Source organism: Urocitellus parryii, chromosome 10 (assembly GCF_045843805.1).
Source record: "Urocitellus parryii isolate mUroPar1 chromosome 10, mUroPar1.hap1, whole genome shotgun sequence".
Taxonomy (NCBI): domain Eukaryota; kingdom Metazoa; phylum Chordata; class Mammalia; order Rodentia; family Sciuridae; genus Urocitellus; species Urocitellus parryii.
The window spans coordinates 27,394,795-27,624,620 of NC_135540.1; the positions used below are offsets into that span (position 1 = coordinate 27,394,795).

Consider the following 229,826-nt stretch of genomic DNA (forward strand, 5'->3'; position numbering starts at 1 on the left):
TGTGCCTATTGTTTGTTTTTTAAAAGGGAATAGACAGATCAAACCTTACCCAAGGTGTTCCTTTTTCAGTCAGGGGTGGGTTTTAGAAAACCCCATATGGCTTGGGAGCCTGCAGTTTAAACTGTGTGTATGTAGGACTGGAGATGCAGCTCAGTGGTAGAGCACTTGCCTAGCAAGTGGGAGGCCCTGGGTTCAATCCCCAGCACTGCAAAAACAAACCACCTCATATGTCTATAATCAGAGAACTGGAAGGAGGCACTTGTGCAGTATGAAGGCATTAGTTTCACAATCACCTGGCATTAAAGTTGGCCTCAAAGTATTTTATGGGCCATTCCTTGAGCTCTTTACCTGCAGAGTCCATCCAAACTCTTAATGTTTGCTTTCTTAAGTTCTTACTTTATTTTTCTTAATCTAGGAAATAATAACACCACCACAATATTATATCATCATTTATCTGCCAGGGATTCTTCTACGGGCTTATATATACTAACTCTTTTTTCTGTCCTAACCTCTGAGGTAGACTATTGTTATCCCCCCTCCCGTTTTTTTGATACCAGGGAGTTGAACTCAGGGGCACTCAACCACTGAGCCGCATCCCCGGCCCTATTTTGTATTTTATTTAGAGACAGGGTCTCACTGAGTTGCTTAGCACCTCACCATTGCTGAGGCTGCCTTTGAACTCATGATCCTCCTTTCCTCAGAGTCCCAAGCCATTGGAATTCCAGGCATGCACCACCACCCGGCTGTTATCTCCATTTTACAGGTGAGAAACTAAGGCACAGAGAGGTTAACTAACTTGCCTGAGGCTCCACAGATGGGACTGAGCTTTTCTACCAAGTGTAAACTTTGCCCGGTGGCCCCAGTCTGGCAGTCTAGGTGTATTAGGGAAAGAACAGGTCCCCTTTTACCACCCCTCCTTCTTAATATCTAGATCCCCACTGCTGACCTGGCAGCTTTTCATCTGAACTTTAAGTGCCAAACTTAACATGACTGTAATTTGAAAGCACGAAGATTCAGGAAGCTGTGAAGTTGCTTTACTCAGTGGATTTTAAAGGAGTTAAAAAAAAAGGATGAATTTTAAAAGTTCAGGTTTCCTGCTTTCAAGCTATCAGGTCAGAACAGAAAATCATTCAAGGTTATATAGGGAAAAGACCTGAGAGATCATATAATTTTATGGCTTTCTTTTAAAAGACTGGTGGAAGTGAATGGCCTTGATCAAGGTCATGAAGCAGAATTTCCAAGACTATAGTTAGATTGTTCAGACGGCCAAGTGAGATAAATGTTGTTGGAATACTACTAGGAGGATTCTAATCTCTAGCTGTGGACATTGGTATATGGTATTGATTTAGGGAGATCCAAGTTCATAGTGATTCATATGAACTTGACAGAAAATTCCCTTTTCCTCTGTTGACCATAAGGTTGTTTCTGGAACCATGAAACACTCCATAACCCAAAGTTGGTTATACGGTTTGTTAGTTTTGGGGGTGTCATGATGTCTTTTGTTTGGTGTTTCCAATTGCATTTTTGGGGGGTCAGCATTAACTTTTCATTCATGGGAGGTGGGGGGTTCTTAAGAAGTATCGTCCTGGTTTGAATTCTAGTTTTGCACTCTCCTTACATGTCCGTATTCTATGGTTTGAGTGTTAGTGTCCCCAAAAAATTTATATGTTGAAACTTAACCCCTAGGTTTAGGTATTAGGAGATAAGGCCTTTGAAGGTGGAGACTTCATAAATATTTTAGTGCCTTATAAAAGAGACCCCATGGAGCTTCCTCTATCATGTGAGGACACAGCAAATAGGCATCATCTCTGAACCAGAAAAATGGGCCCTTCCCAGACACTGGATCTGCCTTGATCTTGGACTTCCCAATCTCCAAAATTGTGAGAAGTAAATTTCTATTATTTGTAAGCTACCTGGTCTTTGACATTTTGTTAGAGCAGCCTGACAGATGAAGTAAGATACTGTGTTTTAATTTCCCCATCTGTAAAATAGGGATAACAATAGTAACTTCATCCCAAGGTATTATAAGGGTGAAATGACTTATATGCAAAGTACCCAGGACTGGGTTTGGCCCTTCATAAGTGCTATGTGAGAGTTTCTATCATTATTTCTAGAAGAAGCAATTGAGTTACAATAGCATCATTTCAGATTGTTAAGTGGTGATAGAGATGAAAAAGTACATATAACTTTTACTTCCCAGACTAGGGCTAGGTTTTGTTTTATAGTTGATATGAGATCTTAAAAAATAGTTTTCTGCTGCATGTGATGGTCACACCTGTAATCCCAGTGACATGGGAGGCTGAGGCAGGAATATGACAAATTCATGGCCGGCATCAGCAACTTAGTGAGGCCCCAAGCAATTTAGTGAAACGCTGTCTCAAATAAAACAAATTAAAAAGGGCCAGGAATAGGGGCTGGGGCTGGGGCTCAGTGGTAGAGCGCTTGCCTAGCAAGTACAAGGCGCTGGGTTCCATCCTCAGCACCACATAACAAACAAAAAGAAACGAACAAACAAAAAACAAAACGACGATTCCTCATAAATTTTATTTATTTATTTATTTTTTAGAGAGAGAGAGAGAGAATTTTAATATTTATTTTTCGGCAGACACAACATCTTTGTTGGTATGTGGTGCTGAGGATCGAACCCGGGCCGCACGCATGCCAGGCGAGCGCGCTACCGCTTGAGCCACATCCCCAGCCCTAAAATTTTTTTTTTAGAAAAAGGGCCAGGAATATAGGTCAGTAGTAAAGTGCCCCTGGATTCAATCCCTAGTACCACAAAATAAAAGATCATCTACCAAGATATTAACTCAATTTATAGATCTTTTTCAATTCTTGCCAATATTCTGAAATGTATTCCTACATCTTTTCTAAGAACAAGGAATAAAAAAAGGGAGAAGAAATTCTACTTCCTGGTCTGCATTTTGAATCTCCAAGTAGAAGATTTCAATAACAAGCATGAATTATTAAATAAATTAACGCAGTCTACTACCTTAGAAGTTCACACAGATTATTGTCCCTATAGATTGTGAGCTACTATGCATAAAACTTGGGCTGGAGATATAGCTCAGTTGGTAGAGTGCTTACCTTGCATGTACAAGGCCCTGGGTTCAATCCCCAGCCCTCCAGCTGCCCCCCCACCAAAGTTAATAGAGACATAAGCTCTATTGTCTATATGTCTAAAAGTATGGAGACTCAAAAGAAAAAATAACAAATTTTACATTGCCTGTAATTTCTAAGGACGGTGCACGGGTGGGGTGTGTTTTGTAGGTACATGTAGCTACAGTAACTTCCTCTTAATGACTGTAGCTGGGCCTTCATAGACTTTTCTAACTATCCTAAAAGCATCCTAAAACAAGCAAAATGAAATTGTGGTGGTGGGGGGGGGTAGGGAAGTTTCCAAGTTTGTCCCTGCTGCTTTGTCTTCAGAGATAGGCTGACGCAATGGAGGGAGGGGTCACTTGATTGCTGTACAATTGAGGTGTAAGGTAGAAGAAGGGAAGCAGAGAGACTATAGGAAGCAATCATAAGAGTCTACGTGGGGGCTGGGGCTCAGTGGTAAGCGCTCACCTAGGGTGTGCGAGGCACTGGGTTTGATCCTCAGCACCACATAAAAATAATTAAAATAATTTTTAAAATTAGTTTTTTTATTTAAAAAAAGAGTGTACATGAGGGATAAGGAGCTTTGATGAGGGTAGTGGTTGAGAAGGAACCATAGATGTGGGAAATATTCTGGAAGTGGACACTTTAGAATTCACTGACAGATTTAGAGGGTACAAAGGAAAGAGGAATTAAATATGGCTCCTTGGCTTTTGTCTCCAGCAGCTGGGCAGACGGTGGTGCCACTGACGTGGACTTAGGAAGACTGAGAATGTACCAGGAAATTTGGACAGAGGGAATCAAGAGCTTGAAAGATGTTGGGCTTGAGATGACTGTTAGACTTTCAGACAGAGGAGCAAGTAGGCAGCTGGATATGTGAGTGCAGAACTTCAGGTGGGACCGACATAATCTGAGTCATCAGTCTACAGGTAGCATTTAATGGTGCAGGGCTCTGTGAGTTCATTCAGAGAGTGTCGAGGACCAAGCCCGAGACTCTTACTTACAGAGGTTAGATACAGGAGAGAGAGGCAGGAAAGCAGACTGAGGCGTATCTTAGTTGTTTTGTGTTTTGCTGCCATCACAGAGTACTACAGACTGAGTAATGTGTAACAGAAAGGAATTTATTTCTAACAGTGCAGGAGCTTGGGAAGCCTCCTATGAAGGTGCTAGCTTCTGGTGAGGGCCTTCTTTCTGTGTCATGATATGGTGGAGGGCGAAACAGATATTTTTCTTTTTTTTGATACCAGGGATGGAACCCAGGGGTGCTTAATCTTTGAGCCATATCCCCAGCCCTTTTATATATTTTATTTAGAGACAGGGTCTCACGGAGTTGCTTAGGGCTAAGTTGCTGAGGCTGGATTTGAACTTTCGATCCTCCTGCCTCGACCTCCCAAACTGCTAGATTACAGGCGTGCTCCACCATGCCTGGCTCCTCTTCTTCTTATAAAGAAATATAGCCCCCATAACCTCCTCTAACCCTAATGACCCCCAAAGTTGCCATCTCCATAAACCATTATGCATTTGGAGTTCACTGTGTGAACTTTGGGGCATGCAGTCAACCCATAGCAAATGATCACAGAGACACCCAGTGCTATGTGGCGCGTGCTGGGAGTGTATTCACACAGACTCACAGTGATGGGCCTGATTTCCTCTGGAGCATCAGCTAGTTTATTAAGTGATAAGCACTGTTTCTTTGCAGATATCTAATCAGAAGGTACTTTTGTTACTTTGACTTATTTTTCTGATTTAATTAATGTAAATAAATGTATGATAATTGCTTTTATTTGCACATGTAAAATAAGTATTATTTTTATTGATTTCTTGTTTTGTGAACATTCTGTTAGTCTCCTTGAAATTGATTATTGTTTTTTTAATATTTATTTTTTAGTTATAGGTGGACACAATGTCTTTATTTTGTATTTATGTGGTGCTGAGGATCGAACCCAGTGCCCCACGCATGCTAGGCGAGCCCTCTACCTCTGAGCCACAATCCCAGCCAATTGGTTATTGTTAATGTTCATCGTTCACTTTCATTTCTATTTTAGTTGACTGTTTTCTTTCACTTGGGATTATTTTCACTACAGATAACAAAAAACTTGAAGGGGTAATAAGGGGTTACTTTTGCTTATCAAACAGGATGTCTGAATAATATGATAATACAATATAATAATATATATGATAATACAATATAATACAATACAATATAATATAATAATACAATATCATAATTCCATCAAAGATCCAGACTTTCTCTGTTTTTCCATTCCACTGTTTTCAGCATGTAACTTTCTTCATGAGGTTTGCATGGTGGCTGCCAAACCTCTGGACATCACCTCTGTGTTCCAGCAGGGAGGACACTGTACAAAAATTTGTGCTAGTTAAGTCTATTCCTTTTCACCAGGAAATGAATAGCTTTTCTTGGAGTCAATCCAGTAGAAGCCTGTTTATATCTCACTGACCAGACCTACACCAAACAGCATGCCAGGGTGTAAGGGAAGTTGGGAAGGTGAACATTAAAAAAAAAAATTCATATAGCATTCATTTAATCATATTTATTTATTTTTATTTTTGCCATACTAGAAGTTGAACCCAGGGCCTCATGAATGCTAGACAAGTACTCTACCACGTGCTACACCCTTAGCCTTAATCGTATTTAAACATTGACCAGGATCACACCCAAGTCATCCCGTATAAACCTCCCTTTAAAAATAGTTTTGGTCTTTCTTTGTTTAAAATTTTAATTTTAATGCATATACTAACTAAATTTTACTATTTTTATTGTACAGTTTTGAGTTTTATAAAGAAACATAGAAAAAGGTGGCTGTTTTTAACTGTGATTGCTGCTGCTCTCCCCCGTATTGCTTGAGAGTCCTATCATGCTGAGGGATGATTATTTAACACAATAGGGGAGCCTGAGAAAGGAGAGAATCCTTATCCATTGCACCTAAGGGAGGCTTTGTGAGATGATATGGAATAAAGTTATAGAAAGATCCCTTTGAGTCCAGGGGCAGTTTGCATCTCGTGGCCATAATCGCTAGATTTCTTCCCGGCTTAAGACCCATCCCTTCTAGGCCTTTCCTCCTGGGCACTGATGAGACTTGGGTCCCAGCAGTGATTGTGGTAGTGGCTTTAATGAAACACTTAGTTTTGTTATTTTCATGGATGGGAGGACCAAAATGGAGGGACAGATGGGCCAGCAGACAGCTGTTACGTATACATTTTCATTAATTATTCCCATTTCCAGTATGTCTGAGTGATAGATGATATGATAATGAATAGGTAATTCAAGTACTTGAATCATCAGTATCAAATGGACCATATTAATGAAAGGTTTGGCATGCTTCCACAATAAGAATAAATGATAATATCATTTCTAGCATTTATTGAATACCTAACACCAAATGCTTACCATACATTATCTCATTTAATCTTCACAACCACCTTGTGACCTGCCCTGAGGAATCATCTCTGGATTAGAGATAGGTGATTTGGGCTTAACACTCCATGGTTGGTTTTACGCAGGATGTGTTGAAACATCATTCACATTTGTAGACTTGCTTAATTTTCATCTGTATTATCTGTTGTCAAAACAAAACAAAAACAACAAAACCCCACCCTTAAATAGCTAAATCAATACTTGCTTTTAAATTTACAATGTTAGTCATTTTTTTAACCTATCCTACCCTTCCTTGTGTGTATGTGCATTTGATTGCAGTGTGTTGTTTGTATAAGACAAGCACTCTGTCACCGGGCTACACCCAGCCGCCCCCCCCCCCTTTAAAAAAAAATTGAGCTTATTTGGATCTAACTTTAAAAACCAAGATACACAATAAAAGTGTGAAAATAATACTGATACAGTCTACTAAGACATCACTCTAGTCTCTTTCACTTTGGTTTTGTGTATATAATTTTCATATTAAATTAACTCATCTAAATTTTTTTCAGAAACATTATTTCACATAGATATTTCTATATAACTGTCACTAAAAGGAGTTCTATAGCTTGGATATTTTCACCCATTCTGGGTTTCAGTTTTTTTATTCCATAAAATGAGGCAGTTGGGCTATTAAATGATATCCCCAAATTTTCTACTTCTAATAGTCTGTGACAGTATCTACTATTGACAAGGGGAATAATAGAAACACAGCACAAATACACAGAAGTCTTCTCCTTTGGAGGACAAGTTTACTCCAAAACATGGAAGCTGCTTAATGGGCCATAACTTTCCTGTTGTTCATGAGTCAGCATGAAAAATGCCTCCAGAGAAGGCTAAGTAGGTCAGATTTATCTAAGAAGACAGCTGTGTAATCCTGTATCCCTCTGCAACCCCATGGCCCTGCAGATACATGCTTCTGGCTTTGTGAACAACAGTCAAATAGCATTACCCACTTTGTAAAGTTCATGAGACCACAACTTGAAAAACTCAGGCTGGACTTGAAAACCTTCAGTGGAAGAATAAATGAGAGATTTCAATACAGTCCGCAGCAATGTTACTCTTTTTTTCTCTGATACTGTGATACACATTAGTATGGGAAAGACTTTATTAGTAAATTTTAGTAAAATATTTGAAAAATCGGGAAAAATGTTTTGCATCATGACTTTTTATTGAAAAGTGTAATAAAATGTTAGGCTGCCAATGCTTGATTGCTTTCCCTTCTTAGTATGGTCATAAGACTTAAAAATTACATTTAGTAAATAAGAAGACTTATAAGAGAACTTGCATTTGGAAACAAACTTGAAGGTGCAGTTACTACCTCCTTTGGCTGTGCAAGTATTCTTTTTCTCCTTCCTTCTTTTTTACAGTGCTGGTGATCAAATCCAGGGCCTCACACATGCTGGGCAAGCACTGGACCAACGTTTCACCCCCACCCCAGTGCAAATATTCTTGTCATTAGAGAGCCCTTTAATACAGTGGGGAGCCTTCAGAGTTAAAGGGCAAATACAAACCTGCAGAAGTGAAACGATAAAGGAAAAACAAAACTAACAAACAAACACACATACACTGGAATGGGACCAGAAAGCCTTACTAAGAAAGATGTCAGCAGAGAATGTGGAAAAAAAGTTAGGGATACTTGGAGGTGTTCAAGTTAGATAATTCAAAGTGACTCCCCCCCCCCCCACTGGGCAATTTGTGTTTATGCTCATCTCCTCAAATGTTAAGTTTGTTTGGAGTTACATCCAGAAAAGGTGTTAGCCTGGGTACACAGTACTGTATTTGGAAAGAGGATCCATAATTCATTTTGTTTTTCTCCAGTCTGTGCTGCTATATGACCACCAGTTTTCCAAAGTCTAGACTGTAAGGCACCAGAAGCAATTAAATAGAGGATCAATGCAAGCAGACAGGTGTGCCCCATCACTTCCCCTCTTTAAACCATACAGCTCATATTCTCTGAATTTCATATAAGCTACCCTGGAAACAGCAAATTAACTCCAAAGACATTCCATGTTACGCAAATCCATTTCTTAATAGGCCCTTGTTTGTGACATCACTGGCGTAGATGCGATATTAAAAGAGCTCAGATGTTAGACCTTTTGATCCATAGACATACTAAAGCAGGACTAGAAAATATAGTTCCAAGTTTACTTATATTATCCTGTTAATGTTAGAAACAGGCAAGCTATGAAGTCGTCAACCTCAACCATGATTCCGAAGAGGATGAAAGAATTTCGCAATCTGATTCCCAAAGGGGATCTCTGCAGGGTCTTCGAAGCTCAAACTTCCCCACCTGTCACCACCTGGACAGTCTCCACGGACTGTGCCAGGCGCGCCACCGCCACGCGGCGCTGAGGTCGGCCTCTCGGGTCTTGGGAGAGCTCTTTTTATTCTAAATTACAGACTTTGCAGCCACCGGATATCCTCGCTGCATAACTGGCAGTAGCCATGTGGCTGCACTCGCGTTTCCTGACAACCACTGCATTATTTCCACTCATACCCTGTGTAGGGCGTCTCTCGCCGGGCGACTTCTCATTCCCACCGCCGCCGCCGCCCCCTGCCCCGTGGCTACTCTCCCGACTGCTGCCCGTGTGCCGCCAACAAAGGGGAAACCACCCGAAAGTTCATGAGGACGCCCTGGGCCAAAGCGGGCCGGCGAGCCCTCCCGACACACAGCTCCGAGCACCGGGCCCCCGCGGACCGGGCGCTGCGGGCCTGCCTGCGGCCACGTGCTGCGCGCCGGGGCGGGGCGCCCGCGGCCGCCGCGTGCGTTCGCATTGTCCACGTCCCCCCGCGCCCCGCCGCGTTCCGTCCCCCCCTATCTGTGGCGCACACGCGCTCGGAGCGAGCGGCGCGCCCCGAGCTGGAGCTGCGGCGGCGGCGGCGGCGGGGGCGGTGCGGCGCGGGGCGGGGCGGGGCGGGGCGGCGCGCGGGGGCGGGCCCGGGGCGCGGCGGCCGCGGCGCCAGCGAGCGAGCGAGCAGAGCGGCGAGCGCGGCGAGCACTGAGAGGAGCGCGAGCACAGCATGGCGGGGCTCCGACGCCCGCAGCCCGGCTGCTACTGCCGCACCGCCGCGGCCGTGAACCTTCTGCTGGGCGTCTTCCAAGTCCTGCTGCCCTGCTGTCGCCCGGGAGGGGCTCAGGGACAAGGTCAGCCTCGCGCCGCCGGGCTCGCTCTCCCTCTCCACCCCGCCCCCCCTTCCCTTTCTTTTAGGGAACTGTTTAAATCTATCGGAAGGCTCGGGGAGGAGAAGGGAAGGGGCAGCAGCGGGAGGAAAAGCTGTTGCGGTTCTCCGGGCGCAGCGTCTCCTCCCGCGCCCCCGTCCAGCCCGAGCGCTGGGAGTCGCGGGGCTCGGGGACCGCTAGCCGCGCGCGTCCCGGAGCCTTTGTGCGCGGGCCCCTGCGCCCGGGGCGCAGCCCCCGCTTTGTGTGGCGCGCGCTGGTGCCCCGCTGCGGCCCGGCTTCCTGCAGCTTTGTTCCCCGGAGCCTGGCTGCCCGGGGATCGCAACCCAGATGGTCGGGCTGCGCAGCCCCGAGTGTCCGGTGGGGTGGCCTCATCCCCCCAGCGCTAGTGCCCCGACCTGCACGCCCTCGTCTTTCCGTCTGAGGGGCCGCCGGCTCCCGCTCCGACTATTGTGTTTTCATTCTGGGCTCGCCCCTCGGGTGGCCTGGCTCTAAGAAGGAAAAGGAGACTTGTTTTGGGGAGGCGGGTGGCACGGGGGACGAGAGGGGAAACAGGAAGCGTTTCTTTCCGTGCATTAAGTGTGTTTTTTGGTGTCGGTGCAGCGATCGAGCCCTTGCCGAACGTGGTGGAGCTGTGGCAGGCAGAAGAAGGGGAACTCCTACTGCCCACTCAGGTGAGGACTACCAGGTGACAGGACAGGGGTGGGCGTGCGAGGGAGGAGAGGCCCGGAGGCCGCTGGCCCCCCAGTGGCACAGACGCTCGGGCCACTTTGCAAGGCAAATAAACGGTTGGCCAAGCCTGAACACCTGGCAACGGTGGCCCTCTCGGCCACCTCCCGCACCATGTGACAGGCGTTAGTCTGGCCCGCCCCAAGTTCGGAAGGTGGGAGCCTGGCCACTTCAGCCGGGCTGCGGCCAGCGACTGCTGCGCCCCGGAAGGGCCAGCTCCTCCCCGGCCAGTGGTCCCGGTGGATGAGGGACCTCGCCCTGGGTCTGCTCTGCTTCTGTCTGATTGAGCTGGTGCCGTGTGGATGGCAAGTGGCTGGAAGGTTGAAGACCGCAGGAACATTGATTTCATAAATATTAGTGAGTGGTGCTTCCCATTAGCGTTAAGTAGCTTTGGGATGAAGATGTGACTTTAAAGGATTGTAATCTTGGATTTTCTCCAAGTGCATTTAATTCCTGTTAGAATACACCCACTTATGAACTTGAATTTCAGGTTTTCTCTTTTTGCCCCTATATGATGATTGCATGTGGAAAAATAATTACTGACATTTTATTGGGAATCTGTAGCACCATGGGTTTCCTGCTGCTAAAGTACTGTGAAGCTTTGGTGTTGATTTTTAAGGTTTAGCTGGTACCAGAAATTCTTACTTCAAAAGTACCCATGTGAATATAATGTTGTTGACCGTTTTTCACTAGCAGCACCAATGACTAAAATGTATTTTCGAGGGTGTGTGTTGAATGATAAGAGTATTCAGCTTGTGTATGGCAGTTTTAAGGTTCATTACTTCCCATATTGGTGGCAGCATTAAAAACGGAACATCTACCTATAATCTCACTTGGGAGGCTGTGCAGTTTTACATTTCAGCTTTCTCCTCTCTATGTGAAGCATTGAGAAAGCTGGTTTTGAGATATTTGGAATATTCATTTTTCACCAGGGCTAATGAATAACAGCTTGAAGGCAGAGAGGTGATTTGAGAGGAAAAATTTCCTGGACCTTTCCTGAACGCTAGCAGGCTGCCTGAGACCATTCCTTTGGGAAAAAGCCCCATCAGCAAATCATCTTTCCTTCTACTGAAAGTTTACTCCCAAGTGGCTCCCCCCATTATAAATAATACATTGTAAAATACAGAAAGAAGAACAATAAAGTAGGAATCATAACCCTACTGAGAAAACCACACTGAACGCTTGATGAATTTGCTTTAAAAATATGTATGTTTGTCTTAAGAGTTGTTCAGCAGTGGCATGAGTGACATTTTGGTCCAGAATTCTTTGTTTTGGGGAGCTGTCCTCACTGTCACAGGATGTTGGGCATCATCCCTGGTCTCTACTCCCTGAATGCCAGTAGCTGTCTAAGTTCCCCCTCAAACCCACTAGCTTTTTGTTTTTGTTTTTTGAGACAGAGTCTCCCTCTGTTGCCCATGCTGGCCCCGAACTCCTGGACTCATGCAATCCTTCTGCCTCCACACCTGGCTCAACTCCCTCATTTTACCAATTGAGAATGTTACCCTGGTTAAGAAGCAGCTGGTGTCTATGTGCGTTTGTATTTTTACTCAGTTGTAGTCCACCTCTGATGGTTAAGGTTGGAATCCAGCACAGACTAAAAGGGAAGTAAATTGTAGACCCTCATTTGTTATGGTGTTAGTTGTAGTCATTGTGCCCAGAGTTGGAATGTTAAGGTCTGTGATAAAATGAATTATTTACAGGCTCAAAATTGTTTTATAAAATGCTTACTTTCTAGTTGGATTTTGTTTGTAATGGTTTGTTTTGATAAAAAACTGTTAGAATTGAGAAGTTGTCTTTCTGGAATACTCACTATACAGGCATTTATAGCTGAGCTATTTTTATCAGCTGTAATGAAAGTGAAACTGGTGTTTGAAATAATTTTCTAAGTACTCCATCTCTACTATATGTACACTTTTTATAAATGATCTTACTCTGCATATACCTGGGCAGGGATAAGGGATATATGTATATCTCAGCAGCAGAGAGTTTGGGAGAAAGTTATTTTTAAGAATTAAAAGTGTTTTTGAAATTTCTTTGAAAAGGTTCCATTGTGTGTCATAGAGAGTATGTGGAAAAGAGAACGTTTATAGGTGTTTGAGGGTTTTTGGTTTAATTAACTAGAAGATTGAGTTCTTTTCATTTAAGAAGGCTAAGAGATGCCTTTGGAACCTAAGGGTTACAATGATGGGCAGAATAGGAACATGAGAGATGGTGGCATTCCATAGATATAATACTAACCTTTGCCAACACTGTTTATATAGTTATTTGTTTTGGAAGTGTTTCCTGTTGATTGTTTTCTTTTTCTTTTCCTGATGTAGTTATGATTAGGAACTTGAATAACTCATCATTAATAAAACCATATATAATGATTGAATTGTCAGGAACTGTCAGGCCTCTTGGGTATGAATCCTGGCTCTTATCCTTTCTACCTCTGTTAATTTACCTTTGTGTGTGTATGTGTTCAAGTGCGCACTGGGGATTGAACCCAGAGCTTTCCACATGCTAAGCTTCTATCACTGAACTACATTTCCAGCCTCAGTTCATCTCTCTGTTCTCCATTTTCTTACCTGCAAAGTGAATGTCTGTGTGTGGGGGTGGTGGTGGTGGTGATGGTGCTGATTTGACAGGTTTGTGATGATTATGTGCCTTGAACTTAGCACCTGATGTAGATTGCCTAGCATTTTGGTGGTCTCTCAACTGACCCATCGATGTCATCCATATAGGACATAAATAGTTTTTCTGCTTTGAAGGGGCTGAACCAGTACAGATAACTCAGTACTTGTGTTGTGTGATTATATAGGTAAGTTTTATTGTTGTCTTCTTTTTTTTGCAGTGTTGAGGATTGAACCCAGGGTCTTGTACATGCTAGGCAAGTCCTGTACCACTGAGCTAAGTCCTCAGCCCTATGAAAACTGTGATTTTAATTCTTGAGTTTATAGAATTTTTTTATTCCGATTCTTCTTCAGCACACTGACTGTAAAGTGGTGATGGCATAGGAACCAAACAAGCATTTTCATTAGCTTCTTTGTCAAGAGGCAGCTCCGTTGTGGTTGTGTGCCCTCTTATTTCATTTTTGAGGCCAGAACGGTGTGTGATTTCTTACAATCCATACAGGGTGACATGCACTTTGACCTGCTCTGGCCTTCAGGACCTCTGGCCTTCAAGGACCTTGTCTGACCTTGTCTGACCTTGTCTTCTGCTCTAGTCAGTCCTCTGGGATTCTCCCTCCAGCTTGACCCTTGCCTGAGTGAGCCCCGTACCTTATCTTGCTGAATGAATGATTGCTACTGTTATGCTAGTGGCTCAGGGCTAGTTCTTCATGACACCTAACTTGCAATGATGTTGACATAATTTCTCCCCCCTTTTTTTTCTGGTGCTGGGGATGGAATACTGGGCCTCACTCCTGCTAGGCAAGGGCTCTACCATTGAGCTCTACCTCTAACCTCAACATTTCAAACCTTCTTTTGAGTTTCTTATAGTGTCTTGAGTGTCTGAATTTTTCCCTTTGTCTTGTATGTATCTTGTTACCCCAACTGGGTTCTCAGTAAGAGGGTCTGGGGCCAGGCATGCTGGTGAACGTCTATAATCCCAGTGGCTGGGGAGGCTGAAGCAGGAGGATCGTGAGTTCAAAGCCGGCCATAGCAACTTAGTGATTCCCTGAGCAACTCAGCGAGACCTTGTCTCTAAAAAAAAAAAAAAAAAAAAAAATTATAAAAAATGGCTGAGGATGTGGCTCAGTGGTTAAGTGCTTCTGGGTTCAATCCCTGAAACAAAAAAAAAAAAAAAGGGGGGGGGTGTCTGGAGGCTGCTGAGTTTTGGGACCCTGTTGTGGCCAGTGTTGTGCATACAGTAGGCATTCAGTAGTTAGCTCATGAGGCCTTCCTAGTGGAGGAGAGGCAGCTGTCATTGTCTTGCCCTGTGCCCCATTTGTGAGTTTAGGACAGTTCTGATGGTGGCAGGCAAAATGACTTTAGTAATCACTGAGCAATATCCCCAGTTCTTTTTTTTTTTTTAAAGAGAGAGTGAGAGAGGAGAGAGAGAGAAGAGAGAGAATTTTTAATATTTATTTTTTAGTTCTCGGCGGACACATCATCTTTGTTGGTATGTGGTGCTGAGGATCGAACCTGGGCCGCACGCATGCCAGGCAAGCGCGCTACCGCTTGAGCCACATCCCCAGCCCCAGTTCTTTTTATTTTTGAGACTGTATCTCACTGAGTTGCTGAGGCTGGCCCTGAACTTGGAAGCCTCCTGTCTCAGCCTCCCAAGTTACAGGTATGTGCCACTGTACCCGGCTCCTATTATTGCTTGATATTTTTGTGTCAGTCCTCTCAGTAAGAAGGGCAGCCTAGAACCTGTTCTTCCAATCCATTGAGACTTGTCCATGAAGACTCACTGCTGATGCTCCCTGTCGCTGGTTAGGGATGCGGAGGCGGAGAAGGTGCTGAGCAGGAGCCACTGAGCAGCAGACATGGGAGCCTGCTGGGCCTGGGCTGGGCCGGCTCAGAGCTGTACTTAGGCCTGTTTGTTCGTTTAGCAAACATTGACCTTGGCCTGGCCCTGCCCAACCCCTGGGATCCAGTGGTGAATGAGAAAAGCTCTGCCTTTAATAGGACCATGTCCTGTTGGTGTTCTCCCCTTTTAAGTCTGAGGGTGTAGATAACGGAAATTGGTAGAAAGTGAAACAGGAAATGGTACTCTGAACATTCGGGTCCTTTTTATTATTTCAGGTACTGGGTTATGTAATAACATCTTACTCCAGTCAGTGAATCATTGACTAGTATTTGGAAATCTTTTTGTCATCAAGGTTTATTTTTGGTTTAATCTACTTCCACTGTAAACATTGGAAAAATAGTAACGAATGGGCTGACTACTGTGCACACCACTTGAGTACGGTGTGAGTAGTAGCTCATATCTGTACACTTGACAACTATGAAATCCCACCTGATTTTACAGTTGAGGAAAGCGAGGCACAGAGCAGTTAAATAACCAGTCCAAGGCAATAAGAAAGTAGCAGTGGTGGGATTTGAACCCATGATGCTTCAGCTGCACAGCCTGAGCCTCAGCTGTGTGTCTCAGTGGAAAAAAATTTTTGTGTGTGTGTGTGGTGCTGGGGGTGGAAGGCATGCTGTTCTAGGGCTCCAGTGCTGAACTATTTTATTTTAATTAATTAATATTTTAATGTGGTGCTGAGGATGGAACACAGTGCCTCCCATGTGCTAGGCAAGCGCTCTTCCGCTGAGCTACAGTCCCAGCCCTCGCGTTCTATCTTGATGTTCCTGATGTTTTCAGATGTAGTGGCATCCACTAGTGTCTGGCGGCTGGACTGTGCTCGGCCTTGCAGGCATTTGTTGAGCTCGAGTTTTGCGCCATGCACTATTGTGGGTGCCAGGGGGTGCTGCTTTTGCGGAGCTTGCAGTCTAGGTGGAGTCATAGGGATGGTAGACAAAACCTAGACTAGCTAGGTATGGTGGTGTAATCCCAGCGACTGGGAGGCTGGGGCAAAAGGATAGCAAACCTGAAGCCAGCCTGGGTAGAAGAACTTAGTGAGACCCTGTCTCAGAATTTAAAAAACAGCTGTCTATGTAGTTTGGTTGTGAAGCGATGGGTTCAGCCCCCAGTCCTGGAAAAAAACCCCAACCCCAACCCAGAAGACTGGCTGGGGATTTAGCTCAATGGTAGAGAACTTGTCTAGCGTGTGTGAGGCCCTAGGTTTGATCCCTAGCACTGGTAGGGGGTTGGTGGGTGGGGAGAAGCAAGCTATAAATTATTTGATCTGTTCAAGGGGCATAAATTTTATGGTGGGAGGATGAGGTGGTGATGGGAGTTGCAGGTTTAATTTAAGAGGTCAAAATATGCCACTTTGAGGAGGAGATACTTGAGGCAGCCTGTGGAAAGCAGTGAGGGAGTTGAAATCGTCAGTGCAAGGGCCCTGAGGCACAGTCAAGAGGGTTGTGGGGCGGGGAGAATGGTATTACAAGATTGGGCCTTACCTTCTGAGAACTTGGTGGTGTTGGTGAGAGATGAGACTGGTAATACCCTGAGACAGCTTTCAAGTGCAGAAATGTAGGAACTGAGAGAATAGGCCAGTGTGTATTTCAGGGGTTTTCCTAAAGCTGAGGGCAGGAGGGAGGCTCTTAGAGATGGGTAATGGCAAATATATGTGACAGGAGTCTACCCAGGAACCTCATATGGTAGACAATGCAGGTCAGTGCTTTTACAGTGACCTTTAAAATTGTACCCCAGAGCTTGTTGAGGTTGGTGGTGGAGTAGGTGATGGTACGTCCAGGCCTGTGGGAAGGTGTGCTGACCTTCTGGGAAGGATCTTGAAGAGGGGTGGGGGTATGACTCAGAGGTAGACTGTTTGCCTAGCACGTGAGAGGCCCTGGGTTCATTCCTGGTACTGGAAAAAACCAACAAGAAAACAGCTTGGAGCAGGTCTGACTAGCCCGGGGGAGCCATGGTAAGTCCTTGAGCAGGGGTTAACGAGGCAGTTGAGTCTGGATCCCTACTGTGTGATTGACCTGGAGGAGGGGAGTGTCTTTGGTGATGCACAGAGTTGTTTGGAGGCAGCATCCATAAAGCATGGCAGAAAGCCCTGTCTCCGGGCGGTCCAGGCCTGGGGTGCTGAGGGTGTGGGCTATATTGCGTGTGTACCGGGTGGAGAAGAAAGAAAGAACGGGTCTGAGCCTGTCCCTGAAGGGGAAGGGAGGGGGGCTGTGCAAGGTGACCCTAAGGCTTGGCCCCTGGGGTCAAGTAAAGTGATGGTGCCCTCAGCCCATGGGGGCGGGTTGGCCATCAAAAGCTTTTTGCTGCTGGTGCCGGAGATAATGGTTTCTGAGGAGCCCAGGTTGAGACCATTGATCCATCCCAGAGGTGTCTCGAGATGGGACCGTGAGTGGTAGAGGAAGCCATCGGGGTCTTGGCAGTCCCTGCCCTGGGTTGGTGCTGTGCTGGGAAAACCGCATGAGTTTGAGGCTGTGGAAAGATGGGCATCCATGAGTCCCCCCAGGTGTGTGGAGTGAGAAGATGGGGCAGCAAATAGGGGTTCAGGCTTTGTGGTTCAACCCTGGGTTACAGGCTGAGGGGGTAGGTGCCGAGGAGTCTGGGCCAGGAGCCTGGGTGAAGGGAGGGAGGAGAGGCCAGAGAGGCAGAAGTGCCAGGAGGCGGTTGGAGAGAAGCTGGTGCATCCGGAAGGGCCAGGACCCAGGAGGCTGGCAGTGTCTGCGGAAAGAACATTGCGCCCAGAGCTTGCCTATCCCCAGCACCCAGCACCCAGCACCCAGCCCCTTGCAGCAGCAATTACTTGGGCCTGACCTTGTGTTTTTTTTTCAGTTCCTTCTTTTCCCCCTCCCGTATGTTAATGAGGTCAGATTTCCTCCTGGTGCGTCTGGTGGATGGTTTGGGGAGAGCTTTTGAGTGTGGTATTCATGTCACTTATCAAGTTATCAGCTTTTTTTTTTTTTTTACCTCCGTGTCAGAATGTATCAGGTTTTCACTCATTAAGAAGATTCTGAGCTCAGCAGAATACATTTTCTGTATTTGGGGATTTAATTAGCCTTAAACTTTATCTGGTGTGATTAAACTTACACGTTAATCCAAGGCTGTGAAGAGAGGTGAGGTCTCCTGTTGAGCTTACTTTTCAGTCACGGTTTTTAAATGAGTAGAAACTGTTTTTCTTACCGTGACTTTCTAAGGGACCACTTGGCAGTTTATGTTCTTTAAAATTCTTGTCATGACAGTGGTGTTCTTTAAATAAATAACCTATGGAATATTTGGGCCGGTGACTCTTGTTACAAGAGTAACAAGATCACCCTGTGAGAGTCTTTTGGTGACTTTGTGTTCCTTTGAAACAGCCGTTAAAGCGTTTTCTTTTTCAATAGGGTGAGTCTGAAGAGGATGTGGAGGAACCTTCTCAAGAGCAGAGGTATGATGTGCCAAAATGCATTCTACTGTCGTGTGTAACTAATTAAAACAAATTTGAAAAAAGGACAATTTAATAAATATTCTGAGACAAAGAAAGAACAGAGGTAAGGAAAAAACGGGGGGGCAAATAGTTGCATGCTGAATTTCCTGGCCCTCTCAGGATGCTCTGAAGTACCTCTGAAGTATCTGTATGTACCTGTTAACGTAATTATCTGTAATAGTCATCTTTCTGTTTGGCCTTTGTGATTTCTAACAATCAATATGACTTTGTTTTAAAAGAAGGTGGTACAGAAGGCTGTTGGAAAACCCCCTTGTCTTTGCCACACACCAGCCTCACTTCTCCCATGGCAGGCTGACGCCCTCCGTCTTCTTGACGAACATCGGTTGGGGTCGTGCACTGCTGGGTGCTGAACATTGACATATTGAACTAGACCTGCTCTGGGTGTAACGGGGAAGTCAGACATCACTGTAAGCAAAATAATTGTGTTTATGATAAGAACTGTCAAGCATTAGGTTCTTGTGGTAGACAGCACACAGTCAGGTGAAGTTCCTCTTGGGAGGTGACATTCCAGCTGACAATTGGAGAAAGTAGGAGCAGCCACCTAGCAAGCAGAGGGCCGGTGCTTGGGGCAGCATGAATGGCAGGCACAAAGGCCCTGAGGTTGGAAGTGTGGCAGGAAGCCCAAGAGCTTTGGGGAAAGTTGGTGTTGGTTCGGGTAGAGAAAGGGGTGTGCGACCTTAGAGGTCTCAGCAGAGAGCTTGAGTTTTATTTGAGTTCCTAAAGCAGGGAGCTATCAAATGAAAAAAATGTAAATTACATTTTTAAGAGAATATCTTGGGGCAGTTTTGGTTAGTTGTCAAAGTAGGATTCTGGTCTCTTGGAGGTGCATGAAGACTCAGTGGCACTTAGTATGAGGATAATTTCAGAGAATTGGTTTCCAGATGCCCATAGAATCTTCTGAAATCAATATGTCAGAGGTTGCGAGTTATTTTTGACGTCAATTTTCACAATCTCACTTCTCTAATTTCTAAAATAAAGGCCTTTCTCTCACCCAGTCCTAAATCCTGTTTGTTTCCTCTTGGGCAGACAAAGGGACAATTTGAAATTATTCTAGCTAAGACACATTCTTTTAAGACTCCTGGTGGTTTCCAAGTCCTTGCTTTAAACAGAATTGAAGGAGTGAGTACACAATCCAATTTGCAGCTTATGGATCATCAAAAGTTACGTTTAATGATAGGCCACTGTGTGGTTTTTGGAGTTTAGGTAATACGGGCCATTGCTGTAACAACTCGTTCTACTCATATCTGTTTGTGTGAACAAGCTTTTTCAATACTTAGCATTAAAAAAATAAAAATTAAAAAAGGACAGTAAAAACAAGATTACATGGATGTTAACTAAACCTGTCTCATTCTAGCAGCAAATCATGTTCGTATGAGCCCATTAGGGAGAAAAGACAGTTGTGTTGTCTCACTAAAGGATGCAGGTTCTTTGTTTCTTCCTTCCTGACCTAGGAATTGAACTCAAGGCCTTCCACATATCATTGAGCAACACCTCAGCCCGTAGGATGCATTTTCAATCAGATTTTATTTATGTTTAATTACCTATCAGAATTTATTGGTTTGATCAGTTGTATGTTAATAAAAATTATAATGATAATTCAGAAAAACTTAGCACTTAGATCCTGTGATTACAGGACATTTCAATTTATATCCATTGTTCTGTTGCAAAAGTACGAAAGGCTTTGGGTATAGTTTTTTTCTTTCTTTATTGGAAATTGAACTTAGTGCTTCATATGGGCTAGGCGAGTGGTACACACAGGGTCTTGATAAGTTGCTCAGGCTAGCCTCAAATTTGCAATCCTTCTGCCTCAGCCTCCTGAGTAGTTGGGATTACAGGCCTGTGGCAGTGTGCCCAGCTGTGTATAGATATATTAAGTTATAGTTCTTTGGGGGAAATTGAATGAAAATGAATTCATGGAGGAAAAGGAACAACATAAAATATCCAGGTACAAAAGAGCCTCTTTGTGTATTTTTAGAAATGCATAATGGTGGATATCATTGTAATGCTATTTGGATCTCATTGAATATATTTTAAAAGTGATTAAGAGTTGTATTAGAAATATCAGTGCAGTATGACGGATTATATTTTTGTAACCATTAAAACTCATAAAATTTTAAACGTGGGACAACTTAAAATCCTTTTCGGATCTGTGGGACAAAACCTGGTGAGGACTGCTAGGCTGGTTCAGGCTAGGGTGGTGATGGGGGGATGGAGGGAGATGGGAAGTTATTTTTGGGGTGGGGTGAATTCATGGCTGTTGGATCAGTGTGGCATATGCAGGAAAGAGAAATAGAGGTTTCTAGACTTTGGCTTGAGCATCTGAGAGGTGATGACTGTGATGGGAAAGGATTTAGTGGGAGGGAAATCCGGAACTCCGCTTGGTTGTCTCCTAGGCATCTCAGACTTGATGTGACACTTCCGAGTGGAGGTGGCAGGTAGGCAGCGGGTGGTGTGCGTCTGGAGCTCGGGAGGCCTGGCCTGCAGACCCAGGTGTGGGCGAGCACAGCCGTGGGTGCCTGGCTGCCTGTGCCTTGGCATTTGTTCTTTTGGGGATGTGGTTCTTGCCTCTTTCTTGGGACAGCGGGCATTTGAACCCAGGGCCTTGCTGGTACTGAGTGGGGACCCCCTCTACCCCTGAGCCACAGATCAGCCTTCCTTTTTATTAATCAGAACTAGTTTCTTTTTGTCGATTTTCTGGTGAACTTCAAGGTGTATTAATAGGCTTCAGTCTCAATGATCTTTTGACACGGCCTCAGATGATCAGAAGGTGTGCATCACAAGAGAGCATTTCATGAATGATTTTGAATGGTGGCTTTCGAGCTCTTTGTGCTGACAGTAAGACATTTGCCCTCGTAACTTTGTGCTTACAGGCATAGAGAGAGAGATCTGTGAATGTATACATGTACCTATGTTTCCTTAAAAAATGAATTAAAGTTTCACAAAATAGCATTCACCTTTATTGTCTGCAGTGGACTCTATTTTCTCTTTCATTTCATTAAAATCAATGTTGAGGGGCTTAGCACTTCTGAGGCACTGGGTTTGATCCTCAAGTGTCACATAAAATTAAATAAAAAAATAAAGGTATTGTGTCCATCTACAACTGAAAACAAAGCAAAACAACATTGAGGATTGCAGCCTAGGCAACTTAGTGAGACCCTGTCTCAAAATAGAAAATAAATAAATGAAAGGGCTGGGAGGTAGCTCAGAGGCCCAGCACTCTGGGTTTGGGCCTCATTATCCCCCTTCCCCACGTTGGTTGCCACCTCTTGATTTACTTATTGGTAATGACTTTATTGGGGTATAATTCACATATCTTACAGTTCACCCTTTTTAAGTGCTCATTCACGGAGTTGAAAAAATACCACAGTCAAATTCAGAACATTTTTGTCGTCCAAAGAAATGCCTTACACTTTAGGCATTCTCCATCCTCTCCTCCTTGATTCGAAAACTTCGTAGACGGTGGTTTATGGTTTGATTAGCCTTGCTTTATGTTTATCTTCTTGATTTCAGGTATTCCTGTGTTTTCTGTTATTTTTGTTCTTTGTCACTTTCCTCGGACTCGACTTCTGGCCTCTCTGGTCCTCTGGGCTGTTCTGGGCCTGCATCTGCTCCTGCTGGATAAAGGCAGGATCATGGCCTGACTGAGGTGCCGCTGTTAGAAAACTTGTGTCCGTTTTCTGAAATCGCAGACTCTAGAGCTCTAAGAATTACCTGAGTGTGATGTTTTGTTATTGGTTAGTCACCAAAGTATTTACTGTTCATTTACATTCTATGGCAGAGTTGGGATTTTTTTGGCAGGGATTGAACTTGGGGCACTTCACTGGTGAGCCACATTTCCAGCCTGTTTTTCTTTTCTTTTTTTTTAATTTGAGATAGGGTCTCACTAAGTTGCTTAGGGCTTCGCTAAATGCCACCACACCTGGCATTGTTCATTAATTTTTAAAATTTCCCCAAAACCTACCCTAGTGCCTTGCTACTTTTAAAGTAACCTTCTGCTTTAGGATAGATGCGAATTTATAGGAAAGTTACCAAGATCGTATCACATATCTTGTATGCTCTCAGTGTGCCCGTATTGTTAATGTCTTTTTTGGCGGGAGGCACCAAGGGTTGAACTCGGGGGCACTGGACCACTGAGCCCCATTCCCAGCCCTCTTTTGTATTTTATTTAGAGATGGGGTCTCACTGAGTTGCTAAGTGCCTCGCCATTGCTGAGGCTGGCTTTGAACTCTCGATCCTCCTGACTCAGGCTCCTCCCCCTCCCCCGTCCCCCAAGCCGCTGGGATTGCAGGTCTGCTCCACTGCACCCAGCTTCCTGTTGTTAATGTCTTCCATGACTTTGCTACGTCGGTCACCACTGAGGAACTGTCATTGGTACATTATTGCACCGAACCCCACACTCTTCCGTTTCACTCATGTTTGCCTGATGCCATTTTGTCATTTTTGGAGGCAAGTCATCAAGTGGAGTTAAGCTTCACCTACTCAGATTATTGTAAATTCTGAATGGGAGATTCTTCTCTTCCCTTATTTAGGCGATCATTCATTTATATCAGTGTAGATATCTATACTTTGGTTTACAACTGTTTTTTAGCAAAACCCCAAAGTTCCTCGTCTGCTGATAGGGTCTTGCACTTTCAGACCTAGGGTTCTGGGGTTCTGTCCCAGCGTCCCTTCCAGGGGAACCACATTACTTTTGGTCGTCATGTCTCCTTGGTTGTTCATTTGTCAGCCTTTCCTTGTTTTAGATGATGTTGAAAGTTTTGAGGAGTAGGGGTCAGATGTTTTGTTAACTGTCCTTCAGTGTGGGTTTGTGAGGTATCTTTCTCATGGTTACATTGGGGCATGGGTTGGGGGAGGCGGACCACATAAATAGGTTGTCCTTGTCATCCCGTCATGTCAGAGGTGTGTACTATCAGCATGAATTATCACTTTGGTGTTAACCTTCGTCACCTGACCAAGGTCCTTTTTCGAGTCAAATTATTAAGTGGAAACTAAGCCACGTATGAACACAGTTTTTGAAATTCTTTGGTATGGGAGGGAATTTGTCTGATCCCTCTTATTTACACAGTCAATAATTTATTAATATAGACTTGTGAATATGACACTTTGGGTTCCATCTAATACAAGGTTTGCCCTGTCGTTTATCATTGATCTTATTTATTTATGAAGTTCTTAGTATCTCCTTGTACCTTTTAAAAACTTTTTGTGTGGGTTTTTTTTTTTTTTTTGGTTGTAAGAACTACCCCACAGTGTCAACTTCTATTGATAGTCAGCTGGACTTTGAAGTCAGTGAAGCCACCATTTATCAATAAAATAAGATGAAGACATCATTTCTGAAGAGCTCCTGTACAGAAGCCACTGCTAGCTAGGAACTAGAACATTAAATCTGATGATAATAGCAAAGAATAATGTGAAAAGCAGTTTCAGTCATTCCCCGTCACCCCAGAGTATGGGTGGTTCTGCTGTCTCGCTGCCCCTGGGGTCTGCCCCCGGTGGCACCAGACCCAGACCCCTGCCCAGCTGGGCGAGGCTCTGGAGCGGCAGCGGGCCTGTCACCCTAGACGGCTGGGGAGGCTCCCAGGGTCCTGGGGCTCCTGAAGACTCTGTCTGTGTGATGCTGACTTCATCTTCTGTGGGTATATGTAATTGTGTTTGGTCGAAAGCCAGGAAAGCACTATTAAGAAACTTCCCTCCTTCCTCCCCATCCCCCTTTTCTCCTGGGTGTTCTCAAATGTCCGCAGCAATCTAGTCCTTGGCTGAGAAAGAAAGATGGCTGCTGGCGGTTCAGTGATGAGCAGATGAGCCCCGACTTGGGCTCTGACGGGAATTGATGCCCCGTGGGGAGGAAGCTCTGCTCTCCCAGAGGCCTTATTTGTTAGAATATGAGAAGTTGGAAGTATTGACAAAATATGAATGGAGTATTATTTCCGCTTTGAAATGTTCTGAAAAGTCACAAATGCGGACCGCCTGGGCTCAGGGTCTGTGACGTCTTCTCCCGCCCTTGTCCCCCGTGGTGCTGGGGGTGACCCAGGGCCTCCCGCACGCGGGGCTCCTGCTCCACCGCCCCCTCCTCGCAGCTTTGGCCTGTTTTTAAAACGCACTTTTATCAGGAACAGCAGCAAAACGCGTTCTCCTGAAACAGTGTGAGGTCGGTCAAAGACGAATCCCGAGCCAGAACCTGAAGGGACTCCAGTGGCCCCTCCGATGACATGCTGAAGGAGAAACTTGGAGGCAGCAAGGACTTAAATCTGAGGGAAGCTTCCTTTTGGCAAGAAAGTCGCTCAGAGCCCCCCCAGGGAAGGGAACTGTTTTCCGCTGTTCTTTGTTCTCCTTGGAAAATTTAAGATCCTCACCTGTTGATGGGTCTGACACTGGTTAACTGTCCCCAGGGTTTTTCATGGTGGACGTCTTCTCTCCCGACCACGTCATCGCCCTGAATGACCTCCCGGGGGTGTTTGGCTGGCCTTCTTACTTTCTCTCTTTATTTCTCTCTTTACCCTTCCGTCTGCTCCCTCCCTCCCTCCCTCCTTCTGCCCAGGTTTTTCAGTTGCCACCTGAGATGTCCCTGCGCCTTTCAGGGACAATGAATGTGCCCTGACTCGAGTTCCTGGGTCCCTGGTCCCCCAGCACAGACCCTCCTGGTGCACGACGGCTCCGGCCCCCTTGACTTCCTTCACACCCTTCCCATCCTAGGGGTCACTGGATGTGACTGGACTTCAGATGCCCTCTCCCTTCCTCTGCGTAGCCACCCAGCCAGTTTTCGGTGTTCTCACCTAGTGAGGTGTCTAAAGCACACATCTTTCCCTGCCCCTTTAAAAACTGTCTTTTGTGAACCACGTTGTTACTTCTGGGATAAAGTACAGACCCTTGAGCATGTAGACAGACGTCCTTTTGTGATCGAGGTCCTGCACCTCGCTTCTGCCCCCTCCCCCATTGTCGCTTCCTTTCAGCCCCACAGACTCGGTTCGCCTCTCTCTCTGCCAAAACACTCTTCCCGTCCTGCCTGCTTCCCTTCATCCTGCTGGTACTTCCTTGGCACAGGATCCTGAACTCCTGGAAATTGCCTTTCTCAGGATACCAAAGGTCCCATCTGAGTCTCCGTCAAAGGTCCCAGCAAAGACCTGCTGAAACGCAGGGATGAAGCTGGTGGTATAGAAGCCAGTTTCATGTTGATTACTTGCTGTTCTTCGGGTTCTCCACCTCCAAGGCTGCAGGCTGAATTTGTCACTGAAGCTGTGGCATTGATATTAGAATTAGAGATTGTGGTTTTTCAATTGAGTTAGGTAGTTGGCCTGTTTTTAGGGAGAATGGGTGTCAGCTCTGGTCCTGGGTAGCCGGTGGAACCTTTGGCAGGTTCGCGTGGGCCCTGAGGGGTTTTGCAGAATGAGTGCCTTGGCTCCTGCCACACAGTGCGCTAACAATGTAATGTGAATTTTGACTAGAATCAATTTTATAATTTAGGTTTTCTCCTTAATACAGTGTAGGCTTTTAAGCAAGGTTTATGGTATATATTAAAATAGTTCTCCAGGCACAAAAGCCTTTTTAAAAACTTTAAAAAAATGGAGGCTGCGTAATTTTTAGCAAAGCTTTAAACACTTATGTTATTATTTAGCTTTCAATTGAAATAAATTAGAAAAGTAGTACCGCAGAGTCAGAATCCTTTCATCGAAATTTGTCGCTGCTCTAGACCTATCTTTTTGTAGACCTTGCTGTGGTTAGGTTTGTGTCCATCTGTATTTTTGTATTGAAAAGGATGTATAAAGCAGTAACCCCCATATCAAAGAAGTTTTAATCCTTCTTTAATCCTAAGAATTTTGAAGCATTAGTCTAGAATGAAAACGTACAAAACACTTTACTAATGTCACCACTACTGAATTAAAAACGTGGAAGCGCAGTCTGGAGAGGTTGGCTTTTGTAGGTAAACGTGCTGAATCCAGAACTGTGGCATCCCCTACTTTAGACTGGGATTGCCCTTAGGAGAGGTGAGATAGCGCAAGACTGAAAGGCCTAATCTCATCCCCGTGCCACTGATTATTTGCTGCTGCACATCTCAGGACTTTAACTGCAGATAACCTTAGGAACCCATTGAGTCAGATGTGCATTCTGAAGAAAGAGCTGGGCGGGTTCAGCAGCCCGGGAAGACTTGCCCCTGGAGGTCCCAGCCCCGGATGAAAGGCTGAGAGAGGCGTTTCCAGACAAGAAGAGCATTGTAAGCAAGAGAGAGATTTGGGTGTGTTGCCCCCCCCCCCCCCAACCTGACTTAAATTTCATCAGGAAAGCCCATGGCTAGATGGGAGACGGACATTTGGTCCTTTTAGGCTGCTTTTATGCAGTGGCACTGTGCTTTGGCTCGCTCTCTGTTAGCCTTGTCACAGGGTCCCTGTGTATCATGACATAGCAGCAGCGACATCGATTAGTTGTGAGGAGGTGTTCTAAGTGCAGTATGACACCAGGCTTCTCACTGTGGGAGGTGGCAGCACAGCTTGGGATTTCGACATTCAGAGGACAAATAAGATTTCCCAAGGCAGTATCCTCTGTCTAGGAACACCGGTATTAGGATAATGGGGTCTCCTGGGATCTTGTTACTTATTTTAAATGAATTGTTATCGAATTATTAGTTTGTTGTTAAGAGTCTTCCACATGTGAAATATGACTCTAGTGTATTGTGATCCTGCCCCCAATGTAAGAAAAGAATGTTGTCACTTTGCAAATAATCGCTATGGTAGTCTAGACAGAATCTCACAGATGCTGTGGTGTTTCAGGATTGCGTTTTTAGAGACCATTGTATTAGGATGGCCATTGCAACCTGTTTAATGACATAAGAAAGTTCTGTCTGCTTATTGAAGTTCTTCTCAGTGCTATTCCAAAATAGCGGCCTGTAGTTATTAAAGTATAATAAACAATAAGTGTGACAATTCTTCAAAAAAAAATTCAAAATTTACTGAAGAGTTTTAACAAATTACTCACAGATTGTCCCTTTAGCCTGGTTTTAGAAACATGGGTTTAGGGCCACACGTTGCTCCTCCCTCCAGCCCTGTTTATTTTTTGTCCAGTTTGTGCAAGTATTTCATTCAGAAAACCTGGCTCAGTGCATGGGCTCTCTCTCATCCAGCAAGGAGGTCCACGGAACCACTCAGAATGACACGACTGATCAGCTGAACTTCTCCCGTGGGAAGGGTGGTTTGCCTTCTGTGAAATGTCCAGAGATACCCACTCCTGTCTATCTGAGAGTGTGGTTATGGGTGTGTACCTACATACATATATATTTTCTTCTTCTTCTTTTGGGGGGGGGTACTGTAGATTGAGGGGTGCTCATCCCCAGCCCTTTTCATATCTTATTTTGAGACAGGGTCTTGCTAAGTTGCCCAGGCTGGTCTGGAACTTGTGATCTTCCTGCCTCAGCCTCCCGAGTCACTGGAATTACAGGTGTGCGCCTCTGTGCCCTGCCTCACTGCTGGATTTGGAGGTGGTTTCCAGAGGACAGCTTCAGCGAAAGCAGAATCGATTGCGTGTGGCCTTTCAAGTGAACTGTTGTGAAAATGTACAGAGTGAGAAATCCATTGGTGCCTTCTTGACTTTCAGGGTTATATTATAGGGTTATACTCAAACATTGACCTTCAGGGTTATACTGCTTTGTGGATGTTGGTTCCTTTTGCTGCACCTAAGTTATTTACAACAGGTGAAGTTCAGTTTGAATTACAATCCAGTCTTCAGTTGATAGTTATGACATATCTATGTTAGCATGAATTTTTGGTGAAGTAATTCTTCTGGGATCATGATTAATCTTTATCTCTTCAAATCAAGTCATGTTTAAATCCACTTAATCCATTAAAATTAGATTTGAGTAATTGCCCCGGTATTTATACTTTATGGTTTACAAAGTACTTTCACATGCATTATCCTTAAATAACCGGGTGGGTGTGTGGTAATATTCCCATTTTTGTAGGTGAGGAGATAAGTTCACAAAGATTAAAAAGTTTATTTAAGTTTACAGAGCTATAAAAGGACAAACAGGTTCATGATCCTAGGCGTCTTCCAGGTATACTTGTCTACCTTGATGTTGTGAATACAGTGTTGGGTACATCAACAGTCTGCTTTTTTGGAAGGAGACCAAGTCCAAGATTGATAGGTAGCAGCAACGATTCTTTATTAGGCCCCAGAATTACACGGTTCCTAATAAACCCCTGAACAAAAGGCGTATGGCTCTTAAAGACAGATCTTCAATAATGTTTCACTATGTGCTGGGTCGTGTGTTTAGTTTTATACCGTTTCTAAGTATTGATCATCAGTGAACATTCTGCTGTGGAGTTTGTGGAACATTACCTGGAAGATTTTACTTTCATCTGTCAGGTGTGCTGAGAGGTTGCCTCTCGTCCTTGGTGAGCTTTCCTGTTAGCTCACTTTGCTTTGTGATCATTTTCAGCAGCAAGTAACAGAAAACCCTGACTCAACTGGCTTGGACAATAAAGAAGGCATTGTGTCACTTACCAAGAAGCCAGGGGGCAGGGTGGTTCTGGGCTGGTGTGCTCTGCAGGTTAGCGTCAGCCCCAGCTGGTGGCTTTCTACCTGTGTGTTTTGCTGTGCTCTGTGGGTCATTCAGCTGTCCTCAGGAGAGCTGCCGGCCTCCTCCAGAAGGGCAGGCGAAAAGAGCCTCCTCCTCAGCAGCACCCCTCAGCAGACTCCTTCAACATCTTCCAGGTCAAAAATGGGTCTGTGCTCACTGACCCCTCACCGTCCTTGGAGTGGGCTGACTGTTGTGATGAGCTTTGTAGCAGGGATTAGTCACTGACCATGGTCACCGACCACCACCAGGACTTTGCCTAAATGGGAGAAGGGGCCTGGACGGTGGCAAGCCGGCAGCAGTGTGTGCTAGTGGCATGAGTCACTGGAGGCAAGTGTGAGCGAGCGGTTCAGGGCATGCCTCTGGAGTGTGGTCCTGCGTCCTGCAGACTCAGCATCACCTGGGAACTTGTTGGACAGGCAAGTTCTCAGACCCCACCCAGACTACTGAGTCAGAAGCTGGAAGGGAGGGGCCCAGCCATCAGCACTGAGGGGTTAAGGAGCCCTGCCTGGGGTGGTTATGAGCAAGCTCCGACTTCGAGCAGTTGGTTGAGTACGGCATCCAGGGAATCAATTTTCAAAATATACTTTTGTTGAAGATTAAATAATGAGAGGCAAGAAATGGTTTTGTAGGTCAGACTGTGAGGTGGAAATTGGGAGATGGAGGTTGTTTTCCAGTTTTACTCACTACCACTGGCCCAGGATTTTAGAAGACCTAGAACTCATATGATATCTAGAATTATATGGTATGAGGTTGCAGCTAAATGATCCAATGTTTCTTTTTCTTTCCTTTTTTTTTTTTTTTATAAAGATGGAACACACTACCTTTATTTTATTTGTTGATTTTTTTATGTGTGCTGAGGATCCATCCCAGTGCCTCCCATGTACTAGGCAAGCACCCTACCTTTGAGCCACAACCCCAGGCCCCTGACCCCGTGTTTCTGAAGGAGTTCTGTCATAGTTATGGGAGGAGCAGGTTCCAGGGGAGCTTGAGGCTCACCCTCGGGTCCAGCATGCCTTGGCCTGCCTGGTGAACAGGTGGCTTAGGCCATGGCAGGGCAGCCTCCAGGGGAGAACTGAGGAACTTTCCCAGAATTCATTCATTATAAGGGAAGTGAGTCTGGCAGAAGCCTTGGCTGGATAACAGAAGGCTCGGTTATTGAGTGGGAGTGGCCGTAGGACCGGGTGCTGTGTGTACTCAGGTCTGTCCCCTGCCCCAGCCCCCTGTGGGCACCAGGCTGAGTTGTGGTGTGTGAGAGTGAGAGTGGGGCTTGTTGGGGCGTGAGGAGAAAGGGTATTAATGACTTAAGTGAAAACTAAAGAAATGTTCTAAAAAAATCTGTGAGAAATGGGGTGAGTGAAGTGGTGCAGGAGCCACCCACACTGAAGGGGACTTCCACGTCCCCACCTCTTCCCACAGTGAGGCCGTCAGGGATGGGGGTGGGGAGTGGGGAAGTGGTGCCCAGGGGCAGGGTGAGGCCCGCAGGAGGCAGATGGGAGCTGCAGAGAAGTCATGAAATTGGGACAAGGCCTAATGTGTCACTCAGAGGGGAAAGGGGACTCCCCAAACAGACCACAGGCTGGGGATTCCCTTTGGCTCTGTTGTGGTGGAGTGGGAACTTTTGCCAACTGAGGGGGCTGGACGGCGGCGTAGCAAGGGGAAGAAAACCCGAGTTCACTGTGCCGCGTAGTTTCCTAGGGCTGTGTAACACAGTGCCACACGCTGGGCGCTCGGAGCAGCAGACACTGATCTCTCTCCGTCTGGAGGCCAGAGCCCCAAATCAAGGTGTCCACAGGGCCGCGCTCCTCTGAAACCAGTGGAGAATTCTTCCCTGCCTCGTCCAAGCTTCTGCAAGCCTGTTCAGCCTTCAGGGTTTCTTGGCTTGCAGGTGTCTGTCCAGGGTCTCTGTTTTTGTGATCACATGTCACATGGCGTTCTTCTCCCTGTGTCTGTTTTCACATGGCCATCTTCTAATAAGGACACCAGGCATATTGGGGTCAGGGCCCCTCCCACCTTAGTATGACCTCATCTTAAGCCATGGCACCTGTGACCACCTTTTCCAGTAAGGTACTAGGGGTGAGGACACGTTTGTGTCGTTTTGTATGTGTGACTGGGGGGGATCTCACACTCAGGCTGTAACCAGAGAGACTCGCTGGTGAGTCCTGCTGTGTGTCCCCTCACCTTTTCCCCTTCCCTTTTCCTAAGTCTGGAGCTTCTAGGAAACAACTTCTTGGTATTGGGCAGGCGCTCTGGATCGACATGCCAGGGAGCTTCATTTCTTAGAGCCCTGCCAGCCGGTCAGCTGGGCTTTGTGCGGCCGGCTCAGCCGCACAGCCAGTCCACACGTTTTCTTTCCAGCTCATTGAACCTGGTCTTTTGGTTGAATGGATTTTGTTTCTATTTTTTTTTTTTTTTTTCCCTTTGGGTATCTGTAGGAGCATACTCAGGAAAATTCTTTGTTTGCACAGACTTGTGAGTGCTAAGGACAAATATTTTTTCTTTTGTGATTTTTTTTTTTCCCCCTTGTAAGAAATAAGTGGGAAGCTTAATGAACAAATTGGGCCAAGCTCTGAAATCAAACCCCACTCCTTTGATCAGAACACAGAAATGGATGTCAGGCTGTGTGTGTGCTTTGGTGTCTGTAAGTGTCTTTAAACTTGTTGGATTACTAATTTAACTTAGCCAGTGAGTACTTGCGGGTGGCTTCTCAGGCCTGGCAGATCGATCCATGTGGACCATTCCCTGGTGGAGAATCGTGTTGTTTCTTGGAAATGCTTGAATCCAGGAGATGAGTCTCTGCTTCCATGCATTTTAACTACAATTATCCAAGTGTGTAATCGTGCTGTCCATGGGGGATAGCTGCTGTTGTGAATTTAAATACTTATTCTGTAAGTCTACTTTCAGGTGGATAAATGTCACTTCCAAATTGCCTGTTAGTTGGACTTTCATGTCACTTAATTAGCAGATTCGTGTTTGGGGAAAATCTGATCTGTGATCCTGAAATTGGTTACGGTTGATGTAATTCGTGGGTAATTAGCTGCCTTCACAGTGACTACTCTAGTCATTAGAGGGCTGGGGTAATTTGAGGTTGAAATGTGAGAGTGAGATGGAGAAAGCACTTGCTCTCTATTTCTTAATCTTTTAATCTATTTAACCTGGGTTGGAAAATTAGGCTTCATTTTAATTTGAAAGTATGTTTAGGTAGGTGGGAAGGGGTTTCATTAATTCACTGAGTTTGGGCCATAGTTAAAGAAGGAGGACTATCCTAATTGCTTACTTGGGCAATCTTAAAGGTATCCTGAGTACACTAAGGGCCTATTAAAGTTGTGTTGCTTTTTATCAAAAGCCAAAATTCTAGACTTAAAAATGAGCCTAAATCTCAAGCAAAAGCACAGCAAAAACAAAACTTAATTCAGAGATGTGTTCTGTATATTGTCCTTGCCAAGTTAAGAAATACATTTGTGGCATGTAGAATTGGGTTTGTGGATGCACAAGTATCAGATAGCCCGGCTTCTTGCTGAGTTTAAGGGTCTCTGTGTCACTTAAAAACACATTGTTTACATTTTCTTTTTATTTCCACTTTTGAACTGGAGATAAAAGGGGAAACTGCAGGGAAAAAAAATCAGATGTTCTAAGAGACCTAAACATCTGTAATGTTGATTAAAAGAAGAGAAGGGGGAGAAGGTGGGAAGCTCGTGGAATAGGAAACTAGCAAGTGAGAAATGAGGAAGAAAACCATGTCTAGAGGGTTGGGATCTCCGGGATTTTTCTTGCCCACACATGTCCTTTAGGGATTTTGATCAGGTCGGTGGTAATCACACTTGTTATTCATATGAAATTTAAGTCACTGGTCTTTTGTATTAATATTTTCACAGTGATTCATATCAGTCTTTTTGTCTCTGCAATCACTCATGTGGTCAGTAAAAATAATTTTTATTTAGGTTAAGACTATGTATCCATACTTTTAAGAATTTGTCATAGTCATTTTATTTTAATTTGTACTAGTTTTGCATTTATTATCTAACATTATTGTGTAGTAAAAACCCTCTCTATGTAATTAGTCTCTGGATCTCTAGATTTCTTTTTTAGAGGTATTTTTGTAAAATATAGTTTTTCAATTTTTTTTTAAAATTTGTAGTTGGACACAATACCTTTCTTTTACTTATTTATTTTTATGTGGTGCTGAGGATCGAACCCAGGGCCTCACCTGTGCTGGGCAAGCGCTCTACCGCTGAGCCATAGCTCCAGTCCCTATAAAATACAGTTTTATTTATTTATTGGTACCAGGGGTTGAACCCAGGGACACTTGACCACTGAGCCATATCCCCACACAGGGTCTTGCTGAGTACTTAGGGCCTTGCTAAGCTGCTGAAGCTGGCTTTGAACTTGTGGTCCTCCTGTCTCAGCCTCCTGAGAAGCTGGGATTATTGGTGTGTGCCACTCTGCCCAGCTCATTTATTTTTCTTATTTATTTTTTGGTGCTGAGGATTATACCCAGGGCCTTTTGTAGGCTAAACATGTGTTATACCACTGAGCTACACTCCCGTAGTGTTTTTGCAGTACTGGCCACCAGTGGTGCTCTACTACTGAACTGTATCCCCAGCCCTTTTAATTTCTTACTTTGAGATAGGGCCCTACTGTGTTGCCAAGGCTGACCTCAAACTAGTGATCTTCCCTCCTGAGTAGCTGGGATTACAGAGGTGCACCCATGTCTGTCTTTATTGTTTTTTTAAAGCTTTCTTTTGGTTCCCCAAATAGACTGTTGGTATCAAAAAGTTATTTAGGCTTGTTTCAGTCAACTTTTTTGAGGCTGTGACCAAAATACCCTGCAAGAACAACTGAGGGGAGGAAAAGTCTTTGGGGCTCATGGTTTTAGAGGTCTTAGCCCATAGATAGTCTACTCTGTTGCTCTGGGCCCAAGAGGAGGCAGTATATCATGGGGGGAGGCCCAGCGGAGGAAGGCCGCTCAGTTCCTGGTGGGGTTGGGGGGCGGTCAGGAAGCAGAGAGCTAGGGAGAGGTAGAGCAAGTGGCCTCAGGGAAGATGCACTCTTCCAGAACAAGCCCAAGTGACCCACCTCCTCCAGCCACGCCCCACCTGCCTACAGTCACAAACCCTGATGGGCCAATTAGGTCACAGCTCTCATGATGTAATCATTTCACCTCTGAATATTCCTCCATTAACAGGAGCTTTTGGGGGACCCCACTCAATCCATACCAGGCTATTTTATAGTAGGTTAGTTTTCTCTCAGCTTTTGCAGTGTTTTAATTTCAGTATCGTGTCTACCACCTATTGACACCTGCTGTGTTCCAGACACCGTGTGAAGCAGTACGCAGGAACGGGTGGGGTGTGTTTCTCGCAGAAAGTTTCGAGGAGCGTCAGTTCTGAGTGTGTGTGGCAGCCCTGAGCACGTGTTCTCTCCCCTACAGTACGGAGGTCTGCTTAGGAGGCTTCAGCACGCTTCTTGTTACCGTAAACATTTAGCTTTTAGGAGAGTGTGAGGAGGCCGAAGATCTAGAAAAATGTCTGTTGTGGTTTTTGGTGGGGGACCAGAAGGAGTAGGCCGCCTTGAGCATCTTTCTTCATGCCACTGCCCGCAGGGTTGCCAGGCCCAGCGGCTCCTTCCTGGGTCTTCCCAGAGGGATCCCCATTTGTACAAAAGCACCATATGGGTAAAAATGGTCAGAATCTGCCCCCTCTTTCCAGAGTCTTGAAATTTTTTTTTGTTACAATAAGCACATAATCCTGTTGTAACTTTACCAAAATTTATTATGAAATATAAGGAAAAAGTTAAAAATTCAAAAGTAAGTATGCTTTGAGCACACCGATTTTTCTATGTCACCGCTGACACATCACACTTTTTAGTTTGAAGCACACTGTCTTGTGTCCTCCGTGCATTTTCAAGACCTCCTGAAGCAGATCTCATCTGGAAAACAGTGGGGATAAAGAAGCCTGGATTCTGGGTTAGAGGACTGATGTTTATCAAGGACCTCACAATTCTGGTCGTTTTTTATAAAAGTGTCATCTTATTTAATTCATGGAAACTCCCAAGAGAAAATAGACTCGTCTCCGTTTTACAGTCCTGTTTGAGAGTCAGGTATAAGTAATTGCTCTCTGTTCTCCTGTGTCTCTCAAGGTTTCAGTTCTTGTCACAGATGAGAAGTCTTAGAGCTGGGACTTGAGCCTGCGTATTTGGCCACCAAACTTTGTTTCTGGCATTTGCAGGCATAATGTCAGGGGATGTGGTTTGAACATGGCCACTTGCTTCCATTTCTTTCTCCCCTGTGCTGAGGACAGGAAAAGTAGGCTGGGATACTTCCCTTCATTACACACACCACAGTGTGGCCAGTTCATAAAAACTAGGGAAATGCAAGGTGGGGTTACAGAAACTTTGACCTGAATATTATTTAAAACAAGAATTAAAAACAAAAACTAGTACTAAGGTGCTGATTAAAATGTCCATGATATTGACGGCAACGTCTATAACATTAGTTAGACTCTGGGTCAGGCACTGTAACTAAAGGCTTCGTAGTCAGATGGTTTTCTCTTTGATTCTCCTTCAGTAAAACGTGGAGTGCTCTTTTCAACAGCACATAACACTAAAATTGGAACAATTCTCAGTAGATACGGATGGTGCCGGGGCAAGGGTGGCAGGCACATTCATGAAGCATCCCAGATTTAAAAATAGAGGGAGTTTGTTGAAAAAATTGAATGTATGTATCCCTTGTCTAACCATTCCATTTTTTAAATTAATGAAGTTTTAATTAGACTTTTTCAGAAAATATTCTAAATCCTTATTGTATTATATATGTAAAATTTTTTTTAAAAGGACAGTCTTGTGTCTCAGGTTGGCCCTTAAAATGTCTCAAATCTACCAAATTGGACCTGGAGAAGACAAATATTCTGGTACACGCGGTGATTAAAAGATGATAGAGGGGTGAGGATATTAGTTCAGGGGAAAAAATACTAGTTAGCTTGTATGAGGCCCTGGGGTTTGATCTCCAGTACTTGGGGAGAGGGGAGGCAATATAATGATAATAAGAAACTGGCATTTTGCATTTTCTAGAAAGCCCCTGAAGCATATTGGTTAAACTAGTAGGTTATAAAAACAGTCTCTGCTCTCTAGGAACGTGTATAACTTTACGAGAAGGGACACAGGACTTTGGCCACACATAAAGTAAGGTGTGTATGGAGCTGAGTTTCCAGTTTAGCTCTTCTTACTTAAATCTTTTCTGGCTTTGTATAATTTGGCTCAGGGCTGGGGGCATAGAATGAAAGTGGGAAACCAAGGTGGGTGGATTGAGGAGTAGTGAGTGGGTCAGAGCCAACCCGCAGGCTGAGCCGAGGTGATAGTTGTTAAGGAGGGTTAGGGAACAGAAGTTCAGAAATGAGCCAGGGTCAAGGTTCTTTCTTTTAGAAACCCAGAGTGCTGGTGGGCAGGTACAGGCAGATGTGGTCGTGATTACCTGGTAAGGAATATTTTCTCCAACCTCAAGAAAGGGTTGTAGTCCAAAACTAGAAGTTGTGTTTGGAGCCAGACCACCTTGACTTGAATCTGACATCATACCTACTAGCGGGCGATTTGTAGCAAGTTGTCAAACCTCTCTGTGCCTTAGTTTCCCCCGCTGTAAACTATGGGTATTAATAATACCTACTGTATTCATGTGTGGTGGCACACAGCTGTAATCCCAGCGACTTGGGAGGCTGAGGCAGGAGGATCGTAAGTTTGAGGCCAGCCTGGCAACTTAGCAAGACCCCCTGCAATTTAGGAAGACCCAAGTCTCAAAATAAAAAATGAAATGGCTGGGTCTGTGGCTCAGTGGTCAAGTTACCTGCCTGACAAGATCATCGTATGAAGATCGAAGGGGTCAGTGTGTGCTTAAAAGGAAGTCCACTGGGCAGAGTTTCTTGAAGAAATAGGATGAACTTATAAAGCTGTGCCTAGAGGGCTATCCATCTGTTTAGATTGGCCAAAAATGAAAAACAGCTTAAATGTACAACAGTACAGCCACGTATATAATGATATAAAATATTTGAAAGAGAAAGATGTGATTTTGAGTTCTTTACAGAAAAAACTTATCTGTGCTGTCTGCAAGAAGACATTTCAAAATATTCAGTGTTTTCCTTTGGCGATGAGATGTTACTTTCATTATTTTATTTTTGCATATTATGCCATAGGAACATTAAAAAAAAAAAAAAAAAAACTCTTGACCTAGGGATTGCAGTAAGGGCCACTGAAATAGATAGAACTACCCTTAACGCCCCATACTGCAGGAAAGTCTCTCTGTCCTGGGTGCTGTGAGCTGGGGAAGCCCCTTCAGCTAAGGTCCTTTCAACCAGTGGCAGACCTTGCGGAAGGCTGTCTCTCCTGAAGAATGGGAAGTTGTCTTCTTGCAAACAGGAGTGTGGATGAGGCTTGGGAAAGGGAAACTTTTGGAAGTTATTGAGCTAATAGGAGTTGGGAGGGATTGGAGCTCTCAGTTGGAGGGGTGGACTCCAAGAGAGCCAATACCTGTGGGGAGGGGGGCTGGATGTGGGTGACATTCTAGATATTTGCTGTGAATTCTGGGTGCAGGGGGCCACCAGCTAGGTCCTGCTCTGCCAGGTGTTTACCCTTTAGCTGCTAGGTCCCTGGGAGGTGTGAAGGTGTCTAGGGAGGGACCCTGGCTGTCAGCCATGCAGTGATGGAACTGTTTGACTGTGTTAACGAGGACGTGGCCGTACCCATGCTTAGGGAGAGGATGTCAACCCTGGCTGGAAACAAAGTCTGAAGATGGATTCCTAGAGTGCCAGCAAGGCCTGAGAATGCCCAGCCAGCCCCACTCCAGGGTGGTGCCACCAGAAATCAGGAAGGTGGTTGGTTTAAGACAATCCCAGTCTGAGTCAGGGCATCAAACTAGATTAGACTGTGGATTTAATGGATAGGGATTCTTTAGAATGGTATTAAATTGTACTTGCTCAAGCCTTACTTCAGAAGCTTACCCTAAAAACTACTTTGGAAAAACAAATCAAACATTTAAAGTCAACCAAACACTTTTTTTTTTTCCTTCTGTATGAGAGCCTGGTGTACAACAGATAAATACAGGACTGCTGTGTGACATTGGGGATGGGAGGCCCCACAGAGGGACCTCAGTTAGCCTGACTCAGTGAGTCCCCTCTTTATAGGTAAGTATGACAGTGTCATTTGTTCCCTTTGGTTTAGTGAACAAATGATTTAGGATCCAGTGCTCATGAAAATATTTTTGAAAGGAATAGGTTTATGTTTTGTTTTTTTAAGCCTTTGGAGGAAATTTTCCTCACTTCTGAAGGATCGTGGGGGTGTGAGGGTGGGGGAAGTGCAAGGCTGTAGAGATAGCATCGCTGAGCCACAGGATCAGCCTGCCCTGGAGCCCTCTGGTCATGTGAGTCCCATTAGAGAAATCCTCTTCTTTACCTGGTTTTGAGTTGAGCCTTGTGCTGCTCGAAGCTGAGAAGCTGAAAAAGATCCGGTTCCACCTACCTTTAGGCACCTCCTCTCCTCTGGCCCCCAGACAGACCTTTCTAAACCCGTGACTCTCTAGCCCAGCTTCATTTTGCTCCATAGTTGGTTGGATTGTGGGACCTACACCTTAATGTTATTCATATTTTCAAAGACTTATTTTTGTAGACTGCATCTAGCGGGGAGGGCTTTCCACGTTAGAGCTTGAGTCCCGTGAGGGTGGTGCGTCTGTTGGTGCCCCTTGGTCGTGTTCTGGAAAAGAGAGTTGCCTGTGTGCGGAACTCATTGACGTGACATTAGGAAGTGACCGCGGTGTCCTCTCGGTTCTTTGTTTCAGGGCCTGTGCTCTTTTCTGCTCTGTACTCTGGCATCTCTGCTCGGACGTGTGTATCTCGCAATGAAGGGTTACCTTGGTATTTTCCCTTTTGTTAATTTAAAAAATAAAATAAAGAACAGTTGAAAGCCCGGTGCAGCGAATACTCAGATGATAACGCATCTCCTCGACGCACCTTCTGTCGGTGGTTAAAATCTGAGGTTAAAAGCTGGTGTGCAGGCGGCTGGAGGTTCTTGGCTGAGTCGGGGAAAGCATTATGTTGCCTTCTCCCTTTTTGTTTTGTCAGATCCTCGGTGTGGTTCCTTTGCAGCCTGCTTCTTGAGGAGGCGGGTGGGAGAAGATGTAGGAGGATGGAAAATGAGCAGCTTTCTTATCCACAAACATTGCCTGGGAGGCCTGGACAGAGCCGGGGCTGGTCTTGCGCAGTCCTGTGCCTGGAGCCCTCTCCCTGCAGTCCTCTGAGGGGCTGAGTCCGAGGGGCCCTCCCCCTCCCCCACTGAGCTTTTCCTGAAGGCCCACTTTGGGCAGGAGGCAGAGATTGCAGCTGCAGAGCTGAGGAGGGCCGAGGCCAGCTGCACTCCCACTCATTCCAGGCTCACTGTTGAATTTGAAATCCTGGAACATGTGTTTTAGTGAGTTGGTTCATAAAAAAATTTTTTTTTTCCCTTCGGGGTTCTGGAATAGAGGCTGCCCATTCTTTAATATAACATACATGGCTTAATGGCACTGCATGAGAGTACGTGTGGGTGTGTGTGTGTTATTTCTGGAGGGGTAGGGAAGGAGGGGGTGGTGAGTACAGTTCTTTTCAGCTTTCTTAAGAGGCAAACCGTTTTCCCCCTTGTTATCTATGCAGCGTGTGAGCAGCGAAGATGAGGTTCTGTGGTCCTCTGGTCCCCAGGGCCCCCTCACTTGGCCCTCCTGAGCAAGCCTGGGCTTCCCCTTTGCCCTCAGACCTTTCTGCTTCATTCACTTTTGAAACCAGTCATGAGAAGCAGAAAATCGGGAAGTCGGCATGTAGAAGTCGATGCAGCCCATGCAGTTATACCAGCTTAGAGCTTTTGCCAGCCTTTCTTGGGGGAAAAAAAAAAAAAAAAAACCCGAACCCACTGGCATTAAGAGAAACCTCACCACTCTTCATCGAGGAGCCAATTCTGCGTTGGTAGTCTGTGGGCCTGGGAGTGTGGGATGCTGGAAGTCGCCCCTCCGCACAGCGTCAACGTTAGTGTTTGTTGTCCTTTTCCTTGAGTGTAGTCTTGTGTAGAGAACTTGGACGTCTGCTCCTTTCCCAAGCCTCTTATCTGGCTTATCCTTGGCACAACTCGTTTTTCCCCCTTCTTCAGGCTGGGCCAGCTCTGAGCCCACTGTTGGAGGGTTCCATGACTGTGCCTTTGTGCTGGTTCTGCACTGGTTCTGGGCCAGCCTGTAGCAGTGATGCTCAGCTGTCGTCCTGCTTAGCTCAGACGTGGACTGGGGGGTTAGGACACTGCCCAGCGTGCCTGTCCTAGCTGCTGACCTGCAGCGTCCCAAGCGTGGCTGTAGCAAGGCTGTAGCCCAGATCCTCTGCTGCTGTGCCAGGCTCATCAGGAATCTTCTCACTCTTGGTCCCTCTATGATGATGGATTATTTAGATTGAGCTTGACCTCTTCACGTGCCCAGGATGTCACCCCTCTGGGACGGGCTTCCCCTTGCTGAGCCTTTCTCACTTGCCCTCTTCAGCCTTCCACCTCTGCCCCAGGTCTGCCTGCTGAAACAGCGCAGAGTGAGCCTGTCTGTCTGCCACCAGACACACAGCGCCTCACTGATTTTGCCAAATCTCATCTCTCGGTTGCTTTTACTTAATTGTTTTGTAAACTTCTCCAAACTAAATCATTCTCCCTGCTCCCCCAGTCCTAATGTAAGCTTGGTCAAAACTCTTTTTATTTAACGTTCGTCCGCAGTGGGTGGAATGATTCTGTTGCCATCTGAATGGTGCCGTGTGAATTCACTCCTTTTTTGGTCTGGATGCTACTTTTTAACATGAAGCCTAAAATTTCATTAGCACTTCCAGCAGTTTCTTCCTGCTTGGACCATGTTGATTTTTATGGTCAAATAAGAACAAAAACAGGTATTTTTCCCCCCTTTCCTTTTTCTTCTTTTTAGCAGGAACCCCTAAGTTATTTTTCACAGTATACATTTAGGTAATTAATTGCCTTTAAGAAACTCAAGTATTCACATTGGGTCTTATTAAAGTTTTATCTTGTTCGTTTGGAACCATCTTAGCCTGTTGAGGTAGAAAAAATAGACACACACAGTTGTCTCCCCACCCCCGGTTGTGTTGTGAAAAGTGACCTGGAATGACCACATTTTTAATGGTCATTAATAATGACCACATTATTCTCAAGACCCTGTGTGATGGCAGGACAGAAGTTTAAAAGATAGAAAATACCCGCGTGAAGAAATATTTGGGAGAAGAGCCATCAGAGATTTCCAAACAGCTCTGGAAGATGGTAAGTGAAAGTTGATGGTAACTGATGAAAGACGCAGGGAAAGGCACGGCCGGAGAGTGGAAGATGAGGGGTTCCAGGTGCCTGCACGGTGGATGGAGAGGCTCCTGCCCAGGGTGTGGCGGAATTTCATAACAAGGACAAAGAGCAGCTTCTCAGGGATTGGAGGGCTAGGGGTGTCTGTGGGCTTTGGCATGGTCACCAACCAAGATCCCACAGTGGGACATCTCTAGACCACATGTTTAAGGAAATGGGACCTACAGCATCCGCCTAACACGGTTTTTTCCAACATTAAGTTAAAAGTTGTGTATAAAGCCCCTGTTGTGTTTTCTTGGCACATGGTAAGGATTTGTAGTGTGTGTGTAGCTGTAAGAAGTATTACAACTACTGCTTTTCCTATTATTGCTTCTGCTGCGGTGGTGTGGAGTGTGTTAGTGGAGGTTAGGCTCAGCTTCACGATACAGAAAACCCAGGAGCATAGGCACCATAGAGACTTACCTCTGCATTGCTTGTTCTTTGTGTGTGTGTGTACTGGGGATTGAACTCTGAGGTGCTTAACTACTGAGCCATATCCCCAGCCCTTTTTATATTTTATTTAGAAACAGGGTCTCACTAAGTTGCTTAGTGCCTTGCTAAATTGCTGAGGCTGGCTTCAAACTTGTGATCCTCCTGCCTCAGTCCCCCAAATTGCTGGGATTACAGGTGTGTGCCACCGTGCCCAGCTTGCATTGCTTATTCTGAGACAGCAGTGGGCAGGGACTACCCTTTGAGCTTCCAGGTTGTGACTCATTCTGTCTCATTCTGCAGGATCATGTACCTTTCCTCTCCAGGAAGGAGGAAGGAGCTGGGGTAGTGTTTGCCCCCTCCTCTTTTCCAGGAAGTTTCAGTCCCAGCATTTTTATATACATGTCTTAGTTGCAGAACTTAGTTATACGGTTGATCTCAGCTGCAGGGCAGGCTGGGAAAGGGTCCAGTCTATAGCCTTGTGTGTAGTTAAGAATTTCTTTCTCAGGGGTAGGACAAGAGCGATTGGGTTTGGCGTCTAGCCTTCTCTTTGTCACAGCAAGACATGGAATTACTTATCCATACACTGAACCTAAGCTTCTGGAATATGATATTTGTTCTAACCTTTTAAGGGTTAACACCAAGGACCCACGAACATATTAGCTTATACTTGAGTTTACAAGTGAATTATTACGTGTTAGACGAGGCGTTACAACACCAATGCTTTTAATATAGCTTCTGCTGAAAAAGTTCAGCTTAATATTACTTTGAAAAAGATCTACAGAGGAGGAGAAAATTGGAAATTACAGAGACTGTTTTGAGAGACTGGTATTAGTCAGACATTATCCTTCTGGTATGGAGATAATTCACACAGACTGCTTTGACTGTTAGAGGATGCTTGCAGCATTTGGTGTTTATAACTTCTCGTTATTTGATCTCTGCCCTAGAAGTGCTATAACTCTTGATTGTCACTCCTGGAAAATCATGCGTCTTAGGTTTTTAACATTATTTCCTTCTGTTAAGGGGATAATTAGGGACCCATGACCTTGTTCCTAGATATAAACTTTCTAGAAAGCCAGTTTGCAAAGTCTCATTTTGCTGGGTGATTGTTCTTTCTGTATCTCTTTAATACTCTTCATGACCATGTTTATTTCTGTTGACCCAAATACTTGAGAGTTATTTTCAGTTGCAAAAACTCAGAAATGCCTAGAGGTTAATCTTAAACTCTATAAACTGTGCGTTAAAACAAACAGAGACATAATTTCAGTTTCTCACACTTAACTCAGAGAGTGGTTTCTCACTTAGGAAATTTCTCAAGAACCTTAACATTTAGCAGATGCACACGGGCTGGTTCCCACTGCTGTAACTTTCTCGCTTAATTCACTTTTTCCCTTATTCATTTTTTATATGTAGAGGAATTTTCACATTTCAGGGATTTGGTTATTCCTTCTTGCTCTTGGAGCAAAACACAACTTTTTAAATGGCTCATAAACTAGAATAAGATACCTCCTGTTGGGATAGAATAGGATGAGGTTAAGTGGCCTAAAATGGACAGCTATTTCAAAACAGCAAAATGAATAGATTTTGAGTTACTATCATTTTCAAATGTGCTTATTATTTATACTGAATTCTGTTTAAAGCAGCAAAGACGTAAGTTTGGAAACCTGTAAGGATATGCTGTGGGATAAACCAAAATATCAATGGTTTAAAAAACAGACATGTGTTAAATTAATGTTTTAATTCCATTTTGTGGCTGGAGCCAGGATAAGAAGTCAGAGAATCTGGGTCCTGCAATTACTAGTGATGTGATTTTGGGCAAGTCATTAACTTCTGAGTTTGCTTCACTCCAAACAGAATTAGGCAAATGTCTGTCTTGCTAGCCTCATTGCAAGAATGTAATAATGTTCTGATTGTGAAAGTGATTTGAAAATGATTAGGGGTCACAAAAACTGGAGTTTATGTTATGTAAAAATCAAAGCTGAGACTAAAACCAAATCTTTAACAAGGAAAGATGAAACTATTAGAAAATCTCAGTTTTGAATTTTTCAGTGTGTAGTGAAATCTTTTTTTTTTATGTATAATGAACGCTAAATGCATTTATTGTTTGTTTTATCCCAATGAAGAGAAAAATTATCATATTAAAATGACAGTTATTTTGCTTCTTGGTTAGTCTTTGGGTTGTAATACAAATTTTCTTTTAAGTGATTTTTTTTTTGCATTTATCCACAGAACTAGTAAATTATTATACTTCTCTTAATGAGGCTTTGAGACCTATTTCCACAGAAAGTTTTCTTTCATACGCTGATGGAACCTAGGATGTATGAGAAGCAGAATCCTTGCCTTTTTGCTTCTTCATCTCATTGACCACAGACACACCCTTGTCCAGGATGGATCTCAGCTTGTTTTTCCAGAGCAGCCAGCCTTGCTGAGTGGTAGCAGGGTTAGGTGTCCAGGGGTCACGTGGGAGGAGAGGACAGGGTTGGCTAGGTGCAAATTGTGGAGAGAAGAAGTGGTGTCCGAGGACCTTAGTTGGAAGATAGGAGACTACATGAGTGAATTTTATGTTCTTAAATGTTTGCGGTGAAATACTGGTTCTAAATGAACTCCAGAACTAAATTCATTCTTTAATTATAATGCATGTATACATGGGTTTGTATATAATTTCTGTTTATTTATTGTTTTGGTGGTACTGAGGATTGAACAGAGGTGCACTCTGTTACTGAGCTATATCCCTAACCTTTTTTTGAGACAGAGTCTTGCTAAGTTGCCTAGGCTGGCTTTGAACTTGCCATCCTCCTGCTTCAGCCTCCCAAGTCTCTGGGATTATAGGTATGCACCACCACACCTAGTTTAAATTTTTTTAAATTTATTTTAACCGATACTTAGAAGCATAAAAATTATACGTATTAGTGGGTACCATGTAGCATTTCAAGACATATATATATTGCATAATGTTTAAATCAGATTAAACATATATCTCTTAGAAATATCTCTTCCTCCAAGGTCAAAGTATTTTCAGGGTTAGTTTCTTTTTTCTTTCTTTTCTTTTTTTTTTTAAATATATTTTTAGTTGTAGATGGACACAATACCTTTATTTATTTTTATGTGGTGCTAAGGATCCAACCCAGTGTTTCACATATGCTAGGCAAGTGCTCTACCACTGAGCCACAACCCCAATCCCCTAGTTTCTTTTTTAATATATTTACATATTTTTTTAGATGGACACAGTACATTTATTTATTATTTATTAATGTGAGGATTGACCCCAGTGCCTTAGGTGTGCTAGGCAAACACTCTACCTCTGCGCTCCAACCCCAGCCCCAGTTAGTTTCTTCTGAACACATCTCCTTGGCTTATGGACAGTCATCATCTCCCTGGGTCTTTGCATCGTTTCCCTCCATACTGTCTCTGGGTCCAAGTTTACTCCTCTTATAAGGAAGGATTCCAGTCCTGCCCACTCTGCTGACCTCTTCTCCATTTTAAATATCGTGTCTCCAATCACATTTGAGATACTGGGGATTAAGACTCCAACATATGGATTTGGGGGAGCACAGTTTAGCCCAATGCATGTACTGAATGAAGGGTTAATGAAAAATGTTAAGTCGTGGTTCTCACTGTTCAAGTTTTGAGTCTCTTTTAGAGATGAGTTATAAACCCGTGATACATAATGGTGTTAGTACTCTAGTTTTGGTTTTCAGCTAAAATGTCATAATCGTTAAAAAATGGGCAGAAAAACTCTCAGCTTTTGGAAAAAGGGAGGCAGTTTGGTGCCAGAATGGAGACACGGGCACTTGTGGAATAAGCAGGACAGGACAGGACAGAGAGCTGCAGCCATCCATCCCATCAGCAGCGAGGAGAGCACGCCCAGGGATGCCGAGAGTAGCCTGGCCAGGGTAGAGGGCTCAGCCTGCGTCCCGTACACAGGCCCCTGATTTTGATAGCTTGAAATCTTGCCTGTGAAATTAAAAGTTTTCCTTGAAATAAAAATCATCAGAAGGGTATGAAGTAGAAGACCGCAAAGAAGAAACAACCAAGGTGTGATTGGACTGGAAGGAGGAAAATAAAGTAGTGGCATGGAATAGCCAAGGAACCAGGCTGAAAGAAAATAAAATTATTTTCTACTTTTTGGAAGAGTCCACTGGCTACTTGTGGAAAAAAATGTCCTCAAATGATCCACTCTAAGATGTATTTTAGTAAAACTGTTAAGATAGAGTTTAAGAAAAGAGTTCCCATGGACTGCTGTCAAAAATTTGAATAATTTATAAGGATAAAAGAATCTGGCCGTGATCACATATCTCAGAATGGCATGCAGAACATGGCAGTCACAGAGCAGCAATTCCTAAAGGGACGGACAGCTAAGGATTGTGTGTTTAGCCAAGCTCTCCCTCAGTCAGTAGGACTAGAAAAGCAGTTTACACAGACTTAGGTAATTCTTTGGTTTTTTTGGCACTAGGGATTAAACCTGGGGGTGCTCAACCACAACCACATCCCCAGCCCTTTTTATGTTTTACTTTGAGATGGGGTCTCACTAAGTCACTTAGGGCCTTGCTAGTTGCTGAGGCTGGCCTTGAACTTTCCATCCTTTTCCCTTGGTCTCCTGACTGGCTGGGATTATAGGTGTGTACCACTACCTGGATAATTCTGTAGTTTTGAGCTCTTGTTAGAGGATGAGTGTGTTAGCTTTCAGTTATTGTGACAGAATGCCTGAGACATCAACTTTAAAAGGGGAAAGGTTTATTTTGGCTTGCAGTTTTGGAGGTTTCCGTCTGCGGTCACTTTGCTATGTCTTTGGACCTATGCAAGGTAGTGCATCAGGGTGGATAACACGGAGGGGACAGCTGCTCATCTTATGGTGGCTGGGAAGCAAAGTAGAGCAGAGGTTGGGTCCCCTTCCAGGGCACGCCCCCCACGACCTACCTTCTTGCCTATGCCCTACCTCTTAGGACTTCCACCGTCTCCCAGTAGTGCCACAGGCTGGTGACCCTGCCTTCATCAGGTGGCCCTTGGTGTGGACACTTATCCAAACCGTAATAGTAAGCATCAGTCAGCCAGGAAATGCCTGGGGAAACTGGCAAAAGGACTGATAGTGAGCATTGAATCTCAGATTAGAACAGGAGGGCACCGGAGGGAGGAAGGAGAGGGAAACTCGCCTGTTCTCTAACGGGAAGCTGTTTGCTGAGCAGTTGGGGTTTTTAGGAGTGGATGCGGAGGCCGACTCCAACATACAGGGTGTGTTTTAAGGATTCATCCCTGCAGAAGGGAAGGGTGGACCAGGATTGGGTAGAGGGAGAACTTAGATGGTAGTAAAGGCCCGCAGAGCTTCACCAATACCATGGGAGCTTCGGGTGTTCTTGGCTGGTCAGAGCTGCCCAGCATTGGGCTGAACTGACCAGGCACTTCAGTCCGTCTTCTTCAGGGACATGCACCAGACCCTGGGTTCAGTAATCCCCAGCACCAAAAAAAGATATGCTTTAACATTTGAGTCTGGAGAATCAGGTAGGTTGTGGCCAAATATCCAGTTTTCATGTACTTGTATATGGACTTTTTTTTTTTTTTTTCCTAATAGGAAAAGTCACAGTAATTGAAATGAATGAAGATGTGGAAGACTGGATAGTAGGTTAGGAAACTATGTTCCATCTGAATACTAAGCTGGCAACTTTTATACACAGTCAAGGAGTTTCTGTTGTGTACCAAGCTGTGAGCTGGGTTCCTTAAGTGTTTTCTCATTTAATGCCATCTGCTAAAGATTCCTGGTACAGGTTGATTAATGGTGTATCTCAGGTGTCCTTGAGTTGGGGTGTTTTCTTTTAAGTGCTTCTTGATACAGTTTTACCTGCATAGACCTTTGTAACCTACGACATGACGTGTGATGCTTTGGTTATTAAAACATCCTGGGGCAGGGGAAGTGACTCAGTGGTAGAGCACTTGCCTAGAATCCGTGAGGCCCTGGGTCCAATCTCTTGCACCTAAAATAAATAAATTAAAAAAAATCTTAAGAATTGAAATAGGTTAACTTTGGATGAACCTATAAATTAGACTATGCATCATCCTTCCACAATTAAAAACTGACTTTAATATTAGGTATTAATTGGTTCAGTGGTTCCCATCCCCGGACCCATACTTTAAAATCCCTGGGGAGCTTTTAAAAAAAACCTCCCACGCTCCCGGCCCCACCCTGTGTAATTGAGTGGGAATATGGGCAGCTGCAGTTGAAACCCGCTGCTTCGGGATTGCTTTTGTAATAGGGTGGCAGCTGCTTTAATGGTGCCCTTGTTTTGATCTTGCTGACTGGAATATGATCTGTCAGGAAGGGGACTGCAGTGCTCATTTGTAAGAGGCTCAGTTCTCATTTTAAGACAGAATCTCATCTGATGACGTGAAATGGTCTGGAAACTTTTTTTTTTTTTTACACCCCCTTGGTGCTGGGGATTATGAACCCAAGGCCTAGATAGAGTATGTAGAGTGTGCATTCTACCGCTGAACTACGCCGATCTCAGCCCTGACTCTCAAACTTTTGATATTTAACTCTCATTTGTGAAAGAGTATGTGTATGAAATAGACCAAATTAGTATCAGACTTGGGATAATTAAAACAAACAAATAAACAACAACAACAAAAAACCTTATCCTGTGCTTCTGTCATCTCCATCTGCCTTTGAACTTAAGGTCTGGGGTCCATGTAGGGGACTTATAGTGGTCACCTTCAAGCCAGATGAGACCTCTGTGGAGCCTTTGGAGACTCCAGGGGCAGGCAGGCAAGATCAGGGAAACAGTTGCTGATGGGGGGCAGTGGTGGGGGAGTAGCTGTCTGAGTGGTAACAATCCCCAAATTAATCTTCCTGCGAGTTGCCTGTGGCCCAGGTGGCCCGCTGGTGCGCCTTTCACACCTCCTCTTTCACAATTACCTTTCTTTAAAGGGAACACACCCCTCATCCTCAGGGTGCCAAGCAGGGGATAATTAAAATATTGCTGCAGCTGGGGGGCGGCGGTGGTGGTGGTGGTGGTGGTGGTGGTGAATGACTCTAATGACTGGATAAAGGAGCTTTCCCCACATAAGTCTCCCAGTCTTTGTTTTCAATGAAATTTAAAGATGACTTAATTGAGTGCTCAGCTGGTCGATTATTAGACACCCATAGGTGCATATTACTCTTTGGTGGAAAAAATCCCTTTCTCTTGCCACCTACCTATTAGGTGAAGACACTTTCTCAGTGCCTACATTAATAAGAACTACACAGAACGATAGATTTCATGCCCCGTCTTGTCCCGTTCTGGTCATTAAGTAATGATCTTCTACAAAGAATGACCAAATTGGAGAGAAAGTCCTGTCTCAGTAAGATAGTCATTTCTAATAAAATTTCACTTTATATTTAGTCATTCGGTGAAGTTTGTCTTTAAATTGGCAGTTGCATTTAACTCGGAAGAAATTTTTATTTGATACTGATTTTTATGGTTTAAACAGTCAGATTTCATACGTTTATGGATTTTTTTTTTTTTTTTTTTTTTTTTTTTTTTGCAGAGAAATAGGATAGACTTTGAAGCCAAAAAAGTAGTAGGATGGAACACGGCGGGGGGGAGGGGACTGGAAAGATGAGATCAAAGAGAGGGAGGTGAGGTACAGTTTCCAACTCTTAAAGAGTTTGTTCATTTATTTTTTTTTAAATGGGATGTTGGATGTGGGAAATGGTTATGGCATTTGGACACATGTCTTAAATGGATCTATTGAAGACATTTGATAGTTTTATTGAAAACAGCTTTTCTAATATGTTGGAAATTATATTCTTTGCAACCTTTTAAAATCATAAGGTGGAATGTTAACTTAAAAAAATGAGTAGGTGGTTTTTCTGTATGTTTTTTTGGGATTTTGGGGAAAAAAAAATGTGAAGAACCCTGGGCAGGCTATCATGAGGGGAAGGGGAAGGAAGAAGATAGTGAGCACTTACATGGTTCCCCCCCCCCCCCCCTTGCTTAAAATACCTGGAAAGAGGATTTGGTTGGCTATTTTAAACCATATCAACATTTTAACCAAATGTCAGAGTTTAACACGACTGTCAAATTGACGTGCCCTCTTTTTCCAAGATCACTTTTATGGCCCATTCCTCACGTATGAGCTGTTCCTCAAGCCGTTCCTAACATCTAGGTGTCTTCTGCCTTCATCTTTTTTAAGCATTATTTTAGACAGGCAGGCTGTTTGCATTGTCAGTAGAAGTTCACCATCTTCTGACTCACCAGTCTGCCGTGCTCAGGTATACCTCTGTTGCTGGTTTTCTTTTTTCATCTGCTGGTTTGGTTCTGAAGGAGTCTAGAGAGATTGGTGAGCCTAAGGAAGTCAGCAGAGCCCGGGGAGGGCCAGGAGGGTCAGGGTCTCCATAGTGGTCGGATAGGGCTCTGTTGTAGCGAGGTGTTTGAATTCACAGATGCTTTGCACACTCTACTGTTCATCCCAGGGAAAAGAAATTGATGTTTGCCTTTTTTTGTTGTCGCCTTTGCCAGAGCACACTTGCATATTCTCTAAAGAAGCTGGACTTGACTGGGTGATAGCTCATTTCTGTCGGCCTATGGTCCTTACTGAGTAGAATAGGGGCTCCCCTCTATGATTTTTCCCTTTGGAACTGGGGATTGAACCCAGGACCTCATTCATATTAGGCCAGGTGTTCTGTTTAAGTTAAATCCCCAGCCTTTTTTATTTTATTTTGAGACACGGTGTTCTTAGTTGCCAAGGCTGGCCTCAATCTTGCCATCCTCCTGCCTCACCCTCCTTAGTTGCTAGGATTACAGGTGTGTACCACCATGCCCAACTCTGGGATTCCTTTTTTTTGGTACCGGGGATTGAACTTAACCACTGAGCCACATCCCCAGCCCAATTTTGTATCTTATTAGAGACAGGGTCTTACTGAGTTGCTTAGTGCCTCACCTTTGCAGAAGCTGGCTTTGAGCTCTTGATCCTCCTGTCTCAGCCTCCTGAGCCACTGGGGTTACAGGAGTGCGCCACTGTACCCAGCTTGAACTCTTACAATTTTTTTAGTTGACACTTTAGATAAGGGGTAACCAATCATTTGAGTAACTGAAGATTGAATTGGGCAGAGGGATTTGGTTGTCAGGTGTGGGAAGGCAGAATAGCTCTTCTTGTTTTCTAACTTGTTCTTTCTGTCCAGTTGTGAGGATGTGGAGGGATACATACAGAAGCTGTTATATCATGAAATATTTAACGATTAATGGAACACGTGTGAAACTGGCCTCCATTCAGACCTGGCTCCTGCTCAATCCTAGCTTCTGTTCTTCCCGTTTCCCATTTGTACTGGGCTCTTGTCTCCGTGTGGGTAAATGAAGAAGAGAAAATGGACAAGGATGATGTGTTTGATCCTTCAGAAGAGTGTCGCTTAAATGTCAAAACATTAAGAAATGCCCTTGTGAAAATTAATGTGGCTCTTACGTATTTTGGCAAAAAATTTCCCCCCTGTAACCCTTTGTTGTACATGTTAACAATTACGTCAAGAATTATGATAAATATTCTCATCTCTTGACTTGTTTCTACCGAGAGTTAAGACATCACTGGGATTATTACAAAATTTATTAAATTTATTAAATTATTAATAACTAGCCCCCCTGCCCTGTTGTCCCTGGAGATCAAACCCAGGGACTTATACAAGCACTCTGCCACTGAGCGCCGGGGCTCAGCCCTCGTTTTCTAGCTTCTCTACTATCGTGGATTTTAAGTGGATGCTACTGAGCAGCTTTTTTTGAGGAACCAGTTTCCCTTCAGATACTTATGCACAGCACAGGCATTGGAGTTATAAACTTTGGTTTGAATTCTGGCTCAGTCTCTTGCCTCAGGCGACCTTGGCTGAATAAATACCTACAAGCTTTGATTTCCTTCCTCCTCTGGAAAGTGAGGCTCTAGTACCTTTTCTAGAAGGCCCTTGGGAAGGTCAGTGACGGAGCGCACACAAAGCACGCCACGTGGAGTCTCCGCAAGAGCAGCTGCTCCCTAACAGGACCAGAGAGTGATTTGCTATGTACTCGGTGATCTCAGTGGCTCTGCTTCTAGCCTTTGTCTCAGCTGAGAAGACAGCTGCCTTTTAAATGATGAGAAATGAGTCAAGTGCATGGTGGGGATACAAGAAGGATGGAAATGGAAATCATGTTTTTAAAAATTATAAAGGTTACAATCATAATAACGAATTCCTTCCCTGCTTTGTCTTAGGTACTCTTTATTGTCCTCCACAAATGGTGTCTTATTTAATCATCCCAGTAAATCAGAGCTAGGCACCATTATGTGGGTATGAGGACGGCCTCTATTTTATAATACGAAACCAGAATGCCTGTTGTTAAAAAATTCCTTTTAAATGAAAATTCTATAAAACATAGAGAACAATAAAGCCACCATAAAGTACGACTGTGTTTTTTTAAGTAATATCTTTATTGAGGTATAACTCACCATTTGTACAGTCATATTAGTTTACCCTTTTTAAAAATTTCTTTATTTTGGTACCGAGAATTGAACCCAGGGGTGCTTTACCACTGAGCTACATTTCCAGCCCTTTTTATTTTTTTGAGACAGAGTGTGGCTAAGTTTCTTTGGGCCTCGCAGAATTGCTAAGGCTGGCTTTGAACTTGAGATCCTTCTGCCTCAGCCTTTCCAGCTGCTGGGATTACAGGTGTGTGCCATACTTTTGAAGAGTATAATTCAGTGGTATTTATTACTTTTATTTATTTTTATTTTGTGCAGTGCTGGGCATTAAATCCATGCATGTTCTTCCACTGAGCTACACCCCCAGCTGTAATGTTGTTTTTGTGGTACTGGGGACTGAATCCAGGGGTGCTCTCCCATAGAGCTACATCCCCAGCCCTTTTTTATTTTTTAAATTTTGAGACAGGTATTCACTAAGTTTCCCAGACTGGCCTTGAACTTGCTATTATTCTTCTGCCTCAGCCTTCTGAGCAGCTGGGATTATAGACAAGTGCCACCCTACCCAGTGTTAGTGGTTTTCAGTGTATTCATAGTTGTTCAACCATAACCACTAATTTCAGACAATTTTTATCACCCCCATTAAAAAATAAATTTAAAAAAACTATACCCATTAGCATCACTTCCCACTGGCAACCACTGGTCTACTTTTTGCCTATAGATCTGCCTGTTCTGAAGATTTCATGTCAATGGAACCATACTCAGGTGCCCTATTGTGACTGGCTTCTTTCATTTAGCTCCATGTTTCCAGGGTTTATCTGCATCGTGGCGAATATCCATATTTCACTCCTTTCTCTTGCCACAACAGTCCATTGCATGGATGTACCACATGTGTTCAGCCATGCATCAGTCGATGCCCATGTGGGTTGTTCCTAGTTGGGGACCGTTAGGAATAATGCTTTTGGTTTTATTTGGTATATATCTAAGAGTGGAATTGCTGGTTGCTATGGTAACTCTGCCGGTAACATCTTGAGGAACTGCCAAACTTTTCCAAAGTGATTGAATCACTTTTCTTTCCCACCAGGAAAGTGTGAAGTGTTGTGATTTCTCTACGTCCTCCCTGACACTCACTAGCTGACCTCTTGTTTATAGCCATGCGGGTGGGATAAAGTGGTGTCTCACTGTGGTTTCAGAGTGCATTTCTTTAATTTAGAATAATCACGTGGAGCCTCTTTTCATGTCTGTTCATAGTCTTTGCCTACTTTGTAAACTGGATTAATTATATTTTTATCGATGAGTTGTATGTTATGATTTTTCACTGTATCCTGCTGGGATTTATAAAATATTCATACAGCATAATTGATATTTTATAAATTATAAAATTTATAAAGTGTGTGTGTGTGTGTCTATGTGTGTGTGTGTTTGTGTGTATCTCTTTGGTGCTAGGGATTGAACCCTGACTATTTTGTTTGCTAAGCATTTATTCTTACCTCTGAGCTACACCCCAACTTCTAGTGTATCTTTCAAAATGGATTATGACACAAAACTTAATGTATTGTGACCGTCTTTCCATATCTGCATCTGATTACATAATTTCTAATGAGCGCCTTCATTATACAAATATTCCATAATTCAAAATCTAATTTTATTAGGAAGGGGAAAAGAAACCCCACCATCTTGTATTTCCATTTTGAATAATTATACAGTTATGTTTTCAGGATACATTACTGGAATCGGAATTGCAGGATCCAAAAAATTGGCATATTTTAATACCTTTAATACTCCCAAATTGCCCTCCAGAAGGGCTGTTCCAGTTTAGCTCACATGCCAGTGTCTTCAGGTTGTCAGTTTCCCCTGACTTCCCAGCTCTGAGTAACTGTATTTTTGTTTATCTTCCTAATTTTAATCTCAGGCCCAATTTGGTATCATGCTTCTTTTAATTTGCATTTATTTATTAAAATGAAGGTGGTGGAAGACTTTGTTGTTTCTACCATTGGACTTGTTTCCTGTGCTGGGAGATTGCTTCCTGTGCTTCCTCCAGATCTCTGCCTGGAAGTCCCTTAATCTGGGAAACTTTTCCTTTTCCTTCTTCCTCAACAGACATAAAAACACCTTAAACCCATTGTGTTTAATGTCCATTAGCTTTTTAGCATGTAGGCCAAGAGCTTTTTGCCCATCAGAGAGAGGTTCCTAGTGGACTCAAGAAATAGTGTTTCAGTGAAAGAAATACTCTTTGAAGCACAGGCGTTGGAGTTTTTAACAGACACAAATAATCCCGTGTGCAGTGTGTGTCTTTATGCAGTCGTATGTTCCCAAGCTCTGTTAACCGAAGTTGGAATATCTATTTTGGTCTGTTCTTGATTTCCTGTGATAACCCAGTGGAGTAATGCCATGTCTGTGGAGCCTCTTTCTTTCTTTTTCTCTATATTCCTCCCTCCCTCCCTCCCTCCCTTCCTTCCTTCCTTCCTTCCTTCCTTCCTTCCTTCCTTCCTTCCTACTGGGGATTAAACCCAGGGGCACTTAACCATTGATCCACATCCCCTGCCATTTTGAAATTTTTTATTTAGAGACAGGGTCTCACTGAGTTGCTTTGTGCCTTGCTAAGTTACTGAGGCTGGCTTTGAACTTGTGATCCTCCTGCCTCAGCCTCTCCAGCAGTCATGCGTCACCATGACTGGCCTGCGGAGCCTCTTTCTTAACCCACCCTGGGATTCACCTATCTGAAAGCCTTTACACGAAGTGAACACTCTTCTGGATCCTCTTTCTTATGGCTTGAAAATTTTCCCGACTTGAGTGATGAGCCTTCAAGATGATTTGTTTCTGTTTTTCTGTATTTCATGAACTTAATATGAATGTGTTTGTTTTTTTTTTATAATGGAAAAAATCCAGTGAACTCTGTTAAAAAACATTTGTGACTTGCTTTAGTGAGAATACGGACCTAAAGAATGGGGGTGAATATGCAGAGCTTTAATTTGATTCCAGCCAGCTTGATGCTTTGAATGGAGGTCAGGGTCAGCAGGTGTTGGCATTCTTACACATTCCCCAGAGCCGGACATGCTCTACACTGTAATTGCAGGACTGAACACTTGAACATACAAAGGTCTTCTCTTTTCTGAGGACCTTTTGATAGCACTGTGGGATGCTGCTGAGGGTTTCAAAGGAGAGTGTTTTGGGTATAATAGAAAAGCTGTGGTAGCCAGCGATAAGGAGGGACTGCACTGTGGAACCAGAGAGAAAATAGAACCAGGAGAGGCCTTTGAGATCTTTCAAAACAAGAAGCAGACATCATTAGTGGAGAAACTGTCCATGGAATAGAAAAGCTCAAAGACCTAGTTGAATACAATATTATTACCATTTTTCTTGTCTCAATACTAAATCATCCCAGGGAGCAAATATGTATATAATAGGTGGGATGTGTGTGATGTTGCAAGGTGGGGCAGTAGAATAGTGGGACTTGCGGGTATGTGGAAGGGGAACCTTGGGGAAATTATTGCAGACTTTTCTGTTTAAATCCTGCATGCCAGTTTCAGAAAAAATAATGACAGGCTCTTGTATATGCTGGCATATGCTTACTGTAAAAACCGGTAGTCTCACTGGTGTTCAGGCTGCATTTTTAGTATCCCTAGGATATATCAAACTAGTTTGCAACAAATATGTGACTCTTGGGGACACACATACTGATTTCTTAGCTGTATACTCAGGGTGCCTCTTTCCTTGTGTTCCAGGTCAGTGAAGTTGTCCATAGGAAATCTAATTGTTGATAAAGACACTGAGAGACCTTCTTCCTCTGGCTTACAGGCTGTAGCTTAATATTTTGAACATCATTTGTGCATTTCCCATGATGGGCCCAGCAGGGACATTGTAAAGGACTTGTTAATTGGTGATTACACCAAATAGCCTTAGGGAAAATGAGGGGTCTCTGTGAGCATTTGTGAGATTTGGTAGAGTAAGTTCTCAGCCATTCTGATGTCTGTTCAGGTGTTGGGGCCAAGCTTTGAAAGATGCTGGAAATTGTTTATTGGCCTAGTAATAATTTATTTTTGAAGTTGAGGAATTTGTACCCATATTCAGATAGATAGGTGTTATGGTGGAGATAGGAGTGTCCCCAAAAGCTCATGTGTGAAACAATGCGAGAAAGTTTAGAGGAGAAATGGTTAGATTAAGAGAGCCTAATCAGTGCATTAGTCCACTGATAGTGGTTAGCTGGGTAGTAACTGTGGGCAGGTAGGGTGTGACTGGAGGGAGGTGGGTCTCTGAGGGCATGCCTTTGGGGTTTGTTTTGTTCCTGGATATCGAGTCTCTCTGCTTCTTGATTGCTATGTCCTGAGCTGCTTTCCTCCTCCACATCTTTCCACCATGATATTCTGCCTCACCCCAGGCCTAGAGCAACCGAGTTGGCCGCCTATGGACCGATCCCTCTGAAACTGTGAACCCCAAACAAACTTTTCCTCCTTGAAAATTGTTCTTGGAGGGTCTTTTGGTCACAGTGGCGAAAAAGCTGACTAAACCACTCCGTCTCTCACTTTTTCTTCTAGCTTCAGCTGTTGTTAAGTTTTACTCAAACTTGGAGTGGACATTAATATAAAAGGAACAAAGCTGGAATCAGAGATGGAGACACTTTAAATGGCTATGGGAGGAGCAGTTTAGCCAGCACATTTAGTATGTGGAGAAGAACTGAGCAATCCTTGAGCCATCCTTGAGTTTACATAGGAGGGAAATCATAGGTAAACGTAATTTTAAAGCAGATACATGCATTTAGTATATGTCAAATTTTGCTGAGTTGAGTGAGAGGGTTGAAAGGAAAATGAGACGTATGGGCAGCAGGGTAAATTGAGATGCTTTGATGAAGAAATTTGCAGTGCACTTTTGGGAATAAGGCCTGTGGGCTCCTTTCAGACACAAGGACTCATTGAAGAACCTGCCATATTAAGCATCTGTTGTGTGCAAGAAACTGGATCCGATGCTTTGGACAAAAAAGGAAGTTTGACAGTCCTTGACCATGGGAATTTACAAACGCAAATGAAAACCAAACTACCAGGGTGAAGGCCTGTTGATAATAAATTGCAACAGACTGTTGCTTGAGGGAAGAACTTGCCAGAAATTTGCATGTGGGCCTGCAGCGAGGACCTCTCTCTGCTGAGACTATTGGACTCCTTTTCTCATCTGGGCTAACCTTAGGGGTTAGGGGCCCCTGCAGGCTTTGAATAAACAGAGTCCACCTTTCTTGGTGCCAGTTTTACATGAGATTTGGAATTTACCTTAAGATGTACTTAATTCTTTTGTGTGTGTGAAAATAAATTTAAAAGTTAGAATGTTTGGTTTGCATACACTTTAAAAATAGGTGACCAGCCTTTAAATATTTTTTTTCACGTGTCAGGCAGCAAACTGGAAAGGCCCTGTGCAGTTCCTTATTGCCTGTCAGGGAAGTTTAGGGGGAAGTTTTGAAAAGCACCGATGGGAGATTAGGACAGGCCAGCTCCAAGCCCTGCAGCTCCTGCCCCCTCCCTCATGACCGGGCGGGTCCGTCGAGGAGAAGTTCCACCTAGGGCACACCAGACTGAGGGCTGGAATGAATTCATCACGAAATGTGAGGAAATGGAGCACAACTTAAAATGTTATTGTTGTTATTATTTTTTGCTTAGAATGAGTCAGTGGAAAGCAACGGGGACCCTTTTGTGGGGGTGTAGTCGTTGCTTCGTTTTCATCTGGGATTAGCTTTCAAGATGAAGTGCCCCAGGTTCATAGAGCAGGCGCTCCACGTGACTGTTGAAGGGAACGCGTGGGTCAGTGACCTGGGGTCCACCTGCGAAGCCAGTCCTCTGTGGATGATTGGGGGGATCACGGGGAGTCCACATTGGGGAGCCAGGGAGACCCATGGGTGTTGACTCATAGGCCTGAGCCATCTCCTAGCTCTCGTCCTGGGCCTCACTTCCTCATGTGGAATGAGGGCAGTGCTTCCTCTTCTGGGCTTCAGAGGATCAAGGTGTGTACCGGGGGATAGATGGTGGGGCCTGGTGACCGGGTCGTGGCGGCAGTGAGGTGGATAATGGTGCTCACATCATCGGTGAGGAGGGTGGTGACTGCTTCTCTGGGGAACTTTCTGGATCTTTTCTTCCAGGTAGAATTCCCAGTACATACATTCACCTTAGGTGTGTTAGGAAGTTAAGATAATGTCTGTCTGTCTGTCTCGATCTCTGTCTTTGTCTCTCTCTCTGCTAGAAATTGAACCCAGGGCTTTGAGCATACAAGGCAAGTTCTTTACCACTGAACGTACAGCCTCAGCCCCTATGTAGTTACTATAATTGCTGAAATCGTCGTGCAGTCCTGGAGACAAGTGTGTGTCCTGTTCAATGTAGTGGGCTCTTGTTTAGATAAAATATGTTCCTCAGGGCTGTGCTAGGTATGCATACATGTATTTTTAAAATTGGTAAAATATACAGAATTTGAAATTTATCATTTTTCTTTTTTTTTCTTTCAGTACTAGGGATTGAACCCAGGCACTGTACCACGGAGCTGCCTTTCAGCCCTTTTTAGTTTTTATTTTGAGGCAGGGTCTTGCTAAGTTGCCCAGGCTGGTCCCAAACTTGTGATCCTTCTGCATTAGACTTCTAAGTACCTGGGATGACAGGTGTGTGCCACCATGCCTGGCCATTTTGATCATTCTTCAATGTACAGTTCAGTGGCATTAAGTTGACATTATTGTGTGACCATCACTACCATCCATCTCCAAATTTTGTTTTCATCTTACAAAACTGAAACTCTGTGCCCATTAGGAAAGAACTCCTCATTCCCCCCACCCCCCCCAGCCGCTGCCGTTCTTTCTGTCTCTGTGCTTTTGGGTACTCTAGGTAACTCATCCGAGTGAAACCACAGACTGTCTGTCTTTTAGGGATGGTTTATTTCACTCATCATGATGCCTTTAAGGTCCATCCATGTTGGTGTGTGTGTTTTATGCTGTAATTACCCCCCTTTTTCATTTTGTTGTTATTAAAGAAGAAACATTTGTTTGCTGTCAAGAGAATAAAAAGATTTCCATAATTTGCTCGCACAACCTGACTCTTGATACCTTGGTGTGTGTGCTGCTTCTGAGCCTGTATCTTTGAATGGGATATTCTAGAATAAAATACCATATATGGTGGGACCTCTAGTTTCTCTGGGCACAGGGATGAGTGTGAGGTATAAGTCTGAGCGTGAGAGGTCAAGTGTGAGTCTGTATCAGCCTGTGGTGTAGGAGCTGGGGGAAAGCAGGACCCCCCCGCCCCCCGACCACATTTTATGAAATGGAATATTTCTCACCTTTGAAGCTTGACTTGTGGGTTTTGAGTTCCTGTTTTGTGCCCTTTTAATTTCATCCTTCTAGGTTCATAAGTTTGTAGTGAATAGGTGTGCCAACTTTCATTTTTGCACAAATATTGGGAGACCTCTTTTTCCTTCCAAGGCAGGTGCATCCGGGGAACTTGGAGTCAGCACCAGGGGAAGGGAGAGACTAGCCCAGGGTGGAAGTCGAGGTAAATGCAATGGGAGGAGACCAGGGCTGGCCCTCTGGGTCCCAGAGTCTCTGCTCTGCCTGGGTTGGCCCTTCCTGGAAGCCCGACCCTGCCCGCAGCTCCGTGCCACCTCTGCCTTAACCTTTCATGTTCTGTCCAGTTCTCTCTCCCCTTGTTTGCCTCCACTTGGCAAGATGGAGTCCTCAGAGCAAGAGCCTTCTGGTACTTACTTTTTAATTTCTGTATCCTCGGCACACAGCGGGGGTTCAACAGTTTTTAATAGAAGTTTCATGGAATGAGTGAATGACACCCGCCAATAGGTGGCCATTCTCGAGTCTCATCCTGTGCTGCGGCCCATTTCATTTCTCCCTTCTTCCCCCCGCCCCATGGTCCCTTCCCTAGGACCTCACCATCCTCCCACAGACCACTTTCAGTACTGGACAGCTGAGGCCCCTCCTTGGCTTACCTTGGGGCGCTGGACAAGGCAGAGGACATCCCACGGCCTCTGCCAGGCTTCCCAGGGCTCGGGTTTCCCTGGCCCATTCTCGTACGTGGATGGTGGTTGCGCTTTTTAGGATTTAAGGATTGAGTAGGGTTTTGTGGCTTAGTCCTGTGGTACTGTGTTTCTTGGTTTCTTTTAAATATTTTTTAGTTGTTGATGGACCTTTATTTTACTTAGTTGTCTGCAGCGCTGAGAATCGAACCCAGTGCCTGACACATACTAGGCAAGCGCTCTTCCACCGAACTACAACCCCAGCCCTGTTTCTTGATTTCTAAACCATAAAATCAAGGCTGCAGGATTACCTGTATTTTTAAGTTTGTGCCCTTAGCATTCCTTGTCAAAAGAAGACCTGAAGTGTAGTTTCCTGTGAATGTGATTCCCAAACGTTTGTGTCAGGCATCGGCAAACTGTGTTACTTCAGACTGCCAGAATTGTGTTGCCTTTGAGCTGAAAGTTTTTGTGAAACTGAGAAATTTCCTAATATCTGGCTCCATCGCTATCTGCTGAATGAAATTCCTTCTGTAAGACGTGAGGCTGATTCTCCGTTAGCCAAAAGCACAGAGTGGGATAGTTGTTTCAGGAATGACGTGGAGGTGAAAGAGAAGCATAAAAAAAAAACAAAAATCAAAATTTGGAAGAAAAATAGCACTGCGTCATGTAGGAGGAAACCAGATCTGAGATGTAAATCTGGAGGTCAGACTTGGAAGAAGGGGATCTTGGAGCAAGAGGAATTGGAGCTTTAGCCTGTGCAGAGGCTGGCATTTGCCTGCTGTTCTAAGGGTGTGCTCACTGTACTCCTCTCCTTGGCTTCAGATTTTGTGGTCCAATTTTTATGTGATCATTAATTACATTATTCCTGATGGGATTATGGAGAACAGTCTGCAGGCAGCTAGTGTTCAGAGAAAGAAGATGAAAATTTAAATTTCCAAATCTGGGCCACACCCGGAAAAGACAATCTGGCCCTCACCTCTGCAGCCCGCCTCACAGATGATTCAGAAAGTTGCATTTGTCTTTTTCACCCCATACTCGGGGTGATGTGATACCTGGGGTTTTGGCCGGGCAGAGAGGACTTAATCAGGAGAGAGTGTGTGTTCTGCTTGACTGTCTGTCCTGCCCTGACTTCATGACATAGTTTTCTTGTTAGAGAATTCTTGTTTGTTGCAGGAAGATTAGGTAATTCAGAAAGGATTGAAGAGAATAAGTCGTCACTGCCCCACTCTTACCGAGAACTGATGGACCAGCGCGTCTCCCTTCAGGTCGCTGGACTGCCCCGGGTTTCACTTCTGTCTGACCTTTCAGTCTGGCCTGTAGAAGGTCTGTTGGGAAACTGGGCCTCTGGCTGCCGTCGAATGTCATCCTCAGAGCTTTCTGTCTCAGGGGTTCCCTTCCAGTGCCTGTGGCAGGGAAGGCCTGTGAGCGAGCTGCCTTGGGTCTCATGCTGGCCCCTATGTCCAGGGTCAGTCTCTCACCAAGAGGGCCTGAGCCAAGTGCCATGTGTGTGGTGGGGCCCCCAACCGGGGCTGCTTAGGATCGGCAGCCCAGATCTTCTCCCAGGATGCTTTGTGTAAGTCAGCTTTCCAGTACTCTAGCAAACACCTGAGCCAAGTCAATTTGTAGAGAGAAAAGATTTATTTTGGCTCACAGTTTTGGAGATTTTCGTCCACGACTGATGGGCCCTGTTGATTGGGCCTTTGGTGGCACATCATGGCAGGAGCATAGGGTGGGAACAGTATGCTCATGGCTGAGAAGCGAAAGGAGAGAGGGGCTGAGGTCCCAGGATCCAGCTGAAGGGCAGGTCCCTAATGACGGGAAGGCCTCCCACCAGGGCCTGCGTGCTAAAGCTTCTGCCACCACCTCTGTCCATCATGCCAACCTGCAGGGTAAGCCTTTCACGTGTGGGCTCTTGGGGGACATTTCAGACCCAACCCACAGCACTTTGTAAAACTTTAAAAGGCCAACATGGTAGCCATTAACAGTCCCACAGACATCTATGTTTTAATGCTGGCATTGTTTGTAGGTAAAGAGTGTTATATGGAGGTTGGTATTTTTATTGTCTTTATGTGTATGTCTTATTTTGGGAGATAGCTTGTATACTAATGGTGTATATTTTTGTTGTATTTTTTTTTTTAATGAGAGAGGAGAGAGAGAGAGAGACAGAGAGAATTTTTAATATTTATTTTTTAGTTTTCGGCGGACACAACATCTTTGTTTGTATGTGGTGCTGAGGTTCGAACCTGGGCCGCACGCATGCCAGGCGAGCGCGCTACCGCTTGAGCCACATCCCCAGCCCTTTATTGTTGTATTTTAAGGGGCTTTTATAAGGAGAGTAAACTTGCCTAACAGTGCATTGGATGGCTTGGTGTAGGAGCCTTGGGTTTGGTTCTCAGCTTAGCTGTTCAACCCGGATTCCTGACCCAGGGCAAGAGCTCCCCTGGATTCAGACCTTGTGATCTATTAAGGCCACTTCTATCATAAACCCCAGTGATAAGAGGTGAAGCCTGCTTTTATCACTTGGTTGTTCAGAGGATTTTTAGCTGTCATAGATTTTTGTGCAGTGACATCATTGCTGTTATTTTATTTGCTGCCTTTGACTAGGATGTAATCCTTCAATCATAACGTAGTACCATGGGGGTGTGATTGGCTGTATGTTATGGTCTCTAGGATGTGCCATGGAGAAAAGCAGGGGCTGTCCCTTTGTAAGTGGCTTCATTGGATGACTTGTTTTTTAGCACCCTATCACTGTTTTGGATAGTGAGACGGACTTAATGATGCTAAGTGTGATTACTGCACACTGGCCAAGGATTTGACAGGTGCCCCTCTCTGGTTTCTAGACTGATGTGACTGGACACAGAATGATTATTCTGTCTCAAGGGTGCAAGAGTTATGCAAACAAATCATGTGGACGTGTTTTGGAATGTTTTATTTTTAGGGTTTTTTTTTTTTTAAATTTTCTTCTAGTTTTCTTAAACTTAAAATGATGATTCTAATTGCATCTCTAGGGCCAGCTTTTGTTCTTTCTTCACAGATTTGAACAGCCTCATAAATAAATCCTCTCCCATTCCCTGTCTTTTTACGCCTGCTGCTGCCTGAGTCTCAGTCGTTCTCATTTGCTAACTGGTTTCCCCCCCAACTCTTCTCTAGGTCTGTGTTCCTCAGACACCAAGGTGCACGTGGATCACCTTGGGGTCTTATTGATTTGGAGCTTCTGAGTCAGGAGGTCTGGGATGGGCCCGAGATTCTATTTTTCTGGCCGACTCCCAGGTGACATGATGCTTCTGCTGATGGCACCTGTGTTGAGTAGGGCACAGAGCATATGCAGGCCAGTGCTCAGGCCACCTGTCCTCCGGCCTGAAGGCATCTTCTGCCACTCACTGCCTTATTATTCACAGAGACTCACTCACCCAGCCTGACTCAGATACTCAGCCATGTTTAGTGAGCGCTTCCTCCTGCAGTTCCCGGGTGGGACTCAGGATAAGGGCACCTTCTCCGCCCTCTGGGACCATGCTCTTTGGTGCTGAGGGTAGGGATGTGTGCTGTCATGGAGGTTGGTGAACAGTGCTGCACAAATACAGAGGAGAGGGATAAATTGTTTTGGTGGAATAAGTTCTGTTGATTAGAGTTTCACCTCCTGTCTATTCTCTTGAGAGTATTTGTAGGTTCTCAGCTGTTGAGAGGAGGCCTTTGTGTAATTTATTCTCTTTCTCTTTGTTTCCTTTTTGTTTGGGACAGTGCTGCTGACTTGGGAGGGTTCAATAAATGTTGGTTGAATGAGGTTATTTATTTAACCCAAGAAAAGTTAAAGATCCTTTATCTAGACCTTAAATTACAATCTTTTATAATTTGTACCTCTGCCATGGTTCATAGGTTGTTGGCTTTGGGTTTATTATTTTTATTAAAACTAGTATTGTTATTATTGGTACTGGGAATTAAACCCAGGGGTGCTTTACTACCGACTTACATCCCTAGTCTCAGTCCTTTTATTTTTGGGACCAGGGATTGAACCCAGGGGTGCTTAGCCACGGAGCCACATCCCCAGCCCTTTTTTATGTTTTATTTTCTAGGCAGGGTCTCACTGAGTTGCTTAGGGCCTTGCAGAGGTTGGCTTTGAACTGGAGATCCTCCTGCCTCAGCCTCCTCAGTCTTTGGGGTTACAGATGTGTACCACCCAGCCTGGCCGATTTTGGGTTATTTTAGATGGTGCTCATGACTGAGGGTAGTAAATGAGCCTCACATGGGGAGGTCAGTGTTTCCTAATTCTGTTTCTTCTTATCCTTCTGAAAACTGCATTGATTAAAACCAGGCTGTAGGCTGCAGGACCCTACTGATACCGGAGCATATGATCTCTCTCCTCCTGCCTGTTCCTTCTGCACCCTCGTCTTAGCTTTTCTTCAGTTTCATAACTTGCGACCAGCTAGAGAATCAGAGTATGGGGTCCTCTTCTATTTGAGGAAGCAGCCCCAGGAGGGTAATTGACATGTTTACCTTGACGTGTCTGTCAGCAGACCTGGTCACTGTGGACCCCAGTCCTGAGGTGAAGTGCTGTTAGTTTTTCACTTGTTAGTTTTTCATGCCTTAGGGGACCACCTTGCATTTTTTTTTTTAATCCTTTGGTACCATATATTTACAACTTTGAGAAGCTTTGGTTTCTGGTCCTGTTTGAGACTTGGCGCCCTGCCATTAACTGAGCAGCTGCTTCCCGCTCTGAATTCCCTTGCCCTGCAGAAAGACATTTCCTGCCCTAGCCTCAACCTGCATCCGTGTTGCCGTGAGTGGAGAGCTGTGTAGATACAGATAGATTTTTAAACTGGGGGGGGGGGGATACTGTAGCCTCAGCTTACTTGCAGATTTTGGCATTAGAGCATATAAAGCAGGTTGCAGCTTGCGTCTTCAGGAGGGTTATTTAGTTGTAAAAATGGCCACTTCCTGATAGGGGAAGCCCAGCACCGAGAAGCAGAACAGAGAGCAGGACTGTGTGGAAGCTCCTAGCAGTTGGCATTGTAGATTTGCGTGGGTTGTAAAACATAAGCTTTACATTTATGTGTCCTTTTCCAGTGACTGGAGAACACCGTGTGTGGTGTATTTTAAAATATTGGAAAATATCGTAGAATAGTGTGTGCTGTCTGGTTGTAGTAATGTGGATAAATCATTCCCCAATGGAGAAGCAGGGGATTTGACAACGACAAGTCAACTTGGAATAAAGGGAGAAAAACTGTACATTTAAACGCAGGTAAAGGGGGAAAGTATTCACTTTTGAACTTAAGAGGAAGTAGCTTTCTCACTTCCATTTTTAAGTTCCTTCTCCTTTCTTGAAAATGACCGTCTTGCCTCCTACAGGTCCCCTGTCTGTCTCATCATGCATTTGTCATCAGAGATGCTGCATAACAGGCAGAGTGGTCACAGTGCCCAGACTCACGTTTCCGAGTTCCCAAGACGAGGGGAGATAGAATGGGGGGCCGAGGGGTTGGGTGGAGTTGGGGCAGCCAGCTCTTCCCTGAGGGTGTGCTGAGAGAGGGTGGGCTTGAGAGTCAGGGAGCACCAGCCAGCCGGGCTGTCCGACCTGACCATGAATACTGCAGGGCACTGCGGGCTTGGATTTCTGCACCTTTTCTGCAAGGGTAACTGTCATATAGGGTCTCATCCAGGAGGGGCGTGTGCAGCCTCTGCATGAACACGGTGAGACTGAGATCCAGGAGGTGAGGAAGACCCTTCTGCTGATATCCCCCACTGTCCAGAGGGCTCCAGAGACTTCACGACTTGCTGTCCTGGAGCCGTTGGTGACCTCTGGGATGTTTTATACTGACTTTTATCTTGGTGCTTACACGAAATAACACTTAACCTAGCGTCCGTGAACTTGGACTTTCATTTATAGAAGATGGAAATGTTCTGTTCCATGCAGAGCCAGCGTTCCAGGGGGCAGGAAACAAACCAATGGGTTCCTTTGAATTTTCTATGTAAGGAAATTGTATAGAACGTACTTGTAAAATGTGGTAGGTGGGGTGGAATCCTTCTACTAAAGAAAGTGTATTTTTCCACTTAAATTGACAGGCTTTTGTGGGTGTACCCCTTTCACCTTCAGTGTAACTCGAGAAACTTACTCAGCGTACATGTTTCCACTTAGAAAGTGGGGGAGCCTGTGCACGGGGGCTTCTTATTTAGAAACAGGTGCTGCTGCCGTGGAGCGCTGGGTTCAAAGAGGTCAGAAACCATCCAGGAGAGAAAGCGGAATCGTGATTGGGAAAAATCTCAACGCAGGTACAAACACAACCCCAGAACAGGAGGAAGACTCGTCTGTTCCCAGAAGAAAATCAATCGGGGAGTTGAGGGCATGTGTCCATCTTCTGTCTCCCTGTGCTACATTCTCTGTCCTGAATCCCTGTGTCAGGAAGAACTTAATTTGCTTTAATTACTGCCCTCTCCACACTAACCTGTGGTAGGTTTTTGGTATGTGACTCATGAGCCATGTTTTGAAGTCACACAGTGAATTGTATTAAGAAAGATCCGCTGGCAGAAGTGGAGTCTGTGGGTTGTTTCACAAGCTGTTACCGTATGTTCATTTCAGGAGACCTCACGTGCGCTTAAGAGCAGCCCAGGCCAGGCGTGTGTCTCAGTGGTGCTAGGGTGCTTGCAACACACACACACACACACACACACACACACACACACACACACACGAAGGTACAAAGAAAAGAACAAAAGAGTCTACTCCATTCGCAGCACCTGAAATTCTTGCCGTCCCTCTTGTTCTTTTTTCCTTGGGTTTCTGCTGCTCTCCTGAGGGTATGGGCTCCTGCAGTCAGGGGCCATGTTTTATGCTCTTTACCTACTCATCATATCTGATGCTGTGTTGAACGTAGGGTTCAGAGAACACTGTGTACAATCTGCTGGCTGAGGGCTGGGATTGTGGCTCAGCCGTAGTGCACTCGCCTAGCACGTGCAAGGCGCTGGGTTCGATCCTCAGCACCACATAAAAATAGATAAAATAAAGGAATTCTGATCAACTACAACTAAGAAAAAAAAAATAAAAAAAAATGCTGGCCTAATTTTGGCAGATCTTGATAATGCAATTAAGAGTTTTCCTTTGAATGTTGTGGTGGTATATTTCTGAAGTATTAATCCCATCAATTTAGTTCAAATGTTGTTAACTTGGTGAATAACAGGAATTGGAGAGGAAGTTTATTGGCAGGAGCCAAAAAAATCTGGATAGGTTGTATTATCAGCTGAATTAAAAAAAAAAAAAAGAAAGAAATTCATATGTTGTGAGGAGTAATACTTGAACTGAATGAGCAGTTTCCCCATAGGAAATGGAAATAGAAGAAAACCCAGAGGAAGTAATGAAGGTGAGAGACTTCAGGTGTTTGCAGCGGGTTGAAAAGGAAGTACTGGAGGGGTTTGTGGGGGAGTTGAGGTGGACTGGCCTGCTGGACTCGGCTCTGGCGACCACTTACTTACAAGGTATTCAGTAGAGTAGCATCGGAAGCACGGTCTTGAACTCATGCACGGTCGGCCCCTGGAGCATAGCAAAGAATGAGTGATCTTCCTGTTAGTCAATTTGGTTCCATCTGATGTGGGACCAGCAGTGGTGACAAGCAGCACTCAGGTCTTGAGCTCACAACTGACTCATTAGTTCCAGGATGTTCCTGATGTGACAGAGCACCAACACCCCTCATGGAGTCTTTCCTAGAGGCAGCTACCTCCCTTGAACTTTTCAGTGTTCTTGTAAATGCTTAATTCCATGTATTAAATCCTCTTCTGCTTAAAATAGGTAGCTGGTTTTCTGTAATCTGACCTTCATCGAGACTGAAGAATTTTAAAATGAGAATGAGCTGCATTGGAAATAGAAATGTCATGGAAGTATCCTGGAATTTGCAGCAGATGGATTGATGAATGGATAGAGAGATGGATGGATGGATGCGTGCGTGCGTGCGTGGATCTGTGGTTCCCAAAGCACTTACTCTGACCTTGACTCTCCTAATGGATGCATGTGCAGTGGAATTGCTTGGGTGCTTTCTTCCCAACATACATATTTTCTGGACTCTGTCCCAGAGATTCTGATTTTGGAGACACTGTTGGAGCTCTGGAACCCATGTTTTTTTAAAGCCCTAGTTATCTCTGAGAGATGTCTTAATTGGATGTCAGTGGACTAAATTATTTCTTGATGCTTAAGTAAATGCTTATGAGGATTCATTTCTAGTAGGCAGGACATGTTGAGGAGCTACACATTATTCAAAATTCCACTACCTTTTCTTGAATTTAAAGAGCTTCTGTAACCACTGCAAACATGTGGCAGTATTTCTAGTATGGAGATTACAGGATTTCCCTCTTTTGTTATTGTTAGAGGAAGAACATATTTTAAAAGTGTTACTGAATACTGATTAAAAATTGAGTTGTTTGTAATGACAGTTAAAAGTCCAACTGAATACTTTATTAGTATTGTATAAATACAGTATTTTGTTGTATAAAGTTCTGCTAGTGTATTTCCTTCTTTCATTTATAGTTAAAGTAAAACAACAATGGGAGTTATTTAAAATACGGAAATGCTTCCTTAGAAGAGAGGTCAAGGGATTATTTGGAGAACTGGTGAGTCCAGAATAATTTAGTAGTAGTGGATTTCACTGAGCTCTGGAGACCAGGTGGTGGAAGGATCGCATGTCTTGGTGTAGGCTCTTGTTCTGCTTTTCTTTGATTTCCTCACCTCCTTCCACCCTTCCCCCCAACCCCAGCCCTGATTTCCACCCCTCTCTTCATTTTCTCCTTTTGGCTTCTTTAAAAGTACATGCTAACAGATGATGAAGGATGTCACAGTGGTTCTTTGGTCTACAGTGCCTGTGTGATTGAAGTGGATTAGCCCTAGACGATCCAAAGTCCTTGTTGCAGCAGGGGTTGTGTGTCAAATGGGTCTCCACTGAAGAGCAAGGCTGTTCTTCCGCTGCAGCTGCCAGGCTGCTTGAGATTAGGCAGGATGATTTTGCACTGGGATAATAGACAGGAATTAACTACAGCTTACAAAGTGCTGCATAATGATGGGAAATGCAGACGGTGCTAATCAAATGCGTCTGCATATGGCATTTTCATTATGCGCCAGAGGCGTGTGTGCACAGAAAGGGATGGAGCCTGCAGAGAAGGCGCATCTGCAGAAATGGCCTCCTCTTTCCTTTCCCACACGGGATCCTGATAGCATGATTGAATTAGGAGGTTGGCATGTGTACTTGCTTGCTATTTTTTTAAAAAAGGTTTATTGAAATGTAATTCACGTGCTATAATAGAGTGCAGTTCAGTCTTATAAAATATGTTTTTAGGGTTATGCAGTCACCAATACAAGTATATAAAAATTTTGTCCCTTCTAAAAGAAACTATTGATTCTTTTATAAGGAAATGTAGTCCCCCTCCCCTTTTGGTGCTGGGTGTTAAACCCAAGGCCTCACATATGCAAAGCATGTGCTTTATCAGTAGACTGAGCTACCTCCCCAGCCCAGTTTGGATGTTTTAAGAGTCACTTTTTCCTTTCTTAGTGGGATTGAGTATTATCTTAGGCCTTTTGAAAACTCATCCTGTGTCTCAGAAAGTATTTGTTTTCACGAATAGTCACAGAATGTATTTTAATGTTCCAGTGGTTACCTACTTTTCTTTTGGACCCAACCTCATGATGTTGTTACTGGGTACGTCTGCTTACTAGTTTTGGTACCTTTTCAGCTGTGTGTGACAGGTTCCACTTGAGATCTTGTATCTCTGCACCACCAACATTTGGCCCTGTTACAGCGAGGGGGACTAGTGAGAGAATGGGGTGCACCTCGGCAGCAGAGGTGAGGCTGCCTATGAGCTTGCCTGCGTTTTGGGGCAACTGACTTATAAATACTATTAGATCTTGAATATTTTTCCTTCATTCTGGGACTACAGATCTGTTCATTCAAACAGTGGGGCCCAAAGAACCCTCATGGGCATGTTGCAGGAACTGGTGTTGCTGACTTGGAGGATCTGAACCAGGTCCAGGCCCTGGGTACTACTTTCCAGTAGATTCTCCCCGAGCCAACCTGGATCTCTTCTTAACAGTCCAGATCTGCCTGATGTCTCATTTTCCAGCTGAAGCTCTTCCATAACTACTAAGTGCCTGTTCAGGTCTTATTTTCCTCAGTAGGACCCTGTATCTTCTGTATTTTTAATCGTTAGTTGTCTCACCATCTTATTAATAGTGACAGCATTTGTAAAGTAGTGAATCACTCTAATTTTGAAAACCATTGCCATGATTGAACCTGGCATTTAAAAAAAAAACATTTTTGGTTGTATATGACACAATACCTTTATTTTATTTATTTTGATGTGGTGGTGAGGACTGAACCCAGTGCCTCACGCGTACTAGGCAAGCGCTCTACCGCTGAGCCACAACCCCAGTCCTAGACCTGGCATTTTTTAAAGGCTGAATAAGAGACGAAACTTACCTCACATTGGTTTTTAAAAATATTCTGTGTTGTTTTCGTTGTTGTAAATAAGATTTGATAAAGGTTGAAGCTGAAATTTGGAAGCCTTTTTCATGATCTTGTGGTTTCTGACATGTTAGGATGAGGCCAGCTTCGTTCTGGATAATTAAAAAAGAAGTATTCTGAGGCCTGAATTTTGATATGATAATCTATCTATCTCTAACTCTATCTCTGGTCCATCCCCCCCCCCCCCCCCCCAATCAGAATTGAACCTAGGGCAATTGAACCAGGGATTGAACTACTGAGCCACATCCCCAGCCCACTTTTTAAATTTTTTTTTATTTTTTGGGAAACAATTTCTCACTAAGTTGCTTAGGGCCTCACTAAGTTGCTGAGGCTGGCGTCGGACTTGCAGTCCTCCTGCCTCAGCCTCCCAAGCTGCTAGGATGACAGGTGTGCACCACTACATCCTGATACGTTAAACTCATGACACCAGTTTTCTTTCAACCAACATTTTTGAATTACGATTCTTGGAATGCTTGGGGCACATTACCAAGCAGACTAGCCCAAAATCCCTGTCCAAGTGAACCTCTCAGTCTGAGAGAGTGTGGGAACCAGACCAGCAGCAAACCTGAATATCATAACTAAAGTTTATGGCTGTTGGAAGGCGCAAGATGTGGAATGGAAAAAGTTGGGGGCGGGGAGGGAAGAGCCAGGAAAAAGGGTTGTGGGGCAGGGCCTGTAGTTAGGAGCAGGGGATTGAGGCACATTAACAGAGTGAGATGTCACCAACATTTGAAGGAGGCCGGGGCTTTGCCAGGAGGCCGTGCGAGTGGAGAATGCTTCAGGTGGAGAGAGCCGCAACTGTAGACCTTTGAAGTGGGAACTCCCGTATTCCTTCAGTGTCCACAGAGCAGCCGAGGATCCTGGGCTGGAGCAGCATGTGTCCCAGAGGGGCGGGAATTGAAATGGTGAGGTCACTAGGAGAGTGTGTGTGGTATGGAGTTCACATAAAGCCTTTGAAAGGGGGATTCATTCCAGGAACTTTGAGCAGAACAGCGACAGGATCTGAAGTAGGTTTAATAAGGCCAAGGCTGTTCCTGTTGAGCCTGGCTTGCAGGGAGACCACTGAGGTCACTGTAGCTCATAACCAAGGGATCAAGAGAAGTGATGGTGCTTGGTACTGGCTTGAGTGACTGTGGACCTGGGAAGATGCTGGCTGTTTTTGTTTTTTGTGGTACTGGGGATTGAACCCAGGGCGCTCTACCACAGAGCTCCATCCCTGGTCCTTTTTTAATTTTTATTTTGAGACAGGGTCTCCCTAAGTTGCTGAGACTGGTCTCGGACGTGTGATCCTCCTGCTTCAGCCTCTGGAGTCAGTAGGATTACAGGTGTGTGCCGCCAACTCTGCTTTGGCTATTTTGAGAAGAGCTCACAGGTTTCCAGTGGATGGGATATGGAGTGTGACGTGGAGAACCATCAAGAATGACTCAAAGGCTTGACTGAGTAGATGTGAATGGGCAGAGAAAGGTTCGGGGGTAAGAGCAGGAGCTTAGTTCTATACCAGCTGAGTTTCGGGGCCCATGGATGGGCTCTGGGGGATGGGGGTGTGAGAGGGGCTGGCCTGGAGATGTGCATTTGGAGTGATGTCTAAAGCCTGTGAGCAGTTTCTCTGGGCCCTGGGTGAAGCCTGGGCTGTCTGCACTGGAAGTAGAGGAGCAGGGGCCAGAGGAAGCCCAAGAAACTGCCAGGGAGGTAGGCAACATGCAGCAAAGCCAGAGCATAAGCAAGTAGTTTGGAATCAAATCCATAGAAAGAAATAATTATAAGCTGCATTGAGAAGGAATGTGCATCTTCCTATTGCTCTGGAGTTTTTTAAAAAGTGCTTTGAAACAATTTTGGTATTCCCAGATACTCTGCAGCACTTCCCAGTTTTGGAAAATCCAGAGAAAGGGACATGTTACTGATATTCCTGTCATCCCACGTTGCAGTGAATATTTTGGTAATTGACTTCTCATTTTCCCCTGTGTTTTTTTTTTTTTTTAGTTGTAATCAGGTTGTGCACAACAAGTTTTTGTTTCCTTTTCTTGTCACAGTATGTTTTTTTTTTCCACGTTTGGCATAATAATCCTCAGTTTTATTGAAGAGCTCTACTTCTTTTGGAATTGGCCGTTGTAAATTTACAAGGATTGGTTGGTTCAAACCAATTGGTTGTCACCACTAGCTGGACCTCCTTTCCCTGGCTGCCTTTGGTGTCTGCACAGGACCCACGCTGTGCTTTGTCTGGGGTGGAGAGTGCTGGAAGGAGAGGGGAAGTTGTAGGAGGTGGGCTCAAAAGGAGGTCCAGAACTGGGGGCAGACCTGGCAGTGGGAGGAGAACTGAGGGGCCTGTGGGCGGGGACCTGGCTCCTGGGCACCTTCAGCAATTACACTTCAGGGCCTGGAGGGTTTGAAAGAAAAATTACAATTTAAAAGGAAAACTCTGGGTGCATGATTTGCATGTGAGTGGAATCTGTATAATTAAGAACAATTAAATTCTCTGGCAGAATTGAAAGGGAGGCCCCTGCTAACTGTTGCCAGGTCCTCAAAATTCAGTTGGTGGCCATTCTGCCACCTTCCCTGACTCCACCTCTAATAAATTAAATTCTGAAATGTACTCTCTGGCCTTTCCCTGATTTGCATCTGTTGTGTCTGTGGAAATCAGAATAGGGACTCCTCCTGTTTTGCTTCCCTGCTGACTTTATTTATTTATTTATTATTTATTTATTTATTTTAGTAACAGAGATTGAACCCAGTGGTGCTTAACCAGTGAGCCATATCCCCAGCTCTTTTTTTGTTATTTAGAGACAGAGTCTTGCTGAGTTGCTTTAGGACCTCACTAAGTTGCTGAGGCTGGCTTTGAACTCGCCATCCTCCTGCCTCAGCCTCCTGAGCTGCTGGGATTACAGACATGCACTGCTGTGCCTGGCCTGTCTGCTGACTTTAGAATGGACTGTTCCCTTCACTCTCCCCTTCTTCCAGCCAAGGGTGAACACCCGCTGGGCACTTGGCAGAGCTCTTGACAATGAATTTCATTTAATCTTTCCAGTGGATTTTGGGGTCTTAATTTTATAATAGTGGAACCCAAAATTCTGATAAGAGCCAGATAATCTCTTGTACCATCTTTCGAGTGACCTCCACATGTGAGTTGATCCCTGATGGGCCCTGGGAATTTAACCATATTCTTTCCTTCCCTGCTGTGTGGTGTAGCCCATGGGCCATTTTCTCCAGGACTGAAAAGGAAGCCAGACAGTTTTCCTGGTGGTTTCTCTTTCTGGTTTATGAGAGCTCAGCAGGGGGACGCAGTACTGGAGGACTTCAAATAGAGCAGGAACACAACTGTTTTCCATTGTAAGTTTCCTGTGAGCTCCACCAGCCCTGTTTCCCAAGGAGGTAATGGAAACCAATAATTGAGTAGTTCTGAGCAGTCTTTGAAAAGTAGAGTAAGTTTTCACTCCTTGCATTTCCTGAACTGTAAAGGCTAGTGGGCTCTTACTGACGAAGCCTCTGCCAGGACTTTGTTCCTAGAAGGCCAGGTGGGACATCATCTGTTGGTTGGTCTGGAATACCCTTTCACCCTTGGCTAGGGGGAGGGTCTCGCAGAGGTCCTGGTGTGTCCCTGCATTAGGAGGACACTAGATTCTGAAATGGTCATACATAGGCATTTCCTGTTTGTGTCGGCTTGTGGCTAAGGCCACCATGGGCCATCACCATAGTTAGTGGCTTTTTCCAAGAAAGGCAAGTGGCAGAACTGTCCTTTTCTTACTTAGATTTTGTTTTACTCTCAGGCTGGAATAAGGTTTTGGCTGCTGTTACTGCCTGCTCCTGGTTTATTGGGAAGCCCTAGATCCAGAAGCCAGGAAAGGCCCGCTGGAACCCACCCACCCCCGGAGAGGGCAGAGGCTGGAATGAGGAGCAGTCGGTGGGCAGTGGCTACTGACAGTTTCTGTTAGAAAAGGTTGAGAAACTTTGAATTGGAATTAAGTTTCTTGGTCACATCTATCTCCCCAAAGAAATAGGTAGCTGCTGGCTCTAGGAGGTGTTCAGGACCCTGGCTTCTTGCATACGACTTCGGTCCCTTCCCCAGGGCACTGGGCCCTGCACTCACGGTGTATTTATGGCAGCAGATGGAGGAGGGATGGAGAAGAGGACACAGGGTTCCTGGGGGCTGCCAGACAGTGTCTGTGCTTCCTTGCCACGTGCTGGAACTTAGCCCCGTCCCACCCCCCTGCCGGGTGCTCAGAAGTAGCAGAGTTTCTGAAATGTGCCCAGCTAAGAATCCTAATGACACAGAAGAAGGACAGGCAAGATCAGAGGGCTCAAAGAGCAATGTGTCACAGATCCCTGGGAAAGAAACAGTAAAACCTGTACCATCGTGTCTCAAGAGAACATTTTGACATTTCTAAGTTGTCTGTCTAGCTCCTCTGACTTGTGTTAAGGAGTACTTTCTTGGCGCATTCTAGACGGGTTTTCTTAGCATTGGTATTTCTTGAGTTTCATGTGAGAAAAATCAGCTTGGAGGCCATTCTGACGATGAATTGTGGCGCGGAAGAAGTGAGCCTGTCAGTAGTACACGATGCTCTGTGGCCCTGTGTGTTTAGTGGGCAGCTTGAAAGTTGTTAGGAAGCTTCTACCATGGTGTGTACGTGGGCATGCGTGCACGCTGGGGGATGCAGGCTAAGCATGTGCTCTGTTGCTGAGCTGCACTCCCAGTGTTCCTTTTCAGAAGATTATGTTTAGAGGGTAGATTTTTTTTTCTTTCAAAGAGAGAAGATTGGGACTTTTTGAATAACACCATATTGTCCAGGTGCTCTGAGAAACAGGAATGGGCCCCAGCAGCATGGAGCACATCCACATGGATCGATCCACATGTTAGTTTCATGAGAGACTGGAGCAACTGCTGTGAAGCCGCGGGGCTCCTTCGCTCACTCTGTCAGCAGGGCTGTCAGCAGGGCTGGCCTCTAGGGAACAGTGGAAAAGCTTAGAATTTTTTCATTAGATTTTTCTGACAAGATTCCTAACATTCTTTATATTTGAATGTTGTTTTGATATTTTTGCTTATAGTTGGATTTAAAATTTCTTTTTTTTAGTTGTAAAAAACCTTAATTTTATTTATTTATTTTTATGTGGTGCTGAGGCTTAGAACCCAGTGCTTCACACATGCTAGGTGAGTGCTCTTCCACTCAGCTATTATCCATGGCCCCCTGGAAACAGTTCAGTGTGTGAATTCAAATGTTGTTCTCAGACATAAAGAAATTATTTTATGTGCCTCAGTTTTTATCATATCAGTTTTTTTTTTTTTTTGCAACTTGCATACCTTTGAACTTTCCCTCAACTCCTTCCTTCACCTTTACCCTAAGATGGCATATCTAGACCTCACTCAAATGAAACATCTTCCAGAATGCTTTTCCTAACCTGCTCTACTCTACCACATGAAATTTTCTTCCTGTGGATACTGGAAACAGGGCCTGTGCTGTGCCTTGGATGGTCGTGATGCACATCGTGGCATACAGAGGCTGTTCGTGTGAAACTGCATGCACATCAGAGTTAGGCGCTTGTCTTAGCCGTGTTTGGATTCTTAAATCTCCCCGACTTGGCTGTGGTGGTATCTTAATGCAGACAGGCAGAAGAAGTGAATGACAGTGGGACTTGGCCATTCGGGCTTTTTATAATATGAATAGGTTCAGCTGTGGAATTAATGGATTTTAGATGAACTTTTAAAAATGACTGGCTCATTCTTTGTTAGTCAGTTTTCTGTTACAGTAGCAAATACCTGAGAGAGTTATCTTGCAGAAAGTTTATTTTGGCTCAGTTTTGGAGATTTCAGCCCGTGATTGGTTGACCCGATTGTGTTTTGGTCTGGGGTGAGGCAGCACGTCGTGGTAGCAGAGCATGACAAAACTGCTCACCTCGTGGTCAGGACATGAAAGAGAAGACGGGAGGGTTGGGGTGCCGGTACGCCTTTGAGGGCACCAGGCCCAACCTCCTAAAGGTTCCACTGCCTTCCAGTAGCATTATAGGCTGGGGACCAAGCCTTCCGTACAAAGGACTTTGGGGGACGTGTATCCAGTCCTTAGCACTCACTCCCAAGGAACTAATATCTAAACTTATAGGGACATTTGAGAACTCAGCATTGGTTTTCTAAACACAGCTACAGCATTGCATGAATCTACATTGCTCATCTGTGATCAGGAAGGAAAAAGTTTAGTCTCCCCGATGCCTTTATTGTCCATGGGAATTTCTGTGATGGCCTCCCCTTTCATATGCTAGTCTTTGGAAAACTGTTCACACTTCAGACCTCTAATACTGAAGGACTTCTCATACTAACTTGCTGCCCTAGAGCTGAAAGGAAAGGGAAAATGGATTTCGTATTTTGCACATTTTAAAATCATCTTCCCTAGGAAAGATGTCAAATCTCTAAACCATAGAGGAGATACCCTAAGTTGCAGTGAGGAGAAAGTTGGAATGGGAGTTGGGGAAACAAGAGCTTAACTGCGGGTCTCTTCTTTTATAGTTTTTTTGCAAAGTTACTTAGCCACTTTACTAAGAGAGTTCTTTATAGACTCTGGTGTGAGTAACTATGTCAAGTTAACGATATATTTTAAAGTCCTTCAAATTACAGCTGCAGTACCTTTTGAATATGAAGTCCTGATATTTGGAGTGGAGAGCAGGGCACAGATTTAAATGGTACAGAAGTTGTAAAGTTCCAGGAGAGTCCTCAGCGTCTGTTGTCTGGGGAGTTAAGAAAGGCACAGGAGTCAGGGTATCCATAGGTCTCTGACTGGGGACATAGCAAGTGACTCACCAAGACGGGGAGCCCAGTACAGCAGACCCACGGGGGAGGGGGGGGCGGCACGAGCTGTTGGACTCCACCTTGGATTCCCTCTGAAGGTGCCTGTGGACCTCCCATCCACAGGCTGCTCTCTGGTTCTGATGGGAACATGAGTCAGGAGCTCAGTGGGGGAGTCTAGGCCACAGATACACAGGCTTAGGAAATGAATCAGCCAAACCACAAAAACCAACTCTGGCCGATTTAAACAGAAAAGGAGTTTATTGAAAAGATATTGGGCAGCTGACAGAGTCTCTAGGAAGATTTAAGAACCAGGCTCAGGAAACAAACAAGCTAAAGGGGTTATTAGCAGCTTGAACTACTGCCAGAATGATGCTGTGGAAATGGTGCTGGGGACACTACTGCTCGGCTGCTCACTGGCCGCACTGCTGCTGTGGTTGTCCCCAGGACCACCTTCCATCTCCTTCCCCAGATTCTCTGCCTCAGGTGGGTCATGCTGGCCAGCATCCTGGCTGCAGGTGGGGTTAGTGAGATTTGTACTTGGCCCTTTACAAATCCAGAAGGGGTACCTGTGGGGAACCTACCAGTGTCGCCAGGAAGATGCTGGACAGATGACTATGTGGGACGCTCTGAACTCCGGGAGATGGTGAACCTAGTGGGTGGGTAGATACAATTGGCCAGAGTCAAAAGAGAATCGGGGAAGAGCCTAGCAGAGGGGAGCGTGGCCCAGATGGTCGGAGATAGAGGCGCTTGAGAGGGAGACTTTCCTAGAAACCCAGGGACGCTGTTCAAGAGAGTGGAGCCAGAGGGGAGATTAAGGAAGCTCAGCACTTGACTTCACAGCTTGTGGTCATTGATGACCTCAGCAGTAGCCGTGGTGCAGTGAGAGGGCTGGGTGCCAGACGAAGGGAGCAGGCCATGTAGGCCGGGGTTCTGAATGTGTGCTCAGATCACACTCGCCCAGCGCACCGCTGAGAGGGCTTGGGCAAGCTGCTGCAACCCTCAGAGCATCCGTTTACTCATGTGTGAGGATGGGATGGTGTGCTAGCTTCCTGCTACTGGAACATACCTGAGGGATGGCTTACAGATGGCTCAGTCCAGGATCAGTGGGCCCAGCTGATTTGGCCTCTGTTGGCAGTGCCAGATGGCAGAGGTAGGGAGCATAGGTGGAGCAAACTGCTCCCCTTAGGGCCATGGCATGGAAAAGAGAGAGGAGAAGCCAGGTTCCCACTCTCCCCTTCAAGGGCATATTTCCCATTGACCTAACTTGCTTCCAGAGGCCCCACCTCTTAAAGGATCCACCACCTCTCAGTAGTGCTACCCTGTTGAGTAAGTCTTTAACATGTGGGCTTTTGGGAGATGTTCCAGATCCAAACTGTAGCCGAAGATAATAGTGTCCACACAAGGCCCTGTGATAAAGTGCCTGGTACAGCACTTGGTATACTGTAAGTACTCAATAAATGTACTTGCTGTCATTGTTCATTAACATTTTTAAAAATGTATTTTTTAAATTGTAGATGGACACAATACCTTTATTTTATTTATTTTTATGTGGTGCTGAGGATGGAACCCAGGGCCTTATTCGTGTGAGGCAAGTGCTCTGCCGCTGAGCCCCAGCCCCAGCCCCAGCCCCTCCATCAACAGTTTGACTGTGAGGGGAGGAGGGCTTGAAGAACAAGGGAAGGTCAAAGGGTCTCATCTCAAGTGCATGAGTCTCTTCATATGTATGGTGGTGGGAGAAGGATCAGGGAGGGAGATGCTGAAAATTTCAGAGCGGGCAGGAGGGCCTGTGAGCTCAGGATCCATCCAGAGGAGCCCCTGGCTATGGATTAGTTTCTGAGAGAAGCAGCATCTCCTCCATGGGACTTACTGTGGGGAGAAGATCCTCAGCCACGTTAGGGACAGGTGGAGGACTTTTGTCGTATTTATGAAAGCCTGGCGGTCAGCATACTGGGCTGCCTTCATACCCAGGTGTCCTGTTCCTGGTGTGCGCGCCTCCAGCAGACTAGCATTGCCCCAAGGACTTTACCCTTTGATCAGTCTTTCAGTTTGTTTAATGCTTTGACCTTGATAGTTGAAGCTTTCTACATGAAAGAAACTGTAAGAAAATCATGTTTTGCCCAAGGACTTATTTTTGTTTTGTTTTAAATACTTTTTAGTTTTCAATGGACCTTTATTTTATTTATTTATATGCAGTGTTAAGAGTTGAACCCAGTGCCTCACACATGCTAGGCAAGAGCTCTACCACTGAGCCACAACGCCCCCTCTCCCCATGATGTTTTTATGACATTCCCCCCTCTGCAGGCTGGATTGATTGTGGTCCAGGTTCTTGTGCATGCTAGGCAAATGCTGTACTATTGAGCTATCCTTCAACCCCTTTAAAATTATTATTATTATTTTTTAATTTGGAGACAGTACCACACTAAGTTACCCGGGTTGGTCTTGAACTTGTGATCCTCCTGCCTCAGCCAACTGAGAAAGCTGGGGACTTTAATGAGGGAAAATACTGTTTTCTGCTTCCACTGTTCTTTGCATGCACTCTGCAACAAACTCCTATCAGTAACCTCTGGGAGAAGTATTTCTTAAATTGGAAATAATAACAAGTATGTAGTACTAAGATTTTGTGATGTAGAATTTTGTTATTCATATAGTTAACTAACCCAGGACCTTGTGAACATGAGGCAAGTGCTCTATCATGGAACTACACCCCGCCCACAACTCACTTGGCAAGTCTTGCAGTTTTTTGGTCTGTCTGTTGTTTAATGAAGACCCTGAAGCTCAGGGCCTTGCCCTGGATCACATGGAGCCTGGACAGGTGCAGTGCAGAGCACCTGAGGGGCCTTGCCCTGCAGTGGCCAGTCTAGCCGTGGGCCAGGCTTCATCAGGACTCCCCCAGGCTGGGGCTTTTGTATCTGTGCAGGGATTAGTTTGAGGTCCAGCTGCATAATGGGGAAGACCTAATTCCTCCATTGCCAATGGGATGGCTGCTGAGTCTTAGAAGTACCTGCTTCTTGCTCAGGGGAGACCATGAATGACCAGTGGATGTACTTTTTTAGAAGAATGGGCCTCAAGGGATTCGCCACAGGAATCCCTACCTTTGTGAACTCTGTAGATTTCCAACAGCATTACTGGCACTTGGGACATTGCATTCTTGTGACTAATGAGGGCAGCCCAGTAAGCACCTCATTTGCATAACATGTCTTTCCTGGGACACAGGAGTCTAGACAAGAGCATTATTTTGTCTACACGTTGTTAGCTTTTTTTGAGGCAGAGAGGGTTTGAGAAATGGATGTGAAAACTCCTGTCCCCATGACCTTTTTGACTGTATTCAGTGGCCAAACCACTGTCTTGGCTTAAAGAATTTTTTTTTTTCTTTTTAAATTTTGGAAACACATGCTGTTCTCTCTAGGTATTGCAAGTGTTTGTATCTAAAAAACAACAGTGAATAGACAGTGGGGTATTGAGAGAGATCCATCCGGCCAGTTCATCACAGAAGGTGGAAAAGCGGACAGTTCTGCCCTCCCTGTGAATATTCGCTGTTGTGTCCACTTAATGCCAGGCAAAGTTATTTTCCACTTGTTCAGAAAGGATGGACCATCTTCTGACACGGTACAGTGATCTCCGGAAAGTGGTCAGACCTTCCAGAGTAGAGGCAGCCCAGATCCACGGCATGGGAGACTCACTTGTGGAGTGTTTGCAGGCCTTGCCCTTTGGTCCAGCAGAGCTGGTCCCCGGAGCTGCAGTGGGGGCTCAAGCCTGCCTCTCTCCTGCCCATTCACTTCTCCGTGTCCCTCTGGACTTTTCCACACGTGGCCATCCTTTTCTCAGCTTTGGCATCTTCACTCATGTTGGCTCTACTGGACATGGCGTCTGTCCGGTGTCCCTCTGTGGTGGCTGTTCACTGAGGTGCATCTTATAGACCCGTTTTTTGGAAACCTTTGTTGGGGCTTGGTGTGGCCCAGCGTAGCATGCAAGAGGCTACCACAAAAAGTTTGCTGGGTTTTCCAGGGAGGTTCCCCTCTTCTCTCTCTGAACCTTCTGAGCTTTGAGCTTTGCTTGTTAGCATCTGGTGCTGGGCCCACATTCTGGATTGTAACCCAAGGGGAGTGTGTTCCTGTAGCCGACCACCTGCCCCAGTATGACCAGGGCCTGTGGGGTTGGGGCTGGAGTCACACTGGCCCTGCCATTCACTCAGGAGAGGTGGAGCGTTGGCTTTGAAGTGACCTATTTTTATCAGGAGCCGTGAGTCATCTGAATCGCCAGAACCATTGGTTGCAGTTAATTTGTTTCCATATCTAAGATACAGTACTGATGTTTTTAAGAAAGGGTGTGCCTGATATCCGCAGATAGGTTTGATTTTCCTAGGAATAAGAAGTCTGGGCCTGGAGATGCTTTTCCAGGGATGTCACATTCATCCAGCCTGACACATTCGTTCTGCTTCAGAGGGAACTGAAGCCCTGTGTCATGTGGGAGCTTCCATCACATCTGGCATTTGACCCTGGTTCTCTCATTTCCAGTGAAATTTCTTTTGTGCTAGACACTTTTTCAAACTGTTTCTTGGCTTTATATGACTAGAGAAAAATGTAGCTCTGGTTTAACAAAAAAAAAAAAATCTTAGGCAGATAAATAATATATTTTCAAAATGGCATGTATAGAATTCAACATCCTTCTGATGAGAAGTGCAGTTCTTTGCAGAAGGTGGCCATCTTTAAAATAGGAACCTAAAGGGAGCTGGAGGCGCTCAGTCTGCACCAGGCCCTGGGTTCAAAGAAGGACAGGAAGAGAGTGTGGAATAAGGTCCACATGAACAAGAGCTCGCATACCCTCAGGTTACTGTCAGTTTTATTTTTATACACACACACACATTTTTGTGAACATGCTTGAAATATTTTGTTTTTATTTCACATAATACATGTTCACTGAACTTGGGAAAATACTGATGAAAAAGAAATAATCATTTATAATTTAATCATCAAAAGGTAGTTACAAGTATGTTTGCCTTGTATTCTTCAAGTTTTTTTAAAAATTTTAATTTGTTATATTTGACAGCAGAATGCATTACAATTCATATTACACAAATAGAGCATAATTTTTCATATCTCTGGTTGTACATAGAGTCACATCACGATGACCATCTCATTCCACTGTCCTTTCTACCCTTATGTCCCCTCCCTTCCCCTCCCTCCCCCTTTCCCCTTTGCCCTATCTAGAGTTCATTTAATTTCCCGCTCCCCCAGCATATCATGGATATCAGCATCATTAAATCAGAGAAATCATTTGGCATTGTTTTTTGGGGGTTGGTTATATATATTTTAATTAGTGCATTTTAATTATATAGAATCCTGGGTTTCCTTGAGGTATATTCATAGATGCAAATAACATACTTCGATCATATCTACCCCATCACAGTTCTTACCTGCCCGGCTTCCCTTCCTCTGAATCTTCTCAAACAGTCTCCCTGCTACTTTCTTGTCCTTTTGTCTCCCTAGATTCCACGTAGGAGAGAAGACGTGTAATACTTGAATTCTGGTGTCTGTCTTAGTTCGCTTAACATGATGCTCTCCAGTTCCATCCCTTTTTCTATGGATGATATGTTTTTATTCTTCTTTATGGCTGAATAATACTCCGAGGTTGTTTATATATATGCCACATTGTCTTTATCCATTCATCCATTGATGGGCACCAACGCTCACTCTGTAACTTGGCCATTGTGAATTGTACTACTGTAAACATAAAAATGCAGGTATCTTTATAGTTTGCTGACTTTTAATGCCTCTGAGTATATACCTGGGAGTAGTAGAGATGATATATGATAGTTCTGTTTTTTTGAGGAGTCTCCATACTGATTTCTGTAGTGGCTGTACTAATTAATATTCCCATCAACAAGGTGTTAAAGTTTTTTTTTCCCTCTACATCCTTGCTGGTATTTGTTGTTTTTTATATTCTTGATGATTGCCATTTTGACTGGGTTGAGATGGAATCTCTTTTTTTTTTTTTTTGGGCACAGTGCTGTGAGTCGGACCAGGGCTTCACACAGGCTGGCCAAGCACTGTACCACTGAGCTCCATCCCGGCCCTCAGTGTCGTTTTGATTTGCATTTTCCTGATGGCTAAAGGTGCTGAACAATTTTTCATATAATTATTGGCCATTCCTACTTTTGAGAAGTGTCTGTTCAGTGCATCTGCTGATTTATTGGGTCATTGGTTTTTTGGTTCTTTACATTTTCTGGATATTAGTCTTCTGTCAGAAGAATAGCTGGCAGAGATTCCCCCCATTAACAAGGTTGTCTCTTCGCCCTGTTAATTGTTTCCTTTGTTGTGCAGAATGTTTTTGATTGGATGCTGTCCTGTTTGTCAGTTCTTTCTTCCATTTCCTGAGCTGTTTGAATCCTAATCAGGAAGTCATTGTCTGTGCCTCTGTCTTAATGGGTTTCTCCTGTTTATTCCTCTTATTTCTTTTCTTATCTGTTGTGTCTCTCTTGTTAGAGAAGCAACATTACTCCTCCTTTTTTGTTTTTAATGAAGAACATTTCCTTATAATTATCTTATAGGTGGAAAATTAGAATGTGTGGCATAAATTTATAATTGATTCTTATAAGACGCATGCATTTATTTTATGCCTAAGCTTGCAAGAGACCTAGTGGATTGTGACATATATGAATCATTCAGGATTATTTTCATCATTATCATTCTGGGGATTGAATCCAGGGAGTACTTGACCACTGAGGTACATCCTCAGTCCCCCCCCCCCTTTTTTTTTAAATGTGAAACAGCATTTCCCTAAATTACCAAGGACCTGGCTAAGTAGTCCAGGCTAGTCTCAAACCTGTGATCCGGATGCTTCAGCCTCCCAAGTAGCCGAGGATTATGGGTGTGTGCCACCACACCCTGCAGTCATCCCCATTATTCAGGGTGAATGAAATGTGAAAAGATTGATGTTCATTTTTGAAAAAAAAAAGAGGACAAAGGAAGTTTCATCCTTCATCGCTCCAGCCCTTGATTGAGACTTATTTGTTTGAAGCTGCTGGTTTAGAGATGAGAACTTTGTCATTTCAAACAGTGTAACTTCTTCGCTAGCTCTGATTTTTGAGGATGATTTTTAATGTTTATAGTTAAGTAAATTTTAGCTGTTTGTCACTTACTCCCTTTCGGAAAAGTCAAATCATTGTCGATCATCGGCTCTCATGGCAGTCAGCAGAGAAGACTTCTCTGTCCTGAAAGGTGTGGGGGTTTCTCCCCAGCAGCAGCAGCGGACACCAGCCGGGTGTCCTATAACCCAACTCGGTTCTGACACCATCTGCCTGGAGGTAGCATCTGACCCCACAGTTTCAGGGCTCAGTTCCCAAGACCCCCAGCCTTGTTTAGGTGCCATTCTTCAGCCCTGCCTGAGCTGCTGACCCACTGACTGTAAATCCAGGTTCCTACCACCCTCAGGATTTGATTGACTGACTGGAGTAGGCCAGGGAACGCAGGGAAACAGTGATGTCTTCTGGTTGACCGTAAAGGATACAGATAAAGGATGTGCACGGTGAGGTGTGGGGAGGGGCACAGAGCTTCCACGGCCCCTCAGGTGTGCCACCCCTCAAGCAGCCTCCAGTGTCCCATGGTCCCTACGCACTCTGAACGTGGTCCTTTGGGGATTTTGTGGAGACTTCCTCGGATGAGCGTGATAGCGTGGGTGGAGAACCCAGCAGGCCTGTCTGTCCAGCTGCTGCTTGACCTCTGTGCAGCACTCCCCTCTCCAGGATGCAGGCAGGACCCCGCGGAATGAGGGACGTCTTGGGAGCAGGGTAAATCGGAGAATTTCTTTAAGGCTAGTTCAGAGGCAGGCAGGGAAAATGAGAGTCTGAGTGTCGCACCATGGGGAAGACAGATTCTGGTTTTTGGGGCCTTCCTTGGGAGGGAGGTATGAGCCAGGAGCTGTGGAGGAAAAACAAACCAGATACACCATAACATCACACAGCCCCCCAGACTTTAGAAGCCACTTGAGAGCAGGTGTGTCTGTGAGTGCTCTGCAGGTCAACACCTGACACGGTTTTGTCTGTAAGAACTAATATGTTGGGGCTGGGGATGTGGCTCAAGCGGTAGCGCGCTCGCCTGGCATGCGTGCGGCCCGGGTTCGATCCTCAGCACCACATACCAACAAAGATGTTGTGTCCACCGAGAACTAGAAAATAAATATTAAAAATTCTCTCTCTCTCAAAAAAAAATAAAATAAATAAAAATAAAGGCATATGCGCTCATTAAAAAAAAAAAGAACTAATATGTTAACTTACTTAGTGATGTTAAACCTCCTTGTAAATTCAGGTGAGCTGAAGTCTACTGATGAGGAAGAAAAAGAATTTATTCTGTGACTTCTAGGAACAAAAAAGGGGCAGAATTCTATTTTTTTTTTTCATGTGGGGTCCAAAAATAGCATTTTCTTTGAAGTTAGAGAAATCCAGTCTCTTTCCACTAGAACGTTTTAGGTTGGACCCAAATGTCTGAATTTTGTTCAGTATGTAAAAATTCCTGATTACGAGATTTAAAGATCTGCTATGATGAGATGGCCCCAGTTTATGTTTCATTTGTTCTATTCAGAGAGAATTACCACTGCCCCATTAGGGACTTCAGAATCCAGAGGTCAGCTCCTTACAAGAAGCTCGGTTGGCTTCTCCATCTGTCCTCTTGGCTTTTCTTGTTCCATGAGTGTCATCCTCTTTGTAATACGATCTAGTATTTATTGCCCTTCACTGTGTGTCGGGCATAGACAAAGGGAGGATCATTTCATGTTCTCCTCACAGCGACTGAAAGTAGGTACTGTAGTCATCTGTGTTTTGCAGATAACAAGAGTAGGACTGAAGAGAAGCTAAGTGTCTGGCCCGCTCAGGTCTGGAAAGAGATGGCCATGGGCCTGGATTCCAGATTTGTCGGGCCCAGAGCCCGCCTGTCACCCAGCAGGCTAGGCATGCTTCCCCGGATAGGTCCTGCAGTCCTGAACTTGATACAGCATTCATATTTTCAGCCTCTACAGATCTGGGTTGGAATTTTGGTCCTGCCTCATAGTAGCTGTGTGACCTTGGGCGAATTACTTTAATCCCCCAAACTTCATCTCTCCACTTGGAAGTCAAGTATAAAATGTGATGGCAAATTCACTTTTCAGGGCACAGGACAGGAAAGGACTGCCATTAATTATTTAGCTCATTTTTGTGTGTGTGTGTGGGTGTAGCAGCCTGATCTTTCTGAGGATGGTTTTTGGGTATGTGAAGCTGCCTGTTTTTCTATTTTTTGAGAGTGCTGAGCCCCACCAGCTTGGTCTGGGGTGGTGTGCCCAGGTGGACCCTCCATCCTTTCCTGTGCTCTTCGAGTCTCTTTTGGAGGCAACTCGGTGTGTTAGTGGCCTTCTTTGCAAGCAAGTTGAGGCATTAGTGCTTGCCTTTGTGTGTGTGTGTGCACACGTGTGTGATGCCGGGATTGAACCCAGGGCCTCACACGTACCAGGCAAGTGCTCGACCGCTGAGCTACATCCCCCAGCCCTAGTGCTGCTGGCCTTCTGGGATTCAAGGGGGTCCAGTAAATAGTGGGTCTCGTCTCTTGCCACTTTCCACGTGAGTGGAGACGTTGCCAAGAGTTAGGCAGAGGGAGACCTTTATTACTAACACACTTGATACTGGGGAGAGGTAAAAGACCAAGATGATAGGCAAGATTGGATTTCTAGGAGAAAGGATAGAGGAAAGGAGCTTTTTTAAAAATGATATAAGGACTTCGGAACTGGTTCTTTCTGGTCTCTGCATTGGGATGGGTGTCTGGCGCCACACCAGCTTGGGCAGGGCCTACTTATTGTGAGGAGAAAATGAAGAGATTATATTTTGGAAAGCTCCTTTGAGTCTTTGAGAACAGAATGGGTGTTGCCTTTAAGAGCTTCATGCATTTGGATTATGTGCCTTTAAATGTGTCACATGGCAGTTGATATTTTCTATATCTACATACATATGTAATGTCTTTAAATATGTTTATAATAAATTGCATGTCCTTACTGTATTTTTCTTTCATGTTTTTTGATATGTTTTCCTGCTATATTGATTCTTGGCCTTTGATTCGGAAAGGAAATTAGGTCACTGTAATGATTAACAACTGCTGAAAACTGTGACTTGTCATGTGAGATTTTGTGATTGGACTTGAAGATACAAACCTGGTAATGGTTTCAGCCTTCAAGAGCTGGCCCCGCCGAGCCACTGTGGCCTTTCCCTCCTACAAGTAGTCTAACATGTTTTGAGGCCAGAGTCCCCTCTCAAACCCACCCTATGTGTATGCCTTTTCTTGATTCAGGGTTTATGAAAATAACCATGTTTGTCTGAATTCATCCAGAGTGAAGCCTATTAAAAGTTAAATCCATTCCCATTTCTGTCTGAATGCTGACAAGATCTAGACATTTGGTATGAAGTTACAATAACCATAATCTAACAGCCTCTTAAAATTTGCAGTGCTAGAATTATACTAGACTTTGAATAATTCAGTTTTCTCATTTAAAATCTGGTTCAGATTCACCTCTGAGAGAGTAAAATTACATCTCATGCACCAAGTCACTGGCAATACACACTCTTAACACAGCAGCCAAACTTTAAAATTACAGCAAAAGTTAATCTCTCTTTTCTCTTCTTTTTTTTAGCTTCTCAGAAAAACTGTTCAGTGGAAAAGGTTTACATTTTCAGCCATCAGTTCTAGATTTTGGAATACAGTAAGTATGTTTTCTTTGTAATTAATAAAAGCTCATTTATACTATTTATTTTCAGTATGTCTTTTATATTACATATATACACATGTTAATTGTAAGTATATCAATAATATGAAGAGATTGAGAAGCAATAGTCTGCTCAAGGTCATTTTTATATGCCTGCTTGTTTTTAAAAAAATCATTGTAATTTATACTTATGTAAAGAAATTTATTAGAAATTGAATTTATAGAAATTTAGCTGATGATATAATAAGCTCACTAATTTTATATTTTCAGAGAATGCTTTTGTGCAAAGTCTTTACTTTGAAGAAGTACTTTTTTTAAAGGAGTGTTTTCATGAAAGCAGAACTTAAAGAGTTGTTTTAGTGGTTTCTTTAGTGTTTTCTTTTTTAATGTTGCTGCGTGTTGAACCCAGGTCTTGTGCATGCTAGGCAAGTACTCTACCACTGAATTATACCCTACCTTCTCTTTCTTCAGTTTTTTAAAAAAAACTTATTTTTTATTAGATCTTTTTTTTTTTTTTTTTTTTTTTTTTGCAAGGGGGGAGGTACCAGGGATTGAAGTCAGGGACACTTGACCACTGAGCCACATTCCCAGCCTTATTTTGTATTTTACTTAGAGACGGGATCTCACTGAGTTACTTAGTGCCTCCATTTTGCTGAGGTTGGATTTGAACTTTCGATCCTCCTGCCTCCCTTCGTGGACGTGCCACCATGCCTGGCTTTTTATTAGATCTTTATAATTATACATAGTAGTTGGGTTCATCCCAACAAACTCAGACATGCAAGGAAGTCAATTTCCCTTCATGATTACCCATTTTCCTTTCCGACCCCCACCCTCTTTCTTTGGTTTTTAGTAAAAATATCTTGTACTATTTTGTAAAATTTAAAATTTCGTGAGAACTCAATGTAGTAAGCATTTGTTTTTTGAAACAAATAAGGTTATTTCATCATGAGAAGCTCTCAGTGTTGATGGTTTCTGAACCCTTTTAAACTGTGTTCAGGTGTTTATTTGTTTTGCCTTGGGACTCCAAGTTGCACTGTAATAACCTTTATTAGGGGAAGAATGGGTATAAGCCATAATGATGTCTGGTGTTTCTTGTTCAGACCCACAAAGTGAAGGAGATGTGATCTGAGGAGTTAGTTGAGGGCCTAACCTGGCAGTTTGGCGATATTAAGGAGGAGGAGGATAAGCTGTAGAGGTACTTTAAGGATTCTTGTTGTCTGTGATGAACAGTTGAAAACGGAAGTGTTACAAAGCTTCCTGGGTGCAGGGTATGGCAGCCCTGCACAGAGGCAGCTTTAAGTCAGTTTCCAGGGTAGGAACAGTGTCTGGGGTGTGAGAACTCTGCTTATTACAGCAGCCCGGGTCCACCACTTTGTTTTATGAAGAGCTTTTTTGAGGCATAGGCCAAGTTATGTGGGTGAAGAGCCTCGTGGTAGGTGAGCACCTGGGGCGGGGGTGGTGTGGTGGCCTAGGTTCCTGCCTGCATTCACCCGGATTCCTTCCCTCCATTTCCTCTGATCATCCAGACGTTAGTGCTGCAGTGAAGGAGAATGTGCCCGAGACTTAAAATACCTTGTTGAGCATTTTAAGGGAGATTCTGTGAAAGGAAGAAAAGAGAAAACGGTGAAGAGAGTTTTCTGACTTTTCAAGATTTTATATGCCCGCCTGTTTTTCAAAAAATCATTGTAATTTATACTTACGTAAAGAAATTTATTAGAAATTGAATTTATAGAAATTTAGCTGACGATATAATAAGCTCACTAGTTTCGTATTTTCAGAGAATGTTTTTGTGCAAAGTCTTTACTTTGAAGAAGAAATACAGGACTTCTCTGAAGAGTATATATTATAGTTTGGGAGACATAATAAAATGAATGGTAGTGTAGCTATATTAGAAGAACAATTCCAGTTCATAGGATCCTAATGTAATATATTTAGTCACGTAAAAAATGTGTTCAGTAGCCTAGAAGTTCTATAATCAATGCACGTGTGATCTATATAGATTTGCCACACTTGTTTTAATTAACCATATACGTTAGTTAATGGTCCTGGTAGCTAGAAGCATGTTGAAAGTATGTTTAAGGTCTTTGATTTGACAGGATTGCCAGTGTTCATATATTAATCATCTTTAGGTGATGCAGTTATGTTTATGGTTTTTAAAGTATAACCATTTTTCTTGTCATTTGAGTTCAATATGAATCTTGCAGGCAGGCATTGTCTGAATGTATCGTTTTCAAATATCTCTGTATTTGTGCATGTGCCACGAATGTGTTCCCCCATTTGTTGCTGAGAAGCAATCCTCGGCTCAAGGTCATTTTTTACTGGAAATGAAGAAATAAGTCTTCTGATTTCAAGCCAGCACTCCTTTCATTTTTCTTATTAGTAAGATGTAGGCTGTGATTGTGGAAGTATTGTATTTTGCTTGAAGTTAAAGAATTTCAATCAGAACAAACTTCTTGGGCTGGGCTAGGGCTGTAGCTCAGTGGTGGAGCGCTTCCCTCGCCTGTGTGAGGCCCTGGGTTGAATCCTCAGCACCACATTAAAATAATAATAATAATAATAATAAAATAAAATAAAGGCATTCTATCCATCTACAACTACCAAACAAAACAAAACAAAACACCTAGTCTAAATTCGAACACATTTAAAGTGAGTCAGGTTTTACCTTCTTCCAAACAGCATAAACTATAGTCATTAGAATAAAACTTTAGCTGGAGAGTTCTCTTCCTTGTTTCTTTCCTGCCCTAGTTCAGCTTTTGCTTTTGTTTATTTTGATGTTGATGTTGACCTTGGGCAAACCCCGTCCCTTCTTAAAGCTTTGGTTTTCCTCTGGGATTCAAAAGCAAAATGGTGTTACTCATTTGCCTTCTGCCTGCTTCTTAGGGCTTATTTTAAGGGTTAATATTCTGCTGGTCCTAGGAATTAAAAGCGCTAATCATTCTTAAGGGATTTTAGTCATTCTTTTGTAGTATTAAATTAATAGAGTATCTTCCAGTTGTCACTACTGAAGGAAATTCATATCCTCATAACACTTTTAAAAATAGAATAAAAAAAATAGAATAAAAATAGCAGCACGGTGGTGGTGAGATTCCAGCCAGCATTCTCTGTCTGCTGAGGCTTCTGGTAGGTGCAGGCACTAAGTGCCGTGGCGGGACTGTTTTGCAGTCTTAATTTCTAATGTGTTTTTCTGGTAGATATTTGCATTCTTTGAAACCAAAACCTTGAGTTTCAATTATGTGAATAGTATATAAAACTTTGAGGAGAACAATGAATAATTTTGCTGACTGATGCATATTATTTACTTAAAGACTACCATGGAAGTCCTTATTTACTTGATTTAATCACAGGGAGAAAAGCCAATATAGGCTCAGGACTCTGAGATAGGGCTTTCAGAGGTGACCCTTTATGGTAGCGTAAAAGGGGGAAAAATTTAAGTTGTATTATTTAAGAACACCCAAAGAATCAAGGTTTTAGTCCTGACACTCAGGTGCATATTATATATAACTGAAGGTAAAAACTTATGGTTTAAAATGAACATTTGATGCAGTAAGTTTTTCATTAAGCTGACTGATTAAAAATAGGAGTGAAAGCTTGAAGAAAAATTCCAAAGATTTGATATTAGTAATACAGTATTTTAGAAATCCTGAGGATTCAACCCAGTGCCTCACACATGAGGCACATGAGGTAAACATCATGCATTTAATTTTCCTAAATAACACAGTTTTAATATTAGAGAAGTTGGAAGAAAATCAGAGAAATATGTAAGCATAATGACTTTGAATTTTTTTGCTTAGATGAAGTATCATCTTATTTCTGGGCCATCCTAATGGGAACTGCTTGAGTCTCTGCCACTGAGAAGTGACAGCAATGAACTTTTTCCATTATAACCTAACTGAACTGGAGGGAACTTGGCATGGATAGTAGGAATCGCGTGGGCGGTGGGTCCAGGGGGTGGGCCAGAGACCTGTTGCCTTCTTGTGGTTCCCATGTTGGCGGGGATGAGAGCTGCTGAAAAGAGCTGATGTGAAGACTTGGTCAGGGGTGGATTCACGACAGAGCCGGAATCCTCCCTGGGAGACTGGTAGAAAGTTGTGAAATTATGCATTAAACCTTTTTGTTTGTCCTTTTGGAGGAGGGTGGAGCCAAAGCTCTGATCTGAGTGTTCTAAAAGGCTCATAATTTAAGTGGGTAAGAACCACGACTGTAAAGTGCTGCCGGGTTTTCATTTTTTCAGAAGACCAGCTAGCTATAAGCAATAATTAAAATTTTATTTTATGAGACCTAATAAAATAGTCTTTTTTTGTGAGTTGACAATGCAATCCCCCAGAAAAGCCTCTTTAAATTTATTACTCGCAGAATAAACCTAAGAAAATAGGGGTTTTCTATGAATACGGTTTCTTACCTAACCATACTTCATTTGAACGAGAGACCCTGGACTGAGAAATGCTATTATGTGCCAAGTGTGTTTTTTTAAACAAGCATTTAATGACCTAGATGTGTTGGACTCTTCCAACAGAAACCAGTGGGGTATTACTGTGGGTTGACCTACCGCAACGTTTTGTTTCTATATAATTTTTTTTAACTATTGTGAATTGAATATTTTATTACTGACAGAATTCAGTCATTGTCCTTAACTTTGTAATGAACATCAACAACTTTCTGTGTTTAAAAATGTGTGGGCTGGGAGGGTAGCTCAGTGGTAGACCATGTGCTTTGCATGTGTGAGGCCCTGGGTTCCACCCCCAGCAGCAAAAAATTTTTTAAAAAAATTATGTGTATATATATAAAAATATAATTATGTATATGCATCTGTGTAGGAATATGGATAACCATACATTGCTTTTTCTCTTTGTTTACCCTCAGATTCCTGGGGCATCCTGCAGCAAAGATTCTCCATGCTTACAACCCTAGTAGGGACAGTGAGGTCGTGGTGAATTCAGTGTTTACAGCTGCTAGACATTTCCATGTGCCTCCTGTTCATTGCAGGGTGAGTGTTGATGTGCTCCTGGAAACTGCTCTGTGGCAGGCTGCCAGCTTCTCTTGCTTTCTTTGGCCTCAAGTTTTAACTTTCTGCTCCCTGTCTCCCCTTTTTCTGCTACCCAAACTTTTTCCTTCTGTGTGTTTGCTTTAGCATGTATTTTTGCAGTTGTTCAACAATTTCCTGATTTTGGTGGCTCTGCATACTTCCAGTGCGGGGGGAGGGGGTGGTGGGATGTTTAAAGAAACCAGGGAGTAACATGACTTTCTCTTGATTAAAGAAAGATTGTTGTTTGTCTTGAAATTTCGACAAATACTGAGACATTTAGTAACATAGATTTATAGTCATGACCTCCACCCTTCTCAAACCCACTAAGAAAGATAGAACTTCTTCCTAAATGTAAGATTAAAAGGTAGCAAATGGCTCCTTATAAAGCTCACTTACACTATAAACACAAACCTCAAAAACCTAATCCTCTAATTTTTTTTTAGTGATTTTTAACTTTCAATGAAGATCCTTTCAATGAAGGGTGCTAGTAAGTTTTTACCTGTTTGCTTACTCTGTCTTCTCAAAATTAGGAATTTTTTTTTTCTCCAAAATACTGGAATTAAAGAAACATTAAAGGGGAAGCCCAGTGTTTGGTTTATGGCAGTTTGACCAGGTAAAGATTGTCCCTGATTTTTATCACAATGGTGTGTTTGTACAGTGGCTATTCTCTGTATTTAAGTAGAGAGCTAACTATCTGTCAGAGAGTTAAGCATGTGCATGTAGAAGAGAAGGAAAAGGGAAAGTGTGAGACCTGTGACTCCAAACTCTCTTGCTCTAAGTCCTCAGTATGTTCTTAGGTTGTTGGACGTTGGTCTGTTTGGGGATGCTCGGGGATTCATGATACTAAGTCAAGGGTAATGGAAGTTGTCAAAAGCCTGTGAAAGATAAGTTATCACACAAGATCATTCCGAATGGCTAATTAGGGTGGGTGCCTTTCTTTCAGGTAATTCCAGCGATGGGGAAAACTTCCTTCAGAATTATTTTCTTACCTACTGAAGAAGGAAGCATCGAAAGTTCTTTATTTATTAATACCTCTTCATACGGAGTCCTTTCCTATCATGTAAGTAACTTTTCCTTTGCCCCATAATTTGGTTGTTGACTTAACTAGAGTGATATGGATATTTTCCAAGAGGCTTTTGGAAACTTTGCCACCTGATTTATGTCATCAAAATACAAGTGTATTAGTGATGTTAAGTTCATCAGCTTCCACCTTCTTGCCTTGCTTGCCATGGTTGACTGTCCTTAGGACAGCCACAGAGCTGGAACCCTCTGTGGATCTTTGAAGGGCATGGATGAAATCTACTATACCTAGTTTTCTGTATAAAATACTTCAGGCTCTCATTGCACCAGCAGGTCAGAGGGAGGGACCTCTGAGGGTGACTCTGGTGGCTTTGCCTGGTGGCTTTGCCAAGGTCTCGTCCTTGGCTTCAGGATATTACAAGTTGGGAGACCTTTGTGTGTACTTGCAGATTCTTTCCCACTGAGCACGATGTTCACACCACTATTCACACCAAGGTACTAGGAAGGGTGCATGAAGAGTCCTGTGGCTGTTCATAGGCATGGTGAGGAATTTTCACCTCTAGTATAGTACCTGTGACATCTTTAACAGGTTGTGGCTTCAGGTAACCTAAGTGGTTCTTATCATTTCTATGGAACATGTGATAGCACATCAAAAGAGTTGTCTACTTCTAAAAAGACTTTCTTATAAGGAGGAACAATCAATTTAAACATAACATTAAATACAACATTCATTGTGTTTTGTGGGGTTTTGTTTTGGGTAGAGGTATTAGGGATTGAACCCAGGGGCACTTAACCCCTGAGCCACATCCCCAGCCCTTTTTTATTTATTTATTTTTGGAGACAGGGTCTCACTAAGTTGCTGAGGGCCTGGCTGAGTTGCTGAGGCTGGCTTTGAACTTGTGATCCTCCTGCCTCAGCCTCTGAATTGCTGGGATTACAGGTGTGCCCTGCTCTTTTTTTTTTTTTTTTGTAGATAAATATAAAGACCATGGTGATGAATATAGATTTCCTTTGAGGAGGAGGTATTTTAGCATTATGACCAGTGTGTTTTTCAAGTGTAACAAAGGAGGGCTTCTCTCTCTCTCTTTCTGCAGGTTTCTGGAATTGGCACTCGCAGAATCTCTACTGAAGGGTCTGCAGAGCAGCTACCAAATGCGTACTTTCTGCTGCCACAGGTCCAGAGCATTCAGCTTTCACAAACACAGGTCATTTTAAAAGATTAACTTTGAACAAGCTTTGTAGCCTTCTCCACTTATAAGTCTTTGACAGCCAGAGTATGTGTGTGTGTATATATATGTTTTTTACATAATCAGATTCAGGTTTTTACTATTTTCTGCTTTTTGAATGGTCCTTAAATATGGAAATAATGTATATATAGGTAAAGTGTCAGTGGAAAGAATCCACATACTATGCTACCACTTTTTTTTTTCTTCTTTTTTGAACCTTGGGGATTAAACCGAGGTCCTTGCACATGCTAGACAAATGCTCTACCGTGAGCTCCATCCCCAGCCCTACCTACTCTCTTTCATGACTGGGTTGAGATTCTGCAGTTTGCTTAATAATGTTGATGGCCATTTGAAAGGTTTCCAGTTTTCATAATTATTACCATTAAGCCATGTACCTAAGTTTCTTTATTTCCCTTTTGGATCATCTGTTTCCTTGGAGCATATTTCATAAAGAAGAGCGATTCTGTAGTTGGACTATGAACTGTTTTATAGAGCTTGTTAAATCTTGCTGGTTGCTTTTCAGGAAGACAGCCACCAGGGTCAGCAGGAATGACGTGCCTGCAGACTGTCTTGCTGCATTAGGCCTGCCTGGATGTGGCTGAGTGGAAAGAAACAGTTTTGATATTTTAGTAGGCACTTAATGAAAACTTAAAATTCTTTTACTGTGTATTTCACTGGTAGCTTATAGTACTAGACACTGTTTTTCTTTGACTATATTTCCTTGTAAAAATGTGTAACATTTGAAATTGAAAAAAAAAACACCTTTGGAACTAATATATTATGAACCTTACCTACCCTTTCTTTCTGATTGGCAAATAAAAAGCATTGCTCAGAAATTATTGTGAGTAATGCCAGTATCTGAGGCTTTTAGTCATTCACCAGTTTTATTGAGTCTCTGCAGTGTGCTAGGCTTTGGGAGCTTACATTGTAGTGGTGGAGGCTAACATAGTTAAGTCACCTGTAATGTTTTTTGTGTGTCTGGGAGCTTCATAACCAAACAGATGATTGATGGGGATTTTTAATCTTATTTTAATATTAATACCATCCTTCCATGATCTTAAACAAAATTTTTTTTTCTTTCCCCCTTGTTTTGAGATGGAGTCTTACTAGTAGGCTGCCTCAAACTCCTGGACTCGAGAGAATCCCCTTCCTTAGCCTTGTGAGTAGCTAGGGCTCCAGGCACATGCCACTGCACTTGGCTTATGGCATAATTCTTTTAATTTACAGATTTGGATTTGGTTAAGTCCTAAAGTCAGTGGGGGATGTATTGAAAGATTATAAGCATTCTACATTATAATGTGATTTGACTGGTGTTTTTAGAAAAGGGGTTGGAAAGGGCTAGAGTAAGTCGAATCTGAATATGATGGCTGCGTAAGCTTCAGCAAGTGAACAGTTTTAGCCCTGTCTTGGGGCTGTTCTTCAGCATAGGGGGTAGCTAAGAATGACCAGGTTTCTCTGGTGATGGACAGTTATTTGGATTTTTGAGTGCCGGATGCCCTATTAGTGGTGCCTTAAGTATTGAAGTGGAGACCAGTGTACAGATTACCTTAGTGGGGGTTAATTGAAGAGTATGTGGAATGGAGGGGGAAGGGAAGCTGACCCTGCAGGACTCAAGGAGCAGCTTGCCCCTGATCTACTCTACCTGGCGGATTGTTTGCTTCCTGTGGTGTCCCCTGCCTTTTCCTGGCCAACCGTAAAGGCCCCTTATCTGCTCTGCCAGTGTCTTCTTTGGCTCTATCCTGTGTCTGTCCCTAAAGTGCATTTCTGTAGGTCTTCCTGTGGCTCTAAAGCATGTGTGTGGGGGGGAGGTGGGGGGCTGGCTGCTTCTTGCAAGGCCCTACCCGTAGTGGGGTCTTGCACCCAGGGCCCTGGTGCACGCATAGGCGTAGGCTCTACCACTGGAGCCACCTGCAGGCCCTGGCTGCTGTCCCTTCAGCCTGGTTGCACACCAGTCCCTTGCTTCTTACCTTACATCTCACTAGCCATCCTCTGCTGCACGTGAGTTGCCCTTCTGCCACCGGCCTTTGAATCTGTGGGTTCCTCAAGTCCCCTCCCTCCTTTTCTCCAACTTTACCCTGATTTCATCGTCCCTTTTTCAGCTCAGGCTTGAGGTTTTCAGGGACTTGTGCCCTCTTACAGCACAAGTGCTTTGTCAAGGTGTCCTAGAACTGTGTTCCTTCCCCTGAGAAGACTTATCTCCCTTCGGTAATCACATGCCCACATGATGTGATTACTGCTCTTTGCTTCACTCCTGGGCCATCTGATTCCGCCTTGGGCTCCCCTGGGCCTCACCCAGTAGGCGTTGGCTCCAAGGTCACTCTGTGGTTATCTGCAGGGGAACAGCTTTCGTTTGCTCCCTGCCCTGTGGCCTGCCTTGCTGGCTGATGACTTAGCTTTTTTTAATCTGTGTTTCTGCTTTAGCAAATGCAGGTTGAGCATCCCTAAACAAAAAATCTCAAATCCAGCGTGCTTCGAAATCTGTATTTTTTGAGTGCCAGCCTGAGGCTACAGTGGAAAAGTCCACAAAACTCATGTACACTAAAAATATTGTATGGAATTATGTAAGGTATATATGAAACATAAATGAATTCTGTGTTTAGACTTGGATCTGGTCCCCAAGACATCTTATCATGGATATGAGAATATTCCAAAATCTGGAAAGAGCCCTAATCCAAAACACATCTGGTCCAAAGCTTGTTAGATAGGGAAATTTAACTTGTACCAAACTCTTCATTTCTTTTTTGCATTTTATTTTTAACAACCTTATTGAGGTATAATTCACACACCATAAAATCCACCCATTTAAAGACTACGAGTGGTTTTTCAGTATATTTGCAGAGTTGTGCAATTATCGCCACTGTCGAACTTTAGAACATTTTCATTGCCTCAGTCCCTGGCAACCACTAATTTATTTTTTTTTGTCTTTGTGAATTTGTCTGTTCTGGACATTTCATATAAAGGAAATGTGTGATCTTTTGGGATTAGCTTTCATCCATGCTTTTCATCCTTTTTGTTGCCAAATATTATTATTGTATAGACATACGTATTTTGTTTAACCATTCATCATCTGGTGGACACTTGGTTGCTTTCTACTTTGGGGCTATTCCAAATAATGTTGCTTTGAACTTTTATTTGTAAATTCATCTGGACATGTCTTTTTTATTCTCTTGGGCGTATTCTTAGCAGTGGAATTTTGCTGGGTTGTGCATTTTTAGGAACTATCAAACCGTTTTCTGAAATGTGTACATCATTTACATCCCACCAGCAACGTGTGAGGTTTTCGGTTTTTCTACAACTTTGCCAGCACTTTTTATCTTCTGTTTTTGTTGCTGTGCTAAGAATTGAACCTAGGGCTTCACACACATTAGCTAAGCCCTCTACCACAGAGGTGCATCCCCAGCACAGTTTTTTTTCTTTTTTTAAACATTTTTTTAATAGACATTCTGGTGAGCATGAAGCTGGTGGCTCATGTGGGTTAGATTAGCATTCCCAGTGGCTAATGACATTGACCTTTTTCATGTGTTCTTTGACCATTTACACATCTTCTTTGGGGTATTTGTTCATATCCTTTGCCCATTTTTAAATTGTGTTTTCTATTGTTAAGAAGTAAGAGTTTTTTATCCTGGATATTGGACCTTTATCAAATACATGATATTCAAATATTTTCTCCCATTTTGTAGGTTGTGTTTTCATTTTCTTGATGGTATCCGTTGAAGGACAAAAGGCTTAAATTTTGATGAAGTTCAGTTTGTCTGTTTTTCTTCTTTGGTTACTTGTATTTTTAGTATCATATCTAGAAAACCTAAGGTTATGAAGATTTATTCCTGTGTTTTCCTGTAAGAGCTTTATAGTTTATATTTAGGGTTGTGACCCTCTTAGGATCCATATTCATTGTTTTGCACATCAATACCAATAGTCATGGCACCATTTTTGAATAAGAGCATTCTTCCCCTCCATGAATTTTCTTGGTGACCATTATTGGCCCCTGTCATCCTTTGCTCCATTCCTAGCTGTCGATTTTGTCCTTCATTTTTCATGATGCCAGGATTTATGGGTTCAGTCGTTTTCTAAGGCTGACTCTAGGGGACGTGGCTGTACATCATCCTTCAGTCAACAAATCCTTACTGAACACTATTTCTTAAGTATGCCAATAAATGATAGGGCATGCTCCTGTGATGTTACAGTGTAGACTACATTTCTGAATTTCAAGATAAAACTCAACTTTTTGGACCAATCTTTTGTTAGAAGCTAGCATTTAAAAATTAGAAACTAATATTTGAAAAATTTAAAAATGTCTCTTAGAAAGTAATTATCTCAATTTCTTGCATTTTAATTATGACAGAGAAAACATAAATTTTAAGTCTTTTAAGCTTTCTTGTCCCTAAAAACATAAACCTATAAGATTTAAACTTAATAATGATGACCTTCTTAAAAAAAATCCTAACTATAATATTTTTTGCATCTAAGTTGCATACTTCCTAGTGTTTCTTGCTGTTTAACGTGGCAGTAAGGTTAAGTTCCCTTGAGAGGGGGAAGTCTTTATTTTGAGTGCCTCCTTAGGTCCACATGAAGAGAAACAACTTTATTTTGTTGAGGAATAAAGTTTGAAGTTGAGGGAAGAAATAAAATTGTTTTATGTGTTTGTCAGTTGAGTCATGAAAAAACAGAGTAAGAAGGTCATAGTAATTTGAAAGTATTTGTAGTGAAACAGTGGGGTTATGTAAGTTTGTTTTTTTGTGTGTGTTTGTTTTGTTTTTATGGTACATAGGTAAAAAGTGCAGGATGGTTATGTGTTCAGGTCTGCCTTGCGTTTAGTTCTAAACTGAGTAAGATTTTAGTGTATTCATTGAGTATTAAAAATTTTAAAATAATCTGACTTAAATATAGTCAGAAGAATAAAAAGTATCCCTGAACAGAGTTTGAAACAGTAAAGCCTCCAAAATTTGCAGGTGTTGTTTGACTCTTCCATCTGTCAAATACAGATCAGAGACGCACACACAGCAGGAATATTTCATAACACTGTGAGCATGGATGAGAAAATGGCAGATGTGCTTGATGCGTGCGGTATATTAAAGATGCATAATTCAAAAGGCCTCTTTAAGATGGTTATGAGCTGTTTGAAAACATGAAAGCAGCTTGTGTTGTCAGAATAATCACCGAAGGTATCAGAAGTTTTGCTCCTGCAAACCCAGCAGTGTCCCATCAGAGGAAATGAAATAAAAAATAGAAAGCAGGTGCATACCTTAGTGCAGAGTTGTGATGTATGTGCGCTAAGCCTAAGGAGGCGGAAGCAGGGTTTGGTTATGAAACAGGTGATGAGTGGTTGGGACCTGAGACCAGTGCCTGGAACCTAAGTGCTCAGAGGAAGGCTGTTTATTGCCTGGCCTGCACTTGAATATCAGCTTCTTAGTGCAGGGGTTTTGTTTTGATCTCTGACTGGCACTTGGTGGGTGCTCAGTTAATATGCATTGGCATGAACAAATAGAAGTTCTTATATATCAAGGGACAGACAGTTCTTATCAAATCAGTTATAAAGCATGGAATATACATAATTTCATGGAGGCTTTAGAGAGATCGTTAGAATAAATAAGTCGCCGGGGGAGGGGGGGGTGATCTCTAACTTCCAGGTTCAGTTTCATGAGCATAAAATTTATGTCCATACCAAAGACAGTGGGGCCATATTGGGTTTCTCAGATAATGTGGGATTACTATAGCCCATTCATTATACTGCCTTAAAATTGTTTCCTAAGGTTATAACTGGAAATTTTATGTAATCAGAACACCTTGGCTCTATTACCCTTGCAACTTGCTACAAACTACCTCCTGTGGATACTCAGGACCTGCCCAACGAGTTCTCGTATTTCTTAACCTGTTAAAAGAGTTAGAGATCTATGGCAAAAATCAGGTTTAAAAATGCCTAGAATCACATCATTAAAAAAAAAAATAAATAAATAAAAAAATGCCTAGAAATCATTATGGGTGTTTTTTCAGGGATACAGACTGGAGGAAAAGTTCATTGCTAATTTCATACCTGAGTCTGTGTGAGTTGGGCCTGTGTTCCTTCCGCCAGGCCGCACTGCCTGCTGCTGGAAGTGTCAAGTGAGCCTGCCAACCCCCGTTGTGGAGCTGAAATGAAGTCACAGAGTGTGGCTTTCCTAATGCATTCTGAAGAGGATGTCCTGTCTTTTGTTCTCCTTTTCTGAAAGAGCATATATAGAGAAATGGTCAAGTGAACTAAGTTCCTTTTACCTTATTAGAAAGGAAAAAACATTTTAAATGTTTATGATATCATATAGATTGTGATGAATTCTGCTTTCTTAGTATGAATCCTAAATTTAATGTCCCAATTTTTTTTCAGAATAACAAAAAAAAAAAATTGTCCCTCTTATAAGCTGAACTAGGGTGTCAGTGAATAATGACTAAGAATATGCAATTTTGTTTTGCATTACGGGCTCCTTTTGGTCCCTCTCGTTTCTATATTTTAACCCATTCATATCTAATTTTTTTTCCTGCTAAATTCTGTTGAATTTAATGTCTTACTCTCTTCTGAAAACAAGAGTGTATGTGTGACTTGTCTATGGTCTTGCTGGCCCCATTTTTAAAAAAATAGGAACCACTGGGTTCTGTGGAGAGGAGAGGGTGTGCGTTTTCACTGATTGTCATAGATGTGACCCTGGGATTGGGAGGACGTGGGTCTGAGTGTCGGAGCAGGTGGTGAAGAAGTTGTGCCTTTGGGAGGGATTAGATCCAGGAGGACAGAGCTAACCTGATGGGATTACTGTCCTAATGAAGGAGACCTGAGGGAGCTTGCTCCTCACACCTTTTTGACACATAGGAGCTGCCATCTGTGAGGAATAGCCCCCACCCCCCAGAGACACTGAAATTCTTGTCACTTGATCTTGATCTTGAACTTCCCGGCCTCCAATACCATGAATGATAAAGTTCTGTTATTAATAAATTCCCCAGTCTAGCCAGGTGTGGTAGCACACATGTTTAAACCCAGTAGCTCAGTAACCTGAGGCAGGAGGATCACATGTTCAAGGCCAGCCTGGGAAACTTAGCAAGACCCTGTCTCAAAATGTAAATAAAAGTCAACCAATCGCTTGGGCTGGGGGTGTAGTTCAGTGGTGGAGCATCCCTGGGCTAAATCCCCGTACCTGTTCTTCCCTGCTCCCCGCTTGCCACCCCCTACACAAAAATTACCCAGTCTGGGGTATTTTGTTATAGCAGCCCACATGGACTAAGATGGTTGCTTTTTTCTTTTTAAACCCTTTTCCTGGATCTTTCTGATTCATTGTTTTAACCTCCATAAAGGGAGAATTCCTAGTGGATGCTCCAGTGGGTCTGAATGAGAATCAGCAGTTTCTTTGCTTTTGCTGCGTCTTGTCCTCACTTGTCACCTGGGTTATTCTCCCTCTCATGCTTTATCTGTTCCGGTCCACGTGTCATTTGCTGTTGCTACTGTCTTGTTAAACACAGCTGGTCATTATTTTCCTGGTCATGGGATTAGCTGGATCCCCTCTTGCTTTCAGGATGAAAATCCAGGCTCCTCAGCTGAGCATGCGAGGCCCTTCAGAATCTGGGTCCAGCTTCTCTGCTGTCTCAGAGCTCTGCCCTTTTCTTCTGGCCTCCAGCATCAAAGGTTTTGTCCTTCCCAGGACATTGCCACCCTCTTTTTTTTCAGACTCACCCTCATGAGCTTTTAGCTCACGGTGAGTCTCCTCCTGGTTCCATCCTTCAAGACCCAGTTCGGCCACCAGCTCCTCTGGATCCTTCCCATGTCCCCAGGCAGGCCTGCGCCCGGCCTTCGTGGCCCTGGCTTCACACCCTGCTGTGGCACTGGGTGCTGGTGCCCTCTCCTGCTTTTCCAGCAGGTTCTCTGAGTCAAGGCCTGCTTCTTTTTCATTTTTACAACCTTCCTATCAGCTCTGAGTTTAGTACATGAAGGTCCCAGGAGTTTTAAATAGATAAGATGAGTCCACGGGAATCTGAGTTGAGATTCCCAAATAGCTCATCTACCCGGTTGTAACCTCTGAGATTTGTAGAACTTCACCTTTTCCCCACATCAACCGGTTTGACCTTCAGCAGATTTACTACCGGGGCAGGTGGCATAATTCTTAGATTAGAAATTGTAGAATGGACTTAGAGTTTAAGTTACTGGGAAGTAGAGGTCAAGAGCAGAGCCAAGATTGGCGGTTCCAGCTCTGAGAGCTTTTACATTTTCCCCAAGTATCCTAATGATTTTCATATCCATTGACGTAGTCATTCATGGTCCAAAAAGGTAAATGCAAGTAAAATGTTCTTTGTAGCATTTTCATTATGGTAAAATTGCAGAGCCATCTTGAAGGCCTAGCATTAGAAAAAGGATTTGATCAATTTGAGTTATCAACATGGCAGAATATTAAGTAGTTCTTCCAACGTACAATTATGGTTCCCTCAGGGAGAGGTCTGACGAGTGGGTAGTACACAAAATAGAGTTGTCCTGTAAACACATGGTGGGCTATAGTTGTGTTTAGCTCATGAGAAAGCAAAACTTACTTTTTAGTATTTTCTTCAGTGCTTTGTTGGATCTATGCTACTGAGATTTGGTTTATTTGAGCCAAAGAGAATATTTGAAATGGCCATTGTCTCAGAATCTGGCATATAGGTTCACGAGCCAAAGTGTGCCTGAGAGATTAAAAAAATGTGAATTATCTTTATTGAAATCATCGTTATTGTTTAGAATGCACTTATAAGACAATGTGGGAAACCTAGAGAAATTTTAAAGTTAGTGGGAAATGTCTGACACACAGTTCTATAAAATAAAGGTAGTTTTGTGTGTGTGGGGGGCATGGTATCATATTATTGAATTGCTAAAAGAGTTTATCTTTTCAAGATTATAAGAAATTATGAGACTATAAAATAAAAAGGAAAACCCAGAGAAATGAAAATTAGGGGAGAATGGAAAAGCAGAAGGGTGGTTGGGTTGAACACATGCGGTTTGCTTTTGTGGGAACACCACACTGAACCCCATGACGTGTATGATTAATACATGTTTTTTTTTTTTTTTTTTTTTTTTTTAATAAACCCAAGACCACAGTCACATTAGGCAAAAGTCACCATGATTAATGTTTTGTGATCTCCTTTTTGAAGTTTCTGACTTGTGTGGATGAGGGATTCTGTCCCCCACCTTGGGATCATGTTACTGGATTGTGTAAAGGAGAGATTATCTCTGGATATTCTGTGTGATACCCAGTACGTTTCAGACCAGGAGTCCCTAACCTTTGAAACTGGCATGGCCTTTGCTTTTGGGGGGTGATGTCAAACCCTTAATGCCTGCCAGGGACAAGTGTAGGCAGGGCCTGCTGGAACCCGGAGCCTGCCAGGTTTGTGGGGAGGGTGGCCTGAGTCGTTATCTGCAACTTGCCTTCACAGGTGCTGATTTGTCAATAAAACGTGGCAATCAGGAAGGCAGGCAGTAAGATCAGGAGGAGCGCACGGAACTCTTCCAGTGACCATTTGACAGAGGAGAAGTGGGAAGGGGCACATTTCTCCCTAACAGATAAATGGCAGAAGTTCAGTATAGGGTTTGGAGATGGAAAATAGAGCCCAGGGAAAGGTTAGGGGCTCTGTAACTGTGCTCTTTGCCTCAGTGTCTGGCAGCACGCCGTTCCATAGAATGAAGGTGTGATAGCTGAGAGTCCCCACAGATGCGGGGCATCATAATGTATCGAATAAGAAGTCACGTGATCTTCTTTCCATGAAAATGACAGGCTGTCAAACTCTGGAAAATCATTACTATATTTTGGTGAATATATACTATTACTTAATTTCCCCTGTCAACCTGCCTCTGAATCTAGCTCTTAAAAAAAAAAAAAGAGAGAGACTTTGCTTAAGTGTTTAAAGTCTTTTTCCCATTACAACCTCAAATGGGAATGTTCTATGGAATGAGAACTTGGGGAGAAGAAAGCCAAGAGAGTGGGGTGGGTTGGTGGAAGGAAGATAGTGTGGCTGGCGTAGGCTCTCGAAAGAGAGGAACGCCGGCTGTGTGGCTGTGGGTGCTCTTCTTCCCTCCTCCTCCATGTTTGTTTTAGTATGCGAAATGTCTTCACTCCCCATCTTTCTCCTTTTTACTTCTTCAAAATCAATTTTCTTTTTACAATGTCACCCGGTTTCCTGGTCCCTCTTTTAACTCAATGGCCTCTTGGGGAGAATTGATGGCTACTTACTGAAAACCTTGAGAGAGCCCTGTTGTAGCAAGTACAGGTTGAATATCTTTTATCCAAAAATCTATAATCTGAAATGTTTGGGATGCTGCCATGGTGCCTGTGTTTAGAAATTTTCATACCTGACTGCCTGTGATAGGTTGCAGTTACAAATTCAGTGACACTACAAATGTTACATCAGATTACCTTCAGGCTGTGTGTATAAAGTGTACTTGAAGCATAAATCCATTTTGTGTTTAAACTTGGGTCCCATTTCCAATATATCATGTTGCGTATATGCAAATATTCCAAAATCTGAAAAAAAAAAACCCTGAAATTCAAAACACTCTTAGTATCAAGCATTTTAGATAAGGGCGAGTTGTGCATAAAACCAACAGCTCTTATTTTTTTGTGTATGTTTCCTTTACTAGTCTGTAAGTGCTAACAGGCATCATTCTTTAAGCAATATTTATTTTCCCGCTAACTGGCAGATTCTGACAATATAATGTATTAAATTGATTGATAATTGAATGATAATTGAATTCATTAGCAAGTTGATAATTGAATAAATTAACCTTTTAAAGGAAACATTAAAACTGAAATTATGAGACGCATATCTCCCATTGACTTCTTGCAAACATTCATTATATTAGAATATTCTAGCATCTTCTGTTAGAAGACTTAAAGATGCCCAATCAATACTTCTCTTCCTGGTATAGAAGGAAGACCAAATTTTGAATCAGTGGATATTGTAAAGATCAGCAGTTAGAGAACTAAAACCACCTTTATGTTACTGATATAAACTATGTTCTCCTGTGTCAGCTGAGGTAAGGCCCAGTGGTTACTACCTCTCTGTCCCCCGAGGTCACACCTTGCGCTCCACTGGAAGGAGGCTTGGGTCTGAAGGAGAAACCCTTATCCAGGGTGTAGAGAGAAGCAGGAAGGAAAGCTCCTCCTCCCGCAGCCCCCAGCTCCCTTCCTGCAGCCGGGGGGCCTTGTCTGTAGCCCACTAAGTAGGAAACCCCTTGCCTCCAGGGGCAAAGGAGGCCCAGAAAGCTCTGAAATGGATTAGATCAATTCAGTCATAATCTGCTACAAGGCCATTCACTTCCGTGTCTGTTTCCCATCATAATGTCAGCTATGATCCATCCAATACAGCTCACCAGAGATTTCATGGTGGGATCAAGTCACAAAGTTAAGATACTGCAGTGAAAATCACCAGCCTGGTAGAGATGGCCCATCACAGGGAGGCAGAGAGGTCGTGAATGAGAAGACGAATCCCAAACCTGACACCTGAGGAATAATCTTGGAGCTGAGTGACCTTGGCCCAGTTACCTCGCCTCCTTGTATTTCAGTTTATCCATAAGATAGATAATAATAGCACTTGCGGAGAGGGTTGCTGCAGCTAGTGAATGAATGAATTCATATAAAGAGCTTGGAACTAATGCTCGGCACATAGCTAAACGCATTCATCACAACTTCAGGAAAAGTTTTTGAATATAAACCCTTTCCTATTATGAAACTCTCAGGAGTTATTTAAAATTCAGATTCAGTTCCCCTGGCAAGGCATGAAAGTTCAGGGCGGTAGACCCATATCAAATTATCCTGGCGGGTGTTAGCATTCCGCTGATGTTGTTGTCCTGTCTTGTTTTCTTTGTTGTAGCTCCAGAGGTCTCCTCACCTGGGGGCAGCTGGGGTGGTGCCTTCAGCAAGCTGCATGCTGGCTCACTCTCACTAGAATGCGTGTGGTTTCCTCCGGGTTCCAGCAGTTCTAGTAGTTCAGTAGTAAGACTCCTGAGCCTCACTTGATTCTAGAATCTAAAGAAGACACCCTGGAGTATCAGAGTGTCGACCTGAAATCTGCCTCAGCTCTCCAGGTGCTAATTCTAAGCAAAAATTGTTGCCAGCGTTTCATGCTTGTGAAGGAGGGAAGGAGACAGGATAGGCCGGCGTGGGCGTCCGTTGGTACTGCCTGTTGAGAGTCTGGGACCTTAGCTCCTAACACTTGACGGGGAGAGGTCCCCATTAGCCAGGGGGCTCTCTGGGTGCTTTGGGGTTGGGGAGCCACCTGTACAGATTTTCCTCCTCTTTCAGGAAGTGGCACCAAGACACTGGCCTTCCCCGAGAGCTTTAGAGATGTGCACCGGAGGCAGCCGGGTTCCTGGGTCTTCCTTTGTTCTCTGCGTGTGTGGGTCTGCTTCTTCCTGGAGCCCTGTTTCTGCACTCTCAGGCTGGAGGGTGTCTGTGCTGTGCTGAGGGACGGGGCCTCTGGAAGGCCTGGGCCGAGAAGTCGATGCCGGAGCACAGCGCGGCTGCCATCGCCTCTCACGTGGACTCCCGAGGCCTGGGACCTCCATCTCGGGGAAGTCTTTTCAGCAGATCCTGGAGGGCGTGTGGGTGCCTGGGAAGCTCGTGTCCTTACGGGCCATCGGGGAAAGAGCTTGGCCCTGTGCACAGCTGTCTGCCACAGGGTTGACTGTGGCCTTCTGCTCTCAAGATGGCTTGGGACTTCAGGAAGTGCTGGTCCTCTCCTGTCCCCCTCTCTAAGGAAGGTTCAGTTGAGGGTCAGTTTCATCAGCTTCTCACATCGGTCCTTGTCCTTCTGGGTTCCTTAGTGGATTCTTTACATCGTGATAGATTTTTTTTTCCCTTTATGTTTCTTTAGTTTTTTTTTTTTTTTGCGGGGGAGGGACGAGTTCTTCCAGGTGAGAGATCAAATCAGTGCATTCTGGGACCACTGGGGACATCCATTGTTCCAGCAAGTCCCTGTTTTCTCTGCTGCACTGGGCAGTCTCACCCAGGAGATAGTCCCCTGTCAGAGCGACTCTGCGACGGCCTGGCTCAGTCGGCCTGGCCCTGCTGGGTTTTCCTTGAACGCGTTTCCTTTCTGCTGGTTTCTCTGTCTTGACCCGATCCCAGCAGCTCCCGAGTGTGTTTCCTCAGAGCCCAAGCAGTGATCCTGTCCCACCTCATCTGCCCCAGCGGCTGCGCCTCCTGTGGCTGTCCCCTGTCAGGAGCCTGCCTCGGGCTGGGAAGGTCCAGCTCGCCACCCACTCTCCCTGTGTGTCCATCAGCTTTCTGCCACTGTGACCGACAGAAGGAGGGAGGATCGGAGGAGGGAGACCAAATAGAAGGGGTTGCTGGGTTCATTGCCTTGGCCTGTGTGCAAGTCCCGGGAAGCATGTGGGGAACAGAGAGGAGGGGCTGGCAGGGCCATGACCCTGCTCCTAGAGGACCTTCGACCTCTCGGGAGTGCGGGGGGCTGGGTCAGGCCTTCCGCTCCAGGCCTCTCAGGAACATTTAAGATGCAAACCATAACACAAGGGGGGACTTAAAAGTGGGGACCTTCTCCGTGGTTCCTGGGACTGGATCCTAGTTCTGTTGGAAGGGACACTTCTCGTCTGCTGATGTCTTTCCTGTCTTCCTTTATTAGTACATTTTTAAGGCTCCCATAAGGAGAAAGATTTAGCGTCCCCATTTTAAATACCTTCTCGTGTGGAGCGCAGGGTGTCTCCATTTGTTTTTTTTGGTCTGTTTCACCTGGCCTTCAAGGTTTCCTGTTCTCCTTCAGCTTTTACTTGTTCCCGTCCCTCTTTCCTCTGTGGTAAAATTTAGCATTTTAACCAATTTTATCTTGAGTGTTAAGTGTGTTCCTATTGTACAGGCATTGCCCCATCCATCTCCAGAGCACTTTTGTCTTGCACAACTGTGGCTGCACACCAATAAACACTAACGACTCATTCCCTGTCTGCCAGCCCTTGGAAAGTAGTAATCTACCTTCTGTCTTTAAACACTGGGTCCTTCGTATAAAGGGGATCATGTAGTGTTTGTCATGTTTCTGGCTTGTTTCACTTAGCACAGTGTTTTCAGGATTTGTCTGTGTTAATAGCATGCATCAAAATTTCATTCCTCTTGAAGACTGCAGACTATTCCATAGTATGTACATCCTGTTTTCTTTATTCATCCATTCATGGATGGACATCTGGGTTCATTTCACTTTTTGGCTCTTGTGGACAATGCTACTATGAAGATGAGTGTACAGATATCTTCTTGAGGCCCTGTGACCACTTTTGAGTAAATAACTAGAAGTGCAGTTGCTAAATTAATGGTACTTTTATGTTTAATTTTAGTGTTTGCTTCCACAGTACCTTGGCTAGCCTCATTCTTGCCTTGGCCACACCAGTTGAAGTACACACTGTGCCCATGTTGGTGAAAGTCAAGCTTTAGCAGCCTCCATTATAAAGCTTGACCTTTTGCTGAGCCAGGGCCCTGTTTCAGGGCCTGAGCCCGACCTGCAGGATCTACTTGCCATTTGCTTCTGGGCCAGCAGCATCCAGTTGTATAAAAATAGCTACGTGCCTTTGGACAGATCCAAGATCGCTGCATGACCTACCAAGGTCCCTCACAGCTGTTCTGAACCTGCCAGCCCAGGTCGTAGTCATTAAAAAATAAGTTATTTTCCCAAGCATAAAAACCAAGGTGTTGTGCGATTCGGGTCAGCTCTACTCGGTTGCACCAAAGTCCTATTATCTAAAGGGTTAACTGGTTCTCAGATTGCTTTTGGTCTGTCAGGGTTTCTAGCACTTTCAGGGGATGGGAGGCAGCGTGCCTTAAATGACCCTTTTTTCTTGGGTCCTGAATCAATTGTGAAATCACACAAAACGAAATTGAAGTGTTGCAGGGGGGAAAAAAATCCCTTCTCTTAGAAACCAAAGGAGTGAGGAAGAGGAGTTTCCTTCTAACAACTTTAATGTGGGAAACAATGCTTCCCACGTTTGTTTATTGTAGTTTGACTAAATAAATGCATCACTTGTGAATAATCAAATAAAAACAAAAAATCTCTCCCTTTGAGGCTGTTGGTTGGTGTATGTGGCTCACTTAATGCTCATAATTTTGCTGTGAATTCAGTAAGTCTATTTTGTAGAAGCCGAAGTTTAGTCTTAGGGTGGGAAGAGAATGTCCCCCTGGGTTTACGGCTGGGGTTTGACCTTGAATCTGTGTTGACCACAAAGCCACTGCTGCCTTTTCTAAAATGATGTGGATAAGAAAAAATGTTATACGTATTACTAATCCTTTTTTCCCTTAAAACAAAACTACAAAGTTCATTCCAGCCAGTTCCCAGTTTTTGCAGAATGTTTCTGTGAGTCGTTCTGACAATGTAGGCACATTTTGTTTCGGTGGCTAACGTCAGAATGGAAGGGCAGGGGTGGGGGTTGAAACAATTATTGTTTCATGTCGGGGTCAAATAACTGTGTGGTGCTAGCTAAGAGTTCAGCTGAGCCTGTCTGTCATGCAGGAAGCACTAAATGAGGAGTTTGGTTGTGGAGTCTGAGTGTTATGTGGAAGGGGCCTGAGAGCTCTCATTTAATACAAGATCTTTGGTGTGCAGACTCCAGTGGACACAGCTCCGTGGGTGGGGGACGGGGACAGAATCTGTGTTCCTGTTGAAACAGAGGTAGCATAAGAGATTGATGAAGAGCTCCAAAATGTAGCATTCAGAACTGGCAAGGAGAAAAGAGTGTCTAAGAAAAATGGACTGTAAGGTTGGCACTTATCTAAGTAAATTTCATAATAATATTCCTTAAATGAAAGGTTTTTGTGTGTGAGTGTTACCTTGAAATCATGATTCTAATGCCTTGAACATTCTCTTTGGATTAGTGTAGTGTACAGATTCTTGTCTACTTCTGTTAAGTTTCGTCTTGTTAATACAAGTCATTTAAAATGACTTTCTTTTTTTTCTTTTTTTTTGCACCCAATCCCTCAAATTCACTGTGCTTATAAGACCACCAGTTTCTTAGCAAGTGGAGGGAGATGATTTCTTTCCTCTTGACTAGTTTCCCAAACTCCTACCCACTTCACCACAAAATCACAGGAGTACAATCCTTAAGAGAACAGGGTTTTAGCATTTCTTTTTCTTATCTGTTGCATTTTATCGGCATTATATTCAATTATGTGCCTTTGTGTTGATGAATGCTTAGGCCTGTAAGCACCTAGGAGGAGTAGATTTGGTATAGACCCCCTGTACCCGGAGAAAGTGCTCAAGTACTGACTTTTTTGCATGAAAAGACCAGGAACATCCCATGCCCCATTTTCCCACTGACTGGCCCCAGGATCTTTGATAAGTCACTTCCTCAAACTACATTTCCTCCCATCTTCTAAAAAGGAATACTTTCACATACTTTATATGACCACTATTAAGAAAATATGAACTAAGATGTTAAAGTAATATGGGAGGTTTCAAAAACTGAGAATTAGGGTTTTGTTCATTTTTCTCTCCTAATTTGCCCAGGCACACGTGGATTATTAGGCCATGTCCTGCTCTCACTGAGTGCTCAGTTGGCTCCTTAATGCTAGTCTGAGTAGTTGCTTCAGATGGCTCATGTTTTGCTCATAGTTTCTTTTTAAAAGTTTCATTCTTTGTGAAAAGCACGAACTTGTAGATTTCTCTTAGAAAATTCAGCATGCTGCACGGGCAGTTTGGAGGTGCTAGGACTCCCCCTTGTGGGATTCTGAGATGTACTCTACAGCAAAGAAATGAAGCCCCAGGGTTTGCTTCCCTGCCCTAGAAACCTGTCATCCCAGGTGCTTCAAGATCTGAGACCTTTTGAGCCCATTATTGACATCACAGGTCCGATGGTTCAGGGTCCACAAACTTTGTTCATTAGCAAAATTATTTAAAATGTTATAGAAATAAAACGATGACTAGGCCATGTATAAAATATGAAACGAATAAATTCTGTCTTTAGACTTGGATCCCATCTCCTAGAGATCTCGTAATGTATATGGAAATAATTCCAAGTCCCCCTGCCCAAAATCCAAAATAGTTCTGGTGCCAAGCATTTTGAAAATAGAGTGTATTTTTGTCATGCTTCTAGCTAATTTTGTCATGCTTAAAATGTCAGATTATAAATTTATCCATGTAGAAATTTACCAAAAGGACAAACTATTAGGCTTTAAGTCATATCAAGTTACTGGACATAGGGCTTTTAACCATATTCAAAATCAGAATTTTGAACTTCTATTAATTTCTCTCTACTCAAACATTTAAGGGAAAAGATGTAGTTGCAGATTCCTTTAAAAGAATCGTAATTATAAATGTGTACTTTGAAAGCATGCTGATTTTTTAAAAATTTTGAATAGTTCACATCAGAAGTACACCAAATGTCAGGTTTGGTATATAACCTATTTTAAAATTATTTTTACTTTCTTCCCATTCCCAGTTTGCCCAGCCCCACTGTGATTATGACTGCTTGCCAATTGTTCTGTTCATTTGCTAACTGCATGTTGAGTACCTAATGACTTTGTGATAAAAGCACAGACTGGGTGCTTGTGGTCTGCTGGGGAGGGTGACCTTGACCAGTTTGTTACATTATAATGAGGAGTGTTAAGAAGGTCAGGTACAAGGTGCTGTAGGTGTGGCAGTGCTATTGTAGCACAAAAGCCAGTACAGAAAGGAAGAGGCAGGTCTGGGTTCCAATAGAACTTTGTTTACAGAAGCAGGAAGTGAGCTGGAGTTAGCCTGTGGCATAGTTTGCCAGCCCTGGAAGTCTGTATTTAAGAATGAAGACACATGGATGGGTTCAGGGGCTTCTGAGGAGGAACAGTTACTCTAACTGGGTACTGGATTTGAAGGTGGCGTGAAGTTGGTGTTGGGTCTCTGGCTCACACAACCATATGATTAATGGTACAGTTGATGAATATGGGTCTTAAGATGCGGGAGGCAGCCAAGGTGGCTGCTTGGGGGGTGTTGGACTGTGGGTATGCGGAAAGATCCGAGTTTGAGAAATAAATGCTGGAGGCTTCGCCTTGTCGGAGAGCTTCCTCAGGAAGAGAGAGGAGGGCCAGGATGGCCTCCAGAATTACTCCAGGGTCTGGTGGTTGGAGAGGAGTAGAGGAGCCAGAGAGGGACAAGTGGTTAATGTTCTTCACTGAGGCCGAAGGAGGCAAGAGCAAAAGGAGCAGCTCCTTTGGTTGGCTTCTTGCAGACCATTTGAAACTGTGGTTAAAGCATTTTTAGAAAGTTACTGGCTTTTTTGGTATATGTCCTTGGTGGAGGGATTTTTTCATAGAAAGACAAATTTAAAAATCGAGTTCTTAGGATTTTTAGGTTCACCGTATAAATCTTATTATTCTCTTTAAGAAAACTAGTGGTTACTAGCAACTTTGGAAAAGTGCCTTTGACTAACATTTGGTCCCATTGATAAGCTTGGCTTTACTGTACATAGTTTTATTACATTGAAAATGTAGTGTGTTTTATTCTTTTCTGTACTTCAACTGTCTGAATGACAACTGAAGTAATACCCGCCCCCCCCAGCTGGGGATTGAAACCAAGGACTCAAAAAATGCTCAACACCCATTTTACCACTGAGCTACACCCTCAGCCCCTAAAATGTTTTTCTATATATGTACTTGAGTAAGTCTTACAGATTACATGATTGTGAGTCGGCTTCATAATGCATCTTCCTGGAGTTCACAGATGCTCACACGCTGTGTAAGGCAGCCTGGGTTTGGGGAGTGTGTTTTACCCAGCTGAGATTTCCCAATGCTCTGACGTGTTCCCAGGTCAAGCACCTAGAGTCCTGGTGCCAGAGACCTCAGACTTGAGGAAATTTTATGGCCCAGGTTCTTTAGATTCACATGCTGCACTTAATATCCAGGGTATTCACATTTGTCTGCAGCCCCTACCCTCCTACCCAAATGGCTGTGTCCCTCGATTGGATTTTTTCATTTCCTTGCAGATAGGTTGGGATTGTTCCATGTGCCTAAGATATTGGAACCTGACAAAGTCCTGCATTCTTTGCTCATAGTTTTGTCTCTTCCCTCCATAGCACTTCCGATATTAAAAATGATAGCTAGTTTAATTGTGGGTATTATCTTTTATAGTTTTGTCTGACTTGAGGGTCAGGGTCATGGCTTCTAAAGGTATGGATAGAAGGCACACTTGAAAACAATTATTTGACTGTTACTGTGTAAACCTACTTTAAACTCCAGCGATTGAACAGAAAGTTCAACATGCATTGGAAGCGCTGAAGGTACAGCGTTCTATGTATAGTTAGAACATATTCACCTGCTTATTGCCATGCTGAGAATTTTCATGTTGCCCAAGAAACAATTTGTGATTTGCTTTAGAAAGTAAACCCAGTGGCAGCACTAATCTTTCTGTTTTGCTCACTGTTGTATTTCCGGTAAATAGAATAATGCCCAGTATTTAGCAGATACTCAAATATTTGTGACTAAATGAGCGAATGTGGTTTCTGAATAAATGAGGAATAGTATATTATTAATGCTGGATTGTGTTTTTTACATCCTTTATAAAGTTCTCCCCCCCCCTTTTTCTTTGTAGGCAGAAACCACTAATAGTAGCCTCTTGCAAGTGCAACTGGAATGCAGTTTACATAATAAAGTGTGTCAGCAATTAAAGGTAAAATATTTAGTATTTCTTCCTTCTTCCTGTCTCTCTACTTAAAAAAACCAACAGGAATAACAGAAAACCAAACAGTCTGTCTGTTCTTGGAAATGAAGATGCCATGATCTTAAGTGCTTTTCTTTTTAAAAAATTGACATTGCAAAGTTCAGATAATTTTTTGAGTTTTCACTTTTCCCCCCTTCCCTTTAATCACAGAATTGTTATCTGGAGTCTGATGATGTTTTGCACTTACGAATGAACGTAATTGTAACAATGGAAAATTCCTCAAAAGAATTTGAAGAAAACACACAAGATTTGTTAGATCATCTCTCTATTGTTTATGTAGCAACAGATAAATCTGAGACCTCAGGTAAGGTGAAATCTTTAAAAATTTTCATCATAGGGCTGGGGATGTAGTCAATTGTAGGTGTGCTGGCTTAGCATGCTTGAGACCCTGAGTTTAATCCCCAGTTTTGCCAAAGCGGGGAAAAATTCATTATAGTATATTTTGATTAATTTGTATTATCATTTGATAGCATTTACTTGTAGATTGTACTTAAGAGACTAAGGCAGGAGGATTGCAAGTTCAAGGCCAGCCTGGGCAACTTAGTGAAACCCTGTCTTAAAATTAAATAAATAAATAAATAAATAAAGGTTGGGTTTGTAATTCCATGGTAGAGCACCCTATTCAATCCCTAGTACCTGGGGTGGGGTGGGGTGGGGGAGGGAGTGTAACAGTAACTGGTTCTCAGCCTGCAGCTGTTAACCAGGCTATATTATTTGGGGAAGGGGCTTAAATGACCATTGCAGACTGTTCTGAGTCTCCTTGTAAATGCTTTTTCTTTTTTTCTTTTTTTCATGTTTTAAGGATAGTAAACAAATCAAATGGCCTTGGTAGTCTAAATATTCAGTGTTTGAAGTCTGATGGCACTTTATTCCAATTTTAGTGTATGTCGGCTCTATTAACAAGTCATGCTGTTTTGTATCTTAATAGCTGAGGGCTGGTTATTCTTGGATGCCTGACAAGTTAGAGTAAAATTTTTGTGTTCGGTTCTATGAATTTAACCTCTGGATGTAGGTGTCCTATTTATCAGAAACAACCTATTCATCCGTTTGACTTTCTAAGAACTTTTGTAGGAGACACACATCTTATGATCCGTGAAATTCATAATGTGGGATTTATTATAATTCTTTGGTTATGACAGTATGTGAGTGTATATGTGTATTCATATTTTTTAAAATGGTACAAACGTATACAAAAGCATAGTTTAAAACATATATATATATATATATTTTTTAATTAGCAGTCTTGCTTTTTTGTACTGGGGCTGAACCCAGGGCCTTATGCAGTCTAAGTGCGTGCTCTGTCACTGAGCTGCACCCCAGTGCTGTTGGCAGTCTAGTCAGTCAAACACCATTTAACTTCCAGTCCTCAGAATTGGCCAGAGTAGTGATGGCCAGGTGGACATCGATGTGAAGAAGGCCCCTGCCCCATGGGGAACTTTTCCGTTGGTAAAGGCTAAAAGGAAACATGTGTTTTAAGATGCCAGGAGTTTCATTCTTTCTGAATATAGTTATCTAAATAAGGAAATGCAGGGGTGCCCATGCAGCAGGAAAACAGCTTTATTTGAAGCTGTCCAGGTGATTAGTGTGATGTAGAAAAGACCAGGATGACCCTAAATTCAGAATTTCTTTCCTGACTCTTGTATACCATTTTAAGAGCTGATGGTATCCGGCCTTTTTGTAAGGATCTTTTTTTGTGTGACTTAAAAGAATACATAGAAGAAAATGGCTCCCAGTTTTGATTTCCATTTTGAAAAAAAAAAAAAGTTATTAGGAATGTTTTTAATCATTAAGATGTGGAGATGAGATGGCTCTTTGTTTTAATCTCATTGTTCTGATTCTTTTGAACAGACGAATCAGCAGTAAATATGTATATATTACATTCAGGAAACAGCCTTTTATGGATACAGGTAATTACAAATTCTCACACAAAGTAGAACTTGAAACCATAAGGGTGCATCAGATTGCAGAACATGAGGGTCTTTCAGGACAGATGTGGAGACAGTTGCACACACTCTCTTTTGCTCTTCTTTAAAGCCATTCTTTTACTTGAAGCCTTATTTGGAGGGTGGGTGCCAGCACCCCCTCCCTGCTGTGACAGACACATCCGCTGAGCAGTTGCTAGGTATACAGTCTCTGCTGTTTACTTATTTTAACAGAGTGGGTTTGGAATGGGTAACTATTCTGGCTGAGAGTAGTAATGTGGACTTTTTGTTGTTGTTACAGGATGTACATCATTTCTCACAGAGAGATGCTCTGTCTCTTCAGTTTGAACCAGTCCTGCTGCCTACTTCTACAACAAACTTTACAAAGATCGCCTCTTTTAGTTGCAAAGGTACACATTTTAAAAATGTTGGATTTTTTTTTTTGTTATCTAGTTGTTTGTTTGGTAATTTTTTCTGTGCAGGTACTCAAACTATAGCTGAGGCATGGTTTTGAAAAAAGCAAATGGGTTTGGTTTTAATAAACCACAGCCCTAATGTTTCTAAGAGATAGGGTGACATCAAAGCTCTTGTTGATGACACGTGTATTTTGCTATATGTATAGGATTTTGAGTTTAAAGCTTAACTTGGTGATTTGTAGGATCCAGAGGTATGTATTTATTGGAGGGGCCACTTTCTCAGGTAGTGTAGTTGTGTAGCTCCAATTTTGTTCTCCTTTTTTTTTTTTTTTTTTTTGCATAGAATGTGATGCAGAATGTCTAGTGACATAAACCCAGTCCTGTCTTTGGGTTCTTACGGTTAAAAAGAGTTCTGTAAAGGAATTCAAAGGGATAGGAAAACATGCCCAGCCTCATTCATTGTTAAAGAAATGTAATTTAAAGCAACAAATGAGATGTAGCTTATTACTTAGATCAATGAAGAGCGAAAGGTCGTTAATATTCTGTGTTGGTAATGATTAGGAAAGAAAACATGTTGAAGTTTTCACTGAAATATAAGTTAATGCAGGCTGTTTTGGAAGGAAAATTGACAGTCTCTAAATATTTAAAATGCACATATGTGCTCTTCAACCCTTAATTCTAGTTCTAGGAATGATTCTACAGATCTATTCATCTAGTATTCAAAATTGTACCTAGACTTGGTGTGGTAGTGCACACCTATAGAACCAGCTATTTGGGAGGCTGAGATGGGAGCATAGGCTGAGGCCAAGCTAGGCAATACAGCAAGACCCCATCTCAAATGATAGCTACAACTAAAACAAACCTGAACCTGTTCTTTGTGACAACAGAACAATCTAAGGCACCCACTGTTAGATGACTCCTGGAGCTACTGGAAAGTGTCCAAGGATATGCAGTGCAAGCAGTATGTGAAAAGTGTCCACAGGGGCTGGGGATATAGCTTAGTTGGTAGAGTGCTTGCCTCGCATGCACAAAGCCCTGGGTTCAATCCGCAGCACCGCAAATTAAAAAAAAAAAAAAGCATCCATGGATCCATGGATACACAGTGCAAGCTGTATGTGACGTGTAGGTATTTGAAAGTGTGTCTGCATGCCTGGACGGTGCTTAAGAAAGTGCCAGCATTTGGCTCTCTTAAGATAATTACAAAGGCTGGGCAAAGTTCACATTAGAATCACATTTTTTATTTGAGTATTTGAATTTCTGTTTTTGCACCGTATATATAACTTTAAAAAGGAGAGTTAAGATTCAACACCAATGAGCTTCATTTTTCACTTTTGTCATCTGGCAGATCTAAGGACTTTCCTCTTATTTATGATGAAGACAGATCTTTGTAAAAGAAATCCCCAAGTAATGACCCACCCCCTCCCATCAGGAAGAAATTAGAGATTGGTTTGGAGTGGGGGAGCGGTGGGAGGTAGACACCATATTCCAGATAACTGGAACAAGCTAGTGGAGATAGACAGGAGCATTTGAGAGAGCATGCTGCCATATATACAAGATTCACTATTTTAATGGTGATAAAAAATGAATTAAAAAGTGATAAATAAAAACTTGGGCTGGGGTTGTAGCTCTGTGGTAGAGGGCTTGCCTAGCCTGTGTGAGGCAATCTTCAGCACCACATAAAAATAAATAAATGTAAGTATTGCGTCTGTCTACAACTAAAAAAAAAATTAAAAAAAAAAACCTTTAAGAAAAAGTTATAAAAACTATACCTTATTTTTTGTTCAGATTTAATGAAAGAAAATATTTATGCTTCACTTTAAAAAAATTTTTTTTAAATATCTAAAGCAGCTATGTCCTGTGGCAGTGGGATGATAGAAGATGTGAAGAAATCAAAAATCACCCCAACACTAGAAGCATGCCTCTCCTCTCCGGTGGTGCAGGGGTAGGTTCATTCTGCTTTCCCCGAAGTCATATGGGGTTTTTCCTCCCCAGTAGGTCTTCAGAACTATAGCTCAGGTGAGTCCTATGGGTCTTTTCCTGGACTTTCTTTGCTGTGCGTTCACACTGCTATTAAGCAGGGAGAGGTGCCTTGGCAGAAAGGGAAAGAGTAACTAAATAATTCAGTCTGAAGTAGGTTCTGGGCCAGGCCGCCAGGTGTGTGGGAAGGAGTGCTCAGATGGTGTTTTCTGAGTGGAGTTTGGGTCCTGCTTTTGTCCTGGTAGCTTTTGTCCATGAGCTGCCCTGGTCATGGTGGGGCCACTTTGCCCTGGCCCTCAGGTGTTGCAGGTGTGTACAGATGGTTCAGGAGGTGATTGCTGTGGTGGTTGGCAGCATCCATAATATCTTGTGGCACTCCCCCGTGAGCACCTGGGTCTCCCTGGAGTGCTGTGTTTCTCTGCACTGGGGCTGATGGCGTGCGTGTCTTCTGCTCACAGGTATTTCAGAGTGGACCCTTCTGCAGCCCAGTTTCATGTGGAGAGTCACGAGAACACATCAGGAGTGTGGTCAATATGGTACCTCAACCATTTTGACCGTAACATTGTGTTAAAGGATGTGTTTGTTTCCAAGGAGGCTAGGCACATTTTAAAGGTATGCAATGGTGTTTTTCTTCCAGTGTTAACCTATTTTAAGCTTTGTTCAAAGTCAAATGTGATGAAATTCATATCTATAAAATTTAATTTTGGCTGGGCGTGGTGGCGTATGCCGTTAATCCCAGTGGCTCGGGAGGCTGAGGCAGGGGGATCACAAGTTCAAAGCCAGCTTCAGCAAAAGCGAGGTGATAAGCAACTCAGTGAGCCCCTGTCTCTAAGTAAAATACAAAAAGGCTGGGAATGTGGCTCAGTGGTTGAGTGTCCCTGAGTTCAATCCCCAGTACCCCACCCCCCAAAAAAAACTCATTAATTTTGACTTATTTTTAAAGCAACTCTTTTTCTTTAAAAACCTTTAGAATTACTTCTAGGATCTCTCTCTTTTTTTCAAACACAGTTGTTTCATGGATCTCAAAATGAGCATCATTATATTCTGTAAGAATATTTACTCTTAACTATTACTCAAAAATGTTATAATACATGATTTCTATAAACAAGATTGTGTATAGTAATTATATACCTTATTTGTGGTAAAATATAGTAGGCTTTTGAAAATGCCATTTATGATCACTTGAAGATTACTTTTGTGAAATTTAAAATACGGGTATATTAAGCAGTATTTGAAACCTATCATTTCTGTAAGAAATGTTTCCGTCCTTGATCTGGAATGAATTGAGTCAAATTGTGCTTTTCCAAAATATGGAAGAACTTCAACATCATACTTTGTAATTATTTTAATCCTAATCATTGTTTGGAAAAGTAATCTCTCTTGCTTCTTTTCTTTTTAGATTCTGAATTTCACTGGCCCTTTATTTCTACCTCCAGGCTGTTGGAATATATTTTCTTTGAAACTTGCTGTTAAAGACATTGGCATAAATCTATTCACCAATGTATTTTTGACTACAAACATAGGTGCCATTTTTGCAATACCTCTACAGATTTTCTCAGCACCAACCAAGGTATTGTTTACAACATCATGTGTGTTATAAATTTCTTGATAATTATTGCTTCTTTTTACTTACGGTGCTTGGGTTTTATTAACAGGGTTAAGTTCATGTTCTTTAAGGCCACCTAAGAAATTGAAGGCCATTACCAGGCCAATCTTAGATCAGTTTTTTCAGATTTGGAAATTTTTATTTGGAAAGAGTCTATTTTTCATGAAGCAATTGATTATTGAAAGATAAGCATGTAAATAGATTTCATTTTCATTTGTTTCCAAAAAAAATTTTTTTTTAATATAGTGGTGCCTTGGATGAAACTCAGGGCCTTGCCTTGAGATAAATCACATTGGTTTAAATGCTTTAGGTAGACCACTTTTTAAGTGACTTTGAGTTTTGCTTATAATCCTTGAATTTTCTTAAATGGGACAAGTCGAAAGCCTAAGAGTTCACAAGAGAATGTTTTCTAAAATCTGGGTAAAGTGTGTTTAATTTAGATTATCTTAATCATGTCTCATTTTTTTTCTTAACGTTTTATTTCTTTTCATTTACTTATTATTGCTTCCTTTTGATCCAAGCTATTCTATATAATATTGGGTTCTAATTTTTCACTATGAGACATTCATGCAACCATCTTTATGATTTTTCTCACTTATTGGTGTTGATATTTTATAGTTAGAAATGTTCATGTTTAGGCTGTAAGTGTGAAGGTAGGACCTTGCAAATCAAACTCGACAAAAAATGTAAAGCTAATTTCATTTATCCATATTTTGAGCAGGGAAGATTTCTTAGAAATTTCCTTTTTCTAAACAAGAGATGCATATAAGAAGAGTGACCAAGGGAGGGAGCAGGAGGCAGGTTTCAGGTGCATGAGGAAGTAGCAAGTCTGTTCTTCCCCAAACTGAGAAGTGGGGCATTAAATGCCCTGAGTAGCAAGAAGTTCTTTAGATGGATAAACAGTTTCTCAGAGGATTAGAGGACAATTAAAAACAAACAAAAAACCAAAAAGACAGAAGCCACTAGGAATGTCCTGAGACTAATTTCATCTTTAATTCACGTGACAGCGCTGTGTCTTGTGGGCCCAACGGTTGTCATTATGGGCTGTAATGGTTGTACAGGATCTGCTCTAGTGGCCCTTCTGGGAGAGATGGCGCCGAGTTCTCAGAACAGATTCAAGGAGAAAGGAAACCAAGACCTCACTTTCTAGTTGTTTGACATCTGGTTAAAGGGGAGTTCACTGAGGAGGAGGCCAGTGTCTGCTTCATATTTTAGTGCATTGGGATTTTTATATTGAGTGTTGTGTTTTAAGTTATTCATATATTACTTTTCAATCTAGGAAGGGAGTCTGGGTTTTGAAGTGATAGCACATTGTGGCATGCATTATTTCATGGGAAAATCAAAAGCAGGTAAGTATTTTGCCCTTAGGCTTTCTGTAGAACTCCAATTTGGGGGAAGTGGGAAGCAGTGAAGGATGTTAGCATTTGTAGATGGAATAATTTTTTTTTCAAAAGTAATTGCATCATATTCTGTTCTTAGCTTAATCACTGACAGAACAACCTGAAATTGTTAGAGTCCTCCAGACACACATAGGGTACTGTGTAAATAATGCCCTCTTATTCCTAAGTAGCTTATGCTTTTTTAAGGGATTTTTAAAAAAAAAAAATATTGTTTGATCATCATAGCAGCCTTGTCACCAGGAAAAATTAGAAAATTATGATTCTTTTGTAAAAGAGCATAAATGATAGAGTCATAAACATATCATAGGCAGTGCTGATCATGATGTGTGACAGAGGCCATTAGTGTTGTTATGGAAGCAGTTTCTAACTTGGGGCTTTATTTTTTTTTTCATTTTGATTTATTAAGATAATTAAGAGTTTTAAAGGACAGATGTTTCTTTTGGGAGAGTTCTTTTCTTACTGATCCCCTCTTTAGCACAGAGCAGATGAGTAGGGTGAGGTGAACAACATGCACCTTGTAGAGGATCAGCTCCTGGTCTAGGCGGGCTTTTCCCTCTGTACTCTACAGTATGTGGAAAGACTCAAGACAGTGATGAGGAACATGTCCATGGAAACAGTTTTGCATTTTAGATTTAAAACTGTTTAAAATGTTGCAAGTATAATTTTAACTTGTTTCAGGCTGTATTCATGAACCATGTGTCTTTTATGTTAATGCCTTTACATAATCGATTTGGTTTTGTTTTTTACATGTTTGTTTAATTTGATATATCATTTGCCATTGAGTTAGAGGGACTTTTAGTAAAGAAGAGAGGAGAAGAGTGGCATCGATCCACTCTATTGTCCTCTCGGTTTGAGAAGTCTAACGGTTAGTTGGTGGTATTATTAACGAATTGAGTCGTACTTTCTGTAAATCTAAATATTGAATCTGATCTAACTTTTAGAAAACCCTAATTGGGATGGGGCCCTTTCTCTGGATTGGTCTACCTGGGATGTGGATTTGGAACTTGCAAATAACTTGTATGAAAGTTGGAAGAAACACAAGAGTGGCAGAGTCTGCAGGTGTGTCTCTCATCTTCCTCTCTCTGTTGTTGAGCAGTGGGAAGACTACCACATGGTCCTTTTTTTCAAATTGCACTCCTTAATTTTTGGTGGTTGATGATATTTCTATCTTTTTATTTTGACAAAGTTTCACATCTTAGAAGAGCTGCAGGGTTAGTGCCTTGACCCCTCACATGGTCCTTGGCTCCAGATTGTCCCCTGTGTTCCCATTTTACCCCCTCCCACCCCCCACCCCCACTCTCTGTGTATACCTGTGTTCACATAGTCGCACTTTTTGCTGAGTCATTTGAAAGTGAAGCTGTAAATATCACCCTACTCCAGCCCTCGATATCTCATTAGGAAAATCTTCATTATTAGCATACTTCAGTCCTCTGTGCTTTATTAGGAAAGTGCTGTTATTCTACTTCAGCCCACAGTGCTTTCTTGGGATGGTTATTTCCTGAGGAGGGTATTCTCTTAACTGTACCACCATTCTGTCCCCAGCCCACTCAATAATGACATAATTGTGTTACCTAATAGGCAGTCTGTATTAAAATTATCCTGACTGACCCAGCAACTCTATTTTTGTCTTTTTCCTTTCTTGTAGACCAGGATCATTTGACTGTCTTGGTTTTTTGGTAGCCTTTAGACTAGTACCCCATTTTTGTTCAGTTTTCATCATGTTGACAAGTTTTGTCGAATCCAGGCCAGTTGTAAGAACATTCCACACTATCAGTTTTTATGCTTGGTTCCTCAAGTTTCCATTCAGGCTAAACATTTTTAGCAAGAATGTGAATTACCTGGTTGATCTTGTATATTATTGTGTCCTTTCAGGAGGTATGTGAATGTTAATCTGTCTGTTTTAGCACGGTTAGGGTGAATTATGTGGTGTAGCTGATGTGTGACAGGTCTCTCCACATTCGGCACCTTTTTCCTTTAGTGATTAATCAAAAGCTGGGTTGTCATAATCTGATATCATTTACCCTTGCCATTCCCTAAAGACCCTTCATCCCATGGTTTTAGAATTCAAGGAATATCACTGTCTGAATCAGTGACATTAGCCTGATGGCTGTAAGATGGGGAGGGATGTTTCCATTTGTCCATTCTACAATTATTGTGAGATATTGTTTTGTTTGGTTTTTAAAAAAGAGCCTCTCTTTTTCCAGCATCCCTATAGTTTTGTTAGCATGTTGTACTCAGTTATTGTCTTTTTTGCTTTTGATGCTCAATTGTCCCAAGTTTGGCATGGGGGCCCTTCAGCGTGGCTTGTGTGTCTTTCTGCTACATCGTCATCATTCTCGGAGCCTTTCATGCTCTCCATGGGAACAGAACATTCTAGGTTGAGTGGTTTGGGGGAATTGCCAGGAATTGAGCCAAGACCCCATGCCTGCTAAGCACACACCCTGTCACCCAGCTGTGCCCTCAGTCCCCACAGAGAGTCAGTCTGAGACCTTCTGCTTCCTAAACCCAGCACAAGCCATTTTCCCCAGGACCCTTTGTTCCTTGTGGTGGGAGTGGTGTTGAATGGTTTTCCTTTTGAATGTCAAAATTATTTTCCAAAATAATTTCTTTGCACAGGAGGAACGTTTTAGGAATGATGCGTTTCGCCCACTCGAAGAAACCCAAGGAGTCAGAGTCCTTTGTTTCCGTTTTGCCTCGTTTGGTTGCGGAGCCTGGCCTTGTGTTAAACTTCAGCGCCACTGCCCTGAGGAACAGTGTGGTGAGGACAGTGTGTTCTTCCCCTGTCTTTGCCAGTGACGCCACAACGCTGAGGTCTTCAGAACACCAGAGTAATTGTGCCTGGAGATGTTTCAGAACCAAAATCAATTTAAAGTCCACACTTTAATGCTCTAAGGGCACCTTGAGTAAGGCCCTACAGAACAAGGGGAGTGAAATTTTAAGGAGACAGAGAATACATTGGACAAAGAGATTTGGAATTGAATATGAGCTTCCTAAATAAAATGTAGGAGTTAAAACATTCAGCTACTGAGCACAGAGAAGATCTTGGCTAACACAGGACTTGGGTTTTATAACCAGAACTCAAAGGAAGTCCAGAGTGAGCCAAGGCTGCTCTGGTGACGGTGGGGACCTAGGCTCCGCCCGTCTGTGTACTTTCTATCCTGAGTGTGTTGTCCTCCTTCCTTGTGGATGCTATCTTCCGTCCACCCAGGGTGTCAGGAGGTGGGACAAAGGGAAAGAGGTGCCACCAGCAGACTTCCCTTTAGGTCTCATGGCCAGGAACTGCCTTCACACATGCGCACACCTTAGTAGGTGCTGGTTGAGTTCTCGGGGATGACCACCTAAGACTGCTTTTGCTTTTCCTTTTCACTTTTCCTTTTGAAGTCATTTCTCCCCAGAGAAAAGTTCTAAGAATAGCACCAAGAACTCCTCCCAGTAGTGGCCCTTCCCCAAGATGAATCGGTATTTAATGTTTGCCGCGCTTGCTTGATCATGGTTCCCTCTCCCTTTTCACATGTACATATTTGAGCGGATGAGACATGAGCCCCCCTCTAAAAGTATTTTCCTATGTAACCAGAATATAATGATCAAAATTATAAAATGAAGTATCAACCTAATGTTACCCAGTGTACAGTCTGTATTCTAGTTTCTCCAGGGAGTTCACTGTCACCACTCATGGTGACTTTCCTCCCTCCTGGCTCAGGATGACCCCAGGATCTGACCGCATTGTCATGGTAGTCCGAGTCTTTTCTGATATTCTCATCATGTCTTTGCCTTTCATGACGTAGCATTTTTTTCTCTTCTTTTCCCTTTGGTGCTGGGGATCAGTCCTGTGCAGAGCTTTTGCTCTCCCACGAAGCTACACCCTCAGCCCACATGGACATTGAAAAAAACAAAACTTTTGTAGTTGGAGGTGGCCAGAATGCCTCTATGTACGTTTCTTTTTTTAATGTGGTGCTCTAGGCACGTGCTCTGCCTCGGAGCTCCAGCCCCGCCCACACACGGACATTTTCTTGAAGGGCCGTTCAGTTCATTTTCTAAGCTGCCCCTCTGTTGGAGCTGTGCGTAGTTGCCATGAGATTCAGGAGTGTCTTGGGAGGATGCTGTGTCCCTCACTGTGTTCACCCTCCTCTCCTCGCGTCTAGGTGAAGTACTTTATGGTGAGGAACCCGTCCTCGCTGCCAGTCTCCCTGCAGCTCCTGCCTCTCTCCTTGTACCCGAAACCCGAAGCCGCGGCACGCCTGCTGCACAAATGGTAGGAAGACCCTCTGGTGGGCAGTTTGGGAAACACCTTTAGGACTCAGAATTGTTGGAAGGCCTGTGCTGCCTTCTCCCAGGCTCTGGATGTGGGCATGCGCACTGTGAACCCATCAGCCTGTGTATCTGGGGTGCCCTGTCCCTGGGTGCAGGTGTTCAGTGGATGTTCCTGGCTCTGGGTGTTACCTGGCACCTTCCCTGTCACTGGCTTGGGTCTGTAGCCCAACAGAGCATTTTTGAATTAGGGAACCTGTATCGTTATGCTTTTCCATGCATATTTCTAAAATTGAAAATCTAAATCATGATGATCTTTGGTTAATTCAGGAATGAGTTTAAAGCCAGGGTCAGTGGCATATCCATAATCCCAGCTGCCCGGGAGGTTAGGGCAGCAGGACTGGAATTCCAGGCTAGCCTGGGCAGCTATCAAGACCCTGATTCAAAATAAAATAAGAGGGCCATGGGTACAGAGAGGAATACAGTGTTTGCTTAGCATGCACAAGGCCTAAGGTTCAGTCAGTAGTGCCACAAAAAGAAAGACAGATTTAGTGTTCTTGTATATTCTACTCTAGAGTTACAAAACAAGAGAATGATAGTATTTTTTCATGCCTATTGTATCTTGTTTTCACATAATCACACTTTTATGTAGACTGTTAGTAACTTTTCGTTTAGGAAGATGTGCCATTGTCCCCAGATTTCTCAACTTCAGCAATGTTGACATTTTGGGGCAGATGATTCTTTGTGTATTGGAGGAAGAACTGTCTTGTATAGTGAAGGCTGTTCAGCAGCTTTCCAGCTTCTACCTCCTAAAGGGCTTCCCCAGCCACAGCATCCAAAATGTCTGCAGACGTTGCCAAATGTTTTGGGGTGGGGATAAAATTGCCTTTGGTTGAGAATCACTTCCTTTTGGGTTTCATAGCTATGAACCATTTGGAGAAGAAATAAACAGCTTTATACTTAGCACTTTTGTCTCCATATGTTTCTGTACTGCCAAGGAGCATGTCAGAGTCACTCATTGAATAAGATTCATTGAGCACTTGGAGTAAACCAGATATGGGTGGGTGTGGAAGCAGGGCTGAGACAGGTAGTGTCAAGACAGGATGAGTTGTTTATGCACGCACACATGCATTCCTGTGTGTAAATGTGCATGTGCATAAGCATGTATTATGTATTCATTCTTCATTGGCAGATCTCAATGCTATTTTAAACTTAAATTTTTTTGTTTTTTTTTTTGCTTTGTAGGTTTGGCACTGATATGCAGACGATTAATTTCACAACTGGTGAATTCCAGCTCACCAAAGCTTGCTCTTACCGGGTAGGATGGCATTTTCAGTAGAAAAAAGAATGTTGACAAACTGGCCACAGAAGCAAGTGGCCCATCTCTTGGTGTTCAGAGGGCTGTGTGAACTGTGTGTTGCTTTCTTATGTTCATTCTCTAGGCATGAAAGACGCATAGCAGGTTTTTCCAATTAACTAGTTAGAGTCAGATTCCTGTTCGTCTGTAAATCATTTTGATGATTTAGATGCACGTGAATGAAGAAATAACAATGGAGTCAGACCTATGTAGAAAACCATAAAACTTGAGACTCCAGAATTTATGATCTCATAAGATTCCTTGGCCCACTTAATTCTTTTTTTTTTTTTTTTTTAGGGCAAGATAAGGTAAAAGCAAATGCATTTTTAAAATCTTCTCTTACTGTCATCCTTCATGTTTATAGCAAGTCACCCAATTTCTTTGGTTCTCATCTCACTTATAAAGGGATTTTCCATCTTAAGGGGCAATCTTGAGGTCTTTTCAGATACTTAGGAGTAAAAATGTCACGTGGCGAGGACATTTGTGAGCGTAGGGACTCAGCAGCCTGATTTCTTATTTTTCATTCAGTAGTTCTCATATTGCTGAGTCTTGGTTTCACAGATATTGTATGTTTGAAATCAATTCAAAAGGGGAGCATCTGTTATAAAGAATGCACACACATAGAGGTACATGCACACTTAATATGTTGGATATTTTCTTCTCTATCCCTTTAAAAGTATACTATTGCTCTAGCTTAACTGGAGTAATGGGAAGAGGACCACAGAGAGTTCAAACAAAACAAATGAAAGCAGATTTCCAAGTGGATTTTTGACAGAGACTTGTTGACAGTAGTAAGCATGTGAAGTGGTCTAGGCAGCACTGCCAGGGTTGGAGCCTGCACTGGGGTGTGGTTTTGTTCTCCTTTGGAAGCCCAGGGTTCCTGACATTTTCTACCAGGCAGTATCTAGAGTATGGGGGGCAATTAGTCCAAAATACTAAGAGATGTTTTGCCATACTGGTATTAAATTATATGTAGTTTGAAATTGAAAAAATAAGGCCATTTTCTTTTATATCTGAATATTCTAGTTATATTTGAACGCATAATATAGCTCATTTGGAAAAACCTGTGTAGATTTTTCCTGAGAATATCATACCTTGTTGTGGGGCATGCACTCTGTAGCAACTTGGGAGGCTGAGGCAGGAGGATCACAGGTTTGAGGCCAGCTTCAGCAACTCATTGAAACCCTCAGCAACTTAGTAAGACCCTGTCTCAAAATGAAAAATAAAAAGGACTGGGGGTGGAGCTCAGTGGTAAAGTGCTACTGAGTTCAATCACTGTAGCAAAAAAAAGAATGTCACACTTTTGCAATAAGGAAAATTTTGACCACTGTTAACTTATTATATTGTCAAAAAGAATAGTATCAGTGCCGTGAAGACACTCAATTTTAATAAAAATTGTTAAAACTCTTTGTAGGGTAGAGAAAGATTCTTAACATTGTAATTTTTTTGGTTTGCTTTAGAAATACAGTCCTTTTGATCAATTTCATTATGTCCCAGTGTCCTATGTATATAAAAACCTAAATTGAGCAAGTTTTTATGGGTGTTTTATATATAGGATCCTAGGATTTAATGGGTTGAGTATATGGAATTGGACACTCAAAGTTTCGAATCCTGGTTTTTCCATGCTTCACCTGTGTAACCTTGCTTGGACAAATTATTTAACCTCTCTGAGCCTCATCTTTCATGTTTGAAGATTTCCAGTAAGCTTTGTAAAATAGATTGTTTGGTATTTTTACATTTTCTTAAGTAGTCCAATACCTGGCATGCACCTACCAAAAAAAAAAAAAAAACAACATTTAATTAAATGGTGTTATAATTACTATAAATTTAATACCAGAAATCAGCAACATTTTTGTTCAGTGTTTTAATTCTGTGTATAAAGCAGGGTTTTCTGCTCCCTGGAGTTCATAGTTCTAATGAATGAATCAAATACCGTCACCATTTATTCTTTTCAGATAGCATGGGACGTGAGAGCAAGACTTGAAGAGTTCCACAAGTTTAAAAGTTGAAAACATAGGAAACATGAAATACTCCTGCAGCTTGTAGGACGACAGCTCTAAAAAATAGTTTCTAGAGAGAAGGCAGCAGGAAGATAAAGAATTAAATCTCAAATATTACAATTTAGAACATGAGATTTTTCAGAGAAAGAAATCTTGGAGAATCCAGAGTAGAGGAGGATGTGAAGAAATAAAGATCTTTCTCTTGACTGGAGAGACTGAATATAAAAAAAGATGGTTTCTTTATATAAACTTAAATACAGTATTTAAAGGTATCTTAGGGTTGTCCAGCAGAGGGTGGGTGGTCTTTTCATATTGCTTGGGCAAAGACATATTTGGACAGAGACATTCTGGTCAGTTTTCTGATTGATGTTTTCCATTTGAAACATCTCTGTATGGAGGACTTCTAACCTCAACTCCCATCCAAGCCAAGAAGCAGATCCCCTTCCCAGCATTGGTTTCAGATTGCCCTGCAGCCTCTGCCTATCAGCTTAGGAACATTTTATCATGTGAAGAAGTCATCAGGATTAACAAGTTCAGATAGGTGGATGGGGGCCTTGGAGTAGAGCTTAGCGGTAGAGCGCTGGCCTATCCTGTGTAATATGTGATGTCCTGGGTTCATCCCCCAGCACCCCTACCCGCCACATGCACACAAAGTTGATGAGATTGGTCAGATCTGGAAGTTAAAACAAAAGCCATCATGTTTATACCCCACAATGCACTTAATGAACATGGAAACTTGCTCTGTGGACAACTGAGTGGTTTAACTGTGTTGTTGGTAATCTGCAGGGTGTGCATTCTGAGGAACCCAGGTCTGGCACCCTCCACTTGCACTTGCAGCCTTTGGAAATGAAAAGGGTTGGTGTAGTCTTCACCCCGGCTGACTATGGAAAAGTTACCTCACTCATACTGATCCGGTAGGTGTGTCCCTGTCACAATCTGTCTGTCTGTCTCAATCTCTCTAGTGGTTGACATGCACTTCTCAGGCATTCTGTAGTGAAGAGGTTGTGCTGCAGGATAGAAAGCTGCAGTGGAGAGGGGCCATCAAGGTACCTCGGTTGCCCTCTCCTAATAGAGAACGTGTCTCATGCCTACAACGGGTTACTGCACTTTACTCAGCATCTCGCCCAGTGCAGAGCTCACACACATACACGTGCACACTGATAGACTGCTCTGTCCTTAGCATAGAAAAATAATTGAAATATAATTGAAATTTTGCCCTTTGTCTTTTCCTTGAACAGTATTTGAGCATAAATCACTTCAAGACATGTTTTCCTTATGCTCTTAGCTCTTGTTCCCTCTTCTAAATGCTAACTGATTTAAGCAGCTAAATCAGTTTCAACTTAAATTTTTTTTTTCATCTTTAGGTCATCTTTCTGAGAGTCTTCTTTCAAAAATATACAGTAAATAACAGACCTCTGTTGAAGCTCTCTGCATTGGTGATAAGCCAAACACAAATGGCATTTTTAATAAACGACATTTTAGTGATTTTTAAAAAGTTTTTCTAGTATCGGATCAACTGGCCCCCCCAAAAAAAATTCTTATAACTTAAAGTTTGTTCTTCTACAAGTGAATATTACCAAAAAGAAAGTGTGCTAAAATAAACTTAAGAATTTGTTCTTTTAAGCCTTTTAACTAGGATTCCTTAATGCCCTGTTGACTTATGACAACTTTAAACTTATTAGTGTTGAAGAGCTAAGGTCATAGGAAGTGCAGAGATAAACTTCACTGTCTTAGACTCAAAAAGAAAGTCTAAATTTTTAATAGCAGTTCTTTCACTTTGGGTGGTTTCTGTATTGATAGACAAAATATTTTTCCATTAATATTATCCATCATCTAAGGCCTCATCACTTTAAGCCTTTTAAGTGGTTAAATATTTGTTGGGATATTTCAGTGTTATTTTGTATAATTCTTGTTATTTTGTATAATTCTTGTTCTGTGGCATCTACATTATACTGGCTTTCAGTTTAGTATGTATCATTTAAACATCATTTTCACTTAATTTTTTCATCCTAGAAATCAGGGTTTCAGTTAATGAAAATGCAGACACTCATTACTATTTGATAAGAATTTGACTTAGATGTATGCTGTTTGTGGGGTAAAATCTTAAATCTTGGAATCAAAAGAAACAATAGCATCTTATTATTTTAGACTCATCCCTAAGGCAGAATGTCTTTTTGTCACAATTACTATGAAATATCCCAATTCACCCTGTAAATAGTTTTCATTATTTTGTCTAAACTTATTACTATTTGTGTCTACTAATTTATTTCTCTTTGGTATCTGATCACCACCCTGATGCCTATTATTAAAAAAATCTGAGGTTCCATTTGTGGCCCGTGGCTAGAGAGCAGTCATGATTGCTCACCAACTCCTGCTGAGGTCAGCTTCATGGATGCTGCTGCCCTGGGCCGCTTCCTGTGCCTGTGGCCACCCTTATTCTGTTGGATGGCAGGAGGTGCCATGCTGTTTAAGTTGATTCTTTTTGAGTGCACTGTACCTGGTAACGGGGAGGTAATCCCTTTTAATTTTATCTCCTTTCGCTGTAGGAATAACTTGACTGTTATTGACATAATCGGTGTGGAAGGATTCGGAGCAAGAGAACTACTGAAAGTGGGTGGAAGGCTTCCTGGTGCAGGGGGTTCACTTCGATTTAAGGTGCCTGAGTCCACGCTGATGGACTGTCGCCGACGTGAGTGCACATGCTTGGCTGTCTGATGGGAGGCCTGGTGTTAAAGCCGAGAGTGAAAGGATGCTATAGGAAGATTATTTTTAAAATGTGTAGTAAATTCATTCTGTTGATGAAAATAATTAAATCAGGCCAACATTTGAGCATATGTAGGCTGGTACCCTAGGTCAAAATAGTAGCTTTAGATATTTAGCTTAAATGATAGCTATGAGAGGTATTCAACTTAAGTAACAGATACAGAATGTGGAAAAGAGTGTGTTATTTAAGTAATATTGTTTAATTAACAGTATAGGTTCAAATTTTTTTTTTAGAGAATTTTTTAATATTTATTTTTTAGTTTTTCAGTGGACACAACATCTTTATTTTATTTTTATGTGGTTCATTTTTCATTTGCTAAGATACACATATGAGGCTGTTAATTTCGCTAAAGAGAATCAGACCAGTGATGAGTGGAGAGAACCAACAGAACTTTTCGTGATGATGGGAATATTCTGTGTCTGGGTTGCTGGAGAAAGGGAAGGAAAAACCAGCTCAAATTCAGTGGCTCTTGCCATATGTTCCCACCACAGGTCACTCCTGTGACCTCAGAAGGTGTGGGGTTTCTCTGCTCCAGCAAGCAAGCATTCTGCATCAGATGGCGTCCGATCACACAGGTTGGGGGCTCAGCTCCCAAGACACTCCCTACTTTAGACCCCAGGACCAGGCCTCAGGAGCTTCTACATGCCTGGCCACAGTTGGGGTTCCCACAACACCCTCCTCAGGTTAGATTAACTTGCTAGAGTGTGTCCCAGAACTCAGGGACGTGCCACGCTGTTGGTGATAAAGGATTTTTTTAAAGTATATAGGCAGAGCGGCCAGTTGAAGAGATACGTAGAGCGGGGTGTGGAGGGGTCCGGAGTGCAGCAACTTCTGTCCCTGTAGAGTTGGGGTGCCTTGCCCTCCCGACATGTATGTTGCTCATTCTCTTCCCCATAGCCTGTGTTCAGCCATCCAGAAACTCCCCAAACCCTGTGTTTTTGTGGAGACTCTGTTGCACGTCCGTGATTGAAGCATGGACACTGGTGTCAAAATTGCTTAGACAAAAAGGATATGACCTCGTCAGTGGGCTTAGTGGGGAAGGCCAGTAAGGTCTGTGTGCTCAGCTGCCTCGTGGCCTCTCGGCGCAGCCCTCCTCAGGACCCCTCCGGAATGAGGAGGGTCTTAGGACCTACCGTTGGATAAGGAGAAATTAGAGAGTGCTTTTCTTTATGGCCAGGTCAGAGATAGAAAGACAGGGAAGATCTATGCCTTAGGGAAGAGAAATTCTAGTTTCACTGACCTTCCTTGAGCAGGGATGTTATAAGCCAGAAACCATAGTAACAAATGGATATCACAATCATATGTGTCATTCAACACAGTAGCCACTGACCACATGTGGTTAATGAGCCCCTAAAATATAGCTCGTGGGGCAATCCCTGTTGGGGGGCTCCTCTTGCCCCTGTAAGAGTTCTGTTCCTGTTCTTTACGCTTGAACAAATACTATTCCTTTCAAAAAGAGAATAAACACATAAAAGTAAAATATGACTCCTGTGACTGACAAAGTTAGTTTTAAATTTATTATTATATTTTTGGTACTGGGGATTGAACCCAGGGCACTTTGCCACTGATCTATATTCTCCGTCCTTTTAGTTTTTTATTTTGAGACAGAGTCTTGCTAAGTTCCTGAGGCTGGCCCTGAACTTGGCAGTCCTCCTGCCTCAGTCTCCTGAATTGCTGAGATTATAGGCATGTGCCACCATGCCTGGTAGTTTAAAATTTATTTAAATTGTTTGACTAGCTACATGTGTTTAATGGCTATTATATTAGACTATACTTATTTAGGAATATATTAGGGGCTAGGCATATAGCTCAGGGGCAGGACACGAGCTTAGTACGAGTGAGGTCCTATATTTAAATCTTCAGCATCCCCCAGAAAAGAAATATATTGACATTTTGCCCTAGAAATTTCTAAATTACTCATTTAAGTTAAATGCCTTAAAGCCATTTATGTTTATTTTGAGGACTTCCTGAATAACTAAAACAGATATCAAACAAATAGTAGATGTAAAGTGTTTCTGGTAAATTGTTTTCCTATTAACTTTTTTAAAGTTTGAAAATACTAAAAGCATTTTAGTTGTAGCAGTCTTTTCTACAGAGAAATCTGGTTGATGAAACTATTGGATAATTTGTGGCACTATCACTGCTCAATTAGAATCGTTTTCTTTAAGAAAACTATGTTTTACAAGTGAGCACTGACTTCAGAAAGGTTTGCTAGCAATTTCGTTTTCAAAATTCTCCTTGAAAGTGTTCATTTTTTCATTTGCTCAGTAATTTAGAGTTGACTCCGAGTGATTAAATTAAGGAGTGATAGAAAAGTGATGGATCCAGTTAAATATTAGTCCTTACGTGGAAGAGACTTGATAATTTATAGTCCTATTTAAAATTTGTGACTTCTTCAAACTCCATATATAAAATATGCTCTCATTTATTTGTAAAGGCTTAATTACATGTTAATATTGTGTTTGCACTGTTTCTAGTAATGGATGAATTTACACAAAACACATGTTATGTGCTCTTACTATTGGTTCAGTCTGAATGAAAATCACAGGGCACACAAGGTACATGATGGCTAGAGGTAAATACACACTGTTTGACTCTGAGAAAAATAAACCTTTAACCTTAATCTTTAATAATTATGTAGGCACCTAGGCTAAATGTTCAACTTAAAAAACATTTTCCATTGTATCCTGGTTACATTAACAGAACCTAGATATAACAGGATCAGAAATTCTGATTCTAAAAATAAAAAATTGTACTTGGAGCTTATGTTGGACTTTTCTCACATTTTAATTAATAATTCATTTTAATTTAATAATTCAGTAAATTATTTTAAGTAAATTTCACTGTTCATATACATGAAATAAAACTTTTGTCTTCATCAGAACTTAAAGACAGCAAGCAGATTTTATCTATTACAAAGAACTTTAAAGTCGAGAATATCGGGCCTCTTCCTATAACTGTGTCTTCACTGAAAATCAATGGATATAATTGTCAAGGTTATGGCTTCGAAGTGCTAGACTGTCATCAGTTTTCCCTGAACCCAAACACATCCCGTGATATCAGCATTGTGTAAGTGCTGGGTTTTAACTTCATCTCAGTTTTGTGGGGATTTAACACTGGAGACAGGGTGGGGTGAACTTTTTCCATTATTATGACTTCTTAAGTTGGATTTAGGGTAAGTATTTGTTTTATAAAAGTAAGAAATTTTCTGAGATTTTTTATTTTTTATTTTTATTTTTTTACTTTATGATTAAAATTAAAACCATTACAAGTTCATAAAGGAGAATTACTTGTTATCAGGTTTACGCCGGACTTTACCTCTTCCTGGGTCATTCGTGAGCTGACACTTGTAACTGCAGCAGACTTGGAATTCCACTTTACTCTCAATGTGACCCTGCCCCATCACCTCTTGCCCTTGTGTGCAGATGTGGTTCCAGGACCCAGCTGGGAAGAGTCATTTTGGAGGCTCACGGTCTTCTTTGTCAGGTAGACCACCACCTTCTCCGCTGTTCTTCCCTCACTGAGCAGTGAAGTTGTAGGGCAGCTGCATGAAAATACAGGTTGCCCAAGTGCAGTCAAAGCATAGGAATTGAGTGATATTTTTCTTGCTTCAAGAACTCTGATGTGCATGAGGTAGACAGGGTCATAACCAGTAAGCTTTCAGATAATAAACTAAGAGATTCATAGGTCTTACAGCGTAATAGTTATGCTCCATATATGTTCATTGGCAGTCATTGTGGAATATCTGAATGCTTATTAGCTCAGCACAGTGACAATTTGAGATTATAAGACCCAAATGACCCTTTTGAAGTGATTTTATCCTAGAATAATGCTTAAAATTGAACTGTAATGTCAGCCTTATATAAATTTACACATTTTTACTGTTAAGAAACATCAGAAATTGTGATGTTTCTTGATATTTGAATACCATTTTGTCCCATCGATTATTCATAATCCTTCTATAATAAAACTAGTCTTTCACTCCCCACCTTCCTTTTAAACATGGGATCTCGCTATATTGCCCACGCTGGCCTCAAACTCCTGGGTACTTTCAAGTGATTGTCCTGCCTGAGCCTTGCATGTAGCTGGGACTACCAGCACTTAGCACCACATCCAGCTTAAAACTAAACTCGTCTTTTAAATGAAATTCAGAACCACACAGTAATGAATGTCATGTTGCTTTCTCAGTTTGTCTCTGTTAGGTGTGATTTTAATAGCCTTCCAGCAAGCACAGTACATTCTTATGGAATTCATGAAAACAAGACAGAGGCAAAATGCCAGCTCCTCCTCACAGCAGAACAACGGGCCAGTGGATGTAATCAGCTCCCATTCTCACAAGTAAGAACCCTTGTTTTTTTTTTTTTTGTGTGTGTGTGTGTGTGTGTTGGGGAGGGCTGATCCCACCTTTCTTACTGCTCACTTCTGATTTTATTTGAAGGTAATGTGAATTCAATTCCAAATTTGCTTTCTTTGGGTCATCGTATGAACAGCTGCACCATTTCCTTTCTTAGGTAATTTTCACGTAAGGGCCTAGTTCATGGGTGTCATGGGGCAGAAACCCCACAGGCCCAAGGCAAAGGGGAGGTAGAGCTCCTTAACACATGCGTACCTGCATGGTTGCCTCCTCTGTCTCGTGGTGCAGAAACAGAGAAGTATGGTTTTATCTGGTTTGCCTTTATGTTAAATGTCTTTCATCTTAAATTCAGAAGCAATTGCAAAAACTTTCTCGACACGTACGGCCCTTCTGATAAAGGCAGAGGGAAAAGCTGCCTTCCAGTGAGCACCCCGCCCAACAGGGTCCAGAATGCTGCCAAGAGGAGCCCGGCCACCTACGGTCACTCTCAGAAGAAGCATAAGTGCTCAGTGTACTACAGTAAACACAAAACCAGCGCGTCCCTGGCCAGCAGTGCCAGCACTGCTACTGAGGAGAAACAGACTTTGTCCCTGGGTGGCTCCCTGTCTGCTGCTAAAGAGGACATTTGCACCGATGTCATGGGTGAGAACTGGGTCAGCCTCAACTATGCAAATGGCATGAGTGTCAACCTGCAGAAGAATTTAACCCTCCCCAAAAACTTATTGAATAAAGAGGAAAACACACTGAAAAACACAATTGTTGTCAATAATACTTCTTCAGAATGTAGTCTGAAGGAGGGAATACAGACATGTATGTTTCCTAAGGAAACTGACATTAAAACTTCAGAGAACATAGTCGAGCTCAAGGAACGAGAGCTCTGTCCCCTGAAGACCGCTAAGAAACTACCTGAGAATCCTTTGCCAAGAAACTCACCTCAGTTCCACCAGTCAGACTTGCCAGAAATGTCCAAGAAGCATAATGGTAATCTTTTCTTCCTCATTTCTTCTCTCCGTTTTGCCCCCTTGTCATTCGGGATGGGATCCGTTCTCACCTGTGACCTTTAGTTTTAATGGTGGATGCCGAGTGTTCTAGTTCCTACGTCGTGTAAATGTTGAAATGTGACTTGTGAAATGCAGAGTTTTAAGACAAGGCACCCAGGTTTTAGAATGTTGTGGCTAGGAGGTTTAATTGTAGTACAGAAGTTCAGAGGGGTGTGAATGTCGAATTTTACTGTTGGGAGGATATGGACGCCTTTTTCTAATTGTTTGTTTTTAGCTTCTCAGTCTGTTTGCAAACATTAATTAGTCCCTGCAGTGTTTCCGACTGAACAGAACCTCACCAACCAACCAGCTAACTAACATTTATTGATTGATGGATACTATGTCATGGTCCCTAGTCCTTGGTTCTTCTCGGAGAGCACCCATCTGTTAAAAGAAGACAAGTGTTCTCATGTAGCAGATACAGTTAGTGGAAGTACAACTAAGCTCAACTACGTTAATGTTGGCATCACATCTGAGCTGATCCCTTGGTCCCGTGGCAGAAGGTCCTGTGTCCTCTCCCCTCTCTTCCCTTCTTCTCTTTCTCTTCCCCCTCTCTTCCTCCATCTGACCATTTTAATGTACACATTCTTGTACCTGTTGGAAAAAACTCCGTTGCCTTTGGTCTTAATTTGAAACATCTAAATACAAATAATCGTGTTAGCCAGCTTCATGTGATTGCAGTGAAATACCTAAGGCAATTAACTTAGTGAAGATTTATTTAGCTCATGGTTTTGGAGGTTCTAGTTCAAGATCAGATGTCGCCGTTGCTTTGGGTCTCTGGTGAGGGTCTCTAGTGGAGGTGCCAGTGATGGGGAGTGCTCATCAGAGCAGTTGCTCATATCATGAGCCAAGAAGCGAGGAAGATACTGGGGTCCCGTAATCGCCTTTGAGGGCATGTTCCCGATGGCCAGAGGCCCTCCCATCTGAGCCTCACTTCCTAAAGGTTCCCCCACCTCCCAGTAGTGCTAAACCCAGGACCAAGCCTTTAACACATGGGCCTTTGGAGGACACTTCATGTTCACACCATAGTGATACCTTCATATTTTTTACTATTCAGTGATGTAGAAGGTACAGAAAGGTCATGGATGGACTAATTCTCGCAAGCTTTATGTATTTAGTTAAAGAAAGCTCAAATTGAGTTTTGAATGTTTCGTAAAAGGACACTACTAATGTAAAAGAAAGTTGGAGTCCTGTGGGCGGGATGTTCTTTGGGCCGCCGAACGGGCATTCCCAGCACCTGGTTCCGACCAGCTGGTCCTGTCTCCCCTGGCAGCAGGGTGGACATGTGAGGAGGCGCGTGTCTGCAAGGGTCCACACTGTGTCCACCTGCTGTGTGAATTTGCCCCCAGATAACGCAGTTAACCGCATCTTTAAAATCAAACCAGATGACTGTCTGCAGGTACTTGATGGTGGGTGGGCGGGTGCCTGTTGTACTGTTTCTGACCCACGCACTCTCAGGGCACAGACCACAAAACCTTTGGGAAAAGGTGAGGTAGTGGAGTGAGTCCTCCTGGGCCTCTTCCTTGTTCTCTGAGTCATGTGGGCCTGAGTACAGTCTTTGGCGTGGGCTGACTGTGCGCACTTGAAATAATAGTTGTCTGAGGGAATCACCCTCCAGGAGGCTGATGCCTGCTTAGTAGATGGCCAGGAGGGACCTTCTGCTACATCAGTTCTTTGAAATAGATGAAATATAGTGCCAGAGTGGGTCAGAGAATTTGCTCTGTGCTTTAAGGTCCTTCTGCCTGGTACTCTGTATTTAATGCCAATAGTTGAGCCACATTTACCATGCACAACAACATTTCAGTAGGTGTGAGTAAATTTGATTCAAAAATCCACAGACGTAGGATTTGCCTATATCGTTGTGGGTAGTAAACCTGCCCAGAATCCTTCCTGTGTGGATTACTAGTATGTTTATAATGTTTGAAATGAAAAATTTCTCCCACTTCAAGAATCTTTTAATCTGTTTTTTGGTTCAATCCGCAGCATGTTGAGTGGTATCATGATGATGGTAGATCAGACCATGTAAGTGTTGATGATGAATTTTTTGGCTTTCCGCTGTGTTCAGACCACCAAATTCAGAGGTGCTAGTTCATGGGCTGGGGTCATAGTGCAGTGGCAGAGTGCTTGCCTAGCATGTGTGAGACACTGGGTTCGATTCTCAGCACCACATATAAAGTAAAAAAATAATAATAAATAAATAAAGATCCGAAGGTGCTAATTCACAGGCCTGTATTTTTCTATAGAATTAATGGGTCAGCAGGAGAATCCTCATAGGGAAATTTTATTCATGGACATGGACAGTGAAGTCTGCCTTCTGCATCTGTGGGTTCTACATTAAAGGATTTAACCACATGCACAGTCAACCTGCCAGGGACTGAAAATACTCAAAAGTCAAAAATATTGCATCTGTACTGAATTCATACACTTTTTTTTCTTGTCATTGTTCCCTAAACAATGCATATAACATCTATGTAGCATTTACATTGTATGATGTTATTGTAGATAATCCAAAGGTGATTTAAGTTATGTGGGAGGATACGCATAAATTATGTGGTATTTTATATGAAGGACTTGAGATCCTTGGAGTTTGTTACCTGAGAGGGTTCTGGAACCAATCCCTCATGGATACTTCAGAACAACTATATTTTGTTGTTTTATGTTTGCAACACTATTTTAGGAAAATATCAAAATGCTAAAAAAAAATGTACAGATAGCCTGCCATCAATTTATAGTGTAAAAACTGTGACGAGTTAAAAATGAATATGGACTGAGAAATCTAGGTGAAGATAATTAGCAGTTGGAAGGTAGAATTTGTAGTTTCTTAGTAATATTAAGGGCTTGTGGTTCCTTTGTCAAAATTGGAAGGAGAGCAGTGTAACTCAGCAGATGGTAAAGGGTCATCTAGTGGCTGTGGAAACCATAGTGTGTGCAGGTTGCTCAGGAATGAGAGAACTGTATATACGAGAACCTTCCGCGTTTCAATTCCAGCCTTGGGCGTTAGTTCTTTTTTTTACTTTGGGAAGTATTTTACTTTGTGGAAAGCCTGTCATTTCCAACTCGAGATCCTTTCTAGAATCTGAGGAAAAGAGTTTTGGTTTTTGGAACTTACCTGACCTAATGATTGAGGATCCTAAGTTCCGATTTCTATCTGTTTTACTGTGTTGTTCAACAGAATTGTAAACTTCCACTCACTCTGTTGAAACTGGTTGATGTGCCTCCTACATTTTTATCCACTTCTTCCAGGTTGTAAGGCTGTTCTGCAGAAGAAATTTTAGTGGTTAAGATTGCTTTTGGGAAAGAGGTGGAGCAAATCCTTTGTCTTAAGAGTGTCTTCAGTGATTTTCTTAACCCATCAGAACTCCTGGGGGCCCTGGGAGAATTGTACCACCCATTTTGTGGCTCCCTCCCCCCTCAAAGAAGAAAATGTTCCAGCTTCTATATTAATGGTTCTGACTTTATTTTTCTTTTTTGAGAAACAATGTTTTCTGGATAGCAGAAGACCTGTCTCGTGGGGTGCCTATGCCTTCCCCCTGCCTTCCCCTGAGGAGCCTGTAGTACATGGTAAATATAAATGCCTCATAGAAGTGAAGGCTGTGGACAGATTCTCCTGGGCTCTGTTTTCCCATACTTTTTTTTTTTCTTTTTCTTTTTGGCATCAACCTGTCAAGCATGATAAACAGCTAAAATCTTCAAAGGTTTGTTACATGTTCCAGAATCTCTTGATCATCTCACAGGGTGAGGCTCTATATGTAATGTAAATGATCTTTTGAAATAATATATCTTTTCAAATATTTATAGCTATGATTTTTAATTATATGATTCAAATACTATAGATTTAGAATTATGGCTAAAGTTAGGCTACTTCTTGGTCTCAGCATTACCAAAGAGAAATAGTTAGCAGATTACCACATTGCTTTTTTTCTTATAATTCTGTAAAGGACAGTAGACTTTTCTAGTTACTAATGCCTTGGAATTAACAGTATCTGAAAGTTCTTACTGAAATGGACACCCCCAAAATTTCTGAAATAACTGTATTTGCAGAAATCACAAAAGATGTTCTTTCTTATTTACAGATACTAATAACTTGAAGATCTATTCAAGTTATTGGAGATCCATTATTGGAGAATATATGATTAGATTAGAATCATTCTGAATCATTGGAATCATCTAATCATTCTGAATGATTAGATCCATTATTCAGAATATATAAGATGATTAGATTTTAGATAGCAAAACTTGAAGCAAGGTGCTGGCTAATTCACATTTCTTGTTTTTCCATTTGCTTTTGTTTCAATCACTTTTTAAAAAAATGATTGACGTATAAAAAGTTCTGCATATTTAATGTATATATCGTCGGCGGGGGGCTGTACCACTTAGCTGCTTTCCCAGCCCTTATGTGTACATTTTGATGGGCTTGGAAATAAACATTCGTCCTTGAAATCGCCACCACCATGAAGTCCATAAATATCTGTCACCTTCCAAAGTTTGTTCCTGCTCCCTTTATTATTGTTGTTTCTCTCATTTGTCTTTGATTTTTAACTGTAGCAAAAATACTTGCTGTGAGGTAATGGGAATATTGCAAGCTTAATAGGAAGACTTGGATTGGCTCCTTTTTAAAAGTATATACTCAGTAGTTTCATATTCTTGAATATTATTTTGGTAGACTTTTTCAATCGCCAAAGAATTTGCGATTAGCATTCATCTTACTGTTCATCCTGATTCTTAGCCCCACAGAAAGCATTGTTAATTTTCTAAAAATCTCGGCTTTACCACTTTCTTTGGGGGTGGTTTAGTTTTGGCTGTTAAATTTGGGTCCTTCTTAAGAAACTTTGGTGATTAATACTTAAGGTGCTATATTCTTGACATGAAGAAAACTTAAGGAAAACTATTTACTCATGAAATCAGAGGCTAGGAAAGCAGTGGTTCATTCTTCAGAGGAGAATATCTGTGTTCTGTCTCAGACTCTTGGCTCCCAGGATCCAGAGTTCCCTGGCTTTTGGCTGTCCCTGTGACTGGTTCACAGCGGTGGATATTTTCCTTTGTGGAGGTCTAACAGCCAGTTTATGTTGTAGAAGGAATTACATTTTAGACAACATTTGGCACAAGAATGACTTTTACTTTTGCCACCTGTGAGACGGGGGAGTGGTAATGTTTCTGCAGGGCTGCAGTCGCATGCTTACTTCAAAATGTACAGCTTACAAGGGGACCCAAAAGCTGTGTCCCCTGTGTCCTGTAAAGAAGATAGATCTCAACCCCTTGGCATATGGTTGACTGTCCATCCTGTAGGGACAGAAATTCCTTATAGAGTTCCTTAATTGCCTTTGATTCAGAATCTTTTTGAATCCTGCTGTTAAAATTTACTGCCAGCTATTGACAGTGATCAGATTTGCCTTTGGACTCTGTCAGGGTCTCTTCATAGCCAAAGGGGTGAACATTCTGTTATATTTTATGTAAGGAGTTTAGCCACAAGACTCGTTTTGTATACGCATGTATTCCTTGCAACATTTAAAGACTGTAACGCCAAATTAACTTTTTGTGCTTAAATTATAAAAACCTGTGTCCCTTTTCACAGTATGTGCCATTTGCTTGGCCATTGTTTTTATAGTTACTTGATATTTATATCACTTGGAGTTAACAGAAAAAGTATGCTTACTTTGTGTTATTTTTTTAAAAAAATCTGTGTATCTTTGAGTTTCATTTGTAGTGTCAGAATCTGAGGGGACTCAACTGCTCCTTTCATCTTGTGAGTTGAGAGATTTGCCCCCCGCCCCCACCCCTCAGGTTCCACTGTCTGGTCAGGCATCCATTCTGCCAGGGCCTGCTGTGGCCATCTGAACTTTCTCAGATTTTTGAGATATCATTAAGGGCGGGGTGGGGGAGGATAGAGGCAATGAAATACTTTGTTTTAAATTATAAAACTGAAGCCAGTTGCTGTGGAGTTGTGCCTTCATTGTGAATTGAGGGATAAAAGTAGTTTACCTATTAAGTCACCTAAAAGAAACATGGCTGGAGGTGTAGCTCAGTGACATACTAGCATGTATGAGGCTTTGGGTTCCATCCCCAGCACACCCGCTGCAAATGGAAAAGGCATGCTTTCAGGTAAGATTCTCACCAGCACATCCCACTTCTGGATCATTCACCTACTGTTGGTTCCTTGCTTGCCCTGTGGGTGCTATTCACTTGCCCAGGGAGAGGGCCTTCCGTGAAATGACATGTGTCCTTTGGTGGTGATGCTTTATGCTTCTATCTGTACACATGTACACAGACAGGAAAGGGGATGCTGTGTTCCTGTTACAAACAAAGAAACTGCAACTCCTGACTACTCACATGACATTTAGTCTCATTATGTTCTAATTAGTGGTGGAGAACCCAGGTCTTTTCTTGTGTCACCCCAAAAATGTGATTGAGATATATGTATAGATCATAAAATTTCCCACTTTAACTATTTTTTTTGGGGGGGGAGGGTGCTAGGGATTGAACTCAAGGGCACATGGGCACTAAGCCACATCGACAGCCCTATTTTATGTTTTATTTAGAGACAAGGTCTTATTGAGTTGCTTAGTGCCCCACTTTTTCTGAGGCTGGCTTTGAAGTCGTGATTTCCCTGCCTCAGCCTCCTGAGCCGCTGGGATTATAGGCGTGCACCACCATGCCCAGCACTTTAACTGTTTTTAATTATAAAATTCGGTGACATTAAGTATACTCACGTTGCTGTGCATGTGAACTGTCCATTTTCAGTACTTTTTCATCATCCCAAACAGTACTTGCTAAGTAACACCCATTACTGTGCGTGCTAGGTAACACCCATTACTCCCTTCCCAATGCTGGGAACCAGCATTCTACTTTCTATCGCTTTATGGTGGATGGATGATGCTGGACCCTTTTACAAGTGGAATCAGGAAGCATTAGTCCTTTTGTGACTGGCATATTTCACTTAGCATAATGTCTTCAAGGTTCCTCCATGTTGTAGTATTATATTAGAATTTTGATCTTTTTTTTTTTTTTTAAATCATCCTAACAATTCCAGCTGTTCAGTTCAGTATGCTAAGTGTACTCACTGTAGGTGATGAATCAGGCTGAATAGTATTTCCTTATGTGTATGCGGCACCCCCCCACCCCACTCATCCATCAGTGAATATTTGGGTCGTTTCTATCTTTTGTCTATTATATAATGATGCTTCTGTGAATATTGATTTCCCCCCCTCCATATGCCTTTTTCCTAGACTTCTTTTAATGATTGTAGAACTCTTAATTTAAATGCATTTTTACTTATAAACAAAATTAGTTTCTGGAGCATCATGGATGTCAAAAATAATCTTTAAGCCTAAAAGTCATTAAACCAAATGAGATGGCTTGATATAGGAAAAAGGAATATGAATGGAAAAATTTAGCAAGAAATTGAATTGTTTTTATTTATTCAAGGGAATGACCAGCAAGTGCCTGTCAAGAATGAAGTAGACAGTTGTGAAACTTTGAAAAAGGTCGACACAAAGTCACCTTCAGAAAAGAAGATTCACAAAGCTTCTAAAGAAGACGTATGTTCTGAGAAACAGGACATGCCTTCAGTGGAGGTCTGTATTCCTTTTTAAAATTTTTTTTCTTACTAAAAGAAATATAATATGTTTAGGGTATAGGATGCAAATATTTGTATAAGAAATGTATTTCTTTTCAGTATATTGGAATCAATATTGGGAATTTGGTGTGGGTTTTCGGAAACTTTTATCTTCTAAACAATATGTAGGGATTACTAAAATAATTTTTAGTGAAGCCATATAGCTTTGTCTCCCTGTGGTACCTATTCCTAAGAAAATGGATTAACTCCTTGGTAGCAGCAGTAGAGTAGAACCAGATCAGGATCTCTTCTGTCCATTTGGTACCAATATCCATTATTTTAGGGCATGCTCTTGTTGAGTCACCTTCTTTCTTTGTCCCTATGACTATCATCATATTCTCTCCAAAAGGTTAGAAAAGTATTTGTGATATAATAGAAGAAAATTCTCCTGCAGTGAGGCAGAAGCTAAGTTTGTAGATCAAAAGAGCCTACTGTGTACACAAGGAAAGGTTGACATATAAAAATGGATATGCATACATTCTACTTAAATTAACTGAATTTGAAGCGTAAAGAGATGTGAAGACAGGAAAATCAGGAAACACAAACTTAAGCTTGCTTGGCTGCCTCAAACTTCTCCATAGGAACATCTCATGCTAAAAAACAACAGTGAAAATTGGAACAAAGAATATTGTGTCTAGCCAAGTTGACACTCTGACTCCGAGGTGATAGGTAGACATCCTTAAACACAAATGAATTTAAGAATTTTTATGTGTGTGTGTGTGGAGTACTGGGGACTGAACCCAGGGCCTTGTGCTTGCAAGGCAAGCACTCTACCAGCTGAGCTATATCCCCAGCCCTAAAGAGTCTTACTTAAAAAGGCAAGTTAATAAAATTTAGCCAATTGAGATAGAAGTAAAAGTATAGACCCAAAATAAAAGTCTTTTGTGAGGTTTCTAGTCCATTTTATTTCCAGAACTAAGACTACACAATGGTCGTTACAACTGCAGAGCAGATTGCATATTATTAAAACTTCAGCCAAAAAAAAAAAAAAAAGAAAAGAAAAGAAAAGAAAAATAGTAATTTCTCCAAAATACAGGAGGTGGGATTGAGAGGTAGATGAAAAAAAGTTTTAATTTTAATCTTTTTTGGTAGAGAGCTATTACTATGTAAAATGAAACTTAAAGTTTAAAAGCTTAAAAGAATAACTTAAAGTGTTTTTATAGTCTTGGTAATCTTAGATCCTTAAGGAATTACTATATCACATGGAGAAGGGACAATTATTTGAAAGTTGTCAGTTCCTGTTGACAATTTAAGTTTCTTTCTCTTACTTTAAATTAATATAAAACTGAGCCTTAAGTTTTTATTTAAAAAGTAACACAGGTCCCATGTTATAAATTATTCCCATAATTTCTCCACCATTTGTACATATGTTTCTAGAAAAATACTCAAGGTTAACGTAATGTCAGTGGGTAACCTTAGTTATTTCTGAGTGGTGGGAGTTCGGGTGACTTCTTTACCCCTTCTTCATCATCCTCTGTTCCACTTAAACTAATAAGCATGAATCTTTCATTTAAATAAAAATATAAGTGCTGTAAAATAAGTTGCAGACATTCTGCAGTAGGAGTTTGCAGCATGTTGAGAAAGGTGAGAGTTTTCTCTGTAATCAGGCACCAAGATGAGCATATAATAGAAGGCGTGTCAGAGATTCAAAAGCCAGGTCAGGCTGCAGTGGCCCTGGGAAGCCCCTGGAGGAGAAGGAAACTTGTATGGAAAGGAGGAGGAGGAAAGGTGGGCAGGGAAACCACTGAGTCCCAAAGGGGAGGAACAGCTGGACATTGGGGAACAGGTAGCTAGTGAGTCATCTGCCTGTGCAGCCACCCCTACTCAGAGTAATAGCCTGGAAGGTCAGAGTCCTCCAGATTGTGAAGGCCTTTGAATGCTAATTGAGAGTTGAGATTTTATTCCTTCAGTCTCCACGGGAAACATAAGGAGGTGGGTGGTGTCTATCGAGAACTAGAGAATGGTTGCATGCTACAGAATTTTACAATCAGAATTTAAATTTTTTTTTAAGTTTTAGATGGACACAATATATATTTATTATTTAATGTGGTGCTGAGAATCTAACCCAGTGCCTCACATACGCAAATGCTTTACCACTGAGCCACAACCCAGCCCTCAGTCATAATTTTTAAAAGCACATTTGTGCAAACCAAAAGTGTTTTAGAGGATTTGGCCTAAGAGTTGCCAGTTTTGGACCTTCGATGCAAATCATGGAGAGCTGAATTGTGGGGTAGAGGGACAGTGGCTGACCAGTGGCAAATAGCCTGTAGGCTCTGATCTTCCTGACAGGTATCAGTTGGATATCTTTTTAATCAGTTTCACAAAGACTTGACAGATTGCTTCTTACATAGAACTGATGTAGTAGTTAAGTAAGTGCTTGACTGAATGTGCGAATAATGCATTTTTGAAAGATCAGTCTGGGTGTTTGGGAATCTGGAGTGGAGAGGGAAGAAATGGATATCAGGTTTCTTCTAGCATGGATGCTGTCACTCTGCTAGGAGACATGCTGTCACCAAGACCTATATTTAGATAGGGACCAGGGTAAAGGATAGGAAGAGTAGAAGAGAGACTTTTAGAGAAAAAACCATCAGGAGTTCTTAGCACTTGGTAGCATAAAGGAGAGGAATCACTTTTTTTTACACAGCCATCTGCCATGGCAACGCAAGGTTTAACACCTCGGTGGCTAGAAGATGAGAAATTGGGATTTATGTAATAAGCTTCTTTTCACATCTTTCAGAGCAGTGTTGCATCGTAGGAGCATGGACTTCGCAGCCAGGATTCCTGGGTTTGAATCTAGCTCATGCACACTCACTCTATGAAATGACATTGGGCTAATGTCACAGTGCCCTCCTTTTGTAAAACAAGGATAATATTTTTCCTATGTCATAGGGTTGTGAGGAGGAAATGAGTTATTATGAGAAGTGCTTAGAATGGCAGGCTGCCAAGTAGTAAGTACCAAAGCAGTGACAGTTATGATGACAGTCGTTACATCAGGGGGGGTTACAGGCTTTGGGGCCAGTCATGTAATAGATGCTGGGGGGCTGGAGCTTCCATGACAAGGGAGACTGGAAACTTGAGCAGGGGGAGTTATCCCTGTGGAGGTGAGACCCAAATGTTGCCTGGAGTTCTCTGTTGCATGTGTGGCAAGAAGATGGTGGCCTGACTGACCTTTGGGCAGCCTCAGATTTGCAGGTGGGTTGCTGGCACAGGTACAGCAGTGGAACAAAGAGCTCAGCCGAAAGACAAGTAGGGCTTGCTTTCCAGAGCAGAAGTAAAGTCATCAGATTCAGGACAGAGGGAATCAGTGAAGTGAAGATCTGCATCTCTACTCTGATGAGTAGAGATGATTTGCATCAGGCTTGCCCATTGGCCTGCAGGGAAATAGAAATTGGTTCTGAGATTGTATGCCTGGAGGAAAGGTGGTGACCGATTACTCCAAGGTCCCCTTGGTCTGAGATGGTCCTGAGGAATGGCAGTACTGCCCCTGGTGCCCATCTGCCACATGTGTGGGCATTATTCCTTCCCTTAAGCCCTTGCCTCAGTCCTGAGTCTTTCCTGGATCCCAGAGTCAGACTTAGCCCTCCAACTTCTGTCCTTTGTGATGCAGTTTTCTTAATTTGTTGAGTTACTTTCTTCCCTGTGTGTCTTTGGCTTTAGCTGCTGGAGGCTGTGGGGCCTTAACCTGCTTTAACCATTTCTCTTAGCCCTTGCACTCGGTCCCTAAGGCTATGTGACCCCTCCCGCTGCTGGTCTGTGGGCCTGTTATTACAGACGTGGGTGCCTAACAGTGGCTGCTGGCTCAGCAGGAAGGATGCCAGCTTGAGGGACGTAGGGGACTCAGATGGACCCTGTGGCCATCCCCAGCCAAGTTTAACCAAGGTGGGTTTTCTGGTTCCGAGTTGGGGGCTGTCCTTTTCTGTGTGTGTCTGACTCACTCCCTGTTCCTTAGAATTGTACTTTGAGGTCCCCTGAGTGTACTTTCCATTTCATTGTTCGTTTAAAGAAAATCATTCTCAATAAACACATTCCCAAGTGCAGTGCTCAGTGATTGTTTTTCTTGCACATTCTTAGGGCCTAACTTTGCAGCTTAGAAAATTGTACAAATCTGTCTATAGTATGTGGAGAACATTCTTCCAGATTTATTGGTTGAAGCCCAAGTTTGAGAGCCATAAACTAAATTTTAACCCTAGCTCTGGCTTTTTATTTTCTTTTAAGCAGATTTCCCCCCCTTTAGGAAGGAATCCATGATTCTTATAGAAGCCTAAAAATGTAAGGGAGAAAAAATCTATACAAAATGAACCACTTTTAGAAGTTTATTTGTTTTCTATGCAAATTTCAAAAAAGTTTCTTACTTCACCATCATAAAATAGTGAGGAAAACAGCTATTATTATGGGTAGGTTTAATGTCATGATTCTTATTTTCTCAAGTGGTTGAATATTAGACAGTTTTATTTTTATTGGGTATATTAACAATCTATCATTTGTGCCAAAATTTAAACCATCCATTATTTAAACCATTCTCCTGCAGGTGGATGTTAAGGTTGTGTCAAGCTTTTGACTTTCATAAGTAACTCTGATGAACAATTTTGTTCATAATTCTTGCCTTCATTCCTGATAGATCCTTGTTTATGGATGTCAAGAAATAGTTAAAGGATATCAGCTCTTTCCCTGGAGCGCTGTTGCATTGCCTTGCGCAAAGTTGGTAGCAATTTATGTTCACGTGTGGTGTATGAGAGCGCTGGCTTCATTTTCCTCTCAGCAGCACCAGTTTGCCCAAAAAATATAGAATAAATAAATAAATAAATAGATAGATTGTTTTTGATGCCAGGGATTGAACATGGGCCTCATGCACACTAAGTGTGAGCTTTACCACTGACTTGCACCTACAGCCCCTCTTAGCAAAATTATGGTCATATGATAAGTGAGCCAGGTTTGGGCTTTCTCTGGATCTTGTTTGTTTGCTTTTTGGTGCTGGGCCTTGAGCCCAGGGCCTTATGTGCTAATACATATGCGCCTACCACTGAGCTACACCTCTGTCTCTGAACAGCTAGGTTTGTTTGTCATTTCAGTTTGCATCTCACCAGGGAAAGGTGTAGATGGAAACAGTACCTTTATTTTATTTTTATGTGGTGCCAGGATCAAACCCAGTGCATTTGTTTTATTTCATGTTTTGTAAAATTCCAATAAAAAAATTAAAGCATCCAAAATCCTACCACTTCAAATAAATTCTATAAATTAAGATGTTAATGTTTAATCAGAGGCTGACACTCTTACAATATCCTGCTTCCTGTCATTGCCTAGTATTTGCAAATGTAAACATGCATTATAAATGCATTCATGTTTTCTAAAACCAAAATGGAAAGATGAGACACAAGCTAGTCTATAATTTGCCTTTTCTAAGCATATTGTTTTATTGTGAAATATTCTGGATGAACTAATTTTTTTTCCTTTTCTATTTCTTTTTTGAATTGATGTTCTGTGTTTTCCACTTTTCTATTGAATGTTAGTGGTTTCCTTTATTTTCTCTAAGAACACTCTGTATGTCAAGGTATTAAATTAATGTTGTTCATCAAACATTGTGTATCAGAATATTTTATTAGTTTTCCCTTCTGATTTTTATTCACTTCTACTTATATACGGTGGTTTCAAAAATGCCTTTGTGCAGTCAATCTGTGGTTTCTCCTCTTCTTCTTCTTCTTCTTCTTTTTTTTTTTTTTTACATATCTGTTTTTTAGGTGTAGATGGACACAGTACCTTTATTTTGTTTATTTTTATGTGGTGCCGGGATCAAGCCCAGTGCGTTCTCAGTAAGCACTCTACCACTGAGCCACAACCCTGGCCCCACGGTTTCTCTTCTTTGATTTCTTCTTGTGCTTTTAGAAAAATTTAGAGGCTCTTACTCCACCTTGACATCTTTTAAATCGTCACCTCTGTTAGGTAGTTTATGGCTCAGCAACGATGATGATAGCAAAGACAGCCCGCTTGCTTACTGTGACAGGTCATTTAATCCTTACCACCTTTGGGGAACTCAGGAGACTGGGCAGAGAGGCCAAGTGACTTGCCCAAGCAACACAGCAAGGAGGCAGGGAGCAGGGTGCCAGCGGGCCGTGCGGCCCTCCAGGAGTGCTCTGAATTGGGTCTCTGTGGCTCGTCCCTCTGGTGGTCAGCCCCACCCCCCTCCCCGTGGGAACCTTGCTGACAGAGTCCGACCACCCTTCCTCTGCCTCATCTTCTGGGCAAGCCTGCAGCTTGCTTTCCCCTGCTTTGCTTTCCTGTCCCTGTCCGCGACGCAGGCCTGTCGCCCTCAGCCTGATTCACACTGGGTCCCTCCTCGGTGCCCAGTGCTTTGGGTGCGCGCACGTCTCAGAGAAAAAGGTCGTTGTCAGCTGTCGTCGCTCGCAGCCTCTTTCTGCTTTCTTCTCCTCACCCACGATTTCTTTCCCCTGGTAGGTGACTCGTGGGCTTGGCTTCTTGGTCCTTCCACTCGTTGCCTCTGAGCCCAGCTTGTCCCTCACTCTTCTCCTCTCCTTGCTGTGAACTCGGTGGCGCTTCTGTCCTACCTCTCAGCCATCCAGAATAGACTTACCCTCCTGTTGGCACAGGGTGACAGTTCCAACCAGATTGAGGTGAGAAAGGCAGCCCTTTTGTCAGCATGAGTGACCATAGACCCACTCACACTTAAAAGACTGACCCTTTATTTGTGCCTGACCCTGGAGAAACAGAAAGGCTCAAGAACGTGTGTTTTGACAAGGCTTAGTCGGCCTTGGAGTGAACAGTGTGGGTAGGAGAGGGGTGACCCTCCCCCCAGTCCATGAAGGAACGGCACGTGAACAAATGGCGTGTGTCTGAGTTGCGCGCGGGTCACGTGTCTGTCTGTCCTATGTCTGTTGGACATCAAACTTCAGCCATTAGCTTTAGATCCTGTGGGACAGGGTTCTGTGTTTTGGGCTTGTTAGGATTTTAAAACACTTTCAGTGTGTACCTACCAGAAAGAATATGAAAAGAATATAAAGAAGGAAGCAAAAATTCCATCGTCTGACCAGGTGGTGTTAGAACTTCGTGTGATTTCTGACACTTGTTTATCAGAGTGTCCACGTTGCTTGAACGGATGGAGGATTCTGCTATCCCAGACACAGGCCACGCAGAGAACATAGGTCGTGAAACCTTTGCCTTCTCTTCTTCCTGTGTGTGGTCATGTGTATGCTAGCACTCTGTGGAGTCCTTCTCTGGACCAACCTTCTGAAAAAGAGGGTAAAATGGACCAGTCTTGGCTTTTCTTGGAATGTGAGTCCCAGGGGTCAGTAGGAAGAGGACTTGTGCATCTAGGGGGTCTTCCTCTGCCCTGTGAGGACCTTGGAGGAGGCAGTTTCCTCCTGGAAGGACCAGATACGCTGGAGCCGTGTTTTTAAGCCCTGGGTCCCGCTGCACAGGTTCACCACCTCTCACCTGCGGTCAGGGCCTGTGCTTTAAGGGGCAGCATGTGGAAGAGAAGAAGTCTGTGTTAGAGGATGGAGAAGACTCGGGAATTCCCTTCCCTATGGGCCTGGCAGTTAAAAAAAAGAAAAGCACAAATTTTAAAAGTATACACATGTATCTGTAACTTCTCCTATCTACTGTATACGCATCACAGGCTGGATTAGGGTTTTTTAAAAAATTTTTTAGAACCACATTTCAAAAATATAAGCATACTTTTTATTTACCCAAGAAACTTAAAACAAGTTTGGGGCCTTCTATGGGCATCTGACTGTTCTCCTAACATTCATCTATAAACAACAACAGAAGTGCACAACTTACTCCTCGGCTGAGTTTTAATCCGATGTTTCTTAGTAGTCATTCGTGGGAGTTGCACACACCAGATTAACGGGGGGGGGGGGGGGGGGGGGGGCTGGAGGATTTATTGCTGCTGAAGCCAACAGCAAGCCACCCTTAAATTGCTAGCAGATGTTTTTCCTTTTTAGCCCCTCAGGAATTTTATAGGCAACAGTTCGTTTTTTTCTTCTCTTTCTTTGGAGCTAGAGGGAGATGGAGAAAGGAGAGAAATGAAAACAAACTAGAGGCCGAGGAACATATGTCTCAGTTGTCACCAGAGCAGGGTCATTTTAAATGCAGATGGAGTTGGTCTTCAAAAATGAAAACAAACACAAGAGGGTTTCTCTTCATGTCGAGGCACTTGAAGCCGCTCAACGCTTTCTTTTTCCTGTTTAGCAAGAGGATCCTTTCAGGAAGAAGAAGCTTCAGGAGAAAAGAGACGGAAATGTGCAAAATCTGAATTGGAATAAAAATCGAACGTGTAGAAAGAACAAGAAGAGGGGTGTCACCCAGGCCTCGAGGTGTGTGGTTTTTACCATTTCTTTATGATTTTGGTCTGATTTCTTACTTTATGATTGTGCATTGTGCTGTTATCTTTTATTTAAGGTTGGATAGGTGACCAAATATAGTACTTCAAGATTGAAATAAACTTATAAAATTAACATATTTTCTGATTGTATTTTTATTAAAAGTACCTTACAGGGGCCTTCTTGTTTTATTTATTTATTTATTTTAGTTTGTTCTAATTAGTTGTAGATGACGGTAGAATGCATTTTGACACATTGTACACAAATGGAGCACAGCTTCCCCTTCCTCTGGCTGTACATGGTGCAGGGTAATAATATCCACTTCATTCCACCATCCTTTTCATTTTTCTTTGTTTTTTTAAAATTTTTTTATTTTATTTTATTTTTGTACTGGGGATTGAGCCCAGGTATGTTTTACCACTGAGCTATTTTCCCGGCCTTGGGACAGGATCTCACTAAGTTGCCCAGGCTGGCCTTGAACATGTGATCTTTCTGCCTCAGCCCCCTGAGGAGCTGGAATTAACAGATGTACCTCCACCACACCCGGCTTCAAAAATTTATTTTAAATCTTTCCTTTACAAAATGCTAAAAGCCAAGAGGTTTTAGGAAAAGGATTAAGCATTCTTCTGTGCCAAAGCCTCGTTCTGTCTGTGAAGTGCAGGAGCATTTGTGAGACAGGTACAGGAGAAAGCCCTGGACACAGGCAGGGCCACCTGTTCCCAGCCTGGCCACTGGCATAGTAAGATGGAATAGTCACTCCCCCCTACCTCCCACCCCCCCGCCATAACCCCCGCTTCAGTCCTGCATGAGGTGGGTTCTTGCAGCTGTGGGAAGCGAGGTGCCCAGGTAGTCAGTCGCTCCTTGATGGCTCCCCAGTTGGCAAGGGCACAGCCAGGATTGAACCCGGCAGTTTGGCACTGGGTTTTGGAAACCTTGCTTCCTTAAGATGCTTAAGTGCCCTGGACTTTCATTTTCTTATCTGTAATATAAGGAGCTGCATGATGTTTTGTGAGAATCCTGTATTGCTGAGGTTCCAGGAATAGCCTCCTTAAATCTAACATATAAATTTCCCATTTAAGGATTTGTTTTAACCAGGTCAGTTGTGTTTGTACACAGTCTAACTCCAAATCTACCCAGTTGAATTCTGATTTTTTCCCCCCTATTGCTAGAGATTGAACCTAGGGCCTTGTGCATACCAGGCGGGCACTCTCAAGTTCTGATTTCTTATATCACTCTTCCAGCGCCCCACACCCACACATGGGAAAACCTGTAGCAGACACATCCTCCCTTGCCTCGTCCTCCTTGGGCCCTGGGATGGATCTTTTCAGGTTCCTCCTTGAATGGAGGCTGACCCTTCCAGGACCTCAGTTTTATGTTGGAAATGCTGTTCCAACCCCCTGAGGCCTGTCTTCAGCTGTCCATGGGTGGGCACTGAAGCCGTTGCCCCAGCTTCTTATTCTTCTGAGTTCTGGCACCTAGAGATTTCTTTTTCTTGTGGTCTCAGATGAACACTTTGATGTTTTTGTTAAAATTTTTTTCACCAGCAGTTCCACATTTGTATAGGGAAAGGGTTCCACTTTGGGGAGCTCAGGGTCCTGGCCCAGCACTGAGAGAGCTCCCAAGCGAGGTGCAGTCCTGGATGATGGGCGGGGGGCGGGGCAGCTGTAGGGTCGCCTCCAGGCTCAGTTCCACACCCAGCTCACATGGCACCACCACAAAGTGCAGTTATGAAAGAATAAACGTAACCCATTATTACTTTGTTAATAACACTGAATTCTAATTATTGATGGGTCATTTTCCTTGTTTAGCCCGGATAATTTAAAGTGAATTATTTGAAAGCTGAAGCCTAACATTCTGTAGAAAGGAAGTGAGACGCAGATCTTGTATTCTTTTATGTATTTGTTTTTATAAACATACGATTGACCATGAAGTCACTTTAATGTAGTCTATTTTCCCAGATATGAATTTATAGAAAGATATGAAAGTAGAGTGCAGTTTTACCAATGAAATGTTATGATACTTTTAAAAGCAGATTTCTGAGATGCTGAAGGAATAATTGGATTGTTAAAAAATAACTTCCAAGGCAGAGTCTGTAACTGCTCATAATGTGTTGAGAACATGATGCTTAAGAAGTAGGTGGTGGTTATTGAGTAGCCTGTTGCCTGGACTCTTGTTTCTGCCCACATCCTATTTTTACCTTGATCAGAAGAAACCAGCAGAACCGTCTGTTGCACCTCACATATTTCATCTTCTTTCCTGCCATCCTGCAGACTCAGTACTGTGTACCAAAATTGGAGCATGCGAAAAAGTCCTCTGGTTAATCCCAGAACATTCTCCACATTTCTGTATCAACGTTTATGAAATTGTATTGTAATTCTGCCCTGGAAGAGTTTGTGGTCTAGCAAGAGATTTATTCAGCTTCATAATCCATATTAGGGGTGGGGCTGTGCTTTCCTTCCTTATACACGCTCCACCTCTCTGGACAATACACAGAACATAGTACATGCAACAGACATTTACTAAATGAATGAGTGAGGGGCTGTTTAACACTCAGTACCTTCTGTCAGACACCAGGCAGAGCAGGTTCATCTATTGAAAAGCAAAGGAAACAAGCCAAGAATCCCAAGCCAGCTACTTATCAGTCAACCTTGAGTGACCTTGCAGAGTCGTATTCCTCTCATGGTAAACTTTTAAGTAAAATCAATGTCTTACAAATTAATTCTAGTCCCCAAATGGCAACCTGGTTAAGAATTTGGTGCTGGGGCTCAAACGCAGGGCCTCAAGCATGCTAAACACAAACTCTACCACGGAGCTGTGCTCCCAGCCCCCGGATCTCTTTCTTACTGATGTCCCCTTCCTTGCTCATCGTGTTCTCCAATAGACCCAAAGAGAGGAGGCCTCAACTTCTCCTAGGGTCATACTTTCCTGAGTCTCAGGTCTTAGGGAAGGACGTGTGTGTATACATGAAATGTTGTTTTGTCCCCTGCCCCCCAGGTCTTCTGAACAGAGTGAACTGAAGCTTGTGTGCAGTGATTTTGAGAGGTCTGAGCTGGGCAGTGGCACTGATGTGAGGAGCTGGTGTATACAGGAGAGCCCTGGGGAGAGTTGTAAAGCAGATGCAGAAACGGCAAGCAGTTCACCTGCTGCACAGAGAGAGGCAGGTATGTAATACATGGAGCTAAGCGGGGCTTTTGGGGACAGTTTAATTTCCTTGAGGTGTCCAGCGTGAGAAGAAGTCCTGCTTTGACTGACAACTTGACAGGCATTGTGGCTAACTAAGGTCCAAATAGGATGCTGTCAGGGTGGCACTAGAGAGCTAGGATTCTGTGGAGCCTGGGCAGGCCTCTAGTGTTGCCCCCCTCCATCAAAATAACGAAACAACAACAAAACCCGTGGCCATTCTCATCTATCCTCGTACATACTGCTGCAGGAGCAAGGAGTGCTTGCTCTAGACAGGGACACCCTTGGTGGAAGGGGGGAGTATCCATTTGAGAGAGTGCCACTGCTACTCTTGAGCCAGACAGTTTCCAAAGAGCCAAGTCACTGCCCCACCCAAAGGCTGGTAGGCAGGACCCCCAAGGGAGAGATAGAGGGGCACCCAGTGCTAGGACCAGGGTAGGATTGAGGACGGTGGGGCTGGAGCACTGAACTTGGCAGTGCCGGAAGGGTGTAGGGTGGTGGGGGATTCACAGTCCTCTCAGCCCACATGAGTTCACAGTGCACGCTCCAGCCACCGCAGTTAACTGGACTGTCCCTGTCTTTTATGTTTTCATTCTTTTGACAGTTATACTGCTTTCTGTGTTTTTTGTTTTTTGTTTTTTTTTTTTGGTACTGAGGATTGAACCCAGGGGTGCTCAACCGCTGAACCACATACATCCATAGCCCTTTTTTATATTTTATTTAGAGGCAGGGTCTTGCTAAGTGCCTCGCTAAGTTGCTGAGGCTGGCTTTGAACTTACAATCCTCCTGCCTCAGCCTCTCAAGCCGCTGGGATTACAGGAGTGCACCACCATGCCTGGCTACTTCTGGTTTTATTGGAGATTCTTCCTACACATATATCAAATACTTCTAAATTTTAGTGGACATCTTAATAAAACAGGGAGAAATTATCTACAAACCTCTCTTTCCATAGATTCTAGCCTCAGTTTTATTAATAGAAGTGGTTCATTATTTCTAGAACCATTTTTATTTTATTTTTGCAGTGCTGGGACTAGAACCCAGGGCCTTCCACACATGAGGCAAGTACTCTACCACTGAATTGAGTTCCAGCCTCTAGAACCATTATTATTATTATTATTATTATTATTATTATTGGGAAGAACGACAGGCAAATGCTCCCCTTTTTTTAAGGCTTACTTTTAATTTTTATTTATTTTTGGTGCCAGGGATTAAGCCCAGGAGCACTTAACCACTGAGCCATATCACCAACCTTTTTTGTTTTTTATTTAGAGACAGGCTCTTGCTGAGTTGTTTAGGACCCTGCTAAGTTACTGGGGCTGGCTTTGAACTTTCAGTCTTCCTGCCTCAGCCTCCTGAGCCTTACTTTTAAATACACAGCTGTTTATCCTCCACATCATTGTCAACATAAACCCCAATTAATTACAGAGCACTAAAATAAAGTGTAAAGTGTATAATTAAAAAAAAAATCAAACATTTACATAAACCTTTTTTTTTTTTACATCTCTTGATTTCTAAAATATTCTTCATTCTTTCGTTGTTCAACTCTGTATTTGTATGAAGATTGATGTGGCTGGGTGTGGTTTGCATGCTTGTAATCCCAGCACTTCACGAGGCTAAGGCAGGAGGATTGCAGGTTTGGGGCCAGCCTCAGCAATTTAGAAAGACTTGTAAGCCTCCTAGCAAGACTTTATCTCAAAACAAAAAATAAAAAAGGCTGGCAATGTCATTCAGTGGTTAAGTGCCCCTGGGTTCAATCCACAGTATCAAAAAGAGAAAAAGAAAAAGTTGGCCTGTCTGAATATTACCTGTTCTTTTACTAACACCTATGATAGTGATGTTTGTTAAATATGTTCAAATAAGTCTGTTGTATATATTTATGTACTTTTTAAGTAATTGACAAAGTTTTTATTGTGGATTGAGCAGACAAGTACAGGACCATATATATTCTTGTACGGTTTTCACCATCCTTAGATAGCAACTGAGATCAGATGCAGAAAGAACAGGACACAACTTAGATTTTCTTATAAACGAACAAGTATTCTAGATAATAGAGAAACCAACGATTGCTTAACTGGTTTTAATAACATGGCACAAAACACCTAAACTTGATATATGCAAAATATATAGATGATGCTGTCTTTTAAAAATATAAACAAGATGTAAGAATAGGCGAGTTTCCATTAAGTAAAAGTTTAAAAAGATAAGTTTTCCTTTCCATCTCATTTGAAGAAGGAAAATCATCATTTAAAAAAATTCAAGTTTATTAAACAAATTTTTATAAGTATTATAAAATGTTTAACTTTCATCAGCTTCAGAGTTTGTTTTGCTGCCAAATTTTACACATAATTGAACTTCCAAGTCTGCCAACATCTGCTGAATTGCTTCCACTCTGGATTCTAAGGCGTCAGTTTCTTCTTGGAGATTTTCTTTGCTTCCTCTAACATTTCTTGTGTTTCTTCTTGAGAATGGCTGACGAAAACTTCGCCAGTTTGCGGAAGTACCTTTAAGTGGTCATCGTGATGTCATCACAAGCATCTTCTAAATTTTGGAGTTCTTTTTTACTTCTCTTTCTTCCTTTAGCTCTGTGATTCTACTCATGTTCTGTGACAATTTGTTTGTTGATTTTGTTGATCTTCCAAAGTAACATTGACATCTTTCACAACACATCTTTTTTATGCCATCTTGGGACTGCCCCAGAACCATTTTTAGATCGAGGTCCTACTTGCCGTTGACCCTTGGCCCCACATGAGTCCAGTCGTCCTTCCCGCAGGCAGAGTCTCAGCTCTGCGCTGCTGCTCTTACAGCCCTGTGTGAGGGTCAGTGGACATCTTGGTTCTTCTTGCTGAGCCCTGGAGCTAACTCTGGCCTCTTCCTGGTTCCACATCTCTCCATTTGTTAGAAATGGCATCAGGTTGAAATTGTGTGAGTGAACACGGTTTCTCTCTCACCTGCTGTAGACAGTTACCTCCAGAAGCCCGTGAAGAAGTGTGCAGACAAGTTCTGCTCGGATTCCAGCTCTGACTGTGGAAGCTCCTCGGGCAGCGTCCGTGCCAGCCGGGGCAGCTGGGGCAGCTGGAGCAGCAGCGGCAGCTCCGATGGTGACAGGAAGCCCGTGGTGGACCCGCAGCACTTCCTGCCAGCCGGTGAGTCCCAGGAGGAGGCTAGTGCCCCGGAGTGGCCTTCTGTTGCCCTCCGGTGGGTCCAGCACAGGGTCTGGCTCTGCGTTGCAGAAAACAGAGGACAGAGGGGACTTTAGTCTTGGCTTTGTTCTGACCTTCATTCCCTTTTATTTTCTTTCCTGCCCTCTCCCTCCTCATTTCCCTCCAAACCATCATCACGACTTGTTCTCTGTCTTTGAAGCAGGTCACAGAGCTGTGCATTTGTGTGTTCTTGTTTATTGTGGCAAAACCTGTGTAATGCAGAGTTCATCACTGTGACCAGTTTGTGTTGATTTCCTGGTGCTGGGACGAACCCAGGCCTTTTACGTGCTGACAAGTGCTCTGCCCCTGAGCCACCAGGCTTTATGCCATTTTCAAGTGTAAAGTGCGGTGACATTATGTTTGTTCCCATGGTTGTGTGGCCACCCCCGTCCCCATCTGCAGGACTTCTCAGGCAGCCGCTCCTGTTCCTCCTCCTTGTAGCCCCCATTACTCTCTTCTACTGTCTGTCCCTGTGAACCTGACTCCTCTAGGTACCTCGTGTGAGTGGGGTCCTATAGCGTCACTGTCTCTTTGTGACTGGGTTACTTCAGTCAGCATGGGTTCTCAAGGCTCTTTCGTGTTGGAGCATGAGTCAGGATTTCCTTCCTTCCTAAGGCTTAATGTTCTATCCTGTGTGTGTGTACACCATGTTTTCCACCATTGGTAACTTGAATGACAACACAGTTCTAGAGAATACTTTCTTGAATCCACTTCCTGTGTTATGTATCAGTTATGTATGTAATATTTTGTTCAGTTGAACATTTAGTAGAAGTAACTTTTGCAGCAGAATTTCTGCCAATTTCCTAATGGATTTAAATGTTTTCAAATGCTCTAAACATTCACCAATCTTCTCAAGAGAACAGACCTCTGAAAACATAATGATTAATGCAGAATTACCGTAAGTGGTGTGCTTGTTGCTCAACTTAAGTTTTTGTAGGTGTTCCAAATCAGTGCAGTGGGATGAGATGGGTTAAGTTGTGCTTGAATGCTATATAATAGTTGGAAAATGTCCTCAATGTGGAAAGATTGAAAAGACAAAGCATAGTACAACCTCAAGAATGGAAAGTTATACTCCATGTATGTATAGTATGTCAAAACACTATATCTAAAAAGAACAAATTAAAAAATACATAAAAAGACAAGTATGTATAGAATGTGATCCCAATTTATATATATATATATAAATTTTATATATGTATACGCACATAAAAGAGATACCTGAATGATCATATTGATAGTGTATTTGTAGATGATTTATAACTTTTCTTTAAACTTGAATTTCTGGCTCTCTGTCCCTCTGGAGATGGCCTGCATTCTCCCTGATGTATATCTACTTTCCCAAATAAGTCTGTGTCTATGGAAAAAAAATTTCTTGTTTCTTTTTATTGATTTTTTTAAAATAATGGACATATATTACTTTTATGAACTAAGTGAGCACTATAATTATATAACTAATTTTTTAATCTAAAAAACTATTAAACATTGCATAATATTGATAGTTTCAACTTCTCTCATAATGTAACATACATTATAGCAAAAAAAAATTTTTTTTTAACCAGAGACTGAACCTAGGGGCACTTAACCATGGAGCCATATCCCATCCCGTATTTTTTGTTTTGTTTTTCTGGTGCTGGGGATTGAACCAGGCCTTGTGCATGGTAGGCATACACACTACCAACTGAGCTACATCCCCAGCCCTTGTTTTGTTTTTTTGGAGACAGAATCTTGCTAAATTGCTCAGAGCCTCACTTTTTGCTCAGGCTGGCTTTGGACTCATGATACTCCTGCCTCAGCCTCCCGCGCTGCAGGGATTACAGGTGTGCACCACACATCCAGCCTATACCAAAATTCTTAAATTTAAATGTTGAGTTTTATTTTAGCTTTTTAATGAAAAGATGGGTTATTAAAGGTCTTTTAAAAATGAATTGATTGTAAATATCAGTTTAAAGTTAAAACTGAACGTGTTGATTGGAGTTAATAATGCCTCTTGATACAGAGTATATACAGTTGAATTGTACTGTTTTAGAAGATTTGTGATACGTGTTATTTTTTGAGTGCAGGAGACAGTGTTTCCCAAAACGACTTTTCTTCTGAAACTCCTATCTCCTTGAACCTTTCTCATCACATCTGCAATCCCACGTAAGTTTTTATTTTTTCAGCCTTTATGATACTTTTTTCTGTGCTTTTTCTTTCAGTCAGTGTGTTTTCTTGGCACTCGGTTCTGCAGGTTAAAATTCAAAATAAGGATGCAGGACAGTGAAACCTGATTATATTAATAATTCAAAAAGATTGATCCTTCTAAGTAAACACAATTCACATGGCAGTCTCTGGTGTCACTGCCTTCTCAGTAATAGAGAAAATGTGTTGTTTCGGAAAGAGAAAGAGGAGGCAGGAGTTACTATAATGCTGGGAGCCATCTGCCTTTTGCTAAGACTTGAAACAAAGCCAAGCATTGATAATTCAGAGGATTTTTAAGAACCTAGTAGAACTCACACATTTACAACTCCTCTGTATGATGTGTTCTGCAGCATTGGACAAGTATAAAAGTATAAACAACTCTAAATGTCCCTCTGTGTGCTCAGGGGATTGGTTCCAGGACTCACTCCCCTGGGACACCAAAATCTGGGTATACTCTGGACTCTTAGATAAAATGGTGTGTGTTTGCATATAACCCGTGCATATCCTCCTGTGCACTTTAAATCACCTCTAGATACTTGTAAAACTTAATGCACTGTAAACAGATGTTGAAACGTATTGTGCAGGGAATAGTGACAAAGAAAAAAAAATCTGCACGCATTCAGGACAGGCAAAGCCATCACAGGCCTTGTGATGCCTGAGCATCTTCCTGCATAGCCCTCAACGACAACAATATATCTTCTTCCAAATATTTTCAACCCGTGGTCAGTTGAATCCATAGATGGGAACCTGTGGATTTGGAGGGCTGATGGACCTTTAATGGTCGAGAGAACAGGGTAAACCAGGAGAGAGTTTCAGAGTGGCAGGTGTAACCAGGTTCCCTGGGCACCTGCCTCCTGAGGATGGAGGGATGTAACTAGATGGGTGATGTGAAGAAGGAAACGCAGCTATCGGCCAGGCCAAGGAAGGCGCCGTGAACTTTCAGTTAGAGGTAGAAAGTCAGTTCTGGACTAAGAATTGCTGCTGTCTGGCAGGAGGCAGATGGAAGTGGCAGGTTGCCTTAGTCACTTTGGTTAAATTTTTATTGTTTCATAAAAGCAAAACTTTGCAAGATCTCGGGAATTTAGTTCTCTCAGCTCTGCTGTACTTTTTGGTCTACATGATATTTTTGAGAGAAAGAATTCATGTAAAACCTCCGTTGGACTTGGTTGTGAAATTTCAGTATGTTCTTACACAGAAAACTCAGCAGTGCCTTCTTTGCTTGCCCCACAGAGACGTGAGTAACGTCCCACAGTACCCAGAGCCCTCCCAGCCCGGCCTTCCTGCTGGATCTGCAGGTGCTGAAGAAGACAAAGGTGAGGCACAGTACCCCCCGGGGCCAGCCTTCCTGGCTGCAGAACTTGAGGAGACCAAGCAGGGGGCAGAGTGGGAGTGGGGGTGGGGTGGCATCTCCAAGGTACACTTGGAATCACGGGGGAGGCGCCAGCTTTGTAGACGGGCAACATCAGGGCCTCTGCCCTTGCCTTGTTGGTATCTTCTGACCTTCTGCACTAAACCCTCTCTGTGCAGCTGAGGCAGAGCTGTTCCAGCCCCACCGCTGGGTACAGTCGGAGCCCCTTGCCAGGGTCCACTGCTCTAGTCAGAGATGAGAGAGAACAGAAGGGCCCAAGAGAAGTGAGGCCCACTTGGAGAGCAAGCCAGGGGTGAGGCTTCCACACTCCCACCTGCTTCCCTGTTCCCTGGCCCTCTCCTTTTCCTGCCCCCCACTCACATTGTATTTTAAAAAAACCCAAAACCTGTTAATCTAGCCTCAGTGCCCAGGTGACCAGCCTTGTTCCTGCACAAGGCCTGAAGCCAAGAGCTGAGCTCCCTGAGACTTGGGGAGGACGGAGGCCTTGGAGTGTGGGAGTAGGGTGGGCAGAAGGAAACCTCTCCTCCATCAGGGGTTCATTCCCGATGCCCCTTGGTCTCCCTCTCCTTTACCCTGCTCTTCCACCTTTCTTTGTCTGTGCCTTTAGTCTCCTCTCATTCTGGGGCTTCTTCCTTGCCAAATCAGGGTCAGGGATCCTGATAGGATACTCCTGGTGTCATTTAGCTTTAATACACATACTTGCTTCTGCTCAGACAAATTAAAGCTGGATGTAAAATCTGGTCTATCCATTGGAGAATTTTTATTTGGAAATACAACGCCTCTGTGCTGTTCCTTGAATAGGTTTTCCACTTGTCACATGATCAGCAGAAACAAATTATTTGTAAATTGGATCAAATGATGAGTCCAGTAAAGTCAATGTTTTTAATAAAAGGGAAATCTAAAATTGAATGGTTTGTAATTTGCTAAGGCAAGAAGAGGGGAGGTTTAGATGGTCCTATGTTTGTTTCTATGAGGTAATTGAGGAAAGAGAGGATTTGATTAATGGCAGGGAACTAAAAATTCAAAACAGACACCTGGGGCTGGGGGTGTAGCTCAGGAAGAGCACATGCTGGCTTCACTCCTTGGCACCCAAACCAAAACCAGAAACCCTTTACTGAACTCAGTTTCTGGTTTTATTGTCAACTAGGGGGATGTGTATGTACTCTGGTGTTGTGATCCATGTGTATGTGTGTGCCCAGTGCCTTAACCTGCTTCTCCTTCATAGCCAGTACCTATTACACCTGGTCAGCTGTGTCCATCCTTAGTTAGGTCCTGAAGTCACAGAAAAACAGCTTTTGCCTACAGTCTTCTGCCTTCAGAGTCTGGGCCCGTCCCTCCCAGCTCTGCACCTCCCTTCTCCTCTGGCAGAAGTGCCTTGACCCCCAGGTGCAGTGGTTTCCCTGACTCTTCTCCTTCCTTGCAATCAAGCTGCAGAACCCCTGTCTTGACACTCCGTTGCCTCTGTCTCATTCTCTTGGTCCATCTTGCTTTCTGTCTTACTGGAAAGAGAAAAGCAATTCGGAACCTTTCAGGAAGCTCCCACACCCCTCCACACGCCCCACCTCGATCCCTTCTCTGCTCCCCTCCTGTGGCAGCCTGTGGAGTTGTTGGTGCCGTTCTCCTGTCCAAGGCTGATGTCTCGAACTTCTCATCAGTTTTGTCTTCACAGGTCACTCCCATGCGCTCGAAAATATGCCGTAAGAATCCGGCAATAGCCCAGACCCCTTCTCCCCACTCATTTCAGTCACTGCTGCTCAGCTTCTCAGCTCCTGTTCTTAGGGCACTCCTCTAAAGAACGGCCGGTGCCTGCCAGTTCAGGTTCTTTTCCTCCCGTGCTCCGTAGAAGCCCTCAATCCAGCTCTCGCACCTCCTCTCCACTGGAGCACTGCTGCTGGCCCTGGTGTTTCCCCATGAAGTCCCTGGCCAGCCCTGACTCTGGTCTCCGTGTCACATGCTGTAGGTTCCTGAGTCAGCGCCTCCTCACCTCCTCTCATGATCACGGCCCTCCAGAGCATCATCTCTCTACCCCTTGTGGATCTCACCTTTTTCAAAGCTTTAAGTGTCGCTCTCTACCCTGAGAACTCCCACATTTGTGTCTGCCACCTGGGTCTCCCTGGAACTCTGGCATCATCAGTGACTGCCAGTTTGACATTTTTTCTGGGGGTTCCAGCAGGTACCCACGTTACTTGGTCATCTCCCTCAGAACTGCTCTCCTTACGGTTTTCCCATCTTTCTGCTTATTCAGGTCCCAAATCTGGGAGTCATCCTGGACTTTGCTTTCTTGTGTCTCAGATACGCTGCAGTCTTACTCTGTCAGCAGGCCACCTTCCAGACACCCCAGCATCTGCTCACTGCCCACCACCTCCACCACAGTTATCCAGGCCATCCCTACTTCCCACTAGTATGATCACAGTAGCTTCCTAACAGGTCTCCCTGCTTCTACCGTGTCCCCATTGTTAACACAGAGGCCGGAAAGATCGTGCTAAACACAAGTCAGATCACATCACTGGCAAGAGCCTCAAAGCCTCTGAGGTTCTTCTGCTACTTTCAAGTTCACAAGTTAGCTGCTGACATTTTGTATGAGCTGGCAGAAGACAAAAGCCACCTGGGTCCAAGACAGAAGGCTAGCCCAGGAGGCTGCATGAGCATCAGCATGTTCACGTCCTTGCCCCCAGTGCCATGGGGGTGACAGACAGGAAAGGAACCCACGTCTTTTACCATGGGCAGGAGGCATTGTCTTTATTTTAGTAGACATTAAGCATACTTGCCCTTGTTCCAAAAGCAGATATTTCCTTTATCTTTGAGGCTTTGCCTAAAAGCATTCTTGGAAACATAGGTCAGAATCAAGGGGTTTCTGTTGGCACACAGTACAGAAGCATAGAGACGTGTCTTATGATATGCTCACTTCTTGTTTCTATGTGTAGCCTTGGCTCCTGATTTTCTCCTGAGTGCATTGTTCTATTAGCAATTCTTTTTGATTTTTATTATTATTTGTAGATGGATACAATATCTCTGTTCTGTGTATTTATTTTTATGTGGTTGCTGAGTATCAAACCCAGGGCCTCACATGTGCTAGGCAAGCATTCTACCATTGGGCGACAACCCCAGCCCCAGCAATTCTTAATTAATCATAATTAAACAGAAGGTGGGATCAAGTCTGTCTGATTTGTCACATACAACATTATAGCAGCTGCTATCAACAGGATTCTAAGCAGCAGAATGAAACCACCCTGCTGTTTTGACTTCAGTGTGCCCCAGAGAATCCAGCCCCATCCAGCCGAACAACTCCCATAAACCCCCGAGGTCTACTTAGGAAGCCAGGTGGCTGGCTCTGTAAGCCATTTCTGCATTGGCCTTCCCCTTGGCAGGAGGTGGTACTCTGGTATAGCAGAGCATGTTTATGATGGCACAGATTCCCTCTTGCAGGAGGGCAACCCCATCATCCCTGACATCTCTGGGCAGAGAGATGCCTTCCAGGGTCAACTTTGATCGCTTTGGCCTGGCCAGTACCAAGGACAAATGTCATACCACCTTTGGTTTTTGGATTTTAAAGTTAGGGTGTCACTGTGTTGCCCAGGCTGACCTCAAGCTCCTCCTGGGTTTAAATGATTTCCCACTTCAGTCTCTCAAGCCTCTGGGATTATAGGCATGTGCCACCGCAGCCAGCTAATGCCACTTTTCTAGTTGGATGGACTTTGTCTCATAGTGATTACTACTCAGGCATGTTTAGGGGCAGGAAGTTGTCCCCAGGGCAGCCTCATTTTTGAGCAAGCATCGTCATATGTAGGCTGCATCGTCTGTTGGTGGTATTTCTTCAAATACCCAGAGGTCTCTCAGACTTACCCCCAAGGAGCAAATCTCTGTTTTGGGGAGGGAGGCCAAGTTCCTGCCTGGCTTCCACACAAGAACAATCCTGGGGCACTTGCGTAGTCCTGGAAGGAGAGTGCTGTTTACAGTTGTTGGACGGTCACAGTCCAGAAGGCCACGGTAGCCAGTGGCCACAGCGGAAGCGTGCAGTCCTCCCCTCTGTGGGGGTGGACCCAGCAGCAAGGATGGCAGTCTGGGTGGGGCAGACTCCACCAGTGGCTAGATTCCACCTGGTCTCAGCAGAGAATGGGCCCCAACAGGGGGCCTCTATTTCAGTGGCCTGGAAGTATAATGAGAAGCCAAAATTTGTTTCTGCATTTCACAGTCCAAAGAGTCCTTTTTATTTTTGTATTAAATTGGAACTATTTTTTTTATTTGAGGTTTTTTTCAGATCCTGAATTTCTAAATCTATAATGGAACAACCACAGGATTGGGAACATTGGTTCTGAGATAGAACCATTTGCTGATGAGAAAGTCCAATTCCAACCGGGGAAATTTACCCTGAGTCCAAGTCTTTTCAGTTTAGTGTTACAACTACCACCTAGAAAAATAAATCCAAGTACCCATGTGGGTTGAAGGGAAAGAGTTACTTATGACTTCAAAAAATGGGACTATGTAATCTAAAATTCCAGGAGAATCAAATGGTGCTAAATAAGACATTTTTGTTTCTTTTACTTAGGAAAAAGGAGTTATATAGAAACTTCTAATTTTTTTCTTCTACTCTCTGACCAAAGTCGAAGGCAGATCATACTCTAGGGTCCATCACACCTTCTTAACTAAAAAAAACTATTCGTGCTACTTTTCTTCCAGCTTTGGCCACATGGAAAACTAACTCTACTGTGCTATGTGACTTCACACAAAAGGGTGAATAAAACTGTAGTACAGCGGCCTCTCATCTTGGGAAGGTGGATAGGGTTCCATCATGGACTGACACTGGGCTTGCTTTGACCATTCTTTCAGTTAAATGTAAGCATGCATTTACAGGGTTAGCTGCTACTCAATCTGCTCCTTCTACATATATCTCTATATGTAGAAATAAAAATAGCAAACGTTCCAAGACTTTTGAAAAAGTCAACAACAGCTTCTTTCTCCAGGAGAAAAAAAATCCCTGTTTTCATCCAAAAATGTGGATTTACATGTGTGAAAATTTACACATGTGAAAATTTATGTCACCAAATGTATTGGACATGAAATCAATCTTGGTATCTTGTCTTTATGCTTCTTCACCACATCAAAGGGTTAACTGCAGGCCTGGGGCTGTTCAGTGGTAGAGCGCTTGCCTTGTGTATGTGAGCACTGGGTTCAATCCTCAGCACCACATAAAAAAATAAATAAAGGCATTCTGTCCATCTACAACTCCGGGAAAAAAAAAAAAAAGGATAGTGGGGGTTAACTGGAAAGCTGGACCTTTGTTTCTGTCCAATAAATTTATGTCACAAAATGAACAGAATTTAGAGATATATGTAACTTTCTAACATCTCTTTCTTTTCAAATTACAACAAATATTTGGAATTTTACTGCTGCCATCTCAGATTTGCTTATCATAACAGTGGCTGAAACTGGAACACATTTTTTAAAAACCCTGAAGTCATCCACACTTGCCATTTATTCGTTGTCTTGTTTGGAGCAAAAGGCAAAGAATTCACAAATACCATGACCTAAGCACCTGTTTCAAATTAAACATCAGCCTTCTGCTTGCAAACATTTTTTTTTTTTTTTTGATAATTAAGCAAATTGCAGAAGACCCGTATCAGTTGCTTTTTACTTCCTGGAGAAGTCAGTAGGATAACTGCATCCTAAGGGCTCCTTTCTGTGTTGAATGTGAAAGGTGGAACAAAAGAAAAGCATCGTTTCCATCCCAGACCATGGAGGTAAAGTGTAGCTTTCCCTGTGGTGATGTGTATCCATCCCTGTTTCAGTTAGGGGAAGTGGCTGGATGAAAGAAGCAGGTCTGCCCGCTCTAGAAGATAACAGAGAAGTACCTGCCCTGTTCTGAGTTCAGAATTTTGTTTTGAGATGAACATAAAAGCACCTAGATGAGGATTCTCGCATGGTCCAGCAGATGCAATCGGCTTCCCAGGGCCCTGCTTGCCCCCTGCCCAGAGGCCAAATGGCCAGGTGAGTGAGGGCACCCCTCACTCTGCCATCTATGGCTTTAATCTGCCAGTCTGTGGCTTCAAGTAGCAGGCTAAACTGTTAGGACCATCGCTGTGAAGTCTCTTGTGAAGACACGAGGTTTCCGCTAAATCCAAACATGAGTGAGCCAGGCCTGGGCATCTGGGGAACCTCAGGGAATGGAGGGCCCCACTGAGCCAGCAGCTTTGCCTCAGATGGCAGAGTGGGCACCAGGTTTACCCAGAGGGACGGCGGCCATGTATTCCCATAAAGCAGAGACATAGGTAAGGCCAAGCCAGCGACACAGGCATCCGCCTGTTGGCGCCAGCTGTCCTCACCAGCCCCAGAGGGATGCCTCCGTGTGGTGGGGGCGAGTTACAGGAGAGGAGCCTGAGCTTAGGGGGCAATAAGCTTGCCTGCCCTTTGCCTACATTCCCCAAGGGTTTCGCTTAGCAAAAATCCTTGAAAAGATCGTCCAGAACAGAGGCCACCAGCACTTCCACTACACAGAAATAGGAGAACCCCGTGGGGCCTTGTGTCCTGCAGCCATGCTGCCTAGGACCTCCCGTGGCTTCCCATGAGACTCCAAGGCAGTGCCCAGATCCAGGTGCTTCAAGGGGCCAAAAGCTGTGTCCTCACAGTCAGTTCTCCAGCCTCACCCCCCATCCTCACACCCTCTTTTTGGCCACTGGTCCCCTTTCTCTGGAGAATCACCGGGCACACTGCTTTAGGGCCTTTGTAGACTGTCCCCACTGCGGGGCATGTGATTCCCCTTACCTGAGTGACTCCCTCCCTGTCCTCAGGCACATCTGCAATGGGGTGTTCCCTCAGAGGGGCCTTTGACTGTCCTAATTAAAATTGCTGTTTGTCATCATAGTATGTGGACCTCTGCCATGCCGTGCTTGTTTTTTCTTTTCTGTTTATCACTGTTCACTTGAATGCACTTGTTCATGGCTGCTTCCCGGTATCTGTAATGGGGCCTTACAGAAAGTGAGCCCTCTCATACCTGCTGAGTAGTGAACGCAGGGTGTCGTCCAGGTCGGGAGGAAATCCTGCACCACCTGAAGCAAAGATTAAAGTGACGTGCTATATTTCAGCATGTATCCTGAAATGACCCCAGAAGGGGTCTGGGAAGGCACAAGTCAGTATGCGTGGGTGGTATGGGGTAGTATTTTCTGGAAAGTCCACACGTTGAACTGGGTGTTAGAGGATGGATACCTAGGGCTGACTAGAAGGTGGACTGAGGACCTTGTTCTCTTCCGTAGGTCTGTACCCACCCGGAGACCTGTGGCCCCCACAGCCAGTGTGTCTGACAAACAGCCTGAGCTGCGCTTTGGAGAACAGGGCACCCGGAGTGCTGCAGGAGCCCGCCCCGGTCCACAGCAGGTGCGCTGTCCCCCGCTGCCGCCCCACGGAGCCCAGGGCTCCCAGTTGGAATCTGAGTGGTCTGCTAGGAAGTCCCTATAAATATTAGGGGGCAGCTGCTACTTCAGGGGACTTCAGCTGTGTGTCTTCTCCTGCCTTTTGGAATTGTGGTGTTAGAAAACAAGAAGCCAGGCATTGAGAGAAACCCGAGTAAGAGCTGGTGGCCCTGTCATGACTTTCCTTTTTTTAAATTGAAATGGTGACCTGTTCATACGTGAGGCAAATTTGAAAGACACACGCTCCATCCCTGCCCCCTCAGCAGGAGACTTCCGTTTTTCCAGAGCATCACTCTTGAACACATTTAAAATTTGAAAGAATCAAAGAACTTGTATGTCAAAAAGTAGTTGACACAATACTAACTTCTTAAATTCACCGTTTGGTGTGAATGTCACTCGATTTGGGAAACTTGAGACAATGTTGATATTTTTGTTTGATCACAGAACTCATGGAAGGTTTGGGGTCTGCATATTACAACAGCCTTTACTGTCTCGTTTCTGTAACGAGAGCCGCTCAGCAACTGTGATCAACATATTGTGAGCTGCAGTGTTTATAGGGGTGCCTGCCCTGAGCCGGTCCTGCTGGGAGTGGGAGGAGGACGTTTCAGTAGCTGAGTCCTCTGGGTGTGTGTAAGAGTCATTCTTTGCGGGGATAATAAAGCCTGGGCCTTGGACTCTGTGTCTGTCTAGACTTGACAAACACGGTGATAAAGAATTGCACACCTTGCCAGTGCCATCCGTCCTGCAGAAGGCAGGTCATTGGTGACGACTGTTCAGTAAATCTTAGATTCTATGACTGGAGAAAGTATCATCTTTTATTTTCCTAAATTGGGGAATTTGCAGGTATGAGGATGCTGGGAAACAAAATGATTCTCCTCTTTGACTATCTAATTTTCCACTTGACTATTCTCATCCCGATTCTGAAACCAGCCGTCTTGTGTTTTGCAGCAGTTTCATCGACTGGAGCGCGACCTGCGAGGGCCAGTTTCCCAGTGTGTACTGCCCGTTGGAACTGAACGATTACAATGCCTTTCCAGAAGGTAAAAGCTGGAACCGTCCCAGTGACATTCTCTTATGTGGCCCTCAGAAATTCTCAGTCTGGGGGCTTCTGCATGTTACCCTATTCTGCTTAGTTCTCTAAATAAGGTAGAACTGGGTCATTTGTACTTATGTGGCCTAAACAGGATGGATGGTTTGTTGGATGGCTGGGGCCCTGGTTGTTTGCTGGTTGGTTTGTTTTTAGGGAGGCAGGTCCCATATGAAATAGAACATATTTATTTGTTCTTCCATGTCCTGAGGGACTTGCCCCTGGGGGTGGTGCTACAAAAGGAAGGAAAGGAGCTTGGCAAGGAAACCGTGGACACTCATAGACGTGGGGTCTGAGGCATCTGTCATAATAAGGAAGAGGTATGGGATTTCCTTGATCACCTGGAAAATGCTCTGATTACAGTCTCATCATGGTTTTTCCTACTAGAGCTGCCTTTTCCAGGAAGGGCTGTGGGGACACGCAGTTGCTCTTTGCTAACCACAAGGGGGTGCTTTGGTAACTTTCTTCCTGGGTGTGTGAGGCTTTGTGTTTACTATTTTGTTGATATCTAAGTAGTTGGCTCCCACTTGCTTTACCAGGCCTTGTGGTTCATGGGCAGGTGGCTGAAATTGGCACAGCAGGTAATTTTTTTTTTAACTGGGGGAGTGTGGCTTAATGGTAGAACACTTCCTACAGTGAGACTCGGCATCACCAAAAACAAATCACAAAGAACTGTTTAAGGGGCTCAGTGGTAGAGCGCTTGCCTGGCCTGTGTGAGGCACTGGGTTCGGTCCTCAGCACCACCTAAAAATAAATAAATAAAAATAAATAAATAAAGGCGTTGTGTTCATGTACAACTAAAAATATTTTTTTTTTTTAAAAAGAACCATTTAAGAACTGGTAAGAATCTTGTCACTGTTCAAATCTATAGTACTATTTGAAGTGTGATTTGTGTGTTAAAAAGATTACCATCAAATACAGAAAAACAGGACCCAAGAAGCCTTTCCCCACCGAGGGCTCCACAGGTGGTGTGTCTCGTAGACAGGTTTAACCTGGAGACTGACAGTGCAGTGACCCCCTGGTCCGTCCACACAGAGTGGAGTAACGTTTGTCTCTCACTTGGCCGTAGAGTAAGACCTTGACGTCTTTTTGCCTCAGACGGAGAATTCAGTTCTATGAAAATGTTCACCCGTGTTGCTGTCTCCTGTTCTTGTAGAAAACATGAATTATGCCAACGGCTTTCCTTGTCCTGCAGAAGTTCAGACCAGTTTTATCGATCACAATTCTCAGTCGACCTGGAACACCCCACCCAACATGCCTTCCGCCTGGGGACACGCCAGTTACGTCAACTCTCCGGTAGGGGCAGCTCTGGGTCATTTAATCCTTCTTTAGTCCTTGAGCGCAGCGTTCAGTTCAGCCAAAGCTTGGCCTGTTTTAGATCACAGAAGCCCCCTCTGGCCACCCTCTGGAGGAGGCTAACCTGGGGTCAGACAGGTGGGCACCTGCAGAGCGTGACATTCTGACCTCCCCCACTGAGAGAGTCCTCTCGGACCGCATCAGGCAGAGGTCGTAGATGACCTCTTGTCGCTGGGGCGAGAAAGGCCCCGTGTGACACAGCTGTCTTTATGTGTCCTCACTGCCCCTTTCCACCGTGGTACAAGATGCAGTGAAAGTCCCAGGAAGGTCAGTCAGGGGTTGGGGTCAGTGATAGGGCCCAACACCTTCTTTTTCACCACATTTTATCTTTTTTTTTTTTTTTAATGAATTTATGGAGGGCATTTGGCTGTGAGTCCTTCCTTAGATTGCAAGTAAGCTTATCCGGTTAGGTGAGGATTTCACAGCAGTCCTCTTTGAACAAAATGGAGTAGAAAGTAGTTTCCAGGCCACAGGGTGGATGGGTGGCTGTGTCCTCGGGTGCTGATTCAGCCTTGAGGTTGCCTCTCCGCAGCTTCTTTTTGCTTTAACCTTTCCTTCCCTCCCGTTTATACCCCAGCCCTACCTCACCAGCACCCGAAGCTTGTCTCCAATGTCTGGACTTTTTGGTTCTATCTGGGCCCCGCAGAGCGATGTGTATGACAGTTGTTGCCCGGTCAGCCCCAGCCCAGAACACTCGGCCCACATGGAAAGCCAGGCGGTCGTGTGCAAGGAGTACTACCCAGGGTTCAACCCGTTCCGTGCCTACATGAACCTGGACATATGGACTTCCACAGCAAATCGGAACGCCAACTTCCCACTGTCCAGAGACTCGAGTTACTGTGGGAATGTGTGAAAAGAATTGGATTTTTAAACAATGTGAATAAAAAGGCTTGTGTTTTGATTACTAGCGTAAACTGGTTGTTGAGATAGATTGTGACATTGGCGGATATTTTGGCACTTTTATATGAAAAATAAATTTTTTTATGAAATCTGGGTGCTCTATTTTTTTGTAAACCCTTTATAAATCAGTGGAAGAAGACTCGCCACCAAAATGTCGTGACTTTCACAGTCCAACAAATGTGTCGGGCATGGCCAGCATTTTCAATCAGAACAAGGGAGACTTCCAAGAAGGTTAAGGGTGGAGAACGAGTGACTGCATGGTTTCCCCTCCCTGAGCACCCAGGGAGCTTTCAGAACATGGAGGGGCACGTTCTCAGAATTTCCGACTTAATTGGTCTATGGCTCAGGCAATCAGGATTTTCCCAAAAGTTCTCCATGGATTGTCACCTGCAGCCAGGGCCAAGCACTTGCCGGATGGACACTGCTCAGGGCTGGAGGAGCGCTGGCCTCTCCCTGGGGCTGCCGGGTCTTGGCTGCTGGAGTAAAGCAGAGAGCCTCATGCTACACTCCTCAGGCCCCTGCTCTGGCCGAGACTGTTCCTGCCCCTCCACAGGCCAGTCACTAGGGCAAGGACAGCAGCCGGCACATTCTGGTAAGTGTTCAGTTGCCCTCCCAGGAAGCAGGCTTAGCCTGAATTCAAGTATTTAGGGGTTGTAGGTCATAATGCATGTTTGCCAGACCAGTTTGTACCTGCTTGTCGTTGATGTTAGAAGTGCATCGAGGTGGAATCATCTATTTGCTGTGTGTAAACTTGGAAGACGTTTTTAACTTTTAATAAAAATCTGTTATTTTTACATACAGTTTTGTCTTTATTGGAAATTTCAAGTTGGAGTGTTTTTTAGGTGGAATGCTGCATTTTTGCCTGCTTGGAATGAATTCCTTTTAGCCATGATTGAGTGGGGGCCTGGGGAAGGAGAGCGGGTATGATGTCCCCTTAGGACTGCCCTTCTGCAGGGAGCTAACCCAAGCTTGCTGAGCTGCTGGAGAACTGTAAGATAGCCCATTTAGGGACCTGGTGTGGGTGAAGCACCCTTCTTTCTGCCCCTAGTATTGAATAATGTTAAGATTTTGGTTTTTTTCCTAGGTGTCTAGCCAGGAGAGAGGTGGACTAGCTGTGTTCACGGCAGCATTGTTCACAACAGCCAAAAGGTGGGAAAAGCCCACAAGTCCACTCCCAGATAATGGATAAACAGACGGTGGTATATTCATTCAGTGGAATATCGTTCTGCCTTAGGAGTGAAATTTGGATGCACGCCCCAACATAGATGAACCCTGGAAACATTATACTAAGAGAAATAAGAAAGACACCTTTAAGTGAATGAACACTCACTTCCAGTTTCCTTGTTAGTTAATTTAATCCTAGGGCTAAAGGCAATATGCCAGTACAGTGAGGGTTTTTACCTGCTTTTGTATATATAATGGAATAAAAATGTATTGTTATTATTTTCCTGATGGGACAGTGAGGGATAATGAAAGCAGAAAAATAAATTAGGGAGTAGTCTTGAGGCAGAACTTATATCTCATGTGTCTACTTGACTCTGGTTGGAAAGTTTATTCGATCCTGATAATGCTTTGGGATTTCTTTTTTTCAGCAACTGAAATCATTTTTATTTCATTTTTTTTAAGTTGTAGATGGACAGCATGTCTTTTTTATTTGCTTATTTTTGTGTGTGGTGCTGAGAATCGAACCCAGTGCCTCACCCATGCTAGGCAAGTGCTCTGCCACTGAGCCCCAGCCCCAGCTCCCCAAGTCATTTTTATTGTGGTAAAAAACAACCCAAACTTGTACCATCTAAATCGTTGCTAGTGTCCAGGTCAGTGGCGTCCTGTGCATTCACATGGCTGTGTGACCTTATCTACTTACAGAGTTTTTATCATCCCCCAAACTTGAATGTGAACTCCCGGTTTCCTCCTCCCTCGGTCTCTGGCAGCCACTGGTCTGATTCTTGTTCTGTCACTGTGACTGGGTAGGTCCCTCATGGAGAAGGGGTCTGGGAGTCCAGGAGTCCCTACTCCCACTGGAAGCCAGCTGGGTGGTGGGGAGGGGCCTGAGGAGGTAGGAGGCAAACAACCTGGGCTGAAGCTGCATCCTACTGATGCCACCAACTCAGTGGCAGAGCACCCAGTGGGGGACCCTGCTTGGAGGCAGGCATGGAGAGAGGGGGTTGGACCTGCTCTGAGTGACCAGGACATAACTGAGCCGAGTCAGGTGGTTGCACCTACAGATGGGGGAGGTAGGTGGGGTTTCGGGGTGGAGGCTTGAGCCTGAGGTTGGTAAAGCGGTGAGAGGGAGTGAGGAGGAGGGTCCAGAGGCCTGAGCCTGGGGTGGGGCAGGGGAGAGGCCACAGGAGACAGGAAGAGTCGCTGAGAGCCCCAGCCACACCAGGGCTGAGTTAGATGAGGACAGGGGCTGGTCTCCTTGGAGATATTCCAGCCGCTCAGTGCTGGCATCAGGGACCTGGGAAGGTGGGTGGGGCCTGAGCAAGGACTAGAGCAGGAGCAGCCGGTGATGATGGCACAGCTGTCAGCATCACCTTCACCCAGGGCTTGTTGGAAAGGGGACTCCCCTCATCAGACTGTCCATTTCAGCAAGGTCCTTGGGTGACTTATATGCAGGCTCTGTAGGACAGGGATCAGCAGACTCTGGCCTGTGGCTATTTGTGTGTGTGTGTGTGTGTGTTTTTAATATATCATTTTTGGTTGACATATAATTATACATATTTAAAGTGTTCAGTATAACATTTCAATATATGTACAGAGTGAATAGATTAGGGTAATTGGCATTTCAACCCAAAACACAATTCCCTCTCTCCTAGCAAATTTAAAAATACAATTAGTTGTTGTCAACCATAGTTACTGTACTGTGCTGTACTCCTCCTATCCAACTGCTCGCCTGTCCCCATCAGCCATCCTGTCCCCGGCCCCTCCACACGCATCCTTCCCAGACTCTCTTAACCACAATTGTCCACTTCTCTGAGATCAACTTTGTAGCTTCCACATATAAGGGAAGATGTGGTATTTATTTTTCTGTGCTTGATTTCTTTCACTTAATATCCATTTCCATCCATGTTGCTGCAAATGACAGGGTTTCATCCCTTTGTATGATGGGCTAGTATTCTATTGTGTGCAAATACCACACTTTCTATCAACAGACACCCAGGTAGATCCCTTATCTTAACTATTGTGAAAAGTCTTTGGCCTGTTTTGCAAATAAAATTTATTAGACCACAGCCACTTCTCATTCACCTACTTGCCAAGACAAGAGTTTGGGACAGAAAGCCTGTATTATTTACTCTCTGGCCCTTAAATGAAAAAGCTTGCTAACCCCTGCTATAGAGGATAAGAACAAAAACAAAATAATAATAGACTGGGCCTCCCAGGCACGCCGTGCTGTTCTAGTGTTGGATCCTTGACCCTGAGACGGTGAAGTGAAAGAGAAGTAGATTATGTCTTGTTTCGGGTACTGGGGAGGGGGGGGGTCTGTATTACAGCATCAGAATACACTGTTGTCTTTTGTACCTACTGTGATATCTGACAGTGTGTGTGTGTGTGCGCGCGCGCGCATGTGTGGTACTAAGTACTGGGTGGGCACAGTTACCTGGCAGCTAAAGAAGTGTATTTGTCAAGTTTTCATCACTATAACAAATTACCTGACCCAGGCTACTTATGAAGAAGAGGTTTATCTAACTTACAGTGCTGGCAGTTCCAATCCAAACAGCATGGTGTAGGCTCTGTGTTGGGGGCTACCCTTTGCTGCATCATCTCATGGTGGATACCCGTGGAGGGAGTGTGTGCGGACTCAAGAAGATTACAACTTGAGCCAGGAAGCAGAGAGTGGGGGGGAGCTAGGCAGCTGCTTTTTTGGTAACAAGCCTCTTGAGAGAACTCCAGGAGTCAAAGAGCTACCTTCCAAGGATGCTCTCCCACCCAGTCACCTAAGGACCTCCTGCTCAACTCCACCTCCTAAGGTTCTGCCACCTGCCAGTAGCAGCACCCTGAGCCTCCAATGCTTGAACTTTTGGAGGGACACAGACCTTACCCACACCTCATCAAGAAGTGAGTCTTAGTTATTGGAGAATACCTCAGGGTCCTATGGTGGGAAGACAAGCCAAGTCCCACAAACAAAGACGGGAAGAAGGGACACCCCGGTTCTTTACATAACAAGTGGACTTTCACCCACCAGTCTCCCTGGGCAGGACCCTACAGGATGACAGCTGTTCTTAACACTGGATCATGCTGACAGAGGAGGAAGCTTGAGAATCGCCCCAGTAGTAACAGCAACGGAGGAGAAATCCCTGCCTTCTAGGGCCTTTCCACCTGAGAAAAGGGTCCATGAGCGAGCACATCCCCTGGGGCCAGCCTTCCCAGGTTCTAACTCCAGCTTCACCACGCGGGGATCGGCGCTGTGCCCCAGGGCCTTCTGTCCCATAGTGGGAACCTACCTCAGGGAACTGGGAGGACCAAAGGAGTTGGTGTTCACCCTGCGCTTGGCACATACTGTTTGGTATAATTCATTTAAATGAAAGAACAAGAAACAGTAGGATAAACATGAAACGTGGTCTGAGGGCAAGTGAAGCAGGCACTTTTATACATTACAGGATGGTCAATCAGCCGTGAGTGTTCAGCACCTTAACACCTTTCCTAGGAATTGACTCCTAAGAAAGATAGTGAGTGATGTGCACAAAAATCAGGCATTAACTTCCTTTTGCTATTTATTCATTATTGTAAGCAATTTTCAAATGGATTTATAGCATCTTATAAATAGAAACAAATACAACAAAGTTTTTCAATGTAAACTGTATTTTAAAATTTAAGCATGAAAATCAGAACTTCAATTCCCAAGGTATTGTTTTCTTTTTCCCTGATTCTGGTCAATGATTGACTCTCTACCTCTTTATTTATTTGGTACTGGGCATGGAACCCAGGGGCACTTAACCACTGAGCCGGGTCCCAGCCCTTTTTTGTATTTTATTTATAGACAGGGTGTCACTGAGTTGCATAAAGGCCTTGCTAAATTGAGCTGAGGCTGGCTTTGAACTTGGGATCCTCCTGCCTCAGCCTCCTGAGCTGCTGGAATTACAGGTGTGCACCACCATGCCTGGCGGTCTCTCCCCATTTGGAAACAGCTTCGTGTTTTTAAGCCTGAGCAATGGTAGATAAGTCCCTGTAAAGTCAGGTGAGGAACAAAATCAAGCCTCATTGGGGGGCCCTGCACAGGAAAAAGAGGGGGCTGCCCTTCTGTCATTGAGTCATATGCTTGAGAGATCAAAAGTGACTCCATTTTTTAATGACTTTAAGGAATTTTTTATATTCTGACTTTCACACGACAATAACCATGTCTACTTGATTTTTTTTCCCCTAAAAAATTATGAGAAAAATCTGCAGACTTCACTGGGTATTTTTTCCTACTAGAATAACTGATTGCTGATGGTTTTATTGAGTTAATTAACTTATGACCTCAGAAGGAATTAGAGCTGCAGCATTGAACTTTCTGATTTCTACCAATTTGCTCTGCTTCCACTCCCCTGCATCTTCAAACAATCCTGATATTCGATTGTGAAAGGATAGTATATGTTGCCCTGTAGCGATTCATAGGAACCAGGAAGAGTCAAATAGATCTCCCCAGCCATTCAGATCTGTGTATAGGTTTTGTAGGACATCAGGAAAAATCTGTAATACCACTTCCATTATTTCATTGTTTAAGTTCTCCAGTAGCTTCGGTTTGGACATTTAAATTTATTATTACAAAAATCCAAACTATGCTCCCTATGCTTTGTTAAAAAAAAAAAGTAAAAAATTTAAAAACAGGAAAAACAAACCAAGAAAACAATAAATGAAGTATTATCAAACAACAAAAGGAAATATTTTCTTCTTTTCCGTTATTTCTAAAGACATTTTTATAGAGTGCTTTTAACCAGAGAAATCAGTCACAGAAATGCACAGTTTATGAAGAGTGCATTGCTTTTCATACGTTAGTATTTTCTGAATATAAGAAACGGTGTGTAAGTACTACTTCTAGCAGTTTTGATAATTCTCCTGTCTTGTCAGGCTTTCATCAAAGTCCAGTTTTTTCCCCCACCCTCTTGGTTTTTCAGTATGTTTTTGTTTTCCAATAGGAAAGAACTTGTAAGTTTGTAAATCCTGATTTAAATACTTCTTTGGAGTGAGGGTATTGCATTTGATTTGGTTTCTCTTTTTGTTCTGAGTTGTATGATTTCGGGGGAGGTGTGTGGGTGAGGGGAAAGCTATGTGATCTTTATTTCTTGAAATATACTCTGAGGCTAAAAGTAGTGAGAGACTTTTACATTGTGGATCAGCGTGCCATTTCTTTTAGACACTTTGTTGAAAATAAAAATTCCTCTTTGACTCAAGAATGAACAAATTAAAAAAAGATAGCTGTTAGTTTTCTATTGCTGCCATAAAAATCCCCACAAACATAGTAGCTTAATACACATTCATTTTCTTATAGCTTGAACGTTGGGATTCCAACACAGATGGCACAAGGGTAAAATCAAGGTGTTGGCAAGGAGACTCTGGTTTCCTTCCTTGCTTCCAGCTTCTCAGAGGCCACCCACACTCCTTGGCTTGTGGCCCCTTCTCCATCTTCAAAGGCAGCACTGTGGCCTCTCTCAGATCCTGTTTCCATGGTCACACCTTTTTTTCTCCTAGAGCAAACTGGTGAGGTTCTCCTATCTTAAGGACTCCTGTGATTGGAGTGAGTCCTCCATGATGATCTCCCCACCCTAGGGTCCTTAATTCAGTCCTGCCTTGTATTGTGCAAAGTCACATCGTCACTGGTTGCAGGGTGTAGGATGTGGATCTCTGGAGCAGTCGTCATGTTATATCATCTTCACATGAAGTAACAACATATCCATTCCACGTTTGAAACAGCGATAAGCCAGGGACATTGGCACACGCCTGTCATCCCAGCAGCTCAGGAGGCTGAGGCAGGAGGATCCCAAGTTCAAAGCCAGCCTCAGCAACTTAGTGAGACCCAAAGCAACGCAGTGAGACCCTGTCTCTCTAAAATAGAAAAAAGGGCTGGGATATGGTTCGGCAGTTAAGTGCCTTGAGTTTAATTCCCAGCCCACCCCCCCAAAAAAGTAAACAGCAATGACCTGTAAATAAATGCATTACACAGGGCAATGTTTCAATTACTTGCAGGTTTGGAGTACACCAGTCCCCCTTATCCACAGTTTTCCTCTCTGTATTTTCAGTTACTTGTGGTTTACCACAGTCTGAAATATTAAATAGAGGGTTCCAGAAACCAACAATTCATGAGTTCTCCATTGCATGCTCTTCTGAGTAGCATGATGCAGCCCTGTGCCGTGCCACTCCACTCCACTGGGGACATGAATCATCTCTTTGTGCAGCATGTCTACTCCATGTGTGCCACCCATCGGTTAGTGGCTTGATGGTCCCCACACACCAGTGTGGTGATGCAATGGAAGCACCCATCATAAAACATGGAAGGACAGACTGACCCTGGTCCTGTGTGGCAGCACTGCAGAGCATTGAGGGAAGAGTGGTGCATACAGGGTATGTACTATCTGCAGTTTCAGACATGTATTGGGTGTCCCTTGAGGAGAAGGGGGGACTTCTATACTAGGAAGCCTCTAGGAATCATTGTAAGAGAATGATCAGGCAAGAAGCAGAACCCAGAGCTTATAGACAGTATGACACCATATTGCAGATGGTGTGGGCAGTGGGTGAACAGGATTGTGATCTTCACTTTCTTTTTAGATTTTTCTTTTTTGCAGGGAGGGTATTCACTACAGTAAGCATGTGTTACTACTGTTGGCCCTTCCCCCAAACTTTTAATTAAATCTTAAGGGAGAATATATTTTATTTAACAATGGGGAAAAGTACTTTAAAAACAAATGGCAAAGTCCTGGTAAAATTTACATCATGCTATAAAAGGCCATAATTTAAAGGCAAAGAGAAAGTGAAACTTTCAGTAAGCATTCCCTAATAAAAGCCCTATAAAATGAAGTATTTAGTAATTACTTGGGGTAGGATTAAAGGCACATGAAAATGTCTTTAAATATGAGTCTAGCCTAAATGCAAAATGCAGGGCCATCTAATCACAATTAATCAAAATAGTAGGTAAGAATTACAAAAGTCATCTTTAAAATTCAGCTTTGTTAAAAGACATATACCGTGATATTTATGCCAACTTGAATTAGCATTTCAAAATAGTTATTTCTGCATGACCCAGACATCTGAAGAATTTAATGCTCCTACTGGAGAAAGAAATGCTTGTAAAATAGAATATTTTTGGATTTCAACCAATTATTTGTAAAGGAAACCTCAGTTTTAGAAATGAAGCACACACAGGCACACACTTTACCCAGTGACGTTTACTGGTTCATTGTAGATGAGGAATTTACTTGAAATCTTAAATGGAAGGAGCAGACCTAGTGCTATGTATAACCTTGATACTGAAGAGGCTATAGCTCTGGGGATCAGTCCAACCACTCAGCTGCAACTCAAATTCCTACCATAAAAGGAGCACGTAGCCCTGAGGCCAGCTGGGTTCCCAAGTCCGTTCATGATCTAGACCCACAGTCCCACCGAATGGAAGCCAACACTTGTTTCCTCCTTTATTTCATTTTTTAAAATATTCACTAGGTCAGTGGTGCAGGTCCAGGTCTGCCTTTGTACTGGTGGGTGTAAACTAGGTGTCCTCGACCACACTGTGCTAACAAGAGCAAAACCACCGACTTCCTCACATCCAAGAGCCAGGTGCCGGCATCGGGCAAGGGACCTGCTTGGTCATCACATGGAAGAAGGTGGAAGGGCAAGAGCAAATAGAACGGACGGAGCCCTTTCCACAGTGGCATCGTGATCTATTCATGGGGATGGGGGCCTCGAGATTCGAGTGCCTCTCACTAGGCCCCACCTCCCAGCACGTTTGCTTTGGGGGTTTACAACATTCACGTTCAATCCCAAGTTCTCAGTGACGGTGCAGTAACACATTAATTCCTTCACAGGTGCAGATGATGCTCCAGGGCCAATGTCCCCTGGTGTGACTCAGTAATCCAGGCCCCTTGGCTATTGTGACTTCACATCTCCACGAGAAGCCTCCTGTTTTTCTGTGGAGCACAGGCTGTGCTCTGCACCGAGTTACTCCATGATATGTAGGACAGCAGTGCCAAGCCCAAGTGGCTCTGTTTTATAAAGCAGCAGTTTGCCTGGAGTGACTCCATTTTGAGTGCAAGTGCTGAGGCAGAATGACTCTATGCTGTGCCAGTAAACAACCACCCTCCACACAGCCCAGTCATCAGGCACAGACCGTGCCAATAAACAATGACCAGATGTGGACTTATTAAATCAAAAGCACATGGATGCCCGGGCATATCCAACCCACGTCAGGGAAACCAGGCCCATGGACGGTGAGTCTCACCAGATGTCACCTCTGTGCTCAAACATACCTGAGGCCATGGGCCAGTGGCACGTACCAGCCCATCATCATGATAAGGGACAGACAGTTGCAAGTGGTGGGAACATGAGGTTAAGACAATAATTAAAAAAAAAAAGAAAAAAGAATTCTACAAAATGGATCCACAATGCTGACCCCCACATGCTTTTTTTTTTTTTCCCAAGAAGTAATTTACCTGCAGCCCTGCCTGGCTCAAGTAGACAGGATATGTCACATTGCTCCTGTTATCTGCAGGAGAGAGGCAGGCCCAAAATAATATTGATAACAAGAACCCAAATTATGCTGAAGGGGGAGACTTTTTTGACCCTTTTCATAGACCAGATCTCACAACTCAGGGAGATAAGGATAATTCCTGCTAACCATGAAATCTGTAAGAATGTGTTATTAAGAATCCAATTGGGAAGAGATCCAAGATGGCGGAAGAGAGGAGGTCGCCTTCCTGGCTGCTCCATGGCGTGAAGCCAAGAAAGCCTGACACCTGCAGAGCAGAACTTTGAAAAATAAGCGGTGGGTATTCTGGAGATAAAGGTGGGCTTCCTGATGGGAAGTGAAATGTCAGCTGGGAGATGAGATGCTCACAACAGGCTAGGAAGGGAAGGATGTTCAGAACGACTGTGGGGGATGCTCTTAGCTCTTGACCATGAGACACCCTCAGGGGCTGGAAAGGCTGGGTGCTGGCAGGAGCCAGTAGATGTCGGCGGGACCAGCATGCTGGCGGAAGTGGATTTGAAGGGGGTCTGAGAATGTTTTCACAGTAAGAGAGCTGAGGGAGAGGTGCAGTGAGCTCTGCAATGCGAGGAGGCCGTGCCACTCACAGTCAAAACCAATGCTGTGTCTCTGTCCCAGTCAGAAATTTTGTCTTAGAAATGACACGGGTTTCTCTTGCAGCAGTCTGTGCCCCCTGTCTTCTCTCTCTCACTGTGTCATCTCCTCTGCCCCTACAGCTTCCATGACCTCTTCTATGCCACTTATTGTGAAGTCCATTGTGGGCTCTTCCTTTGCTTTTTTTTTTTTGTACCAGGTATTGAACCCAGGTGTGCTTAACCACTGAGCCACATCCCCAGCCCTATTTTGTATTTTATTTAGAGACAGGGTCTCGCTGAGTTGCTTAGTGCCTTGCTTTTGCTGAGGCTGGCTTTGAACTCCTGATCCTCCTGCTTCAGACTCCTGAGTCGCTGGGATTACAGGTGTGCACCACCGAACCGAACCCAGCTCTGATCTGTTCTTTACTAATTCCTTCAGTATCTTTTGAGTCCATAATAGGGCTGTAGGCACTTAAAGATAAGCCCAGACACACCTTCTTTTCCTTACCCTTCACACATTTGTCTCTAAATCATTCATCCAGCAAACGTGTATTTATTTAGATGGGGTCTCCCTGTATTGCCCAGGCTGTTCTCGAGCTCCAGACTCCAGTGATCTTCCTGCCTCATCCTCCTGAATAGCTGGAACTACAAGAATGTGCCGCCACACCCAGCTCAAATATTTATTTCATCTGTCCTTACATGCTCTATGTACATGCAGCCTATGCCCTCTGTTTTTCTTATTTAGTAAAACTGAGCATCTGTTATGTGCTAGACTCTTTTTACACTCTGGGCATCACAAAGGGAACTGTATAAGGATGGTCCATCCTATTATGGGGCTAATATTCTATTCTACAGGCAGAAATAAAAAATATGTCAATGTATTTGTTAGAAGTGGATGCAAAGCAAATGAGCAGAAAATTCAGTGACTTCCAACAAGAACATTCAACACTTTACTCTTCCTGTACATCAGGAATTAGATGTGGTCAATGGGTCTTTGGCTTCAGGGCTTCTCCCAGGGCTGCCCTCAAGATGACAACCAGGGCTGCAGTCACCTAAAGGCTTGATGGGGTGTGAATTTGCCTCCAAGCTCATCTGTGTGACTGTTGGCAGGATTCAGTTTCCTGTTGGACCTGGGCTGCAGGCTGCCCTTAGTCCTGGTCACACACACACCTGAGCTCTCATATGGCAGCAGAGCCAGCAAAGCAAAAAGAGCCAGAGCGAGAGGGGACAGCGTACTGGGAGGAGGGGTCATGGCCTCTAATGACCTCATCTTAAAAGTGACATCCCATCACTTCACCGGGTCCGTAGGTCTTGCCCATATTCAAGAGGAGAAAATTACATGGGACGTGAGTAGCAAGAAGCAGAGCTCACTGAGAGCCACCTCAGAAGGCTGCTACCACAGTCAAGAAATAGTCATTAGAATATGACATAGTGATTCTCAGAGGCTGTGACAGTGGGTTGGGGGATGGAAGGAGGTTGGATAACAAGAACCCAATTTGATTGCAATAATAATTTCTAGTGCTGTATAGCAGAGTGGGGTGACTTGTTCACGAGAACCTATTGGATATTTCATGAGTAACTAGAAGAGACGAGCTTGAAGCCTTTGAACACAAAGTCCTGATAAGGGGATGAAAACATTGATTACCCTGATTTAACCAATACACATGTGTTGAATGATCTCCCTGCACCTAGAAATTACATGTACAATTATTACAAGTTCATTTTTTTTAATTTTAAAGAGATGAAAATGTTAACTACCCTGATTTGACTATTATACGTTATTATATACATGTAGCAAATTATCACACTGTGCCCCATAAATTTTTACAATTAAAATAAATACTTTTTTTTAAAGAAAAAAAAGTAGTAAAAAAAATTCCAGATTATACTCAATGCTAGGGGGGGCTGGGGATGTGGCTCAAGCGGTAGCGTGCTCGCCTGGCATGCGTGCGGCCCGGGTTCGATCCTCAGCACCACATACCAACAAAGATGTTGTGTCCGCTGAGAACTAGAAAATAAAAAAAAAAAAATACTCAATGCTAGGAAGAAAGATAAGACCAAGAACATCTACGAGTGTTGGCCAAAGACCTCATTGAGGAGGTTAAGTAGAGACCCAGAAGAACAAGAGCCCACGTGCGAAGGTCCAAGCCTTCTAGGAAGCGCAAAGTGGAAGTCGTTTTGCAAATTTGAGGAAGAGAATGGAGACCAGTGACGTGGCGCAAATGAGCAAGAGGAAGGGTGTCTGGTGTCAAGCATACGAGGCCAATGTCGTCTATGTTTTGAAATGTTGAGCAACTTCCCAGAGACCACCCAGCTTGAGGATGACAGCACACACACAGACTTGAACCTGAGTTGATCTGATCCTAGAATCCACGTTCTGGCCACACTGGGGCCTGGCAGGTCATTGCAGAGCGTTCTGGGAGGGGATGACGGTGGGTTGATGGGTCATTGCCCAGGATGTAAGATTTTCCCAGTAATGCTGAGCAGACAGGGACTGCTGGCCACTCTGTGGTGAAAGCAAGACCACGGAGCTCTCTGATGGGCTGTGGCTCTCTGTCGGCCCTTGGTCACTAAGGGAAGTACCAGAGGTGCCGGGAAGGGCTCCTTGTTCCCTTCGTCATCATTTCCACTGGGCACACCAGGTCCTAGTGTCCCTTCCGGAATTATGCCTACCCCATCCTCCTCCCCCGTCCTGCAAATGCTTAGCGCAGTGTGTGCCCATGTAGGACGCTCACGCAAGCCCAGGGGATGGCTGACTGGACAGTTCTGTGCACAGCAATGCGTGACATGATGAAAAGGCCACATGAGCAGATGACAGAAGCCGAGTCTCGTTCGCTTTGCCATATCCTGGGGTATTCGGAACAGGAAGTCGGTGACTGGAAGATAGTCCCAGTGGCATGTGACGTCTCTCCTCAAGGCAACTGAAGACTCTTTATCCTTCATGTCTCCATGAGAGCTGACCCTGGAGACAAGCCCAGCTCTTGAACTTGTCACAGATTCTGCGATCTGAGGCTCTCCTGTGGTCAGTGTCTTCTCCTGTGGTCTTCTGACTCCTCTCTTGGCCTCCCTGCTCACCTGAGATGCAGTGGAGCCATGGCGGGCTCTGGGCCTTCTTCTCTCTGCCTCCTTGGAGAGCTCTGACCAGGGCAGATTCTATCACCTCCGACTCCCAGCCATGAGGTGCCACCCCTCTCTGTGGGTGGCACATATTCCTTGCCCCATGGTTGAGCTTGGCCCCATGTCTTGCTCTGGCCATGGAATGGCCAAGTGACAATGTGCCAGCTTCTGAGAGAAGCTTCCACAGGCCCTGCATTTATCTCTCCTCTTCCAAATTTATCCCACCCAAGCCACCATCCTATTGGATGGTGCTGCTCACACTTAGGGAGAGTCTCCCCTTCAGTTTGCTATCCCACATGCCAATCATTCCCAGATACGCTCTCACTGACCCATCCAGAAGCCTCTTACTCTTCAACAGCTCTTCATACAATCAAGTTGATGATTCAAATTAACCATTGAAAAAAATAACAAAAAAATCTAATTATCAGAGACCAATTAAAAAGGAGTCAAGCATTTAAGAGGGTTCTACTGTCCTACCCAATGGAGGCTGGATCATAGAGGTTAGGGGCTTTGGATTGAAAAAAAACAACAACACTATTGAGATATCCTGTTCTCAACAGAGCAACCAGGAATGTCCTTTTCAGTATGTGGAACCACATCACACTTCCATTCCCAGACCACCCATGGCTCTCCATGACACTCAAGTGCCATATCACCCAAGACCAGGCATGATCTTGATTTCCCACCTGTCCGTCTCCCACCATTGTCCTTCTTTCTCACTTTACCCCAGGCAGACTGCCTCCTGGCCATCTCTCAAATGCACCAAGCATGCTCTGCCTCTGATCCGTTTCACTTGCTGTTCTCTCTGCTGGAAATGCTCATTCCTAGCTATCCACATGACACTCCCTCCCTTTAGATTTCTATTAGAATATCACCAGCTTGGAAGACTTCTCTGATTGTGGCCACAGGAGATAATACTTCCTTGTCCGTTATGGCTTTGGGCAATACATTTGATCAAAAGTCTCACGTGCCCCTTCTGGGCTCAAGCATTTAAAAGTGTCTAATACTGATGTTTTCCCCCATTGCTGCATCCATAAAGCAGGCCATATGTTCCAGATGTTGGGTCACAGGGTGGCAGAGCTGACAGCCGCCTGAATTGCCCAGTCAAAACCTAGCGGAAAATTTCTCTCAATGGACAGTGTTTGTTATAGCAGCAAAACTTAAACTGACTGATCCTGATTGATCCATGTCATTATTTAGATTTAGAAATGGCCCCTGAAACACTCACATTTTGAAAGCATGATCCTTAATACAGAAAGGTTTAAAGGTGGGGCTTTTAGGCAATGATGAGCACTGTAACCTTATCAGTGGATTAATCCCCTTGCTGGATCAATAATTTGAATAGACTACTGGGTGGTTAACTGTAGGCAGGTGTGGCATAGCTGGAGGAAGTAGGCCATGGGTGAGGGGGATCCCTTGCGGATTACAGCTTGTCCTTGGCTTTTATGTATATATAAAATATATGGAGAGAGAGAGAGAGAGAGAGAGAGAGAGAGAGAGAGAGAGAGAGAGATCTCCCTCCCTCCATCTTTCTCTCTCTCTCTCTCTCTCTCTCTCTCTCTCTCTCTCTCTCTCTCTCTCTCTCTCTCTCTGCCTCCTGGCTGCCGTGAACTGATCAGTTTTCCTCCCACCACCCCTTTCTGCCCTAATGTTCTGCCTCTCCTCAAGCCCAAACCAATGCAATCAGTGGACCATGAGCTGCACCTCTGTAACTCTAACCCCAAATAAACTTTTCCTCTTCTAAGTTGCTCTTGTCAAGTATTTTGGGCACAATCATGCAAAGCTAACGAACACAGTCCCCATGCCCACATGCTGCCCCTCTTTTCCCCTTGCCCTACTTTGTTTTCTCCTGGTACTTATCGCCACTTAACATATTGTATGTTTACCTGTTTGTCTGTAGAGATCACTAATGCTGCTCACCAAGCAGGCCCATCTCTTGGGACATATAGTAGGATTGTGATTAGATGGGGCCATATTTTGCATTCTCCCTTGTGCACAGCAACAGATCTGTTTGGGTCATCCTGGGTCCTTGAGTTTATCAGGCCTTAGGGTATTTTCCACGATCCCTGCATCCAGGCTGTGTATACTCTCATTTGACCCCTCCCCTGGAGGGTGAAGGGGATCTGTGACTTGCTTCTAACCAAACAGAATATGGCAAGATGATAGCATGTTGCCCCCCACACTTACGTTACCTTGTCTAAGACCCCATCTTGTTAGAAAACTCTATGTTGTTGGCTTTGAAAAAGCAAGTTATCATCAAGTAAAGGGTCATTTTGGAGAAGTCCTGTAGCAAATCACTTCAGGGAGCTAATAGCAACTACAAACAAGAAACTGAAACTCTTCTCCTACAGCTTCAGGAAATGAATTTTGCAAAAAACCTGAGGAAGATAGGAAATGAATCATTTCTAAGTTTAGGCTCTGATGAAATCTTAACCTAGCCAATTCCTGCCAGGAAGGCAGCCTGAGACCTGACCAGAGGACCAGCTAAGCTGCTCTGTTGGTCTCCCACCTCCATGGCTGGAATGGAGCTCCATGAGGAGAGCTTGTTTTGTGTGCTTTCATATCTCCAGCATCTAGACCATGTTTTACACATAATAGGTACTTGGTAAGTGTTTATTTAATGCATGAATAAGTGGGGGAAAATAGTTTGTTTTGCTTGAGGGAGAGAGAGATTATATTATGAAATATAATATGTATACATAAGAATTTCTTTATTCAGATTGGGTCTCCCTATGTTGCCCGGGTTAGTCTCAAACTCCTGAGTTCAAGCAATCCTCTCAGCTCAGCCTCCCAAGCAGCTGAGACTAGAGGCATGTACCACTGGGCCCAGCTGATACTAAATATTTTTTTAACATTTTTTTTAGTTGTAGATGGACACAATATCTTTGTTTTATTTATTTGTTTGTTTGTTTATTTATTTTTATGCGGTGCTGAGGATTGAACCCAGTGCCTCACTCATGAGAGGCAAGCACTCAACCATTGAGCTATAACCTCAGCCCTGATACTAAATATTATACATAAAAATGTAATATATATAGAAAAGTTCATTTTAAAAATCTGTCTTATTATTATTACTGATTAAAAATATCATATTCAAGAGGATATGATTTGACCCATAGTAGGACTATATTTATGCTTAAGTTTTAAAAAAAGATAATATAAAATAATAGTTCTCAACCAATATAAATAATTAAACAAAAATTCCCATGGGTCTGAATGTATCATGAGAAATTGGCTTTTAGTTCGGTCACCAGACTTGGAGAGTAGGTCTGGAAAAGTCTTACCTAAGTGTATTCAATGTACACAAAGTCAGTTAGTAAAATCCTGGGATTTTTGAACAGGAACATCGAAATGAAAGCCACATTGTGTTCATCAGCTTTTCATTATTATAAGAAATACCTGATATAAGTCAACTTATATGCAGGAAAGGTTTATTTTGGCTCATAGTTTTGGAAATTTTGGTCCATGATTGGATCAATCTGTTGCTTTGGGCTCCTGGGGTTGCAGCACATCATGGAGGGAGTGCCCAGTGGAGCAAACCCCTTCACCTCATGGTGAGGATGAGGAAGAGAAAAAAAGACAAGGAAGGGGCTGGGATTCCAATCTTTCTTTAAGGCATGTCCTGGATAACCTAAAGGCCTCCCGCTAGGCTCCACCTCTAAAAGTTTCTAGCACCTCCCAATAGAACCAAGCTGAGGACTAAGCCTTTAAATATGGGCCCATGAGGAACATTCTAGATCCAGACTATAGCAACAAGGAAATGCTCTGACTTGCAGTAGAGTCACTTCCCATATAGGCAACTTTATAAACATGCTATAAGAATCTATTACATAGTGATGGCTTAGATTTGCCTCAGCAATGGAGAAGATTAAGAGACAGCTAAATTCAAATAGTGGATGTTTTGTGGCAACTTTGATATTGAAGGTTGGCTTCCCTCTGTCAACTATCATGCTTTGGATTCCTTTCATATCACATTTCAGTAGGCAGAGTTATGGTTTCCCAAAGACATCCACATCTTGGTCTCTGGAACCTGTAAATATGTGATGCTACATGGCATCTTAGTCCATTTGTGCTGCTATAACAGAATACCATTGACTGGGCAATTTATGAACAGTAGAAATTTATTTTTTATGGTTCTAGAGACTGGGAAGTCCAAGGTCAGGGGACCAGCTATCTGGTGAGGCTGTTCTCTCCTTCCAAGATGGCACCTCTTTGCTGTGTTCTCCAGTCGGGGGGCAAACTCTGTGTCTGATATTGTAGAAAAGCAGAAGAGAATGATCTACTCCCTCATGTCCTTTTGTAAGGGCCCTAATCCCATCCTTGGGAGCTCCAAATTAATCACCCAACTCTCAATATAATCACATTGGTGATTAAGTTCCAACATACGAATTTCAGGGGACATGGTCAGACTGTTACATGGCGAAGAGGAATGAAGACTGTGGATGGATTAAGGATGCTTTTCAATCAACTTTGAGATAGGGAGTTTATTGATTTTAGCCTAGTGAGGCCCCTCTGGGATGTGTCCTCTCCAGAACAACACAAAACTGTGAGTTGTTTTAAGCCACTCAGTTTATGGTAATTCATTGCAACAGTTTTAAGCCACCAAGGACCACTAAAAAGAGTCGTGAGGTGTCAAGACTTCACTTTGCTCTCCAGTTAACTAGTTAGCCCGTCACAGTTTCTTGGATGTTGTCAGAGGACACGAAACTATTGGGTCAGAGATGAAGGGTGATTCACTACCCACAGCAATGGCAGATGTTAGCATATAAGCATTTTCAACCAGTTCCTTGAACCCAGATTCCCATGGAGCAATGTGTAAAGGACCAGGTGACACCTTGTGTTACAGGATAGGAAGCCTAAATCTTTCATAAAGAATTTTTAATATTTATTTTTTAGTTTTCGGTGGACACAACATCTTTGTTTGTATGTGGTGCTGAGGATCGAACCCCGGGCCGCACTCATGCCAGGCCAGCGCGCTACCGCTTGAGCCATATCCCTAGCCCGATTTTTTAACTTTACAATGATATGAAAGTGAGGCAAAAGACAAAATACAGTGATTTTGTTTTTTGTTTTGAGCACAATATTGAATAATGAATTATACAAGATATGTAGCACTTTTTATAAAATAGGATTGTATTGGATGGTTTTGTCTACCTATCAGCTAAGTATTCTGAGCACATTTAAGGTAGGCTGGGCTAAGCTAAGGTATTTAGTAGGTTGGGGATAGTAACATATATATATTTTTTTTACTTGTGATAGTTTCCACTTATTATGGGTTTGTTAGGATGTAGCCTCATTGTCAGTCAATTAGCACCTGTATACCTTTGAAAGCTGTGAAGTAAGCTTGTCCTTTGTCCTTGAGGGCTCTCTCTTTCTTCCAAGAAATATGATTTTTCAATTGTTTGCAATATGAACACTATTGAACATACAGTCTAAGAAAAATTCTGGCAAAGCTGTGGCTTAAGGTGGATATATGGAGACTGGCTAGTCATTTACTAAAGTATAACTGCAAAAAAGAGCTGAGAAATGCATTTCTTGTTTGTAGTTGGGCTCATAGTTCAAGGTTTCTTACTGAGTAGAATGAGTATTAGGGGCCAATTGACCAATACTTCTAGTATAACCAGTTTGTTTACCCAGACTCTCAGGGGACCTTGTTTTGTTTCGACTGTATTTCCAAAGGAATAACAATAAAATTAAAGGTAGCTACAACATGGCCCAGAAAAAATCTGGAAAACTGAGAATAATCCAAAGCCCAGCAAGAACTGAATGGCATACACAAAAAGTACTATGAGGAGTAATGTGTATGTATAAAACAGATTCAGTTCCATAACATATATTCATATAGTTTGATTTGAATCCAAGGAGAAAATAAAGGTACATTGTAGAATGATCTGTTTCTCTGTAAAGCTTCTGAAATACATGTGCATTCAGCAATTTAGCAACTCCTATTTGCAAATTTACCTCCTCAACCATTTGAAGTTTTAAAATTGTTAGCCTCACTGAGGTATGACTGACAGATAAAATTACACAAATATTTAAGATATACAAGGTGACGTTTTGATATACATTTTTGATATCGTTTTTAAATGATCAGCACAATCAAGCTTATAGTACATCCATCACTTCTCATGGTTACCTGAGTGTGTGTACACATTACAACCTTTTATTATAGTCCCCATGCTGTACCTTAGGTCTGCAGAACTTGCTCATCTCATAACTGCAAGCTTGAACCCTTTGATCAACACCCACCCATTACCCCCAGTCCCCAGTCCCTGTTAATTCTGTTGTATTCTGTCTCTGAGTCTGACTTTTTAAGACACCCCCCATGAGATCTCCCAGCATTTGTCTTTCTGTGTCTGGCTTATTTCACTTAACGTAATATCTTCCAAGTTCATCCATGTTGTTTCAGATGGCAGGATTTCCTTCTCTCTCTCAAAACTAAGTTTTATATATATATATATATATATATATATATATATATATATATATACACACACATATACATAAACTATAATTTTCTTTATTCATCTAACAGTGAATGGACACTTAGGTTGATTCTATATCTTGGTTATTGTGAATAGTGCTGCAATAAGCATGCCACATGGGGATCACTGGGTCATATGGTAGTTTTTTGAGTACCCCCCACACTGTTTTCCAAAATGGCTGTGATAATTTACACTCCCTCCAACAGGGTAAAGGACTCCCCCTTTTCCACATTCTTGCCAATACCTGTGATCTTTCATCCTTTTATTGTAGCCCTTCTGACAGGTGGGAGCTATTATCTCATCATGGTTTTGATTTGTGTTTCTCTTATGGTCAGCAGTGTTGAGCATCCTTTCGTATACCTGTTGACCATTTGTATGTCACTTTTTAAGAAAAACGTTTATTCCACTCCTTTGCCCATTTTAAAATCCAGTTATTCACTCTTTGCTATTGAAATGGCATAAATTTTGGATATTAATCCTGTGTTGAACATACGGTTTGCAAATATTTTCCCCCATTCTGTGGGTTCTTTGACTCTGCCTGTTGTTTTCCTTTGCTGTACAGAATATAATGCATTTTTTCAAAGCAGGGAAAACGTGCTCTCTACTTAGTTAAGAAATCAAAATATTGAAAGTCAAGTGGCGTCAGCAGAAGCAAAGGCAAGATGGAAATTTGAAGAGTTTGGTCTACATTCTCTTCACTTCCCCATTTTAACCCCACACTTTGTGAGCCACGTTCAATTGCATAACAGTCATAACAAGAACGATGAGAATAGTGGCTGTTCATTCAAAGACCCTTTCAGTGTTAGTTAGGTTTTATTTTTTTTTAAGACTGCTTCAGTTTTAGCCAGACAACTTTAGTCAACTCTCTTCTCATCTCTATCATCTAATTTAGTTTCTTAAAACAACTCCTCAAAAAGGCCCAGAAACATCGAATCCCCTACTCAGACCACTCACCTCATAATCAAGAGGCCACAATTTCCTGTGGCTTTCTACTCTGCCCCTCTGGGTAGATAAATCTATTTGTGCAGCTCTTCACCCTTTGAAGGTATGAGAGACACTCTGACTATTGAGTAAAATGTCACTCAAGCTCTTGCCCTGGCCACATGACCTTGGGGGATACCTCATTCAGTAGACAGAAAGTGGGTTTGGGAACCAGGTGTCTGAAGTTCAAGGCTAGCACTTGGATCTCTCAGAGCCCTGGGTTGCCCATCTCTGGAAAGGGGAATGCTGAGATTTCTCCTCGTGTGCAGTGTTGCTCAGGTGGCCCTGTGGAATCACTTGCACAGTTGATTTCCTCCCCACAGGACTGTGAACTTTTGGGGGGCCGGGACCACGCCTTTCTTGCAAGGAGCATCATGCCTGACCCAGGGGCATGAGGAATCACTGCTGGCACCTAGCAGGCACTCGGTCACTGCTCTCCCTCCCCACCCTCCTTCTGCCATCTGACCTTTCTGAGCCGACTTCCTGGGGCGGAGGGAGGTGGGCTCTGACGTGGGTCCAGGCATGGGGCAGTTCTCAGAATGGGAATTTCTGTGCAGTGTATTATGCAAGAGTGGCATTTTAATGCAGTCACTCCCTGGAGAGCCCAGCTGGCAGAGTTAGCCCTGACTCAGCTGGCCTTGGCTCAGTGGTGCAAATTCCAGAGATTAACAGCAGAACAGATCTTCCCTTCGTTCTCAGAGTGCCAGAGAAAGCCCTCTCAGCAGACGTCCTTACTCTGGGAAAAGAGAGGAATGCCAAGTGCCATGTCTCATCTCCTGTGGGAGAGACGTGATCATGTGTCATTACAAGATGGGGCCTGGAGTTCCCCTTGACAAAGAGGCAAGGCACCTCCACAGATGAACCCATTCAGGGGTTTCTCACGACCCCTTTTCTGAATCCCTCCACTTTCCTGAACTCCATTATTTTCTTCCTAAGGGACCTCCTTATCTTTCTCTTTCCAAACTCTTTACTGTGCCCCCTGAACCTTGGTGGAGCAAAGCTCTCGGATCCACTGAGGCCAATACTCAGTCCACACTCTCAATTCCTGGGAGAAATAGATCTCATCTAGTTGACTTAATTCATATTAAGGTGTGAGTGACTGAAAGCCCAATGTTTATATTCCTCGGTGTGTACTTGCCTTTTTACCAAAGAGGCTTAGAAATCCAAGTGAATGCTTTCTGTGATACAATTTTCATAAAGAATTTTTGTCCAGTTCATCTTCTTCAGGCATCTCGAAGAATAACTTTCTTTCTTTCTTTACTTGTTGTTTTTAGATATACATGACAATAGAGTGTATTTTTACATATTATACATACACGAAGTACAACCCTTTCCAATTAGGATCCCATTCTTGAGGTTGGATATAATGTGGAGTTTCACTGGTTGTATATTCATGTAGGAGCAAAGGAAAGTTATGTCTAATCTCCTTCCCTTCCCTTCATTCTCCTGGTCTAATGAACTTCTATTCTTCCCCTCCTTACCCTCTCTTGTTGTGGGCTAGCATCCACATATCAGAGAAAACACTCAAATGTGGTAAATATACACAATGGAATATTACTCAGCCATAAAGAAGAATGAAATCATGGCATTTGCTGATAAATGGATGTAACTAAACAATATCATGCTAAGTGATATAAGTCAGTCCCCCCCAACAAAACAGAGGAATAACTCCTTTTCAATGATATCTGTCTCTTTAAAAGTACATTACAGGGAGGGTCAGATATATGACAGATTTCAGGACTGATTTTCTGAGAGGCAAATCATGACCTGGGGATTTTCCTGGAAATTAGCTTATGATCTTAGAAACAAATGCTTTTTAGAAAAGGTAAATCTGCTTAAATATCTGCACTCATCCACATTATTTAAGTTTTTCTCAGAATTTTTATTCTTTGCCAACAGATTTGAAGCTATGTTTAGGTTCCTCCGTCCACTGACCCACAATTCCTCTTTCTTATCTCTTTCAGCCCATAATTACATACTTTTGTCAACATATTATTACATTCCATGTTTCTGCATACATACTGACAGGCAGCTTGGTATTCCCAACTCAGTTTTCTATAAAATAAATACATTTATTAATTTGTCATTTCTTACAAACCAACTCATCATGATCTAGCACTTACAAACATCAGGTGCGGTCTGTGCTTGACCCATACCTCCGTGGGTAACTTGCACAATGACCCTATGAAGTTCATTTTACAGGGATGGTCACTTGGTCAAGATCACATCCCTAGCCAGATGGACCAGAGGCTGCATTCATAACCATGGTACTGTACCATTTCTGTCTCCATCTTCTGGTTGTCAGAAATGTTTTGAAATTACTTTGGAATGTCATTTCTTGCAGCAGACTTGAGTATGGGCATCCTAGCCTTCCAAAGCCAATCTGAACAGTTTGAGAAAATGAAACTAAGACCCAGACCACGACGCCCCTCTGACATGCTCACGGGGGCATGCTCATCGTGCAAGTTACACACAGTTACACAAGTTACGGTGGGTGAGGTGAGGCGAGGTTCCTGCTGTTCCCTGGTTACCTGGCAACGCCATCCCTCGTCTCAACAGATTCTGAGGGTGGAGGGGGTGGCTCTGGAATCAGGAAATGGGTTGACTATGACCAATCACCAGTCACAGGGATTGTACGATCTATCTTCCCTTTATTTTCATCCTGATCCACCAACAATTTGAGGACACTGGTTGGACCCACTGAAAACTGAGAGGAAACTAAGTGTCCATAGTTCATTTTTGAAAGGCGTAGCTAACACTGAACATTTACCCAGCTCTGGGCACGATATTCTGGATAAGAATTATCCGCATTTAACAGATGTGAAAACTGAGTCTTGTTATCTGCTCAGCCTTAGAGCTGACATGTGCAAGAGTCTCGATTTGAACCCAAGTTATCTGCCCTTATGAGCCTCCCACCCTGCTTCCCCATGCTGTAGAGGATGGCTGTGACTGGAAGATGTCGGGTCCTGGAGATGAGTCAATATGACTGTGGCATGTGGCCCTACTGATGGCTGTCTTGAGTTGATCCAGAAGCTTATTTTTGGTTGTGATTCACAGGAAGGCTTTTACAGCCACTATAGCATATTGGGAAAAAAACCATATATATTAGTTGTAGATGGACACAATGCCTTTATTTATTTTTATTTTTATTTTGGAGGGGAACCGGGGATTGAACTCTGGGACACACAACCACTAAGCCACATCCCCAACCCTATTCTGTATTTTATTTAAAGACAGGGTCTCACTGAATTGCTTCGGGCCTCACTTTTTGCTGAGGCTGGCTTTAAACTTGCAATCCTCCTGCCTCAGCCTCCTGAGCCAGTGGGATTACAGGCCTGTGCAAATGCATCTGGCTTATTTTTTTATTTTTATTTGGTGCTGAGGATCAAAACCCAGTGCCTCACATGTGCTAGGCAAAGTCCTCTACCACTGAGCCACAACCCCAGCCCCAAGTATAGCATATTTAAGATCCTGTATTTTAGTGTGTATGTAAGAAATAAAGGCAATGAAGATTTCTCACTATGCTGCAGGCTAGGAGTAATGATAAGGATGATGATGGTGATGAAGGTGTTGATGACAATGGCCATCTGTTATTGAGCTCCTTCTGTGTGCCCAGAATTCTATAAGCACGTGATATGCATGACCTGATTTGGAAAGGAAGCAAAGTCAACTGGCACTGTAGTGGTGTTGCATGCTCCAGCCATTATTCAACCATCATTTGTTTTCCTTCCTGGATTTAAAAGAATGAGTAGCGTTGTTTCAGGCAAGGTTTGTTTTTTTGCTGAAGGGTCTCATATGAGGCAATCATACTTGGATTATGCAATTCATTTGAGCAATGTTTGTAAAAAGAAACCTTGCAACACAACAGGTACATAAACACAGACACACACACACACACACATACACACCACACACACACAAACACATGCACACACACAGAGTAAAAAAACCCAGCAGGATTCCTGTTTGTGGCTTGGTGAGAGAGAGAGGTATCAATGACACAGTGGAAGGAGGTTTACAAACAGCCGTGAGCTATGAAGGAAAAAGGCACATGATTAGGCTGAAGGGTTAGCAAAGAGAAGCTGATTGGACACCTGAAGGGGAAGGACCGAGAGTTTCTCTGCGATGGTGCTGGTGCTGGCGCTGGTGGTGGCTCTGGTGGTGGTGACAGGGTCCTGGGGGGGGTGGCCATGGTGGAATTGATGGTGATGATGGTGGGGATGGTGGTAGAGGTGGCATTCACTCAGAGAGAACAGCACTTACAAGAGATCTGTAGTGGGTAGAAACTCTGACTCAGAAGCAGAAATACTAGTGTGGCTGGCACACAGGTGGAGTGGGGAGAAGAGGCAAAGGCCGCAAAGTAAGTAGGAGCCGCAAAACAGTTCTGGTTGGCTATGCTGGGTATTCCTGGGTAATCCTAATCCCAAGAACAATTGAATAACACAGAAGACCTTTAAATGGGGGGGGGGGTTGAAAGGATCTGATCTGCATCACAAAAGATGCAAATGTTCTAGATCTCTACGCAGCAGCCACCTGCACTGCTAAACCCTAGAAACTGGTGAGGGGCTATAGGGAATTAAGAAACACACATACACACAGAAAAGTGGGATCAGGTGGGACACCACTGATCTCTGATAGAAAAGCAGTGACCCAAAGCTGGCTCTGCACTTTCTTTATATAGGCTTTCACAAACAGGAAGTTAAACACTATAGAGGCATTGTTCTTTGTGCACTCCAGGGTTAAAGGACCGGAACATTTTTGAAGCTGTTCCACTGTAGCAATGCTAGGAGCTTCTCCTGGCACCCAGGAAGCCCATTATCCAAAGTTTCTCTTAAGCGGTCAGGCTTAGAGGTCACAGCACTGGTGAAGCGTTGTGGTTATCTCGCAATGCTCAGAATCCTCTGGCCCTGGGAGCTGGTATCTGAGATCTAAGTCAAAGACTGCTACAGCTTCCATGCTTTGCCCAGAGCCTTCATGGGCAGGACATCACCATAGCAACTGGGCAATCTTGACTTCCTGTACTTTTTGCACAGGAAGTTCCCAGTGTTTGCAGGTACACCACAGCCACGAGACCATCAAAGACTCTGATCCAGCTCACTGCATTCCACAGGTAGTTACTAGGGACACACGGCTACTGACTTAAATGTTGTCAGTCTTAGTAGTGATATGGTGTACATGTAAAATACACACTGGATTTCAAAAATAGTAGAAAAATAAAAGGAAAGTAAATATTGTTATTATTATTATTATTATTATTATTATTATTATTATTATACTGGGGATTGAACCCAGGGGCAATTTATCACTATTTTATTTTTAGTTTTGAGATGGTCTCCCTAAGTTGCATAGAGCCTTGCTAAATTGCTAAGACTGACCTTAAACCTGTGATGCTCCTGCCTCAGCCTCTGAAGTCACTAGGATTATAGGCATGCATAACCATGCCCTGATCCCAAAATCTCTCACTAAATACTATTTACATCTTGAAATGATAATATTTGGGGTTAAATAAAATAATATTAAATTTTGCGTGTAAACACTGGGAACTTTCTGTGCAAAAAGTACAGGTCAAGACTGCCCAGTTGCTATGGTGATGTCCTTTAATATTAATCAGTTTCGCCTTGTTTTTGGTCAACATTTTAAAATGTGCCTACGAGAAAACTTAAAATGACATACATGGCTCACACGTGTGGCTTCCATTATATTTTATTTAGATGGTGCTGCTCTAAGATAGAGCGTAGAAAAGGGATAAAGAGAAGGCCAAGTAGATGAGGCCAGTTGGGTTTTTGTATCCTGGGCAAGAGCAAGGGCAGCTTGAACTAGGATAGTGGTGGAATGAGGAGAGTCAGATGGATTCCAGGCAAAATCAGCAGCAGACACATCTGGATGATCAGTGGTGCCAGGTGTCAAAATCAAGAGCCCTGGAGGAGGAGCAGCATTGCTAAGAAATGGGACGTGTTGAGTGGGCATGCTCAACACACCCAAGTGGGCAGATGTCTCCAGTAGGCCCTTGCCCACCAGGTCTGGAGCTTGGATGAGATGTCTGAGCAGGAGACTTCAATTTGAGAGTTCATGGTATCTCCATGGGCAAAAATGAGACTCCTTAGGAAGGAAGTTGACAGCATGCAGTGGCCTGAACCTGGCTTGGGAAACAGGGTAGGGAAAGATGAGCTTGAAAAGGAGATTTGGAAAGAAAAACCCATTATGTGAGGTCTTGGAAGCCAAGGGCAAGAATGTGTTCTAACAGAAGGAACGGTGGGCGATGGTGTCTGCTCTCCCCAGTTTGCCAACCCGAGGACAGGCACCATCTGGAAGGACTTCCTGGCAACATGGCGGCCATGATTGTCACTGCAAGTGGAGGGATGGGTGGCAGCCAGGCCAGAATAGAGTGGGGACTGGTTCAGTGGAGAGTAGACAGGGACAGGAAATGCAGAGAAGTGTTCAGAGGAGCCAGGGCTTCTGGGAGATTTGGGAAGAGGAAGACTATGAGCAGATACCTAAGTCTTCAAAATGCGAGAGGAAGTAAGGCGGAGGTTAGCTGATGGTAACAGGAGGGCATGAGGATGTTACGCTCAGAGCCTAGAGGAACTGGTTTTCTTACAAAAGACGGAGGAAGTAACAGTTGGTGATTTTTATTTTTTTTGCACGTGATCAGGGAGCTGAGTTCCTGGCTCCGATGCTGCTCTTTGCGGGACATCATGAAATACCATGAGAAAGTACATTTAATCCATCGTATAAACTGTGGTTGAATGAGAATCATCTGGTAGTCATCTCAGTGGGCTGGGATGGTTAAATGGCAAATAACGTACACACAGTTGTATCTGTAGCAGTGATTGAAAGCACAGAAAAGCCCTCCTTGGAGGAAGGGCAGAGAGGACGTTGGCAGGATGTGCAGGAGCAGACAGGAAGACTTGGCACGTCTGTCTGCTTCAGGCGGAGGAAAGGGTGGGGACGGGCCAGAGAAGGAAAACAGCAGCAGTTCACAAGGACTTGGCCAATTTTTCTTTAGAGACTCATATTTAATCTTGTCCATGTTGGCTATTTTTTTTTTAAAAAAATGTGTTTTGAACATTTTTGTTGGCAGAAGAGATAATTCAGGTTTGCTTTGGCCTTCTGATTTAATATCTGAATTACTAAATTTACATGTTTTGAAACCTGTCCTTCCTTAAACTTTTGGGTTTGATTTGCTATTTTTAAATCTACCAGAAATGTAAACATCACTTTAAAAGGGACTGAAGCTTACATTTGGTCCTATTATAAAGGGCAAACCTAAATAAACCCTCTAAGCTTCATTTGCTTTTAGTTGACTTTAAAAGTCACTAATTTCGAGTGGGCACGGTGGTGCATGCTTGTAATCCCAGTGGTTTGGGAGGCTGAGGCAGGAGGATCATGCATTCAAAACCAGCCTCAGCAACTTAGCAAAGCCCTAAGCAATTTAGTGAGACCCTGTTTGAAAATAAAAAATAAAAAGGGGAGAGGTATGATTCAGTGGTTAAGTGCCCCTGGGTTCAATCCCCAGTAACCGCCCCCTCCAAATCACAGATTTTAGAAGTCATATTACACACATGACATACACCCATGCATTACGATACATCATTCGTCTCCCATGGGCCTTGCTGTGGGTCACACTTCTGACATGTGGGTGATGATAGTAATGGTTACTTTGGTTACTTTTCAGGGACTTGATGGTCCCTTTTGCAGAAAACTCAGACTCTTCACTTGGGCCTGCAGATGTCCCATGGGTAACTAAAAACAGGATGTAAAAGTATGGTACCTCCACCTTCCTATTATGTCTGTTTTCTTGATGACCTTAACCTTTGGGCCAGAGTTTTGTTTAACTTTGCGTATAGACATATTAATCGTTTAAGAAATGTCTTGTGGGGGCTCTAATACAAAGTTGACTTGACCTAAGCTGCCCTCATCTCTCTCCTCCCCTTTCAAGGCTGAAAATTCAAACATAATTGTTGCAGTCCAGGCCACTGGAGCAGCACTTGGAAGTCCCCAGTCATCAGTACATTCCTGCCCATGACTCCCCTTTCCTTTCCCTCTCTATGAAACCCTTTCCCATACCTGAGTTCCCTAAGATGGTCTGGTTGGTGATAGCCTCCTCCACCTTTGGCTTGCTAGACTCCCCAGTAAATCCTTTATTCTTTGTCTTAACAACTTAACCTTGAGTCATTGGCCTTCTCCAGTGAGGACAGTAAATGAATTTGGTTCAGTAATGCTATTTATAAACTGAACTACTTAAACTTTCAAATATTTTAGCTGCAAATGTATAAATGCATTTGACAACCTTTTAAAGTATTTTGGTTGTCAGATTAAATTATTCCTTTTTTCTTAAATAACTCCTATAATTAATAAACTCATAAACAGGGTGAATTTTAAGCTCTTTTAGATATCTTAATATGTAATGTAAATGTTTCAAATCTTGTTTCTACAACAGGAAATTTTCGACTTAAAATTGCAAGTTTAAATGGTGTTCAGCTGTCCCTCAGCATCTGTGGGGGGTTTGTTTCAGGACCCCTGAGGATACCAAATTCCAAGAGTGTTAAAGTCCTTTACATAAAATTACATAGTATTTGCATTTAAACTATTCGCATCTTCCTGTATACCTCCAATCATCTCTAGGTTACTTACATATCTAATGTAATGTAAATTCTATATAAATGGTGGTTATTTATATTTTCTATATAAATGGTCCTGCTTAGGGAATATGACAAGAGAAAAGCTTGTACATGTTCAGTACAGATATAATCCTTTTCGGAATAGTTTTGCTCTGAGGTGGGTTGAATGTGAATAAGTGGATAAGGAACCTATAGCTATGTGGTGCATGGCAAATTCTGGTTTTGATTTTTGGAAACTTCCAGAATTTTTTTCTTTGAAATGTTTCCAATCTACAGTTGGTTGAATTCATGTATGTGAAATCTGAAGATATTGGTAGGCCATTTGTATAAGTTTTAATTTGAAATTTGAAGTCTCACCTTCACTCTAATAAGGCAGATTCCTTTAAACACGACAAATCTTTTTTAAAAAGTTAAGTATGCATGTTTGGGGTATAGGTCAGTGGTAGAGCATGTGCATGAGGCCCTGGGTTCCATTCCAAGCACAGCAAAAAAAGAAAAAGATATTTTAAAAGCACATATAGGTTTAATACAAAATATTAACATAAATACTAATTATAAATCTTCCAGAGGTTGCACCCAGAAACTTTTAGGGCCAAATACAACTCTCCCAATACCAAGAAGACAGCTGTTTTCCGGGCCAGTCATTATATCATCATACATAATTTGGGGAATTCCATCTTAGCCATGGTAAGTTGGCCATCTAAGAATGGCCAATGACATTGGCTGGGAGGCTGGCAGTATTCTCATCTGGAACCCTGACCAGCACACAGTGAACCCTAGTTAAAATGAATAATTGGGAAAGAACTAGTCCTAATGAAGGCAGTGGTCACACAATTTGTGTCCCCGGATTTGAGTCATATCATGACTCAGTTTTTCCATCTAGTTGACAGTCAGCAACTCTTGCTCACACCACCCCACCACAGGGTGGATTTAGCAGTTATTTGGCTCTTAGGATATTTTAATGTATTTTCTAGGGAGCTCTAGAGAACTTCACAAAATTCTGCCTTCATTTCATATTCTTCTATCTGAAGAGGGCATCCAACACTTAGTGATATTAAAATACCAGTCACTCATAGATTGTCTGGCAATATGGATAAAAATAGCATGTGATCTTTATTCCCAGCTTTAAATGGGGTTAATTATAGTGTGGCAGGTCAAGGAAGTCAGTTAGAACAAGGGTTGTTCAGCTTCTCTCCCACACAGTTCCTTGTATCTGCTAAGGGCCACTTCAGATCTTTATATGCCATTCCTCCAGGCCTGTTCTGAAAAAGTGAGTGAATGCATCATTCAGTCAGTATTAGTGAGTGATTATTATGTTGGGGGGAATTCACTACAGAAAGGAGGATAAAAGCCATGGCCCCATGAGATTTCCATCCAGTCACATTTGGCAGATAAATGGGAATCTGGAAGCTCCTTTTCTACAGACTAATAAAATTCTTGCAACAAAGGAGAACTATTTGCCTTGTCTCTGCGAGTCTTCTGTATTTCAATCCGACCTATAACAACTTACCTGATTTGTCTTCCTCACCATTTGGTCCTTTGTTTCTAGGATAGTTCATCAAAGACTTGAGGAAAAGTCTCTTTCTCTCTTTTTCTATTTTCCCAAACTTTAGATTCCTGAAATGATTTATAAGTCCCTTACAATAACCCTCCCCCACAAAAAAACCCCGAACTGTTCAGTTAGGTTTTTGTTGCTGTGATTGAAATGCCTTACCAGAACAACTTAGAGAAGGAAAAGTTTATTTTGGCTCATGGTTTCAGAGTTTCAGTCCACAGTCAGCCAACTCCATTGCTCTGGGCCAATGTGAGGCAGAATATCATGGAGGAAGGCTTTGGTGGGGGAAAGTTGCTCCATCCATGGAGGTTGGCAAGCAAAGAAAGGGGAATGCATTGAGCTGCAGGGAAGATGAGCCCTTCCATGGCGCGGACCCAGTAACCCACCTCCTCCAGCCATGCCTCACCTGACCACAGTTACTACTTAGTCCATTCAAACTAGGGTGGAAGGATTAGGCTACAGCTCTCATAATCCTATCATTCCATCTCTGACTATTCCTGCACTAACCTAGGAGCTTTTGGGGACATCTCACATCCACACTATAACAAAAATCAATCAAACTTTGGAGCTGGGGTGTAACTCAGTAATAGAATGTGAACTTAGTGTGCACAAAACCCTAAATTCAATCCTCAGAAAACAAAACATGTCAACAGCAACGAAATGAATAGAATTTTATAGGCTTTCTCTTCTGACTTAAGATTGACATTTCTAATTCTGAGATATGAACCAAGAAGCCTGAAATAAATGTAGATCAGCCATTTGGGCTGACATATGAAGCAGTTATTTTTACTCTGAGATTTGGGTACTTAAGGAAACACAACACAAGGGGACAGCTGAAATCAGACCAGGCCCCAACAGAGACTGTAATAAAAACAGCTTAGCTACGGGAATTTTCCATGATGACAACTTGAAAGGAATGCTCCTGCTTTTCCATTAACTGAAGAGATTCACAGCTGAACATTCCCAGACCTCCTTAATAGTGTATCTTCTGTCATGATATTTAAAAATCACCAGGCTACTTGGATCTCAGTGGAAATTTGATGGCTAGAAAAAAATTGAAGCATTCAGTTCACAAGGATGCCTGGTTCTTACTATATACCTCAAATTTAATACAAAAATCACAAACAAGCTTTGAAAAATACTTCTTACTTTAGAAGACCTAACACTGCTTTTGGGCAGTATACACTTGTTTCTTTACCACTTGACAGTGGCCAGAAAGAGTGGAACTTAACCAACAGAAAAATACACAATTTAACCCAGTGTTTCCCAGACTCTACGCTTATCAGATGTCAGCAATATTATGTATATTTTTAGCCAGAATTTTAAAAACTTTACATTTTCAGATATGTTTAAAGGCCCTCTCAGATGCTTTTTTCCTCCTTAAGAGTAAGCAGGAAAATTGCCAGGCATGATGGCACGCACCTGTAATCCCAGTGGCTTGGGAGGCTGAGGCAGGAGGATCCCAAGTTCCAGACCAGTCTCAGCAATTTTGAGAGATCCTGTCTCAAAATTTTTAAATGAGGGAGGGGCTGGGGATGTGGCCCAGTGGTTAAGCAACCCTGGGTTCAATCCTGGTACAAAAAAAAAAAAAAATCAAGTAGCAAAATAAAACTTTTTCTAAGGAGCAACTGAATCCATTTCTCAGACTGAAGACTCTGGAGGCTGGTGGCAACAACTTTAACTGCTCGTATGAATTCCTGTCCTTCACTCAGCGCCAGCCAGCTCTGGCCCAGGTGCTGGTGGACTGGCCAGACAGCTACCTGTGTGACTCTCCCTCCCACGTGCGCGGCGCCCGGCTCTCCGCCTCTGAGTGCAGTGCTGTGGGGTGTGCTGTGTCCTGTTGCCCACGGGGGTCTGTGCCACCTCTTCCACGGTGTGGTCCGAGCGGGACTCCCACTGGGTGGAGAACCTCCTGGTGCAGGAGCTGGAGAACTGGGAGCCGCCCTTCAAGCTGTGTCTGCACCAGCGCGACTTCGTCCCTGGCAAGTGGATCATCGACAACATCATCGACTGCATCGAGAAGAGCCACAAAACCGTGTTCGTGCTCTCGGAGAACTTCGTGAGGAGCGAGTGGTGCAAGTACGAGCTGGACTTCTCCCACGTCCGCCTCTTGGATGAGAACAGGCCATTCTCGTCCTGCTGGAGCCCCCTGAGCAGCCATCTGTCCTCGTTCACGTGGGCTGCGGTAACAAACATCACACAACAGAAATGGGTTTCTCGCGGTTCAACGGGAGGTTGAGGAGATGCAGTGTCTGGCGGGAGCTGCCTTTTGGGCTCGCTCAGCTGCTTCTTGCTGTGTCCTCCTATGGTGCAAGGGACAAGGGAGTTCTCTGAAGTCACTTCCATAAAGGAGCTGATCCCATTTAGGCGCCTTGATGGCCTATTTGGATACCAAGGACCCTACCTCCAATCCCACCACCATTTTTACCCATGAACTTTTTTGAAGTGTGGGAGCTCATAAACCTTCATTCTATCGCATCATTCCGCGAAGTTTCTATAGACCGTGGAAGACAATGAACACCATCATCTACTTGGAGTGACCTTCGAATGAAGATCAGCTGGAAGAGTTTGAGTTGAAGAAAAAAAAAATTCTAATTTTTAAAAGGAAAAAATTATAAAATGAAATATTCTGAATTTTCATAACTTGATTCTGTGTAGACTTAGACTTTTTCTATTTTTACTTCAGGTAGCTCATAGATATGAAAGCAGTTTGATTAAAAGTAGGGTTTTCCTTTATAGAGTACTCACTGCATGATGATGATGTTTTAGTCAGGGATGTACCACATATACCACTGTCCAGCCTAGGTATGGAGTAGCCACATGGTATATTCTTTTTTTAAAAAAAATATTTTTTAGTTGTAGTTGGACACAATATCTTTATTTTACTTATTTATTTTTATGTGGTGCTGAGGATCCAACCCAGGGCCTCGCACGTGCTAGGTGAGCACTCCACCACTGAGCCACAACCCCAGCCCCACATGGTACATTCTTGTGTAAGGGAGGGTAGAAGGGCCTATGCAGTCAGGGCAAGATGGTGAGTGAGGAGGTCAGGGGCAGGGGCAGAACAAAGGAGCATGGAGAAAGTCTTCTAATGAGGTCAACTTCCTGCTTGATGAAAGGGCTCGTGGACACAAGCGGGGGACCCAATCAGACAGACACTTGTAGTGCTTGTAACACTCCCAAGTGGGGGATCCAATAGAAAAACTAAAACAGACACATGGACAGAGGGGGCACCAATAGAAAGGACAGTGTGGACAGGGAAGGAGGTAAGGAAAGGAGGAAATTCTAGAGACAATGAAAAGAACAAGTTAAAACTCCCCACCAGATTCCCAGCTCTGGGAGCCCTTTCTCTTTGGAGAAGTCTGATGTCACTTTTGCAGTTCTGTTCTTCAATTCTTTGCTGAATGAAGACGATGAACCCAGTACCCCTAGACAGTAACATAAGCATACTCTACATTGTTCACACAATGCAGAGTCACCTGAGGATGCATGTCTCAGAATGTGTCCTCGCTGTTAAGCAATGCATGCCTGTATACTACAAGAAGTACTTTTTCACATGTGTTCCTTTTCTTTTCTTCCTCCTCTTCCTCCTCTTCCTCCTCCTCCTCCTCCTCCTCCTCCTCCTCCTCCTTCTCTCTCTTTCTCTCTTTCTTTCACCAGGGATTGAACTCAGGGGGTACTTAACTAATGAGCCACATCCCCAGTCTTTTTATATTTTAAAATTTTGAGACAGGGTTTCACTAAGTTGCTTAGGGTCTTACTAAATTGCTGAGGCTGGCTTTGAACTTACCATCCTCTTGCCCCGGCCTCCTGAGCCGCTGGGATTACAGGAATGAGCCACCACATCTGGCCTGGGTTCATTTTCTAACCTTTTTTTTTTTTTTAAGGTATTTTCAGTTGTAGGAGGTCTTATATCAAACTGAAAAGAAGGCAGACCAGAAGGGAGTAAGGAGATTTGAAATCTAACCAGGGATGTGCCACTGGTTGTTAGCTGTGGGTCCCTCGACTCTAGGCAACTCTTTAATCACTTGAACAGAAGGGGTAATAAAATCTGGAACTTTTCATTTCATGTGTTATTGTGAACCGAAAATGAACAAATAGATGTAAAAATGCTTTGAAAATGTTCAGTGTAGGACTTCCTGTTAGTGCTAACAGCTTTGATGAGTGTGTAGGATTGACTTCCCTGTATATAACACTGCTAATAATTTGTGGGTGAATATTTGATTTCTTTCTGATTTTGCCAGAATATTCTGTTTGGCTTCAGGTTTAAAGCAATACCATCAAAACCAATCTAAGCAGTTTAGGAAACATACATAAAGAATACAGGTCTCTAGCTTCGGGGAAAAGTAATTGGAAAGACATTTTCACAAATACCTAAGAAATCACATGAAAGAGAGGTGGAGATACTGACTTAAGAAAGAAGTCTTTCAGGCAGCTGGTGGGCCTGAATCGCCAGGGATGGAGATAAATATCTACAATCAGTAAGCTATATGGCAAATCAGATGTCACAGGGCACTGAAGTCCTATCAATTTAATATTCATGCCTATTAATTGTTTCCCTGATTTTTGAACGTCACAGATTGGGGTGGGGGGAATATGGGGCTGTCCTTTTCCAGTCCAACAGGCGAAATGTTGCTGTGATGGTTTGATGTTGGTCAGGAAACTATTTTAATGCAGCAGGACACAGATTTCAGCATGAACCCTTGGAAATACACTGGTAGATCAATAAAGTGAACCCTTGGAAATATACTGGTAGGTCAATAAAGAATTGAACGGGGTTGGGGTTGGGGTGGGGAGAAGCACCTTTAGAGTTTGTATTCCGGTTTCCAAAAATGGAGAAGAGTCAGAAATGGAGTTTAAGGAGTGCGTTTCGGGGTGAATTGAGGTTTTGGTTACCCAACCCTTCAATAAAATACTGGTTGGGCACTCAGCTTTCTCTTTGGTGACTGAATCAGCCTCTGTACTCGGGGAAATCCCAGGCAGGGCCCTCTAGCATCTGGGTTCTCTTTTTCCTGCTCTGCAACCCCTACCAAGTCCCCAGCGCCCTCCTCTGATCCCCGCTTGGCACAGGGCAGGGATTGGGGCAGGATCCACGGGCTCCCATCTTGGCCCGCCTCGGGGCTACAGCCACCAGATAGAGCTTGTGCGAAGGTGGCCGCGCATGCGGGGGTGGGGGGTTTGTCTCTGCCACCAGGTGTGCGGACCGAGGTCTGGCACAAGCCACTGCGCGGAGGCGCGCACATCGAGTGGGCGTTGCTGCCCGTGACTGGGCGTTCCCCCGTCCGGGAAGGCCGGGCACCGGACTGCACGGACCTCCCCTTCAGTCACTTCCCAGTCCAGGGCCGAGAGGGCGCAGCGGCTCCACCGCCCTCGGCGGGCACCCCAGGTAGGTCAGGCGGTTCCCGCCGGCGCGCTCCGCCCGCGCGGTCTCTCTGCGCTCCTCCCGGGGCCGGCGGGCAGGGGCGGAGGGGACCCCGGGTTCCTACTCGTTGCACCTGTGCCCCCAGCCGGGAGGCTCAGATTGCGGCGGGGAGGCAGCGGATTCCGGACGCCTGTGCTTCCCGCAGCTTGGGTCTCTGTGCAGCCTCGTGCTTGAATAGGGACAGCAGCGACATCAGCGAAGGCCGAGCTGCGGGCGGTACCCGGGGGAAGCAGGGACACCCAGAAAGGGAAGCGGGCGAGGCAGAGGTACCCCTAGCCACTGAGCAGTCTGAGGACGCGACTCTGCCCATGACTCGCTGTCCTCCGGGAGTGGTCACGGTAGCCTCGGAGCCAGCGTGGACGGTGGTCCTGGCTCTGCCAGTTATCCAAGTTACGTTTTGCCGTCGCAGCTGACCGAGTGGCTCGGAGGGAAAGTAACCAGGGGCACGTGAATGCTGTCACCTAGCCATTGTGAGTGACCGCTAGCCTTCTCCGGGATTTGTGTCCGCGATCGTGGTTACTTTAGATGGGATTTCAGTCACTAGGGCACTGAAGTGGGCAAGGTGCCAAGGTTCGTTCCAGGGGGTGGTCCAGGACCCTCCCTTACTGTTTTAGTCTGCGTTTTCGTCGCTATGACCAAAAGAACGGACAAGACCAGTGTAGAGGAGGAAAAGTTTATTTGCCGGCTCTTAGCCGCTGATGTCCTTGCTGTGGGTCAGAAGTGTGGCAGAACATCACCCGCAGAAGGGTGTGGAGGAGGAAAACAGCTCAGGACAAGGCAATCAGGAAGCAGAGAGAGCATCTGCTCATCAGGGACAAAACATAAGCCCCCAAGGTACGACCCCAGTGACCTACCTCCTCCAGCCAGAAGGTATCTGCCTATAGTCAATCCGTTCAAGTCAATGCACTGATTAGGCTAAGGATCTCATAACCCAATCATTTCACTTCTAAACTTTCTTGCATTGCCTCACATATGAGCTTTTGGGGGGACACTTTATATGTAAACTATAAGACCTCCTAACAGGGAGTCTGGCCTCTGCACTGTGGGGTGTTTCATGCCCCCTCTGCATTCTTTGATTCTTAGGGTATCTTGAGTTGGGTCTCTGTTGAAAAACCACCTTAGAGCATTTAAACAGTTGTTCTTTAAATAAGAACACTATGAAGTTCCTCTTACAACTTCTTCAACTTCTGAACATGAAAACAAGTGTTTGCAAGTGTTAGAACTTGCAAACCAGAAAGGTGTTTTGTTGATTTTATTAAGAAAAGAGAGTGTTCTGGGTGTTAACAACTCAATCTGCTGTGGATTCCCCCACCCCCCTTTTCCTTCCTTGGTAGGTAGGGTGACCTGGCTTGAAAGAGACCTTTTTTTTTTTTTTAAAGGAAGCACAAAGATCTTGACTTATTAGAAAATGACATTCATCAATATTTTAAGTTTCTTCCTGTCCCAAGTAAAGAACAGATGAATCTTAAACTTTTTACAACATCCCCATCTTACAGAAGTTGCCAGAAGTTTACAGCATGTTTTGGAAGTTTCTAAGCTATCAGTTAATTTTCTCATATTATTTCATTTATAAACTAACAGGAAGAAAAATATCTAATGATAAAAATCACCTCCAAATTTAAGAGAAGGAAAAAAAGAGAGAGAGAGACAAGAGAACATGAAAAAGATGGGATTAAAAAGCATAGTGTAATGACTTACATCGTAACAAACCATTAATTAATTAATTAATTAATTCTATTGAATAAAAGGACTATATGTTGTAATCATCAGACTAATTGTGAGAACAGAATTAAAAACTACAAGCCAACAGTCAAGCCTGTTCATAAGAGACATGTTTTAGAAAGATACTAAAAGGTTTAAAGTGAAAGCATGCCACTAATTATCCAAAGAAAAATGTGCAGCTATATTAATTTCAGATAAAATAGACATTAAGCCAAAGAAAGAATATTTGACTGGGATAAAAGTTTCACTGAGAAGAGATACAAATTCTGAGTTGATAAGCACTTACAACATGACATTTAAAAAAAAAATGGAGCCAAAGTGACAGAACTATAAGGAACCAGACAAATCTAGGCATGGTGGGAAGTTTTATCACATCTCTACTGATATAAAAAGCAGACAAAAGGTCAGAAAGGATAAAGAAAATGTGCAAACTGTATGCCAACTAATTGGAAAAGCTATAATAAATGGATAGATTTATGGACACATACATCCTGTCTTGATTGACTAACGAAGAAATAGAAAATCCAAATAGACCAATGTAGAGCAATAAGACTGAATCAGTAATAAAGCCTCCCATCAAAGAAAGGCCTAAGAGCTGATGGCTGCACTGCTGAATTCTACCAGACACTTAAGAAGTAATACCAATTCTTTCCAAACTACTCCAAAAAATTGAAGAGCATGTAATGCTTCCAAACTCATTCTGTCATCACCCTAATACCAAAACCAGACAAGGACCTGACAAAACAAGAAAACCACCAATCCTGATGAATGTGGATGCAAAAATTCTCATCAAAATACTAGCAAACTAAATTTAGTACATGAAAAAAGAGTATCCTTTTTAATGATCAAGTGGTTTGGATGAATCCCTGGACTTGAGAATGGCTCAACATATGCAAATCAATAAATGCAATACATTGTGTTAACAGAAATAATTCAAAAACCATATGGTCATTTCAACAGATGCAGAAAAAGCATCTGATAAGATTCCCTTTATGATAAAAACTCCACAAATTAGGAGTAGAAGGAATGCATCTCAACACAATAATAGTTATTTATGACAAACTCACAGGTAATATCATCCTAAATGGGGAATGATTGAAAGCCTTTCCTTTATATCTGGAAGAAGATAAGAATGTCCACTTTCATCATTTTTATTCATAGTACTAGAAGTTTCTAACCAGAGCAGTCAGTCAAGAGAAAGAAATAAAGATAACCCAAATTACAAAGGAGGTAGTAAAACTTTCCCTGTTTGCAAACAACATAATCTTATATATAGAAAAATCTTAAAAATTACACTTACAAAACCTGTTAGAAATAATAAATTCAGAAAAGTTACAGGATATAAAATCAACAGGAAAAATCATTAACATTTGTATATGTCAATAGTGAACTATCTGAAAAAGAAATCTAGAAAGCAATCCTATTAAAAATGTCTGAGACTTTGTGTGATGCCAAATTTAAAGGTGATGGAATAATTAATGTGGCACAGGAAATTTTTAAGGCAAAACAGCACTCAGGCAGTGACATGGGCATTGCTATCATTTTTTAGCCAGGTTTACTGTGATAATTTGAAGCAAAAAGCAAGAGAATAAAAAAAATTTAAGACCTGTAATTTGGCCAGAAAAAGACATGTAAAACAGGCCAAGGAAAGTGTGGTTGATGAAGAGATTACCACCACTAAAGATAAGTACTTTGCCTAGAGACAATGGGATAGATGTATTGAGGGATCAGGAATCAGCAAGACCATACCCTGGCAGATTCAAGGGTGTAAAAGTGAAGACCTGTTTAAAAAGAAAACATGGAGGCACACTGATGTGTAGAAAATTGTTTCTCAAGGAAATTGTTTTGCATGGGTCAGCTGCTCAGACACTAAGAGGCCACTGCAACCATGTTCCAAGGGGGCCTGGTTACTGCTCAAGCTGGAGGCTGACCTTGGTGCTGGTTTTGCAGGAATGCAGGATGCTAGTGTTAAGGCATCATGGAGGCTTTTTACCAAGATTTCAAACGAAGGCCTGGCATGCTAGGCAAAGTGTGGCAGGGTTGGAATCCCTCTAGGCAGCCCCTGAGAAGATGATGTATGAAGATGTGAAAGGTCAAGCTGAACCTGGAATGGAGACCCCTGCAAAATTAAAAGATGCCAATAATGTGGACCATCTGCCAATAGGTTGGCCTAGCAGAGCCAGGCCAAGACATGCTATGTGGGATGCAGCCAGCATTTAGAAGCAGGGCTTCCCAAGCTCTTTAGAACACACATCTTGCCACCACATACCCCAGATGCCAGACCTGTAGCTATAGGACTTATTTGCCCAGATGGGTTTTGATTTTGTTTTGGTCCTATCCCTTCTTTCTGTGCTTCTGTTCTTCCATTGTGGAGTGGAAATGTTTACTTTGTGCCACTATATGCTGGGTATGTGTAACTTGCTTTTGATCTTTACAGAGGTTCCTAGTTTGCCTGTGAGTCTAAGATGAGACTTTGGACTTGGACTTTTGGGCAGTGCTGGAACTATTAAGACTATGGGGACTCTTAGAGGTAGAATAAATGCATTTTGCATTGCGACATTTTGGGGCCAAGAGTGGAATGTTATGGTTTGGATATGAGGTATCTCCCCCCAAAAACTCATGTGTTCATGCAGGAATACTTGGAGGTGAAATTATGAGATTATGAGAGTTGTCACCTCATTAGTGGATTAATCTATTTGATGGATAAATAATTTGAATGGGCCAAGTAGGTGGCAACTGTAGGCCGATGGGATGTGGCTAGAGAAAGTAGGTCACTGAGATCATACCTTTGGGGATTATATTTTGTCTCTGACTCCTTGTACTTTTCTCTCCTCTCCTTCCTGGATGCCATGAACTGAACAGCTTTCCTGTGCCTTTTGCAGTGATGTTCTGCTTCACCTTAAGCTCACAGCAATGGAGTCTGCTGACTATGGACTGAGCCTCTGAAACTGTGAGCCCCAAATATCTTCTTCCTCACACACACTAGGTAAGTGCTTCACCACTGAGCTACAACTCCAGCCCCCAACTAATTTTTGACAAAAGCACCAAAAACAATAACTCAGACAAAAACTCTGTCTTCGATGAACAGTACTAGGAAAATGGATATCCAGATGGAAGAATGAAAGTTAACCCATCCCCCTACATAGAAAAATAAACTCAAAATGTTTTGAAGACTTAAATATAAAACCAAAAAATAGAAAACATTAGAGAAGTATTCCTGGATATTGATATGAGCAAGAATTTTTTTGGTTAAGAATTAAGACAGGGCTGGGGATGTGGCTCCAGTGGTAGCACGCTGGCCTGGCATGTGTGGGGCGTTGGGTTCGATCCTCAGCACCACATAAAAATAAAATAAAGATGTTGTGTCCACCAAAAACTAAAAAAAAAAAAAAATTAAAAACAAAGAATTAAGACAGTAAAAGCAAAGCAAGGATTACATCAAACTGAAAACTAAAAACTTGATCTCCTAGAAAAAAAAAGAGTATAATAATGATGATTAGAGGCTAGGAAAGGTTAGAGGGAGTGGGCACAGAGGGCAGCTGGACAACAGGAGCCCAAGGCCAGTTAGTAGGGGAATAGGTTCTATTGCTCTATAGCACAGTAAGGTGACTACAGTTTACAGTTTATTATTTTTATTTTTTGTACTGGGGATTGAACCTAGGGGTGCTTTACCACTGAGCCACATCCCCAGTCCCTTTTTATGCTTTTTATTTTTATTTATTTATTTGGGGGGGTACCAGGAATTGAACTCAGGGACACTCAATCACTGAGCCACATCCCCAGCCCTACTTTGTATTTTATTTAGAGAGACAGTCTCACTTAGTTGCGTAGCACCTTGCTTTTGCTGAGGCTGGCTTGAACTCATTATCCTCCTGCCTCAGTCTCCTAAGCCACTGGGATTACAAATGTGCACCACCACGTCCGGCTATGGTTTTTATTTTGACGTAGGGTCTTACAAAGTTGCTTAGGGCCTCACTAAATTGCTGAAACTGACCTTGAACTCATGATTCTTCTGCCTCAGCCTCCTGAGTCACTGGGATTATAAGCATGCACCACCATGCCTGACTCTTATTATGTAGTTTATAAAAAACTAGAAAAAAGGAGTTTGTAGACTCCAAACACAAAGAAATAACTAATGTTTAAGGAGATGGATATGCTAATTACCCTCACTTGATCATTACATGTTGCACACTTGTATCAAATGATCAGCTGTACCCCCACAAATATGTAAATGACTCTGTTACAATTAAAAATAAATTAAAAAATATTCTGTACAAAGAAGGAAACAACAGAGTGAAGAGACAGCCTACAGAATGGGAGAAAATATTTGCAAACTGTGCATATGACAAGGGGTTAATATCCAGAATACATAAGGATTTAAAACAATAACAAAAAAATTTATTAAAAATGGTCAAAAGGCATGAATTGAATTCTCTAAAGATAACATACAAATGACCAACAGATATATGAACAATTGCTGAACATCATTAATTAATAGGGTAATGCAACTCAAACCCACAGTGAGAGATCACTTCACCCCAGTTAGAATAGCAATTATTAAAAAGACAACAAAAAGCCAGGCACCTAATCCCAGAGACTCAGGAGTTTGAGGCAGGAGGATTGCAAGTTCAAGGCCAGCCTTGACAACTTAGTGAGACCCTGTATTGAAATAAAATAAAGAGGGCTGGGGGTATGGCTTAGTGGTGGAGAGCCTCTGGGTTCCATCCCCAGAATTTCAAAAAAGGAAAATAAATGATGGAGTAGATGAATATATAAAGAAAATGGTGTATACACACACACACACACACACACACACACACACACACTATTTGGCCATAAAAAGGAAGAACATGGATGACATAAGAGAAATAAGCCAGGCACAGAAAGGCAGATACTACATGTTGTAATTGTGGAATCTAAAAAAGATGATCTCATAGAAATACCCAGTGAAGTAGGGGTTTGCAGAGGCTGAGGAGGGTGGGCAGCTGGGAAGGGTGGGGAGATGGTCAATGGGGATAAAATTACAATAAGATAGGGGAATACGCTCTGCTGTTCATAGGGGGACTATAGTTAACAATGTTATACTGTATATTTCAAAGTAATTTAGAAGAGAGGATTTTGAATAGTTTCATCACAAAGGATGATCAGTGTTGGAGGCAGTTAATATACCAAATATCCTGATTTGATTTTTAGTATCCATGTGTGGAATATGTTTGATCATCAGTGTACACTGTTCCCCATAAGTACATATGATTATCATGTGTCAGTAAAGAAGAGAAGATATGAACAGCATGATTAATGTAGTTGGTTGGATGGACCAGTATAAATATTGTCCCAACAGCTGCTGAAATCACAGAACATACACAAATCCTGGACTACAGAACAAAGTGCAACACATTTTAAAGGATTTAAATCATTCTGAGTATGTTTTTTTTCCTTGCCATAATGCAACTAAAACAGAGAACAACCACAAAGAACCGTCCCCCTTCCAAAAAAAAAAAAGAGAAAAAAAGCCCATATGTTGGGAAATTAGTACCTACATTTCTATATAAACCATGGGACATAAAAGAACCATAATAGAAATTAGAAAATGTTTTAAAATGAATTTTGAATAAACGACATAAAGAAACATGTCAAATGCAGCAAAACTATTGTTTCAGTGATAATATCTAACCTTAAGTGCATGTACTGAAATTGAATAATGGCCAACAGTTAATGACCAAACAAGAAATTAGAGAAATAACAGTAAAATAAATCCAGAGAAAGCAGAAGGGAGGAAGTAGTAACAGAACGGTGGAAAATAACGAAATAGAAAGTAGACAATCTGTAAAGTCAGAACTGAAAATGTTAATAAAAAATGGAAGACAATCAAGAATAAAAGTAGGCACAAATAAAACTCATGAACGAATAAAACAGAGGACTTCATTTCATTAAATAAAATAAGCTGGAGTCCATTAGCTGGAGACTGTCTCTGTACTTTGTGTTCCTGCATAATAAACTGCAAATTAACTTAGTATATACAGACTCAAACCTAACTCAGTAGTTTATTTGTTATTATTATTTTTTTTGTGGTACCAGGAATTGAACCCAGGGGTGCTTTACCACTGAGCCAAATCCCCAGTCCTTTTCTAAGGGACTGGCTGAGTTGCTTAGATCCTCACTATGTTGCTGAGGCTGGCTTTAAACTCCCTATCCTCCTGCCTCAGCCTCCCAAGACACTGGGATTACATGTGAACCCCACTATCCCCAGCTAGAAGTCATGTTTTGTAACAAATAGCTATTTTAGCCACTCTCAAACAGCCAGCCTTGAGCCAGTCACAGGTAGCTGAATGATTAGAGGGGCCCATAGAAGGCGAATACCTCATCACATCATGTCCAGGAAGTGGCCTGGCTGTAGCCAGTCCAATCAGATGGTTCCCCTGCTTTGCTTCTGTATTCAGCCTATAAAACCTCACTGCTCACACCAAACTTCCCCCAAACCCTGGTTCCAGGCACAGCATGAACCATTCTTTGCTTAAGATACATCCTAATTTGTCTCATTTTTTTAAAAACACCTTAAATCCTCTAGACGTTAAAATAATAAAAATATTAAATATTAAATAATAAAATTGAAAATTTGAAAAATACAACTTACTGAAAATAAGAGGAAGAAAATCTGAATTGTTCTGTAGTTGTTAAGTAAATTTATTCGGTGTCACAAAACAAAACACACAAATAACAACACTTCCTGCCTGGTGACACTGGTGAGTTCTACCAGATGAGAATGTCAGGAGAAAGGAAATTGACAGGGCACATTTGTTTCTGAATATAGATATAAAAGTTCTCAACAAAATATTACTAAGTAAAATCCAGCACTATATGAAAAGGATAATACATCTTGTCTAACTTGGGTTTATTTTTTAAAGTCGTATTATCTTAACGCTTTGAAATTCACCAGTGCAATCACTACAGTTTACTAACAGAACAAAGACATTGAATCATGTCTCAATAGGCAACTCAGCAACTTGTCAGAGAGTCTGTCTCAAAGTAAAAGTTAAAAAAGGTCTGGGGATGTAGCTCTGTGGTAGAGTGCCCCTGGGTTCAGTCTTAGTACTGCAAGAAAAAAAAAAGTGAAGAAATGTTTGGAAGTGATAGATATGTTTATCTTTGGAAGTGATAGATATGTTTATCACATGGATTGTGGTGAGGGTGCCATGAATGTGTACTTGTGTCTAAGCTCACCAAATTGTGCACATTAATTATTTACAGTTTTTAATACTAATTATACCTCAATAAAACTGATGATAAAATGAAAATCCAGAATAAATATGCATGGTATGACCCATTTATCTAAACAGACGAGGGGATTCAAAGCAGTGGTATTAGTGTGAGCATAAAAATTCTGTCTCCAACAGCAATTAAATTCTCTATGACTGTAAATTGTATAACCCAGATCCTTATGACAGCGTAGATTCTGTGAATGTGGGAAGTTAGTTCTTTCCATAAAATGTTTTGTATTTGGGGTTAAATATTTTTTTAAAAAATGTGTAGAGTTAGTTCATGAACAAATACGGACAAAGGCACCCAGATGTAAGGAACAGGGGCACTGAAAGTAGCTAGGGGAAAATGTAGGGCCCCGAAGGTGGGCAGAGAGAAAACTGTTGGATTCCTGGCTGAAACTAAAACAGCAGTTGTGTGCAAACAGGTTTATTTCCTCTCTATTCATCTGAACAACACACCCAGGCTTGAACATTGCTTTCTGAACCTCTCTGCAGGAAGAGAAGGTTCTGATGGTTTGAGTGTTCCTCAACTCAGCAAGGTACTTTGCTCAGCCTGGGACTCCCAGCATCCCTCTTGCCTAAAAGTAGCAGGTGCAGGCTGGGTTGGTGACCATGAAACCTTTTTCTTTTGGTCAAAGAGCATGCTATTTCTAGGGCTCCATCCAGTGAACAGTTGTCCATGAGAGCAGTAGTTTGGTTCTATGAGTTCTTTATGTGCCGGATATTAAGGAAGGGGAGAAGCATGCTTAAAGCTAAGAGGGTTTCCAATTCAGGAAGAGGTAATTGAAAGTGGCTATGGTGAGCCTAGCTCATTTCTTTCTTTCTTTCTTTTTTTAAAAATGTGTGTGTGTGTGTGTGTGTGTGTGTGTGTGTGTGTACACACACACACAGTAGATGGACACAATACCTTTATTTTATTTTTTTATTTTTACACAGTGCTGAGGATTGAACATAGTGCCTCACATGTGCCAGGCAAGCGCTCCACCATTGGGCCACAACCCCAACCCCCTAGCTCTCTTCTTAAACTGCTTGCTTGATCATGCCCCTGTTCCTTTGTTTGCTTATAACCCATTTTTAGTGAGGCCTGTTCCACATTCCCACATGGTGGTACTTTAAGTCTGAGCAGTGGCCCCCCTGTTTGTGCTGCTGTATGCATCAGGGAATTCATTTCTCATCCTCATTCATATGTTCCATTTGCCTTCCTGTTATTTCCTCTATGTGTATGTGAGAGAGAGAGAGAGGTGGGGGGAAATGCTTGATAAAGCATTTCTCAAGAATCAGTTATGTTGTCAGACACAATCACTCATTGGAACCGCTTTTATTTGTAGGTGGAATCCTGGACAATGCCACAGGCTTTGTGGACAGTGTGGGCCTTGGGGGCCATAATCCTCCTCTCCAAGGAAGGGTCTCCAGATCCGGCTCCTCTGTCTTGCAACCCCACTGGCATCTGTGATGGCCGCTCCAGATCTTTCAGCTCCATCCCCTCAGGGCTCACAGCAGCCATGAGAGGGCTTGACCTGTCCAACAATGAGATCACCTATATCGGCCAAGCTGATCTGCAGAGGTGCGTCAACCTCCGGGCTCTGATGCTGAAGTCCAATGGGATCAGCACAATTCAGGAAGGTGCCTTTTCTTCCCTAAGCCGTCTGGAACATTTGGATTTATCTGATAATCAGTTATCTAATCTATCGTCTTCCTGGTTTAGGCCCCTTTCCTCCTTGAAAATTTTAAACTTACTGGGAAATCCTTACAAAACACTTGGGGAAACATCTCTTTTTTCTCACCTCCCAAATTTGCGAATCCTGAGGGTAGGAAATAGTTACACCTTCACTGGGATTCAGAGAATAGATTTTGTTGGACTTACCTTTCTAGAAGAACTTGAGATCATTGCATCTAGTCTCCAGAGTTATGAGCCCCAAAGTTTGAAGTCAATTCAGAACATCAGTCATCTGATCCTTCATATGAAGCAACCTATGTTACTGGTGGAGATTTTTGTAGATCTTTTAAGTTCAGTGGAATCTTTTGAACTGAGAGATACAGACTTGGTCATGTTCCACTTTTCAGGGCTATCCATCAGTGAAACGAATCCAGTGATTAAAAAGTTCACATTTAGAAATGCAGACATGACCGATCAAAGTTTTAATGACCTTGTGAAACTGTTGAGTTATGCTTCTGAGTTGTTGGAGGTGGAGTTTGATGACTGTACTCTTAATGGAGTTGGTGATTTTCATGTATCTGAGCTCGAGAAAATTAAAATTCCAGGTAAAGTGGAAACAGTCACTATACGGAAGTTGCATATCCCACAGTTCTACTTATTTTATGATCTGAGCACTGTGTATTCAATCACTGAAAGAATTAAAAAAATCACAGTGGAGAACAGTAAGGTTTTTCTGGTTCCTTGTTTGTTTTCACAACATTTAAAATCATTAGAACACTTAGATCTCAGTGAAAATCTGATGGTTGAAGAATACTTGAAAAATTCAGCCTGTGAGGATGGCTGGCCCTCCCTGCAGACCTTAATTTTAAGGCAAAATCACTTGACATCATTAGAAAAAACTGGAGAGGTTTTGCTGACTCTGAAAAACTTGACCAACCTTGATGTCAGTAAGAACAGTTTTCATTCTATGCCTGAAGCTTGTCAGTGGCCACAAAAGATGAAATATTTGAACTTGTCCAGCACCCGGATACACCGTGTAACCGACTGCATTCCCAGGACCTTGGAAATTTTAGATGTCAGCAATAATAATCTCGACTCATTTTCTTTAATTTTACCTCAACTCAAAGAACTTTATATTTCTAGAAATAAGCTGAAGATGCTTCCAGATGCTTTTTCCTTACCCATGTTACTCGTCATGAATATCAGCAGGAATACCATAAATACTTTCTCTAAGGAGCAACTTGATTCGTTTCACAGACTGAAGACGCTGGAGGCTGGTGGCAACAACTTCATCTGCTCCTGTGAATTCCTGTCCTTCACTCAGCAGCAGCCGGCCCTGGCCCAGGTGCTGGTGGACTGGCCAGACAGCTACCTGTGTGACTCTCCCTCCCACGTGCGCGGCCAGCGCGTGCTCGACGCCCGGCTCTCCGCCTCCGAGTGCCACCGGGTGGCGCTGGTGTCTGGCGTGTGCTGTGCCCTCTTCCTGTTGATCCTGCTCACGGGGGGCCTGTGCCACCGCTTCCACGGTGTGTGGTACCTGAAGATGATGTGGGCCTGGCTCCAGGCCAAAAGGAAGCCCCGGAAGGCGCCGTGCAGGGACATCTGCTACGACGCGTTCGTCTCCTACAGCGAGCGGGACTCCCACTGGGTGGAGAACCTCCTGGTGCAGGAGCTGGAGAACTGGGAGCCGCCCTTCAAGCTGTGTCTGCACAAGCGCGACTTCGTCCCTGGCAAGTGGATCATCGACAACATCATCGACTGCATCGAGAAGAGCCACAAAACCGTGTTCGTGCTCTCGGAGAACTTCGTGAAGAGCGAGTGGTGCAAGTACGAGCTGGACTTCTCCCACTTCCGCCTCTTTGATGAGAACGACGACGCGGCCATTCTTGTCCTGCTGGAGCCCATCGAGAAGAAGGCCATCCCCCAGCGCTTCTGTAAGCTGCGGAAGATCATGAACACCAAGACCTACCTGGAGTGGCCCCGGGAGGAAGCTCTGCAGGAGGGCTTTTGGATAAACTTAAGAGCTGCAATAAAATCTTAGGTTCCTGGATCACAGTCTGGTTGAGTGGTGGTCTTCAGTTGGTGACACTTAGTTCATTCTGACATAATTGCATTCGCGGGAATGTTCTATTATTGGAGGACTTGTTCACTAAAACTACTTAAACTGCCAATTTTATCTACAGTGCTGTTGTATAAAAACGGTTACCAGATTAGAAAACATAAGTTTTTAAAAATTCTATAATATCATCATGACCCAGTTCCATTACTGGGTCTCTCTGAATGGTCCATGGCAATTGGCTCAGTTCATCAGCAAATGGCACAGATGCACTAAAGGGGTCAAATGGTTGTCTCAGGTGGGCTGGCTTGTTGTGAAGCCACTCAGGGGTGGCCACAGGGAGCATTCTCCGTGCCACCCCCTCTCATCTCTCGGTACAGTTGATCTCAAGAGCAGCAAGAAGTGTTTGAGGACACTAGACTAGACTTGTTGCTCTTCCTACAAAAGGGCCGTGTGTCCCCCCGGTTCAATTTTTCAGGATACAAAATATCCCGAGGGTGCAGTTTCATTGTGAATGGGGTCTACATTCTTGGGTATTTAACAGATTTCTCCAGCCATATTTACTTGAAAGAGTATGTCTAATGCAGGAGTCAATTATGTCTTACTGTGAAAGCAAAACTATTGAGACAATAAAATGCTTAGTTTTGAGGAAGCTGAAGGAAGTCTTCCACATGGGACCCTGAACTTCCTCAGCCTTTGACCACCTGCAAATTTTCCTCCCTCACATGCCACGTGCTGCTTTTTTGTTCTTTGAAAGTCTTTTTTTTTTTTTTTTTTTTTTTTGGTATCCTACCATGGATAGAAAACCGGGGTGATTAACAACCAAGCCACATCCACAGTCTTCTTTATATTTTATTTAGAGACAGGAGTCTGGATAAATTTCTTAGGGTCTCCCTGCTGAGGCTGGCTTTGAACTTGTCATCTTTCTGTCTCAGCCTTCCAAGCCACTGGGATTACAAATGTGTGCCACTGCTCCCGGCTTCTTTGAAAGTCATGTTTCTAATTTGTAAAAAAAAAAGAGCTTTCCTTTTAAAAATTTTCCTTCTGAAAATTTTGAAACAACCCATGTGAGCTGAACAGATTTTTAAATAACTATATACCTAAAGGTTCTTTATCATGATTCAGAAACAGTTCAGTCAACAATAATTTGATGATCATGCTAGCATATATTAATTTCTATAATCAAGATTTAATAACACATTAAATTCCGATGAGCACTCTTTGCTAAGAGCTCGTTTCTGATTCTGTGCAGCTTTCTTCTTTGCTGGGAACTGAGTTTGAAAGGGAGTGAACCACCTTTGACCCCTGCTCAAATCTCAACCAGACTAGGCTTATGTGGTTAATTGGGTTCTGGAGTGAGAAGACATCTGGGTTGGCAGATGTATAACCTTGGACAAGTCACCTGGCCTGATTCAAAATGTTTTCTTGTCCTCAAAATAGAGACAGTCACCTGCATGCACCTGCTAGATTTGGAACGCAGCAATGTGTGTAATCCACAGAGCACATGCTCCTTGGTACCCTTGCTTCTGGAGGGTGTGAGGAGGGCAAGGGTTCCAAGCCTGTGAGAATGAGAACTGTTTTGCCTGGTGTGATATGGCAGCAATGCCTGGCGTAGATGTGAGCTATTATGATTTTTCAGGAAGGGATACATTTCTTTATAAAATTATAGGTTTAAGTGGATTTTTTTTTCTATCATCAGGACTAGCAGGGATAAAAGGAACCCTGCTGTTCTCAAAATTACCCAAAGGAAATAAGTTCATTCAGTATATATCAGGTGTCAATCTTGGAGAACTCACACAGTGCTTCTAATACCAAGTCCCAGGAGAGTGTGGAAGAGGAAACACACCAGCCTAAGGGGAAAAAAAAGGGTAGGTTTAGGCCAGGTGTGGTGGCACACGCCTTTAATCCCAGTGGCTAAGGAGGCCGAGACAGGAGAATTGTGAGTTCAAAGCCAACCTCAGCAACGGCAAGGCACGAAGCAGCTCAGTGGGACCCTGTCTCTAAATAAAATACAAAATAGGGCTGGGGATGTGGCTCAGTGGTTGAATGTCTCCAAGTTCAATCCCCAGGACCAAAAAAAAAAAAAAAAAAAAAGTGTGTGTGTGGGGTAGGTTCAGCAGAAGGAAACCCCAAAACAGCAATGAATTTTCTGCTTTTCTTTCTCAGTGCCTATACTAAGCACCATGTTGATTATTATGAGAACCAGAGATACATTGACTTGATTTATATATTTAGCTTTAAGAATTTGAACAGCAGCCAGGCGGGGTGGCACGTGCCTGTAATCCCAGCAGCTCTGAAGGCTGAGGCAGGAGAATTGCAAATTTGATGCCAGCCTCAGCCTTAAGCAACTTAGTGAGACCCTCCCTTAAGAAAAAAAATTTTTTTTTAATACAATAGTAATAGCCTCAAAGTTTATTGTTAGACTTAAGATTACCTTTAAAATAATCTTTATAATTTTTTTATTACAATGTTGAACACTGAAAAAATTTTAGAAAAGATAATATATAAAAATAGGAATCAGCTCTTATTTCATCACCTTGGTATAACCACTGGTAACTAGTATATAGCTCTCCAATCTTTATCAATGCAGGTGTACCTAGTACTTCACAAAATTGAGATTAGACTGTAAATACTTACAGTTTATAAAGAAAATGGCATATTCCTTTTTTTTTTTTTTTAGATAGTTTACTGATTGCTACATTTTGCACATTGACTGTCCCCTGAAGTCTCAGGTGTTGACAGTTTCATCACCAGCCAGTGGTGCCGCTGGGACGTGGTAGGACCTTTAGGAGATGGGGCCTAGTGGAGTGCAGGTGGGTTATTGAAGGTACCTCCCTGAAGGGGATATTGGGACTCTGACTCCTCCTCTTCCTCTTTCTTTCTGCTTCCTGGTTCCCGTGAAGTGGGCACCTTTCTCCGGCATGTGCTTCCTGCCGTGATTTACTGCCCACCACAGACCCCAAAGCAATGGGGCCAAGGAACCAGGGACTGAAACCTCCAAAACTGTGAGCTAAAATAAACCTTTCCTCTTTTTAACTTGCTGATCTCAGGTACTCGCTGCAGTCATGGAAAGCTGACTAGTTGAGTGATTATCTGACATTTCTGAACTGCAAGGACCATTTTGAACTCCATGAAGAGAAATATGGCTTTAGCTGCCCAGAATTTTAAGGTTCCAGAAGCTACCCTCGTGCAGCTGTCCAAAAAGGGCAAGCAGCAAATACATCAGAGATCAGCGTAAGGGACCCTTTTTTGGAACAAAAACTATTTTTTCAGATGCAAGATCTTTTATTTGTCAATGGACTGTAAGCTCAAAAAACTTGGTTTATCTCTTTATCCCTTGAATATGCCTAGTACAATTATTGAAGCATTGAATTATTGAAATATGTGCTGAGTAGGGAAATGAATAGTGATTAAATCTAGTAACCTGGATGGTGATGCCCGTATGATAATGAAGCACTGGGCAGTTTGAAGAAGGAAAATTACCAACAGGTGGAAATCTTCATGTGAGTTCTCTTGATGACAGAACTTTTTTTTAAAAAAAATATGTTTTTATTTTAATTGACATTTAATAATTGTACGTTTATGGGGGCCAGCGTGATATTTCAATATGTGTATACCATGTGCAATGATCAGATCAGCGTATAATTGGCATACCCATCACCTAAATATTTATTATTTCTCTGTTAGGGGTATTTAAAATCTCCCTTATTAACTACTTTTAAATATGCAGCAAATTGTGGTTAACCATAGTTATCCTACTGTGCCACAGAACAGAAGTCATTGCTCTCTTCCAATTGCACCCCTGTACCTGCTCACCAGCCTCTCTCCATCCCTCCCTCCTCCACACCCTTCCCAGCCACTGTTCTCTTTGCTTTTATGAGATCAACATTTTTTTGTGTGTGTGTGGTGCTAGGAATTGAACCCAGGGCCTTGCACACCAGGCAAGCACCCATCAAGCTATTCCCCTAGTTTAAGGAGATCAACTTTTTAGCTTCCATATATTAGTGAGAACATGTGGTATTTATTTGTCTTTCTCTTCCTTACTCACTTTACTGAACATAATATTCTTCAGTTCTGTCCATGTTGCTGCAAAGGACAGAATTTCATTTTTTTTTTGTGGCTGAATACTAATGCATCATATATATTCCCCACATTTTCTTTATCTATTTATCCATCAATTGACATCTTGGTCGATTCTACCTCTTGTCTATTGTAAAGAATGCTGTAGTAAATGTGGGAGTGCAAGTATCTCTTCAACACACTGATTTTGTTTCCTTTGGATATATACCCAGTAGTGGGATTACTGGATCAGATGGAAGTTTTATTTCTAGTTTTTTTGAGAGGAGACCATGATTTTTAACAACTGAGTACTATCCCTCTCTATGAATAGGCCATCATTTAATCAGTTCTAAGGTATTGGACACTTGTTTGAAATTTGGGGGAGGGATTAAACTTATTATGATGGAGTTATTCATACATAATGGTAGAATAGTGTAATTCTGTGAACACACTGATGACAGAACTTTGAATAACACTAAGTCACTGCCAATATTTGGACAAGGAAAATAACAGTTGTTGTACTCCTTCCTATTTCACGCAGGTGTGATGCAGAGTAGGCATCCTCCAGTGCTGCAGAATAGGGATCTAGTGTTCTGTATAGAGTGTTGACTGTTTAAAAAATAACAGTAATTTGAACAATTTTGGGATTCCAGCATATGATTCTTGGGTTAATTCTGTTTTCCCCTACTCAGTTAATTTTGTTCTCTCCTGTCAAATTGATTTATTCTTTCAGAAAAGCATTTACTTTTACGAAGTGCCTGTTACACGCTGGGCACTGTGTAAGTGCTGGGGACACAGTAGGAAACAAGACAGACAGAATTCCCTGCCTTCGTGGAATAAAAGTATGACATGATTTCAGGTATGAAAAAGTTAACCGCAGAGTACAGAAACAGGATGAGGGCGTATGTCTGTTATGGTTTGGATGTGGTGTGTCCCCCCAAAGCTCAGGGGTTGAGACGTGGTCCCCAGTGCAGTAATGCACAGAAGTGGTGCTTTCAGGAAGGATTGGACCATGAAGCCTCTAACCTCATCAGTGGATTAATCCATTTGGTGGATTAATAACTTGAAGAGACTAGTGGGAGGAGGTGGAAGATGTCAGAAGGTGGGGCATGGTTAGAGGAAGTATGTCACTTGGGGGTGTGAAAATCGGGACTATATCTTGTCCCTGGCTCTTCCTCTCTTTCTGCTTCCTGGTTTTCATAAGATGAATACCACTGTCCATGTCCTTCCACCAAGGCCTGCTTCACCTCAGGCCCAACGCAAGGAGCCAGCCAACCACAGACTGAACACACTGAGATTCTGAGCTAAAATAGATCTTTTTGTACTTCAAGTTGTTTGGGTTACATATTTTATGTGTCACAGGAACACATAAGCTAACACGCTGTCCTCGTATATTTGTGCATTTGTGTGTGTGAGTGTGCATACAGTGAGTAACACTAAAGCAGAGTGACTCTTTCCCCTTCAGTGCATGCTTGGGTGGGTACAGTGCACTTGGCAGCCCCGAGGACCCGAGAGTAGCTGTAGCCCACTGAGTAAGTGTAGCACCCAATATTGCAGACTTAGGGAGTCCCACCTTTTGTCCAAGTGCTTTGTGGGTGCTTCCACATGATGATAGCACACTGAGTAGAAAGACAAAATCCTTAAACTGCAGATAACCGAAAAGTTCTACTTTCTCTGAAGATACTGAACTGATGATGTTATTATAACGAATTATAACTCCATGCTCTATGTGACAAGTACTTTGAAAACCCTTGAAACCCTTTTCAGGTGAGACCATTCTCAGCCAAACTTGGGGTGGAATGTCCATGTGGGGTATGACCAATGTACTGCATGCATGGGTTTCTAGAAAACAATTGGGATAGGAAAGATGTGAGAGCATACT

The 229,826-nt window shown here is 43.1% G+C and overlaps 2 protein-coding genes and 1 pseudogene across 11 annotated transcripts; 2 read left to right on the top strand and 1 right to left on the bottom strand.

Moving 5' to 3' along the window:
- Positions 1 to 9,502: 9,502 nt before the first annotated feature.
- On the top strand, positions 9,503 to 175,520 carry Tmem131l (transmembrane 131 like). 9 transcript variants are annotated; one of them, XM_026384757.2, is made up of 35 exons: positions 9,503 to 9,680; positions 10,317 to 10,387; positions 18,323 to 18,366; positions 88,064 to 88,132; positions 92,996 to 93,119; positions 94,102 to 94,218; positions 95,273 to 95,383; positions 114,932 to 115,009; positions 115,211 to 115,364; positions 116,909 to 116,967; positions 117,284 to 117,392; positions 119,244 to 119,340; positions 119,834 to 119,987; positions 120,775 to 120,945; positions 122,261 to 122,330; positions 123,323 to 123,440; positions 124,998 to 125,139; positions 126,524 to 126,633; positions 127,875 to 127,947; positions 130,773 to 130,900; positions 132,533 to 132,675; positions 135,633 to 135,819; positions 136,051 to 136,236; positions 136,939 to 137,088; positions 137,457 to 138,085; positions 145,567 to 145,715; positions 153,962 to 154,086; positions 157,087 to 157,253; positions 160,230 to 160,415; positions 162,533 to 162,611; positions 163,881 to 163,963; positions 171,267 to 171,387; positions 172,371 to 172,462; positions 173,666 to 173,805; positions 174,443 to 175,520. In XM_026384757.2, exons 1-35 carry the CDS (start codon positions 9,557 to 9,559, stop codon positions 174,716 to 174,718), a joined length of 4,836 nt encoding a protein of 1,611 aa, XP_026240542.2. In that variant the 5' UTR covers positions 9,503 to 9,556; the 3' UTR covers positions 174,719 to 175,520. The 9 variants fall into 9 exon arrangements, with proteins under 9 accessions (XP_026240542.2, XP_026240545.2, XP_026240544.2 ...); XM_026384760.2 differs by having other exon boundaries at positions 173,705 to 173,805; XM_026384759.2 differs by having other exon boundaries at positions 119,247 to 119,340.
- On the bottom strand, positions 159,568 to 160,156 carry LOC113179913 (prefoldin subunit 4 pseudogene; annotated as a pseudogene).
- Positions 175,521 to 211,098: 35,578 nt separating the features above from the next.
- On the top strand, positions 211,099 to 223,870 carry Tlr2 (toll like receptor 2). Of its 2 annotated transcripts, none has more exons than XM_026384724.2 (3): positions 211,099 to 211,155; positions 215,776 to 215,899; positions 221,501 to 223,870. In XM_026384724.2, the coding sequence occupies exon 3, from the start codon at positions 221,516 to 221,518 to the stop codon at positions 223,868 to 223,870; it is 2,355 nt and encodes a 784-aa protein (XP_026240509.2). In that variant the 5' UTR covers positions 211,099 to 211,155; positions 215,776 to 215,899; positions 221,501 to 221,515. The 2 variants fall into 2 exon arrangements, with proteins under 2 accessions (XP_026240509.2, XP_026240510.2); XM_026384725.2 differs by having other exon boundaries at positions 211,113 to 211,155; positions 215,796 to 215,899.
- Positions 223,871 to 229,826: the final 5,956 nt, after the last annotated feature.

Excerpts from the sequence above, each read along its gene's own strand:
- Tmem131l (XM_026384757.2), top strand. The coding sequence starts at position 9,557 with ATGGCGGGGCTCCGACGCCCGCAGCCCGGCTGCTACTGCCGCACCGCC. Across the intron at positions 132,676-135,632 it reads GCTGATGGACTGTCGCCGAC|AACTTAAAGACAGCAAGCAG; the intron begins GTGAGTGCACAT and ends TGTCTTCATCAG. Across the intron at positions 145,716-153,961 it reads AGGACATGCCTTCAGTGGAG|CAAGAGGATCCTTTCAGGAA; the intron begins GTCTGTATTCCT and ends TTTCCTGTTTAG.
- Tlr2 (XM_026384724.2), top strand. The coding sequence starts at position 221,516 with ATGCCACAGGCTTTGTGGACAGTGTGGGCCTTGGGGGCCATAATCCTC.